The sequence below is a fragment of the Triturus cristatus genome, chromosome 12, assembly GCF_964204655.1.
Source record: "Triturus cristatus chromosome 12, aTriCri1.1, whole genome shotgun sequence".
NCBI classification, from domain to species: Eukaryota; Metazoa; Chordata; class Amphibia; order Caudata; family Salamandridae; genus Triturus; species Triturus cristatus.
The window spans coordinates 65,948,711-66,237,068 of record NC_140595.1 but is presented as its reverse complement, the minus strand read 5'-3'; the positions used below and the strand labels follow the sequence as shown (position 1 = coordinate 66,237,068).

At 46.4% G+C, this 288,358-nt stretch overlaps 1 protein-coding gene across 1 annotated transcript; it reads right to left on the bottom strand.

Moving 5' to 3' along the window:
• Positions 1–45,717: 45,717 nt before the first annotated feature.
• On the bottom strand, positions 45,718–286,823 carry MYO1F (myosin IF). The gene is made up of 28 exons (XM_085638355.1): positions 286,470–286,823; positions 189,921–190,058; positions 171,948–172,037; positions 169,922–170,016; positions 165,725–165,812; positions 154,397–154,486; positions 150,484–150,615; positions 148,976–149,110; positions 145,866–145,998; positions 141,509–141,705; positions 139,141–139,221; positions 136,638–136,724; positions 136,352–136,438; positions 134,978–135,145; positions 134,308–134,393; positions 133,080–133,161; positions 125,474–125,580; positions 124,270–124,368; positions 122,639–122,783; positions 110,443–110,557; positions 107,864–108,033; positions 101,311–101,456; positions 98,347–98,493; positions 97,407–97,555; positions 77,090–77,170; positions 73,730–73,925; positions 52,830–52,999; positions 45,718–46,548 (listed from the first exon to the last, which is right to left on the bottom strand). Exons 1-28 carry the CDS (start codon positions 286,470–286,472, stop codon positions 46,472–46,474), a joined length of 3,294 nt encoding a protein of 1,097 aa, XP_085494481.1. The 5' UTR covers positions 286,473–286,823; the 3' UTR covers positions 45,718–46,471.
• Between the last annotated feature and the right edge of the window lie 1,535 nt (positions 286,824–288,358).

The following is a 288,358-nucleotide window of genomic DNA, read 5'->3' as shown; positions in this document are numbered from 1 at the left end:
AGCGTGATTGATTGGCCTTTTGTAAGCCTCACAACTTCTCTTTGAACAGAGAGTGGTGGAATGGGTTTGACTCCCGCTTTGACTTTTTATGTTTCTCCTTCAACTTGGACCTCGAACTACTGGATGTCTTCAACTACGAAGAGGACCTGTTGTGAGAGCAGCTTAATTCCCTACACAACTTGAAGCCATCTCTCAGATAATAAATCACCTGACAGGATCTTTGAACGCCATGGCACCCAACCCCTGACAGTGGCACCTGCCAGAATTACGAATGGCAGTGTAGGACATCTTTAGGCAGTGATGGAGAACCCTGGATGGATGTTTTTGTCATTGTTGACAATGAACATTGGCAAAATGTCTGCAAGTTGGTGTTACCAGAGAAGCTCTTTTGATGAGATGCATTCCAGCTAGAGTGGAGCTCGGGAGTCCTGGTGTGAGAATTTCTGGATTCAGTCTTGCACCTGGGGAATATTCTAAACGGGAGGAATCTTTGGTTAGATAGTGTATCCACCAGAAAGAGCACTACTGAAGTCAGTATCTTGCTCTTTTTTCCAACCTATGTCCTAGTAGTTTAGGACCTTGTATCTAGGAGGACATCAAGGAAAATAAAAACTAGGTACTGATTAAGTTGTGGAGGGCAGGAGTGAACAGTAAAGTGCACTAAAAAGTTGTGGGTCTTCGGCATAGGAGTGATAAGAAAGATTAAAAGGGAGAATAATATCTGAGAAGGGATATATTGGTGGAAAAAGGAAGGGGGCAAAGAAAAGAGTTCTGGGGAAACCCATTGACAAGGAGAAAAGAAGTGTTAGCCCTGGAGATTGAGTTTGTATGATTAGAGAGATAAGAAGAAAACCATGAAGGAACAGTGCGGTAAAGACCAACAAACGAAAGAGTAGCGGTGAGGATTTTGTGTTCATCATATCAAAAGCATTAGGCAAAATAAAGAAGAAAATTCTACATTAAAGTGGGGCGCAATAAGCAGAATGGAGATGGCTTCATACTGCAGGTGGAGTAGTCGCAATAGAGTTGGCAGAACGCAAACCTGAGAAAGAAATTATCGTGCACAGTGTGTTACAGATCCTTGGAATGGGTAAGGGAGATGAGATGTAATTTCGAAGTCACAGGGAAATCAAGAGAATGCTTTTTAGTTATAGGCAGGGTAACAACTAGGTTAATGGGGTCAGGAAAGAAACCTGAGGAGAGGGAAATGAATAAGAATGGCAGAAAGGTGGGAAAGAAGGATGGGATAAATAGGGGGCATAAGAGATGAGGATGCAGGATTGAAGAATATTCTGTCTGGTAAGTATGTCTAATTAGAAAAAACAGAAAGAATTTGAAATGAGTGATAATGTAGAAACATGAGAGGGTTGCCAAGATTTACAGCAAAGTGGAGATCTCATCGAGCTAAAGTGTGAGCTGTAGGGTTTTTGAAGTAGCAAGTAGTTTATCTCTTGTGCTCCTCTGGTGACTGTGTGGTAGTTGTTCTGGTACGTGATCCGCTTTCAGGCTCTGTGATGCAAGACAATTAATAGCAATGTATTTTAGAATGTGCTCACTTCTTTAGCACTACACTGTGGGCATCAGCATAATCTTAAAAGTAAGTCCATTGTTACTTCATTTCATGGCCCAGAGTCTTTCTTGTTGATTAGCTTTCACTTAATCCTTTGTAGGACTAATTGCACTCTGGTGTTTATGCAAATGCATTGATTCTGATCTGGGCTTTAATTACAAGAAAGTTTTATTAAACACATGCTTGTTTCATTCACTTTAAAGTGATTATTATTATTTATTATTAAAAGCATTTATAAAGCGCTCCATCATCCCCTAAGGGATATTCCGGCGCTGAACCAGCAATACCAGACTCCATATATTACCCAACACTACAACGGAAATAACTAGGTCTTCAACCTCTTCCGAAAAGTGAGGAGATCTCCAGTTAGACGAATTTCCAGAGGCAGAGAACTCCAGTGGTGTGCTGCTAGATGACTAAAAGAGCGGCCACCCATTCTGGCATGCCTAATTCGTCTGCTACACACCAAGGTGCCGATCATGATCCGGTAAAAACCGGGTACGAACCGTCGGGCGGAGCATATTCTCCGTCCGACGCGTACCCGGTCGAAAAAATATACAAACATGGAATTACGATTCACACGGAAATACCATTTCCGTACGAATCGTACAAAAGCCCGACCGACGAAAACAAACATACAAATGTGATCCGGGAAAGCGTCGACGTGACGTCGGGACGCACGCAGCCTGCCATTCACGAACCAGGAATTACGATTCGCACAGACGTCATCCCGCACGGTGAATATTTTCCGGCAGCCAAAAACTGCCGGGAAATCAGGACGACGCGAACAAGGAGTACCTGCACGCGACGGACAGACATGGACCCGAACCTACGTGTCATCCCGGCCCTCATAGCAGTCGACCTCCTCTACAGGTTACGACGCAGACGCCGCAGAAGGTCAGAACAACAAAGAGAGGGGGGAAAGGGGTGGGGGCAGGACCAGGGGCAGGCCACAAAACCCCCACCAAAGTCACACAGCACACATGCCCTGGACATACCTGACCCCCAGGCCCTGGTCACTACGAGGGGGTGGGGGCGTGTCCAGCAAAGCCAGCGTCCGCCTCAACGGAAGTGCTTGACGACGCGAACCGGCAACACAACAATACAGGTACGACCCGTACCCACACCTTAAGAGCGTGGGTACGAGTCGTACCACGCCCACACCTACGTCATCCCAACAATGGCGGGACGGCTGTACCCACGTGGCAAAGGCCTGGGGATGGCCCGCACAAGCATCACATAGCGTGGGGACGGATATGTACGGACCGTACCCCCACCCCCGCATGCATGGAGCGTACCCCCCACCCCAAGAGTGTAAGTACGACCCGTACCCTCACCCGCGTACGTATGGAGCGTACCCCCCACCCCAACAGTGTAAGTACGACCCCTACCCTCACCCGCGTACGTATGGAGCGTACCCCCACCCCAACAGTGTAAGTACGACCCCTACCCTCACCCGCATACGTATTGAGCGTACCCCCAACCCCAACAGTGTAAGTATGACCCGTACCCTCACCCGCGTACGTATGGAGCGTACCCCCCCAACAGTGTAAGTACGACCCGTACCCTCACCCGTGTACGTATGGAGCGTACCCCCCACCCCAACAGTGTAAGTACGACCCCTACCCTCACCCGCGTACGTATGGAGCGTACCCCCCACCCCAACAGTGTAAGTACGACCCGTACCCTCACCCGCATACGTATGGAGCATACCCCCAACCCCAACAGTGTAAGTACGACCCGTACCCTCACCCGCGTACGTATGGAGCGTACCCCCAACCCCAACAGTGTAAGTACGACCCGTACCCTCACCCACGTACGTATGGAGCGTACCCCCCACCCCAACAGTGTAAGTACGACCCCTACCCTCACCCGCGTACGTATGGAGCGTACCCCCACCCCAACAGTGTAAGTACGACCCCTACCCTCACCCGCATACGTATTGAGCGTACCCCCAACCCCAACAGTGTAAGTACGACCCGTACCCTCACCCGTGTACGTATGGAGCGTACCCCCCACCCCACCAGTGTAAGTACGACCCCTACCCTCACCCGCGTACGTATGGAGCGTACCCCCCACCCCAACAGTGTAAGTACGACCCGTACCCTCACCCGCATACGTATGGAGCATACCCCCAACCCCAACAGTGTAAGTACGACCCGTACCCTCACCCGCGTACGTATGGAGCGTACCCCCCACCTCAACAGTGTAAGTATGACCCGTACCCTCACCCGCGTACGTATGGAGCGAACCCCCCACCCCAGCAGTGTAAGTACGACCCCTACCCTCACCCGCGTACGTATGGAGCGTACCCCCCACCCTAACAGTGTAAGTACGACCCCTACCCTCACCCGCGTACGTATGGAGCGTACCCCCCACCCCAACAGTGTAAGTACGACCCCTACCCTCACCCGCGTATGTATGGAGTGTACCCCCAACCCCAACAGTGTAAATAAGACCCCTACCCTCACCCGCGTACGTATGGAGCGTACCCCCACCCCAACAGTGTATGTACGACCCCTACCCTCACCCGCCTACGTATGGAGCGTACCCTCAACCCCAACAGTGTAAGTACGACCCCTACCCTCACCCGCGTACGTATGGAGCGTACCCCCCACCCCAACAGTGTAAGTACGACCCGTACCCTCACCCGCGTACGTATGGAGCGTGCCCCCAACCCCAACAGTGTAAGTACGACCCGTACCTTCACCCGCGTATGTATGGAGCGTACCCCCCACCCCAACAGTGTAAGTACGACCCCTACCCTCACCCGCGTACGTATGGAGCGTACCCCCACCCCAACAGTGTAAGTACGACCCGTACCCTCACCCGCGTACGTATGGAGCGTACCCCCAACCCCAACAGTGTAAGTACGACCCGTACCCTCACCCGCGTACGTATGGAGCGTACCCCCCACCCCAACAGTGTAAGTACGACCCGTACCCTCACTCGCGTATGTATGAAGCGTACCCCCACCCCAACCGTGTATGTACGGACCCTACCCCCACCTCGTATGCATAGAGCGAACCCACACCCGTGTATGTTCTAAGCGTACATATCCTGAAATAGGAGGGGTGTGTGCAGAGTCCTCCCAGCAGTGCCCAGTCACAAGAGTGGTGTGTGCAGAGTCCTCCCAGCAGTGCCCAGACGCAGGAGGGGTGTGTGCAGAGTCCTCCCAGCAGTGCCCAGTCACAATAGTGGTGTGTGCAGAGTCCTCCCAGCAGTGCCCAGAGACAGGAGGGGTGGGTGCAGTGTCCTCCCAGCAGTGCCCAGACACAGGAGGGGTGTGTGCAGAGTCCTCCCAGCAGTGCCCAGAGATAGGAGGGGTGGGTGCAGAGTCCTCCCAGCAGTGCCCAGACACAGGAGGGGTGGGTGCAGAGTCCTCCCAGCAGTGCCCAGACGCAGAAGGGGTGTGTGCAGAGTCCTCCCAGCAGTGCCCAGACACAGGAGGGGTGGGTGCAGAGTCCTCCCAGCAGTGCCCAGACACAGGAGGGGTGGGTGCAGAGTCCTCCCAGCAGTGCCCAGACACAGGAGGGGTGGGTGTAGAGTCCTCCCAGCAGTGCCCAGAGACAGGAGTGGTGTGTGCAGAGTCCTCCCAGCAGTGCCCAGAGACAGGAGGGGTGGGTGCAGAGTCCTCCCAGCAGTGCCCAGACACAGGGGGTGGGTGCCTATCACTCCCAGCAGTGCCCAGACACAGGAGGGGTGGGTGTAGAGTCCTCCCAGCAGTGCCCAGAGACAGGAGGGGTGGGTGCAGAGTCCTCCCAGCAGTGCCCAGACACAGGAGGGGTGGGTGTTGAGTCCTCCCAGCAGTGCCCAGAGACAGGAGGGGTGTGTGCAGAGTCCTCCCAGCAGTGCCCAGAGACAGGAGGGGTGGGTGCAGAGTCCTACCAGCAGTGCCCAGAGACAGGAGGGGTGGGTGCAGAGTCCTCCCAGCAGTGCCCAGACACAGGAGGGGTGGGTGTAGAGTCCTCCCAGCAGTGCCCAGAGACAGGAGGGGTGGGTGCAGAGTCCTCCCAGCAGTGCCCAGAGACAGGAGGGGTGGGTGCAGAGTCCTCCCAGCAGTGCCCAGAGACAGGAGGGGTGGGTGCAGAGTCCTCCCAGCAGTGCCCAGACACAGGAGGGGTGGGTGCCTATCACTCCCAGCAGTGCCCAGACACAGGAGGGGTGGGTGTAGAGTCCTCCCAGCAGTGCCCAGAGACAGGAGGGGTGGGTGGAGAGTCCTCCCAGCAGTGCCCAGACACAGGAGGGGTGGGTGTAGAGTCCTCCCAGCAGTGCCCAGAGACAGGAGGGGTGTGTGCAGAGTCCTCCCAGCAGTGCCCAGAGACAGGAGGGGTGGGTGCAGAGTCCTCCCAGCAGTGCCCAGACACAGGAGGGGTGGGTGCAGAGCCCTCCCAGCAGTGCCCAGACACAGGAGGGTGGGTGTAGAGTCCTCCCAGCAGTGTCAGTCAGTCAGTCAAAGATATGTTTATTTAGATCATAATCTTTAAACAATACAAAACAATAAATATACTTTAAAATTGGTTCACACCAACAATCTTATAAACAATATTATCAATTAAATATTCAGACCAAATTAGAATCAGATTAAACTCCTCTCGTCCTTAATGCATGTCATTTAATAGATGAAACTCACTTCTTTTTTGGTGGGTCTACTCCCTTCAATATTATAAAACCGGTTCTAGACAAGATATTAAAATATTTCGTTATAAAATTCTAAAAATTAGTTCTGATTTATTATAAAACTCTGAACTGCCTTTATGAACTTCCCCAAAGCGATTGCAATTTCTATGTTGGGCATTTCTGTGATAATATCGATCGCTTGTGCCCGGTTTCTTATGCCATATTTTACAAATATTGGGCGTAACCAAAGTTTGCGTTGCTCTAGGATTGTCAAACAGTCCAGCAGAATATGCACTGAGTCTGCTTTTGTTCCCAGGTTACATTTACAGCACCCTCTGGAATCGAGCATTTTATTTTTAATTCCTTTATTTATTAACCATGGATTAATCCCAGTGCGGAACCTTAAGATCTCCTGTCTATACCATGGGTTTGGTAAAATATCCAAATAGGGGAACCAATTTTCATTTGCCCAGGAGTTCATCATAAACTTTACTGATTTTTTCTTACTAAGGTATTCCATGTCTGCTCTTTTTGAGGCTTCTTGACCATTGTACTTTAACTCTTTTTTTGTACATTCTATCTTGAGTGACGCTCGACATAAGACCACTTTTATATTCTCAGCAGCCTGTACCACTTTCTTGCTACACCTTTTTGCCCAACTTAAATTACTTTGTTGTATCTCGTTACGACACCAATATGCAATTTTTTGTCCATTATCATTCTCCAGGCGTTTCCAAAATCTAATCGCGGCTACTTGTACTTGTAGTCCCCACGCCATTGTTCCTATTTCTAATCTTATTGCTTGGATCATTGCTGATGAGGGTAGTGATATAAGATTTTTCAGGCATTTTCCTTCCTCCAGGTCCCAGAGATCTTTACCGCTCAAATAAATGATTTCTGCTCCGTAGAGTACTTGTGATGGTATCATTGCATTGAAGGCCTTGAATAAAGGACAATGGGACATATCCCCATAGTCACGATTAAACATTTTTAGCCCGGCAATTGTTGTGAGTGCCTTCGCTTTTTGGGCTTCTAGGTGTGTGTGCCAGTTTAATGTTTTATCGAACCACACACCTAGGTAACGGTATTCATTTACAGATTCTAGTTTAAGATCACCTAAAAACCAATTAAACTTAATCGCTTTTTTCCCAAAACATAAAATTTTCGTCTTATCTAGGTTTACCGTTAAAAACTTCTTTTCACAATATTCCTTAAAAAATTTCAGCTTCCTTTGAAGACCTATTTCCGTCTGGTCTACTATTACCAGGTCATCCGCATATAATAGGCAAGGTACCTTATTGCCATTCATCCTGGGGCTTGCACTACCCTCCACTTCTAAGCCCTCAGGTAGGTCAGATAGAAATATGGAAAATAACTGGGGGGCGAGTACACAGCCCTGTCTTAGGCCATTTTCAATTGGTATTTTTGGTGTTAGTGACCCCTCCGTGTCCCTAATTACTTGGGCCCAGGTGCCTCTATGTAATTCTTTCAGTATGGTCAGCAGGTCTTTTGGGATATTTTTATTTATTAGTAGTTCCCAGAGACATTCCCGGTCCACTGAATCAAAGGCGGCGCGGAAGTCTACGAAGCAGCAACAGAGCTTTCCGTTCTGTTCCGTCGACTTCCTTGCCAATGCCCATAGGGAGAAACAATGGTCAATTGTAGAGTGACCTTCTCTGAACCCTCCCTGTTCCACGGGTATTATTGCACACTCATTGACCCAGGTATTTAGTCTATTTAAGACTAGTTTTGCAAATACCTTTTCTCCTATATCCAGGAGGTTTATCAGTCTATAATTTTGGGGTTCACCCATACTGCCTTTTTTATGAATAGGCCTTATTATTGCGCCCTTCCAGTTTGTTGGCATTTTGCCTTCTGATAATACTACTTGGAATAGCTGGGATAGGAACCTTGCCCACCATTTTATATTAGATTTTAATATTAACGCTGGGAGGTTATCCGGCCCTGCGGCCCGAGTTAAGTTCAGTTTTTTAATTGTAGCTTCTACTTGCTCTTCCGAAAAGTCTGCTTTAAAATCATCTGCGGGTTCGTGTCAACCTTGGGGCTCTATGTCCCCAATAGGCGTGCGTGGTCCATACAGCTCCCTTAGGTATTTATCCCAGGCTGCCTCACTTACGGCATACTTCATTTCCTCGACTTGGGGGGTAGATGCTAATTTTACCAATTTCCAAAATTGTTTCAAGTTTTTAGTCTCTATGGCCTCTAGTAGATCCCCCCAGCATTTCTCTTTATATGCCCTTTTTGCATCGTAGACCATCCTCTTAAATTCAAGTTTTAATTTAGTGAGGTAATTTTGCCTCTCTTGATTAAACTCTTTCCTTAGCCTTCTGGCTTCTGCCCTTATCTCTCTTTTTTTAATTTGACAGTCCATTGAGAACCATTTTACTCGACTTGCCCTATTAAAAGTGCCTTTCCTATTATTATTTTTTAATTTTACCCTAAGGCACTGGACTACTTGAGCTATCTTCTCCTCATACCATTCCAAGTTTACTCTCCCAGAATTTTCTAAATCAATCTTTAATTGGAAGGTCTTTAACTTTTCCTGGAACTCATCTGTTAGTCTTGTTGTTGCCCGTCTTGGGTATTCTACCTCTTGGGGGATCACTTTTTCTCTAGGTTCCATCCTTCCCCCTTGTAACATTAGTTGCAGCGCAATGTGGTCACTAACCTCATTTTGGTGTAGCTCAAATTCCTGCACAAGAGGCATGTTCCAGGCTAGTGTAAAAATATAGTCGATTGGGCAATTTTGTGCCCCTTTTTTAAAGGTCTTCTTTGCCGGGCTGTCTAATTTAAATCTGCCATTTAAGCAAAATAGGCCCTTTTCACCTAGGTAATTTACTAGATCTAGGTCCTGTTTTGAGGGGTCACATACTGGGAAGCTGGCAAACTTGATTCCATAGGCGTCCAATAATTCTGCATGCCAGCGATCTACCTTCATTGGATGTAACTTATGATTAAAATCCCCCGCAATTAGCAGAACATCGGAGGGATACCTTTCTAATAGGGAGTCTAAGTCCTCTTTAAAATTCTTCATCTCCGTTACATATTCTCCCGTATTATCCCACTGCATATAGACATTCATAACAATTATCCTTTCACATTTTTTTTCCAAGGTCAAAACATTTAATCTACAAACCAATAACCATTTACAATTTACTTTTAATATTTCTACATTACCTAAAATTTTTGTGGAGATTAACGTCATAATTCCCCCCGAGGGGCGGCCATATCTTTGCCTTTTGGCCAGGCGATTTATTTGGTGATAACCCTCAAAGCTAGGGGATTCGCCACATGCCCAAGTCTCTTGTAGGCAGGCAATTGCTACATTATTTACATACGACTTTATCTGTTCTTGTTTTAGCTCATTGCCTAACCCATTTATATTCCACGATAGGAGACTTAGGCATTGCGACAGCCCCACTTCCTATTCTATCTCACTCCCTCCCAGCAGTGCCCAGAGACAGGAGGGGTGTGTGCAGAGTCCTCCCAGCAGTGCCCAGACACAGGAGGGGTGGGTGCAGAGTCCTCCCAGCAGTGCCCAGACACCGGAGGGGTGGGTGCAGAGTCCTCCCAGCAGTGCCCAGACACAGGAGGGGTGGGTGTAGAGTCCTCCCAGCAGTGCCCAGAGACAGGAGGGGTGTGTGCAGAGTCCTCCCAGCAGTGCCCAGAGACAGGAGGGGTGGGTGCAGAGTCCTCCCAGCAGTGCCCAGACACAGGAGGGGTGGGTGCCTATCACTCCCAGCAGTGCCCAGACACAGGAGGGGTGGGTGCCTAACACTCACAGCAGTGCCCCTGCAAAGAAAAGGGTGGAGTACCCACAGATCCAACGCCCACAAATGTCAGTCAGGTGCACAAAGATACTGCAGTACATGTACCACATGTGTGCAAGGCTGGAAGTATACATATGCATGGCGCCTAAAAGAATACATGTACACATGAAGTCATGGCAACAGTCTACATACACAAGTACAGTGACCACCAAGGACGCCACGAATGATGCAGGTGGAGACATCGCTCAGCATGCATGGGCCAAGTCTAACGAGTCCGTCACACACCCAGCCAATGTAGACTCAGCACCACATATTGGAAATACCCTGCAGGGAAGAAGTCAGGTTACACAGAGGAAGGAACACACCTTGGGACGATGTCACCATGCAGTAACTGCTTACATGAACAAAGTTATGTAGCCAACAGCTTGTGATGGCACACAGATACCAGGATCCACCCTATGACCAGCACAAGACGACAATTCCCACACACCCAACACATAATCACCACCCAAAATAATGGGGCAGGTCGACCAACAGCAATACCAGACAGACAGTAGTGTACTAAGGAAAAATAAATTGCTTTAATCAGCATCCAAAAATATGTTTGTCCCTTGACAGTTCAAAAAGTACAATGCCCATAGGGCAATCCAAAGCTCCAATCCAGGTGGGGGACACAGTGGGACGCGTGTCCCCTAGCTTGCCTGCACAGTCAGACTCCTTCGTCTTCCAGAGCGGGGAGGGCATCATGTGGGGGGGAAGGACCAGGCACCGCTGGGACATGAGGGCGAAGGGTAGGCGTCGTGGGTGCAGGGATGGAGGACTCCACCACAGGGGGTGGGGCAGGGCCAAAGGCGGAGGCCAGGAGGGCACTGCACACCTTAGCAAGGTCCTCCAGAGACTCCCCTGCACCCGAAGGAACCACAGGCCCTAAGGAGGGGAGGGGGCGGAGGGATGGGTCGCAGCGCCACTGGGGGAGGGTGTGGACAGGGGGGGGACTGAACCACCCTGACCGGGGACTCCCTTGACCGCTTGCGGGGTGGTGTCACAGTGGGGCTCAGGGACAGAGCGGCCATGAAGGAGTCTTTGCCGGATATGTGGCCAGGAGAGCTGAGGGGAGGGGATTTGGAGGGAGTGGATTTGGTGGAATGCGGACTCCCACTCTGGCTGCGTGACTTTCGTTTGCCCCCCCGACCCAGTGGGTCTGCCTACTTCACCCTGTGTGTGCGTGCCAGGAGGTGTGCGTATGACCTTCCCTGCTGGTGTGGTGCCTGTGTCTGTTGTGGTGGGTGCATGCTGATGTCTGGGTGTACGTGGGACAGGCATGGGAGTGGGAAGTGTGGATGGGTCAGGGGTAGGGGGTTGGACGTAGCGCTGCAGGAGACCCACTGCTGCAGTCAGTGTCGAGTCAATGGACCTCAGCAAGTTGCGTTGGTCAGCCTGCAATGAAAAAATGCCCTCCAAGTATGCCTCCATGTTGTTCAGCACTTGGCTGTGGCCATGGAGGACATTAAGCATCGCAGCCTGCCCAACCTGCAACTGCCGCTGGATGTCCACAGACTCGGCATTGGCGGCAGCAGTGGAGACAGGGGCAGGGGGTGCGGTGCCTGGCAGGAAGGAGACATGTGGTGACCGGGCAAGCTGGGAAGGGACACGAGCAAGTGGGAGGCGGCTGATGGCAATGGAGGGGGCGGGGTGAGATGTTGTGCCGCTGTCGGCTGCTGGTGCAGCTCCGCCCACTCGGAGAGATCATCCTTGGACCCGTCAGCTTCATATTCTGTCGTGCCAGTGGACAGGTCCTCGGCCTCACTCTCCTCCGCCTCAGTTCCACTCAATGTGCCAGCCACGATGTCAACTCTGGCACTGGTGCTCGGTCCCTCCGCTCCGTCTGTGCTCATGTCTCCCTCCGTGTCCCCCGACGATGCTGTGGACAAGGTGAAGAGACAGTAATTAATCACACACCTGTATACATATGTCACATGAGTCCAATCTACATAGGTTACAGTGCATAGCCTGAAAAGAAAGATCAGTAACATCTACAAAACAAGGTACAGATGTAGGGCATGCAACACACAGTTGGTTGACCCACCATGCCACTGAAAATCCATGGAGAGCATGACACAATTGCAAATGACATGAAATGGAGTTTGACATAGGAGCCAGGCCCTGGGGACAATCCAGCACTGCATCTGCACCACACAGCGTTGCCGAAAATAGGGATGAGCAGGGACCATATCCATGAACTTGAGGCACATGCTGCATAGGTAATACTGAAAACATGCCCAACATGACTGGCTCACTGCACCTTGAGTGTATGTCCAGACAAACATCACACACTGGCCAGACCTAGCAAGGAGATTTCAGGTTTTGACATGTAGGCTTTGCCCGCACCAACCACCCCCTACATGAGACAATTTGTTGAGACACAGGAAGCACTTACATCTCTTAGTCTGGGTGAAATACACAGGGGCTGCATAAATGCAAGATTGGACGGCAAATACCCAAGGTGCGCCTGTCCAAGTAATCATGTACAAATGGTCATCATCAGATGATTGTAACAAGACACATAGGCACTGGCCACCATGAGTATGAACAAGGAAAATCAGGTCAGGCTGTACAGTGGACACTTGTACTACATTTTACGTCAATATACATGGTGCCAGGGGACAATGGCACAGAGCACAACCTATGCTGTGGACACTGAGAGTGTCCACGTTTTGTGATGACACACATGACACCTATGAAAATATGCCCCAGGGGACAGTAGTGGCCACACAACTCCATGGTCTTGAATGGGAATGACTGCAACACACGCCACCATCCCTGCACTATGCGTATCGCACACTCATGCACATCATGTCACAGGCCACAACATAGGACATGCGCGCTGTAAGGCATGACACTTGAGAGACTAACTCCCATGTCTGGACTCAGCATCAGTGCCAACTGACATGGAACCCACATGTACTGAACTGGACAGGGCACAGGCAAGGTCCCAAAACCTGTTACACACCACCCCCACACATGATGCTACAGGCATAGTTCACGTGGAGAAAGCGCCAGCCTACATTACCTTGTGAAGGAGTGACTACACACAGACCAGGGAACACATTGCAAGGAGGGGAAGGGAGGCAGGAGAGCACCGCTATACTGTGGGTAACTGGAGCTGCACAGCACCTTTAAACCCTGGCAGTGTATCCATGCAACTGTGCACTTACAAATGCTGGTGACACACAACAAACACACATGTACCTACCCCCTTCCTGCTGCTGCTTCTCCTGTAAGCGCCTGTCCAAGTCTGGAAATACCACCGCCAGCACACGCTTGTGGATGTGGGTCAGACGGCGGTGCCCGCGGTTCTTATGGGTCTCAGGTGAGTCCCCCAGCAGGACCCGTGCGATCCTCCGCGTCCAGCACCGGATATCCTGCCAGCGTTTCCTCACCTGGGACAGGCGCCGCTTGCGACCCTCCGTCTTCCTCACGGCACTGACGGCGGTCATCCATATCTGCTTCTTGGCAGAGGCGCCTACCTGTGAGGATGAGCAAGTGACACTACATCAATACACCAGGCACACGTCACAGAGAGACATATTAGAACAAATTTGCTGTTTACAACAAGGCATAGTCTGCATCCAACGCATTGCACCGTTGTCATAGGGACATGATCCTCTGGGGAAGGGCAAAAGCAGTACGTGCCATTGAAAGTACACAGGTGGAATGAGGGCAACGACACAATCAATGATCCAGGCTCACACTGTGCATCAGAAGGTACACCAGGATAATGTGCAGCACCTCTAAGCAGTCACATGCCACAGGCCACTGACGCTACCGCAGCAGAGTACACAGACACACACAGGCACAGGACATTCACCTGCCATTGCCAAATGCAGCGACAAACCTCACTCTGCACATGTGCCACTAGACGGGGGGGCTCACAGGTGTGGGGCTGGCTCTGCACGTCAGACACACAGCACTGCTCCCTGCTCACATCACATGGCCAGGGTATATCCATCCCTCATGCAGCCCGGGTGCCACACTCCACATATGCACCCACCCACATGACAGGGGACTTACACACACACCAATGTCCAGGGTACGAACACATCATATGGACACTCTCAGCACAGGTACACAGAACTAACACACATCTGTGGGTACAGTCACTTGTCACACTGAGCTGACCACATAATCAAATGAGGACTGTAGAGGCTACATTCCCAGGAGGAAAAGACAGGCAGAATGTGGCATGCACCATGCAGTGATTATCACAGTAAACACAATGCAAGTGAGGACGGCAGACATGCACCACAGCATGCACTGGCTGGGAGACATCAGGCATTCCCCCCCTGGGACCCCCCCTACAGTACATAGCATGTGTGTCACACCTGGACACAATGCCGGAACTCACAGTCACAAACAAGGGACACAGTCTGTGCTAGTAGACTCTGCACTCACCTGATACCCTGGTCGCCCATACAGCAGGGGGTACTGTGGGAGGATCACATCCAGCAAAGCCAGGTTCTCCTCCAGGGTGAAAGGCTGTGACCTCTCCACAGACCTTGACATGGTTCCAGGGAATCAGTAGCAGCAGCTGGGTCGTCGAATCCAAAGATGTGCAGGCAAGTGCTCCCTCATGGGACCTGGCTGCCTTATATCTGCCTTGCTGGCCTGTTTCATGCACAGGAGTACAGAGTGATTGGTCACTCACATTTGCATCCTATGTTTCCTCCAATCCCTTCAAACCTAGCACAGTCAGTGGGTTCTTATTGTGTTTTTTTCTTGAGCATGATGTCAACTCCAGAACCACATTGCAACAAAGTAGATTCATTCAAACTGACTACTGCTGTGCACCTGCTTAAAAAAATTCAAACTTTAAACTTGGTCTCCATGACAACCAGCATGCATGTAGGCCTTTCTACTCGTCCCTCATGTGTCCCCTAAGTAATTTGGAGTTTCACACACAGGTACGGTGCGTCCCGGGGCCCTAGGGCACCACAAATGCATAGCAACGGCCCGTACAGACGTGTGTACGGTCCGTATCACTATGGGTGTTCTCGCGTATGCGTACTCATAGTGGTACGGACCGTACACACGCCTGTACGCTCACTATCACTATGGGTGTTCTCGTGTATGCGTACTCATAGTGGTACGGACCGTACACACGCCTGTACGCTCACTATCACTATGGGTGTTCTCGCGTATGCGTACTCATAGTGGTACGGACCGTACACACGCCTGTACGCTCACTATCACTATGGGTGTTCTCGCGTATGCGTACTCATAGTGGTACGGACCGTACACACGCCTGTACGCTCACTATCACTATGGGTGTTCTCGCGTATGCGTACTCATAGTGGTACAGACCGTACACACGCCTGTACGCTCACTATCACTATGGGTGTTCTCGCGTATGCGTACTCATAGTGGTACGGTCCGTACACGCGTGCGTACGCTCACTTTCACTATGGGTGTTCTCGCGTATGCGTACTCATAGTGGTACGGACCGTACACGCGTGCCTACGCTCACTTTCACTATGGGTGTTCTCGCATATGCGTTCCCATAGTGATACGGACCGTACACGCGTGCGTACGCTCACTATCACTATGGGTACACATACGGCAGCACTCCCATAGTGATAGGGAACGTACACAGGCCCTCTGAGCGAAAGTACGGTGCCTTTCACACATCACAGTGGTGACAGGCAGCACACAGGAAGGAATAGGGCTGACATACTTGTCCATGGATGGACATCAAGGCATTGTCTGGGCAGTACTACATGTGTGGGGCACAGGTGTGAAAGGCTGTGATGTGGCACATTACTCCTGAGTCGAGAAGGCACCAGATGTATGATGAGATGTGTACAGATGTTATGTGTGATAGTGCAATGTGTGCCAGGCATGCCCTTCACTCCTTTGACATGTGTGCATGTCGTACTGCACACTTGGGATGAGCGTTACTGGCATGGCACAGTCAACAACACACGCAAGTGTCCCCTGATGCCCGCTACAGGGGTTACCACACCAGACATGTCACTACCCATGGTGCACGATGTGACTATGTCATGTATGTGTGGGGGGTTCCCATTAGCTTGATGTTGGAGCTCCCTCAAAAGCATCAGCTGTTGCAGCAACCAACATGTGTCTGTGTGTAGATGGACATGGCACACTGTTCCGCACACCAGGCCACATGTGGTATCGGATGTGAGGTGCGTATGTATGCATGGGACACGGAGTAGCATAACAAGGACATGTCTGCATCCTCTCTATGAATGTGTGGTGAGTCATTACATGTACACCTTCATGGCAAGGTGTGTGGGCTGTCCTAGTGTAATGTCATGTGACCTGTGGCTCTAGTGTTCCGCTACCAGTCTCTGCAATCGACATCCTACTTCTGCTGATGTGTTGATGTATGTCACTCCTGTGTTGCGTGTGGCTGTTCACTTACACTGGGACACAGCTATTCCCATGCCATGGCATGTGCAGGTTCACAATCTCCGTGTATAGCTGGGTCTTGGTAGGAGTGTCACCTGGCAGCCATACGTGTCCAGGGCATGTGGCACATACCTGATTCCGTATGTCGCATATGTGTATTGACAGATTAACATGTGCTCAGCACCAAAAAATTGTTGTTGTAGTGCACTCACTCTTCCTTGTCACTTCCAAATTACTGCAGAGCGCCGCCTCTTCCCCGAGCTATTCCGGACTTGGCTGACATGCGGGAGAATGACTGTATCCGGTGCTACCGCTTCCCCCAACCGTTGATTGTGGAGTTGACGGCGAGGCTGGCACCACACCTGCAACCGCTGCACAGGTATCCTACGGCACTGACACCCAAGCTGAAGGTAATGGCAGCCCTACATTTTCTTGCCACGGGTACCTTTCAAAATACCATAGCTCATGTTGGTGGCATGTCCCAGAGCATGTTCTGCCGTGTGCTGCATGATTTCTTAGAGGCCATGTTGCTTCACCTGGATGAGTTCATCCATTTCCCAACCCCTGAAATGTTGACTGGGGTCAAGCGTGGATTCTATGCCCTGGGAGGGATGCCCCATGTCATTGGGTCCATAGATGGGACACATGTGGCTTTGGTACCACCACAGGCACAGGAGGTAGCGTACAGGAATCACAAGCACTACCACTCCATCAATGCCCTTGTGGTGTGTCTGTCCAACATGGTGATTTCACATGTCTGTGCTCGTTTTCCAGGATCAGCACATGATGCCTATATCATGAGGCGTAGCAGGGTGCCTGAAATGATGACGCAGCTGCGCAACGAACGAGCATGTGTTGTTGGTGGGTACACTCTGTCTGTCCTGTATTTTGCGTAGACTTCCAGCACGACCGCTTCTCCTGTCCTACTTATGTCCATGTGCTTTCCATGTAGGGGACGCTGGCTATCCCAACATGCCATGGCTGATCACACCTCTCCGCAACCCCATCACGCCGGCCCAGCTCCGCTACAACACCGCCCATGGGCGGACAAGGCGAGTGATAGAGAGGACATTTGGCCTCCTGAAGAGCCGATTCAGATGCCTCCACAAGACCGGCGGCGCCCTCCCATATGCCCCGGCGAAGGTCTGCAAAATCTTCATGGTCTGCTGCATGCTGCACAACATGGCAGTTGAGAAAGCTGTGCCACTCGTCCTGGATCAAGATGATCAGGACCATCCACCCGTGGAGGACCAAGGTCTTGGCAATGGGGCTAGTGATGTGGAGGATGTGGTTCCGCAAGAGGACATCCGGACTCGGCTCATACGTGACTTCTTTGCTTAGTGGTGAGTACCAGTGTCTGTGTGTGCACGCATTGGTCCCCGTGTGGCATGTGTTGCGATCTGTGTGTCCATCTGCATGTATGGCACGTGAGTCAGAGGTGTGTGTGGATGTGTCACTGGAGTGATGGTGGCAGTGATGAGTGTATTTCCCCAGTCATAATTGTGACCTAGCATGTTGTCATCCTTACATGTGTCGAGTACATGCACATGCAAGTGGCTGTGCTTTTTGTGGCTGACTTCTTGTGTGTCTCTCATCCCCAGGTACTTGCGCATGCCGTCTGCTGGTTGCATTGTTGTGGCACTGCTATTCCTCATGGACACGTCATCGTGTGCTGACTCAGCGTTACACGCACGGACACGTTTGGAAGTCTCCTTAGGGTGAGGGATGCATCAGGGGTGTATTTGGTGTGGCAGTTGTTTACGATGTATGCACACTACCCCTGTCGATGTTTGGTTCCTCTGCAGACATGTCGCATCACCATGGGACACATGACATGCAGCTGTGTACACCTGAATAGATGGTCAGACTTGTTGACAGTCATCAGTGATGGGATTGTGGATTGTGATGATGGCATCAATGTGTGTTACACTGCCCTCGGACACATACGGTTTGCATTGGCTTGACATGGTGTGGGACTTCCACATCAGCGGATCAATGGTGTATGGCAGTCTCTCCGTGAGCAGCAGGGGGTGATTAGCTGTTAGCCGACACTTGTGTGCCAGTTCCATGGCTATCACGCATTTGTGCTGCAGAAGGGGGGTTCCAGTGTTGGACCCACATGTTACTCCACATGACCCGTTCATGTGTACTCCGAGTTGCCTCTGCAATCCCGAATACATGACTAATAAAGGTGTCCCTATGCCTCCAAGGTGCCTCTTCACAGTCAATGCTGGTGTGTTGCCACGGTGCATCCGGCATGTCTGGCATGGTTTTCCGTGATAGTGGCTATGTGTCTATGTGTAGAGTAGCAAGATGCAAGCTGTTTGTGTGGGATTAGACTGTGTATTGTGCATGATGTCCATGACTGTGTGGGTATTGTAACATGTGCCATCCCCATGCCACCAACGTTGGCCAGGCCACCATTCTCTGCATCCACCTGACTCAAGCTTGCAGGACATGGTTCTGCCACCTGTCCACACATACCTGGGTGCCCCACAGGACGCTCCACATGATCCCTGACCTCTGCGAATGGCTGTCGCTGTACTCAAAATGTCTGTCTGCACGGTTGTGCGGCCACCCCCTCAGCTGGTTGGGCCCATCACGGGTGTGTATGGTGCTCCATGTCTGTCTTGCCTAATACAATGTGACCCATGTGTGTCCTGTGCCAGACTTAGGCCCCAGGGTGTGGATGGTTGAAGTCAAATGAGAACTCAGGCATGGTTAGACTTTACAAGACACATGTAAGGCAATAATGCAAAATGTAGGCATCTTCTCTTTATAGTGTAACTTTTTATTTTGGTTGGGGTACGGGGGGGGTATGACATGAGGGGCTTTCCGGGTGTGTGGAATCCAAAGTTCACTAGGGGAGTTGGTGTCCTTGCCATTTGAAATCCTCAGAGTCCATGCCACAGTCTTTGTCAACATTGGTCAGACAGTGACCAGCAAGTCCATGTGGCAGAGAATGTCTTTTGCTGCTGTGCTGCTGTTGCTCCAGTGGGCCAGGTGCCAGGCCAGGTGTCCTGGGAGATGGTGCTGTTGAGCCGACCCTCACGGTCTTTTCTGTGGACGACCCGCCCTCCTGCGGGCACCCTCAGAAGCAGGCCATGACGATGTTTGGGATGCTCCGTCGGATGCCTCCTCCTCCTCCTCCTGATCCCTCCCTGTGGGTGGTGATGTTCTACGCCTGATGGCACAGGGAGGGTTGCCCATGTTGTCGGCTATCCGACGGAGTGTACTGTGAATTCCCGTGAACACCGTCACGAGCTCAGCCTGTCTGTCCTCCATCCGCCCTTGGTGTCGCAGTAGACAGGCATGTTGCTCCGCATGTTGCTGGGCCTGCCGGGTCTTGATCTCATCGAGGGTCCCCTTCATCTCGTTGAGGGTGGACACAACCTGGGCCATGCCCGTGGTGTCCTGCCGGTATGTGTCCAGGATGTTTCGGATATGGGAATATACCGGTTCCGCAGCCAACTGGTCAGGCTCGCGCCTCCGCCGTCCTCCACCCACCACCCCTGCCCACTTGCACCTGGCCTGCCCTTGTGGGCACATCGGGTCTCCGGGACCCCTGAGGGGTGGCATTGGCGTTGTCGCCTGCCTCCTCCTGGGTGCCCGGTACACCGTGTCCCTCCTGGCCAGCCTGGCTGCATTGTGGTGGTGGGGCAGGGATCCTGGGTGTCTCCTGGGATGTGGCAGGAGTGGGGGTGGTGGTTGGCCCAGTTGTACCTGACGCAGGTGCTGCAGGTCGTTGGCCACCAGAGCGGCCAGGTTGGTCGGGGTCGGGTTCGTCCACAGAGTGGGGAGAGTCGTCGCTGCCGGTGGCTCCGTCATCCCGCCGAGCCGGGTCCTGTGAGTCTTCCCCGGGGGTGTGATCCACGACGTTGACCTGTGTGTGAGAGAGACAATGTTAATTTTGTTCCATGCAACATCCATGTTTCATTGGTTTCTAAGTTGGCACATTTCCTCTGGGAATTTGGATATGTCTTGCATTCCACTCACAGTGCACTTGTGCATGGGTATGTCCCTTGGCCACAGCTTTTGCGACTTTACCTATGTGTGGCACAGTCTTACTTGCTGCGTCAATTGTGACTGCAGTCAGCAGTGGAGTGGGCAGGTGTGGCGAGCCATGCATTGGCGCCTTCCGTGTTGCACTGTACGTGGGCACATGGAGTCGTTCCACACACTTAGATAATGCAGGTAGCTGTCGTTGTGCTCGTGCACAGGTTGTGACATGGCCCTGTGTTTTGCCATGGAGAAGAGGGGGGGTTCTGGCACTGGCCACCCTTGTCTACTTGCACGCAGTCCACCTGCTGACGAGCAGACATTCCCACACCCCACAAGGCTGATTTGCTGTCCCTGTGTGTCCATTTCTCGCTTCCTCTCTGTACCCCTCTCCCTCCCTCTGTGTGTCAGCCTCCTCCCTCTGTCCGTCTCCCTGTGTCTCCCTCCCTCTCTGTCCCCCTCTCCCTCCCTCTGTGTGTCACCCTCTGTCACCTCAGCCCAGCTTCCTGGGCACACACTGTTAGCAGATCTTTGAATGGCCCTTGGATTGTTGATGTGAGTTTGTTTCTGATCTCCAGGCACCCATTGGGTGTAGTGTCTGTGTCTGCACTGCTGCTGTGGTGGTGTGTGCTGCCACTCTTTCACAGTGTTGGCTGTTCATTAGCTGCTGTCATGTGCAAGAACGTGCCGTCGCCCCCATGTGTTCATGCAAGGCGTCCGCCATTTGTCTTTCCTGTGTGGGGACACACTGTTTGTCTGGCTGTGACCTAGGCCATATGGGCAGGGGGCATTGTTGTCTGCTTCTGAGTTGCACTATGTGATTTTTGGGGCCCACACTCCCGCCATCCGGCTTACCGTGTCTTGTGTTGGTGTTTTCTGTGGCCTGTGACTTGGCATTGTCCAGCTGGGTGCATGGGGCATGGTGGCGCCAGTGGCATGTGCGTGTTCATGGAGTGTGGTTGAGTCATGCGATAGCTTGGGGTGGTTGCGTGCCTGTTTGTGAGTTTGGTTGTGGATGACGTTCCCCCCATGTGAGGTGAGTTGTTTGTGTACTCACCCGGGTCTCGGAGTCCTTCTAATCCGTCCACTGCCACCACCGGCAGTATGGCCATCACCCTCTCCTCCCAGGGATGGTATTCTACGCGTCTGCGGGGCGGCCCTCCTCCAGTGACGTTGGCCTGGTTGTGTTCGTCGGTCATTTTGGCTCGGACCCTCCTCCGCAGATCGTACCACCTGGCTTGGCATTCATGCCTGGTCCTTCTGGTGTCCGCAACAGCATTCACAGCATCGACGATCGTCTGCCACATGGCTGTTTTTTCTGAAATGCTGGTCTGTCTGACCAATGTTCCAAAGAGGTGTGGCTCGACTCTGAGGATTTCATTGACAAGGACCTCCAACTCTCGGCTAGTGAACTTAGGATTCTTGTTAGTGGGCATGGTGAGGGGTGTGGGTGTGGATGGTGGGGGGGTGTGTGGATGGTTGTGGGTGTGGTTGTGCAGGTGTGTGTGTGAATGTGATGAGGGGGTGTTTGTGAAGGTGGGTGTGTGAAGGTGTGCAAGTGTAAGGTGTAGTAAAGGTTCTAGTATGGTGCTGTAGGTTGTCTGTGGGGTCTGGCATCAGTGAGTCTGTTGCAAAGGCTCATGGTTTGTGTGTGTGGGCCCTTTTTATTGGTCCATTGGTGGGTGTGGCTGTGTTTGAAGTTTGGGTGGGTGTGTTATAAGGAGTGGTTGTGTTTTGGGCCTCTGTTTGGGATTTTGGCAGTTGCAGGTCAGTGAAAGTGTTGTTTTTGTGCTTGTTGGACATGTTTTGTGGCTTTGTGCCATTCGAATGGTGTATTCTTGTGATGTTTTGCTTTGTCCTGGTTGTGTACGTGCGTTTTTAGCGTGTGTACGGTGTGTACTTCGGGAATTTTGTTGTACAGTGCTGTCCTTGTGTCTGGCTTGGTACGACTCGTACATGCGCGATGTTGTGTGAAGGTGCTGGTGTTGGGGCCTGGGGTGCGCTCCGTACTTAGAATGTTGGGGTGGGGGTACGCTCCATGCATACGCGGGTGGGGGTACGCGTCGTACATACACGGTTGGGGTGGGGGTACGGGTCGTACATACACTGTTGGGGTGGAGTTACGCTCCATACGTACGCGGGTGAGGGTACGGTCCGTACATACATGGTTGGGGTGGGGGTACGCTCCATGCATACGTGGGTGAGGGTAGGGGTCGTACTTACACTGTTGGGGTGGGGGGTACGCTCCATACGTACGCGGGTGAGGGTACGGGTCGTACTTACACTGTTGGGGTGGGGGGTACGCTCCATACGTACGCGGGTGAGGGTAGGGGTCGTACTTACACTGTTGGGGTAGGGGGTACGCTCCATACGTATGCGGGTGAGGGTACGGGTCGTACTTACACTGTTGGGGTGGGGGGTACACTCCATACGTACGCGGGTGAGGGTACGGTCCGTACATACACGGTTGGGGTGGGGGTACGCTCCATGCATACGCGGGTGAGGGTACGGGTCGTACATACACTGTTGGGGTGGGGGGTACGCTCCATACGTACGCGGGTGAGGGTACGGTCCGTACATACACAGTTGGGGTGGGGGTACGCTCCATGCATACGCGGGTGAGGGTACGGGTCGTACATACACGGTTGGGGTGGGGGTACGCTCCATACGTACGCGGGTGAGGGTACGGGTCGTACATGCACGGTTGGGGTGGGGGTACGCTCCATACATTCACAGGTGGGGGTACGTCTCGTACATACACGGGTGTACATACACGGGTGGGGATTCGACTCGTACATAGGAGGGCTGGGGGGGTGTTGGGCGCGTATGCGGGCACATGTCTCCATGGTTGCTATGGGAGTTCGGTGCGGACGGTGTTTTTTCCATACGGTTGTAATATCGGACGCACAGGATGGATCGTGATTCCGTGGTCGGACTTCACTTTTCACATTTGTACGGTAAATCGTCCGGGGACGTGTCGGACACATTTTCCGACCCGAGGACGTGTGGGGAATAATTCCCAATGCGATTCGTATGGACTTTTTACCATGCGAATCGTGATTGGCAGTTTGTACGGCACTTGTACAATTCGTACGGTAAAAAGACCGGATACGAGTCGTACGGGGAATTTTTTTACCGGATCGTGATCGGCACCTAAAGGTTGATTCGTAAATTGAAGCACTTGTACTGGTTTTTCAAAAAACACTCGGTCACGCAGAATTGCTGGCCTAGTCTCATGAAGTGCCTTGTGTACATAATATAATAGCTTGAACTTGGCTTTCCTGTGCACCAGAAGCCAGACAAGCAAGTTAAGACAAGCTGAGGCCAAGCTATGTCTAGTGCTGTTACAAATCAGTCTGGCTGCCTCATTTTAAATGAGTTGAAGGCGATTAAACAAATATTCGGTTATTCCTAGATATAACACATTGCCATAGTCCAACCTGCTCATAATTAGTGCCTGGATAACATTCCTTTGCCAAACTACCGGGATCCATCGAAAAAGTTTCCTCACCATCCATAAGAGTCCAAAACATTTCCCACGCGCTGCATTCACCTGATTCTGCATAGAGAGAGAATCGCCTATCAAATCCCTAGATATTAGCTACACGTTTTGGCTTGGGAGCAGGGGATGGATCAAAGGCCACCACTCTTAATTCCACACTTTTGTCTGCATTGAGTTTCAGAAAGTGTGTTTGCATCCATCTGGCGACATTGGATAGGCAGTCTAACAAGCTCCCTCATGTCTCTATGGGTCTCTCATCTATGGAAATAATAAGCTGGGTGTCATCAGCATGTGAGAGGATGTCAAAGCACCAGGACTTAACAATGTCTAACAGAGAAGAGACATAAATGTGAAACAAGTGAGAGCTAAGAAACGATCCATGAGAGAGGTCGCTGTTGGAAAGGAGAGTACGTGGAATTGAAAGGGGTCATTTGTATGGAGTGGGATCTGTTGCTCAAAAAAGATCCAAACCGCTGCAAGGTAGCAGAATGCAGCCTGGCCTCCTGCAGCCTATGGTTTAATAGGGAATGCAACATCCTATCGAAAGCCGCGGACAGATCTTGTAAGATTAAGGCTACTGTCTTATCTTGATCTTCTTCTGATTACACCCTTAATCCATTGGTTTAATTGTAATATTTGCATTTCGTTCTCTAGATTGCTACTCAAGGAATCTGTTTCAGCCTCAAAATGAAGATTGAAATCTCCAATCAGCAAAAAATGTTCATACTCCATCAATTGAAACAGCAGTGCAGATAGCTGGGCTGCTAGCTGTGACTTATAGCCAGAGGGTCTATAAAGAATAGCTCCTCCCAGGATAATCGTAGAATTAAGGGAGAGCTGATACAACATTATCTCACAATCCCCCACTGTGGTCATGCTCACCTCCCTGCGCTCGTAAATAGCTCTAAAGTTGATTGCAACACCACCCCCGCATGTCTGCCATCGCAGTTGCTCATTAGTACCTTATACCCAACCGGCACCACCAATGCTAGCTCAGGCATAGAGTAGCTATTAAGCCATGTTTCTGTAATAAAAACCAGATCAGGTTTAGAGCCGTTAACAATATCCCAGATTTCCATACATTTCTGAGTAGTGATATGGCATTGACATAAATACAGCTGATTTGTGAGTCACAGGTAGCAGCCTCGGCCCCTGAAAGCCCATTCACTTATCTCGAGCATCTAAAATGCGATCTATCTGCCCCCTTCCTCCTATACATAGGGTTTTTTGGTACCATCTCTAGCTCCCTTTGGGGTGAACAGCCCCACTTACAACTCGCACAAGAATAAGGACTGACAGCCGCCCCATGTGCTCCTTAACTACAACCAGCCATGTTCACACCATTTAGGTCCATAGCAAGCAAAGTCTCATGTGAGAATCTAACCAGGGGTCTCTCACCTCTGATGAAACGAGCAGGGGTCCTGGCGTCTGCTGATGCTCAGGCGCGGACTGGTGCAGACCGGCTTGCCTTTGGCATGCCAGTGGCATGCCCCCTGCGCGGATGTGCAGCACTCGCTTTTAAATCCATATTATTGGTCTAACAACTAGACTGATAACAGTTCTCCCTTCCGCCCACTCCCAAAATGGTGAGTATCAAAAACCACTATAGCAGGTGCTAGCAGTAGAGCACAGTGGGCTAACGCACCACTGTTCCGCTGCCTCACGCTGCAGACACCTAAAAAACAGTAAGTCCACCTGATCCTCCCAGTGTCTGCAAAAAGTTTGTGTGCAGAACGTCGTGACATAATGAAACAACAGAAAGGTGCCGATCACGATCCGGTAAAAACCGGGTACGAACCGTCGGACGGAGCAAATTCTCCGTCCGACGCGTACCCGGTCGTCAAAATTTACAAACAAGGAATTACGATTCGCACGGAACACCATTTCCGTACGATTCGTAAAAAAGCCCGACCGAACAAAATAAACCTACCAATGCGATCCGGGAAAGGGCCGACCTGACGTCGGGACGCTCGCAGCCTGCCATTCACGAACCAGGAATCACGATTCGCACCGACGTCATCCCGCACGGTGAATATTTTCCGGCTGCCAAAAACTGCCGGGAAATCAGGACGACGCGAACAAGGACCACCAGTACGCGACGGACAGACAGGACTCCGCGATCAAGGAGGACCAGTACGCGACGGACACACAGGACGACGCAAACAAGGAGGACCCGTACGCGATGGACAGACATGGACCCGAACCTACGTGTCATCCCGGCCCTCATAGCAGTCCACCTCCTCTACAGGTTCCGACGCAGACGCCGCAGAAGGTCAGAACAACTAAGGGAGGGGGGAAAGTGCAGGGGGTGGGGGTGGCAGGACCAGGGCAGGCCACAAAACCCCCACCAAAGTCACACACCACACATGCCCAGGACATACCTGACACCCATGCCCTGGTCACTACGAGGGGGTGGGGGCGTGTCCAGCTAAGCCAGCGACCGCCACAACGGAAGTCCGTCACCACGCGAACCGGCAACACAACCAGACCGGTACGTCCCGTACCCACGCCTCAAGAGCGTGGGTACGAGATGTACCACGCCCACACCCGCGTCACCCCAACAATGGCGGGACGGATCGTACCCACGTGGCAAAGGCCTGGGTACGGCCCGCACAAGCATCACATAGCGTGGGGACGGAGATGTACGGACCCTATCCCCACCCCCCCTATGCATGGAACGTACACCCACCCCACCAGTGTAAGTACGACTCGTACCCTCACCCTCGTATGCATGGAGCGTACCCCCACCCCAACAGTGTAAGTACGACCCGTACCCTCACCCGCGTATGCATGGAGCGTACCCCCACCCCAACCGCGTATGTACGTACCGTACCCCCACCCCAACAGTGTAAGTACGACCCGTACCCTCACCCTCGTATGCATGGAGCGTACCCCCACCCCAACAGTGTAAGTACGACCCGTACCCTCACCCGCGTATGCATGGAGCGTACCCCCACCCCAACAGTGTAAGTACGACCCGTACCCTCACCCTCGTATGCATGGAGCGTACCCCCACCCCAACAGTGTAAGTACGACCCGTACCCTCACCCGCGTATGCATAGAGCGTACCCCCACCCCAACAGTGTAAGTACGACCCGTACCCTCACCCGCGTATGCATGGAGCGTACCCCCACCCCAACCGCGTATGTACGTACCGTACCCCCACCCCAACAGTGTAAGTACGACCCGTACCCTCACCCTCGTATGCATGGAGCGTACCCCCACCCCAACAGTGTAAGTACGACCCGTACCCTCACCCTCGTATGCATGGAGCGTACCCCCACCCCAACAGTGTAAGTACGACCCGTACCCTCACCCGCGTATGCATGGAGCGTACCCCCACCCCAACAGTGTAAGTACGACCCGTACCCTCACCCTCGTATGCATGGCGCGTACCCCCACCCCAACAGTGTAAGTACGACCCGTACCCTCACCCGCGTATGCATGGAGCGTACCCCCACCCCAACAGTGTAAGTACGACCCGTACCCTCACCCGCGTATGCATGGAGCGTACCCCCACCCCAACCGCGTATGTACGTACCGTAGCCCCACCCCAACAGTGTAAGTACGACCCATACCCTCACCCTCGTATGCATGGAGCGTACCCCCACCCCAACAGTGTAAGTACGACCCGTACCCTCACCCTCGTATGCATGGAGCGTACCCCCACCCCAACAGTGTAAGTACGACCCGTACCCTCACCCGCGTATGCATGGAGCGTGCCCCCACCACAACAGTGTAAGTACGACCCGTACCCTCACCCGCGTATGCATGGAGCGTACCCCCACCCCAACCGCGTATGTACGTACCGTACCCCCACCCCAACAGTGTAAGTACGACCCATACCCTCACCCTCGTATGCATGGAGCGTACCCCCACCCCAACAGTGTAAGTACGACCCGTACCCTCACCCTCGTATGCATGGAGCGTACCCCCACCCCAACAGTGTAAGTACGACCCGTACCCTCACCCGCGTATGCATGGAGCGTACCCCCACCCCCACCAGTGTAAGTACGACCCGTACCCTCACCCGCGTATGCATGGAGCGTACCCCCACCCCAACCGCGTATGTACGTACCGTACCCCCACCCCAACAGTGTAAGTACGACCCGTACCCTCACCCTCGTATGCATGGAGCGTACCCCCACCCCAACAGTGTAAGTACGACCCGTACCCTCACCCTCGTATGCATGGAGCGTACCCCCACCCCAACAGTGTAAGTACGACCCGTACCCTCACCCGCGTATGCATGGAGCGTACCCCCACCCCAACAGTGTAAGTACGACCCGTACCCTCACCCTCATATGCATGGAGCGTACCCCCACCCCAACAGTGTAAGTACGACCCGTACCCTCACCCGCGTATGCATGGAGCGTACCCCCACCCCAACAGTGTAAGTACGACCCGTACCCTCACCCTCGTATGCATGGAGCGTACCCCCACCCCAACAGTGTAAGTACGACCCGTACCCTCACCCGCGTATGCATGGAGCGTACCCCCACCCCAACAGTGTAAGTACGACCCGTACCCTCACCGGCGTATGCATGGAGCGTACCCCCACCCCAACAGTGTAAGTACGACCCGTACCCTCACCCTCATATGCATGGAGCGTACCCCCACCCCAACAGTGTAAGTACGACCCGTACCCTCACCCGCGTATGCATGGAGCGTACCCCCACCCCAACAGTGTAAGTACGACCCGTACCCTCACCCTCGTATGCATGGAGCGTACCCCCACCCCAACAGTGTAAGTACGACCCGTACCCTCACCCGCGTATGCATGGAGCGTACCCCCACCCCAACAGTGTAAGTACGACCCGTACCCTCACCCTCGTATGCATGGCGCGTACCCCCACCCCAACAGTGTAAGTACGACCCGTACCCTCACCCGCGTATGCATGGAGCGTACCCCCACCCCAACAGTGTAAGTACGACCCGTACCCTCACCCGCGTATGCATGGAGCGTACCCCCACCCCAACCGCGTATGTACGTACCGTACCCCCACCCCAACAGTGTAAGTACGACCCATACCCTCACCCTCGTATGCATGGAGCGTACCCCCACCCCAACAGTGTAAGTACGACCCGTACCCTCACCCTCGTATGCATGGAGCGTACCCCCACCCCAACAGTGTAAGTACGACCCGTACCCTCACCCGCGTATGCATGGAGCGTGCCCCCACCACAACAGTGTAAGTACGACCCGTACCCTCACCCGCGTATGCATGGAGCGTACCCCCACCCCAACCGCGTATGTACGTACCGTACCCCCACCCCAACAGTGTAAGTACGACCCGTACCCTCACCCTCGTATGCATGGAGCGTACCCCCACCCCAACAGTGTAAGTACGACCCGTACCCTCACCCTCGTATGCATGGAGCGTACCCCCACCCCAACAGTGTAAGTACGACCCGTACCCTCACCCGCGTATGCATGGAGCGTACCCCCACCCCAACAGTGTAAGTACGACCCGTACCCTCACCCGCGTATGCATGGAGCGTACCCCCACCCCAACCGCGTATGTACGTACCGTACCCCCACCCCAACAGTGTAAGTACGACCCGTACCCTCACCCTCGTATGCATGGAGCGTACCCCCACCCCAACAGTGTAAGTACGACCCGTACCCTCACCCTCGTATGCATGGAGCGTACCCCCACCCCAACAGTGTAAGTACGACCCGTACCCTCACCCGCGTATGCATGGAGCGTACCCCCACCCCAACAGTGTAAGTACGACCCGTACCCTCACCCTCATATGCATGGAGCGTACCCCCACCCCAACAGTGTAAGTACGACCCGTACCCTCACCCGCGTATGCATGGAGCGTACCCCCACCCCAACCGCGTATGTACGTACCGTACCCCCACCCCAACAGTGTAAGTACGACCCGTACCCTCACCTCGAATGCATGGAGCGTACCCCCACCGTGTATGTTCCAAGCGTACATATCCAGAAATAGGAGGTGTGTGTGCAGAGTCCTCCCAGCAGTGCCCTGAGACAGGAGGGGTGGGTGTGGAGTCCTCCCAGCAGTGCCCTGAGACAGGAGGGGTGGGTGTGGAGTCCTCCCAGCAGTGCCCTGAGACAGAAGGGGTGTGTGCCTATCACTCCCAGCAGTGCCCTGAGACAGGAGGTGTGTGTGCAGAGTCCTCCCAGCAGTGCCCAGACGCAGGAGGGGTGTGTGCAGAGTCCTCCCAGCAGTGCCCAGAGACAGGAGGGGTGGGCGCCTATCACTCCCAGCAGTGCCCAGAGACAGGAGGTGTGCAACACATGTGTGTGAGGCTGGAAGTACCCACATGCATACTGCCTACAAGGGAACATGTCCCCATGAACTCATGTCAACAGACTCCACACACAAGTACAGTGATCACCAAGGATGCCACGAATGTTGCAGGTGGAGACATGGCCCTGCATGCATGGCCAAAGTAGAAGGGCTCCGTCACACACACAGCTCACGTAGACACAGCTCTGCGCTAAACATTGGGAACACCCTGCAGGGAAGATATCAGGGTACACAGAGGAAGGAATACACCCTGGGACAATTGCACCATGCAGTAACTGCTTACATGAACAAAGAAAGTTAGCTAACACCTTGTGATGGCACACAGATCCCAGGGTCCCCCCAATGAGCAGCACACTACTACATATCCCACACACCCAACACATAAACACCACCCAAAACCATGTAGCAGCCCCACCAACACCAATACCAGCATAGCAGTAGTGTTATAATGAAAAGAAAATTAAGCTTTATTCAGCATGAGCACAATGTCCGTGGATCGCAGGCAGTTCAATATTCACAAAGCCCATAGGGCAGTCAATGAGTCTCAGCTGGATGGGGGACACAGTGGGATGCGTGTCCCCTACCTTGCCTGCACAGTTACATGCCATCGTCTTCCACAGGGGTGAGGGTATCATGGGGGGGGGGAAGCAACAGGCACCGCAGGGACATCAGGGCAAAGGGGAGGCGTTGTGGGTGCAGGGATGGAGGACTCCACCACAGGGGGTGGGGCAGGGCCAAAGGCGGAGGCCAGGATGGCACTACACACCTTTGCAAGGTCCTCCAGGGAGTCCCCTGCACCCGAAGGATCCACAGGCCCCAAGGAGGGGGGGGGGGGGTCAGAGGGATGGGTCGCAGCGCCACCGGGGGAGGGCGTAGACAGGGGGGGAGAATCAACCACCCTGACCGAGGACTTCCTTGACCGCTTGCGGGGTGGTGTCACTGTGGGGCTCAGGGACAGAGCGGCCATGAAGGAGTCCTTGGGGGAGATGTGGCCAGGAGAGCTGAGGGGAGGGGATTTGGAGGGAGTGGACTGGGTGGAATGCGGACTCCCACTATGGCTGCGTGTCACACGTTTGCCCCCCGACCCAGTGGGTGTGCCTACCTCACCCTGTGTGTGCGTGTCAGGAGGAGTGAGGTGGACCTTCCCTGCTGGTGTGGTGCCTGTGTCTGTTGATGTGGGTGCATGCCGACGTCTGGGTGTACGTGGGACAGGCATGGGAGTGGGAAGTGTGGATGGGGCAGGGGTAGGTGGGGGGAGGTCGCGCTGCAGGAGACCCACTGCTGCAGTCAGTGTGGAGTCTATGGACCTCAGCAAGTTGCGTTGGTCAGCCTGCGATGAATGAATGCCCTCCAAGTATGCCTCGATGTTGTTGAGGGTTTGCCCGTGGGCATGGAGGACATTAAGGATCGCAGCCTGACCAACCTGCAGTTGCCGCTGGATGTCCACAGACTCAGCATTGGCGGCAGCAGTGGAGACAGGGGCAGGGGGTGCGGTGCCTGGCATGAAGGAGACATGCGGTGACCGGGCACGCTGGGAAGGGACACGAGCAAGTGGGAGGCGGCTGATGGGAACTGAGGGGGCGGTGCGAGGTGTTGTTCCGCTGTCAGCTGCTGGTGCAGCCTCCGCCCACTCGGAGACATCCTCCTCGGACCTGTCAGCTTCGTATTCTGATGTGCCAGTCGACAGGTCCTCGGCCGCACTATCCTCCGCCTCTGTCCCACTCGATGTGCCAGCCCCGATGTCACGGCTGGCACTGGTGCTCGGTCCCTCCGCCTGGTCTGTGTCCATGTCTCCCTCTGTGTCCCCCGACGATGCTGTGGGCAAGGTGGAGAGACAGAAATTAATCAGACACCTGTACACATCTGTCACATGAGTCCAATCTACATAGGTAACATTGCATAGCCTGAAAAGGAAGATCCCTAACATCTACTAAACAAGGTACCGATGTAGGGCATGAAACACACAGTTGGTTGAGCCACCATGCCACTGAAATACCATGGAGAGCATGAGACAATAGCTAAAGACAGGAAACGGAGTCTGACATAGCACCCAGGCCCTGGGGACAATCCAGCACTGCATCTGCACCACACAGCGTTGGCGAAAATACCGATGACCAGGGACCATATCCATGAACTTGAGACACATGCTGCATAGGTAATGCTGAAAACATGCACAACATGACTCGGTCACTGCACCTTGCGTGTGTGTCCAGACAAACATCACACACTGCCCAGACCCAGCAAGTAGAAATCTGGATTTGACATATAGGCTTTGCCCGCCCCAACCACCCCCTACACGAGGCAAATAGTTGAGACACAGGTGGCACCAACATCTCATAGTCTGGGTGATAAACACAGGGGCAGGCAAAATGCAAGATTGGACGCCAAACAGCCAAGGTGCGCCTGTACAAATAATGAGGTACCAGTGCCCATCCTCAGATGAGTATAACAAGACACACAGGCACTAGCAACTGTGAGTATGAAGAAGGACATTCAGGTCAGGCTGCACAGTGGACACCTGTACAAAATAGCACGTCTATATACATGGTGCCAGGGGACAATGGCACAGAGCACAACCTACGCTGTAGACACTGAGAGTGTCCACGTTTATGATGACACATACAACACCGATGAAAAGGTGCCCCAGGGGACAGTAGTGGCCACGCAACTCCATGCTCCTGAATGGTAATGACTGCAACCCACGCCACCATCCCTGCACTATGCGTATCGCACACTCATGCACATCATGTCACAGGCCACTACATAGGACATGCGCGCTGTAAGGCATGACACATGAGAGACCAACTCCCATGTCTGGAGTCAGCATCAGTGCCAACTGACATGGAACCCACATGCAGTGAACTTGACAGGGCACAGCCAAGGTCCCAAAACCTGTTACACACCACCCCCACACATGATGCTACAGGCATAGTTCTCGTGGACAAAGCGCCAGCCTACATTACCTTGTGAAGGAGTGACTACACACAGACCAGGGAACACATTGCAAGGAGGGGAAGGGTGGCAGGGGCGCAGCGCTATACTGGGGCAAAATGGATCTGCACAGCACCTTTAAACCCTGGCAGTGAATTCATGCTACTGTGCCCTTACAAATGCCGGTGACACACAACACACACATGTACCTACCCCCTTCCGGCTGCTGCTTCGCCTGTAAGCGCCTATCCAAGTCTGGAAAGACCACCGGCAGCACACGCCTGTGGAGGTGGCTCAGACGGCGGCGGCCGCGGTTCTTGTGGCTCTCAGGTGAGTCCTCCAGCAGGACCCGTGCAATCCTCCGCGTCCAGCACCGGATATCCTGCCAGCGTTTCCTCACCTGGGACAGGCTCCGCCTCCGACCATCCACACCCCTCACGGCACTGACGGCGGTCAGCCAGATCTGCTCCTTGGCAGTAGCGCTACCTGTGAGGAAGAACAAGTGACACCACATCAATACACCAGCCACATGTCACAGAGAGACATTTGATAACAAATTAGCTGGTAACAACAAGGCATGTCATGCAGCCAACGCATTGCACCTTTGTCATAGGGACATGATCCTCTGGTGAGGGAAAAAGCAGTACGTGCCATAGTGGGTACACAGGTGGAATGATGGCAATGTCACAATCAATGATCAAGGCTCACACTGTGCATCACACCCACCCCTCCTGTCTCAGGGCACTGCTGGTAGTGATAGGCACACACCCCTCCTGTCTCAGGGCACTGCTGGGAGCACACTGTACCCACCCCTCCTGTCTCAGGGCACTGCTGGGAGCACTCTGTACCCACCCCTCCTGTCTCAGGGCACTGCTGTTAGTGATAGGCACACACCCCTCCTGTCTCAGGGCACTGCTGGGAGCACTCTGTACCCACCCCTCCTGTCTCAGGGCACTGCTGTTAGTGATAGGCACACACCCTTCCTGTATCAGGGCACTGCTGGGAGACATCAGGCATCCCCCCCCCCCCTGGGACCCCCCCAACAGTACATGGCATGTGTGTCACACCAGGACACAATGGCAGAAGTCACAGTCACAACATAGGGACAGTCTGTGCCAGTGGCCTATGCACTCACCTGATACCCTGGTCGCCCATACAGCATGGGGTACTGTGGGAGGATCACATCCAGCAATGCCATGTTCTCCTCCAGGGTGAATGGCTGTGACCTCTCCACAGCCCTTGACATGGTTCCAGGGAATCAGTAGCAGCAGCTGGGTCGACAAATTCAAAGATGTGCAGGCAAGTACTCCCTCATGGGACCTGGCTGCCTTATATGTGCCTTTCTGCCCTGTCTCATGCACAGGAGTACAGAGTGATTGGTCACTCACATTTGCATCCTATGTTTCCACCAATCCCTTCAAACCTAGCAGTCTGTGTGTACTCTATCGGTTTCATTCTCCTGCATGATGTCAGCTCCACAAACGAATTTTGAACTTGGTCTCCATGACAACCAGCATGCATGTAGGCCTTAATACTTGTCCCTCATGTGTCCCCTATGTAATTTTGAGCTCCACACACAGGTACGGTGCGTTCCGGGGCCCTAGGGCACCCCAAATGCATTGCAACGGCCCGTACACGCGTGACTACGTTCACTATCAGTATGGGTGGCCTCGCGTATGCGTACTCGTAGTGGTACGGGCCGTACACACGCCTGTACGCTCCCTATCACTACGAGTACGCATACGCGAGCCCACCCATACTGATAGGGAGCGTACACACGCCTGTACGCTCCCTATCAGTATGTGTGGCCTCGCGTATGCGTACTCGTAGTGGTACGGGCCGTACACACGCCTGTACGCTCCCTATCACTACGAGTACGCATACGCGAGGCCACCCATACTGATAGGGAGCGTACACACGCCTGTACGCTCCCTATCAGTATGTGAGGCCTCGCGTATGCGTACTCGTAGTGGTACGGGTCGTACACACGCCTGTACGCTCCCTATCACTACGAGTACGCATACGCGAGGCCACCCATACTGATAGGGAGCGTACACACGCCTGTACGCTCCCTATCAGTATGTGTGGCCTCGCGTATGCGTACTCGTAGTGGTACGGGCCGTACACACGCCTGTACGCTCCCTATCACTACGAGTACGCATACGCGAGGCCACCCATACTGATAGGGAGCGTACACACGCCTGTACGCTCCCTATCACTACGAGTACGCATACGCGAGCCCACCCATACTGATAGGGAGCGTACACACGCCTGTACGCTCCCTATCAGTATGGGTGGCCTCGCGTATGCGTACTCGTAGTGGTACGGGCTGTACACATGCCTGTACGCTCGCCATCACGATGGGTACACATACGGCAGCACTCCCATAGTGATATGGGAACCTACACAGGCCCTCTTTGCAGCAGTACAGCGGTATTCACACATCACAGTGGTGACAGGCGGCACACAGGTAGGGATAGGGTGGACATACTTGTCCATGGATGGACATACTTGTCCATTAATTGACATCGAGGCATCGTCTGTGCATCACTACATGTGTGGGGCACAGGTGTGAAAGGCCTGTGATGTGGAACATTACTCCTGAGTCGAGAAGGCACCAGATGTATGATGAGATGTGTACAGATGTACTGTGTGATGGTGCGATGTGTGCCAGGCATGCCCTTGACTCCTTTGACATGTGTGCATGTCGTACTGCGCACTTGGGGTGAGCGTCACTGGCATGGCACGGACACCAACACACGGAAGTGTCCCCTGATGCCCGGTACAGGGGTTATGACACCTGACTTGTCACTACCCACGGTGCACAATGTGACTATGTCATGTATGTGTGGGGGCTTCCCATCAGGTTGATGTTGGAGCACCCTCAAAAGCTGCAGCCGTTGCAGCAACCAACATGTGTCTGTGTGTAGATTGTCATTGCACACTGTTCCGCACACCATGCCACATGTGGTATCGGATGTGAGGTGCACATGTATGCATGGGACACGGAGTAGCATGACAAGGACATGTCAGCATCCTCACAAGGTATGTGTGGTGAGTCATGACATGTGCACCTTCATGGCAAGTTGTGTGGGCTGGCCTAGTGTAATGTCATGTGACCTGTGGCTCCAGTGTTCCGCTACCAATCTCTGCAATCGGCATCCTACTGCTGCTGATGTGTGGGCGTATGTCACTCCTGTGTTGCGTCTGGCTGTTCACTTGCACTGGGACACAGCTATTCCCATGGCGTGGCATGGGGAGGTTCTCAATCTCCGTGTGTAGCTGGGTCTTTGAAGGAGTGTCACCTTGCATCCATACGTGTCCTGGCCATGTAGCACATACCTGACTCCCTATGTAGCATGTGTGTATTGCCAGATTAACATGTGCTCAGTACACATGAGTTGTTGTCGTAGTGCACTCACTCTTCGTTGTCACTTCCAAATTACTGCAGAGCGCCGCCTCTTGCCCGAAGAATTCCAGACTTGGCTGCCATGCAGGAGAATGACAGCATCCGGCTCTACCGCTTCACCCAACCGTTGATTCTGGAGTTGACGGCGAGACTGGCACCACACCTGCAACCGCAGCACAGGTATCCCACGGCACTGACACCCCAGCTGAAGGTAATGGCTGCCCTACATTTTCTTGCCACGGGTACCTTTCAAAATACCATAGCTCATGTTGGTGGCATGTCCCAGAGCACGTTCAATGGTGTGCTGCATGATTTCTTAGAGGCCATGTTGATTCACCTGGATGACTTCATCAAGTTCCCAACCCCTGAACAGATGACTGAGGTCAAGCGTGGATTCTATGCCCTGGGAGGGATGCCCCATGTCATTGGGTCCATAGATGGGACACATGTAGCTTTGGTACCACCACACGCACGGGAGGTGGCGTACCGCAATCGGAAGCACTACCACTCCATCAATGCCCTTGTGGTGTCTCTGTCCAACATGGTGATTTCACATGTCTGTGCTCGTTTTCCAGGATCAGCACACGATGCCTACATCATGAGGCGTAGCGGGATGCCTGATATGATGATGCAGCTGCGCAACGAACGGGCATGTGTTGTTGGTGGGTACAGTCTGTCTGTCCTGTATTCAGTATAGCCTACCAGCACGACCGCTTCACCACTTCTAACGATGACCATGTGCTTTCCATGTAGGGGACGCTGGCTATCCCAACATGCCTTGGCTGCTCACACCTCTCCGCAACCCCATCACGCCGGCCCAGCTCCGCTACAACACCGCCCATGGCCGGACAAGGCGAGTGATAGAGAGGACGTTTGGCATGCTGAAGAGCCGATTCAGGTGCCTCCACAAGACCGGCGGCGCACTCCCATATGCCCCGGCGAAGGTCTGCAAGATCTTCATGGTCTGCTGCATGCTGCACAACATGGCAGTTGAAAGAGCAGTGCCACTCATCCTGAATCAACATGACGAGGACCATCCACCCGTGGAGGACGAAGGGCTTGGCAATGGGGCTAGTGATGTGGAGGATGTGGAGCCGCAAGAGGACATCCGGACTCGGCTCATACGCGACTTCTTTGCATAGTGGTGAGTACCAGTGTCTGAGTGTGCACGCATTGGTCCCCGTGTGGCATGCGTTGTGATGTGTGTCTCCACCTCCATGTATGGCACGTGAGTCAGAGGTGTGTGTGGGTGTGTCACTGGAGTGATGGTGCCAGTGATGGTTGTACTTCCTCAGTCATAATTGTGACCTAGCATGTTGTCATCCATACATGTGTCGAGTAAATGCACATGCAAGTGGCTGTGCTTTTTGTGGCTGACTTCTTGTGTGTCTCTCTTCCCCAGGTACCTGCGCATGCCGTCTGCTGGTTGCATTGTTGTGGCACTGCTATTCCTCATGGACATGACATCGTGGGCTGACTCAGCGTTACAGGCACGGACACGTTTGGAAGTCTCCATGGGGTAAGGGATGCATCTGGGGTGTATTGGGTGTGGCAGTTGTTCACGATGTGTGCACACTGCCCCTGTCGGTGTTTGGTTCCTCTGCAGCCATGTCGCATCCCCATGGGACACGACATGCAGCTGTGTACACCTGAATAGATGGTCTGCCTGGTTGACAGTCATCAGTGATGGGATAGGGGATTGTGATGATGGCATCAATGTGTGTGACACTGCCCTCGGACACATTCGGTTAGCATTGGCTTGACATGGTGTGGGACTTCGACATCCGCGGATCTATGGTGTATGGCAGGCTCTCCGTGTGCAGCTGTGGGTATTTAGCTGTTAGCCGACGCTTGTGTGCCAGTTCCATGGCGAACACGCATGTGTGCTGCTGAAGGGGGGTGCCAGTGTTGGACCCACATGTTACTCCACATGATGTGTTCATGTGTACTTCGAGTTGCCTCTGCAATCCCGAATACATGACTAATAAAGGTGTCCCTATGCCTCCAAGGTGCCTCTTCTCAGTCAATGCTGGTGTGTTGCCACGGTGCATCCTGCTTGTCTGGCATGGTATTCCCTGATTGTGGCTATGTGTCAATGTGTCGAGTGGCAAGATGCAAGCTGTGTGTGTGGGCTGAGACTGTGTATTGGGCATGATGTCCATGACTGTGTGGGTATTGTGACATGTGCCATCCCCATGCATCCAACGTTGGCCAGGCCCCCATTCTCTGCATCCACCGGACTCAAGCTTGCAGGACATGTTTCTGCCACCTGTCTACACATACCTGGGTGCCCCCCAGGACACTGGACTGGATCCCTGACCTCTGCGCATGACTGTTGCTGTACTCAATGTGTGTGTCAGCACGGTTGTTCGGTAACCCCCTCAGCTGGTTGGGCCCATCACGGGTGTGTATGGTGCTCCATGTCTGTCTTGCCTAATACACTGTGACCCATGTGTCCTGTGCCAGAGTCAGGCCCCAGGGTGTGGGTGGTTGAAGACAAAAGATGACTCAGGCATGTTTTGACTTTACAAGACACATGTTAGGTAATAATGCTACCAGCAGGCATCTACTCTTCATAGTGTGATTTATTATGGGGGGGGGGGGGACAACAAAGTGAGTGTCTTTCCGGGAATTTGGAATCCAAAGTTCAGTAGGGGAGTTGGTGTCCTTGCCATTGGATGTCCTCAGAGTCCATGCCACAGTCTTTGTCAACATTGGTCAGCCAGTGACCAGCAGGGCCATGTGGCAGAGAATGTCTCTTGATGCTGTGATGCTGTTGCTCCAGTGGGCCAGGTGCCAGGCCAGGTGTCCTGGGAGATGGTGATGTAGCGCCGACCCTCACGGTCCTTTCCGTGGACGACCCGGCCTCCTGCGGGGAACCTCAGCAGCAGGCCGTGACGACATCTGGGATGCTCCGTCGGATGTTTCCTCCTCCTCCTCCTCCTCCTCCTGATCCCTCCCTGTGGGTGGTGATGTTCTCCGCCTTCTGGCACAGGGAGGGTCGGCCATGTTGTCGGCCATCCGACGGAGTGTAACGTGAATCCCCTGGAATGCCGTCACTTGCTCAGCCTGTCTTTCCTCCATCCTCCGTTGGTGTACCAGTAGACAGGCATGTAGCTCCGCATGTTGCTGGGCCTGCTGGGTCTTTATCTCATCGAGGCTCCCCTTGATCTCATTGAGGGTGGACACAACCTGGGCCATGCCCGTGGTGTCCTGCCGGTATGAGTCCAGGATGTTACGGACATGGGAAAATACCGGATCCCCAGCCAACTGGTCAGGCTCGTGCCTCCGCCGTCCTCCACTCCCACCACCCCTGCCCACTTGCGCCTGGCCTGCCCTTGTGGGCACATCGGGTCTCCGGGACCCCTGAGGGGTGGCATTGGCGTTGTCGCCTGCCTCCTCCTGGGTGCCCGGGACACCGTGTCCCTCCTGGCCAGCCTGGCTGCATTGTGGTGTTGGGGCAGGGATCCTGGGTGTCTCCTGGGATGTGGCAGGAGTGGGGGTGGTGGTTGGCACAGTTGTACCTGACGCAGGTGCTGCAGGCGGTTGGACACCAGAGGGGCCAGGTCGGTCGGGGTCGTCCACAGAGTGGTGAGAGTGGTCGCTGCCGGTGGGATCGGGCTCCTGCAGATCCGGGTCCTGTGAGTGTTCCCCCCCAGTGTTGGGGTGTGCACCACGACGTTGACCTGTGTGTGAGAGAGACAATGTTAATTTTGGTCCATGCAACATCCATGTTTCATCATTTCCAAAGTTGGCACATTTCCTCTTGGAATTAGGATCTGTCTTGCATTCCACTCACAGTGCACTTGTGCATGGGTGTGTCCCTTGGGCACCACTTTGGCCCCTTTAACTATGTGTGGCACAGTCTTACTTGCTGCGTCAAGTGTGACTGCAGTCAGCAGTGGAGTGGGCAGGTGTTGCGAGCCATGCATTGGCGCCTTCCGTGTAGCACTGTACATGTGCACATGGAGTTGTTCCACACACTTATGTGATGCAGGTAGCTGTCATTGTGCTCGTGCACAGGTTGTGACATGGCCCTGTGTTTTGCCATGGAGAAGAGGGGGGGTTCTGGCACGGGCCACCCTTGGCTACATGCACGCAGTCTACCTGCTGACGAGCAGACATTCCCACACACCACATGGCTGATTTGCTCTCCCTGTGTCTCCCTCCCTCTCTGTCCCCCTCTCCCTCCCTCTCTGTCCCCCTCTCCCTCCCTCTCTGTCACCCTCTCCCTCCCTCTGTGTGTCAGCCTCCTCCCTCTGTCCGTCTCCCTGTGTCTCCCTCCCTCTCTGTCCCCCTCTCCCTCCCTCTCTGTCCCCCTCTCCCTCCCTCTCTGTCACCCTCTCCCTCCCTCTGTGTGTCAGCCTCCTCCCTCTGTCCGTCTCCCTGTGTCTCCCTCCCTCTCTGTCCCCCTCTCCCTCCCTCTCTGTCCCCCTCTCCCTCCCTCTCTGTCACCCTCTCCCTCCCTCTGTGTGTCAGCCTCCTCCCTCTGTCCGTCTCCCTGTGTCTCCCTCCCTCTCTGTCCCCCTCTCCCTCCCTCTCTGTCCCCCTCTTCCTCCCTCTCTGTCACCCTCTCCCTCCCTCTGTGTGTCAGCCTCCTCCCTCTGTCCGTCTCCCTGTGTCTCCCTCCCTCTCTGTCCCCCTCTCCCTCCCTGTCTGTCCCCCTCTCCCTCCCTCTCTGTCACCCTCTCCCTCCCTCTGTGTGTCAGCCTCCTCCCTCTGTCCGTCTCCCTGTGTCTCCCTCCCTCTCTGTCCCCCTCTCCCTCCCTCTCTGTCCCCCTCTCCCTCCCTCTCTGTCACCCTCTCCCTCCCTCTGTGTGTCAGCCTCCTCCCTCTGTCCGTCTCCCTGTGTCTCCCTCCCTCTCTGTCCCCCTCTCCCTCCCTCTCTGTCCCCCTCTCCCTCCCTCTCTGTCACCCTCTCCCTCCCTCTGTGTGTCAGCCTCCTCCCTCTGTCCGTCTCCCTGTGTCTCCCTCCCTCTCTGTCCCCCTCTCCCTCCCTCTCTGTCCCCCTCTCCCTCCCTCTCTGTCACCCTCTCCCTCCCTCTGTGTGTCAGCCTCCTCCCTCTGTCCGTCTCCCTGTGTCTCCCTCCCTCTCTGTCCCCCTCTCCCTCCCTCTCTGTCCCCCTCTCCCTCCCTCTCTGTCACCCTCTCCCTCCCTCTGTGTGTCAGCCTCCTCCCTCTGTCCGTCTCCCTGTGTCTCCCTCCCTCTCTGTCCCCCTCTCCCTCCCTCTCTGTCCCCCTCTCCCTCCCTCTCTGTCACCCTCTCCCTCCCTCTGTGTCCCCCTCTCCCTCCCTCCGTGTGTCAGCCTCCTCCCTCTGTCCGTCTCCCTCCCTCTCTGTCCCCCTCTCCCTCCCTCTGTGTGTCACCCTCTGTCACCTCAGCCCAGCTTCCTGGGCACACACTGTTAGCAGATCTTTGAGTGGCCCTTGGCTTGTTGATGTGAGTTTGTTTCTGATCTCCAGGCACCCATTGGGTGTGATGTGTGTCTGTGCGCTGCTGCTGTGGTGGTGTGTGCTGCCACTCTTTCACAATGTTGGCTGTTCATTAGCTGCTGTCATGTGCAAAACAGTGCCTTCACCCCCATGTGTTGATGCAAGGCGTCCGCCATTTGCTGGCAAGTCATTCCTGTGTTGGGACACACTGTTTGTCTGGCTGTGACCTAGGCCATATGGGCAGAGTGCATTGTTGTCTGCTTCGGAGTCGCACTATGTGATTTTTGGGGCCCAGCCTCCCGCCATCCGGGTTACCGTGTCATGTGTTGTTGTCTTCTGTGACTTGACATTGTCCAGCTGGGTGCATGGGGCATGGTGGCAGCAGTGGCATGTGCGTGCTCATGGAGTGTGGTTGAGTAATGCGATGGCTTGTGGTGGTTGCGTGCCTGTTGGTGATTTTGGTTGTGGATGCCGTTCCCCCCATGTGAGGTGCGTTGTTTGTGTACTCACCCGGGTCTCGGAGTCCTTCTAATCCTTCGACTGCCTCCACCGGCAGTATGGCCATCACCCTCTCCTCCCAGGGATGGTACTGTACGGGTCTGCGGGAGGGCCCTCCTCCGGTGGCGTTGGCCTGGTCGTGTTCCTCCTGCCTCTTGGCTCTGACCCTCCTCCGCAGATCGTACCACCTGTTCTGGCATTCCTGCCTGGTCCTTCTGGTGTCCGCAACAGCATTCACAGCATCGACGATGGTCTGCCACATGGCTGGTTTTGCTGCCAGGCTGGTGTTTCTGACCAATGTTCCAAAGATCTGTGGCTCGACTCTGCGGATTTGATCAACAAGGACCTCCAACTCTCGGTTACTGAACTTTGGATTCTTGGTAGTGGGCATGGTGAGGGGTGTGGGTGGGGATGGTGGGGGGGGTGTGTGGATGTTGGGGGGGGTGTGGATGGTTGTGTGTGTGTGTGTGTGTGTGAATGTGATGAGGGGGTGTTTGTGAGGGTGGTTGTGTGAAGGTGTGCAAGTGTAAGGTGTGGTGTAGCTTGTTGTATGGTTCTGTGGTGTCTGGCAGCAGTGAGTCTGTTGCAAAGGCTCATGGTTTGTATGTGTGGGCCCTTTTTATTGGTCCATGGGTGGGTGTGGCAGTGTTTGAATTTTGGGTGGGTGTGTTATAAGTAGTGGTGGTGTTTTGGCCCTCTGTTTGTCTTTGGCAGTTGCAGGTCAGTGAAGGTGTATTTGTAGTGTTTGTTGGCCATGTTTAGTGGCTTTGTGCCATTCGAATAGTGTCTTCTTGTGTTGTTTTGTTTTGTCCTGGTTGTGTACGTGCGTTTTGAGCGTGTGTACGGTCTGTAGATGGGCCATTTGGTTGTACGGTGCTGTCCTTGTGTGTGGGTTGGTACGACTCGTACATGCGGTTGTGATGTTGGGGCCTGGGGTGCGCTCCGTACTTAGGAGGTTGTGTTGGGGGTAGGACCGGAACGTACTGGGGTGTACATAGACGGTGGTACGACACGTACTGGGGTGGGGGTACGACTGGAACGTACTGGGGTGTACATAGACGGTGGTACGACACGTACTGGGGTGGGGGTACGACTGGAACGTACTGGGGTGTACATAGACGGTGGTACGACACGTACTGGGGTGGGGGTACGACTGGAACGTACTGGGTACACGGTGGTGCGACACGTACAGGGGTGGGGGTAGGACTCGAACGTACTGGGGTGTACATAGACGGTGGTACGACACGTACTGGGGTGGGGGTACGACTGGAACGTACTGGGGTGTAGGTACACGGGGGTATGACACGTACAGGGGTGGGGGTACGACTGGAACGTACTGGGGTGTACATAGACGGTGGTACGACACGTACTGGGGTGGGGGTACGACTGGAACGTACTGGGGTGTAGGTACACGGTGGTGCGACACGTACAGGGGTGGGGGTAGGACTCGAACGTACTGGGGTGTACATAGACGGTGGTACGACACGTACTGGGGTGGGGGTACGACTGGAACGTACTGGGGTGTAGGTACACGGGGGTATGACACGTACAGGGGTGGGGGTACGACTGGAACGTACTGGGGTGTACATAGACGGTGGTACGACACGTACTGGGGTGGGGGTAGGACTCGAACGTACTGGGGTGTAGGTACACGGTGGTGCGACACGTACAGGGGTGGGGGTAGGACTCGAACGTACTGGGGTGTACATAGACGGTGGTACGACACGTACTGGGGTGGGGGTACGACTGGAACGTACTGGGGTGTAGGTACACGGGGGTATGACACGTACAGGGGTGGGGGTACGACTGGAACGTACTGGGGTGTACATAGACGGTGGTACGACACGTACTGGGGTGGGGGTAGGACTCGAACGTACTGGGGTGTAGGTACACGGTGGTGCGACACGTACAGGGGTGGGGGTAGGACTCAAACGTACTGGGGTGTACATAGACGGTGGTACGACACGTACTGGGGTGGGGGTACGACTGGAACGTACTGGGGTGTAGGTACACGGGGGTATGACACGTACAGGGGTGGGGGTACGACTGGAACGTACTGGGGTGTACATAGACGGTGGTACGACACGTACTGGGGTGGGGGTACGACTGGAACGTACTGGGTACACGGTGGTTCGACACGTACAGGGGTGGGGGTAGGACTCGAACGTACTGGGGTGTACATAGACGGTGGTACGAAACGTACTGGGTTGGGGGTACGACTGGAACGTACTGGGGTGTAGGTACACGGGGGTATGACACGTACAGGGGTGGGGGTACGACTGGAACGTACTGGGGTGTACATAGACGGTGGTACGACACGTACTGGGGTGGGGGTACGACTGGAACGTACTGGGGTGTAGGTACACGGGGGTATGACATGTACAGGGGTGGGGGTACGACTGGAACGTACTGGGGTGTACATAGACGGTGGTACGACACGTACTGGGGTGGGGGTACGACTCGAACGTACTGGGGTGTACCTAGACGGGTGGGGGTATACATACACAGGGGGTACGTGTCGGACGTACGGGGGCTGGGGGGAGTGTTGGGCGCGTATGCGGGCACATGTCTCCATGGTTGCTATAGGAGTTCGGTGCGGACGGTGTTTTTTCCATACGGTTGTAAGCTCGGACGCACGGGATGGATCGTGATTCCTCGGTCGGACTTGGCTTTTCACGTTTGTAAGGTAAATCGTCCGAGGACGTGTCGGACACATTTTCCGACCCGAGGACGTGTGGGGAATGATTCCCAGTGCGGTTCGTATGGACTTTTTACCATGCGAATCGTGATTGCCAGTTCGTACGGCACTTGTACGATTCGTACGGTAAAAAGACCCGATACGAGTCGTACGGGGACATTTTTTACCGGATCGTAATTGGCACCAAAGTATTTTAAAAAATCCCCTAATAAAAAGTAATCAACTAAACATTGACAAAAATAGAATGCACAAGCAGTTCAACAATTATTTAGCAGCAATCTATAGAGCAGCATAGAATTAGTTCTACTAATTGAATTCTGATTCAAGTCATGACACGTTCGCATAATCACACCTTTTCATTTTGTGTTTTTCCTTTTTTCTTTTTTTTACCGATGCTGCACAGAATCGGAAACTAGCTTGACAAAGCCAATAGGTCAAAAAGTTTAGACTTGTTAGTTTTGCCGATGCCAATGCTTGATTTTTTTTCTATTGCATAGAACTGTTAATGATTAATACTATCAAACTACAGGGTGCTGTTCCAGCGTGCCTCAAACATGTGTTTAAAAATACTTAATTTTATTAATAAAAAAAAAATCAGCTGTTTAACATAGATGCTTGTGTTTCCTATATCTTGAGAATTGAGGACACAACCAACTACATATAATCGTGACTGAGTTCAATAGGTTTTTTCAAGGGTGAAAAATGATGCAATATTATTTTAGTAAGGCAACCCAAAAATGGCTCAGCCGGAGATGGCCACAACTGTAAGATCTCACCAACTTGGAGAGCTCGTTGTCATAACCCACCAAGACTGATACAGCACGTCATCCGCCTGAGGTAGTTAAATGAGAACCATGTGATTAATTGACATTAGCAGTTTGTAACAGATGGGAGCTGGGAGTTGTAGAAAAGTAAATAAGCACCTTTAAGAAAACTAACCATTAATTTAAATATTAAAAATCAACAAAATGTGTAGTTCTTGCAACAAACTAAACCACCTCTCAAAAGGTGTCCACTGTATAGCTCCCAGAGCCCCACAAAGTTGCACTGAAATGATTTTTCTCATCCTGGAGGCCTAGACACTAGTGACTTTCTCTCCCCCTGTTTCCCACTCGCAGGTCTCTCAAAATAAGTCTACGTTTGCTTGGATACATGCTGGTTCCCACACTTGTGAGTTGCATCTATGTGGTCAGGCTTGAGAAGATGGAGCTTGGAAGAGCAAATGCAGCCTTTATGCCGGAGATTGGTTGGAGAGGTTATTTAAAGCTGCATATGACTTCGGAGTCTGTGGCAGTTCTTCCCATGAAGTTTATATCTTCTGCACATAGTTTCCTGGGAAGAGACCCTCCTTTCCATGTAGCCGGCCTTTCCACCATCCTGAGGCATCTTAAAACAAAACACAGAAAAGAGTTCAAGCTAATATCAGTAAAAAGAAAATTCTGGCAAATACTTACAGATCATCAAAGCATTATGTTACTGTGTTAAAAGGTGATATTAATTATTTAAACAAATAGTGTAACAATCTTAAGAAATAAAAACTTGCATTGGCATCCTTTTACGACTGATTCAACTTGGAGTAAAAACAAAATAGTACAATCACACCAGTGGTGCTCTTGCTAAACAAATTTAGGGATGTATGACGTTACAACGCATGCTGTTACAACGCATGCTGTTACAACAAAAGTTTTACAACGCGAGTGCATTGACAACGCAGGACATTACAACGCAAGTCTTTACATCGACTTGCACTAGATGGCGTGCTAACATTAAAAAAGTGTAATTTACTATTCCAACTCCAGTCCACGTAACAGTAGGGAAGGTGTTGGGATAGTAAACTACACTATTTTTAATGTTAGCACGCCATCTAGTGCAAGTCGATGTGAAGATTTGCGTTGTAATGTCCTGCGTTGTCAATGCACACGCGTTGTAACAGTTTCGTTGTAATGGTAGTGCGTTGTAAAAGTTGCGTTGTAAAGGTTGTTCCCCCAAATTTAGTGCATGATCCATAGTTTCACCTGATGTGCGGTGGTATTCCACTACTGAATTCTTAGTAGAGCTTTTTTTATTATTTTCTTTTTTGAATGGGGATTCACCTCTGTGAGCATTTCTTTTTTTGATCAATCCTACACTTCACACCCCAATCTTGGTTATTGCCTGTTTTACAACATACTCTAAGTTCTCCCACTTCTTGTTTACTTTCATCCACAGTTGTTAAGTGGTGTGGTGTACTCCATATTGAACTTGTACAGTGACCTAAAATTACTGTTGGTAAAGGCACGCTTTGTAAAACTGTTGAGTAATAACATCTTGGTTGCGCTAGCTTGTGCATCCCTTCTGGGTCTATGGCAGTCTTGTCAGTATCCCTACCCTGATCATGCTCACACTTTTTATTTTGTCTCTGGCAGAAGTATAATGTTGGTAGTCCTGTTTCTTTTTTATAACATCTGGGGATATCCTCAACTTTTCCATCCCCGTGCTGATCCCGGTGTGTCGAAGGCAAGGTGTTGCAATAGCATCTGCCATCTTCTCCTGCACTTACTGTCTCTGCAGCTCCCAGGTGACAGCTCCTCCGCCTAGTCTACCCTGCTCTCCCCTGTTGGTACTTGTTTCCATGATGGAAGTACCAGCTTTGTGGCTCTGGCAGGGGATTAGCCTTAACAAAATTGCCATTAAACACAATTGCAATTGTGCACGTTTTTAAGGAAACAAATAGACCTTTCTCTAAAAATGTCTGTGCTAGTACAATCGGTCCTGATGTTCTAGTACTCCATAACCTGTAGGGTGGGGATGACATTTGAACACAATATCCGATTAGAAATATTGAGTTCCAAAAATATCAGAAAAAATTGTTAGACAAAAATATCATGATGCAGAAATATTATTTTCAAGAATATCTATTTTTCAGGTAAGTAATATTGTTTTCAATAATATAGTTGTAAACAAATATCGTTTTTGAATTAGCTTCATGTGTTTTAGGTCATAAAAATTATTGATTGTATAATTGTTAATAATATTTTGAACTATGGTTTGCAATTGTAAGTGAGTTATATGTTTTTTTATTTAATTGCTAATAGTAATTTATATTGTCTCAGAGGGTTGCTAGGGGTGTAGGGTGGGAAGTTAATTAATTAATAATTTATTATTTATTTAATTGATTAAGAAAGATGTAAATTGTGTAATAATTATAATTTTTAAGTTGTATATTAGGTGTGGGTTGCTGGGTTTGTTGGGGTATAGGGTGGTAAGTAAACTAATTAATAATTAACAATGTATTACTAATTATTTAATTTATTAATAAATGCATAAATTGTGCAATGATCATATATTTTTCAGTTATATATTAGGCGCAGGCTGTTAAGCTTGTAGGGGTATAGGGTGGGAAGTTAGTTAGGTAATAATAATGAATTACGTTTATTACTAATTATTTAACTGATTAATAAATATGTACATTGTGTAATAATTATATTTTTAAGTTACATATTACATGCGGGCTGTTGAGCTTGTAGGGATGTAGGGTGGGAAGTTATTTAAATATTAACGAATGAACAATTAACAATTTATTATTAATTAACAAATTGTTTATTAATTATGTCAATTGTGTAATAATTGTATTTTTAAAGTTATATATTAGGTGCGGGCTGATGGGTTTGTAGGTATATAGGGTGGGAAGTTAATTGTTAATTAATTATTAGATTATTAATTAATATTTAACTGATTATTAATTATGTTAATAGTGTTGCATTTATTTTAATTTCGTTATATTGTTAGTGTGGGCTGGTAGATTTGTCGGGCTATAGTGTGGTAAATTAATTAAGTGATAAATATATGACAATTTTTAAATTGATGACTAATTATTAATTAGTTTACTAATCATGTTAATAGTTTTTCATTTCTATATATTTATCTTTGTTTTTGGTTCATTAATAACGTTCATATTAAAAGCTGTATATTTGGTATGCATTAATAGGGTTATAGGCTAATGTTTATATATGAAAGTGAAGTACTTTCCCTACTGTTGCACAGACTGGAATGGGAATAGTAATTGTTACCTCTCCGAAGTCCAGCACTTTCTCTATTTTTGCACAGACTGGAGTCGGAATAGTCAATTTTACCCCTGCAGAGTCCAACACTTTCCCTACTGTTGCACAGACTGGAGTGGCAGTAGTACATTTTACCACTCTGGAGTCCAACACTTTCCCTACTGTTGCACAGACTGGAGTGGCAGTAGTACATTTTACCACTCTGGAGTCCAAACCTTTCCCTACTGTTGCACAGACTTGAGTGGGAATAGTAGATTTTACCCTTCTGGGGTCCATCGTTTTCCCTAATGTCGTAAAGACTGGATAGGGAATAGTAAATTTAACCCCTCTGAAATCCAACACTTTCCCTATAGTTGCACAGACTGGAGTGGGAATTGTAAATTTTACCCCTCCAGAGTACAACGCTTTCCCTACTGTTGCACAGACTGGAGTAGGAATAGTAAATTTCACCCCTCCGGAGTCCAACACTTTCCCTACTGTTGAAAAGACTGTAATGGGAATAGTAAATGTTACCCCGCCGGAGTCCAATACTTTTCCTACTGTTGCACAGACTGGAGTGGGAATAATAAATGTTGCGCCTCTAGAGTTCAATACTTTCCCTACAGTTGCACAGACTAGAGTGGAAATAGTAAATTGTACCCCTCCAGAGTCCAACACTTTCCCTACTGTTGAAAAGACTGTAATGGGAATAGTAAATGTTACCCCGCCGGAGTCCAATACTTTCCCTACTGTTGCACAGACTGGAGTGGGAATAATAAATGTTGCGCCTCTAGAGTCCAACGCTTTCCCTACTGTTGCACAGACTGGAGTAGGAATAGTAAATTTCACCCTTCCGGAGTCCAACACTTTCCCTACTGTTGCTCAGATTGGAATGCGAATAGTAAATGTAACCCTTCAGAAGTCCAATCCTTTCCCTACTGTTGCACAGACTGGAGTGGGAATAGTACATTTTACCCCTCTGGAGTCCAACTCTTTCCCTACTGTTGCAAAGACTAGAATGGGAATAATACATTTAACCCCTCTGAAGTCCAACACTTTCCCTACAGTTGCACAGACTAGACTTGGAATAGTAAATGTAACCCCTCTGAAGTCCAAACCTTTCTTTACTGCTGCGCAGCTAGAGAGGGAATAGTAAATTTAACCCCTCTGAAGTCCAACGCATTCCCTACTGTTGCTCACACTGGAGTGGGAATAGTAAATGTTACCTCTCCGGAGTACAACTCTTTCCCTACTGCTGCATTGGCTGGCTTGGGAACAGTATAATTATTATTCCCAGACTTTAATTTTTTTTAATATTGTTAAAATGTATGTAATATTATTTGTTTATTTGTTTAACTGTATATTATAAATATAAGTATATATATTTATATATATATGTGTATATTTTAAAATAATATTTTTAGTAATTTTATAAATATTTATTTAATTTGGTAATTTCTTTAATATTTTGCATTTGATTTGTTAATATTTGTATGTATTTTTATATTCTCATATATATATTTATGCTTTTTATAAATTCAAAAAACAAAAAATGTAATACAGTTATATTATACATATGTTTGTTTAAGCATACAAATATATATATTTGTGTTTATGTAAGTATATATTTATATATAGTATTAAGTGTTACTTAAATGTATTTAATTGACATTATATCATTGTTATATGTTAAAATATTTAAGATTTACTATTTTAAATTATTTATAAATATATATATATATATTTATATTAAAAAACAATATTTTTGCATGTTTTTTAAAAATATTTTGTTTTAATATTTTTGCATAGGTAAACAATATTTTTGTAATCAATATTTTTGACGCAATATTTCTGTATCACGATATTGTGGACACTGGGCACCTCGTGGTGTAGCTGAGTTATATTCCCCCACACTGTAGGGGTCTGAATGAGGCCCTAACTAAAGTGATGTTACCGCAGCTTTCAAAATGGGAAAATTAGATGAACATTGAGGCTCTGATCTCCAGTCAAATATTTTCGATCTGTTTAAGACACATAAGCATTTTTGTCGTAAACGAGGAGAGAGTTGGGAAACACTGGACAAAATTTAAGTGCTTTTGAAGAAGGAAGATGTGAATTGCACCGTCATTAAATGTGAAATGTAGCCCCCTTATTTAACTGTCTAAATGGATCTCCATCTGCGTTTATTCTTAAGTGTGCATCACCAGCCAATATGAAGGGGTGCCTAGGTCCGAAAAATAGCGGCGGGGCAATAGCTGATAAAATGCAAGTTTCACAAAGCGCTTGGATAGTGAGTTCTTCCTGCAATCTATTTAAGAAATTAATCCCCAAATAAATGATGAAATGACAAGCACAATTGCTTTACTGAAAGGAATGTGGAATCACATTATATTAGTAGTTGTTATTCGAGATCTTTTGATTTTACTAAAATGATATGCATAATATACCTTCTTAGGGAGGTTTTCAGCCATTCCTGGGTCTATTATTGTGTCTTTTGTATTTTGTCTTCCACTCTTGACAGTATATAACATGGAGCAATGGGTCAGCTCACTTCGGCCATTAGTTAACTTGACTGTGAGTAACAGCATTCCTCCCTTTTTACAAGAAGTGCATCCACACACTAAGGGGCCAATTATGATCTCGTTAGGAAAGGCTCCAAACGGGATTCGGATTAAGCAAATCTGATTCGGAGCCTATGTTTCCGAACGAATAGTCCACCTTTCCGGACGACAAAGTACAATGCGAGGAAGCCATCCAGACTGACCGAATCAGCTCAAGGGGACGGTTTCCGAATGAGGGAGTACGATGACCGGTTTGGACATGTGTACCGACTCGGTCTTGACGAGACAAAATGGCTGTGGAAATCGGACTTTGGGGGCCCGTAGCAGGCTCCCCTTCACCCGGGGCCCTCAGAATCAGTCGCATGGGGGGGTACCCATGGGTCCGCCCTTTCCATGCATGCACAGTGTGGGGAGCACCATGGGGTGCCCGCTACAGGGTGCACGCTTTTCCCCACCCACCCCTTTTTTCAATGGGAGCCTGTGTTCACGTTGGGAACACATGCTCCCATTGACTTCAATGGGAGTCCGACCGAACCGAGTCCGTAAACATACGGACACATCGTAGTCGGTCGGTGGGACTCCCGGAGTGCGATTTGTACAGAAAACTTTCTGGAACCGACTTGTCCGGAAGGCTTTCCTAACGAGATAGTAATCGGCCCCAAGGTAGTTCCTTTAAGTGCCAGGGTATATATGGCAGTGTGTGCTTTTTGATACCTGAAATATATTTGATTTCAGCCTTTTGTTTAAATTGACAGAGGTCCTGATCTCAGCCTTTTGTTTAGATTGACAGGGACCCAGCAGATTTCCCACCAATAAAGTTATGCAAAAACTATTATAAAACAAGCATGTTATCAACAATTAAGCATTGATAAGCCAAAAGGCTGGCTTCCAATGTCAGACCTATTTGCTGTGTCAAAGCTTGCATAGTATTGCTTGTATCACATTTATCTCACTTGCCTTTCCTAGCCCACAATTTCAACCACATTATAAGCAAGATAACATCATTTGCTTAGGCCAAAACAGAACACAACAAATAATCCTATCAAAAATAATCAAATACTTAGGTATCTGTGGGTAAATATTGTACCTTCAATTAAGATGTCAATAATGTCATTGACATTGAAGCTGAGTTCGTCCACATCTTGTCCAACGTACTGGTACAGGGCTTTACACTTTGGACCCGATGGCTTGGGTACTGGCTTGGGACGTCCTACAGGTGGTAGTGGACGCTGACTTAAGCTTATCTTCCTCTGCCTTCTGCAGAAATTAGAAAGGAGTCAACAATATATTTAAAACAACTCTGGAAATGGCAGGGGATTTGTGTTACAAATGAAATGCAAGACAGAACTACCGCTACAAAAGACTCTGTTGCATTTTTAAGAAAGCCTATGCGCACAGACATGTTTACTATGTGAAATGGTGAAAAGGGTGCAATATTCAGGAAAAACCTCCATTTTTGTTGCATCTGTACAAAAGCCTTTGTACAGAGATGTCTTTACTTTCTGAACAAAATATACTGTCAATAAAAATTAGATTATGACAGTAATGTACAGCTAATTAACCTGTGATTAACGAATAATACTGTGTCTTGATGACAGGTTAAGGCATCAAAACAACACTCAATTCCTAAACAAAATCACTATAATCAGCCATTAAAATATTGTGCCAGCAAATTAAATTCATTAAAAAAGATATACTGCCTCTCAGTTACTCTGTTACAGGCTACACCTCAAGCTACGTGCCATATCACATATGCAATCCAACCAAAGGACTACTTGAGCCTTACCTTTTAACCTAATGGGGAAACACGTGTCACAATGTAATCATTCACAAATTGTCATGGACTTGATAGATATCCCATCCAAGTAATGGATGTCACTTCTGCTGAAACCTCTCCAAGGTTCTGTACTGTTTATTTTTGGCCATGTTAGATTTAGGGAGCAATTTGAAAGTGTTTGGGTCTGCGTGCTGTGGCTGGTTTGACATGACATCTTGTACTGTTGTGGATCTAATGGCAACAGCAGTGTCTGCGGTGTAGGAAAGCAGGATCTTTCTGGCATGGTTACCCCCACATTTTGCCTGGTGTCAGTGTGTCTAACCTGTAGTACACTGGGATCCTGCTAACCAGGCAGTGGCAGCTGCCTCGGAATGGGGGTGATGGGTGGGGGGGGGAATGGATAAAAAAAATGAAATTATCTTTGCTGCCGCACACCCATGGGAGCACATGCAAACTGTGTCTGCAGGTCTGCCATGCAACCTGCATGAAATGGTACATGCACCTTTCACTCCAGATATACGGTTTACCTTATTTCCCAGTCACTGCACTTAAAACCTATAAGTCACCCCTAAGCTAGGCCCTTCAGCCCATGGGCAGGGTGCATGGTTTTAAGTGTGAGGATGTCCCTGCATGAACAGCGAGACAAAACAACAATATATCAACTGGTATCATTAAAGAGGACAGTTAGACATGTATGTACAACACATTACACGAAAAGAAGACAGGAGACTCTGAGTTGATTCTTGAAATGTGCACTTGGCATCATGTAATTAAGTTCACAATTAGGAAGGTACAGTTGTAACAGCACTGTAGGCAAAAGTTGCAGGAGTAACCAAAATTGGACTTGGTGCTAATTGTGTTCGTGACACATAAGGTGGCGACGCAAGTGACAATGTGCAGTCAGCAAAAACGGCACGAAGTGCAGGTGTGAACAAGTATGTACAGTGAAAATTGTGGTTCAAGACAGTAATTTACAAGGTTAAGATGAATAGAGACACCAATTTCAGTTGAACCACAGTAGGTAATGCGCCATCAGTTGCGCTTAGAAGTCGACGACGTTTCGATCCTATTACTCAGGACCGGGTTGCAAGTCTGGCGGTGCTGAAAGGGACACGGTCCCGTGTCTGCGAGTTAAGGAGTGAATACATCCGGAGATTTAAGGGGTGGTGGCAGACTCCAGCGGATATCGGAGGTCCTGTAAGCGTAACACGTATGGAGGACATGTATATGCGGGCGCCGTGTCAGGGGAAAAACATCAGCGACGTACAGGGAATTCAAGATTAAGAGTCCTCTGTGTACTACGTGTTGGGTACAGATGGGGGAGGTCTTAGATCGGCAGAATCAATCCTGCGGCGGGAGGAAAAAGCGCTGAAAGCAGCGTCTAAACGCCATGTTCGCACTACTCAGTATGAGCGTGGATCCCCCGATCCGGCTGCCTCTTTGGGAGGATCTTCTGTTGCAGCAGCAGGGGACGGTCCTCCACCCAAACCTGTCCAGTCTCCACCTCCCTGCGTGGAGATTGAGCGGCGACTGTTGATTCCATTTGACTTGCCTCCTGAAATCTGTGATATCATTCTGGCAGCCAGGCGTCCCTCCACTAAATCGGTATACGCCTGCAGGTGGAACAAATTTGTGGCATTAATGGCTACCTTTCTGCAATCTCGGCCTTCCTTAGGCTCCCTGATCAGCCCTCTCTTTTCAAGTCCCCTGTTGTAAATAGATTTCTCAAAGGCATTATTCACCTTTTCCCTCCTATTCCTTTTGGGATGCCGCAGTGGGACTTGAATCTGGTTCTTACCTATTTGATGTGCGCTCCCTTTGAGCCACTGCACAAATGTCCACTTCGTTTTTGACTTTGAAGACTGCTTTCCTGGTTGCCATCACCTCTGCTAGGCGCGTGAGGGAGCTCCAGGCTCTTTCCTGTAAACGTCCTTTTCTGTCTGTTCATCCAGACATGGTTGTGCTTCGCACTCGTCCTTCCTTCTTGCTAAAGGTTGTTACTGCCTTCCACATTGGGCAAACTATCACCTTGCCCACTTTCTTTCCGCACCCTTCCAGAGAGGAAGAGAGGCTCTCATTTTACCTGAATCGCACACAACAGTTCCGGGTGGGTGACCAGCTCTTTGTTGGCTACGTAGGTGCCAAGAAAGGCTGGGCTGTACACAAGAGGACTACCTGCCGCTGGGTTGTCTTGTGTATCAAAGCCCCCACTTATTGCCTGGGGTCAGTGTGTTTAGACTGTAGTACACTGGGATCCTGCTAACCAGGCAGTGGTGGCTGTCTCGGAATGGAGGTGGTGGGGTTGGGGGGTGATGGATAAAAAAAAAAAAACTTATCTTCTCTGCTGCACACCCATTGGAGCGCATGCAAACTGAGTCTGCAGGTCTGCCATTGCAACCTGCATGAAATGGTACATTCACCTTTCACTCTAGGTATACGGTTTACCTTATATCACTGTCACTGCACTTAGAACCATGCACCCTGCCCGTGGGCTGAAGGGCCTACCTTAGGGGTGACTTATAGGTTTTAAGTGTGAGGGTACCCCTGCATGAACAGAGGCACCCCTACAAACCCTGGACTCCGTTCTCTGGGCTTTGTAAGTGCGGGGAAGCCATTTTAAGGTATGTAGTGGACACGGGCAAACTCGAAATGTCCAACAATATAATGACCTCACCAAACCTGGTCATGTTTGGAATCAAACATGTTGGAATCATGCAAGTACACTGATTCCAATGTTAGTTGCATGATGCCATGTACTGAAGGGGGCTCCTCAGGGGACCTGTGTAGCCTTGCATGGTTCACATGCAAGCAAGTGCTGCCGCCGACCCCAGACACTGTTCTGCAGTCCTGCTGGTGAGCCTAACTCGGGCAGGGAAATACAGAAAAAAGGAATTCTTATAGAGGAGAGGTGTAGCTGCCTCTCCATTTGAATTAGGTGTCTCTGGGATAGAGTGGGGGTTCTTCTTTCCGAGCACCACCAGACTGCTTTGAAGGGCACATTTGGTGCCCTCCTTACATAAACAGGTTCACTCCAGTGCAGGAGCCCTTAGCTCCCGCTCTGGTGCGAACCCCCACAAAGGACAGGGGATTGACCACCCTCCTGACTATCACCTCCCCTGGGGAGATGCTCAGAGGTCTAACAGGTGGGCGCTAGATTCTGCCATATTGAAAGCGAGATAAGCAGAGGCCCCTGGAAGCATCTGGCTCGTCATTTCATCAGAATAGCGTCCCTTACCCGCCTGATAGGAGGGTCACCGCAGAATATGTCTAACCCCCTTCCTGGGTTACCTAAGGGCTTCCCTGAGGGTGGGACTCTAGATTCTTCTGGGCAAGGATTCTGCTGCAAGACTCTTCTACAGGATCCTCCACAAGACTCCTTCTTATGGACACTTGACTCTGATGTTGAGTTGGGCCGGACCCAAGACTAGACTGCTTCTGGTAGGAAGGCTCCTACTGCAACTTTGTCTCCGTGCTTTGCACCCATACTGCAACATCTGTGTCTGTGCATCCTTCAAAGTTACAAGGACTCTGTGTGCATCAAGGACAGCAAGAAGGAATATCCCTTGGAGTGAAGGAGTCACTCACCTGCAGCCACAGGCATCTTGACGATGACTACCGGCTTGTGGATCCTGCTGTCTCATGGACTCTTCAAGGCTCTACCACACAGGTGGTGGATTGGGACTCTCCCGAGGCCTGACCTGTCTTCTGTGCAATTTGGAAGAATGCAATCTCTTGTGGAACTGCTGGAACCAAACCCCTGTGCATCATGTCTGTTTACTGTTACCAATGCTTGTTGGTTCTTCAGTCCGGAAGTCTCCGAGTTCCAAGAAGCCTCACCCTCAAGCATCACTCTGTTGCAAAAGCTACGTCCTCACTGCATCTCCTGCGACATGGGACTCCATCTTTGTTGTGCTGCTGAGGCTTGTGACAAACTGTGCCTGCTGCCAGAGGGTCCCTTCCATCAATACCTGCTGGCTCTCCTGCTTGCTGAAGGCTGGCCCTAACTTACCTGTGGTGGGTGAGTTCCCTGGACCTTGCTGGTCCTCCTTTCTACAGCACTTCCTGCAATGCGTCTTCTGCATATGCCAAGGCTTGTTGGAGGTCCTGCAGGCCACTGACCCTCCTGCAATTCGTTGACCATTTTAGGATGCTCCTACATCCATGCTTGGTCTCCACAGCCACAACTCCCAAGACCTCCATCCTACCGTGAAGAACCCCCGAGAAGGGTGGACATTGTGCTCCTGCTCCTCCTGGACGACTCCGGGTGGTTTGTACTTTGTCTCCTCTCTCCTCAGGTGCTCCACATCCGGAATCCATATCTGGGTCCCACCAACCTGGTCCACGGGCCACAGTAGCAGCTGGACATTCGAAGATCCCCATTGACTTCAAGGGGCGGTTCCATGCTTCTCTGGGTATCCATGGGTGGCGGTGCTCTCCAACCTCCTTGGTTCCAAAAGGTTTCCACAAGGTCCTCTGGGAAGGGTTCTGAATCCTGAAAATCCTAACTGCGACTTCCCCATGTTATCCTATGGACACTGACCCGGGGTATCACCTCTGCACCCAGACGCCTAGGAACTCTTGTTAATTACCTTTGATGGTTCCTTGCTTCCCCTGGCCGACAGATCCTTGGGTGGTAGTCTTGGTTAGGTACACCTTTCGCATTCCACTTACTTAATATATGCCCCACACCCCCTTAGGGGCCCATGTGTTTTTATGTGTTTACTTACCTGTTTTACTGATGTTTTTATTGTGTATGCATGTCTCCGGGTAGGAGATGTACCAAAGTGGTTTGTGATTTATGTTGTAATAAATAGTACCTATTTTTCTAACACTATTGTGGTTCTTTTCTGTGTGACTCTCACTGACTGACTTGTGTGGTAAATGTACCCGCTTTACACCCTCCTGGATAAGCCTTCTCTCCATAGCTACCCCTTGAGAGCTTTGGTTATCAGGAACCCCTTACACTATCACTAAGGTTTGCCTGGACTCAGTGCAAGGTGTATCACCAGTAAGTGTACACCATATGCTGACCCAGCCTCCTACATGAGGTATGATTGAGAATAGGCCAGAGAAGTTTGTTTTCAAATTGCCTTTAAAACTAGGGTCAAAACTTCCCAGGTGGAGTCCTGCTACTTGAGTCTATGTTTACTTGAAAGGAAAATGGCTGGAATTCCTCTTTAAAATAGTTTCTGTTGTCTTTAGCCAATGGTTCATGAATAGAAACTTTAAAATACACCTAGGGATGATGTCAATAAAAGTGGAGTGACACACATTTCTGAAAGGAACTTTATGTATCATAATTGAACTTTAAGGATGATTTTGAAGAACAGCAATACATTAAGCTAACTTCTCATGAATGAGGTTCATATCCAGTGTTGTATGAGCACAGTAAGAAGCTACTTTTAATACACCTTAAACTGTAAAGTTTCTCCAGTATTGGATCTTTCATAGATTCACATGCTTTAATCATTCCCTGTCGTCAAAGTGGGAGTCCCATGGTACCATAGTAAAGCAGTATGTATCAGTATCATAGGCTAGAATGGCAATGAAAAGTCAGTTTAATAGTCAATCGTTGTCCTTTTTAAACAAGCATTTACAATGCAATGGTCTCGGCATTGGTAAAGTTTGAGCTATTGGCATTGCTCATGACATTATTTTTGTTTATGTTTTTGTTTTTAAAACGTTTAAAGAAACAACATTGTTATTTACAATGTCAATAGCTTAATCACTCTCAAATGCGAGACCTTTTGCATTTGCACCCACACACAGAGCCACTGAGTGCTAACCGGACAGAAGCAGTGAACGGGCAGGAGCAGTGAACGGGCAGGAGCGGTGACGGTGCAGGAGCGGTGCCGGTGCAGGAGAAGTGACGGGACAGGAGAAGTGACGGGACAGGAGAAGTGACGGGACAGGAGAAGTGACGGGACAGGAGAAGTGACGGGACAGGAAAAGTGACGGGACAGGAAAAGTGACGGGACAGGAGAAGTGACGGGACAGGAGAAGTGACAGGGCAGGAGAAGTGACAGGGCAGGAGAAGCGACAGGGCAGGAGAAGCGACGGGACAGGAGAGGAGACGAAGCAGGAGAGGTGACAAGGCAGGAGTGGTGACGGGGCAGGAGAACTGATGGGGCAGGAGCGGTGTTTAGGCATGAGCAGGAGAGGTGACCGGGCAGGAGCGGTAAACTTCCAACTCTGCTTTAAAATATTGAGCGAAGCGACTACACTAAAGAGGAAAGCTTGATTCGAACCATGCTGCCTCAACCAATGCTTGATAAACACGGAACCTCTCCTTGTACGTTACGGTCTTTTCCAGTTATTTTGTCCATATTCATTTGTTTTGTTTACATTACTCAAGAATATGCAGCACTGTTGCAATGCGCTGTTACTCTCTGACCGTATACTGTATCATTATTCCGCTCACATATATAAATACAAACTGTGATGATCAATGTAAAGGTAAATCGGGAGCACAACTGTCAATCTAAAATCGCAAATATTATTTCAGTCTCTGTAAAGCGCAGAAACAACACTAGGCATTATGTATGCACTAGATAAAAATTGAAGTAAATTTCACTAATAAAGATTGGAGTGCTTTAACTGGTGTCATAACGCCAATAATAGCAATTACGGAAGTGTCTCTCATACTGTACAATTAGACTGGGGCATCAGTATCCACAGGTACCTGTTCAGTGGATAAAGGAACTAGGCTGATTAAAAAAAATGGCCAGAAATATAGACAAAACTACGATTAGAAGCTGTAAAGAAACAATTTTTACCGAGTCTGATCATAGCAAGTGATGGAAGCAGCTGTAACACACGTAACTATGAAACTATTTTGGCCGGTGTGACAACCGCTCTTCGAGTTGGCTTGGTGTTTGTTACGCTCTGATAGGCGGCTTGGGGTGATTAGACGTTAGCGAAATACTTGAAAACGCACGATGGAAAAAAGAAGGTTAAAAAGTGCCAACTGTTGGCGAACAGGGAAATACTAAATGCGCAGAAAAGAAATAAAACACTCCAGCAGGACACTATAGTCCAATTAAAGACGCCAAAGAAACCCCTGTGTGTGAATAGATATCTTGTTTTTTAGACGTCACACACAGACTGATTGCCAGTGAGATGCCCGAGAGTTTCCCCGTGGCTGTGATTTAAAATTCCAGTGTAAAGAGACTCTGTTCTGAGAGAGAACTGAGCTCGAGTCAGCAGCTCCAGTTCACATAACTATGTGCTGCTGCAACACCACGACTACACGTGGGCGTCTTTGGTTATTAAAAGCACCACAGTTTGTAGGAGTTTAAAAAAATCACAAGACGTGTTTACAAAACAAACCACGCGGTGGTCTAAACATAAACAACACGGGCAGCTCTAGTGATACCTTCAGTGCGCCCGGGGAAGAGACAAGGAAATTGAGAGAAGCCTGTGCTGTGCATTCGGTATCCCATGAAAGGAGGGGATAAACAACTGCATTTGGTGCCAAACGCTACATGCACCACAACACCGAAACAAATGCTTCGCTGGCGCACTTCTGCCACTGTGTAGGATTCCTCGCCCCGGGAGCGCAGGGAGGCGGCTTCGCGAAGGGGTCCTCCCTCCCTCCCTCAGACTCGGCCCTCCCACTGACGTCTGTTTTGGAAGGGTGGCGATCGCCCGATTAGAAGAGGGCACGGTAGCCGTTAACAGGGAGAGCTGAGCCAGTTCCGACCCGGTATCCATATGGCTGCTGCTTGGCCTTAGAAGCCAAAGCACCAGCCGAGCCATCAAAAGTACTGGCATGCAAATCGCACAACAAAAGTACGTGAAAAATAAGGAAAAGACTAAAAGTCACACAAATGTATTGAACATTTAAAAGTTTCAATGTGTTGCTAGATTATATCACCGCACAGAGTGATAACCTCCCTGTCCTAACAACGATTCTATAAGTAAACCGTCATTCTCCACCTACATGTGGCCAATATTCTAGCATAGATCGAGCAACGTTAGAGGCTATTAAGTCATACCTACGAGTTATTTACATAACACACGCTGAACTGAATTACTTGAAGAATCTCCCACGTGCGACGAGCACAGAAAATGAGACGCAATGAAGTAAACTGATTTGACTAAACTCACACAATCTGGTCAACAAGGGAACATAGAATTTGAACCCAAGTAGCAGCTTCCACCCCCCCCTGCGCCAAGAGAGCGAAGGTAGAGGAGCAAGCAGCGACTGAGCTGTTAACACACACATGGAAAGCACTGTTGACTTACCTGGCGAGTGCCATGAACACCGCCGCCTTTCTCCGAGGCAAAGCAGAAATGCCTCGGAGAAAGGCAGCGGCGGTTTCGAATTCGGGGGCGTGTTTTTCTTTACCCTCCTCTTGCCATTGGCTGGAGGAGATAATTAGAAAAGTTGGAAAAAACACGCCCCCGAATCCGAAAAGGACGGGGCCTGTTCGGAGTGACGGACCTCTTCTCCAATGGCTGGCCAGCATTCAAGAGGCCAGCCAATGGAGAACAGGGGAGAAGAGGGGCGGGTTCAAGCCCCTCTTCTCCAAGTCATTATCTCTCGCAAGCGAGACTGAGCAAGCGCAGCCTTCGCTAGCCGAGACCTAAAAAGGACCAAACTTGAACTATTACCAGTCAGGTGACAGCACCCTCTAGAACACTCCCTACAGAGGTTGAGTCCCTCAGATGTTGTACCTCACGTTGTGTGATGGGAGTATCCTTGAGCTCTGCTCAGTGTTTTTTTTCTTAAGAATAGCAGATTTCTCTACAGCTTCTATGTCTGATATTTCTAAGAAAAGGCCTCTTCGGATCCTGCAAAACCTGTGGAAAGAATAGGCTACATGTGGACAATCCACATTAGGACTGTCTTTACTGCCTCTACCCTCAACATCAAGTAAAGTAGTGCAAAAGTTTTCCTCTTTACTGCCTCTACCCTCAACGTCAGGTAAAGAGTACAAAATGTTTCCTCGAAGGCCTTAAAGGACAGAGAGGGGAGGCTACTTCTGTGGCTACAGAAATCTAAAACTCAGAAATCCACCACTTCTGAGGAAGACAGTGATACATCTGTGAACCATCAAAAGGTGAAGTTCATGTGACCAAGGGACATCTGAGGAGGGCAGGAAGGCCTTAAAAACTCACCATATAGATCCTCTGAGAAAGAAGAAAACAAAATTCATCTCCACAGAGGAGGCCTCCTCACAGTCCAGTACTCCATCTATAAAAACAGGGGAAAGGGTGCATTCTTCATCCTCAGAACCGTCGACATCGAGGCGTAAAAATCCACTCCGAGCCCCGTCGACGACGACGCCAGAATCAATGACGGTCACCACCGTCATGTCCACAAGACCATCGTTGGTGAGGACAACGACAACAACAGCTGTTTATGCACCCATTTCGTCGACGAGAGTGCTGTCATCGAAGACACCATCGACGTCAGCTTTACTATCGAAGACACCGTAGACAAAGACACTGTCGACGGCGACACCGTCATCGATGAAGACGACGACGGCTGCGGCATCAGAATTCCTACAGTTGACCCCGAAATTTACCTTGACGACAGCATCATCAACAACATCGTCGATGGGACTGTCGACGAAGAAAATAACAAAGATCACCAAATCAGCTTGAAGACCTGAGTTGACATCTAGTAAGGTCTCACCTCTTCTACTAAGTCACCTCTTAGACACAGAGGAATCGGATGACAACCTTTTGGGGCAGATCACGGGCCATCAGAGCTCCAGGTCAAATACCAGGAGGACGATGAAGACGAAGAGGACGAACATTATTACCATCAATATTATGCCCCTCCAAAGAGGCATTATAAACATAATCACTACCATCCTCATCCGCAGCCCAGGTATGATGAAGTGCAGATGTCCATGTTTCTGGTTCACGATCTGCAGGCCATGAGGCAAGATTGCAGGAAGAGGTTGTCTGACCCTCCACAGGAGCAGCCAATAGTACCACCTCAACCTACCTCTCCAACTACGCCAAGGCACATTCCTCCACCTATAACGCCTAGGATGACACCTGCGTAAAATATAGCAGCGCCATCAAGAGAGGATCAAACATCTTCTGAGGATGAAAGGGAGGAAGGTGAGCTCTCTGAACCACAACCATCAAGGATTGAGTGGGACGACGACCTTGTCCCCACTTTGTCTCCTCCACTGTCACATCCTTCAGATTCTCCCCCGGAGGGCATTGGGGGTTTTCATAACCTAATGGATCAGGCTGCAACACGATTTCATCTCCCAACCTTTGTTAAACAGTCAGACTGTTTTCTCTGGGACTTCAAAGAAGAAGCAAGGAAGTCAATAAAGGCCATCCCCATCATTGACTATATCTGGGAGGGGGGAATTAAGATAATGAGAAACCTGGCTACAGTGGCCGCAGTACCACCCCACATGGACAAAAAGTGTAAAGCTACTGAGGACTCTGGCAGCAGGCGCAGGGAGTTGCAGGGAAGCCTCAGTAGCACACAGAAGATGGAGACCCACAGTATACAGGATGCAGGCAGGACGTCGTCTTTGGTGCTGTGTATTTCTGGAGGCTGGGGCTTCTTGGAGCTCAAAGATCTTTGGTGAGGAGAGTCAACAAGTCTTGGCAGCGACAACCAGATGTGGTCACAAGGGGACGGATCAAGTCGACTGGAGAGGGAGTGCAGTCTTCCAAGTTGCTGGGAAGACTGGTCAGGCCTCTGGAGAGCCAACAAATCACCACATGTGTTGCAGAGCTGGGAGGTGTCCATGGGACAGCAGGATCAGCAAACCAGTTGTCTACGTTGAGGTGCCTGCAAATGCAGGTTAGTGACTACTTCACCCCAAGGAAGATTACTTCTTGCTTGGATGCATTCAGAGTCCTTGCTGACTTGGAGGATGAACGGCCACGGAGTTGCCGAAATTTGGAGGAACACAGAGACGAAGTTGCAGCAGGAATCTTCCCACCAGAGCAGTTTTGTCTTTGGTCCTGGCTCGATCCAGCAGCAGAGTTCCAGTGTTCAACGGCAGAAGAGGCTTTATACAATCTTCCGAAAACAGGCAGTCGGTTCTTGAAGATGGAGTCTGGACTAATCTAAGGACCTACCCTCAGGGGATCCCTTAAGTAACCCTAAAAGGGGTAGGATGTCTTCTGCAGTCACCCACCTATCAGGGGAGGTCAGGGAAGCTAATCAGCTGGCACGGCCAGGCAATTGCTCCCAGGGACCAAAATTCAAGATGGCAGAATCAAGTGGCCACCTTGAGGAGCTCTGGGCACCTCCTTAGGGAGGAGCTGGACAGGGGGGTGGACACTACCCTGTCCTTTGTGTAGTTTCGCGCCAGAGCGGGAGCCAAGAGCTCCTGAACTGGGCCAAACTGGTTTATGTAAGGGGGGCACCAAATGTGCCCCTCAATGCAGCCTGGTGGTGCTCAGAAGTGCCCCCACCCTACCTAATTCTAAAGGAGAGGTGGTCACACCCCTTCTTTGCTGGAAAATCTTTGTTCAGAGTCCCTCTGCCAGAATTAGGCTCATCAGAAGGTGAGCAGAATAGTGACTGAAGCCGGCAGCAGCGTGGGCAGACCAGCAGACCCTGTAAGACTACACAGGTAGGTAGTGGGACGTCCTCTAAGGAGCCCCCCAGTACATGGTATCAGTCAAATAACACTGGAATCCATGTAGTTGCATGATTCCAACATGTTAGATACCAAACATGACCAGTTTCGGGGTATCCAATATGTAGCTGGAAAACTCGACTTGCCATTGTCCATTACATACCTTAAAATGGCTGGCCCGCACGTAAAGCCCAGAGAATAAAGTCTAGGGTTTGTAGGTGTACCTCTGCTCATGCAGGGGTACCCACATACTTAGAACCGTACACCCTGCCCTTGGACTGAAGGGCCTACCTTAGGGGTGGCTTATAGGTTTAAAGTGGAGTGACCAAGATAGAAGGGAAACCTTATATCTATGGTGAAAGGTGCATGTACCATTTCATGTCGACTGAGATAGCAGTTCCACAGACACAGTTTGCATGGACTCCCATGGGTGGCACAATACATGCTGCAGCCCATGAGAGACTCCTGGTGTACCAATGACCTGGGTACCTCAGTACCTTATACTAGGGATTTACAATGGTACCCCAGTATGCCAACTGTGGGGTGTACAAAGTACTTACCATCAAAGTTAGAGGAGTGAGCACTGCCACTGAAGTCCTGGGTACCAGGATCCCAGTCAACTACAGTCCAAACACACTGACACCAGGCAATTAGTTGGGCTATCTATGCCAGAAAGATCACACTTTCCTTTAATGTGAATCTATGAAAGATCCAATATGGGAGAAGAAAATAGGTTACATACCTGTAAATGCAGATCTCCAGTACTGGTATCTTTCCTAGATTCACATGAGACCCACCTTCCTCCTCCGAGAGGCTCCCCTTATAACTCAGGATTATTTATCCCCACTTGTGATTGAACATCTGAGGGACTCAGCCTCTCTTGGGAGTGTTTTAGAGGGTGTTTTAGCCTGATTAGTTATAGTACAAGTTTGGTCCTTTTTTTAAAGGAACATAGATAGACTATTAAATTTACATTTTGTTGCCGTTATAGCCTATAATACTGATACATACTGCTTTACTATGGTACCGTGGGCCTCCAACTTTGATGACAGAGAATGATTCAAGCATGTGAATACATGAAAGATACCAATACTGGAGAACTGTATTTACAGGTAAGTAACTTATTTTCTCTGGTAGTGGATTTCCATTGATAGTCATAAGCACTGAATAGTCACACCCAAGTGCAGGGACTCCGGAGCACTTTTTCACAATATATCTTCTTAAGTGTAAATGTTCGCCTTTCTTCAGGAAAGCCTGCAGAGTCACCTAAGAAAGAAAAGATTATCCAGCTTATAGGAATATGCTACAATGGCCCACACCTTCATCTTGTACTTAAAAAAGGGGCCAGGAGAAATGTATATGTGTATAATTGCATGATGTTTTTATATAACAGCATAGATCTCTTTCACAAACCTTTAAGAACCCAGCGACCACCAGTACCCCATCATGCTCAGCAGGTGGCAGTTGCTTCAGTTCTTTTTTCTGGCTCCTGCTCACAGCACCCTATAGGATTGAGCTCTGCCAATGTTGGCTTTTTTCCAAAATATTTTCAAATTAATCTTGTTGACAACTACTTCACTCAACGTTTTTGGTCTCTCCCTGTCTTTTTCTGTTTTTTCAGAAAATTGAGGTATTTTGACAGAAAAAAATGCATTCTCTGTTTGACAAATGCACAGCCTGTAGGAGACGAAAGGCTAAAACAGACCCTCATGAGGGTTGTATTATTTGCCTCCCAGAGATTCATGGTCCCAAGTCTTGTCACTAGTGCAGGCACTTTTCAAGAGACACCATGAAGGACAGGGAGAAAGTTTGCCTCCATGGCACCGAGGAGCAAAGGAGACAGCCAGCGCAGTCTGAAAGTAGGACCTCAGGGCGAGTAGAGGTTCAGTCGTCTACCAAGGCTTTGTCATCTGTCTCTTGAGGGCGTGTCAGGAAGAAGACTGCAGAAAAACGACATCGGTCCCTGTCGACGTCGAGAGGATTGAGGTCGAGGAGAGGCCCATACCGACATCGAGACGCCGTCGACGGACAAGCAGGTTGACATTGAGGCTTCTAGAAAGATTGACACCGAGAACTCTTCCAACCTCGTCAAGGCAACAGGAGGGAAGGAAAAAGAGGAGACTTATTTATTTATCTCCAGATTCGGAGTATACCAGAACATACTCCCCTTCCTCAAGGGTCGAACTGTGTTCTCCTCCACCAGCGCCATCTCCTCCTACCTCCTACACCTCTGCCACCACCTCCTCCAACACATCCAGTGCCTTCTACACCGGCACCAGTCACTTTCACTCCGAGGCCCAGATCTATGTCCAGATCACAACATCATTCAAGCTGTCACCGCCATAGCCCAAGGTGCTCATCTCCATCTTCCAGGCACTCCTGCCATTGCCACTATTCACAACGGTCTTTGTTTAGACATCATACCACAGATACATCGTCCACTTCTACTGGGCAATACTCTCCAATACTTTAAGACTCCCCACCTCAAGGATATCACCGGTGGATGATATCACCACATTCTAGGAGGTCTTGATGAGGGGAGCTGCAAAACTAATTTTTGCTGTATCGACTCCAACTCCTACAACATCAGTAGTTTTTGAGACACTTCAACACATGTCAGCATCAATAGCATTGCTACGACTAGTGCCAGGTCTCCTAGAACAACTATGGATCTTTTCCTAACTACAGCCTCAGTTAAACCAGCCCCATCGAGGCTTCAAAAGAAATATCAACCTCCAGAACAATACCCTGCTTTCCTCCGGACTGGCCCATATCCAGACTCAGTTATTGTGTTAGCCGCAAAAAAGTACTATGCCACAACTCCCAGTTCTACAGCACCTAAAGTTTTCAGCACTGCAGCAATCACTATTAAAGCGGCTAGTGCAACATCACTTCTCGGCAGGCATGACAGGGCATTATGGGAATGCATGCAGCAGCTCGCTGTACATCTCCCCACAGACAAAAGGGAAGACTTCATGCAAATCCTAAATGAAGGATTAATGGTTTCCAACCAAATCATTAGTGCTGTCTCAGACTCTTCCCTATTAGCGGCACATGAGTAGTACTGCCATGGCTTTGCCCTGAGAAGACATTCTTGGCTCCGCCTCACATCCCTCAAGCCAGAGTCGCAACAGAGGAAATTGAATCTCCGATTCTCCGGTACTACCCTCTTCGGAAGCCACACAGATGATGAGATGGCATGAATGAAAGCAGAAATAGAGACTGTGAAGGCAGTTGTCTTAGAAGGACCCAGAGAATGGAGGAAATCTTTCAGGTTGTACCAATGCCATTTCTATTCTCAGAGGGTTAAAAACCCCTCAGTGGTATCAGGGGCATCAACAACAGCACCAAAAACCTTATTAGCCATACCAACGAAAGCAGACAAGGGGAAGATCCACCCAGCAGCCTGCGCAAGGAAGCAAACAACCATCAGGATCAAAACACTGAATTACTACTTCCGCCTCTTCTGTTACCCACTCCGGTGGGGGATATCATTTCTCAGCAGAGTGGCAGAACATAACTCAAGATGGCTGGGTCTGAATATTGTGCAAAATGGATATTGTGTGACATTATCAGTCCTCCACTGTCCACACCTCCGACGCCATAGAAATTCCTATTCTCACTGCTATGATCGGAAGTCAACATCCTCTTAAAAAAGCAAGCGGTGGAACCTGTTCCTCACAAACAACGAGGGACAGGCATTTATTCCAGATACTTTCTGGTGAAGAAGAAAGACAATAACAAATTCAGACCCATACTCAACCTCAAAACAGCCAACTGGTGGATTTGGCAAGAAAAGTTCTGGATGCCGGCATTACATCAAATCTAACTCCAGTTACACCAGGGGAATTAGCTCTGTTCCATAGACCATCAAGAAGCATACTTTCATATTCCTCTCACCAGAAAGCATTGAACGTTCTTGAGGTTTGTAGTGGGGCAGGACCATTACCAGTACCAAGGACTTCCATTTGGCCTGCAGTCAGCACCCAGAGCATTCTCCAAGTGAATGGCAGTAGTTGCTGCCCATCTCAGGAAGCACAGAATTTTATTCAGTTGCTGCCCATCTCAGGAAGCACAGAATATTTGTCTACCCATACCTAGGCAATTGGCTAATCAAGGCGTTAACGTCTCAGGAAGTCCAGGTTCATTACAAATGGACTTGCAATCTCCTCCAAAGGTCAGGGCTTCATGTCAACCTCAGCAAGTCAACGCTTATCCCGGTCCAAACCTTACATTACCTGGGAGCCTCTATTGACACAATACAGGCAAGAATGTGTCCTTCAGAGGAGAGACGTTTATCGATCCATCAGAAGTCTCACTCTCTAATGAAAGCCTCACATTCAACGGTGAGAATTGTATCATTTCATCTTGGCTCAGTGCCCTCCTGCATCTTCCTCACACTGAATGCCAATCTCCACATGCAACCTCTCCAGGAATGTCTCAAGGACCAGTGGAACCAACTGATAGGCAGTTGGAAAGACAGGATAAACTATCCCTTCATGTGAAGCAGTCCCTGAAATAGTGGTGCTCCTTAGCCAACCTGCTTCGAGGTATGCCATTTCATCAGGAGGTTCCTCCTCAAACAATAGTGACGGATGCATCACTACTGAGATGGGGAGCCCACATGGGATCTCCTCCAAATTCAGGGGAAGTGGTCACAGAGAGAGATGGCATATCATATCAATCTCCTCGAACTACGTGCAGTCCATCTGGCAGTAAAGGGGTTTTGCCCATCATTCAGATCTCAGTCTCTGCTTGTTCAGACGGACAATACAACCACCATGTACTACCTCAACAAGCAGGGAGGAACGAGGTCCAGACCCTTGTCACACAAGGCCCAAGCAATCTGGAAACTACTCATAGCCAGGGACCTGATGATCACGGCAGCCCACCTTCCAGTTTTCCAGAATGCTGCGACTGACTCAGCAGATTTCTGCAAGAAAACCACAAGTGGGTTTTACACTACGACATTGTACAAAACATCTTTCCAACTGTGGGGTACTCCAGCCATCGACTTGTTCGCCACCGCAGAAAACAAAAAATGTCGAAGCTTCGCCTTAAGGTACTTCCAGCCAGGGACATTGGGGAATGCCCTATCGATCGACTGGTCTGGCAAATTTCTTTATGCCTTTCCGCCAATTCCCTTATCCCGTCAGTCCTCATCAAGCTGTCCTGCTGGAGAGCCCAGATGATCCTAATAGCTCCAGAGTGGCAACGTCAATGGTGGTTCATGGACCTTCTTCGCCGGTCAGAGGGTCTACAGCTCAAGCTGCCATGCAGATCATACCTGCTAACGAAGTTCAGGGGCCAGAAGGTCCACCCCAAATCTCTCCTCCTTGAATTTGGCTACATGGCTCCTGAGCTAGTGCAGTATGGATACTTGAATCTGCCACAAGACTGCATGGACATCCTCAAAGAGTCTAAACAGCCTTCCACATATGCCTTCAAATGGAAAAGATTTTGCATTTGGTGTTCCTCTAAGAACGCGGACCCTACAACTTAACAGGAAGATGTAATTCTTCCATATTTACTACATTTGTCAAAATCTGGTTTGAAATTCTCTTCTATAAAGGTTCACTTGGCAGCTCTTACTGCCTACAGAAAATGTCCTTCTCAACCCTCTTTTTTCAAAATGCCTGTAATCAAGGATTTTCTAGAAGGGTTGAAGAAGGTTTTTCCTCTCATTAGTCCTCCTTCACCTCCCGGGGAACTCAATATAGTCCTTTCATGGCTTATGCCGGACCCTTTCGAGCCCATTCGCAAGGCATTTCTACAATATCTGCCATGGAAAACCGCTTTCCTCGTGGCGATCACATCAGCTCGCAGGGTTAGCAAGATTCAAGCATTATGCTCTCATGAACCATAAACAGATTTTCACTCTAGCAAAGTGGTTATGGGAACTCACTTGAAGCTCCTCCCTAAGGTTATTACAGATTCCCATGTTAATCAGACAATATCATTACCAACATTCTTTCCGAATCCCTCTACTCTAGCTGAAAGATCTCTTCATTCTCTAGATGTGAGAAGAGTCTTGATAAGGCACATTGACATGCGCAGATTGAACAAATTGTTTATCAACTGATCTGGTCTGTGCTGGATTAGCCACTTAAACCCATTTCCCAATGGATAGTTTCCTATAGCTTATTGTGCTATCAAAATGCTAACAAGACACTATCAGCTAAACCAAAAGCACATTCCACTAGAGATAAAATGGCTAGTGCTGCTTTATTGAGGAATATCCCTATACCAGATATTTGCAAAGCAGCCACATGGAGATCGGTTCACACATTTACCAATTTTATAAAATTTACCATTACTGCCTGGACTTTGATGCTAGAGCAGACGCTCAAGTAGGATAGGTCTCCCTCAGAAATGGCTACCTTAGTTCACCCTCTGTCCTCTCCACCTCTCATAGTATGGATGGACTTGCTACTCTCTTCGGTGCTTATCGCTATCAGTGGAAATCCCCTATGAGAAAAGGAATAGTTTCTTACCTGTAAATCCAGTTCTCTTGTAGGGGAATTTCCATTATAGTCATAAGCAACCCACCCTCCTCCCTGGTAGAGTGGACAGAGGTAACAGTGGGACCTAAATATTATCATGCATTGCCTCAAAAAAAACGGAAGCATCTGCCACCTGCTGAGTATGATGAGATACTGGTGGTCCCTGGGTTCTTAAAGGCACGGCCTTTATTTGTAGCTCTTATAATGACAGCCTATGGGGCTACACAGTCCTGCTCTCCTTCAACTCTATATTCTATCTAAAAGAGGTTTGTGAAAGAGATGTATGCTGTTTTATAAAAACATCGTGAAATTATACACATATACATTTCTCCTGGCCCTTATTTTCAAGTGCTTGATTCGGATTTGGCCATTGTAGCATATTCCTGTAGGCTACATAATCGTTTTCTTTCTTAAGTGACTCTGCAGGCCTTCCTGAAGAAATACAAACATCCACACTTCATAAAATATATTCTGAAAAAGTGCTCCGGGGTTCCCTCATGTGGGCGGGACTCATAAGTGCTTATGGCTATAATGTAAATTCCCCTAAGAGAGAACTGGAGTTACAGGTAAGGAACTATTCCTTCTTATCTGTTTTGTATTAAATAACATATTCCCAGGCAAGAAGGGCACAAGGAAAGGTAGAGCGGTTCTGTCTGTAAAAATTTGCACTTATTGTAGCAGGACACATGAACACTTTAATTAGTGCTTTGATATGTTAGGATTTCAGATGACTGAGATACAAGTCCCATTGGGATTTACAAGGTGTGTGTTAAATTGGCGGACACAGTATGCTTCACGTTGGGACTAACACCTGATTAAAAGAGTCACAAATCTCCATTTGAAACTATTAGGGGAACTGAGAAATTAACATCAAATGGACCACAAATGACCAATTCCTCATGTAATTTCTAATTTCTCAAGAGAAAGCTCAGAGTTCCATCTGTAATCCTCTTTAACTCTGCCTCTAGGACTGGACAGTACTCTCCAAATATCAATAACTTGGTGAGAGGGGTGACTTGGAGTCAGATGGCACTGAGGATCTGGCTCAGAAGCCCTCAGTTTGGTAATGTTTGTCTTGTTTATACAAACTGATGTAAACAGACTAATTTCAGTTAGGCAATGAAACAGTGTTGAGAGAGTGTGTGCACTGCTGAAGTAGACAACACACATTGTGAAAAGGACCTGCTCAATTCTAGCAATGGGATTTTAACTCATTGTAACATCTGCTTTACACACAGGAGTGCACCTTCTGCACATTGAGCATTGAGGAAAGACTATTGGAATACAGTAGCTTGTGGAATTAGGTCTTGAAGAAATCATGTGCCTTTAGATGTACAAATTAATAATCATGCTGACAGTTAGTATTTGCACAGATAAAAAGAAAGTATAGCCCTAACAGAAGGTTGTATTCCACAAACCATACCAACAAGTAAATTTGATTGAGCAGCAATGTTGTTTCCTGAAGGAGATACCTTTAAGAAGGAATTTGCACTGTTTGTTTCCATGGACCAAGTGCAGATATCTAGCATAATATTATCTTGTGTGAATGTATATTTTTTAGCCCTAGTAACAATAAGCCTCGATGCATGGTGTTAGTGGTTTGTTTTGTACTGCAGAATATAAATATGTAGTTTTCCTGAAATACTTTTGTGGAATGGAAGGTTTACATATGTTAGGGCTACTTGCCAGATTACTCCTTGTCATCCAGGGAAGCAATCTTACGATCGTAGGCTATGCTTTTACAAACCATTTTAATTTGGTAATGTGGCGCCTTGGTTAAAATGATTCAGTGAGTGAAGACCACAATTTTTCTATATTTGGCACTTAAATGGAATTCTATGCGGTTTCTTGAGTGACATCTGATGATTCTAGCATGTACTAATGGCAATATCTGTATATTTATGCTTCTACACCCTACCCTGTACGTCGTGGAAGATCAATAAATATGCTAAGTACCTTCAAAAGCCAGAAGTACCTGGGAAATTGTCCCCCGTGATAGGTGTGTCTGTTAGAGGAAACTACAGATATGTTACCATACAGCACTTAGAGAAGCCCTGTGCTGCAGTATTAGGAAGCACATGTTCTTGCAGTCACACATAATGCCACTCATATTCAAAACCATGTTCATGCTTACCCAGCAACACCCTGGTCAGGGACATTGAGAAATTCCATGTTATTTTCAGATGGTGGCCGTGGCCTGCTTTTCCTTGCAGACCCTTGCCTTGGCAGAGCAATAGGCATACGGTTCGTCTTCTGGGCTGTAGAATATGTTGGCACTCGTTGTTTGTTGGTGTTACCGGGAATATGGGGAGTCCCATTTCTGTGAGCACCTACATGAGAATAAAGTAAAAATGTCTCCATTGTCAATGACAACAATGTTTTTCTATTCTCACTTGAGATGTTTACTTGAAAGATGAGGTGAGAGCAAGGTGTTTAAATAACTGATGCCAAAATGTATTCCCTTTATTCATACATGTCCTTCTGACAGCGGGGAAGATTCAAAGTAACAGATTCATCCACATTTCCATTTATTTCAACACAAACGTATGTCTCCACGCATGAATCTGTCAGAAATGTCAGGGACAAAAGTGCATACAGGGTCTACTGTCCCCAACTATGGCCAGTTGCCACTGGTGCCCTAGGGCTCATCCTACTATGGGTCTGCAAACTCGGCCAAGTACACCCCTTCCACAATTACCCCAGGGCAGCGAGGACGAGCAGTCAAGTTTCTCCGGGAGATGGTGTGGGGGACAATGGCTCAGAAATGATCAGTCAACCAATAGACACAATAACGTATTGTCCAGCCAAGTGTTTGTCTTTTAGTCAAAAGAAAGAGCTATAATCTCTCAACAAAATGAAATTCTACGGAGTGGAGTAGAAATTATAATTGCAAAATGGTAATCCTGGTTTTGATCTGTAAGGCATTGACCCTCCTCAAGTACTCTCTCCCTGCTCTAATGGCTACAGTCAGTTCCAGGCAAACTGTGGGCGAAAGCATTAATTAGTCTGGGGCACAGACTACTTAAAGTTTACACCACTGATTAGATGCACAACTCAGTTCAATGTCTTTATTCCTTGCATTCACTCGGGCAAAAGAAAAATGTAAATCCATATGGCAGATTCTTCTGCACTTTCTAATCTCTTATTCTGGTTGCACGCTAAGTCCCACTTTTATCTGGATGGTGTTGATGATAGAAGCCTTGTCTCCATCATTCCTCATTTAAGTGTGTGGGTCTCTACCCTTTACTCACATGAATGCAGGCAGTACACTTCCACTGCCTGGGAAAGGTGTCCTCACTCTCCATCTTGTGCCATTCTAAGCGAGGACTTCTGAAATGGATCGTTTTGGCTTCAGTACCCAGATTCGTACCACCCACAGACTTTTATACCATATATGTCTTGCACATTCTCTGCACATACACACACACAGACTCTCTCTCTCTCTCTCATCATGCATACTGGATGTCAGCACAAGGTTCTGGCCGTTCACATTACAGCAGAACTTTACACCAGAGGGGTAGAGACAGCACTCTCTCCGACACAGAGAAAAATGTCTGGTCACACTAAAGGTTCCCAAAACAAGGAACACTGCCACCAGCGCTGGGACAGTAATCCAAATGCCCAATATGAGTGCATGCTTGTTACACTCCTACAGGCCACAGAAATGATTCTGGACCGCATATTATCAAGGACGGCCAGACCACTGCACAAAACACAAGATTACTGTGACACCATTGGCAAACAAAATGTCCGGATGCCATTTTAACACACTGTGGGGCACTCACGGCAGGGATGCATGCCTGTTTACCATGCACACAATATTCCCAGCCGAATGGAAGATTTTCAGTTGGCATCTACTTCTACATCATGTTCTAAAAGTTTCCTTCAACCGCCTAACCCCCCTGTTTTATTTCGGTGTACCCCCATATTTTATGGTCAGATTTCAAGCTTGTTTATTTCCAAAGTCTTCCAGAAGCAGATTTGCTGTTTGACTATTAGAAATGTATTACTAAAAGGAAAACATGGCTCAATAAATGTTCCCCAATTCTGCTTATAGAGCCCTCTAGAGCAAGTGTTTATGACTATTTTTCCTGGGGACTTAGTAGGGAAACCCACATTAGAGTTCTCATAGGTCAATCTCCTACTACAGCAGATGCGGCCATAGCGGCAGCTCCTCTGCTAAGGCGGAGGATCGTCACCCCATGGCTCTGCCAACAGTTTAAAAATAAAAAATAAAATGATAATAACTAATGCTATTATCATTTTAGTTTTCCTACCTGCTTAGGTGTGGGCGGGGTGGGTGGGGCTGAGCTGGCCACTGCAGGGGCCAGGGGGAGGAGTGTTAAGCACACTCTAAAGTGTGAAGACGGTTTGGTCGGCCCTCTTGGGCTGGTCTAACAGTCCTGAACACTTTGCATGTTGCCCACCAGGCTGCATTACACAGCTTGGTGGGGAACATGCATAGCCTCTCTGTCCCCGACCAATCACAACGCTGCTGTAAGGCAGTATTGTGATTGGCCAGGGGATTCTGGTAGGCTGCGATGACAGAGGAAAGACGGCGGCCGGCGGCACCCAGGTAAGCCCTTTTATTTTATTTTTTATTCCCCCCTCAGCTCCCCCCACCTCACCTCCCCCCTTCAGTAGCAGCCTCTACTGTGTGGCCAGCAGACTTTAAAGGGGAACTGGGAACTCAGCAAATTTTTAACTGGTGAGCTGGCCAGTCAGCTCGCTGCAATCTCCTAGAGCAGTCTTAGTTGCTGAAAGTCCTCGCAGATGGGTACTCACCTTTAATACAGGTCTTCTAAACATGGACCTCACCATCACCATATTAATTAAAGCAGGACTTTGGGTTGGGAAGTATGATTTCTTTCCGTAACATCATGCAGTCTACAGTTGCTCTTAATAAGTATCGAAGGCTAAAACGTAGCTACTGCAACGACATCAAAACACTGAAGAAATGTTTTCAAAATGACTCCTGGTTGGTAAATGAATAAAACAAGTACAAATGCATTTTTTAGGGCAAAGCCAGAAGGAGATATTTCTTCCAAAGTTTACGATGGCCAGCAAAAGGTTATACTTGTGTTCTGAAAGACTATTATGGGTGGCCATGATACATATATGTCAGCTGATCTTTAATGCCAAGCACACTTGTTCAACAGATAACTAAATACAGTGAATAGGTAATGATCAAGGGGTGACTTTAATTTGGGGATATAGTTGTACCTAGAGAGCTTCGCAGATCATGACTGGGACCAGTAATTTTTAACAGTACTGATTTTTGTTTAGGAATGAATCAATTGTTTTGTTGTAATATGTTTGCAATTGTTTTTTTTTTAGCTAAACAAAGGGTGTGTTTTTTCGGAACTGGGTTACTGTGCCATTACTTGGCTGAAGAAATCTGGCAGGGAGACCATGGATTTGTTAATTCCCTTCCCTACATACCCGCCCACGAAGGATCTCTGAAGATAGAGATACCTGGTGCTATTTGCCTTACCTCCCGGAGGTGGGGGCGCGGATCTGGAAGGCGGCTCTCTTCGGACTCCTCTGCTCTGGGGAATTCCTTTTCTTGTAGGCTCTGTCAGATAAACATTGAACATGGTTCAGTGACGTCATCCAAATTTCAGCACCATCTGTGGCAAGTCAGCAGTCAGTTAAAAATGCTGCTTTTGGTCTTTCTTTTCTATATGCATAGGCGCTAAATTACTTTGAAATGTTTTTGTGTACATTGAAAAAACACACTGCACATTTTTCTAAAGAATTCTGTGAACAGATTGAAAGAGCGCTGAGTGTAACATTTTACAAAGTCCTGGAAAGAATCATTACAAGAGTCTGAATAGTTACAAAGCTTGATGTGAATCCACTATTTCTTCTTCAGAATCATAAACCCAGTATATATTGCATTTTGAGGCCAATAGCACATCTGAGCACGAGACAAAGGGCCTTATGTAGGTAAATTACATTTACCGATTCTTAAATACCGAATTTTACCGATTCGGTATTCATGAATCGGTAAATGTAATGTAGGTAAAAAAATACCGATTCGGTAAGTGTCGGTATTTTAGAATCGGTATTTACCGATTCGGTAATGGTAACCTGTATCTCATTGATTCCTATGGGCCAGGAGGCCCATAGGAATCAATGGGAAGCCAGTTACCATTACCGAATCGGTAAATACCAAATCGGTAATGGGGGGAGCTCAATCAAGGGTGGCAGGGTGTCACATTGACACCCTGTTGCACCCCTGATTCCTGCATGTGTGCACATGTGGCACACATACATGCCCTGAGGGCATGTGTGTCTGCCACATTGCACACATCTAAGGGCCAAATAATGCATTTACAGAGACATTCGTCATTTACCACCAACCTTCAGTTGGTGGTAAATAACGAATCCCCACACCCACCACACACTCCCCCTACATCTCATTTCTGTATTCGGTATTTACCGAATCGGTAAAATTACCGATTCGGTAATTTTACCGATTCGGTAAATTACCGAATACAGAAATGATCCCCCTACATCTCAAAAGCCTAAATACCGGTCGGTAACAGTATATTTACCGAAAATCGGCCGTTACCGACCGGTATTGGGCTACCTACATATGGCCCAAAGTTTACAAATAATGAGTAGGCAAAAATACCATAGAATTGCCTTTAAAAAAAATAACAAAAAAAGTATAACTTTATTTACCATTTAGCACAGCATAGCAATACAGGCGTAGAAGTTCACTGTCAATGACTTTACAATGGAGAGCAGTAATATGGAAGCATCAAACATCAAAACACATGATTGATATGGAGTATATCTGTTAGATGACATAGATCAGCTAGGCATAGAAAAATAAATAAACAGCAGACCTGAAGGCCCAACCTCCTACCCCGAAAACAATCAAGCGTCTCCCAGCAATAGGTATATAGGCCCACTCGTATCCAACCACCACAGACGAGACGACATAGTCAGTGAGTCACAAGTACTGTAGGATAATGCAGAGCAGAGGAAATAAAACCGTGAAGAGAAAAAAACTGGTCACTCCACCCCCGCAGGATCAATGCCCCGTTCTAGTTGTGAGACGATGGCTCGTCGAGCAGTTTCCATATAGGATCTGTATGGTCACCAGATGTCCTTGGGACTGGAAGAGCTAGGCAGAGTGTTTGAGTATAGTTCATTGTTGATGTTGCAATGAGCCAGACTGTTCAACCAGCCTTGCAGAGTGGGAGTTGACTTGCGGACCCAGAGAATAGCTATTTCTCTTTTGGGCAGTAGCAGACGGAGGGCTGCAAACCTCCAGACGCTCTTAGGGAACTTTACCACATACCCGAGCAGTGCCACTTCAGGTGTGGGGATGAGAGTCAGCGCGGTCATGTCGCCTAGTGTACAATGCACCCCCTCCCAGAATGACTGTAGTTTTCTGCAGGACCACGTGAGGTGTGCAAAATCGACGTAAGGGGCGTCGCACTTGCGTATTGTGTGGGGTCTGGACGGGTCCAGTCTATGGGCTTTGGCAGGGGTGATGTACATTATGCGTAAGAATTTAAAGTGTAATAGTTTATGCCTACTATTTAGTGATACTTCCTTCGTCACAGCATAGCATTTAGTCCACTGATCGTCTGTGATTGGGTGGCCTAAGTCTTCTTCCCAACGTTTGCAGATCTTGTCTTCATTGACAGGGATCATTCTGGCGCATGTCTTATACAGTTTAGATATAAGATGAACCCCACTCTCGTTTTCAATAACGAGCGAAAGTGGGGCGAACGAGTCAGGCTCAATGGGAAAAACCAGGCAACGTGGCTCGAAGAGCCGAACGAATCCAGCCTAGTACAAAGCTGTCTATAAATGTGGCGTCGTAGAAGCGGACATTCTCCGTCATGGAGAAGATGTGGCCATCAGGATATAAATTGCCCAGTTTAGAGATCTTGAACTTGGCCAAAGTGTGCTGCACCAGTTTTTCACCGGTGATTGGCATCCAGCGGGAATTGAGGATCGGTAGAGCAGAGGCATATAGTGTGGAGGCGCCGAGGATTAGTCGCAGCTTATCCAAGGCCCAGCTGGTAGTGGAAACAGTCTGGATATCATTAGGGTCTCTGGGTACGCCCTTGGGTAATACAGTGGAAAACCGCTCAGGGAGGACAAAATCTGCCTCAGGGCGGAGGAAGGGAATCCTAGCGTCAGGGTGGAACCATGCAAAGGCATAACAGCATTGGGCCACAAGATAATACAAGTGGAAATCTGGCACCCCAAACCCTTCCCTCTCATACGGTAGAGTGAGCACCTGCCAGTATACGCTGGCTTGTTTGCCCCCCCAAACCAATTTAATAAGGTGTGATCGTAACGTCAAGAAGAAACTGTTCGGGAGGGGTATGGGAATATTGTTAAAGAGATATAAAATGTGGGGAGAACCACCATCTTAATAACGGCCACTCTGCCGGCGATAGATAATGGCAACCGCAACCATCTTTCCACTTGAGCTTCGAGGGTGCTGATTGCCTGCCCATAGTTGAGGCGGAGAATCTGGGCGGCGTCAAGATGGATGTGTATGCACCATTCGTGGGGGAATTCACAGTCCCACTGAGTCGTACTGGAGGAGGTTTAGGGGAAAATAACCGACGTGCGCCAATTGATGCTCAGGCCTGAGTATTGACCCAAACCGTGCATCTCTCTGATGAGCGGTTCTAAGTTAACCTGGGGTTCTCTGACAAAGAGGATGGTGCCATCTGCGTAGAGTGAGACTAGTAGAGGGCTGGTGTTGAATTGTAGGCCTCTCTGCAGATGTCTTTCCTGGAAATGTCGAATTAAAGGGTCCATGGCTAGGATGAACAATAAGGGGGACAGAGGACAGCCCTGTCAGGTGCCGCGGGATAAAGAGAAGGGATGGGAGAGCGTGCCATTCAGGTGCAGTCTCGCCGTAGGCTGACAATATAGTAGTGCAGTGGTGAATATGAATCCCACAGGCATTCCCATACGGCGCATGACCTACACGAAGAAAGGCCACTCCAACGAATTGAAGGCCTTCTCAGTGTCCAATAATATTGCGGCGGCAGGGACTTCTGGATTAATCCTGTGGAGGACCGAACAGAGCGTCTGGAGATTCAATGAGTTCGATCGACGGGGAACGAAGCCGGATTGGGCCGGCGAGATAATTAATCCCATCAGCTGGGACAGACGATTGGTGATTATCTTAGCAAAAATTTTGTAATCCATATTTAGTAGGGACAAAGGTCTGTAAGACCCACATAACAACGGGTCTTTGCCCGTTTTGGGGAGAAGTATGACGACCGCTTCACGAAGAGTGGGGGGAAGTATGTGTTTCTCGAGGGCCTCTGCGTACACTTTGATTAGATGTGGCACCAGTAGTTCTTTGTAAGCCATATAAAACTCCCCCGTGAAGCCGTCCAGCCCAGGGACGGATGAACATCGGAGGGTGTCAATGGCTCCAAGGACATCTGCCTCAGAGATCGGCACCGCTAAGAAATCCTGCATATCTTCTTCCAAGTAGACCAGTGCAATCTCAGATAAGTAAGCTTCCTGAGCCGTGGGATCACGTCCCACTTTGGAGGTGTAAAGTGATGTGAAGTAATCAAGAAATATGTCGTGAATGTCCGAGGTGCCAGTGAGCACCTGGTCTGTTGAGGTACGCTGTTCGGTGACATAGGCCCTGCTGTATGGGGACGAAGCATCTGGGCCATCATTCGGCCTGGACGCTCTCCTTCGCAGTATCGCCGAGCAGTTTGATATTTGCCCAAATAAAGTATCTTGCGATCTACAGTGTCCCTATATTTGGTGAGGAGGGCCAATCGTTTCCCCGCCTTGTCCGGGTTAGGGGTGTTTGTATTTCGGTTGTCCATTTCTGTCAGGTTGCGTTCTAAGCGAGAGAGGGTGTTACGGAGATCCTTGAGCACTCCAGCATGCTTGACGATACAAACGCCTCTGATGTATGCCTTGAAACCTTCCCATAGAACCGTCCAGGTGTCGACCGAGCCCGTATTAAGAGAGAAGTAGTCTTCAATGGCCTTGCGTACTTCAGTATGGAAAAGGGCATCATTGAGGGTGCGACTGGGGAAGCGCCATAGCCGTTCATACCCTTCTGGACGGGGTACACTAAGGAGAGAGTTATCAGAGTAAGTTCTTGGGAGAGTCAGGAGGGAATGGACCTAGCTGGAGATGCCAGGGGAAACAAGCCAGTAATCGATTCTAGTCCAGGTGTTGTGTTGGCCAGCGTAGTGAGTATATTCGGTGTGAGATGGGTTGCACTTGCGCCAAATGTCTAATAGAGAGAATTGCTCGTAGAGATCAAGAAGGGTGCGGCGCGCACCTGGTTTAGTGCCGGAGGAGCCCGCAGTGCTATCTACTGCGGGATTAAGGAGCAGATTGAAGTCTCCCCCCCACTAATAATAGGATAGGGTCTATTTTAGAAAGCTGGGCTTGCAAAGTGTGAAAGAATTCTGGGGAGTCAGTGTTCGGGGCATACATACACACCAAAGCTGCACTGTGACCCATTAGTGACCCAGTGACAATGAGGTATCTACCCTCGTTGTCCGTTACAACTGAGCGGGGGCTGAAAGAAACCCTTTTGTGGATGAGAATCGCCGTGCCCCTAGCATAGTTGCTGAAGTTGGCAAAATACCTGTGCGCTCCCCAGCTTGCAGCGAAACGAGTAGAGTCGGATTAGGTCAATGCGTTTTCTGAAGAAAGGCAATGTCCATGCTGTTTCAAATAAGATAATGGATGACATGTCATCTCTTACGATTATCATTGAGACCCCTGACCTTCCAGGACATCAAGGACAGACCAGAAAAACCTTCAATTTTACCCAGCTGAGCCATCCGTTAGTTGTGGTATGGATGACAAGTACAAGCTCCAACAGTGAACTGCAAACCATGACAGTGTATCAAACGGAAAAGCACCATAAATGGCAGTGCAATAACAATTATCCCCCCCCCCACCCCCACCCACCCTTACTACAAAAAAAGCAAGGCAGACCCCTAACAAATAACAAATTGTGAGGTACCAATTGACTTTACAGTGGAATGAGAAAACCCTGAAACAGTACATCAGTGAATCCAGAAACAACCCCAGGGTGTACACCATGAGAGGTGGCAACGCCACGTCAAACAACCAGCTATTTGAAACAGTTCGGTTAGATGCATAACATTATCCCAGTTCAGGTCTGCTAGATGAGAGAAAGGGCAGCGCAGCAGCGTTAGCCATTTCCGGACCCAGAGAAGAGTTCCATGCTTGCGTCGGAGACGCTGTGTGGAGGAGAAGGTCTACCATCGGCCGCACCTATCTGAGTGTTAGTGTGTTTATATGCATGGCAGAATCCTTGTACCGCAGTGGGGTTATCAAAGATGCGAGGTCGGTGTTAGAAATGGGATTTCTGGCTGGCTAGGGCTTGCGCCAAAGCCAGACAGAAACGTCAGGGGACCCTCGGTCACCCTCTCACTCCTGCTCCACTGAGCCAGGCAGTGAGCCCCTACACCCTCCTCGCTATCCTGGGACCTAGCTGGGCTACACTGAGCCTCTTCCACCACGCTGGGCTGGAAGATACCTGACCCACTACTTTTGGAGTCACTCCCTAATGACTCTAGAGAACCTCTAGCCCTTTCCCAGCGCTCTGCTTCATCTCCAAGCTCAAATGGGGCAGACACCCCACACCCCAACAGGTGTTGGCGCAACCCCGGTGCACAACAATTGAGCAGGTGTTCTCTGAGAATCAGATCACACAGTTTATCATAATCAGATTCTGCGGGAACTCTTATCCAATCAAACAGTGCATCCTCACATTCATCCACAAACTCCTCCCAAGACTGGTGAGACAGTTTCCTACTGCCCCTGAACTTCAACCTTAACTCCTCCTCCTGGGGAACAGGTACCAGACTGGGGGGACTGGGATTGGGATTTCCTACACTGGAATCTACATCGCTACTACCACTGGACTCAACCCTCCCTGGGGAGTCCAGAAAACCACAACTGCGCTCAGGGGATAACCTACCCTCCAGAGCTAGTTTCTCTCTAGCAAAGGCCCTCTCAGCCTCCGCCATCTGTCCTTTGACCTCCAGCTGCGCCATCGCCTGGGCATGCTGCAACCTGAGCTTTTCTAACGTCAGCTGGTGCTCCCTTTCTTTCCTCCTATCTTCCCACTCCTCTGGGGACAGGGAAAGGGATGAGGCGCTGCCTCCTACTCTGGACCCAGCAAGGGACGCCCTACCTATGGGGTCTTCACTCTCTACTGGCGTCCAGGTATTGTCATCCTCTACCTCCTCTTCTGAATCTTCAGGGCTCCCCACAGACCCACCACCCTCCAGGTGTGAGGCCTGGGCCCTTTCCGTACTGCGCTCAAGATCCCTTTGCCTCTTAACCCACTGGATCATGTGGCCCCTAAGTTCACACATAGTGTCTGACTCTCTCACCCCTATGCCTCTCTCTCTACAGAACCTTTCCAACTCCTGCATACTGTAATAAATTAGATCACTGAGATCAAAAGCAGGCTCCATTCTGGCAGACGTTCTAGAGAAAAGATCACACAGGGAACCTAGGGGTCTGCGTTTCACACAGGAGCACACAATTCACAAAAAGATTCAGCAAGCTCTCTAACCCAGAGAACTCACACTCACTTGCCTAGTGCCACACACCATTCATCCACACACACAACCCTCCCCTCGGACTGGTAAGGCAGTTTCTACCACCCCTGATTCCTCAACCTGACCACCACGTGACACAGGTACCAACTCTGGGCGCAGGGCGGGGGACAAATGTACAGGACACTATTACGCTGCCACCACTGGATCCCACCCTCTGGTGAATCCAGAAACACAATGCACTAAGGGGGATGATCTACCCTCCCGAGCTAGGGACACCTAACTCACAGTGCACAAAAACACATTTCCACAGAAATGACAATTAAAAACAAACTTAGAACAATAATCCCTATACCATGTGATTTATCTAAATGCAGAGTTTTGTAGTGCGGCCAGTTGCCGCTGCGGTACAGCGCAAACGCAAGTCCAAATCCCACCGCTGATCACCAATGTTAGAAATGGGATTTCTGGCTGGCTAGGGCTTGCGCCAAAGCCAGACAGAAACCACCACTCTAGTCAGGGCAAGGAAGTTACACGCCAAAGATAACCCCTGCTCACCCCCTTGGTAGCTTGGCACGAGCAGACAGGCTTATCTCTGAGGCGATGTGTAAAGCGTTTGCGCGCGTACCCAGCAACAACACCCAAGGCCCACCACAAAGGAAACTCCACACAAGGTATTCTATAAAAATAGCCTTTGTATTATACACAACACATTAGATAAAAACACACACTCTACAATGTGCCAGCAGGCACGGGCAGAATTTACAAGGGATTATATGTACAGGGGACAGGGCCACATGGACCGCTGTCCGGAATTAGCACTCTTAGAACATAGCACTTGGAACATAGGAAATAAAATTACTGTTGCACAAAATTACACCTAGCACACAACCAGTCACTACTGGTATCAGGTAAGTACCACCTACGCAACCCTAACCACCTTAGGAAAATATTGCGCAGGGAATCAGGACCTCACTAGCACCACCTGTACTAGGGAGAAAACAACCACCTAAGTATCAATATACCTGTAGGGGTCTAAGCACATAAACACATGATGCATAACATTCAGAGGTGTAGGGAAGGAAAACACATGATGCCTAAAATACATTCAGCGGTGTAAGGACAAGGCACATGACGCATAAAAACACATTCAGAGGTGCAGGTAGGAACAACTGCGCAAAAACTCACATTAGCCACCACCTGTGGCAGTCCCTAGGCCAACTGGCCTCTCATGGGCTCCAGCGCCCGTTGTCCACAGAGTCAGGGCAAGATTGCGCAGGATGCACAGTCTAGAACGTAAAGCAACAGGGCACAACCTAAACGTTGCAGCTGCCCACTAAGTGCTGGGCAGCTGGGAAAAAGAACCTGGCACCGGCGTGCCTCTTGAGCCCTCTCTGGGCTCTGAACGATCAAGCAATGCCCCCGTTAGAGCCTCACAGGCTCAATAAACAAATGTGCCCCTCTGAATAACGTCGGAGCGGCCCACTGCCTTCCGGGGCCGCTCTGGTCATGGACGAAATGCCCCCGTAGGTTTAGAGCCTCCCTGGGCTCTTCTAACAACAAGGAGTGCCTCGTTGGAGCTTTGACGGGGCTCTGAAGAACGAGAATGTCCCCCGACGTTGGAGCCTCGGCGGGCTCGTGCACAAATGTGGGGGGTAACGTTGGAGCGGCCCGCTGCCTTCCGGGGCCGCTCTGCGCCTCAAAAGAACTGCCCCCGTATGCGGGGGAGCCTCGTGGGCTCCCAGGTAAAGAATGCTGCCCCTAACGTTGGAGTCTCGGCGGACTCTAATCCCAGCAATGCACCAATGCCCCCGTGGTTGGAGCGCACCCCCCCGTTCACCAGCCAGCTAGGAGCCCCCTCCACTCACCGGGACTGCTGCTCCGGTCTCGGCGGCGCGGCTCTTCCTTTCGCCCGGGCCCCCTCCTGGGACCCGGGACTTGGTGAGCGGAGTCTGCCGGGCTCACAGCTTCCGGATTCCCCTCCTCCTCTGGCCAGTGCAGGAGCGCGAGGTGGGCTCTCGTCGCTTCCTGCTTCAAAGTCCCGCCCACGTCCCAGTCAGCGTTGCCTGACTTCCTGGGCTGCGGCGGTGAGTTGCGATTGCGGTGACGCGGGGTGGGCACCCGCGAGGGGGGGTGAAATTCAATACAGCAAGGTCCCTGGCGGGGTGGGCACCCGCTAGGGATATTAATTTACCGATAAGCGGGGTAGGCTCCCGCAAGCACCACAATGCGGTATACGGCGGGGTGGGCACCCGCCGTAAGAATAAGCAAATAAGCGGGGTGGGCACCCGCAAGCAGTTACGGCAATGTCCCTGGCAGGGTGGGCACCTGCCAGGAGACTCTAGAATCGGCAGATACGGGGCAAACGCCGGGTGGGCACCGGCTTTTTAGAAATAAAAGCGCTCCTGAGCGCTAAAGGAAAAGGAAAGCGCTTCCAGGCGCTAGAGGTGAAAAATAAAGCGCTCCCAGCGCTTCAGGGCACACAATCAGCAAAAGTCCAGGCAAGTTCTCCCCTGCATGCAGCAGGGCAGGGGTGGGGGCAAGGCTGGACCCAGAGCCAGCTCACTGGGCCTCCAGGCAGGGAGGTAGTCCAGGTGGCGGTCCTCTGGTCCAGCAGCAGCAGCCCCCCTCAGGCAGGATCCTGGCAAAGAACCGTTTCTGTGGGGACACAGCCCCATTTTTATACAGACAAACCCTTTGTTCTGGGTTCAGGGTGAGGGGGAAAACCAGTCGCAGCTGGTTGGGGAGCACCCTTGATGTGCTCAGCCCCTCACTCTATTCATTGGCAGGGCTAGGGTCGTCAGTCGCACCGCAGGGGGCGGGGCCAGCATTGTGTGTGGAAAACCCTGTCCTATTCAGGACCCAGGTGTACTCCTCCCACCCATCTAGCTGCTGATCTCCCCATTCACCACTGGGTGACTCATCCTGACTCTGGGGAATCCCTAGCCCGTCACATGACATGACCAGCCAATCACGCGACAGACACACTGCACACAGAAGTGCCCACCTCTAGAAGTGGCACTTCCACACTAGGTACATGCACGCCGCACACATCATCGCGCAGCATTCACTCCCACGAGTCCGCACATACCAAACTCGGGCCTGCACACCCCACGCATCAGGAACTACGGGGGACACATACATTCCCCATGCATTCCTATGGGAGGGCAGGCCTATCTCACCACATGCACTCAGAGTGTGCACGCACTTTACCCTGGGACACAGGGAAAGTGCGCAGGAACCAAACAAATCACCACACCAAGTCATCAGTAAAAAGCAAAAAAAGTTCAGGGGTGAACCTGCCAGAAGGGCCAAGTCCAACAGTCGGCCATTAACATCAATTCTCAATCTGGCAGGGTATAACATGCCATATTTCAGCCCTAAGTTCCTGAGTGTGGCCTTGACCCCATTATATTTGCGGCGGGCCTCTTGCACCATGATGGTAAAGTTGGGGTAGAATGAAAGTTTGGAGCCCTGCCAAGTTGTGTCCCTGCGTTCTCTGGTGAGGCGCAGTGCAGTATCGCGGTCCCGGAAGTTCATAATGCGGGCGTTGATAGGTCTTGGAGGGCAGCCCAGGTTGGGCCGGGGCCCTAGGGTGCGGTGAGCGCGCTCGACTACGAAACCGGGTGTAAAGGATTCTTTCCCCAACAGGTCAGCCAGTAAAGTCTCCACAAAGAGGTCAAGGTGACCCGTGGCGGTGGTCTCTGGAACTCCCAGGATACGGACATTGTTGCGCCTACTGCGTGCTTCGAGGTCTTTGTTCTTTGTTCTTGATTGCCACTTCTTTGAGGATGCTCTCCACCCGCTCTAGCCTCTTAAGGGACTGCGGGGAACCATCGTCAATGTCTGAGATGCACGCCTCAGCCACATCTAGGCGCCTGTCGTGCACTTGGATCTTGGCCCCCAGGCTCTCAAGGCTCTTGTCAAGGGCGTCAAATCGCCCATCCAGTGCACTAAAGCCCTCTCTCATCTCCTGCAACAGGGAAGTGGATGAGGCCGAGGGGTCTTCAACACGATCCATAACTGGCCTGCCCTCCGCCATGCTGGCGCAGTGCTCTGGGATCTTGTCTGCGAGCCATTCAAGGCCTCGGGGAGAATGCAGGTGTAAAATGGGGAGCCAGGGCCCAGCGCGCCGTGGCCACACCCAGGCTGAAGTGGGGGTCAGCGGAGGGCGGAGGGGGGAGGGTGTCAAGAGGGACCCACGCCCGGAGCACTCACCGCAGTTGTGGAGGACCGCTTCCGCTATCTAGCAGTCCCGGGCTGCGGCATCTCGTTAGTCGGGCCGCGTAGGACGAGGCATGGTTCGAGGCCTGGTGACACTCCGCCCCTATTCCTCCAAACAGCAGTCTTTCATGAACGGGGGCTCCAAACTCCGGGAAAGTGGGACCATCGGGCTCTTCATATGTTCGGCTGTCCGTAGATGTCGAGCAGGAGGCGGTCACTGCAGCATTTTATGGGGATATCGCCCAGAGCTGGGGAAGTTCGAAGAAGCTTCAGTGCCGCGCGGCCATCTTGGTCGGCAGCATGCCCACGCCCCTAGAATTGCCTTTTTAGATTCTAACTCATTTTGCTGAATAGCACACTAAATGACCAAAAAGAAACATAAACATAATCACAGTGAGCCTGATTTAAAGTTTGGTGGACTGAGAAACATGACGGCATACCCTGTCCGTCCACCCTGTTCGGGTTTGGATGTACCCTTTCTCTGACAGTGGTTCCCACTCTGGCTTTAGCATTGGGAAACTTGCTCTTACTGCCATACGTAGAAGGGGCTGTCGAAATAAGGACATCAGCATGCCCAGCCTGTTTAGGGTGAATAATCTTATGTATTTCTGTACAGACAGAAAAAAGTAATGACCCCCACCACATCCTGGGAGAAAACTCCCCGGGTGCGGGGAAGGCATTCTATTTTTTGTTTTTCAGAAGCAAACTCTGCTTTTGGAGATTATGTCTAAAAACCAAAAGTTTGGTGAATGGGCTTCTAACAGCGAGCGTCCACCAAACTTGTAGTGTCCATGATAACAGTTCTTCTGAAGGCACAGAGGTAACTGCTGAGCCGGTGGTGCTCTCTAAAGTTGGCAGGTGGTAGTCTATTTTTTTGTGAATCATAAGGAGATTTTTGAGAGCACATGCAGGCCTCACTAGCATTTATTGGAGCTGTACGGTTCATGCCTTGGAGCATCCCTGTGATGCTTGTCATGTCCGCACCTTACCTCACCTTACACCAAAACATGCAGTAGGAGCATTTTTTTAATCTCCCTTTATCTGATAACATACTTCTCAGTTCCCTCTCAGAAAAAGCGAGAACCCAGCTAAAGCCATTATGGATGGCTTATACAGCCAGTGAGTTCAAGCACTCTATTGCCAAACAAAGACACAACCAGTCTACTAAGCATAGTGCACACAGTGTCACTGGGAGGGTTTTAATCAACTACCAGACAAAAGAGTTGATTCACAAATATATTGCAAACTGTTCGATTGTTGGTAAACCCCTTGGTTTCTGTGTCGGTGTTTGAATTTCCTGACTCCGAAGCGGTCCCTCGGAGTATTCCTGAAACACCGTCGTGACTTTCCATGTACTCCGGTGCAAAGGCACTTGAACACGTGTAATGTACCTAGTGTAAAATTACATATGTGAAAAGGTCTTTTCCTCTTTGAACTCTTGCTCCATTTTGAGGATGGTGATTTACAGTGATCCCAAGGCAAACCTACCTGCTCTGCCATTGGGAACGTTATTTCAGCGGAGCTGACTTAACTAGAAGTGGCGTAAGACAGGCCTTCCAATTAAGGGCAGCCAATTCAACATAATTTCTACTGATGGCCCTTTTTGACGGACTGAAATTGAAATTGAAATCAAGGCAGTCTACAATTGAAAATGTTTTAATTGTCTCACACAATTTAAGAAAACAGTCTTGAAAACAGGTCTTTCAAATTGGCCTCCAATTTACGGTCCCATATGGTTCAACCTCAAAAGCTATTATCAAGAATAAAGCCGGGGGGCGTGGCTAGCTGCCAGGCAAGATGGCCGCAGCCTGAAGGAGCTCCGAGGGTGAGGCCGACTCCCCTTTCATCCGTACACTAATCCGTGGCATAAACTGTGCCCAAGTACCAGAGGCTGCGAGCCTGAACGAAGCGACGCCGCCTGAGCCGACCTGGAGGTCTCTCCGTGATCCGGAACACGGTCAGTGCCGACCCGACATTTGCGACCTGGGCCGCCGGCTGAGACCGGGGCCTCGATTTGGCGGAGGGACCCGGGCGCGGTGCGGCAGGCTTAAAACCCGCCCGCGGGGGGCGCCGGAGGCCTGGCAACTCAGCGAGGTGGCCTGGCGGGCGCATGAGGCACGACTGATCCGACCACTGCACTGGCGCCGTGCACCTACGGCGGGACAGGCACGGCACTGAGGCGGGACATGCACAGCACTGAGGCGATACAATGGGGGACCGCCCCGCGACAGTGACACGGGTCCGACGGTGGACCCCTTGTAGGACTGCATCACAAGCTTCAGGAGGCGGCCCTGGCAGGGGGCTGGTGCCGACATACTCTGGGGAAGAACTACTTGCCCACATTGCCTCTGGATCATGGTAGACGGAGAGAGTGGGCGAGACACAATCCGTGGCATCGCCAGCTGAGGATGTCCTTCGCCCCCCTGCGCCGGCACCCATAGGTATGCCACGTGAACCGCGCTGCATGACCAGAGGGGTTGAGTGGAAACGAACAGCAGCGAGCGGGAGTTTGAGGCCCCAGATGACCTGAAGGTGTGCCTGCAGACGTAGTTCTGGCAAGGGAGGGGTGCTACCTGTCCAGGACTGCGACGTCGCTGCACTTTGAACTGCGTGGCGAGCGAGGGTGTCTATCCAGAGCTCCCCGATCCCCCAACCGACCAGTAAGGCGCAGAGGAAACGCGGAACTACATCCACCTGCCCAGAAATGAGTGGGAAAGGGAATCGTACGCACCAGCAGGGTAAACTGGATAAGTACGCGTACAGTAAAGACTCTTCCACAATGCCGGAGCGAAATAGGCGAGCAGAAAAGGTCGTGGAGGAGGCCGAGGCACCTAAAGTGACGCTGGAGGACATTATGGCAGCTCTTACTAAAGTGCAAACCACAGTGGGGTCTATTTCTACGGATGTGTCCCTCCTCAGAGCGGATTTCCAGAAAATGGCGACCAGGGTCACAGAAGTGGAGCAAGCGACAACCACCCTGACGAAAGACACTTAATTCCTGCTCCAAAAAGTGTCACACCTAGAGGCAGGGAACAAGCGCATGGCGACGAAGCTGGACGATCAGGAGGGGCGCTCCCGGCGCAATAACGTGCGAATTACAGGAATTCCCGAAAGTGAACGGCCTTCTTCTCGGTAGAGCGCGCTCACAGGGTGCCTGGAGGTAGTCCTAAAGCTGGGGCGCCCCCCCCGGCCGGTCCTGGCTCGTATATTTAATTTCCGCGACAGGGATGCCATTCTCCAAACGGCCCGGGTGGCGCCGCCTCTGCGTATACAGAACTCGGCGGTGTCCTTCTTCTAGGACTTTACGGCAGTGGTGTCAGCGCGGCCGAGGAGCTTCTTGGAGATCAAGAAAAAACTGAGAGCCCGGGAACTACCCTACTCCATGCTTTTTCCGGCGCGACTGCGAGTGGTAGCGGATGGGAAGACGTGGTTCTTCGAGACGCCGGAGGAAGCTCACGACTGGCTCGAGGGATGACAGCAGGTGGGAAGCTCTGGACGCTCAGACAGGCGGAGGCGACGCACGGGGGGACGGAGGACCTCGTCGATCATGGTCAAGGAGAGGAGGAAGCGGACCGGTTGCAGGGTGAAGCAGGATAATACGACGATATGTGCCTCTTTTGAACTATAGATGTGCAGGGGACTTGGAGGCCTACCGGGACAGGCGGTGCCTACTCAGTTATGCTCTAACATATAGACAGTTGGACTTTGGGACAGGGGATGTACTTGGTCTTCCTCGGACCTCCCGCTCCTTTACACGCAAGTAATGTTCTGGGGTTTGGGTTATGAGCACTCTGCTGAGTTGGGGTGGCGGGCAGTTCGGAGTCTGTATGGCAGTTAGGCAGGGAGGGGGTTGGGGGGTATGGAGTTGTTTCAGGGTTTTTTTCAAAAGTTCACGTTAATGATGAAAGTGGTATCTCAACAAGCAGTACAAGCACCAAGTATAGCACGCAAGATCTGCACCGATACATCCACAATGCCAGTTCTCCACTACCCCAGCCATTGTAATGGCTGATATAGCACAAGGGCTGTCCGGTAAGAACCCTCTAACTCCAACACAGCCTCTCTCCCTGCTCACGTGGAACGTGCGCGGTTTGGGAGACAAAATTAAAAGGGGTCTGGTCCTGCTGGGTCTCAAGAGGTGCTCCCCAGGGTGGTCTTGTTGCAAGAGACCCACCTTACCGGCACTACTAGTAAAGCAATGGATAGGTGGGGATACAAGATGGTAGCACACTCTGAATTTTCCTCCGGGTCCCGAGGGGTGGGCATAATGGTGAAAAAACAGTCCCCATTAATCATACACAAAGTTAAAACTGATGGATCCGGGAGATTTGCAGCGATCATCACCCAATGGGAAGGGCGACCCCTAAATATAGTTTCGGTTTACATTCCCCCCGCATTACATGCCACGGCGCTCCCGGCGCTTAGCGGATTCCTGCTTGATCTGCCGGAGGGGGAGCTCGTACTGGGCGGAGACTTTAACGCGGTTATAGACGACCTTATTGATCGATACCCGGCACGGGTGGGTGGCACAGGGACATCCCGCCTCGGGAGCTTTCTCGAAGCACTCGGGCTAACAGATATATGGAGGCTACATCATCCAACACCGCATCAGTACACATACCACTCTGGGGTGCATAATAGTTTAACAAGGATAGATTACTTTCTGGATTCTGCTGGCAGTCTCAAGTATATAGATAGCGTGGAAATCAGGCCCAGGGGCATATCTGATCATTCCCCGATACTCCTACAATACACGCACTACCACCTAACACGACGCCGTATTTATCCAAAACACCCAGGCTATCTTCAGGTCCCCGCAATCCATAAAACAATCGTGAAGGCGACGAGCCTCTACTTTCAGGAAAATGCCTCCTCTGTTGACTCCCCAACTACCCTCTGGGAGGCATATCAAAAGTCCTGAGAGGGCAGGCTATAGCTTCCATTGCGGAGCACAAGCGCGAAAAGCACCTCGAACTGCAGTCGTTGGAAATTGAGTTACACACGGCAGAGACACAACAGGCCCAAGACCCAACTCCTGAGGCTTCTCGCAGCTTGCGAGCGGTGCAGGCAAGGTATAAGGAGCACCTCGCGGAGCGTACCAGACAGCAGTTGGAAGCCACAAGGCACAACATTTATGATGTCGGGGATAAAACTGGGAAGCTGTTGGCATGGCTAGATAGAAGGGAAAGAGGCACTAGGTGGATGGCGCAGATTAGCTCTGATGGAGGGCAGGTAACAACTGATCCGCGCGAAATAGTGCAAATCCTCGCAAGACACTTTCAAGCGGTCTACTCCTCCGCCTCCTCCATGACAGTGGAGGAGGCGCTGACATATGTGAAAGATCTAGATATGCCCAGACTTGCCCCTGAAGCAATGACGGCCCTGGAAGCTGATCTCACGGTGGAAGAAATACAGGCGGCAGTGGGAGCGCTGCAGTCGGGTAAAGCGTCAGGTCCAAATGGCATACCGGTCGAACTCTATAAGAGGGCGGTAGGGACACTTGCCCCTCACTTGCTCAACATGTTTTCAGACAGTCTGCAGAGGGGCGAACTCCCACCTGATCAACGCACAGCCACCATAGTGGTGATACCGAAGCCGGGCAAGCCAGCAGATAAATGTACTTCCTATCGCCCCATATCGTTACTCAATGCGGAGGAAAAGATCCTCGCAAAACTGCTGGCGGCTAGGCTAACGCCGCACCTGTTGGAAATCGTACACACAGATCAGTCTGGTTTATGCCCGGCAGAAGCACGTCCCACAACCTGAGGTGGTTACACAGCGCGCTGGCTCGGGCGGATCGCTTGGGGGAACCAGCGGTGCTTCTATCACTGGATGCACAAATGGCGTTCGACATGGTCGAATGGCCCTTTCTATTTGCAGTGCTACTACACCTGGGCTTTGGGCCAAAATTCTGCGCCTGGATCTGGCTTCTCTATACCAAAGCAATGGCTCATGGTACTGCCAATGGGCATATGTCCGAAGATTTCCCCTTGACGCGTGGCACACGTCAGGGTTGTCCCCTATCGCCGCTGTTATTTGCCCTGGTGCTGGAGCCCCTGGCGGCGTGGATACGCTGGGAACCCATGATACGGGGACTTAGATGGTCGGACGACTGGGAAGACCGAGTTTCCTTATATGCAGATGATGTATTGCTGTACCTGAACTCCCCGCGGCGCTCCATACTGACGCTGCTCAACATCTGTGAGGTCTTTGGCAGAGCGTCAGGGTACACGATAAACTGGTCCAAATCTGTTGTGTATGTGTTGCACGGCCCTCCACCGCAACTACCGGCTGACTGCCCGCTCAGGATGGCAGAGGGGTCATTTAAATATTTGGGTATATACATTACTGTGGTTCAGGCGGACTTCTTCCAAAGAAATCTTCGGCCCCCATTGGATCGTCTCAAAGGAGATGTGCGTCATTGGGGAGTGCTACCGCTGACCCTGTTGGGGAAAGCGGCGCTCTTTAAGATGATGGCCCTGCCCCGATTTGTCTACGTGCTGGAAAACACGCCGTACCAAATACCGCCCGCGTACTTTCGCACAATTGCGGCGCAGGTGACTGTGGAGTAACGGGCCGGTGCGTATTGCGCAGTCCATACTGACCCGCGGCTGGTACGACGGAGGGATAGCGCTCCCCAATATCCAGCTTTATTACTGGGTGGCACAGCTGAAGGTAGTCAACCAATGGCTCCATGTCTCACAGTCCGACCCAGCATTTAAGGCAGACAGAGACTTACTGGGCACGAGGGGCACAATATCGCCCTTGTACGACGGAAGGCTAGCCCCAGAGCTAATTGGCCCTCTGAGACAGACCGTGGCCATATGGCATGCGGCCCAGGCTAGACTGGGATGGAGAGGAGTTTTGACCCAGCTCACGCCTCTATGGGATACGAAGCGGTTTGGGAGGCTCAGGAACAGCAAGGGCTTCGATAATTGGAACAACATCGAAATTTCCACGGTGGGCGACATGTGGCATGGGGGTGCAGTAATTCCATTTGCACGCCTGCAACAACAATACGAACTGGCACCCTTGGAATGGTTCCGATATACGCAAATTAAACACGCCTTACTATCAAAACTGTACAAAAGGGGGTGGTGATGGACGGAGCATCAGAACCAATCAAATACTCACACCCAGTCAACAGATCTGGGTTTGATCCATCACCGTTCTTTAGCCCACTCTGCCACCCCAGTTCAGACATGGCCATATGCAAATCAGTCTGACCCTGTGCCTCATGGGAACAGTCCAGCCCGAACTGCCAAGCCATGCCTTCCCTGGACCGGAAACAAGCTTCCTAGGACCGGTTTCTGGCATTTCAGCCGTCTTCAGCCAGGCTTGCTTGAATCCAGTGGCAAAGTGAGCAAGGGACTCACGTCTGAGCATACCCTGCCAACTTATGGCGAACAAAGGGGTACAAAAGGGGGTGGTGATGGACGGAGCATCAGAACCAATCAAATACTCACACCCAGTCAACAGATCTGGGTTTGATCCATCACCGTTCTTTAGCCCACTCTGCCACCCCAGTTCAGACATGGCCATATGCAAATCAGTCTGACCCTGTGCCTCATGGGAACAGTCCAGCCCGAACTGCCAAGCCATGCCTTCCCTGGATCAAACCCAGATCTGTTGACTGGGTGTGAGTGTTTGATTGGTTCTGATGCTCCGTCCATCACCACCCCCTTTTGTACCGCTTTGTTCGCTATAAGTTGGCAGGGTATGCTCAGACGTGAGTCCCTTGCTCACTTTGCCACTGGATTCAAGCAAGTCTGGCTGAAGACGGCTGAAATGCCAGAAACCGGTCCTAGGAAGCTTGTTTCCGGTCCAGGGAAGGCATGGCTTGGCAGTTCGGGCTGGACTGTTCCCATGAGGCACAGGGTCAGACTGATTTGCATATGGCCATGTCTGAACTGGGGTGGCAGAGTGGGCTAAAGAACGGTGATGGATCAAACCCAGATCTGTTGACTGGGTGTGAGTGTTTGATTGGTTCTGATGCTCCGTCCATCACCACCCCCTTTTGTACCGCTTTACTATCAAAACTAGCGCCCGGCACTGAGGTTCCAGAGGCATCGCCAATGGAGGACAGGTTGCTGACAGATTATTTGCCAAAAAAGGCCACATCACTCACGTATCGTAAACTAGTAAACAACCTGCCGGACCCAATGGGACCCCTGCGAGAGAAATGGTCCAGCGATGTAGGAGAGTTTGATGACCCGGAATGGCGGGAGGCACTAGCATAGCCGCGAGAGGCGGGTATACCCTCGAGGCTTAGGTTGGTACAGCTCCGGAATCTGCACCACTCATACTACACCAGGCATACTCTACACAGAATAGGTACAGCACCGCACCCATTCTGTTTACGTGGTTGCGTGGAGGAGGGTACCTTTTTTCACACCATATGGGAGTGCCCCATAATCCAAGAATACTGGAGGCGGGTGATGCGGACGCTGTCCCAGTCGGGGGGGGAGTGTCACTGGTGCCGGAACCCAGGCGCTGCCTGTTAAATGTGTGGGAACCTAATAACCTTAACCGCCAGGCTCAGAGCTGGGCTACGTTGGGGATTGTGATAGCTAAACGGAACAGAGCCCAAAAATGGAGGAAGGGAGAAGCGCCATCGCTGTCCACATGGGGAAGGGACATGGATGTGGCCATGCTAGCTGAAAGATCAGTGTTCATCAGGCGGGGATGCCCCCGTAAATGGGATAAAGTGTGGGGGGCATGAAACAAATTTAGAGGAGACATATGCGACCCACCACCAATGCAGGAAGATGAAACCTCTGACACAGACTGATGAGAGGGATTTTGAGGCGGACGTGTGGGGCGTGGAGTTCAGAAGTGTAAAACTGTGCAGAAGTGCTTTTGGAGGGTTGGATGTAGGGTCACGTTATATACTGCTATATGATGTGGGACAATTGTGTACTCGAATAATAATACAATGTACTGTTCAACGGAAAATAATAAAATTCTTTAAAAAAACAAATTAAAAAAAATAAAGCCAAGTTAGCCACTTACTTGAGGTTTTTGGCAGCCCATCTCCGATGCTGACAATGAGGCTTTTGCTGCTTGCTTTGACTGTGGCCACATCTCCCTGACCTCTCATAAAGTTGATGCTTCGTGTGCCTCCTCCGCCCCATCCTTCCTTCTTCACCTTAAACTGAAGTCTAAGAGCAAAATGCAGCCATTAGGGGATAGGGAAGACTGACTATCGCAAGCTAAAATGTGCCAGAGTGATCTACAAATGAGAGACCTAAACACACTGTGACCTGACACTGTTCATTCATGTTTTGAGCCCAGAGTAATTACTAGAGCTTCAGATTCATTCAAGAAATGCTGTTGATCCCTTTTTGCTGCCATCGCATTTCAGCCATACATTCAAACATTTATAGGAACAATTCACTGCTACCGAAGTATATAGATTTTGCACATAATTACTAACATAACCCACCCAACCTTAATACCTTGTTGGTCACTGCCACGCGTCCAACAGGCTGTGCCGATGCATTCATAAACTGACCTGCATTCCCTCTGCTCTCCCTTGTTTCCGTTCAACAACACAAGAATGCATATAAAAGGAACTGAACATAGATAATTTAGGATCAATTTGATTGAGACTAGCAGTCTGGACTTTTATCTTCCATGTCTTGGCCATTCCAAAATTGAATGAATGTAGAAAAATGTATGTGACACAGTTATCCCTTGAAGCAAATATCTAAAACTAATTAGCACATACTTAACGAATGAGCGCTCACCCATCCAAGTCATCAACAGAGCACCTCAGCACTTACACAGAGAATATTAGATCAATACGTCAGATAGCATTTGAGTGCAGCTTAATTAAGAAGTGTGCAAACATAACCCTTAATGGTACTTTAAGGATGCTAATCCTGCATCCTTTTAAGGAGTAGATTAGGATGCACCAGTTATTGCCTAAGGTCAATTTGTGTGCTCTTACGTGTCGGCAAAGTTGAGCTGTAATTTGCTCTTGCAGATCTCCTCGTAGCGTTTGCAAAGAAGACTAACCAGCTCCGTTTTGAATATGGATTCCAGCAAGCTGTCAGACTCCGCCTCATGCAGAATGATGAAGTCGTCCTGCCTTGTGCTAAAAGTGAACCATAGAGAAGGGATATCATTGTGGTGTCTTATCTTTCACATGCAAGAAATTGTTACAGGTGGATAGGATTATTTTCAACCACCAAATATCCCTTACTGGGTATTTCTGCTTTAATAGTTATGCAATATTGAGACTCCTTTCAGAGCTCAGAATAAAAATTTGAAAATCTCATTTGGCACCTGGAAATTTTTCACTGCCCATATTTTAACCTCTTGCATTGGAGGATGCCAGTTTTAAATAAAGGGACAAAGTTTCTGGACGTCCCATTACTGTGGGGCAACAGCAGGTCAAGCATCTTCTCCCTGATAAGTAACAATATTTTGGGAAAACAAAGAGTCCTTTGACAAAGCAGCATTATTTTATTGTGCCAAGCGCAGCCTTTCTAGAAAATCTGCAAGGAGTGTTTAAGGTATGTTCACTAGGGCTAGATCCATGTTAGATGAGATATTTGAAATGTCTACAGGCTATGTGAATGATCTTCACTAGCATTCATTGTATGTAAATTTATCTCATGGCACATTCTAAAAATCTATCATTGTCTCATAGCTTGTGCAGCTACGTTAGAACCCCCTGAAATATATCCATAGCAGTTAAAAGGACATCAAACCTAGACAAAGATATGTTTGCTCGTTCTAGTGGCCAACTTGTTTTCATCATAAACCGAACATAGGAGTCCATAAGTCAGCCGTAGAGCATCAGATCCGCACATAGCACCCAAGTAGTAAATACAAGTCTCTGCTTCCAGACGGTTACATATGCAATCCAACCAGATTTCTGAATTCTTAGTGTTTCATAAAAAGTGCCAAGAACACTCATGGAATTCTCTAAAGATACATTTCCAAGAGTACTCCCATGTGCCAACTCTACTCATACAGACTTTCCTTGGTGAAGCTCTGGAAATTCTGAAGGTATATATGATGTGCAAATGTGCATTAGCACATTCAACCTTTTCTTACTCATAGAGAATGTTTTACCTTGTAGAGACACTCACTTCACTATACGCCTACAGTACTTGTCCTTCTACTTTCCCATGCATGAACAAGATTTTGCGTGTTTTCTGTGAGAAACTACCAGTAAGAAGTAATTAAAAACATACAAACCTACGACCTTGCCAATTCGGCAGTTAGGGCCTGGTTTAGATCTCAGCGGATGGGTTACTCCATCACAACGGTGATGGATATCCTGTCCACCGAAATATAAATCCAATAGGATACAATGGGATTTATATTTCAGCAGAAGGGATATCTATCCCCGTTGTGAAGGAGTAATAGTCTGCCGAGATCTAAATGAGGCCCTTAGCTATTCTAGCAGAATTGTCCCATTCATAATTTCATGATATGCTCTTTACAGTTTCAGTGAATAAGGATGTGAATTTATTTTGGCAAAGTGCTGTTATTGTGCATCTACGTTAAATGTAGCAGGGCAAAAACATTTGTACATCAGTCTCAAATAGACAATCATTTACACATTTCCTTAGTACCTCCACGTATCACATTAATAAACACAATGCTTCTTTATCAGGACATTCATTTTTTCATTGTCTTTGTAAACTAATAACGGGATTTTTGTTAAATGCTGCTAACAATTTTCTACGCAACTTTCTTCATCTAACAAATATTTTCTTCTGCAAAACTGTAAAATCCATTTAGGCAGTCTTCTCGGTGGAGGCTTCATTACTCTAGTAAATAATTAAAAAAGTTTCAAGGCGAACTTTGTTAGTTCATAAGGGATGGATCCATATCATACGACGAAAATGAAACCCTTGAATATGTAATTGTGTCCTTGACTATGTAAATGTATTTGTTTTGTTGGGGGTTACTCACAAAAAAACGGTGGCACGTAAATAATACATTATAGTTCTACCATGTATATTGGCCATCCGTTAAAATCTGACCCTGCACAAAACCATTTTGTAATGGGTTCGCAATAATGAGTTGCATCTTTTGGGTACACTCCCTGCAGATTTCGCCTGGTGAATTTCGTCAAATCAAACATGTAGAAATTTACCAGGGGAACGGTCCATGATATATTCCATTACATTCTTTATTTGGTTAAGATATTGATCACATTTTTCAGTTTCAGTATATACCCAGCCGACCCTGCCATGAAAAGCACACTTGGAAGGTGTTTCCCACGTGAGCACTCAGAAACTGCTGTATTCACATATATCCTTGAATGCTGTCTTACTTTAATGCTATCATTAAAGGATTCTGTGTATGTATCCCTTGAGCAGACTCTGAATGTTATTCTATCATAATGTCATGGGAACCATAAAATGGGCTTTCTAGGCTGCGGAAGTGAACTACTTCCAGAAGGAGTGCTATAGGCTGTAAATTATGGATTTGAGAAGTTGCAAAAGTTCTTTATAAACCATTATGACATTTTTCTTTTCTCAAAGCTTGGCAAGCTACGTAAATCTCATGAACTCTGTTAAGTTTTAAAATAAAGTAATGGGAAATAAAATCCTGCAAAAAGCAGGCTTTGGGTGAAATTTGCCCAAGCAAGCCACTTGTGGGAGATTAATCCTCTCTATAAATGTCTTTTTTGAGAAATTTCTTCCACAAAGTTGAAGGAATTTTCAACCGTGGATGACGTTTTGCAAAATAGGCAAACTTCCCAAAGTGTGGAGTCTTTTAAAAATGCAATATTCTTCGAGCTACATTTAAAAAGTTGCATATTTTAACTTTATGATTTTTGCCCTTTCTTTATGGGACAGACTGCTCTGATAGCAAGCAGTGCCCAAAAACGAGTTTTTGATGTATAATATACATTGCCTTAAGCAGGACTTGAAGACCTGATGCTCACCTTAAAGACACACTCCTGATGGCTTGGATGTCCACCTTCTTCTTCAGGACTTCCTTTATCAGACCCTTCTCCGGTCCCTTCTTCACCTTTTCTCGGCCAATCATGTAGATGTACTTCGGGGTCAGTATGAAGTCCCGCTTAATAGACTGGAAAATGTAGGGAGATTTGGGAGTGAACACAATTAACACTATGTTTAATACAAACCTAAGGAACAAAATGGATGTGTATTTGGAGATTTGAGAAGTTTTTTGTAACCTAAAGCAAAGTAATTTGCAACCTACTTGTTCCGACATCCATCTACCTCTTAAACACTCTAAAATCTATGTGGTCTTGCAATATTGAATGTTTATAACAGCATCTATTTTTTCTATACCCTCTATAACGCTAACTTCTCCGTCAGTTTTGGATGCTTATTAATTCATCAAATATTAAGGCTGCCTTGGATTTCATTCATTCTCTTCAAGTGTGTTGGTCCTTTTCCGAAAATGAATTTTACTTGCTACAGATCCGGAACTAACAGAGTGCCATATGGAAAATACAAAGAGATAGACCCTGATTAGAAGTTGTGTTTAAAAATGACCAATGTGTATAGTCTATGTAACCATACATCCACACAGGTGTAGGTACAGAATATCGAGTAGACATAGTTCAGATACCTTAATATCATAATCTTAGCCAAATAGTGATAGGTAAGTATGTATATATCTATGTGTGTGTGTGTGTGTGTGTGTGTGTGTGTGTGTGCGTGTGTGTGTATATATATATATATATATAGTGGCAGTCGAAACGCGTAACTTGTATTAAATCTCAGGCTTTGATAAACCATCTCCTGAGTGTGCGCCTACGTTGTGGACTTGAAAATCAAAACAAAAAATTATAAATATATATATATTCACTGAAAAAACCATAGGTTTCACACATGTTATAGTTAGCTGTACATTTCACTCGTAAAAAACCAATGAAATTCCCGCGTTATAGTTAATGCAGGCAACTATAACTCACGCGACCGCAATCTTCTGCTGATGCTAATACTGTATTTCGACACTTATTTGCCCATGTCTTTTTCCATTAAATTTTAGCTATACATATATTACAAATATTTTTTTTTCATAAAGACACATATGTCATCAGCAGAAGATTGCGGTCGCGTGAGTTATAGTTGCCTGCACTAACTATAACGCGGGAATTTCATTGGTTTTTTACGAGTGAAATGTACAGCTAACTATAACATGTGTGAAACCTATGGTTTTTTCAGTGAATTTGCAAGGTTTTTTTAATGCTAATTCCTAACTATAACGTGTGTGAAACCTATGGTTTTTTCAGTGAATTTGTACGGTTTTTTAAATGCTAAGTTACTTTACGCCATTCGTGGCGTGCACGCCCAGTTAACGCAGTTCATTCCGTGCGCGCACGGTGCGCTTTGCGCACCGTGCGCGCACTTTACGCAGTTAGTGCTGTGCACGCACGGTGGTCATGCGGTGCGCTGCGCGCACCGCGTGCCCACGTTAAGCGGGATGGGCCATGTGCGCACGATGCGCTTCGCGCACCGTGCGCACATGGGGGACATATTATGCGCATCTTTGTGAAATGTATTCTTTGTTAAATTCATATATTTGATATGCCATGCATAAATGGTGCCCTTCAGGCACCATTTGCACACGGGGTGGGGAGAATGTGGATAATTTTTTTTTTTATAAATTTTTACCGTACGCGTACGGTAAGCGTAATCGGCAATTTTCCGAAAAAAAAAAATTTTTTTTTTTGGGCTTGGGGGTGGTTTGGGGACCCCTGTATCAATGCTGGGTGGTTAGGATCTCATGAAACTGCCTCTTTACACATTTTTGGGGTTCGTTTTTGCTGCCCAACTCAGGGAGCGAGAGAGAAAATGGCGGCCGCCGCTTCCTGGTTTCGACCGATTCGAATGTTTACTAAGAGCTAAGAGCCAATCAAAATCGCGCTCGCGCACGCCACCATACGCGTACGGTAAGCGCACCGTAAGCGCACCGTAAGCTGGCTCAGATATATATATTGATTTAAAGGCTATTTTCTCAGAATCTACTGAACAGATTTACACCAAACCTACAAAAGGCACTTCCTTGACCTGAGGACTACCTCTCTGCCAAATTTCAAGTAATTCTGTTCAGCCGTTCGGGCTGTAGCTGTGTCTAAAGGTCCTATGGAAAAATGCATGGGAAAAACGCGTTTTGGGACCCCCCTTTTATCTCAGCCCCCGCTTCACGAATCCCCCCGAGACTTTCAGGGTAGGAGCGTAGCGTAGCGCCCCACCTATTTTGAAAAATTCGCAAGGATTCGTCGACCGGCGCCAAAGTTATTCAAAATAGAATGTTGCGGATTTCCTATGGAAACGTGGTCCTAACTATAACTACCTACTGGCGACCGCCAGTAGGTAATATATAGATATACATTTATATATATATATATATATATATATATATTGCAAACAAACTCCTGACGTGAAGAGCGCCGCAGCCTCTCGGGTTGGGGCCCAACAAGGTTCGTCAGACACCTTAAATATTCCACCAAGAAACACGTACTATTTAGTAACGTGATGCAGGCCACACCGTCAGTGTTTCGAAAAGTCCTTTATTTTCAGGCAAACAGAGGGCATAACGCGTTTCAACTCATGCGAGTCTTTGTCAAATGCTCATAAACGTTGGATAAGTTCATTGGTTCTTTAAATATTCAAAAGTCATAGACAATGAGAACGGACTAATGGCACACATAGAATTTAAAGCAGCAGTGAGTTGCATTTATCGAATATTAATGTATTAACTGGGCCATGATGGAAACTATTCTTTGCTTATAAGTTCATTTTGTGTAAATATAGTATTGTAAATTCACCATCATTTCATGCCTCAAATTTCATAATTTTGCAGTTACCTCGACCACAATTACCACAATGCCTCATTCCTGCTAATTGTACATCTTAAAAACGTTCTCAATTCAATTAAGCTTGTTTTCACTTCATGCTTCGTAATTGCATCACGTATTCACGGAATAGTTCCAAATCCAAATGTCAGCAGAACCGCTCCAACTCAGTTCTTAATAAAATCATACTCGCCTTGAAAACAATATTCCTGGAAGCACTGCGTGCAAATGAATTTCCCAATACCGGCTATTCCGTGAATACGTGATGCAATTACGAAGCATGAAGTGAAAACAAGCTTAATTGAATTGAGAACGTTTTTAAGATGTACAATTAGCAGGAATGAGGCATTGTGGTAATTGTGGTCGAGGTAACTGCAAAATTATGAAATTTGAGGCATGAAATGATGGTGAATTTACAATACTATATTTACACAAAATGAACTTATAAGCAAAGAATAGTTTCCATCATGGCCCAGTTAATACATTAATATTCGATAAATGCAACTCACTGCTGCTTTAAATTCTATGTGTGCCATTAGTCCGTTCTCATTGTCTATGACTTTTGAATATTTAAAGAACCAATGAACTTATCCAACGTTTATGAGCATTTGACAAAGACTCGCATGAGTTGAAACGCGTTATGCCCTCTGTTTGTCTGAAAATAAAGGACTTTTCGAAACACTGACGGTGTGGCCTGCATCACGTTACTAAATAGTACGTGTTTCTTGGTGGAATATATATATATATATATATATATATATATATATTAAAAAAAATATATATATATATATATACATACACTTCACAAATGCGGTCTGCAGTGCAGGAAACTCAAGTTGCTGGGGCTCGCTGTTAAAAGGTCCGACCTCCTTCCAAATATTATAATATAAATGTGAGTGGCACTCAAGAGATTCTAGTTTTCATATTTATTCAGCATAACAAATAGGTAACAAAACACCAGCCTACAAATTTCGGCCACTCGGTCTTGTTCTTATATAATCTTCAAGGTATGTAGATGTTGGACTAAGAATAGTAAATCTATGCTTACCTATATGCACTCACGTCCTTGATTTGTTCTTGATGTTTTGGCTATAATATTAATGTATCTCAATACTATCTATTCGATATCCCGGACTACAACCATCCATCCAACAAGCCACCTTTTCTACAATCAGAGAGAAATCTAAGAGAAATTTAAAGTGATCAGTCTTGACAATCATTCTGTAAGAGGCTCGTTAGAGCTTATCTACACTATAAACTAAAAGCATTGACCCATTTAAGTCAGTATATCCTCACTAAAGCAAGCAGAAAATATTTTTAAGAAGTTAAAGTTCTGAGCAGACTATTAAAAGCAATAGTAAATAACGTATCACCTTCCGTTTGTCTCTCCCAAGTGAAAGTTGCCCAGCGTTAGTGGGAGTTTAAGTTTTTTTTTTATAAACACAATTCTTTTCTTTTCTAGTGGGGAATAATTAGATTTCCAGAAAACCAAACTTTTAATGAAGACAACTTTGTTCCCACTTTGGAAAAGTGATTTAACAGAGCTGGCATTTTTCCCTCAATTTCCCCTCTCTTGCTTTAGTAAGTGTCCCAGCTCAAGTTATATCTTTAGCAAGACAGAATCTTCTACCCCTGAGCATCAGTGAGGACATTACCATTGCCCTCCCTTCAAGCTCTCAGCTAGCTCTATTTCCAATTGCTGACCTACCTCCTTAAAGGCACCAATCATCACTCACCGAGCTGTCCATGGCACTGGGCCTATGTCCTACAGCAGAAACTTTGCACCTCCCACTCAAGAAGGACTCTCACATCTAGATCGACTCACACCTAATTCATTCACAGGTTCTGTAAGTTCTGCTCAGGGAAGACATCCTTTGCACTACGCACTACCACCGATGGAACTTCCTGCTTGAATAAGCAACCTGCACAACCACTCGTACTTCTGGAAAGCAGTGAAGACCACTCTGTTCCCAAGCACTTGACCCTTCCAGCTACCAAGACCACTTTTCAACAATGTCCTTGAAGCTTTTGCTCCGTGCTTCAGGGACATTATGGCTTTCCCCCTACCTGAAACAGCCATGGGTATCTACATGTATAAGTGATTATAATTACATTTTTAGTGTTTGTATATTTCACTTTTTAAAATAGGGGTTGAAGCTCATCTCTTTGTCCCGTGCTCTATTTGTAAGGTTGATCAGTGTCAATAAGGCCCTCATTATGTGTGTACTGGATATATTCAGCCGATATTTCCCCACCCAAAGAATTATAGTTTCCCGGGTTGATAGACAAACGGCTAACAGAATTGCTTGGCTGAGAAAAAATGTGAGCTATGTAAATGGCATCACAGAGGACTTTCAGTTGATGGAAACTTTCACTCAAAAAAAGGAAAACTGCCAAACCTGCCTTCTTGTCACATCTCCACTTGCGGCCATAGAATGGAAGACACAGAATTTTGAGAGCTTCAGACAATGTTCTTAACACTCTGGTTTTGGAAGTAGAGCGATGTTAACGTTTTAGAACAGATGGAGAGCTTTTAACGGTGCTACCATATTGAATTGTATATTAAACTCTATATAAAGCACAGGTCTATAATCCATTGAATATTTCTTTCTGCCTTTCAGCTGTGTTCCCATCCTCTCTGTATCCTTTGTTTTCCCAGCACATAAGTATAGGCACAAATCAATTGTGTTTAGAAGAATTACTGTAAATCCTCACATCATACACAACAGCGTCAGTCTTTTCCTGAAACTGTTCATCGCTACAATGAGAATGCTAAGCAAAGTACTGTCTGTAGTGTAAGCCAGGCACACATGGCAGGGAATCTGTGTCTCGATGGACGAATATATACATCACACATAGTAGCCACAAATTGTGCACCAAATTTCTGCAACCAGTCTGTAATTTTTCAATGCAGTGTACTAACAAGTCACATTGTAAATTCTCTAGCGGCAGGGAGGCGAAGAACGATATACTGTTAAAATATTAATTAGGTAAGTTGCTATTTGCAACCCAGTTTGGCAACAGTACAAATACAGGGATAGTGGCCTTCCAGAAGCAGCAGACCACCATCACTGGATTTGCATTCCCAAATAGGAATCCATTTTTTAAAGCAGCTCATGTGCCTTAAAATTGGCATTGCTTTAACAAAAAATGTTTTCCTGAACACTACGGTCCCAGGGGCCGCTGACTGCTCCCCCAGAGCCCACCAAGCATATTTTCCAACAGATAAGCTGTCCATTAGGGATTGCTTTTTTAAAAATAATGAGTTACCACCTTCTTTGAGGTGTTGGTAATCTTGCAATGATTTGAGATTATCTAATAAAGCATTGATACATGTCAATGCAAATTGCAACTAGGAGGGAACACCCCTTTCACCCCCTTTCCTAATTATTATTTCAATGGAGTTGGTAAACCCCTCTTGAAATTCGACAAAGGGTTTCTGAATTGCAAGAGGGGTTTAGTACATTGGGAAATGTGATAGGGTTGCTACTGCAAAATCATTTTATACATCTTCAGCCATATGCTGTGAAATCCCAGATTACAGATAAGTATTTGATAATGCTGACTCGCATAGCTTCGAAGTAAAAGAAGGTTTATATATTCTCCAAAATATTGATGTAGTTTGGCAGTTCCTTCAGATATCTTCATAGGTCACCTCCTGTACCTTAAACCGCCGGTCAAACTTGTTGATGGAGTCGGCAAAGTCTATCCGTTCCCTCTTTGTCATGAACTGCCGCAGCTCGGGACGGTCCTCCATGCCGAGGTAGTCACCTACAAAGTTTCTATTGATGCTGTTCCTTCGTCGCTCCTTGAAGTTATAGAGGAAGTTGGAAGCTGAGTGCAAAAGAAAATAAATTACCCACCTATGTGTGTCCTGCCTCTATTGGTTGTGGTGGACACCCCTCCCGCCACCCAGTCCCACACCCAATTGTTTTGAAGGTATTTTATCATTCACTGCTGTTTTCTGACTGATACTTGCCAGAGGTGGGTGCAAGACTTTTCAGGTGAATGTAGATCATGAGTGTCCAATATAGGTCCAAAATGACCATTTCCTATCCAGATTTCCAACATAATCACTAACTTTGTAAAGAATGTCGACTAAGATTCATTATATGTAAATTTATTTTCTGTGGGTGTTCTTAACATCTGGCATGGTTATGGCCATTTTTAGCCCTATATTAAACAGCATTAATGTAGGACTGAAACCTTTTTTCCATATCTTTTCTGTGAATCTAGGTTAAAAGTTCAAAATCTGTAGGTTTTAGTTTAAAATGCATTTAGTTTGATGACTTTGGTAGCAAACGTTTAGATCAGAAATGTTAACTATCTAGGTATTTTGCATTTAGTTCAAAAACATGACATCAGCGCCGACTGCCTAATTACGATGCGACCGCCCATGGTGCGGTTGCATACTCACATTTTCCTATGGGAGCTTGTGCAACGGCCATAAATCGGCCGTAGCACAAGCTCTCATAGGTAAATGGGATGTTGTGTTCATCCCTGCACCACGTAGCAGGCACCTCAGGGTGCTTGCCACACTGTGCAGGGATCAACACCCTTGGCCCCCAACCGGAAGCCGCAAGGAGAAGGGGGCCCTGCTAGGGGCCCCCAAGCTTGCTTTCCGACGGGCTTTCCGTGTCGGAAAGCCCGGCATGGAAAGCCTGTTGGAAACCGAGCATCGTAATCCCAACGGTGGAAATGCCATCCATTGGCAGTACGGGACGGTCTCCGACTGGCCGACGGACTCCTTGAGCCCGTTGGAATCCAGCCCGAACGACCGGCTGGTTTCAATTCGGACCACCTACATTGTTATCAGGCGGTCGGAATTGAAACCGAAGATCTCGGTCAGAAAGCCTCCGACCTCAGGTCGGAGGCTTTCTGACTCAGCTCGTAATAATCCCCTAAGTTTGAAAAAGTTGTTTAATATTGTGGTTTTTTTACTTGACCAGGGTAAAACTTGGCCTTGCCATTATCTCAGCTGGAAATCTACTATTCTTAGTCCATCGTTTACCAGTTTGGGCAGTAGAGCTAACTTTTGCTAATGCTAAGTTCTGGTAATTGCCTGCTAAAAACCTTTTTTTAGACTAAGATATTATGAGCAGCCCGTAAAAATACCCATTATTTCCTCTTTTCGATTGCTGAACTGATTTGTTCCTTATCCTTTCACTTAATACTGCGTTACTCAAATGAAAGAGCCAGTGCTTATTTTGTAAAATAATAAGTGCCAGGGCCCTGACCAGGAGGTCACTGCAGCTTGCGCCACCCATTGCCCCTGACATCGCTGCCAATGACGATACCAAAACAACTACTAACCATCTCTCTCGCCTGCAAGGGTGACAGTTCAGATTATTCCAGGTCCACAAAGCTGAAGGAAGGGCTGGGGAGGCAGGTATTATTTTATTCTTAATGCATTTACTATTCATAAACAACTATTGTTCTGCTCATCTCTAAATTAGATAAGCAGCACCACCATGTGGCAGAAAGTCAGAAGTGCAGTGTTAACAATTTGGTGCCAGTGCCTAGCACCGCAAACCAATTAAGTGCGGGTGCCGCGCACCGGAAACCACCTGCTCAAATTAAGCACTGGAAACAGCCCTAGAACAGATATTGCTTCAGCAGAGTGGAACTCATAATTCAACAAACTGGTAAATGTTCTGCTTCAAGATAGTTGCCAATATAGAGCTAGGAGCACTTTTCCTACACAGTGTTACATGATGCCTAATTAGCACATACAACAACCTGAGTTGTTTACTCCCAAAAATATAAGGGCCTATTCACAAAAACATTCATGAGTAAGGAAGTAGTGCAAAAGGAGTACTCCTTTGCGTTCTTTTACATGCCTTTGTGAATCGTATAGAAACATCCAACTCTATCAGTAAAAGTGCAAAGAGGGCTCAGGTGTTTCTATTTGTGCAAATTAAATGCAAATATGTCCTGAATAGTGTCATTTTATTTCAATTTTATCTGTTTTGGAGCCAATTAAGAAATGCATGAAACAGTACATTAAAGAATGCCACAGGAGCTCTACTTTACCTACTCCAAAATGCCTCTGTTGATAGGCCCCAGGATGTTTTAATATTTCTCATGTGAAATGTACACTTTTTATCGACTCTACAGGGATGAACAGCAAGCGCGCTCCTGAGGGAATGTGAATCTGTGACTTGGAGGTTCCACCCAGATATAGGTATTCACTTTCTTTGTTAATCCCACTTTCTATGGCACATGTTTTTGCCCTTTGCTTACCTTCTTCTCTCATCTGCTCATATTTCCTCCTGGCGATGTGTTTCCTCCACGCTTTTTGGATAGTTCTGGCAAAAGCGTCAAACTTTCTTTCTCTGACCTCTTCCAGCAAAAATAGCTGATCACAGATAAAGAAAAGAAGAAGAGAACTTATGGGTTGAGCGACTGTTAGTGTCATAATAAGAACAACCAATGTTAGATAAATCATATGAAGAGCATCAGGTTCAACCTTCTCTGATATCATAATGAGAGGGTGGATCAAAGTGTAAGCAGAGTGATACAACTAAGACATGAGGGAAGTCTACAGCTTTACCATCTTGCTTACACTTTGTTCCACCCTAAGCAGTGAGACCTCAACAAAGAACAAATCTTCCGCATTTGATTAGATCCTTCCTAGATTAGTGGATATGACAAGAATGAGTGAGTGAGCCTAATAACTGGATGGCGAGGTGCTATACAGGAATCTTTATCAAAACACCCATTTTCATGGTCTTCTAGGGCAACGGTTCTTACCATTTTGACCTCTACAGGCAGCAACTGCAACACTAGTGGAAGCCATGATCCTACGCCCAAACAATCTGTATGATTTGTTTCTCAAAACAATACACAAAATATATGAAGACGTATACAACAAACAAACAAATTATGATTTTATTTTTAATTCACAAAAAATGCAAAAATCTAAATCCTAATGGGACAGTTGAGGTTTTTCAGTATTTATTTACATATAAAATGTAAAAGTTTTATTTTTAAAAGATGATGCGAAATGCTAGTCTCTACCATATCAATTTCCCTGTTTTGCTCATAGTGCATGCTCTCTTTTTGATGGTACATACTACTGCTTCAGTTGAGGCATTGAATCATCCATATTCTATTCTCCCATGAATAAAGATAAGGATACCAACTAAATATGTATCTACCAATTTCAAATTTCTTCACATTTACAGTATTTTAACATTTTCAGTTTTCAAATTGCTTTTTTATGTATATGTACTTAGTAGTCTGCTAATATTATTTAATTTTATAGAGTCATAGACCCCCTGACTCTTCAACCCGCTGGGGGTCTGCAGACCACAGGTTAAGAACCACTATTAAAGGGGTCTAAACAGAGCTCTATGTCCAAGTTGTCTTGTCTGATGAAGTAATTGTAAGTTCAGATACACTTCCTCAATGGCTCACAATTTCCATCCCTCTTTGCCAAGTATGAATCAATCTCATTCTTCCTTCTGTTAGACCAACACTGAAATATCCTTTCCCAACCCCAGGGTTCCCTTCATTGGTACCCCTGCAAGACCCTTACAAGACTGTGCCCTCTCACTTCAGAAGACTCTTCTGCATTCTCTGCTACTTCCTGGGCCACTAGTTTACTTCGATACAGAGACCCCAGAACCCTAAAATCTTGACAGCGTCCTGTAAAATCAAGAGAGGTAAAACCACAAGGTGTGGTAAAATTGGTAGAAATTTCCAGGCTGGCAGCGTGCCCAACAAGAGGAATAATTAACGGAGTGGAAATTCATATGATAAAACCAATTACTCTGGTTATTCCACATTCCACTGGGTCCCAACTGTAACTAGGATGTAATTTGATACCACAAAATGACTGATTCCCCTATTATCCCATGGTATCAGTTATTCCGCTGCGGGTATGACACACAAGTTATAATGATGCCTGTTGTCTTTAGTACATGTTCACCTATAAAACCCCTATGAAAAAAGATATCTTTACTAGTGTGAGGGCGGTTTGTGGATTTGTAGATTTTCCGCCAAAAATTAACCGATATTCAAGGACGTTCCTCAAATTATGATTTACAACCAAGATTGTATAAAGATGGATCTTGAAGCCTTAATGAAAGTCAATAGACTAATTTATCGCAATAAGAAGGTTAAGATGACACAGAATGTTCCCTGTTGGATGTAAAGGAATGATTCAACGAGCAACTTTTTACTATCTGTTAAGTCTATAACTCATACAAAGTTAATAACACCTCTGGAAATTTCTTAGAGATGTACTCTTTCAGTTACATAATATTCTTAATGGAATATTTCCTGTCTTTCTTCATACCGCTTTTATTTCTTCATATAGTATAGGGATCGATATAATACTATTCCTATATATTAGATTAGTGCATGGTCTGTAATATAGATTGATGTTTCGCAAAAATTATAATTGGGTCTTGATTCCGAATTTGTTTGAATGAAGGTGCTATTTATCCCACCGGTGAGCGGCAGACCAATGTCAACAAATTCACAAAAATCTATTTAGCAACAAAATAGGCCCTAACCTTAAAAGCAGTGAGAAACAATGGCCCAGAGCATTTCAGATCATATGACTCTCTAGCCTCTGTATTAATTAAAATACAGCTAAGGAAATTGTAGTTTCTCAGCAAAATATACTTAGGTCATGCAAATCTAAATCAAAAAGAAAACATTTACAGAATAAAGTAAAATGAATGGATGTGCGTGAAGGACTATGGTCATAAGGACAAAAATCCAAGGATTCCAGACATTCAAACCTTTAAAAAACAACAGCATATAGTGGACAATACCCATCCTATGCCTACTAAGTAAACAATGCCAATAGCTGATCGAGACCAATCATAAATACACAAATAAATAAATAAATGCAACTCAGAAAATACCTGAATATGGTGAACTGGATGTATGATGGAACAATGTATGCCTTTACCACTCATGCCTTCACCACAAATCATTTACCACACAATGCGTTTACAGCACAATGCCTTTATCACACATGCCTTTACCACACATAAACCTTTACCACGCATGCCCTTACAATGCAAGGTAAGCATATGGTAAGGTAAGTGTAGATATAAATGTATATAGTTAGTAGTTCTAACCCACCATTTTAAAATTATTTGATATTTTCATGTTTTCTTTATTTAGCAACCCTAAACCCTAAAATTCCCTTACCAGCCTATATTCACTCCTAAACCCTAACAAATACCATTACCACCCTTTACCTCTACCCACCCCTAAACTCTAAAAAAAATACCCTTAAGACCCTATACCCCAATACACCTCTAAACCCTAAAAATGCCCTTACCACTCTATACTCTTGCCCACCCTAATCCCTAAAAACACCCTTACCACCCAATTCCCCCAGCCACTCCTAAAACCTTACTACCCAATATCTCTACCCACCCAATAACCCTAATAAATACCCTTACAACTCTATACCTCTACCCACCCCATATCTCTAAAATTCCCTAACCACCCTTACCTCTATCCACCACTAAAGCCTAAAAATAACCTTACCACCCCATACCTCTACCCACCCCTAAAACCGTAAAAACACCTTTACCACCCTAAACTCCTGCCCACACGCTAAACAATATATTAAACTCTCTTTATGTATATATATATATATGTATATATAGATATATATATACATAAAATGTCTCTTTACCGTTCTTTTCCTCGAACAAAAACACAGCGAACCCAAGTATGGTGCAGTTTAATTTATTTCAAACCCGTGCACCCAGCCATAACGCGTTTCAGCCCTCGTGGGGCCTTGATCACATGACACGTTAAGGAGGCAGGCATAACCCTTTTAAAGTGACAACACAGCAATTGGTGATGAAAGAATAATAGACATAGTGAAAATACTCGTATAGTTTAACCTGCTAATTAGAAATGGTAAACAATTCCTACACAAGAATAAATATGTGCAACTTGAGCAATGTGCAATCCAATAAATACATATAAATAAATAAATAAATAAATATTAAATATATAAATATAAAAGATACAACTGCTCAGTATTAAATTCCAATGTTTCAACCCGTATGATAAATACTTGCTTTAAGAAAAAAGTAAAACCAATGTAAACTTATTTTTGTCACAATAAAAGCATGTTATTCATCTTGATGTGCAAATATCTTATTGCACAGATCAAATGTTGAAACATCATTTCTAATATTGCCCCAGTGGGCTGTAGTAATAATCACTATATGTCTACAATAAAGTGCCAGTGCATTCAACATATCACCTAGTGAACCCAAGGATTCACATGTGCAAAATTGTGCTAAATCATAAACCCACAGATAGTTAAAAATTCATAATGAGGCAGCGACGAATCATAAGACAGTTTGAACAGACTGATAGCATCATAGATATGTAAAAAAATCCTCACTAGAATTTAAACCATTGGGGGTCTTAGAGTCTAACTCCAAAATGTATTTTGTTTCTAATTTGCGAAGCATTGCTTCGCGATTACCCCCTCTTCTCAATGGAAGGACCGAATCTAAGACAAAATATTTGAGATCAATGGAGTTTTTGGAGTGTTTCTCCCCAAAATGTCTGGCAACTGGGTAGGTGGTATCCCCATTGTTGATTGCCCTTATGTGCTGGAGTATCCGCTTGTGGACCTGTAGCTTAGTGCTACCTACATATCGCAGGCCACAGGGACACTCCAGCACATAAACAGCAAAATCTGTTTTGTATGTAAATTTTTTGGTGATTGAAACTGGTTTGCTGCTGAAAGCAGTTAGGTACTCTGTTTAGGTGAGCAGGATGGTGGCTAGTTGCATGTAGTAAGGTATTACCTGCAGTGGATTTTCGAAATAGTCTAGTACAGAGCTGATCATTGTGAACATAAATCTCGACATCAAGAAAACAAACTGATGTTGTGCTAATCTGGCCAGAGAATGTAAGATTTAGGTTGTTATCGTTGATCTGCTCAATAAAATGAAGGGCTGTCTCCTCTGTGCCTCTCCATATTATTAGCAGATCATCTATATACCTGAACCACCTTATGATGTTGTGGGACACAGCATCCTTAAAGGTAATCATGAGGACCTGTTCTTCCCACAGCCCCATGTGCAAACAGGCGTAGCTGGGGGAAAAACAGGCCCCCATAGCCACGCCCCGAATCTGTTGGAATACTTGGTTCTGAAATAAAAAAAAAGGTTATTCTCCAAGCACATAGCAATCATAGTTAATATCATTTTGTTTTGTTTGTAAAAACAAATTGATCTGGTGTTTAAAAAATGTTCAACAGCTTTTAGGCCATCCCGGTGATGAATGCTGGTATACAATGACGTGACATCCAAGGAGATAAGTAAGTCGTTAGGATTCCAATCTATGCTGTCCAGTTTTCTCAATAAGTCACCTGTGTCCAAGATAAAAGAAGGTAAACTCCTCACAAAATCCTGCAAATAAAAGTCTACATATTTGCTCATGTTTTCCATGATACTGTTGCGTGCTGATATGATCGGTCTGCCCGGTGGTTTACTTTTGTCTTTGTGAATCTTTGGAATAAAGTAAACCACCGGCATCACTGGATGATCATTCTTTAAATATCTAAATTCATCAGACGATAACAGACCCGCACTTTTCCGGGCCAACAAACTTGAGTATGCATTGCTCCATGCTGTTTTTACTTCTAACATTGTGCCGCGTCTATAACAGTCTCTATCATTGAGTTGGCTCAGGGCTTCCTCCATGTAGAGCTCTCTTGACCAAAGCACAATATTTCCACCTTTGTCTGATTGCCTGATGATTATGTTGTTGTTGTTTTGTAATTTGATCATCAACTTGTAATACAGATTGTCTTGGCTTGTATAGCGTTTTTTTGCCCCTCGTAATTTGTAATATAGAGTTTTCAAATCAGAAGTTATTTTGTCATGAAAAACATCTATGTTATCCCTCAGCATAACTGGGCAAAAGGTAGATTTAGGTTTGAAGCCTGAAGTTGCGATGGCTGTTCTTGGTATCATTTGACTAGATGAAATTGCAACATCCTCATTATTATCATGTAATTGATGGAGATTGTGAAGGAGTTCCATATCACCAGCTGTAAGGATGGAAGGGCTGGTGCACTCATTAGAAATATTTGTCTTATTCTTGTGTTGACTTTGAAGCTGGTGGAATTTATTCAATTTTAATTTGCGCTATTTAAAAACATCAACACGTGTTTGCGCGTAATTGAAATCATTCTTAGGGCTAAATGACAGACCCAACAAGAGTATTTCCATCTCTTTTTTCAAAAGAGTGTTGTCGGTAAGATTGATGATGGTTTGTGATTCACACTCTAAATCATCGTGCATTATTTGCGCCTCCATTGTTTCCTTACTCTCTTGGTCTGCTTCGTATCCCACTGAGCAGAGGCAGAGAGGATTCCTATCCTCAATCAGAGATGGAAAGTGTGACTGAGCCTCTAGACATGGATGACTCCCATGCGGATGACTCCCACGGTGATTTGGATGTGGACCCCAGCCTATCTCGACCATGGCGTCCTAACTCCGTCTCAGAGTCCCCTAGTCTGCCAAGCTGGATCCAGATGACCTGGTAAACCCCCATTCTGTGGAATAGTCTCCCATAGAGAAGGTAGCAACTTACGTTGTGGGCATGACGAGGAAACCCCTTGAAAAAGAACCCTGAATTTGCCAAATGGCAGAGTGCCCTCACCCCTCCCTTGAAGGGAAAGTCACTATTGCCGCAGAGTTAGACCCCCGAATGCCACTTTTCTAGGTAAATTTGCAAGGAATCCCAGGAAAGGCAATGAACACTGCTTGCGGTCATGCCAGGATCAATTATTGGATATCACGGGACCACTTACAAAAATATTAGACATGGCTGAGGAGGCCAAGCAGTTGGGTTCCTTAATCTCCCCAGAAATCTTGTCAGGTTGGGCACAGTATGCTTGTATTTTGCTGGGAAACGCGAATTGCTTGTTGTCTACAGAACATAGGCGATCACTCCTCATCACGGTGGACTCAAAACTTGGAGACCTGGCTCCTTCTGAAGCAGGGCCAATAACCCAAGGGGGTCTGTTAGGGTACTTTTTTGCCCCTAAGGTTTTCACTGGAGCTGATCGTGGTTGATGGTGCACTACTGGCCGCGTAGTGGCAAATGCCCCCCTCTGGGGCCAAGGATCTCAACTCTCCCAATGGCAAGAACAGTCAATATTTGGGAACTTCTACGCTTCCAGAGGACAACACCACTGACGTGGAAGGGGAGGAGCCAAAGGGAACTTCCACAACATGGGTTCTGGTAAGTGTTCTCTCTTCTTCCCAACTAAAAGGAGGGCACCTGGCCCTCTTCATACACAATTGGGAATGTATTATGTCAGAAGCATGGGTTCTTTAGACAGTCTGGCAATTCCACATAGAATTTGTCTGTCCCTCAGATAGAGCAGGACCCCTCATTTCCTGTCCGTCTCGTTACAGGACTCCCTCCTAATATCTCAGGAGGTTCAAGACCTTATAGACAAAGGGGCTATATTCCCTTCTTCTGTTCACCCAAGAGGTTTCGTTAGCAATCTTTCCTTGGTGGAAAAGCAGGATGGCGGCCTACGAATAGCTTGTGTACCGCCATTTCATGATGGGAGGTATCCATCTGCTGAGAAACATCATCAGATCACGGGATTGGATGGTACGCCTGGATCTGAAGGAAGCCTGTCTTAGATTCCCCTATTCTCTCAACACTGATGATTTCTTCAATTTGTATGGGCAGGGCAGCCGTCCAGATTCACGTGCCTGCCTTTTGGACTGTCGTCCGTGCCACAGTCCTTCACCAGGGTTCTGCGTCCAGTCATAGGAATTCTCAGGGCACAAGGGATCTGCTTAACTGACTACTTAGATGACATCCTACTTCGGGATCAATGCCAGAGGAAACTCCAGGACCATCATCAGTTGGTGGTGCACCTTTTGGAAGGTTTAGGATTCATCATCAATGCAAAGAAATCCTTCCTGCTCCCAGTGCAGAGAACGATGTTCCTGGGGTTTTTCATCGATTCCTGTCACACCACGCTCAGCCTCCTGGCAAAGAAAGTCACAAAGATCAGACAGGAATTACGCAATACACAGTCAAAAGAACAGACCTCTTTCCTCAGTCCCTCTCCATTATGGGGTCCTCGAGTGACTCAAAGTACACCACTTGCGCAAAGGAATACCGTACTCAGAAAAGGTTCCTTTTACGAAGGACACGAGGGAAGAATTGACATGGTAGTTCATGCACATGGAAGCATGGAATGAGAGAGCAATCTTCGGGTCCAACCCAGAAATAGTTATAGAGTCGGTCAGCAGAAGCGGCTGAGGTGCCCTTTGCGCAGAACTTTCCACCGGCATGAAATGGTCTCCCCAAGAACAAAAATTACATATTAACTGCTTAGAACTCCTGGCGGGTCCGTTCGCAGTATGTCCCTGGACCAAAGACAAAGCTCAATCCTGTGTGCTATTGAAGATGGACAACATCTCCGTGGTGCGGTATATCAATCACCTCAGCGGGACACAATCAAAGACCTTATCAAACCTGGCTAAGAATTTCTGGCACTTCTGCCTGGACAACAGCATCTCAGTTATCGCAGAACAACTTCTATGGAAAGCCAATGTGGTAGCGGACTGGAATTCCAGGCACCTCCAAGACATGAGCTTGTGGAAATTGAATCTGTGGATTATCAAACGCATAGAGGGCAGATGGGCAAAATATAAACAATGGTTCCATAGGGAAACAATTACTTTCAATCATAATAAATCAAGAATCACAGCATATATAAATCAATCGAATAATCAATATCAAACAAAATGATACAATTTTAGATATAGCAATTTATTCTTTATATTTTGAATTGGGGTAAGCAAAATCCGAAAATTGAAAAAGATAAAGCTAAGGCTGTATATACAATATTTTTAGAAAATGACGCAGTGAACAAGTGAATAAAGTGACTTGGTGCAATAAGTGACAGTGCAGATAATTACAGTATATGTACGTATTTACACAATGTAACAAAAATATGTACAAAGTTCCTTATTTTGAAAAAGTCCTTAGTTTCCTCATGGGTATGCGATAAACCTTGTAAGGCACATGTCCTATCTTTTTATTGTCAACAAGGAAATCAGATTAATAAGGGACTGGAGAACCGTCAACGTTTCGACCCTACATCAACCGCTAGTTGTAAGTAGTGATATCGGGTCTTCTTCAGGACACAGGAATTGTATACCAGCCTAGGATATAGGTGATTGAACAGATGTAACCAATAGTGTTGCAGTTGCCACCTCTTGTAGTCTATCAAAGGGGAACGGGCTTGTAACGAGTTTAATCTGCACAAGGGGCCTCTTATTCTGCCGGGTTGGCTTCTTCTGATTCCCTCTCTCCTTATTCTTGCTGCTTTCGTTAACAAAACTTGAGTATTTCAACTGACTTCAGAGTTGAAAATTAGCGTATACCACTTCGAAAATGAATGCTGCCGTCAGGACACAAGTTCCACTGACGGTGCTTGATTGCTTCTATCTCTCACGTAACGCTCAAATCATGTGAATCAGCAAGGGCAGATGGGGCCCTCTTTCAGTGGATCTGTTTGCATCGAGGGTGGATCATCGACTGGAGAGGTTTTTCAGTTCGAGACCGGACCCACAAGCGGCAGTGACGGATGCTTTTCTTCAAGATTTGAGCCTAGAGAAGGGCTATGTATTTCCGCTATTTCCAATGATTACTCAACTCTCAGCCTAAATACGACAACAGGTGGTGGACCTGATGGTCGAGACTCCGACGTGGAGATCTGAAGTCTGGTTTCCAGTTCTAATGGAACTTTATTGGGATTCTCTAATCGTTCTTCCTCTAGTTCCAGATCTCCTCCTGGATCCCCAAGACACTCAACATCATTTAGTTTTGAAGGACTACAGGGAACAGTGGAAAGTCCCAGGACTTTGGCAAGAGGCTCAATGCTTCCTATTAAAGGCATGGGCCTCAGGAACCATGAAGAGGTATAGTCCTGCCTGGTCAAGATGGCTACACTGGTGTATCTAGAGGGACATGGATTCTGTGGGGACCAATGTTGTGCCCATATTGAACTTTTTGTCCTCCCTGGCATCAGAAGGATTGGCATATAGATCCGTAAATACGGTCCGGTTCGCCATTTCGGCTGGTCACATGTCGATACAAGGGTCTCCGATAGGGGAAAATTCCTTGGTAAGGAAACTAATGAGGAGTATCAGATTATCCCTTCCTCCCGAACCTAGGTATTCATCCCTTTGGGACGTGAACGTGGTCCTTAACGGTTTTCTGTCCTGAAAAAGTGATAAGTACCTTTCTTGAGAAAACATTGCTGGTAAGTTGGCCATGTTACTTTTCCTCATCTGCAGAAGAGTTTTGGATGTTCGAATTCTGAATATTACAGGTAGGGTTTTTACCCCGGAAGGGGTTACTTCTCATGTATCTAGGTGTACGAAATGTAACTCTAGATTGATTTCATATCCAGAGTTTGATGATCATCCTATGTATGGTGAGATGCATTAAGGCCTATGAGGTTATAACTTCAACCCCCGGGGAAACAACAGCTCCTTATCGCCCATAAAAAAGACTAGGAAAACCAAGGCTTGGAAAGCCTTTGCCCTCGGGCCCGTCTGGTGAACATTCTGAATGCAGCAGATTTGTCCTCAGACTCCACCTTCAAACAATTGTATTTCAAGCCAGTGCTGGATATGGCTTTCATTGTAATCAATAAGGTTTGCACAAGCATAATCGTTGCCCCCGGTCCTGACATAGAATGCAATTTTTTTAGCTTTCGTGTCGGAAAATTTCAATTCCATTAAGGTCTCGGAGGCAAGGATTATCCCAACTAAGGATTTGTAGATCGTGATCCCCACCCAATTCCGGATGGGCTGATAAGAAATATGGACATAACTGTATTAAACATAGGTAAACTTTTTGTAATGGTATTTCAGTTACACACTTGTATATACTTGCATGTTTATGGGGATTATGATAACAACTTGGTATTGTGACAGCATAAATAAAATGTATACAATATACTTTGGATAGATAGCATTTCACCCGGTATGTTGGTTTCTTAAAGGAAACAAAGCGTCCAAGCAGGAATGACAGGCTAGAGAATATGGACTTTTCCGTGCAAAGAAAGAGGGGGCATGGCTATTGAGAAAGGACTAAAAAGGGATACTCTTTGTCCTGATTGGTTACTGTTTTCTCCTTCCCTCATGGTTGATGGCAAAGGTAGTGTGTTCATGTTAAATGGTAATAAAACCAACATGGCTTCTGAAAAAATAAAGTGAAGAAAGAAAGCATAATCCTTGCCTCAGAGTCCTGAATTTTGCATTAATCACCTGATTTATTTTACTGTTGGTGCGCCTAGAAATCTGAATTGGTATTTTATATTTCCCATGGCTGCCTCAACTCTACCTCTGATAGTAAACCTCATACATTTTCCCTCTTTTTTGAAATAAACATTTTAATTGGCATTTTACAACACAACAATTCACTGAGCTTAGTCCAGACCACGTGGTTGGTGAATATACATTCAAAAAGGGGTATTGAATTATCATGTGCTCTTAGTAAGCTGTACAGGCTCTACATAACTTGTACCTCAAATCAAAGAGAGGGAAGAATGGTAATTTCCCGATAGCTCAGTAAAGCAGCCCCAGACTCCACACCCACATCAAGTAATAAATCCTATATATTGTTTTCAACCTTCCTGAATTTTGTGGTGGCTCTGTGGCCAACCACTGGCTTTATCGATTGGGATTTCAATCAGCCACTCCTCTCTCCAGGTCACCAGGTCTGGCAGTGCAGCATCTTCCATTTCCTATTGATGTCTCTCTTAGCCACAATGAGGCCTAAACATAGAAGAGCCTTTGCATATCTATTGAACTCCAAACCAGAGAGGACAATACATAATACCAACTGTGCAGGGAGATCAATCAGCCATCCCATTTTATTTGTATGGTTCAAATAACCTTCTGCCAGAAGGACTGAAATCCATGACTGTTTTAGTCTTATGCTTTTCCCAGTATTCCTAGTTATGTTTGTTTCCCCTTAGATCATCAGAGACACCAAAGATGGGCTCTGCATCTGATTATTTGAAAGATCCATTCCAATTTATCAAACTGGTGTCCAAATACTCTGAACATTTTTTAACTTCTCAAACGCTTGGACTTTTGACACTTCCTCCCAAACAAGAGGTTATGTTATGTTACGTATATTTGTAAACTGCTCTATCGCCTGCAAGGGTTTGATGGCGCTGCTTCTTGTTCTCATGGATGGAACTTGATGAAGGTGCTTTAAAAAATTCCATTATTTCAGACAAACTACTTCTCACCTCTGCACCGTGCCATGAGAGTATTACAAACCCACCATGACCACAGCAATAGGAGCAACAACCACGACCTGTTCATACATGAATAAGAAGTATTTTGCTCCTTTCTGAATAGTCCAGAAAACATACCGATTCAGGGTTTTTCACAAACACCTTGCTTCTTCCCATCTGGAACTGGTCTGTATCCATGTTTACAGACCTCATCAAGTGCTGCACACCCTGACGTTCATCACCGCGCCATTTGGGCCAGGTTTCTGGGGTCATGATTGCGTACCTGGGTGAGAAAGGGTGAATTAGGATGAATCTGTGGTCAAGCAATAGTCCCATAAAATATTCCACTAAATTACGACTCCGCCTCTGTGAGAACGAGCAATATCTGTTTGTTCCAGGTTACCTGCTGACATTTATGTGGTTTGGGGGTGTCATAAATACAAATCAGGGCATTTGCCCTAATTTCCAAGAAAATCGTAATGCAGGGCATGGTCTGACAATCAATGTCTGCACAGCACTGGTGCGTATTTAGTCATGAGCTGACAGGGAGTGATTGAGACCTCACCGTACATCACTTGGTGATTCACTCCCTGCCCGCCTTGCTTGTTTGCCATGCACCCACAGCTGTGTGCCTGCATGTTTGATGCTTTGCGACAGCACAGTCTGAAGTTATTTGCTGCTTACCACCCAGAACCTAAACACTTAAATTGTTTATGCTGAAGACGGAACCTTTGAAAATGTGGGCAGAGGGCTCACTTGCACTTACCTCAAGCTGCTTCAGGGCAATGTGATAAGTCTCTGTTGCCACCCCACCTCCATCTATCTTTCCCAGCCAGGCCACATTAAACTGAGTAATAGGTACCACCCGAATCTAAAATAGCCGGAGGTTTCCTAGATGACATGCCCCAACCATTTGATTGGCAGTATCTTCACCTCTGGGTCCCATCTTTTATGGGATGATGAGGAATTATGATGCACAGCTTTGAAAGGAAGGAAGCTACCATCCCAATGGTTCATTTAAAGGCCTCCAGTCTATAATTTCTTTGAGGGTATGTCTCAAATTTAGAAAGGTTCTTTGAAGTAAATCTTGGAGCTTAGGTACAAGCTTATTTGTCTTCGAGAGTAAAGGCCTTACTAGATCACAGAACAAAAATGCTTTTGCCTATGCAGAAATGTGGAAATGTGTCTATTTATACCAGTGTTCATGGACAAGTAAATGAAGTCGTACTGGTGTAGGAATATATCAGTGCTGGCAAATGATTTTTCAGACATTCCTGCAAGCAAAAGATCCCAATATTTGTGGTTCACATAGATATCTATCCTTCTAAAAGATTTTGCTACTCATTCTGTAAAAGATGCTAAAGATTGTTCAAAGGCCACTCTTGTTACTTGCAGTCATGTAGATTCTGATTTCCACAGAACTGTTTTGGTCATGCTGACAGTGCCCTATAGGTTGGCTTTCTTACAACATCTAATGGTTCAGTCATTGGCCTAATTGCAAGAATACATTCTCTGGTCTCTTCTTGTTCTCTGATTTGTTTATCCTGAGAATGAGACCAAAGAGGCAGAATCTTGGTCCTCTTCTTGACCTCAATCAGTCTCCACTGGAACTTTGGAATATGATGTCAGTGTCAGCTTGCTCCCTATCCAACAGACTGAGTAATTTGAGCTTGAATCCAATACATGGCATCACCATCTAATGCTTAGTATTGTGTCTAGGAGTAAACACTTGACCATTCTCTTTTTAAAAGCTTTACCCACCCACTTACCTTTGTAAAAACTTGTTAAAGACCCTCCTGTAGGCAAAGCCGGCTCTGCGGACACGGATGTTCTCCTTCAGGCCTAAGTACTCTACTTGATGTTTGACTCTGTAGAACAGAAACAATTAACATTATCCTCACATGCTATAGAAAGCGTCATTGCATACATAAATGTGTTCTCTGTAAGATGCTTCACTCTACAAGTTATTTTATTCATCAAGCCTTACTCACCATGGAGGAATGGCACTCATTTCAACTCCTGGCGTATATGTGTACTTCACTGACTGAGACACATTTCACTGTTGTGAGACCACCTAGTCCAAAGTATTAGGATCTTGTCTAGCTCACAGACTTCCTATCACCTGAGTCAGAATTCCTAAGCATTTGCAAATCATGCTGTACACATGTGGACTTTTAAGGCACAGTTTGCAAGGTCATGGTTGTAGCATTATCACAAGGTAGATTGTTTCAGAGGTAAGAACTTACGTCCGAATGGCATCTACCATGTCTGCTCACATTCCTAGAGTTTGATGCGGTGGGTTGCAGCCCACCTGGGCAGTGGCTTCGTGGCCTGTCTGCAATATTTAGACAAAGCCACCAACATGGCTTTTCAAAAACAGACCTCCACAGCAAGAAAACTTTCTTTGGGATATAAAAAAACTCAGTGTAGCTGACATGCTTCAAGGGTTCTCCCAGTGCACGGTGGACATTTAAGCATTTATTCCTATTCAGGTAGGCACAACGAGAAACACCAACACAGAAATAGCAGGCTCAATTGAGGGCCCTAGACCAAACTAAAAAGCCAAGAATCCATTTTTTGGGGGGTGACACCCTCCAAACACCCCTCCCCCAGAAGCTACGACCCTGGATGCCCATTAACGCTCACCTCTATTCGAGTCCCTAAAGTGGACAGCAGTTATCAGATCTAGGTGCCACTCTGCTATAGCTCTACTTCTGTCTCTTTTGAAGCAGGGTTCCTCTGAGCACCACTAGCCCAGACACCTCTGTGCCCTGAACTGTCTCCTAAGTGTACTGCACAGGAGCACCAGTACACATAGCAGGAACACTTAGAGTCATGATAAAAACATAGGAGTGTTTTTTTTTACAGAGAGGACACTTTGATTTTGGCACATTTGTATTACAAAGACAGTGGTCTTTCTAGTTTCTTTTCCTCCTGTTGGAGGGTTAGAATAAAGATCATCTCCTTGCTTACCTGCTCTCCTCCCAGTCTTTGGGTCGTTTTGTTTCATTGGGCTTGATGCAGCGGATGTAGTGTGGCGTGCACTTCATGAGTGTGTTCACCAAGTCGTTGGCCTGTTTCTGTGACAAAAGACAAACATAGAAGCAATGATAAAGAAGCATCGGTGTCATTGGCTAGTCTATCCAGGTTTACATGCCCGATCTGGACTAGTGTGTACTCTTGTATCCTAATGAGAGTCAGTGCTTCTGGAGAGACCTGGATGTACACCGTAAGTAAAAAGTGGGCAGATCAGTTCTAGGTTTTCAGTGTGACCACTAACTAGGTAACTGAGTGCTCTTTTATATCTATAGGTTATCAGAGTATCTTTTGTGAACATCCTTGAAATCTGCCAAACATTTCCTGGACTGATGCTACAGAACAAACACAAAGACACACACACACAAACATCACCCCCCCCAACCGCTCCCCAGATTGCCATTTATGGCCAGACATTTAGCATCCAAAACAGGCTACTTTTTTCATCCTTTACTCCTGACTTACTGCAAAGCTTACCTCTGCTTTGTTGCCAGCAAACACAAGTAATGACCAAAGTATCCTGAGTTGAAACTTATTCTACTTACTTCTAGTGCAAACATTGTATGTGATTTGGACACTACCAACATCTCTCTGCTCCATAACCTACCACACAAATCACACCAGTGTAACCAATGGACCTGACATGTGTTTGCAGTAGTGAATAGTTGTGTGCTGTGGCTTTAGCAGCATTATTGTGCACATAGGTAAAATAGCATCAGTGGTCTGTCTCTCTTACATTAAGTACTACAAATAAGGCAAGAGCATGGTAAACAACAGAGAAAAACAGCGCAGTAGAGGGGAATGCACAGGGCCGGAGTGCCAGAGACAGAAGTAGAGTAGAACAAGTACAGCCTAACTAATGGGGTGTAACTATCACACTCTGCTGGACAGTTTCACTCGTTGTCTGTGAGTCTCACTTTTTGGAGCACATTCTCACTCTGTTAGATTCCATTCTTGGAGGCCAGCCTTATCCCTGAGGTGAAGGTCACACACATTACACCACAGTCTCGCCTGTTAGGTGTGTGTGACGGACCGTCCCCAGACGGACCGCAGGAAGATCCATTTCCCGCTTACCTCTCTCCTTGTCTCCTTTTACAGCCGGGAACGGACTCGTCAGATCTCTTCCCCTTTAACCCAAGGGTACGACGTCAGGAGGAAGCACACCAGCTGACCCGATCACATGACACAGAGGCGGATCCTCAAAACCCGGAAGAGGAAGAAGAAAGACAGACAACGCGGGGAGCGACGGGGAGAAGAGCCGCGAACGAAGCCATCCAGACCTGGTGGATACCGCCGCGCGCCTGGGACGAGGAAACTGACCCAGAGGTTCAGCGGGACCGCGACGACGACCGGACGATTTCGCTGGGGACCGAGGAACCAGCCGAAAGAAGGGAGCCGGACCTCATCCGGTACCGCCAGCACGCGAGCCATGTCCCTGGAGGGGCATGGCTTGACAAGGTACGGGGGACCCTAGGGGCTCTCTGGAACACACCAGTACGGGGCGGGAGCCAAGGGGTGAGGCGGGGAGCCAAAAGGGAGAGCCCTAGTACCCCGTAATCTAGGATCCCCGAGCACGTCACGACCCCTACCCCAACCCTTCCACACACACTCGGTGCAGGGCAAGGAAATTGGTGCTCCCTCACTCCCCCTTCCTAAGGAACAATGCGCCGCTTAACGACGGCCTTTATATAGTTCTCTTGTTCTCTTTTCTTTTGGGAAATCACCGGCGGACCGCCAAGACTCCAAGACGCCTCTTTCCCTTTTGGTATGACAAGACTGAAGACGGAAGCCTGACCTAGATCCCTCCTGGGAAGGAACCCGGAGAGAGACTCGCCCGAGACTTTGTGTTTAAAGCTTAAAATTTAAAGAAGAGATTTGTTCCGCTGGCCCGTTTATGAGTCTTTAATAAACGAAGTATCCAAGAACATAGTGCTCTCCTACTCCTTGCTTCTCCACCTCGTCACACGTGGTGTCAGAAGTGGGATCGCATAACGCCCCATCATGGAGAACTTAATCCAACAATTGATCCGTGGCCAGGAGAAGCTGGAGTGGGCTGTTGAAAAACAGATGACGTCCGCCCAAGCTGATAGGGCCATGTTCAAGGACAGTATGGCAGGACAAGTGGAGCGGCTTCAGAAGGTGGCTGACGACCGTCAAGAGTTGGTCGTGCAATTGCAAAACAAGGCAGGCACTGGGCCACACGTGTCCTTCCAGAAGTATCAGCCTGGGGAGGATCCTGATTCCTTCTTGTTGAATTTCGAGAGGGCCGCACGCGCATCAGGGTGGCCCGAAGTCAAGTGGCCCTTCTTTTTGGCCCCGTTACTTACGGGAGAGGCCCAAGCCGCCTACCAAGTGGCCAACCCCCATGGTAACGCACCGTATCTTGAGATAAAACGGGTCGTGTTGGACCACTTGGGCTTAGACCCTGAGGCGTATCGGGTCCGCTTTAGGAAGGAGCGTTGGTCCGGAGCCGATAATCCCAAGACTCTCTACTTCAAACTAAAGTCAGCTGCGGACAAATGGCTTAGACCGGACCTACACAGTAAAGAGGAGATCATGGAGCAGATCTATTTAGAACAGTTCTTTGAGGCCCTTCCTTATCCCATACAAAGGTGGCTAAAACAACATTCAGGATTGTCCCCAGAAGAAGCAGTTAATATGGCCACGTCCTATTACCGGGCGCAGCCCCGCTCCTACCCCTGGGAAGTCGAGAAATCCTCCCGTGCCCCTACTCCTCACCCGAAACCCGAGAAAAAAACACCTCGTCTCGGACCCGAACCCCCACTCAGATCTCGACAGTACCGTCCCGAACCTGTCTCATCAAAGGGTCCACAGTGTTTCGATTGTGGGGAGTGGGGCCACATCGCCCGGCTTTGCCCACGGAGGAAGGTAACAGATGAGCCAATGGATGTGAGCTATCTTCCCCGTCCCATCCTGTACACAGATGAACTGGGTCCAGCCTTTTATGTAAGTGTGACTGTGAACAAAATCCCTATAAAAGCGCTGTTAGACTCTGGCTGCCGCCAGTCTGTCATTCGTACCTCCATCTTGCCTCCGTTAGATCACTCTCATATGGAAACTGTCCCCATCAGGTGTGTACACGGAGATGTCAAGGTCTATCCCCTCTCTACAGTTCCCGTCAGACTACCCAGCGGGAGGGTGTTGAACGCTAAAATGGGTATAGTCCCTTCCCTCCCTGAGGAGATGATAGTAGGCCAAGACAACCCAGACTTTCTTTCTCTCTTAAGGTGCCATGTACAAGACCCTAGCCTTCAGAGTCCAGTTCCCTCATCATTGCTAACCCAGAGGCCGTGGCTTCAGGATGGTAGTTTTCGGTTCTGTCAGCTGAATGATCCCACCCTCCAGAATGCTTGGACTCAGGCCAAAGAAATAAAAACCAACCCCCCTGTCGTGTACCCCAGGTTCATCATAGAAAAGGACCTCTTGTACAGGCAGGGAGAAAAGGGGGGGATGCTTCAGCTGCTAGTTCCCCAAAGCTTCCGAGAGCAAGTACTGTTTTACGCTCACACTCACTTACTAGCCGGACATAGGGGAGCATAGAAAACCACGCAGATGGTCTTGCAACATTTTTATTGGCCAGGCATGTTTTCTCAGGTTACAAAATTTTGTCGCGAGTGCGAGGTATGTCAAAGGAAAAACCCTTACCGGCCCCCGGGTGTCCCCTTACAACCACTACCAATCATAGGCCGACCCTTTGAGAGGGTAGCGATGGATCTCATAGGACCCCTGCCACGCACCAAGAACGGTTGTTTGTACGCCTTAGTAGTGGTCGACTACGCAACTAGGTACCCCGAGGCTTTTCCCCTACGGACCCCTACTACCCAGAATATCAGCACGAAGCTGATAGAGTTATTTTCTCGGGTAGGGATCCCCAGGGAAATATTAACGGACCAAGGAACGCCTTTTGTGTCTCGACTAATGAAACAAATCTGCAAGACCTTAGACATCGCCCACTTAAAGACGTCAGTCTATCATCCCCAAACAGACGGGTTGTGCGAGCGCTACAATGCCACGTTAAAATTGACCTTAAAAAAACTCTTGACAGTAGAGGGCAGAGAATGGGACCTCCTTCTTCCCCTGGCCCTGTATGCCATCCGGAGCCAACCCCAAGACAGCCTAGGGTGTTCCCCATTCCAACTCTTATATGGGAGAGAACTTCGCAGTCTCTTGGAGATAACCAAGGAAAGCTGGGAGCACGAAACGGAAGAGGAGACCCGGACCTTTCTTGACTATACCCGGAGGCTGCGCTCTAAGCTAGGAAAACTCAGGGAATTTGCTGACTCCAACCTTGAAAAGGCTCAGCGAAAACAACAAACCGTCTATGATAAAGGAAAAAAATGGAGGGTCCTTGAGAAAGGGGACTGGGTCCTGGTCCTGTTGCCTTCTTCACTATCTAAGGTACGGTCCGAATGGCAAGGCCCTTTTAAAATTCTGGAGAAGGTTGGGCTTCCCACCTACCGAATACAAATCACGCCCCGTCGTACCCAATTGTACCACATTAATCTCCTGAAGAAGTGGCTGGGACCTCTCCCCAAGGAGATCCATTCTATCGAACCCCTTACGGGCGATGCCTCCACCCTATGTCACCTAGTGGTGAACCCTGACCTCTTGACAGAACAGAAGTCCTCCCTACACAGGGTCCTATACAAATATTCACACCTCTTTTCTGATCGTCCTGGGAAAACTAGTCTGGCAGAGCACCGTATAGACACTGTCCCCGGGAAACGGGTACGACTCAAACCATATCGCATACCTGCAGCCAGACGGGAAGCCATACGGAAGGAGGTAGAGAACATGCTAGAGTTGAAGGTCATCCAACCCTCACAAAGCGACTGGTCCTCCCCGATTGTGTTGGTCCCTAAACCAGACGGCTCGGTCAGGTTTTGCATGGACTTCCGGGTGGTCAATGCGATCTCAAAGTGCGACGCCTACCCCCTTCCACGCATAGACGAACTGATAGAGAGGCTTGGAACCGCACAGTACATCACCACCATCGACCTAACCAAAGGATATTGGCAGGTCCCCCTCAGGCCTGAGGATCGGGAGAAAACGGCCTTTTCTACACCCATGGGCCTCTACGAGTTCACCGTCTTACCCTTCGGTCTGCATGGGGCACCTGCCACCTTCCAGCGGCTTATGAATAGGGTCCTAGCAGGTCATCAACACTACTGCTCAGCATACCTAGACGACATTGTCGTTTTCAGTCCCTCCTGGGAGGAACATCTCCTACACCTAGAAAGCGTCCTACAGGCCCTAGACCACGCAGGGTTGCATGTCAACGCAAAAAAATCGACTGTAGGGTTCCAGAAGGTCAGGTATTTGGGATATCTGTTGGGAGAAGGCCTTATAGAACCACAGGAGGAAAAGGTCAGGGCCATCACTGAGACACCCTTTCCCCAGACACGGAAAGAAGTGAGGGCGTTTTTAGGTCTCCTTGGTTATTACAGGAGGTTTATACCCCAGTATTCGGAGATTGCATCCCCCCTCACAAACCTCCTCCAGAAAGGGACACCACCCTCCGCACTCAACCACCCCTCCCCAGCTGTCCTGAACGCCTTTCACCTCCTGAAACAAGCCATAACCTCCAGCCCGGTGCTCCACTCACCAGACTTCACCAAACCGTTCATCCTACACACTGATGCTTCAGAGCATGGGTTGGGGGCTGTCTTGTCCCAACTGTCCGCCAACAACGTGGAGCATCCTGTCATATTTCTCAGTCGCAAGTTATTCCCGAGGGAACAGCGATACCCTGTCATCGAGAAAGAATGCCTGGCTCTGAAATGGGCTATTGATAAACTGCGCTACTACTTGGAAGGCTTCCACTTCATACTTTATACGGACCATGCCCCCTTACTGTGGATGAGCCGCAACAAGGGGCAGAATCCTCGCATCCTGCGCTGGTTCCTTTCCCTGCAACCGTTCTCCTTCGAGGTCAGGCATCGGAAGGGGGTGGACAACGGGAACGCAGACTTTCTTTCCCGCGTCCCTCTGTTCCCCGATCGGGAACATGCTGGGGAAGGGATGTGTGACGGACCGTCCCCAGACGGACCGCAGGAAGATCCATTTCCCGCTTACCTCTCTCCTTGTCTCCTTTTACAGCCGGGAACGGACTCGTCAGATCTCTTCCCCTTTAACCCAAGGGTACGACGTCAGGAGGAAGCACACCAGCTGACCCGATCACATGACACAGAGGCGGATCCTCAAAACCCGGAAGAGGAAGAAGAAAGACAGACAACGCGGGGAGCGACGGGGAGAAGAGCCGCGAACGAAGCCATCCAGACCTGGTGGATACCGCCGCGCGCCTGGGACGAGGAAACTGACCCAGAGGTTCAGCGGGACCGCGACGACGACCGGACGATTTCGCTGGGGACCGAGGGACCAGCCGAAAGAAGGGAGCCGGACCTCATCCGGTACCGCCAGCACGCGAGCCATGTCCCTGGAGGGGCATGGCTTGACAAGGTACGGGGGACCCTAGGGGCTCTCTGGAACACACCAGTACGGGGCGGGAGCCAAGGGGTGAGGCGGGGAGCCAAAAGGGAGAGCCCTAGTACCCCGTAATCTAGGATCCCCGAGCACGTCACGACCCCTACCCCAACCCTTCCACACACACTCGGTGCAGGGCAAGGAAATTGGTGCTCCCTCACTCCCCCTTCCTAAGGAACAATGCGCCACTTAACGACGGCCTTTATATAGTTCTCTTGTTCTCTTTTCTTTTGGGAAATCACCGGCGGACCGCCAAGACTCCAAGACGCCTCTTTCCCTTTTGGTGTGACAAGACTGAAGACGGAAGCCTGACCTAGATCCCTCCTGGGAAGGAACCCGGAGAGAGACTCGCCCGAGACTTTGTGTTTAAAGCTTAAAATTTAAAGAAGAGATTTGTTCCGCTGGCCCGTTTATGAGTCTTTAATAAACGAAGTATCCAAGAACATAGTGCTCTCCTACTCCTTGCTTCTCCACCTCGTCACAGTGTGACTCAAGTTTTGGTGTTTTGGTGACTCTCATTCATTTATGTGTGGCTTAAACACCAGGAGAATAGCCGGTGAGCGTAAGCCACAGCTCTTGGCGCACAGTCTAACTAATAAGTCTCAACTTTTGGAGGGACAGTCCCTCTCACAGTTCTAAAGGCTCTCTTCATCGGGCACTTTCTTTGTCGTTTTTATGTAAACTGTAGCATAGCTTCACAACTTCACGCAGCATCTTAATTATAACACTATTTCACTCACAAGATGTATGTAAGCGGTTTTTGTATGCATCTGGTATTTCAATAGCACAAGCCTAGCCGAAAGTCGGCAGAGCGCTATACACGTTCAAATGCAAGCATAAAGTCAACCAGTAACCGGAGAGCCGCTAAGTGTTGTGGACTAATAATGCATTGTGATGTGGCGTTAGCGGGGTGAGGTTGCACTGATGCTTCTCCACATGTATTTGTTCTGTGTGTGGGGGAAGCTTGTATTCACCTGCAATTTTTTGTTGGGCTACAAACTCCCGGCAAGTGACACAAAGCAGCAGGAAAGAACAGTACCTTGATCTTGGAACTGGCAGTCGTTGGCCTCCCTTTCTTGTCGGCATCCAGCTTCTCGGGGAAAAGGGTTCTAATGAAATAACTAATGGTAAGCAGGTTGAGAAAAAAAGAAAAAAAAGAAGAAACACATTATGATTCTAATTTAACAGAAGCAGGCAAAACGGCAGTCGTTGGCCTCCCTTTCTTGTCGGCATCCAGCTTCTCGGGGAAAAGGGTTCTAATGAAATAACTAATGGTAAGCAGGTTGAGAAAAAAAGAAAAAAAAGAAGAAACACATCATGATTCTAATTTAACAGAAGCAGGCAAAACGGCTGACCAAGGTCAAGCACATCTAATTCTAAAGTGAGATAAGTAAATTGTTGGTGCAAAACACTTCCTACATCCGCCGTCCAAGGATGTAAAGGAAAACTCCAAAGGTTTTACAAAGAAGAAGAAGGGAAGGTGCACTTGAAAAGAAGTCAATCAGTCCAATCCAATATAATCCAAAAGGTTCCTTCATTTATTGGGCTCAGTTGAAAAACCTGCGAACAGCCAACGCATTTCGTCACATATGTGACTTCATCAGGGCATAATAACATCCAATCAATAAGTTGAAATGTATAAATGGATCTAGAGGGTTTGTATAAACGCTCTACAGTCTGGCAAAGTAAGCCATGAATTGGTCAAATAAGAAAGAATTTTAAAATCACCATATCAAAGTATTATACGTATTCAGGGAAAAAATTACCTTGTATTCGCTTTCCAAGTATGGGATGTATAGTTCCATAAATTCAAAAACTACAATCTGAACTATAGAATATGACGAATGAAGGCATGATAACCTATGTAATATTAATGAGCCTCGCAATTTGCGACCCCATTGGGAATCACAAAACCGTGTAATAACACTGTTGTACACTTCATTTAGTGCCTCATAATTGCACAGCCCTAAATGAAAGAGTCGTACATCTGGCCCACTGTGCCTTAAAATGCCAATTTGTATTTACTCTGTGTAGAATACATTTAATTTGATAAAAGTGTACTAAACAGATTGTAATGCTGTTTGACTGATTTGGCGAAAAATGCAACGTGGCTCATATGGCTTACGGGTGAGTAAAGCTGGCCTCATACCATATAATCTCAGTTTGTGGGTATGAGTGAAAAATCACTTCCAGACACATAGCACTGTTTTGTGATATACTTTACAGCACGGTATCCTCTTTCGCACTTTCGCATTGCGGGTACTCACTGTTCACTGCTCTGCATGAGTTCGATCAGATCATTGAAGAGGACGTCCCGATTGCGTTCGCAAAACCCATTGATGTCATAAGATACCTGAAAGAATAGAGACATCAGCCTCAGAAGGAGTATATAGTGTAAGGACAGAACTTACCTTATGCAGGAACTTACTGGTGGTGGACCATGGCATTCATTTATGGGGAGTATGACTTATTATTTTATTATCAAACTTTTGACTGAGAACAAAAGTAAGAAAAATTAGATACGGAGGTAAACGGAAAATGCAAGGATGAGAAAGAAGAGTAAGACAAAGAGATAAGAAGTGTAGGGTGGTGGAAATAAGAGTCATGAGGTAGAGTCAAGAGTAGGCTTAGCAAACCCGGTGTTATACAGCACAGGGGCTGCACATCTTAGAAACATTCTGAGCCTTGCATGTATGTGTTTATGAATTAATAATTGCATAACAATAGTTCCATTGCCTAAGTTAATCATTGGTTGCCTCTTGAGTACAGTGCCATTCTTAATGACAAGAAAGGTACAGAATGCAATAAATATGTTAGACTCAGAGTGGACAAAGTCTCATAAAGACTAGTTTATTTTGTGCCCAGATCTCTGCTTTAGCATTGAAACAAGCCTTCTAGCACAAGCTTTCTCAGAACAACAGCTATGTCTAGGTGTACCTTGCCTGCATAGTGGTGGAGAACAAATCCCGAACTCCAGCTGTTGAAGTGCTCATGGGTCCCTACCGCCGCCTGGAGCTTCTGCAGCAGCGTCTGGTCGGCCCCTTCCCCTGTTGCATGCATTGTGGCACAAACATCGTCAAGAACGCTCATGATTCCAGGAGGGTTCTGGTTGTGGAGAGGACAAGAAACAGAAACTTAAATGAGGTGCCATTGAATGGCTTATGCCTTTCAATTAGAATCAATCAGTGGTGTATACATTGCGACCAAATAAAGCTTTTGGTCTTGAATTGTTTGACATCTTAAAAAGTAGTGGTGTGGAAAGTAACAATCTAGTTGGAAGTTAGACAGTAAAGTGTACAAGCCACGTCCCATTCTGACGCAGATCATCTAAATCATAGAGTTTTGTGAAAAGGGAACGTATTACAAAAAGTAACATGGAGCCAATTGGGAGATGCCTGGAGTATAGCAAATATACTCCAGCAGTCACCATATTTACTTATGGACTCTTTTAGAGGATGCACCATCTGCCAAAAATCCTGTCCATTCCCAGTCTCATTTAGAGTGTGAGTAATACAGGGACAGAGGCAACTCTGGTGAAAATGATGTGGGAGAGACTGCCAATTTAGGATGACCATCTGACACCATTCCTGACTTTATTGATTCTGCCTGGGTCTACCATATAAACAGGGCCGGACTGGCTACCGGGCATTCTGGCATGCTGCCGAGCTGGGGGCTGATTTCGTTGATGGGGACCTGCGTGTGCTGAACAAAATTCGTTTTACTTTGTTGATTTCGAAGCACACGCAGGTCTCCATCAACGAAATTAGCCCCCACCGCAGTGACATCAGCCCCCAGCTCGGCAGCATGCCAAAACGCCCGGTAGCCAGTCCGGCCCTGCATATAAACCATAGTGGTACTGAACAAAAAACTCCTCAGTTGTCCCCCAGCACGTGGGGGCCTTAGGTTATGGTATTTTTGAAGAAAGACTACAACTTTGGTGGTCTTTCTTCAGAAATCATGTAAATGAGAGCAGGTCCACCATCTTGGCATGACCTGGCAGCCCTCCACAACATTTGTATCCCTTGTAGTATGTTTACCATATCAGCTGACAAGGGGACCAAGTCTAAATTAGGTGAGGTGGTCACGGCTGTAGCGGTGGAGTTCTGCCTCTTTCACATCTACCATCGGGTGACCGGCCTGCCTAACTTGTAATGAGGACCGAAGTGCACTTTATAACCCAAGCATTTGGGCAAGTGGCAAGTGAACTAACTGTACATTATAACACCAGAAAAGTCTGGAACCTCCACAGGTTGGATTATACTATTTAGATCTAAACCATTATGTATAAAAGAGAATTTGTCCTCGCCTTACCAGCTTGTTCTCGATTAGATCACAGACCACTTTGTTGTTGAAGTATTGAATGGGTGTCCATTTGATTCCTTCTTGGACATACTCCTCCTGGAAGCAACCAAGAGAGGTGACATGTATCATGAGAAAGTCCAAGACACTTTCACTCTGTATCATTAGAAGCTCTTGGCATAAGACATCTCAGTACCCATATTTTTTTACAAAAATATTTGCCACAGTCTCTATAATTTGGTTGATACTAAAGATGCTTCAACCGACAGACTGTTTGCATGAGGCGTCATTTTCATACTTGCTCTGCTTTCAGGGTCAGTTCTATGAAAATCTGCTGCAGCTTCTCATTCACAAAGTTGATGCAGAATTGCTCAAATCCATTTCTCTAGAAAGGCAACCAAAGAAAAAAAAGATTTGTAAGACTTTATATCATGCACCTGTGACAAATGCGATAACTCTTCCAGGCCTATGTTTTTAATTAGCTGCTTTTTAGGTCTCGGCTACCGACAGATGCAGCTGTCTATTGGAGACCTGTGTTTTCCAGTATTTTACACAGACTTAGAGTGGCCCTTGGCCTCATGAACGGATGGTTTTATTGCCTGTCTCACTTCACTGCTCCTGATGTGATTTCTTTTTTTCTTCTGATTCTTGTGTTTATCTCGTTCTCGAGCATTTGGGTCACACTCTAGTTGGATTTCCTTCCACTGCAACTGCTTACCTCGAACCTTGCTTTCTAGTGCAGGTGAGGGACTATTTTCTCTCTCTCACTCTCCCCAGTGCTTAATTTGAACCGGTGGTTTCTGGTGGTGCATAGCACCAGCACTCAATTGGTTTCTGGTGCTTGGCACTGGTACTTAATTGTCAACACTTCACTTGGGACAGTCTGCCACATGGTGGTGCTGCTCCTCTAATTTAAAGATGAGCAGAACAACGGTTGTTTATGAATACAATATGCATTACAAATGAGTAATACCTGCCTCCCCAGCCATTCCTTTAGCTTTGGGGACTTGGAAGCATCTGAACCGGTGCACTTGCAGGCGAGAGAGATGGTTAGACGTTGTTTTGGCAGTGATGAGTGATGAAAAGATATAAATGTTATAGATTTCTTAATGTTGGTCATTATTAATGACGTTGTATTGTAGGAAGTGAACTGAATTTGGTTTTTATTGGATGGACTCTATACCCAGGGCCACTGGAATTATGCAGCAATGGAAGGCCAAATTATGCAACAGGGTTGACTAAATTATGTGGCAAGAAAAGGCAAATTATGTAGCTTAATGCAGCGCATTTTGTGATAGTATTACTTTATTATTTTCCACTTGTAAGCAGTGTATGGGCATATGCTGCACCTCATTAGTTCCTGTTTAACACCAAAATATAGAAATAAGCAAGAGAAAAGTGACCAGTCAACCTTTGCAAAGGCTTTCCACTGCACAGCAACACGTCTCTTTGTTTTTATTAATTTTTGAGCTGTTTGAGCTAGAAACAATTGTGTTTTGTTAAGATCTGCAGTTTATGCCACATATGATGGATTATGGGGCAAATGCGACAGATCCATAATTCCTGTGGCCCTATCTATCCCTGACCTTTTCCCTTTGACAGTGTGCACAGTGCCCAAAGGGCGATGCTGCTATGTTTTGAGGGTGAGTCCATTGACTCTTTAAAAAAGATATATATCAGTGGCCTATACTACCCAAGATATCCAACTGGAAGATATCTTTTATAGCACAACTGTCCAACATAGGCTGGGGAGAACCTTATTCATGCCACATTGCAAGGAAAATAATATGTAATGAGTTCCATTTAAATTAAGTGTATGTATAAATATACTGAAAAATCAGGCATGTCACTAGCACTGTCGACCCTTTGATGGATTCTCCTGATTTATAACAAGCAACTTTGGGTGAACTGGAAGTAGGACATTGAAGCAAATTAGTTATATTATTCATTTTCATCCAGTCCTTTGATATCTGGTTGCACAAGAAATAGTACCTATAGTTTCAATGTAGAGATTCTCAGGTAATGCCCTTACGTAGACTGATATATTGTTATTCCTCCTTTAGTCATCCTCTTTCATTCCTCCTTTTAATTTTTTCTGATCCCTTGTCTGTATAAAATATGCTTAGCTAAGCTTCACATTGCCTTGAAATAACCTGTCCCCTTTGTACTACATTGCAAGTGGATTTAAAAAATCTCACCGCTTAAAGTTTGGTCAGGACATCAAAACCTCGAGAATACAAGAAGAAAATGTTGCTAACCCTTCTGCAGGAGCTGAACTGTACCATGTGTTCAAAATATTTTCCTTAAAATTAAGCCATCCCATTCTCCTCATCTGTTTGATCGAGTTCTCTTATTGTACTTTTTTTTAGATATTAAGCAAAGAGTAGTGTGTAGTGGGAAACCATATCCATCAATGAAACCGATATTAAAAGAAATTCCTTTAGAAAAATAGCCTCCAAGAGGGGCACCTTCAATACAATGACTCGGTATGGCTAACCTATATGTTGTGCACAAGAGATACTTACCCAACAGTAATAGAGAGAAAAAGCAAAACTCAAATAAGTCTCTGGCAAAAAAGCACACTGAAATCACTAATGCAGTACTAACACCACACTCAACCTCAAAGACCAAGGCACATACAAGGAATATTCTAATCACTGATATGTGATTAATATTTTCAATTTTAGATCAATAATGAATAGTTTTGATGTTACTGTTTCCAATGGCTGAGAAGTATTCTGTGTGGAACAGTCACTTCATATGCACCTATATTCACACCTTCAATCCAAGAGTAAAAATACCTGGAAAATTTCAAATCCGTATATGTCCAGCACACCGATGCTGTACTCTTCATTTGGCTTCTGTATGGCCCTGTTTATGGACTGAAGTAGAAGACACGTTCAGAATCTGAAGACCTAACTACATGACAAACCATTACATTGGGTAGTGCCCAGAACAACGCGATTTCATGGCATGTGTATCTGATATAGGTTAGAAGAAAACCCATTAGCAGGCGTGGTCTAGTCCAGAAAATCCTTGTAATAATTATAGCTTTGATACTTGGCCCAAATAAAAATCATGATCTTGGACAAATTACTTAAATTCAATATATCTGACATTGCAAATATGTTTAGTGTCCTATATAATTAAGTGCGTGTGTAGTGTGAGAATTATACAAATATATATGAATAAAAAATGGTGTGCTGTCTCAATTCTATGCTTCCGCACCCTCCTCATCACATCCTGTTTTGTTTTTAATCTGGTATCAACTTTCTGTAACATGGCTTCAGCTGGTAATAACACACACACACACATTTCAACCAGAGAAATACACTCTGGTTTGAATGGGGGATAGCCACACACAGTGTTTGTAGTTTAGCTCCTCATGTATTGTATTGTAGTGTATATTTGTATAACACTTACTACCCTTGACCAGGCATTGAAACGCTGTGTGGATGGGTATCACGATACTCCGTGAAGCCCAGATTGAATGTGTGGTGTTAGTTGTAAGTGTTGTAGTTAATCATATATTATGGAACATTATTAGAGCTGGTATGCTGATTAGAGGAAGATATTTCTTTATTGTCATTGATGCAGGTGCTTTAGATATGTTTGGGTTTGCTTTCCTAATTGTGTCTCTGTAATTAAAGCAGAATGGGGGCTTGTGTAATATTCTATTGTGTGGATGCCCTAGTTTATTGTGTTATTGGATATAAGTAGTGTTGTTAGAGAATAGTTATACATATTTATATGAGATTCCTCCGCTACAATAAACTTGTTTAATGCAATAGCACTCAGGAGTCCCTTGCTGCTCAGCCGGCACTATAACGAATGGATACAGAAAAAGAATAAATAAATAAAAAATAATGATAATAGTAAATTGTTACTGTGCTGAAAATCAATAATGTATCAGAAGACTAGAAGCAGGGTAAGGAAGTTGTAAATATCAACCAGAATAAATACTATTCAGCTCCAAAGTTGTTTTTGGGCCACGGATCCAGTTAAAATGATTTTAAAAATGACTGCCTTTTCTGAATACGATGTGTTTTAATGTCTTGGGGAGTAGAAGATAGTTCAACCAATGAGAGATGTCCTTATTGAGTCGGTAGTGTTTTTCTATAAATGCCATTACTAATTTCAAAAGCTAAGCCGTGGTGTGATTAGTCTCAGCTAGATGAGAAGCCTAGTTGAATCCTGGATGAAGAAATATCTCACTACGAAATGTATTTGCCCACCAAGGGACAAGGCCGGGTATAATATACATCTTGAAGTAATTCCAAGAGCAGTCTATGTTTTCCATTAAAAATGTGCTAGGTTTTGTTGCCACGTCATTTTTCATCTCTACATTGCATTTGTTGAATTAAAACAGATAAAGAAAGCTGAAAGTTCAATTATATGTGAGTCGGAAAGGAAGACTATGTAATGTTTACAACTAAACACAAGTGTGGGCTAATTCACTAACTATATTCATGCTGGATGTTGCATTGTCAAGGTTTGCTAAGCTCAGTTTACATTTATTTTTGTGTTTCAAGCATTAACCCCCATCTGGTGGAATGAATAATGTGAGACTTTTACATGACTTAATATACTTAATGTGAACATATGGTCAGGCTCAAGCTCGCTATAAATTGGCTTCTATGACAATGCAATGTCATGAACTTACAATATTCAATGCACAATTTCATAGAAATTTGCATTTATATCTGATGACCGATCAGTATAACTCTTGTAAGTTTGCAAAGAGTTATGTTATGTGAAGTGGCCCATCAGGTGAGGTGTCTTCAAAGCCTCTGAATGATTGAGTCAATATGCTTATAACACGCACACTAGCAGCCACAGGTCTTTTGGCACCAACCAGCCTTTCTGGTTTGCAGGGTGGTGGACCTCAGGACAGGAGTTGCTATGTACAATGTAATCTGTGCTTTTGTGTACCATGATTACTATGTTTGTGTAACTTGATTCTGATTAAAAACGTAACAGTATCATGCCCAACTAAATCAACACAAAACAATGCACTTTAATGAGGATGTTGTAAAACGTCAAAGGATTGATCAAGAAACAATCCCTGATACGAAAATCAATAACATGTTCACAACACAAGCTGAATTCAATGTTATTGCTCCTGCGTGGCTAGGTGTTTCCTACCCCAGGCTACAGACTCTTACGTACCTCTACTAAGAAGTCAAAGACGCGCGAATACAGTCCTTTAGTCAGGGCATCTCGGGTATAGGTCGCCTGCTCCACATTGAGGGTGACGTTGATGGACTCCGACCGTCCTCCCCATTTGCTGTCCATCTTTCGGCTTGTCAGCTTGTCATTCAGCCGGTCCTTGTCGATCCCCAGCAGGTAGGCAGGGAAGGCTAGAACTGTGCAAAGAATGATCAAATAACAAGTTGTTAAGTGTACTGTGACTAACAGTTTGGGTGGCAAATGGATTACTGATCATTATTCAAGGAGCGGTAAAACAAGTATACCAACCACGAAAAGGTGAATTTTATAACCCCAAATTAAATTATAAGCTTATCCCTAGGACTTAGTTGTTTGGTTTTCGGTGTTTTAAGTTTGTTTGCCACACGTTTTAATAGATACAGTGGGTCCACATCCTCTTGTTTGCACAAATCGGGGAATGTGAGTGTCTCGAATTTGAAGAACTATGCAGAATTCACCAGAGGAAGCCCTTTAGACAGCTTCCAAATATGAAATTCAGCGTGCCATTGACTGCCAGATTGTTGATGGGCTTTAAAGGGGGGAGTGGTCTTTATTACTATGAGTGGAGCTGCTCTTTAACAGCACCATTGCACCAGCAGAGTCAGCTACTTTACTCAGTAATAACAGAAGCCAAAATACAGTGAGCAACTCTGAGGGGAACTCTTGATGCAGGTTTTCTGATTTTGGGATAGGCCCTCCATCTACAGTGTGTGATAATGCTCAGACATTCTACCATGATATAGGTTATCAATGGAGTTACAAAGAAGGTCATCATCCTGAAATGCCTAGTTAATTCTGAGGTCAACCATTTTTTTTAACACAAACTTTATTAAGCTTTTCGGATTTATCATGCACATTTTACATTTCGAAATACTTTTTTAGCATTTTTTATATCTCAGTGTACATATCGTCACATATTAATTTACATCCACAAACCATTTGTATTTCAATAATCGATAGCCGTGTGTTTAACTTGAATTTTGTAACCTCCCACAACACCCCTTCCACTATATAAGCCACCCCACAAACAGTCCCCCCCAAAAAACCTTTTGCAGCTGTGGTTCAATCACCCCTCTGCAGGTGTATAGTACTACGGGGTAATCAGGTCCGATATCGGAGGGAAGGGTAAGGGGAGGGAAAGGCCGAGGAGGGGGGGAGGAGAGGTGGGGTAGATGGAGACAACTATATGAGTCAGTATTACTGCAATATCGGGGATCAGGCATTATCTATATGATCATTCAGTGTATCCTGGGGGATCCTCCAACACCTCCTCTGTTTCCGCTTTGAAGTGCTCCACCAGTTGTGCCAAAATTCTGAGGTCAACCATCATCTGGTTCAAGACCTCCCTCTTGATTTATATTCTCTTGTACTTGACTAACTTTTCATCCTCCACGTCCACTTCCTGATCTTCTAGGAGTTAGTTTCAGGAAGTGGGCGCCTAGGGTGTGAATTTAGAGGACAACATGCATAAAGAACTCTCTGGAGATGTATCTTCAACCATTATCTTGAGTTCTTCAGCTGCAAGAGGTGCAGGAGCTGCCCAGTCTGCAGGAACTAGTGGAGGATGGACAGGTACCAAATCAGCAGGCAGAGAAAAGCAGGCCCAGAGCCACAGGAACACCAACCACTGTGGATGAAGGACCTAGGCAGAAGTTGAGGCAGCATTCTTGCTCAAGTATGACTAGCCTTGGCAGCACCAATGTGAGTGCCGCTGGGAGATGTAGATCGCCTGTGCTGTTTTGTTCACAGTGGCTCGCACCTCTGTGCAGCTTTGAAGCAGATGAGAAGTAGCTACCATTAACAGCGAAGGTATGGTGTTCATTCAAGGGCTTCTCAGAAAGGCTTGAATCCTCTCACATCCTTAGATTGACATGCTGGTGGATTTGACATAACACCACTGTGACTACAGTTCTTGTGGGATTAGCTAAAAGAAAGTGATCATTTACCTTCAGGGCTGACTGGCATTGCACAGAAAATGGATGTAGAAATATGGAGAAGGGGATATGCACAGAATCGTACCCTTAGACCACCAGATTTACACAGGGATGCACAGCTCCTAGACATTAAACTAAATAAATGCATAGCAATTACCAGTGGATATGGAAGACTGGTATGCTGATCTTGGAAAAGATGTTCACATCCATCCTTCAGGATTTGGTGCATCTACCCCATGGTAACAGTGTCATAAATGTCTTCATCTTTAGAAATGGGAAATTCTTTATGAGTGCTATAAACGCCTTAACCTCTGTGACAAAGATGAGGATCTGAAACCTCAACGATTGCATGTTGTAGTGGTCGAAACACCAATTAAGAGTTGCCACAGTTTCAGTTGCTACACACCTACTTGCCGTTTGCTAGCCCTATAAACGTCCATTTCTATCCATGGCTGCAGATGTCCTAAAGGAAGTGGAAGAAACAGAAAGTATATAGGGCTCTGAGAGCTGCGTCCTCTATTGTTTCCATGCCTTACTTTTCTCTTAGGGCCTGATTTTAGAGTATAGCGCACAGATTTTACTCCATCAGGGCAATGGAGTAAAGTGATACGTCACCCTGAGGGAATATCTGTCCGCCGAATTGAGAGATGTCCGCTGCATCTCATGCATTGGCAGAAATCGGCATCAAGGCGATTCCTGTCAATCCACTGAAACGTTGACAGACTACTACATCAACAGGATGGAGCTGTACTGAAAACATTAATTAAAAAAAAAAAATGGATAAACAAAATCCCAAAACAGGATTATCTTTTTAAAAATAAAAAAAACAATGACCTTCTCTCCATGGAGGTTTTCTCCAATGGCGTGGGGGGTCATTTTGGAGTTTTGACAGCCCCTTACCACCAGGTTTTATCTGACGGTGAAGGACCATGAAAACTTGACATTTGTTTGTCCACTCTAAATAGGGAGGGTGGACAAATGGCAAAAGCCCCTATGCCTCTTTCTCTGTTTGAGGTGTATATCAACGGCGGAGACAGAGCAGTCTCCACCGTCAGCATACTGAAGGTCCACGCAACTCTAAATGAAGCTGGTGGACCGGAAGTTTGGTATAAACGATAATGTGTCACCTTAGTGACAGAGTACCCTTTCTGCCAAACTGTAAATTGGGCTCTTAGTCCCTTAACAGCATCGAGGAGGCTGCAGGTTATTTCCACACATAAAAAGGGGTCAAATCTGTGATGTTGTAGGATGTTAACGAGTCAATAAATCAATCAATCGGGGTTTGTATAGCGCAGCTAATCACCCGCGAGAGTATCCAGGTTCTAGGTAACAGGACTCAGTCGAAAAAGCCAGGTCTTGAGTCTTCCTGAATTCATCCAGTGAGTGTGATGTCCAGAGATGGAGGGGAAGGCCATTCCAGGACTTGGCAGCAAGGTAGGAGAAGAAACGGCCTCCGCTGTGGCTCCGGCGAACGTGTGAGGTCTGTGCGCGGGCGAGGGTGGCGGAGCAAAGGTCTCCGGGTGGTCGGTGGAAGTTCACGCGGTGGGTGATGTATGCTGGTATTAGGTCCTGGAGGGCTTTGTAGGCATGTGACAATATCTTGAATTGCCATCTTTCCTGGACAGGGAGCCAGTGGAGGTTCCTAAGGTGTGGGGTGATGTGGGTCCATTTGGGCAGGTTGAAGATGGGTCTGGCTGCTGAGTTCTGTATCGTCTGTAGTCTCTTCATGATTTTGGTGGTGGTTTCTCAGTACAGTGCATTGCCATAGTCCACCCTGCTGATGACTAGGGCTTGAGTGACATTTTTTCTCGGGCTGATCGGGAGCATTTGAAGATTCTTCGGAGCATGCGGTGGGTGTGGAAGCATGTGGAGGAGACAGGATTGATCTGTCACTTCATGGTGATCTTGCTGTCCAGGATGATGTAGATGTTGCAGCCATTATCTGTCGGTGTGGAAGTAGGTCCGAGTAAATTACGTTGCTTTTGCTACACCAAGCAGACTCAACGTTCTTGTGTTGGAATAGGGGTTTTTAAGAGGCTGATAAAAATCCCATCTCTCTGGATGTAATGAAAGCACTTACATTGAGATAACTAAAGAATGTTATATGTGAAATGAGAATATGATCTATATTCAATATATGGTCAATGGCTAAACTGATAGGGATGGCTCATCCTCAAAGGTAGTTTTAAAACTGTCAAAACATGATTTAAAATGTTTGAGTGAAACTAGTAGTAGTCCTAAATTTCTGTATTAGACAGAGGACTTATGTTTTTAGTGTTGCACGGTTAGCATTTTGTTCAATAAATACATTCACAACATATAAGAGACACATATTGGCAAGCGTTTAGAGGATCCTTTTTAGGAGTGGTTTGAAGCTCACTCACGATCCAAGTTTTCAACTCTGGCATAGTTGTCCTTCTCAAGGAAGCTGATGTTGCCAATGTGAAGGATTCCGGCTGTGATTTGCAATACCAGCTGCTGGTCCTCACCGGCAATCCCAATGACTTGCATGGCGTCCTATGAGAGAGAAGAACCATTACATTTGAAATGAGGAGGCAGGGGGACACTGTGCCTTTTTCTAAAAATGCTCTGTTCTCCTTCAATAGTTTCTAAAAGTTGCTTTTCATTTAGATATTATAGAATGTCAGCTTCTATAATTAAAAAGTTATGGGCCGCATTACAATTGGGAGGACTAGGGTGGGGTTGTTAACCACACCCACTATATAGCATTCCTTTACAGTGAGGTATTTGCGAGATGAGTTAAATACCTCCTATTCTGAATTCTCAACATGAAAAAGAGGCATAACATGCAGATTTGGTTTTTGCCGCAATTAATTCCTCAAGTTTTCCTGCTTTTGTTCTGGGTATTTCCCCTGATACATTTCGTCAGATGTGACTTACCTGAATCTTTCGGGGCAAGCTGTGCAGATGTTATCATTTTCAGACAGGTATAAACTCCAATCCCTGTGGAAACTCCTGTTAGCAGAGGGATCAGAATTTTGCCCCGAAGGTCTAATGAGGGTCTTTAGAATTTAAAAATACTCTTGGGCCTGAGTGCTAGAGTTCCGAATTCTGCACTCAAGGACGGAGAGACATGATCATGAATGCATGAATCTTTAATAAGATATAAACACACCAATTCTCTACTCTCCAAGGTTCCACTAAGGATCATGCCACTGTTTTAGCATTCAGGGTAAACTGTAATTTCAACCCTGCAAGTTACGCTCCACAAGAACCACTGAGTCTTTATACTTCTCTTTATGTGCCTTAATTTCATGGCCTTTCTAAAACACAGAGCAGAATTTGTACGTCCATGCGTCTGAAAGGCGCGTGACATGGGTGTGTAACATGTGCACACTGGAATGATGAGGTAGAAGAAATCATTTTCTAATCAAACTGAGATGAATCAATACACTTAAAAATGATATATCATTTTATTCAGTTGGCGTGTTATTCATTTGATATCATTATAGTTATACAAACTGAAGTCTGAACACTGCTGTATGATTTAATGTCATCACCCAGATGCAACCCCATCCTTTGAGTTACAGATGTCAAATGTAGGGCCAAAGCGCTTTATCCAAGGCACTACTACAGTATTTCAAAATTAGATACATTTGTGTTCGAGTAATCTAGGTGGGATTTATTGAATTGACATAGTTAGTGGTAATCCTAAACATGGGGCATGCATTTGGCTAGCCGCCACAAATGTTGGACACACCTGTGCTCTAAGGAGGGGTGTGCATTAGGCAGAAGACCCCAGCTGTTACACTTTGAGTCCAGGTTCCTCTGACTTCCCCTAGAACCATCTGACCCGTATGTGCAAGTTCTGTTTTGGTACAAGAAGAAAAGCCCTTATGTGTATGCATCACGGGTAACAGGCGTGCTATATCAGATGATGGTGATTTACAAGTAATGGCTTGCCGTCTAACAAATTCTCTCTATATGTTTGCCATTTGGATGAGGTCTAGTACATCACCTGATCTCAATTACTCACACTTTACCTAGAGGGTTTGCCAATGTTTAGATAAGGAATTTTGTCTTGATGTCTTTATCTGACCACCGAGAAAGGCATTTACAGTGATTTTGTCAACTACTTCCCTCTTAAGTGCAAAACATAATTTAAAAAAGATTGATTTTGAGCGATTTCAGGGACAGCGCACATAAATATACTGTTGTATTTTGATAAAACATCTTGATTGTATCCATTCCAGGATTTCTTCCATTGCCTGTAACTCCCCACAACAACCCCCCAACTGCAGTACAATCCTTGCCCCTTCCACTCCCCCAGTCTGCTTTCTACTTACACCATACCACCTATGAGTCCCACCTCTGCCTATCACAGTAAACTTCTTTCCTCCGTCATGCATCAAATTCCTTCCAGTTGCAGCTCATTGCTTCTCTGCTTTGGTGTCCCAAATATGGGTTATAGTCAGTTTTTAGTGACCTAAGACTAGGTTATATACAATTTTAGTGCTCTAAGACTGGGCCATATTCAATTTTTAATGCTCCAATCATGGATTATTTTCTTGCTAGGAGTGTGTAAAATGCGGTGTTATGGCAATTATGTTCTTAGACTTGAGTGAGAACACTATTAGACAGAGGCTTCTGAGAATAGTAGTGATATCTGATATCTACTCAGCCAGTGGTCAGACATTATCACTGGAGTTGCAACACAAATTCACCCAGAGCGATATTACTGCACTAATAGTAGGACTATCCAGAATTGTCAATATATACTTTGCAGAAATATTACCCTATTTTGGAGAAAATCACAGAATTTCAGCCATTAGGGTAGATTTTCCACCAACCTATCGGGCATTTTACTAACAATTTCACATTTTCACGATTCGGGCATGAAATTTCTGGCTGAGTTGTGATTTATTTAAAGAAAAGGTGAGGAAAAAGCTCATTTTAGTTCAGCTGGTATACTCCAGCACTGCAAAGTGTCCCATAAAATAGAGCATCAGTGGCCCAAGCCTCGGTCAGATCAGCAAAGTGGAAACAAGTGATGAATCTGGATGAGAAATACACTGATTGGAATCTGAATCTTGATGATTAGTCTGGTCTCTTTATTCCTTGGGCAATGTATCCTAATTGTTGTTCCAGACAACTTTACCTAGTTTCGCTACGTTTATGCTAATGTTTTGTGTGACATCCTGTATTTTGACATCACACTAAGGAAGAGAAAGAAGTTTGTATGAAACATAGTAATCCTGGTTGATTATGATGTTAAAACATACCACAAAATGAGGAAAGGATATCTCAGGAGAGATGAAGTGAGTCAACCACATAGTCCCCATGTCTGTTTCTAGAGATACTAATATAACCAATGGCCAACATTTCATCTGTGCAGTAGGCTGAAAATTCCTGTCTTTCTGTGTAGAATGTAGATCATCCCTCTTTGTTCACAGCTCTTGTCCCAATGTGACTGTGTTGAGTGTTTGGTAGAGCCAGTAGAATACCGTTATTATGCTTGTTTGCTGATCATTACCATTGTTTCCTGGAAGTCTCGTTGGTCGTCGGTGCCATCCACCTTGTATGTTTCTGATTGGTTCAGGTAATAGTAGTAGTCGGCAGGCATGAGACCAAGGTTCGAACGTTGTTCTTGACTAGCACCATCTAATAGCTGAGGGAAGGAGATGAGCAACAGAGATGTAGTTAGAGGGTAACGAGTAGAGAGAAAAAGAGAATGGGTTGAAAGGGAAATGATAAATCAGAAGCAAGGATTGACAAGTCAAACGGCGATACAGATGAAGAAAAAGATAAGATATGAAGTGATAAAAGAAGAGAACATAGCCCGGAAGAACATAGCAATGAAGAGATATTTACAAACTAGTAATTGTACTTTTTTTTTAATTTGTTTATTACAACTGATAAAAGAGTATGGTTTTGAAATTCATAATGGCATGAACATTATATGTGACTGGGGTTCTTAAATCTCATCTTCTCCTCTAAATGATGTAAGGCCTGGGTCAAGGGCATGGATGTCCAACGTAGGAACAAGAAAGTCAGATCAAAGCCAAGTTTTCCAGATAATCACTGACTCTATAAATGAATTCAATTTAGATTCACTTTATATAAACATATCTTAAGTGGATATCTTAAAAATATGACATGGGCCAACAATGGACGACCCTGGACAGTGATATAGGAACACATCACACCTGACCTGAAACATCTCAGATGGCTCCCGTTTGAAGCTCATATTCAGTTTAAGATAGTCTGCATGACCCATAAGTCTCTTCATCACAACACTGCCGTCTATCTGGCTAAAAAACTTGAAATATCAGCTGGGAGTCACTCCCTACGAAGCTCTTACTCTCTTTTGTTGAAGTCACAGAAGTTCAACAAAAAGAAAACCTATAATCGCTCCTTTTCTGGTCTTGTCCCCAGGATATGGAACACAATTCCTCCTGAAACTAGGTCTAATACTTCGACTACGTCCTTCAAAAAAAAATGTAAAAAGCTGTTGCTGAATAGATATATTCAGCATTAGTTACTGACTAGTTCCATGAGTACTGAGTTCACTAAGTTGGACTATCCTTCCTATATTCATTTCAGTATCCGGTGTATTCTAAGCCGTTTGTTCCTTGGTATATATGTTGTTTCTTGCCTGTTTCATTTTTGCTTTTGCCACTACTATTTATCTGCTATTTGTACAACATATTGCTAACTGTATTCTTATTTGTATACTGCCTGTTTTGTTCTGTGTTTTAACTTGTTTTGCTATTTGTACAGCGCTCTGATACCCAGACAGGTCATGTTCACGCTGTATAAAATGCTTTAAAGAAAAAAAAAAAAAAGGCAGTTACCTATGATATCCCCAGCACTTGAGCACCACATTGCTCTACAAATAGTACATGTGATCTATATTCGGTGAAAACCTGAGAGGTTAAATGATCCTGCTTTACGCCGCAACAATACAACAATACAATACCTTTAAAAGAGTCTTGCCAAGTTGTATATGCTTTCTCTAAAGTGTGTTAATTTTTTGCTCACCTGATAGTATATGTGGAAGTTCCTTTCGCTCTCATTTTGGTTCACCACCCTAGATTTCTCCAGTAGGAAATTGGAGATTTTTCCCCCGTCTGGCTCTCCACCGCGGCTGAATTGTATTTCGAAGTATTTTCCCTATGGAGAGAAACAACATGCATTATAATAGCGCAGCTAATTTATTCGCATTAAAGCCAGCCTATAATGTACATATCAAAGAGATATTCAGATTACTTTCTTCTATTCCAGTAGTGGCTGCCACCGAAAAATACGGATGGGGCGGGGGCGGGTTGAAAATAAATAAAATTACTTACCTGGCTGCCGGCCGCAGCCTCCGTCGTGCTCCGTCATCTTCAGTTCCAGTCAGAAACAGGAAGCACACACAGGCTCCCCTAAGCCAATCATGACGCTGCTGTCACCATGACGTGTTTTTAAGGAACAAGGGTACCCCAATATGTGAACCTGGGGTGATACAATGTAGGAGAGTACAATGGTTCTTAATGGCCTATAAAGGTCCAGTTTAGCGACAAGCCCTAGAGAGGGCAGGTGGTTTTATATAGGTACAAAAGACTCACGGGGAGAGAGATAATTAATATAGAGAAATTAATTAATATAGAGAAGGGACAAGAAAGTCAAGTTGTGACACTTATTTATTATACATAGGATGAATTCAAGTGCTCACATATTCAGTGACAACAAGCGTGACGTGAGGGTGAGGGTGAACTTTAAAAGAGAACATCGCATTGGCAACAATTGTGAACCATTTTTTTGTTAAATTAGTATAAAGGGTTCAAGTTGCGTAAGGTCGACGACGTTTCGAACTCAATTATTCGAGTTCATCTTCAGGACAAATGTGAGCATATGAACTTTAGCATATGTGATGGATGATCACTTGCGGTGCAATTGTTTAGTAAACGAGTCACCAGAGTGGCCAATACTTCAGTGAGGGCCTCGAGGGTGTTTAGGGCTTGAAAAACGCTGTGTCCAGATTCAAGAATATGATTTGGAGCGGGGATCTTCTGGTGCCGAGAAATGAATTCGTTGCGGCGGCACAAGGTCCAGTAAATGGGAATCTCAAGGGGGGTCTGTTCGCCTGCTGGTCGAGCAGGCGAACAGACCCCCCTTGAGATTCCCATTTACTGGACCTTGTGCCGCCGCAACGAATTCATTTCTCGGCACCAGAAGATCCCCGCTCCAAATCATATTCTTGAATCTGGACACAGCGTTTTTCAAGCCCTAAACACCCTCGAGGCCCTCACTGAAGTATTGGCCACTCCGGTGACTCGTTTACTAAACAATTGCACCGCAAGTGATCATCCATCACATATGCTAAAGTTCATATGCTCACATTTGTCCTGAAGATGAACTCGAATAATTGAGTTCGAAACGTCGTCGACCTTACGCAACTTGAACCCTTTATACTAATTTAACAAAAAAATGGTTCACAATTGTTGCCAATGCGATGTTCTCTTTTAAAGTTCACCCTCACCCTCACGTCACGCTTGTTGTCACTGAATATGTGAGCACTTGAATTCATCCTATGTATAATAAATAAGTGTCACAACTTGACTTTCTTGTCCCTTCTCTATATTAATTAATTTCTCTATATTAATTATCTCTCTCCCCGTGAGTCTTTTGTACCTATATAAAACCACCTGCCCTCTCTAGGGCTTGTCGCTAAACTGGACCTTTATAGGCCATTAAGAACCATTGTACTCTCCTACACATACTACGCTGTCACCATGACAGCAGCGTTGTGATTGGTCTGAGCGCCGTGGTTCGGCGTTCAGATGGGGACTATGAACCTGTGCATGTTCTCCACAAATGGCTGTACAATATAGCCAGTGGAGAACATGCAAAGTGTGCATGACTATTTGGCCGGACCAAGACTGACGGCCAAACCGTCATGCGCACTTAAGTGCCCCAACCACTCCTCCCCTGCGGGCTGTGACTCCAGCCCAGTCCTGTCCTGCAAAACTCCCTCAGTGAGGAAAAATAAAATGATGATAATGTTGTGTTAGTATCATCTTATTTTTCCTTTTTTCAGTGCTCAAAGAGCAGTGGGGCGGCGCTCCTCCACCTTAGCCGTTGTTTAAATCTATTAATATTTTGATTTGAATAGACAAAGTTATCACTCAGAGAAAATGGAAAACAACCATTGGCATAAATGTAACAATTGTTTGGACATATAACAAAAACCCATGCAAGAACTGCTGAAAAGCACATCATGCAAGCTGTAGATTTTTCTGAGCTTCGTGCACAGAAATGGTGGGCGAATTTATGAATGTAAAAATTGTAGGTATTCATAATGGGAAGTTCTGTAAAAACAATGAGGGTGTAGGTAGATTAGTTATAATATAGCCAAGGATAAAGACTATTACGAGCAAGCAGAGCTAGGACTTTTGTTTTTTATAGCAATGCAAGTTTACAATATGGGCACAAACAGAAGTGTGCTTATGCAAAGTGAACATTCTTATTTGAAATTTAAAACATAGCAGTTTTGTACAGCTAATGCTGCTGAGGGGCGCAATTAGCGAGGGGTACTTTGTGCAAGCAGGAACTGCCTGTTTAAAAAAGAACCAACATTGAAGGAAGAATCAAGGACCGGAGGCAAATTTAATATTTAAGGGCTCAATTCATAAACCGAATTTTTAGGGAGTATCCTATCTTAGGGGGTCATTAGGATGGCGGAAGGCCCGCCACCGCCAGCCGTGCGGTGCCGGGCCTTCCGCCATCCGATTGCCAATTTCCCCCCACCACATTACAATGGCGGGGGAATCGTTCCAAAAGCGTGGCGGGCGCAAAGACCGCCTGCCGTGCTTCCACCACAGGCAAATGTTAGGATTACCTGGCGGAGCGGACATGGCCGGGGAAATAGTGGCGGTGCCTAGCAGGCACCGCCCGCCAGATTACAATGCTGGCATCAGCCAGCCGTTCCACCGCCATGGAAAGGCTGACAGGGATTGGGTTTGGGGGCCCGTTACGGGCCTCCCTTGTCTTGGTGGGAGGTGTTGCTGCACTGGGGGGGTACCCATGGTACCCCCCTGCATTTCCCTGCACTACCGGGCAGGCACTGTGTGGTGCCTGCCACGTAGTTCAGGGAAATGCACAGCATTGCTATTTAACATTGCGTACGGTGCTGCAGCCACCAGCACCGTCCGCAATGTTAAATAGCCAGGATGCATCGTAATTGCAGTGGTGAGACCGCCGCACGACTGGCGGGTGGTCCCAAACACCGCAACGATGGCGGGCAGACTCATGTCCGCCCGCCATCATAATGAGCCCCTTAGACTTGTAAATTGAGTAAACTAATACCTATACTAGTGTTAAGATAAAACTCACACCTATGCTAGTGTTAAGACAAACTCACAAATATAGATTGACATAAAAAATGTTTAGTGCATCGGTTCTAAGCCTTCTTTAGAGAGACACGTCAGAGGAATTTTTATGAAAAGTTCTTATCTTCCTGTTTGAGATGTGGACATTAGAGTAATTTGCTTTCGCGTAATTACATGAAATCTTGGGAAAATTACGAGCAATTAAGTGTAATTATGCAAAATGCTAATCCATATTTTAGTGTTATATTTTAGTGTTATATTTTAGTGTGAAATGTGTCAATGCATTTGTCATTAGGATACATGCTGTGCGAAAAACACAAATGACGCAAGCAGCAGCAACTCGTATTGAGGCCATTCATGTTATTCCTGCTACCATGTGTAAAATTTCAGTGCAAACAGCAAAATGGTGTACTTTCAGGAATTTCGTATAACAACACCAAAGTCCAGAAAATCTGTGAAATACGGTGGCGTAATTTGAATTTCGCCTGGGTCTACTTTGTACCACCTACATGTTTATCTAAGTTTTTGTTAATATTTTTAAATGCCATTGTGCTTAATATGCAGTTTAAAAGTTCACTTACAAAGCGACTGGAGTTATTATTCCTCACGGTCTTTGCATTCCCAAAGGCTTCCAGAAGAGGATTAGACTGCAGGATAATGTCTTTCACGTGCTGCAATCAAATCAAATGTTAAATCAGAGATTGACTACTGAGATGCTTTCTATTAAATGAACCGTAGACTCATTTCATACTTTTGATGTGGAGTTCTAGACTGTTCACACACCTTTTCAAGCTCATCGAAAGACCCACCTCACCACCATGCCAGCTTCGATGTCCAAGGCGTTTCTCACACTCAACACAACCAATACAGAGTTAATTCTCATATCCAATGCCAGCAGGTAAGTTCAGGTACAGCAATGAATATTTAGGAATAGAATAAACTGGTCAACTTTGCATCACAGCTTGGTGATAGGGCAATTCATTGGACTACATCAACACCAACTTCATCTTCAAGACACACATCACCCACAAAGCCAAGACCTTCTTTCACTAACAGACCTATCTTTGTAAATTAAAGCAATTCCTTTCAAGACAAAAATTCAGACAGGCCATTCAAACAGACAAAATGTGCCATGGCTGGGAATGCTGTGGCACACCTGACCCCACTTAGGAGTGTTCTCCACGTGGTTGTGTGTTGCATCAAGGACCTCAGAAAGTGAGACCGGATCACTCCAGTACTAAAGATCCCCAATAGCTTCCTCAGTGGGCCACATTATCAGCAAACCTTCTTGGAGTATCATAAAGCAGTCCGCAATAACACTCCCAGTGCTTGCCATTAAAGATCCAGACCTTTGGGTGCCTATACAAGAGCTGCAGCAGTCTGCATTACCAGATGAGGCAATGAACTGTAGATAGGAGAAAAGTAAATGCCAGGTTGGCTATGCGGAACACAATGCCACACAAATTCCGCCAAATGAATTCCGCCAAGCACCCTCTCTTCTCTACTTCAGAAAATGCCTCAAAACAATTCTCTTCAAGTAGCAGCTCCCTGTGATGTTGCTCGTCTGCAGCAATCTCTTGAATAATCCTTTCCACCCGCCGCCCAATCTGGATAGATGGTGATGTGGTGATTTTGCACTACTAGATCATGCACCCCTTCGAACCCCTCCCCACAACCAGTTTTGCTGCTCTAGTGTGATATGATATTGGTGTTTGGACAAAATATTGATTTTAAAATAATGGGATACAGAAATATTGAAAATTAAATGTTGTGACACACAAACAACATAATGAAGAAATATTACTGAGAAGGATATCTTTTTTTTAGGTAATATTGTATTAAATAATATTGATGGCTTTAAAATCGTTTTCAGTATTATAATGGTAAAAACAATCGTTTTTTAAATTCTTTAAATGTGTTTTATTGTTTATATAAATGTTATTATTGGTTTTAAAATACAGCTTGTAATTTAAAGTGATTCAGATTTTTTTAAATAAATGTCTAATAGTAATTTCTAGTGTTGAAGCGGGTTGTTGGGTTTGTAGAGGGACAGGGTGGGAAGTTAATTTGGTAATAATTAAGAATTATTTAATACATTTTACATTATACATTATATGATTGATATTTATTATGTAAATCTTGTAATACTGATTAATTAATTAAGCCATAATTAATCAACAAATAATAGATACTTAATTATTTAATTGAGTTTTAATTATGTAATTTAAGGAATACTTATTTATTTTACTAATAATTTAGTTGCGAGGTGCTAGGTTTGTAGGGCTGTAGGATGGGAAGTTAATTCAGTAATAATTAACAATGTATTATTAATTATTATAGAGTTATTTAGCTGCTTCTTTATTGTGCAAACTATTGACTACTGATTTATTTTACTTATATTTTAGTTGCGGGATGCTAGGTTTGTAGGGAGTATAGAGTAGAAAGTTATATTTAATTATTATTTGAAAGTAATTATTTGAATTTTAAATATGTAAATTGTGAACTACTTATTCATTTTAGTTTAGTTGTGGGATGCTAGTGATGTAGGGGTCTAGGGTGAGAAAATATTTAAGTAAAAATAAATTAACAATTATTAATTATATTAGTTCTTTTTTAGTTATATTTTAGGTGCGGGCTATTTTTTTTTATTGAATAGTAAATATGTAAATTGATTAATTGTTTTTAGTTTTTTTATTGCATATATATAATGTTAATGTTGTTTTTATTGAGTTAATATTTGTTCTACATTCATGGAGATACTCATGTATGTAATGTGTTTGAAGTGAAGTACTTTCCCTACTTTTGCGTAGATTGCAGTAGGAATAGTAAAATTAACCGCTTCGCAGTTCAACACTTTCCCTACTGTTGCACAGAGTGGAGTGGGAATAGTAAATTCTACCCTTCCGGAGTCCATCTCTTTCCTTACTGTTGCACTGTTTGGAGTGGAAATAGTAAATGTTACCTCTCTGAAATCCTGCGTTTTCTCTACTGTTACGTTGTTTGGAGTGGTAATAGTACATTTAACCCCTACAAAGTCCAACACTTTTCCTACTGTAATTTCACACTTCCGAAGTCCTATGATTTCCCAACTGTTACACTGACTGGAGTAGGAATAGTAAATCAAACCCCTCTGATGTCCAACACTTTCCCTACTATTGCGGTGATTGGAGTATGAATAGTAAATCTAACCTCTACAAAGCCCAACGCTTTCCCTAATGTTGCATAAACAAGAATGTGAATAGTGTATTTAAAATTCTTAGACACCGTTAATTTTCATATTATTGCTTAAACAGATTTTATAGCATTAATTGTTTTTTAGAATATTTTATACTATTTATTTTTGTTTTTAAATTCTTGTAATGTTTATAGAATGTTTTGTAAATGTGTTTTTTTTTTTACATTTTTAATATTTTATTTAATTACTAAATTAATTAATATATATTTTTTTTATTGAATTGTTAATACTTTCTATGGTTTTATTACATATATGTATATATATATTTATAGATATATATATATATATATAAATACATATATGTGCGTGTGTGTTTTCATAATAATACATTTAAAATACTTTTTAAAGAAATATAATGTAAAATAAATATATATTTTTTTTTGAAAACATTTTATTAAACAAAAAACAAAGATGCACCTTTGAACATTACAGCATACTTCAGGGCAGTACTTCTGGTAGCATAGTAGCCTGTCCTAACATATTAGCAAAAAACACCCCTATAGTCATCACCTCCCCCTCCCACCATAGCCACCCCCCGCCTCCTCCCGCCCTCACCTCCATCTCCCATCACCTCCCTCCCCAGGCCGCAAGACTGGCGAAGCTGCGGTTTCAGTCACTGAGCTCGGACTCTGAGTCCGCCACCGGGGGTTCACAGATATTGCCTCTAAACGTGTTCCATTTTCCCCAAATTCGTTGCCAGCGCCTGGGGCAGCCTCTGTTCTTACACACCACCCTCTCCGCTGTCATGGCACTGTCCATATCGCGGGCCCATCTCCCGTGCGAGGGGGTTGCCTGCGCTCCCCAGTATTGCGCAATGGACCTCTTCGCCAGTGTTAGCCCAATAGTCACCCAGGTTTGATCATCCTGGTTAAGGTCAGTAGCATCCCACACATTCAAAAAACACATCCGGGGTTCCAGTGGGACCTCGCGCCCGGAGAGCTGTGATAGCGTCCCCACTACCTCCCCCCAATATGCAGCTATGTTCGGGCAATCCCATAGAGTGTGATAGAAGGCGCCCTGCAGTCCACACCCCCGTAGGCACAACGGGCTCTGTGCCCTCCCCATTTTGTGAAGTGTAGTTCTGGTGTAGTATATCTGGTGTAGTATTTTTAGCTGCACCAGCTTCAGTGTGGACGAGATGGCCACCTCCCGGGGAGATGCTAGCGCTTCAAACCATTCTAGTTCGTCCATGGGACCCACTGCCGCCTCCCAGTTTCGTTTGAGGAGCTCCGTGGGGTCTTTTTGATGATTCACCAGCTTACGGTAGGTCAGTGAGATAGCTTTCTTGGTGAGGTGGTCCTTGAGGAGCCGGTCCTCTAGCGGGGAGGACTCCGGCGGCGTGGTCCCACAGGGTATAGCTTTCTGCAGTGCATGCCTGATTTGTAAGTATTTAAATTGCTCGGTCTGCCTCATCTGATAGTCTGTTTGTAAAGGCTCAAACGGTATCACCCCGCCCCTCCTCCAGAGATCCCCGACCCTGGAGATGCCTATGCGATCCCACCCCTCAAATTCCTTACGCAGATGACCTACACCTATCTTTGGGGAGATCCATAGAGGTGTGTGTCTCGTAAGCACCCCCTCCCATCCCAGCTGTCGCTGTGCCGTGTGCCAGATCTGTACTGTGTGTGCCGTGGGGCCCTGCAGCCTGTTCAACCCTGACTTAACATAGAGGGCCTGGAGGACGCCGTGGAGGCCCAGCTGCGCCCTGTCCATTCTCAAAGCGGGTTCATCTTGCGCAGCGTGCATCCAGTGATTAACTATGATAAGTTGGGACGCCCAATAATATAGACAGATGTTGGGCAGCGCGATCCCCCCGTCGTACCAGCTCCGCATGAGCTTGCAGAGCGCTATTCTATGAGGTTTACCCTCCCAGAGCAAATAACCTACCTCTGCGTTAATAGATTGAAAGTAGGAGTCTGGTACTAGAGCGGGCGCATTCTGTAGCACGTAGAGGAAGCGAGGGAGAGCCATCATTTTGAATAAAGCCGCTCTCCCCAGCAACGTCAGCGGCAGGGAGTGCCAATACTTGACATCCCTTTTCAATCTTTTGAGGGGTGGCAATAAGTTGCGTTCCAGGTAAAGCGCTGGGTCCGACACAATGTGGATACCAAGATATTTGAAACCATTCTCCGCCCTTGGTATTAATACTCCACCCGGGAGTTGCGGCGGGGGCCCCTGTAGAACGTAGAGCACAGACTTCGCCCAATTGATCAAATAGCCCGAGAAGCGACGATAAGAATCACAAATGTCGAGCAATGCAGCTATAGACTGCTTTGGCCGCGTCAGATAGACCAAGATATCATCCGCATAGAGGGAGATTCGATCATCCCAGCTCTCCGTCCAGCGAAGCCCGGATACGACCGGGTCTTGCCGGATCCAGGCTGCCAAGGGCTCCAGAACCAGGGCGAAGAGCAGGGGGGACAGAGGACACCCCTGCCTAGTGCCGCGCCCCAACGCGAAGTCTATCGACAGTCGGCCATTCACCGTTACCTGTGCCAGAGGGTCCGTATAAAGTAGCCGCACCCAGGCGCAGAACTTGGGCCCAAAACCAAAGTGCACTAGTACCGCAAACAGGAAGGGCCACTCCACTCGGTCGAAAGCCATAACCGCGTCCAGCGAGAGTATAACCGCATCCTCCTGGATGTGCGGCCCACTGGCCAGTATGCCGTGCAACCTTCTGATGTTCATTGCAGTGTTGCGCGCCGGCATAAAACCGGACTGATCGGGATGAATGAGTGCGTGCAGATGCGCCTGAAGACGGGTCGCTAACAGCTTTGCCAATATCTTGGCTTCCACATTCAGGAGTGAGATAGGCCTATAGGAGGTACACTCGGTGGGGGGTTTACCAGGTTTCAGTATTGCGACCAGCGTCGCCACCCTAACATCCTGTGGAAGCACCCCCTCCGCCAGACTGGCCTCGTACATCTGTAGTAAGTGCGGCACTATCGTGTTTGCCTCACGTTTGAACAGCTCCACTGGAAGCCCATTCGGTCCCAGTGCCTTTCCCGACTGAAGGTCGCGAATAGCGAGGGCAATCTCCTCTGCCGAGAGACTCCCTTCCAGTTTAAGCACGTCATCAGGGGCCAGTTTCGGAAGTCGGATGTCTGCGAGGAAGTTTAGATTATCTTCTACAGTGGTTGTCACTGCGGAGGTATAGACCTGCTCATAGTGGGCCGCGAAGGCTGACACTATGTCGTCCGGGCTTGTCACCTCCTCCCTCGATGGTAAACGCAGCCTCGCCACCCAGCGGTCGGCCCTTTCTTTTTTATCAAGCCACGCGAGCAGGCGACCCGCCTTGTCCCCTAGCTCATATATTGTGTGCTGTGTTTTCAGCAGACGCAACCGGGCCGCCTCCCACTGATGATCTCTATAAGCTTGTTTCGCTAGATTAAGTGTATGCGCGTTTGCCTCAGTGGGGTCCTGGGCGTGTGCCTCCTCCGCCACCTCCACTGCCACCTCCAAGGTAGCCACTTGCCGTGACGCTTCCCGCTTATGGGCTGTGATTACTGCAATGGCCTGCCCACGTAGCACTGTTTTGTAGGCCTCCCAGAGGACAATCGGCGAGGCGACCAAGTGCAAGTTCTCCGGAAAGTACTGTTTTGTAGTTTTATGCAGCGTTTTTCTCACAGTAGGGACCTTAAGGTAGCCAGGATGGAGCGGGAAGGTGCGCCTCCTGCCCGAGAGACCCGAGGAATAAGTTAGCAGCATCGGGGAATGGTCGGAGATGCCCCTGGGGAGGTGCTTAACCTCCCGTACGCGGGTGATACACGTAGGAGAGGTGAGGAGGTAGTCAATACGCGAAAGACTGTTGTGCGTGCTAGCATGATGTGTGAATTGACGGGTAGTAGGATGTCGCATGCGCCAACAATCAATCAGCCCCATAGCGTCCAGGAAGCCTCGCATGGGTGTAGAGGTCGCGCCAGGCCGCGGGGGGTGTTGATCCCAGTCTGAATCCATTATGGCGTTAAAGTCGCCCCCCACTATCAGTTCTCCCTGGGGTAGGCCCAGTATGAACTTTCCAAAGGCCGGAAAGGCTAGGGAGTGAAGCGCAGGGGGGAGGTAAACTGTGACGAAGTTAAAAGGACAGCCCTCCCACTGGCCCGACAGCGCTGCAAAGCGCCCCTGGTCATCAGCCCAGGTCCCAGTCACTACCAAGGGACAGCTTTTGCGGAGGAGGATCCCCACCCCTCTGGAACCGGAGGTGAATTCGGAGTGCGCTGCCATTTTGAATCCCCATCTATCCAGCGCCTTCACGGCGGTGCCAGCCAAATGGGTCTCCTGTAGGAGAGCCACCGATGGTGCGTGTCTCTTAATATGTTGCAGGACCAGACCCCACTTAATCTTATTGTCCAAACCATTCACATTCCAGGACATCACTGACAGCGCGCCCGGGCCCCGCTGATCAGTCACCGATACATTCGCCATCAGTGTGTTGCGGTGCGCGCCGCGGGTGCATGCAAATATGTGTCAGGAGCAAACCCTGTGGTGGACTCTGGACCATCAAACCATGGGTGAAACGCAATCGTGCTGCCAATAGGTGTACCCTTCCTCCAAATCTCAGGTGCATACTAAGAAACAACAAAGCAGGGAACAATACTACAGCCCCGCAAACCAATAAAACGAAACCCCCCCCCAGTCGCCGACCCCCTCCCTGCCTCCCTGCTAGACGGATCCCCAACTACCCGCCTCCCCAACCGAGCAGAGTGCTTTGATCCCATAAACTGTACTTGCGTGCTGGGGGATAAGAGTCCGAGAGTCCAAACTGTAGTCCCCAAGCCTCCAAGACAGCCGTCCATCCGGCCGTCGCCAGCACGAGGTCTCCCGGATCTCTCCGGGCAGGCCCTGCGTCCGCAGCACAGGCCAGAGCGGGCGAGGGTTAGTAGTTTATCGTCCCGTATTCTCAGCCCATCGAACGTGTGTGTCCCCCCGCAGCACCACTCCGCAGTTCATTCACTACTCAGAGCCGTGCAGGTCCCCAGTGTCTTCATTTATGGAGGGCGGGCCCTGGCGCTCCGGCGCGGTGCTTGTGCTGTCCCCCTGTGCTGTAGTCGTTTGTCGGCGATGTCGTCGCGAGGTCTCATCACCCCCTGCCCGCCGCCATCCCTCAAGCCAATCGTGGGCCTCCTCCGGAGTTTCGAAGAAGCGTGTCTTACCGTCCGCCACCACCTGGAGTTTTGCGGGGAAGAGCATTGCGTACGGCAGTTCCCGTTTACGAAGTTCTTTCTTGACTTCCAGAAAGCTTCTGCGGCGCTGAGCTACCGCCGCCGTGTAATCCGGAAAGAAAGAGACCTGAGAATTATGGACTCGCACCGGCGGTGTCACTCTTGCCGCCTGGAGGATAGCATCCCGGTCCCGAAAGTTAAAGATGCAGGCCAGGATGGGTCGTGGCGGCGCCCCGGGTTTGGGCTTACCTCCCGGCACACGGTGCGCCCTCTCCACTGCAAAGAGGGCGGATAGTCCCCGCGATTGTAGCTCAGACTGAATGAGGTTCTCGACGTACAGGTCCATGGCATGGGTCCCCTCACCTTCCGGGACCCCAGTAATACGAATATTGTTCCTCCGAGAACGGCCCTCCTGATCATCAAGCTTTGCCGCCATGAGTTTGTTGTCAGTCTCCAGCTGCCCAACTCGTTGAAGCAGGGAAGCGGTGTCTTTCGTGAGGGATTTCGCCACCTGCTCCACCTCGGTCACTCTTGTTTTCATTTTTTGAAAATCCGCTCGAAGGAAGGACACATCAGCAGAGATTGAACCCACCGTGGATTGTACACTAGCCAGAGCCGCCATAATATCTTCCAATGTCACCTTGGCCGCTCCCCCGGAGTCCGGGGCCCCCGCCGAGAGTTCTTTGCGCCCAGGTGGGCTCTTTGAGTCTTTGGCAAAGGCATATTTGTTGAGTTTGGCCTGTGCGGACCCGCGTGGGCCCTTTCCCCCCATCGCCTCCTAGTTCGGCTTGCAGTGCCAGGTAATCCCCGCCGCCTGCCGCCAGTCGCGTACACCAGCGCGGCCTGTCGGCTTTCCCCGGTCCAGGAGCAGTGAGGGAGAGCGAGGCGTCCGGTTCCGCGGCTATACCCCACTGAGAGCTGCGAGCAGGTGGGGAAATCAGAGGCGCCCCGAGTAGCCCACCGCAGCCAGCGGCGCCGTCGGGCCCACACTTTGGGAGTGGCCTGGGACTCTCCGGGTCCGAGGGGGCACCTGGCACCCCCGCCTCAACCACAGTCAATCCAGCCCCGAACCACCTGCGGAAGCGCCCAAAATAAATATTTTTAATAATTGTTTCACTATATCTATATTTATATAAACACACACACATGTATATATATGTGTGTGTGTGTTTATGTGTTTATATAAGTATACAGTTATATATAGTATTAAATATTAGTCGAATGTATTTATTTTACATTATATTAAATTTATATATTAAAATATTCAACATTTACTACTTTAAACTCTATAATGAAAAATAACAACACTTTTGTATAGTTTTGGGCGATATTAATGTCAATGATTTCTTTCAATATCTATGTACTTACCATTATAAGTGTAGGATCACAATCATGTACTAAACAATATTTTTTACACTATTTTTGCCAACCATGGGGCACATGCATCAACAATGCCATTTGCGATTCCTTATTAGCGAAAAATAAGGAATCGCTAATAAGGAATAGCAAAAGGCTATGCATGTAGGAATCGCTATTCAAATAGCGATTCCTTAACTTTCCTTAATTGCTACTAGCAAATTGCGAGTAGCAATTAAGGAATGCCATCCCAATCATTCCTATGGGCCTCCAGGCCCATAGGAATGAATTGGAGATTGCATGAGCAAATAGCGAGTACCAGTAGGTTCTCGCAAATTGCTCATGCAATTTCAAGGGTGCAAGGGTGTCAAAATGACACTCTATTGCACCCCTGAAATTGATATGTGCACATATGTTGCACACACACATGCTCTAAGGGCATGTGTGTGCGCAACATGAAACTTTGAAAAATGCACAAAAGTGCATTTTTCAGACTTTTCGCAAATTACCATGCAGTTCATCTTCATGGTAATTTGCTCCCCCTATTAGCGAATTCGCTAATTTTTTAACTTTCATGCATTGCATTTAAGGAATCCCAAATTGAGATTCCTTAAATTAAGGAATCTCAATTTGGGATTCCTTAAATGCTATCGCTATTTAAGGAATCGCTATTTAAGGATTCCTTAAATAGCGATTTCTGCTTATGGGTTGATGCATTGGGATTGGGTATTTTTAACTCAATACCGGGAGCTATTAGCGAATCGGTATTTTACCGACTGGATTTTGGCTTGATGCATGAGGCTGCATATTGCTTACCACAATACTGTGTCACTGATGCGTTATATTTCCTGTCACACAGAACATTGACTATTTTATGATTCATTTCTCTACCTGTTATTATGCATTATGCATTTGTATGGGTACCTCAATAGCAATGTTTTTCCATAGTTTCAGAGTGACAGCAGCTGAAGCCATTTTGTGAATTTTTTATGTATTTTATATTTTGTAGTTTTTATTGGTGTTGTGCAGCTGTGCACCAGATTTTCAAATATCAACCAATTCCTTACACAATTATCAAGTGCTTGTTGATATATGGAAAGATCAATGGTTTTGTTGGTAATAAGTGTGTCCTACTCCATTCTATGGTTGGGCAGTTAAAATTCATTGTACATGCCCCATTTTCCCTTTTCATCTGTACCGCATATTACAATTCTTTTTTTAAAAAATTTTGTTAACACAGACTGTGATATTATCCCTTCCATTGTCGTTGGCAATGTCTTTTAACCATAGCTGCTCCATATGTCATTTGGCTTCTGCTCTTTGTAAGTCCAAGGGGCAAAGCCGGAGGGCTTCTGGTCAGGTGAGAAGTTTAGGAGTAACTGTTAGTAGCTGAGAGGAAAAGCATATTAGTTGAGTTGATGGGTTGGAGGAAAAGCAGAAAAGTTGATTGAATTGGTAGGTGGCTGAAAAAATGTTAGTAAGAATGTGAGAACACTAAATTTTTATGACAGAACATCACAGGAACCCTGAATCTCAATCCATGTGCATCTCAGTGTTGTTTCAGCATATCTGTTGGGTACAGCAAGGCTTAATTGTCCAGCCCTTACGGGAAATAGTTTCACTGCTATGTATTGGTTATTCCATTCTTCCCAATCGCAATTAATGGGGGCAAAGTGTAAGAGGGTTGAGATAAAAAGTTATCATGGATAAAAATTTGAAGACCGCGGCATAATATTAAGATCTAGAAGGAATCTCAATCTTAAAGGGGCCATCCAGTGTAGAGTAAAAACATGGTTCTCTTCACCCATTTCTACATCGCTAACAGTCAGCGACAAAGGACATTCCAAAATATTATTTTGTTTAAAGATGTTTACTTGGGGGTTTGAGACTATTGTGACATCATTCACTGGATGGCCCCTTTAAAACGGGACTGTAGTCTTTCACTATAAAGTTGGTTCACGTGAGAGGGATGTTGGAGTAGAGCTATACCAAAATAGTACTGCAGAGATTGAGATCATTTTGCCAAATATTTTTAATTGTATAACAATAAGAAATTGTTATAAATCGTCCGAGAATGGAGAATATCTTGAGGCAGAGATGGGAAGGAGCATGAGATTGTTGATGGATTTATCAGAATTAAAACATAAATGACTTACCTGTACTTTTTCACCACCTCCTGAGACTTTGGAAATATAGCCCATGATATATTTTGCTGCCACTGTTTTTCCAGCTCCACTTTCTCCACTAGGGGCACACAAGATTACAGAGAAATCACATGTGATTAAGGCTGATTAAATAAGTTGGCTTTATCACAATCCTGGCTTCCTTCCGCTGCTCTATTAACAAGAGTGACACCAGGTAGCAACTCACGAAAAGATCCACTTCTTCTTTTGTGCACTTAAAGTTTTTAAGGTGTGCAAAAGCTCAGCTGCTTTGGCAAAGGGCAGATCCAAACTCACAGTGATATTCTAAGAGACTATCAATATTCGAATTCTGACCTGCCAAAATATTTACTATCACAACATCACAAAGTTATGTTTATATAGCTAAGTATAGATTTACAATTGTTAACTCCACATATGTGTACCATCGCCATGTACATGTCTTCACAGTGTGTAGATGGGCAGTTAAGAATCGTAAATCTATACTGACCTGTATGTACTTACCCCTACGATAAAGTGGTATTCAATATTTTGGCAAGACGATATTTTTATTCTTGATATTGTGACAAACAGCCCTCACAGGCTCGCCACCTGCAGGTGTTTATTCCCACAAATGGAACATGGTCCTACAGAAATTCAGTTTGTAATTGGTATGCAGTACTAAATTTAGGGGGCTGTGTTGGAACGTGGATATTTCCAGGGAAGAGACATTCACATACCTTACCAATGGTTTTCACTCTACATGTATAGATGGACATATAATCCAAAAAGTGTGAAGGAAATTCTTAAATTGGCTGGAAAAGTTCCTTTAGTCAGCCTCATATTTCATGAGGTGCATGGATATCTCCAACTGGAAACATTGGGGATATCTCCAACTGGAAACATTTCCCTGGGCAAGAAAAAACTTAATTGTGTGGTTGCAGAGTTATGCCACAACAATTTAGTTTACATTTGTTTACGTAATTCACATATTACTTTTATTTGTTAGTTTCTGTTCTAATTATCAGGTAGGTTTGAAGTACTACTATGGATTATAGCGAAAATCACATTTGACAATAGTTCATAATAAAAGTTGGGTCACTGGAGTATTGACAAGGCCTTGACATACTTTCACCAGTGTAATAGATGAAGCTGGGTTGATATCACAAACTCATTCACAACCGATGACACAGGTGGTGATGTTTCAGTTAGCCCTGAGTGATGGCTCAGTGGATTTAAGCATCTTCAGTGTTTGAAACCACGATCCCATGATCGAATCTCAACAGGTTCACATAGCTTTCATCCACCCTTTGGCAGTAAAGCCAATCCTATTGAGTTGTGTAACGAAAAACATGTTGTAAATAGTACAGAAGGTCCTTTGGTGTGAATGTGCATTTTACAAATGCATGTCTGTATTACGTTATAAAGCACAGCCATTCACCCCGATGAGGAACAGTTGAATAGTTTATGTCATACAAACTTTGTCATAAATTTGAACCTCACATCTGTTTATGTGACAGTGTTTACTGGGAGGTGGAAGTAGCTAACTACTTAAATTTGGAATAGCCAAAAGTATTCATATTTTGAAAAGATCTTTAGAAAGCTGGATGCATATGGTGTTGCCATTCCAGCTGTCTTAACATTATGACATTTTTGTAACATTTGGACAATCCATTAACCAGAGGAGTAACGGATAAAGAGGGTCTCTCTATTTTCCTCTCTGTCTCCATCTGAAACATCAGTTCTTTGGAATGTACTCTTTAAAAAAAGCCATATATTTAACCACTATTGGCCTGAAAACGAGTCTAGCGATCCGAGGACCGCCATACTCACCAGGACATGGCGGTGGCAGTCCAGCCACTGCCACACTGGCGGTCTGACCACCTTATTAGGACTTTGGCTGTCGAACCACTATTGCACCACTGCAACTGCCAGGGAACCGCATTCTCTGAAGGTCCCGCGGCGGTCTGAGGGCTGTAATATCTTTGGTGGTGCCCTGAGGCACCACCAAGCATATTACGACTTTTCTCCCCGCCAGTAATGTCATGGAGGTTCTTTCTCCATGTTACTGCTGGCGGAGAGAGAAAAAAAGGGAACTTACAGGGCCCCCTCTTGCCCCTGTGCATGGGGTGCCTGCAGGGGGGCACATGCTGTTCCCCCTGTAGTTTTGCACCCCCAGTTCCTGCATGGGAAGGAATGCACGACAAGGTACATTCCTCCCCGTGCAGAAACGTGCACTGGTGGTCCAGCAGTGGTGCTGTTGAAGGCTCACAATGAGCTTTTAAACAGTACTGCCACGGGACCGCCACGCCGCTCGCCTACCAGACCCAAACATTTCTTGTAATCTGGCAGGTGGGATGCAGAGACTCTTGGCGGTGTGGGGGAGCAGCAGTGGAGTGCCACCCACTCCCCCATTGCCCACTCCTGTACCGCCAAAAGTCGTAATCGGGCCCCATGTCCTTCCCCTTTTCACTAAAGGAATTTAGGGTTACATTGAGGGCATACAGATTCTATGCCTGACTGCAAGATGAAGTTTATAGTTCTGTGCTTTAGTATACAATTTTTCCCTTTTGCCCACAATTATTGATTTTTGATCTTTGCTTATTGCTGTACATTGCTGATTGAAGAATATTGTTCCTAGCAACTGGCCAAATAATTTAAAGTATCACACTTTTTTCTCTCCTGGAAACAGATTTACTCGTTTATGGATTTAGTCCTTTGGGAGGTCTTCTCCTTTACACAAACTCACAAGTATTTGGGTATTCAGAAATCTTTTGTATAGAGTAAATGAACATGAGAACAGTTACAGACTCACTCCTGTCACTAGCAGGAGTAAATCCCTTTCAAGGAGTGAAACAGGAGGACACCACCCAACTTGACTGGCCCCTTCCACTTTGTGGGAAATCAATCATCTTTGGTGTCAAGCCTTCCTGTGCAGTAGTCCATTCAGAGTGAATACACCCTTCCCTCGGTTGCAACTTATTGTCTTGCAATGTAAATCCTGTTTTATGACAGTTATTTGCTGAACAATGTATGTGTTGTGCTTCCTGGCTCTTGTCATGACCTTTGCTACCAGCAATTTCCATGGGAAACGCCCGCTCATGTAAACTAATGTAGAACAGGTACATACATGTTGCGCTCTTTTGCTTGCCCGTGCTTTAGTTGACCTTTTGTGTAATAGTGACTTTCTGTTACGGAATCATGGTACAGTTCATGTGTGCCACTGTCCTGTGTGTTTTGTGTTGTGCATGAGCTCTGACCAGCGCCCTTATTCCATTTTTTCTGTACCTTTGTTCCTATGTTTGCTACTCTAGAGTCAGGGGACCGGCAAAGAGAGGAAACTTCAGATAGTGAGCAGGGTATCAGAGCTCTGCTTACTCCCTGTTCCTGCCACAGCATCATGACCTCGAAGACCAGGAGCAGCAAGAGGCAGCCATGCCTAGCAGCTACTTCATTGCCTATCCATAACTCATGTTCAGGAATTCATTCATTGGTTTTCTCCAGAGCTTGGGACTCTTGTGTCTAATATAAAATGAAGTTCGACAACAAACACAATACACCCCAACATACTCAATAAAAACTAATATTTTGCAGTCTCCTATGAGCCGAAAGAGCGTAGGGCATGGTCAGTGACTTGACTGTTAGGAGGTGGCAGATAGACCTTCTGAGTTATTAGTCAAATTGTACTTTCCCTTTAAGAGGTATTCTGAGAGGTATTCTTGCTGATATTCATATTAGTATTATACTCATGAAGCTTTCTCTGTCAAGAAATAATATCGAACATTATATTTTGAGTAGGCCTTTTAACTATATCACTAGACTTCACAACACTCAGTGGTGTAGAGTTTTTTTTTGGGGGGGGGAGGGGTGGCGTCCTCCACCCCTCCCCCCCCTGATCTGGCACGTGGCCAGCAGGCGGCATAAGCAGCGACCGCCACGGGCGGCATAAGGGCTAGTTATGCCACTGACAACACTGAATCTTGTATGCATTCCCACCACCCAACTCAGTGGTGAAAGTTTTAAAGACCTTAGAGATTTGAATCTCTAAGTAGACCCTCGAGTATTTACATTTATGACCTGTTTGGTGCACAGTTCTTTGCAGAAGTTGCACAAACCCATTGGTGTAGGACATTAACTGCCTGCATGGACAATACACATAGGTTTGCAGCACCGGTTGATATGAATGTTTAATAATACAAGATCTGGCCTTACCTGATGATGACACATTGGTTTTCCCCGTCAATCAACATATTGCGGTACATGTTATCTGTCAGCGCATAAATATGAGGAGGATTTTCATACTGGGCCTTGAAGAGTGATAGCAGAAAATAGTTTTAAAAAAGTTACCAAATGGTCCACCTCATTCATAGATCATTCATAGTCCATCTTTATTTTTACATATGCACTGCCTGTACTTTTCAAAGTTAGACTCATGGACGAATCAGTGTGTGTGTTAATTTGTTAAAAAAGGGATCTAAGGGGTGTATCTCACCAGCCGAACCAATTTGTAATACTTTTTGCAAGGTAATACAAAATATTCAGGGTTTTTTTAAAGCACGCAGACAGTTTTGTTTCAAAACATATCTATGGATAACTGATTTTGCTCTTGTGTAAATTCCTTATCTCTACTGGAGAAAATTGAATGAGAAAGCTGGGAAAAGTTGAGTGAGCAAGGCACCTACCAACAGATTTAACACTACATTTATTAATTCTGTCCAAAAATGTACGTTATCTGGAACCAAAACAATAATGAAGCAGTCCAGTTTCTTTCTATGTCTTAATTTAATTCCTTAGGCTTGACCGCTGGGTGCGTTTTGCATTTTTAATGAAGTTAAAACATTGTATAGCTCATGTAATTTTAATATGGATATAGCGATTTTAACATACATTTATGGCGAATCTATGTCTAACTGCTGTTTTTAATTTTAGTATTTGATGATCATATCTTTCTGTAAAATAACAATGTATTTTATGTAATTTGTATAATTAGTTTAACAAATCACGCAATGAGACAATTGAATAGAAGTTAAATTCCCTCCTGTCCACCAAGCTCACCTCTCAAATTGCTGTTGCAGCACGTTATTCATAGCTGAGGAAGATCTAATATTATATACTTTTCTGTGGCTTAATGTGGAATTTGGACGAAATTACCTTACTAGTATAAAAAAACACCTGAAATACTGCAGTGCGATGTTTTTGCCGGCAACTTATTATTTCTGCACAAAAGTTGTGTTATGTTGGGAGAAATACTACTGTAACAATTGTGAAAATGCGTTGCAGGATCTGAAGGGGAGAGCATTACAGAGAAGGCTCAGATCGGAAGTAAAAAACACCAACATGGTGAATGGTAGGGCAGAATATAGCAAAGGTTCTTCCTCCATGTTACTGCTGCCAGTGAGGAAAAACAGGGCCCCCTCTTGCTTCTGTGCATGGGGGTGCATGCAGGAGGGCACATGTTGTGCCCCCTGTAGTTTTGCACCCCCAGTTCCTGCACGGGAAGAAAAGCAGGAAGGCGGAGGCAGATCTGAGTTAGTGCTGGTCACTTCTAAAACCAAAGACGGGACATACAGTACAACAAAAATGTAATTTAGAACTATATTAACATGTAGATCTATCCTTGCTGTGAGAGACACCAGTGGTTTGTGGAGTGATCTGTAATGGAAGGTGGGAATACTTGAGTTCGGGCCACCCACACTGTATCGACATCCCAAATATCATAAGGAGGCTCCAGGTTTTAAAACCCGTATAATACAGTTTGTGTTTAACTCTTAATCTGGTTAACTCTTAATCTCACCCTAGCTTCTATCAACTAATTCTACACACCACTGATAATGTAGCATTTTATCCTACATCTAGTAGGATCAAGACTGGTTGTCATCTCATGTGGATTTTATGTTTTGTCCAATTGGTATAAATTAGTTATGGCGCTCAACAAACAAGTCAGATGTTTATGTTTTTAAAAATAACTTAATCAAGATCTGCACCTCTTCCTATTCCATTTGGTTACGTTTACCATTGAAACAGGGTCCTTTGAACAAACCTGATATGATAAAAGAAGTCACTTCTTTGTTTCGGTGAAGCAAAGATGAGTTTGCATGATGTTAAATGCATTTTCAGCCCATCTGTAAATATTTTACTGTGGTATTCTCCAATAAAATAGTATTAATGATCTCGTCACTTAATCTTCATCAACACTACTCAGGTCTGCTTTCTGTGAAATTTCAAAACAGGTACTCACGGCTCCTTGGTAGAGTTCAATCTCCCGGTCGGTGAAATAAGGCATCTGTTTGAAAGGGTTCACTGAGATGAGCACAGAGCCAATGTACGTCTGAGCTGGTGGTTAAGGGAAGGTTAACATAAGAATGTATACATTTGGCAGATAAATACATCACACATTCCATGTACCCTCAAAGGGGAAACACCCATTACAACGACGGTCTTTTCACGCGCTGCCATCGCAAGGAGGCTTTACATCGCATGCTTTTAGAACGCATGCTACAACTGCGCAATGACTTTTACATCGCTAGTAATGACAACGCGTGTGCAAGATGATGGATTATGACAGATGCAAGATGACGCATCGAGGATTTTAATGCGTGGCTGGCACTATAGTGGATGGATGGATGGATGGATGGAGGATGGATGTATGGATGGAAGGATGAAAAGATGGATGAAGGGTGGATGGATGAAGGATGGATGTATGGATGGAAGGATGAAAGAGTGGATGGATGGATGTATGGATGGAAGGATGAAAGGGTGGATGGTTGAAGGATGGATGTATGGATGAAAGGGTGGATGGATGAAGGATGGATGGAGGATGGATGTATGGATGGAAGGATGAAAGGGTGGATGGAGGAAGGATGGATGAATGGATGTGTGAAAGGGTGGGTGGATGAATGATGGATGGATGAAAGGGTGGATGGATGTATGGATGGAAAGATGAAAGGATGGATGGATGAAGGATGGATGGATGGATGGATATAAGGTTGCATGTATGAATGATGGATGTATGGATGTGTGAAAAGGTGGGTGGATGAATGATGGGTGGATGGATGGATGAAAGGATGGATGGATGAAGGATGGATGTATGGATGGAAGGATGAAAGGGTGGATGGATGAAGGATGGATGTATGGATGGATGGATAGAAGGTTGCATGTATGCATGATGGATGTATGGATGTGTGAAAAGGTGGGTGGATGAATGATGGGTGGATGGATGGATGGACGGATGAAAGGGTGGATGGATGTATGAATGGAAGGATGAAAGGGTGGATGGATGTAGGGTGGATGTATGGATGGATAAAAGGTTGCATGGATGAATGATGGATGGATGTGTGAAAATGTGGGTGAATGAATGATGGATGTATGGATGAAAGGGTGGATGAGTGGCTTGACTGTAGGTTTGCCAGTACGATATGTCACACATTCTGTGCTCTTCCTCAGTCTTCAGGGTAGATGGAACGCAAGCTGCTCTTCGGCAAGCAACCTCTGGAACAAGCACCTGGAAGGAACCCTCTATGCTGGGCAGCAGGCTCCCTCTTCTCTTTGTGGGCCCAGGAAGTATGTAGTTCTCAGAGAGTGGGTGAAGGGTGGCAGATGTCAGCAGTCACAGTCCTTGCTCCCGGGGGGTGGCACTAGGTATAAAGTTATGTGCAACTCAAGCAGCCCGGTCGAATGCAGCCAGGGCAATAGATTTATACTTTCACAGAGGTGGATACGTTGCAGCAACAGAATCACTAAGGCTCACAGACACAAAATCAAAACAATGTGGACAGCGCTATCATTGTCTCCAGACAACAATATGTTTGGCCAAACACTCCTAGGGAATGAAAGATGAAATAAAGCATGTGAAATGTAAGCAGAAACAACATGGTGAACTTAACGCTTTTACTGTCATGCAGAATTCAACGAGTATTTCAGGCTGAAACCTACAGGGCCCAGAAAGAACCCATTTCAATGTCCACTGCTTATATGCTTACAAAACGTAAGCAGTGTGGTTTAAAAAGACCACATTCGTGAACACAAAGCCGCCGTATACATATTGTTTTCCAATCCACCTATCAACCAGGTATTGCAGTACCTCCAGGTTTGGCGCACTTCCCCACCAGTGGAAAACAGCGCTTCACTGGCAAACTCGGTAAAGTGACACTAATGTTTTTGGGGTTTGAATAAAAACAATCTGGCCACTTTAAGAACACTCCGTCTTGTTTTTTTGATTGATTTTTCATATTATGAACCTTTTATTTCCGAGGCTGCATTTTGGAATAGAAAAATGTAAAAATGGCATTTCCAGCAAAAGTTTTCTTTTTTGCATCCATTTCATAGGCGAACAAATGAACGATAGGAAGAAAGAGAGGGTGAGAACCATTTCTGGAGTCATGGTTTTCGGTAAGTGAGGAGGAGTTAGACAGACAGAGAGGGAATAGGAGTAAGAAAGAGGGTAGGAAGAAAGAGAGGGTGAGAACCATTTCTTGAGTCATGGTTTTCGGTAAGTGAGGAGGAGTTAGACAGACTGAGAGGGAATAGGAGTAAGAAAGAGGGTGGGTGACTGGACAGCTGCCAGCGGCTGAGCAGAAGCAGACACCTTCCTTGTCTCGTCTGGGCAGGAAGCAAGAGAAGGAGACCTTTTCCTGCCCTGCTCCCTGCCCGTCCCCGAACAGTCACCAACGCCGAGCCTTCTCTAAGGCCGTGGATATTTCTTACGTCCCGGGACGCATGATCAAAATAAAAAAGTTGGGGAACGGAAGTTATAGAATTAAAGAAGTAGGGGCACGCCGTGCCCTGCCGATCCAGCCCACTTCGACCACTGCATATGCGCGGCGGAAACAAAATCTCGGGGTGTGGGAGGGACAGGGGGGGGGGACGGCTGCCCACACAAAAACCCCTGGTTTCCCTGCAGCCTCGTATAGAGGCAAAAGAGAGAAAAATACGCGTTGTAATGGTAACGCGATGTCTTTGGATACGTAGTAATGCTTTGTTCCATAGGGGGAAACACATTGGAGTTGAAACGGCATGCGGTGAAAAAACACGCGATGTAATAGTAATTGTGATGTAGAAATAACGAGGTAAAAACACGCGTTGTAACCGTTTGCGATGTCGGATCATACATCCCCTCAAAGACATAACCAGAAGTAATGTGCACCGATTCTTTGTAACCTTCTTGGCTCACAGTTGCACCAGGGATTTACCTTTCCACATAGTACTCACACTGTGACATGAGGGAAGGCAATTATTGTAGTAGTGCAGATCTCTTTCGTGAGAAAACAACATTTACAGATTTGAGCTGCATAATCTGAGGTGTTCATGAGCTACCTTTCTTGTCCAGTTGTACGCCACAAGAAAATTGGATTTGTTGTATCTGAGCTTAATTAAACCTGATACATTGTTCTTGTCAAAGGGGTCTGCGTAGTACTGTCTGCCTTTTGTCCATCACTAACAGGGTCAACAGAATAAAAGACTGTGGTGTCTTATTAAACACATCCCTTTTACTAGACAAATTCACCCCACATCCCACCCCTTATCAAGAATAGGTCATCAATTAACCCAAACTATAAAATTCAAGGTTATGAGAGTTCTTCATTTTGGGTTACCATGCCACAGTGCACTCCTTCCCACCCAACTGTTACATACAGTGGGGCAAATGGAGTACTCATGGCCATACACTGATCTTGTAGGTACAATCCCACCAATCATGAGGTTGTTTTGTGTTTGGGTAAACTTTGCCAATTTGTAGATCATCTCCACATGCCTCATATGGTTAGAAGAATACATATCAAAACGTCCCTTACTGTTTCTGGACCTTGATTTTTAAAACAAGAATGTCATAAGACTACATCCAATCAATTGTATTTTCTTTGAACTTCAGATTACTTTCTGTAATTTTTCAGAAATTAAGACAAACTTGGTATATATATTCATAGTTAACCTATTGACTTTGATGGGAAGGGTCTCAATAGGGCCTCCTGAACCCAATGAAATTGGTTTACTAGGTGTGTTGCTCAGAGACCTATGTTATATAAACAACAGATATGGAAGTCACTGCTTGAACATAATGAGATACAGTCGGGAACTGACACACAGACAGAAGAGACAGGCACGATGTTACAGTATGAGGTCAAGGGAAGAAGATGCTACAGGGACATTGAGAAGTTCAGACATAGCGTGGGCTCACAATTGAGTGTACTGAGAGTGTTTATCATTATGGTCCCCCAATTGTGTAGGCAGCTGAATGATAAAAGTGCTTGGCAACAGTATTTCAGTGTGGCATGCTCATTAATGACAGTTATTATGCATCATAGTGGCTTAATGGCATGCCAATTTAAATGGACCCAAATGTGAAATAAAGGAGTCCACTCAGCAGCCCCTCAAGCTCTGGAGCACTTACAAGGTGCTTTGGATCATTTACATATACATATAGAAACAGGGCAAGGATATCCGCCCTTCTTGGCTAATGCTGGTGATGTATAAATACTTGGCCTTCTATTCTTTTATAACTGGTGTTACTCAACACTGAAATGTGCAGCATTCATCGGCAAATGCCGAGGATGCTTTAACGTTGAGTGGTGGCTCGACCCCATCTTTGACCGTGTTTTCAGTGGCCTACCTGCCGACAGCAAGCACACTTGCAGTTGTTCTGTCCTTGATGTCATACTTCTCAATGTCGACCGGGAACGTTTCCTCTTGAGATGATGATGTCTATCTCTCTCGCTCTCTCTTTCTGGATCGTCCTCTGCGAGAGTCCTTAGAGTGAGAGAAGGGCTCTTTGGAAGAAGACTGAGCTTCCCCAAGGCCTCACGATGAACCAGTTGTAATGACATGCCTTCTTCCGTGGAGACCATGTAGTGTGATCTTTTCTCTGTCCTTTAAAGTACGATTGAAGTAATTCTGACAGGGACCACAAGTCTCCGGGTGTTGAGACTCCGGAAGGCAAACAACACAGACAGATCGAGGGTCTGTCTGAGCCTTTTTCTTCTTACAGGAAGGACACTTCACAAAAAGTGAAGGCATTCTTGACAGGAAAACAAGCCATTTTCTGTCAGAATTTTTTTTTTATCTGCACTTTAGGCGCTGAAAAATGTCAAATGACTTTTTAAAAAAAGGGTTTGGAAAGATGTTCCAGTGTTTTTTTGGCCAAAAGGTCAGATCTCAGTGCTCTAGGATCCTGTCTCCAGGAGCTGGAAAAATGAACTGGCCTAACTGTCACCTGTGATGCATGATGGTACGGCGAGGCTCTTAAAGGCACAGGGCCAGTTTTCTCTACTTTTCTTTGAATTACAGCCTATTGGCAAACAATGTCTCATATTCCCTTTTCTTTTGAAAAAAGGTTTCTGAAAGATTTTCTATAGTCAGTTTTTAATAATGACATATTTCTATGTAATTGGATTCTCTTAAAATGAAAACTCAATCTAATCTGGCCAATTTTTAGCCTTTCTTTAGGATGTACTACGTCCAAAGTTAATGTTACATATATCAAATTTTTTAAAAGTGCTACGCGATCCCCGCAAGTTGGCGGAACTTTTCAGTGCTATTGACTTTGATGAGGATTCCCCTGGAAGAGAACTAGGATTACAGGTAAGCAACTTTTCCTTATCAAACACAGTAGAAATACCAAGAACATGAATGTTAGAGATTATCTAGGGAAAACCACAATATGGCATTTATCACTTGCTTCCATTTTGACTGTGAAATAGTTAAGAGGTTGTTAAATCATTTGTTTTCAGAGCTATCCTGATCGAATGATAATCGGTTTCCACTCTGAAATCCAGAAATTGTAGCAAAGGCCATATCGTAGTCTTGTAAAATGGTGTTTCTGCCTTGGTTTGCAAATGAGGAGCATGTGTTTTGACTGGAGAACAGTGACATGACAGATTTACAGGGCAGCCAGGGACTTTGCCACATATGCTTTGTGAATAATGCCATGAGTTCTTAACTTGAATGTGAACTTAACAGTGGGCCAATAGATGACTTTCAGGTATAGCATGATGTAGTCCAATTTTTTTAAGATTCTGGCACATTTTATCTGCCAAATTTATACTCTTTGCGGTCTCAAAAGATGTCCAAGAGGACAGCATAGATAGTTTGTCACAGTAGTCTATACAGATTATGACTACAGCATGGTAAGTTTTGAGAAAGGGGGAGAGAGAATTGGAATATAGGTCAATTGATCACTTTGTTAACTTTTGGCATGACATCTAGATCAGACTCGAAAATATAATTGTGGCTTGTTGGAATGAAGTGGGATGGGTGCCGGGGTTAAGAGTCTAATTAAAGAAATGCTAAAATATAAGACTTTAAAATAATATTCCATTGAGATGAACCACAGAGGGAAGGGTTTTCCTAAGTGAGCAGTTAATTTTGAAAGAATGTAATTAATTGTCTGTCAGAGGCAGATGTGCATCAGTCTTGTGGCTCAGAAACTAACAACTTGCTGCAGGGAAGAATCTAATCATGTCATGTTTGTGTACAAGATAATGGTTTTGGTGAACAGGGGAAGTTGAATATGCTTCCTGATTAACTGAAAAAGCTATTTTGGTTCAACTGTATTGTTATTATTTCATCTTGCCAACAGGGGGCTGTTGAATATTTTAAGAGAAACATAACTTTGAACATGTCCCCCTCACCTTTAAACTGCTTCACCCCTCACCCTGCAAAGCTTGCATGTTTCTCTCATCCCAAGTGGTGCAAGTCTCTTGCATTCCATTGCCCCTTCTCTCTGTTTGCTACCCCTCCGTTAGTTGGACCGATGGCAGACCAATATATGAGTCATATCCTCTTGTATAAGTCTCAGTCCTTTGAGGTATTTTGGGCATGCCAATTCTTTAAAATTGTTTGCCAAAAGTTGTACGAAGGGATGCCAGATAGGCCATAGGCCTTAACTTTGTTTTCAACTGAAAGCATTATTTTCACCATGGTGATGATGTCCAAGATCCGTAGCAGCCAGGCTGAATGTGTACCGGGCATATCTTTGACCCAAAGCAGCAAGACCATTTGTATTATATTGTTGCTACCCGTGCCACTTTCAGCTGTTTGCCTCTAATGGATTTCAGTGACCTGCATGACAGAAACTGTTTACCTATGAAGAACACCCCAGGGTCCACTGGTATTTGTGTTTCGAAGCCCTATTTAAATCCTTAATCGCCTCATCCCAGAGCCTCCCAAGTTTGGGCCACATCCACAGTAGGGAGACAAGTGTCTCTGCTGCTTCCCATTCACTCCAGCAGAGCATGCTCTTTGCAGTGTTCCACCTACCTACATGCTCAGGAGTTCTATACCAGTATGTCAGTACCTTGCATTAGGTTTCTCGCGGTGGACATTGATAGCGAATGTATGTGCTTTCTCATAAAGCTCGCCCCAGTCTTTGAATGAAAAGTAGTCTGCCAGTTCTTTCTCCCACCTTAGTTGTTCTAGTGTCTTCATTTGTAGTGAGGTGTCAGTAAGTAAACATGTACGTTTTGGAAATTAGAGCTTTGTTATGGGGGAAAAAATAAGTTTTACATATTCTGTAAAGAAGACACAGTTCATCAAGCTCAGGAAGCTTGTACTCACAAGGAAAAAGAGGATGAGGTAATCTGTAAATCTTTCTGAGGCTCTACAACTCACTCACTATACCTCTAGTCACATCTCCTTAGCTGATCTTGGCAGAAGGATTCCTTGGGGTTATGACTGATTAATAATAGTCCCTAGTTTTGATACATACGTATGAAACTATTTAGACAAGGTCAAGTGACCATGTTGTGAAAGCATTTGCCTCATAGTTGACCTCTCACAGGGCGTGCATGATTGGAAAGAAAAACACCTGATGTATGTATGTTTGCATATGGTATTTCCATAGTGAACGCCTAACCAAAAGGCAGCGGAGCACTGTATATGGTCAAAGACAAGCTTAAAGTCAATGAGTGATATGAAAGGAAGCTCAGCTGTTAATGAGTTATGCATTCTGATGAACTGTTGTATAAAGGAGGCGAGTCTTCAACTCTTTCCTAAATTGTAGCATCATAGGGGCGATTCTGATGGCACGGTGATGTTGATCTAGATCCTGGGTGCATAGAGGGAAAAGGCAGGTTGTTTTCTGTTTACTTTTGGTTGCTTATTGGTCTGCTGCCTGATTGCGTTTTGGGTGTGTAGGTGCTGAGAACCAGCAGAGATGATTTGCTTATCTGTAAGATAAGTGGGGTGCTGGTCATTATAGCTTTGTAAATGATGCAGCTGATTTGAAGTTAGAGCAGCCCGTCAAGTGAAGGCAATGGAGTTCCATCAAGATGGGGGTAATGTGATGATATTTCCTCAGCTCCTGGATTAGATATCCTGCGGCATGTAGAATGCCCCTAAGGGCTGCCAGTGTCGACACTGGCAGGCCATGGAGTAGGGCAGTACCAGCAGCCAGAGTACAGCAGATCTGAAATCACTTTCTGAAGAAACAGTTTGACTTCTTTAAACGAAAAAGGTGATACAAGTCCCTCTTTGTTATTTTTTGACAATATGGTCTTTGAGGATGAGGTAGGTGTCCAGGGTGAATCCAACAGACTTGGAATTTAATGAGAATTAGAGTTTGTAGCCTTCAAGGTTCAAGTCATTGAGCCCGGTTTGTACTGTATTTTGTTGGTCTTGCCAAATAGCAGGAATTATGGCTTGGATGGGCTGAGCTTAGGTAGGTGCTGGACACCCCGGTGTGGTTGATGTGGGAGCAACGTTTGAGGAGTTAGATGTCTGAAGCAGAGAAGACTTTCAAGTATATTTGTGTATAATTGGCATACTGGTAAATAATTATGTTGTTATCTGTGAGTAGCACACCAAGTGGCTCCATGTAAAGGTTGAAGCTGACAGAAGTCAGTATGGAACACTACGGGACTCCATACATGCATACGTGATAGAGATCTTTTATGACTTAGAGCTGCCCATGTAAACAGACTAGTGTTGGCCCGGAAAGGTAGGAGGAGAACCAGTGAAGGACATTGCTGGTGAATTCCATTTAGGACTCGAGGGTGTGTATGAGGGTAGGATGGCCCTATAAGTGATCCCAGCAGGAATAAAATTTCAACTGACGTCCGAAAGGAAGCAACAAAAAAAACATAAAGAAGAGGGTACTCTCTTTTTAGTTATGTTCTCAAATTGTAAACTAAGTGTTCCCTTTTTTAAGATCCACTGTTTTCTTAAATGCTGATGGTGTCACGGTTGGTGGGGAATGGCAACTATCTGCATATAGGATCAAAGGCAGATACATTAGGTCCACCTTGAATTCACTTGACTTGACACTAATACATCCACTTTCTGACTGTAATGTTGTTGCTGTTTTGTCTCTGACTGGTGATTCTATATTCAGGTTCCTGTTTCCAACTGCATCATCTTCCCTTTAGTTTTGCTTTGAGCCTGAATTCCTGTTTTTGGTAGTTTATCTTCATCTCTAACTGTCCAGTACAAAGTGTAATTGGTTGATGCTCACAAGCGAACCTGAAAGAGCATGTTTGTATAGTTTGAGGAACCTGTATCTATAAGTATGCATCCATCTACATACGCAAAAAAAACAAATGTACGTTCCTCAAGAGATCGAACTTTGTTCTCAAGCACTATAGGGCACTTGTAGCTAAGATGTGTATATTAACAAGCTGAAAAAAGCACTGTAGCTGATTGTAATATTATGCAACTCTCAAACTCCAAGTTTCATATTGTCATACCCACAGTCTTTCGAATCGTTTACCATAAAAAATCACTGTCTTTTCTACATTCTTTGCATTCGTCATTGAGCATTTTAATTCGTCCTTCCCAAGTTACATTCAAATAATGTTTACCTGGTGCCTCTTTCCACAGCACCTGCATTCAGCATCATCACATTTTCTACACTTTTCTTACATCAAAAAAGGAAAAAGGTGGTCGCTCATTGAGCTAACTAATTGCTAAAGCCTGGAAACAGTCACCGCTCAGCCTATCCTCCAGCATGCCTTTAATAACTTTAAGAAATTACTTAAACCCTATATAACAGAAAGTATACTTTCTGTCAATTGAGTAATCGGATGCTGATGAACTGTCTAATTGAACATTGCTTCTCGTTTGACTCCCAATGTCTCATTTGACCTAAAACCTTTTCTTCTTTATTATCTCCTTTCTCAAACAGAGTAGCACATCCACCCTTGGCTATAAAATTCTGATACCATCAGCATTCCTTGCATCACATTTGTTATTGTTATGTGGAGTTGCATGGCTCATCCAACAGCAATACCCAGTATGGTGATTAAAGTCTTAGATGAATCTCTAAGTCCTAAAGGAAAGGTGTAGCAATTAACATTTTACAGACCTCCACAACCAAGTTTTGATTAGTCAGCTAGTTCATACCCCCGCTCCAGCCATCACATTCCCCTCGTTTATCATTGTCATTGACATGAACTTCAGTGCTGCACTACCTCTTCGAAACATGCAGAACACGTTGTGATTGACAAAACCTAATAACCTTGCTTCTCTCGTAGGGGATTTCAGTGTATAGTCATAAGTACTTGAATAGTCCTGCCCACACGCGAGGACCCCGGAGCACTTCTTTTAGATATATCTTATTAAGTGGATATTGTTCCCCTTTCTTCAGGAAGGCCTGTAAAGACACTTAAGAGATAGAGAGACAATAATGCAGCCTAAATACGTAGGCTACACTGTCCTCATCTTCTTCTTGAATTGAAAAAAGTGTGCCAGTACACTATATTTTGTTTAACATAGCTAGAGCTCATCTAACTAAAAACACCTTGGCACCTTTCCATTTGAGAATCGTAGCCCACACCAGGCACCATTTGTCGCAGGTGTGAGGAGGGAACCCAGGGATGAAGCATGTCACCTTTGGGTGATTGAGGGTTCTTGTCCTAAAGAAAGCATTCTCCACTGGACAACTGCAACTTTCCCCCTTCCCATGTGTGTACCAGACGTACTTTGTGTGCTTCAAACAGAAAGTTTGACTTCCTTTAGGAAAAAGTTGAAGGCTCTCTTGCTTTATTAGTCTTTGTTACTCTATACAGTCTTTTGGTCAGTTCCACTATTGATATCTACAATAACGCCATGGAGCCTTCGGGAGAATGTCTGCGCTCTTTAAGTAAGTGTTTCATTCAATTCATTCATTTGGCTTTGATACTGTGGTTGAAGGGTTTTGTACTTGAAGGCTTTTCTTATTGTTCTTACTACTTTGTATGCTTTCTTCTGCTTTTCTCGGTGGCCTGAGTGCTTGAAATAAACCAAATTAGCTTCCTGTGAGGGAACAATATGTTGGACTAAGGGTTCCGTAAAATCACGGTGTTTGCGCTGTTACCTCAGCCATGTGTCGAAGTGCTTTCCAGCAACAGCACAACTGCGATTGGAGTTGCTTTGTATCTTTTCAAGGTTACTTGTACTTTTGGGTTGATAGTTGTCAGCATTTTTATAACTTGAAGATAACCAGACAGATTATGGGCTAAAGACATGCATTTAGACCAGCTGTGCTCATCCAGTCTGCCATTTCCGCCTACTCCCATGTCCTCCTTATAAGGCTGAACAAGCAAGGATGTAGCAAAATAGAGGAGTGGAGTTTGTGGGCGTTGGCATTTCATTCTAACATCATCTTTTCTGACTCATGTATTAACAAACCAGGCTTCCTCCAAGCAACAAAAAACAGGAAGTTAGAAAAGACACTAGACCACAAACATTTTGACTTGTGGAATTGGTTCAGCATTGCTGGGGCATCCGTCCCCCCCACGGTCTGCAAATACTCAGAGGCAATAGAGCGGAGGTCGTGTGGGCAGTGTGATCCAATGGAATGTGTGACGGACTCTTCCTAACCACGTCTTGCATACATCATTGTACCATCAATGGCGTCTCTCCCTAGCTGCGATTAATCGGATGGTAGTATTAGAACTTGATTTTTTGTTTGTACTTCTACAAGCCCGATAAAGGGGAGTGTTTTAATCTTTATCCATTAGCGGAAGCAAATTCTGAGTCTGATTGACTTGGATTGAAAACCACCTTCTACCTCTCAACTTAAGTTTAAAAAGGCAGTAAGAAGCGGTAGCTCTCTGCTTCTTAGTCAAATCACAAGGCATGGGGAAGTGACTTTTGACTCTTCTGTACCATTGCAAGGCAACATCACGTAGCCTTCGACCCAGGGGCGGCTCCTCCATTATGGCGGAGGAGCTTCACCCCACTGCTGGAACCAGCAGATCAAAACATGTTAAATAGAATGATAACAAAGCCATAAATAAATCTGCTTTATCATCATGTTATCTTACTAGTAGGAGCCAAAGCCGCAGTTGAGTCTTGAGGTAGGGGCCATCAGCAGCAGGAGGAGTGGTGGGCACAGGGCACCAAGTGCGCATATAGGTTTGACTGGCCGTCTTAGGATGGCCAAACTGACATACGCACTTGGATATTTCCAGGCACTTGTTTGGAGATATCAGCAGGGCTCAAGAGAAAAGGCTCCCAGTCCCTGTTGGAACTTGAAACTAGTCCGCTCTGCCCAATTCCGGCACTGCTGTCATGCTGGTTCCATCATGAGAGCAGCTACTGTATTGGCACTGGGGACTCTGGGGGCCTCTGTGAATCAGGATGCGGGAGCTGAAGAGTGTGACGAGGCAGCAGGTAAGTTGTATTTTTATTTTTTTACCCCCGCGCTGCCCCACCACTTTTCGCAGCTAGCGGCCGCACCTGCTACAACCTATGAATAATAAAGGAAGTGATCTGCCAGACACATGCTTCAAGGTATACTTCTGGGAATATCAAGTGACTATTGCAAAGGAATCAAGTTCCATAGCTCTCCGTAGTGAGGTCACAGAGCTCCTTATGCACATGCACATTTTTCTTTCCATGTGGAATCTTTTTTTACGTTTGGTAATTGTCCATCCCGTCCATCACATTAAATGTGGGGTGATCCATTCTCCTTCTCACCCTGTAAGTGAGGTTACTCCAACCCCTTGCTGGAGTAAATCTCTGATTATTTACAGATTCAAAAAGGCAGGAAATGGAATTGTTCACAAACATACTTGTTTGTGGATGTTCCCAATCTTCCATGGCAAACCATGCCTTGGAGCGTCCCCTTCCCAACCCTTAATTGGTATTTACAAGTGTGGATTTTACCTCACTCGTGGCAGAGAAATCCCAACTTGTATGCCTACTGGGAATCTTTTTGTGGATTCCTGCCAGTAGGAAAAAAGTAAATTCATTTGTAATACAGGGAGATGTGCTCCTTCAAACTTCTAGTGTGAGCGAGTCTTGCACGGCAGAAGAGGTTAGTCGGGTGCACAGAGTGTGGGAGCCGCTTCGTCTGTGGTTTCGTATCTATCATGCTAGCACTACAGGAAGCAGAAGTAAAGTCAACAGTGACCACATGTCCAAAAATGCCACAGGACTCTCACACGAGATTCATGAAGTATAAGTTCCCCGCGTTTCAGAACGATCTTTGCTAAGCAATTGCGATAACTAGTTGTTGAGTTACACCCTTGTTATCAAGCGACTAGAACTCAAAGAATCATCACCTGGAGGTAGTGAAGATTTTCTGGATCCAGAGAAGTATTCTAGGATGATTCTTGAACTCAGGGATTTAGACTTTGATATTTTGCTTGATATTTCTAGAGTCATCCTTCCAAGGAATATGAATCCTAAAGTAGCGCTTGTTATTCCACAAGCAGAAAGAGAAAGGATCATAATTGTGTGCAGACTTTGTTTCCCTTTTTTAAGAGTCACATTTGATATTAAGATATTGCTGTAGGTGGGGAGTGATTGCTTATTGTTCGATGAAAAGGTATATGCCAATGTGCCTTTATCATGTTGCAGCTTGCAGACATTTTACATTGAGTATTTTTCATATCGTAGATTGTATTCACAAAACACTGATAGTAGTTATATATAGCTCTTGTTCTTGTGCTTATTACTTAGGTTTTATTTGTGTCGCACTTCTAGGAAGTCAGCGTTTCATCTAAATATAGAGAGACAGAGATTCCGATATTGTCACTTGCCTTATTAGGAATGGTGAGTTGGAATCAGAATTATTACATTCTTAATAACTTTTTATCGTCAATGATTCTGCAGTGCAAACTGAGGGAGCAGCAAGAACAGGTAGAGTGAAGTAACTCAGTGTCTCTGTCTCTCTTCCTCTCTCTCCTGTCCCATTTTCTAGGTCTACCGCTAAACAACATACACCCTTATATGGTTGTAAGTGTGTACCAGGAAGTGCGGATATTTACATCGCTCCTGAATGGCCTGAATTACCAGGTTGGTGTAAATTGACAGTTTGCCTAGTCCGTGTTATAATTCCAAACTGACCTACGGATTTGAAAGTCACCATGTCGCAAACCATAGACATAATAGCTAAATTAGGACAGTGGATTAGCCTAATGGGATCAGAAAACAGAATCTTACTATCTGAATTGTATTCAAGTCAAAAAAGAATTTGGTTTTCTATTGAAATCTGACAGCAAAGATACGTCAGATTTCATTACCTCTCTAAACCAAATTCAAAAATCCTTGTGCCTTAACATCCCAGTCGTAGACTCCAAGTGCCCGATTTCGATCTCGTAAGGAAAGCATCCTGACCGATTCAGATCTGGAATGCTTTCCGTATGATTCAGAGCGCTGGAGTGCGACCGAGTGAGTACGATGCATCCGCATGCGTACAGACTCGGTTTGCTCGGACTCCCATTGAACTCTATGGGAGCCTGTATACTGGACGCGTACATAGGCTCCCATAGCAAAAAGGGGTGGTTGGGGAAAAGCGTACACCCAGTGGCGGGCACCCCATGGTGCCCACCTCACTGTGCATGCTTGAATCGGGGGACCCACAGTCACCCTCATGGGTCCGCATCGGAGGGCTCCAGGTAAAGGGGGCCTGCTACGGGCCCCCAAAGAAGGATTCCGGCAGCCTTTTCGATCCAGACATACCGTATCGTGAAGGCTGTCAGAATAGTTCATCGTACTTGCTCGCTCGTAGACAGAGTCCATAGAGCTGTACGAATCATCTCCGTACGAGTCGTAGGGACTTGATCAGGTTCGTAAATGATTCAGTCGTTGGGGATGCGATATTCGCATGGTACTCGGTCGTTCAGAAGGGGGGACGATTCGGCCGGGAACAAGGGCTCCGTAACGGTTTAGGCAATTCCATACAGGATTCGGACTCCTTCCTTACGCGATCGGAATCGACCCCTCAGTGTAGTGTACATTCAAAATTCCACAATTATTAATTGAATCATTGTCACTTGAATGTACTAAGTAAAATTGAAAGTATTTCAGGGTGATTAAACCAAAATAGCCTTTGTTTTATTTTACTTAAGTGGGAATGCTGCCAATTAGAATGCACAATTAGCACAATTAAATGATCAATTGCTGTATAAATATAAAGTTGTGTTGTAGGAAATCACGTATGTTTTCTCTACATAGTGAATTGTTGAACTTCAAACATGGTCATCAAGATCTAATCAGTTACATTGCCATCTTTAATCATTTGATAGTGAAGACGAGTTGACCTGAAAATGTAAAAGTCCACCCTCTTGTATCAAGGGTTATGAAGCGAATTAAAGAATGTACTGGCATAAGGTGTTAAACCTTGTACAAAGTGTGAGAAGCTTATAGGTTTACTAGTACAGTTAGATCATTGTTTATCAGAATTTTGACAAAGGTGTTTGTACTCAGACCACCCACAGTGGAAAATAACGGTTTGGAAAGACCTGGCCTATGGCATACCTTTGGATAGATCGTTTCGCCACCGTCAAGAATGTGCCGCGCAGTGTCACCAATTTTGCACTGTGAATTTCCTCCAAGGTGCTTATTAGGAGTCTCGTCCCAGCTGCAATGGAAGAACAGACTCCATTTTGTGCCTTGTGTACTGAGAAATATTAATAAAGCTAGGCCCCAAGTCATTCTTATCACCTCAGACTGGACCAGGGGGCTGTGGTACCCAGTGGTCATGAGCCTGAGTCTTTGACCTGTGATCAGGCTTGCACTTAGGGTGGACCTACTGTCTCAGAAGCAAGAAAGGGTCCTTCATCCAAGTCTCCACAAACTACTTCTCCATGTGTGGAAATTGAGCAGTAGGAAGTGGATTCTGTTGGTTTGCCAGCGAAGGTGGTCGATGTCACCTTTGCCACCACACGCCCTTTGATGCTGGGCCCTGTGAAAATTCGTCGCTTGGTGTGGTGAATGAAACACGACCCCTTGCAGTACAGATATTCTGATATTCTTTTGTTTTTTCTTTTGTTAGCCCAGCAAGGCCTTGCTGTGGCCAAAGTGAAAGGTTAATTATCAATTCTTATGACCTTTCCATGTTTGTCTGACTAACTGTCTTTAAGTTAATGATCTTGATGCATTTGGTTTCACACACGTTTCCCCCCATTACCACTATTTGTTATTCCTCAATTGGACAGGAACTTGGTTCTAATATTTCTAATGTGCATGCCTTTTGAGCTCATATTGCACAGTAATTCTTTACAAATCTTGATGCTTAAAACCATTTTACTTAGTGCGATTAAGCTAGCATGTTGCTTGAGTAAGCTGCCTGCGCTCTTCCTACAACCTCCAACAGCTCCTGTGTTTTTAGACAAACTGACACTGACAATCAGGGCAGCCTTCTAGCCGCAGCTCATGACTTCCTTCCATGTTGGTTAACCCCTTCGCTGCTGCGGACATTCCGCTGCAGCACTGGGGGGGGCAGGGGGGCAGTGCGGCGGGCCTGTGCTCATGACGGAGCCGCTCCGTCATGAGCCACGGTTGATCTGTGCTCATGACGGAACGGTTCCGTCATGACTCCGCCCATTTGCGTTGTCCCCCCGCACAGGCGGGGAAACAGCGCCGCGTAGGTGGAGCGGCCGCCAACGGTCGTGTCATGACGGAACCGTTCCGTCATGAGCACACGGCAACCGTGGCTCATGACGGAACGGTTCCGTCATGAGCGGGGAAGGGGTTAATCAGTTAATCTGCTGGCATTTTTTTGTCCCACCTCACCCTTTGAAGGAGGAGGAGAGGCTCCATCTACTTATCCCTAAAAGGTCTATGTTTTTTTACATTGACCACACAAAAGACTATTAAGTTAATGAATCGGCATGTGATTTTCACCGAAATAAAGAAAGGAAAGGGTGTGCAAAAGAGGACCCTTGCAAAGTGGCTAGTCATGTGTATGGAACTCTGTTACACATTGGCCATAGAGTATTCACCAGAAAGCCCATTACCAAAGGTAAGTAAATTGTTTGTTTTTCTGAAAAAAAATTTAAATGCTCACTGAGCTTGGGGACCATTTAACATTTTCCCTGACCGGGTCTGCCACACCTCACATGACAGACTTATGGGGAGAAAATAAGTAACAGTAGTCCGCCCTCAGTATGATAGAATGACAGTCACTGTGACCATTGGTCCTGTAGTGAACGGACTACTGCATGAAGGGTTGTCAATGGTTAAAGCATGTTATGTTATGTCATGTTACAAGACACTTATGGCTCCTTCACCCGTAGTGCAGGTGCTTTGCTGCATATTAGATTATCCTGATGACTGCTCGGTCTGTAATGATTTAAATGGGTGAGAAGCTTTTAAAACACATAATAGGTGACGCTGACAATAGTAAGATGTGATATTCACACTATGGTGCCTCTAATAAAAATACTGCATATGGTTGTAGAGATCTTAAAACTACATTCTGGGATCATTTAGCAATTTCAAAATGGGATTGGGTAAAAGTGTGTTTCATTGATTGATGTTCTTTAGACTGTTGACTATTTGTAAAGTTTCTTGGTAATTACACAGGTAAATGAAAAAATAATGATTGTTGGTGCTATTATACAGCTGTTAATTTCCTAAAATGAACCCTATTAAGAAATTTACGTAGCAGACTGTCACCAGCACCCCATTTTACAATAATGATCATCATTGTTACATTTAGAGCAGCTTTTTCAAGAGAAAACCCCATTCGGAGTGTGTAACTGTCTAAAGCACAGGAAGATGAAGTCATCTTAGAAGATCACACGTTGCATAAAACCGGAATTAATGTGTTCTAAAACTAGCACAAGTAGGTCAACCATGAAGCTCCGCCCCCTTCCACAGACAACCAGATGACTATGACTAATGTGCAGAGGCATCGCCTCTTGTGCAGTCAGTTGTCTGATAAAAACATAATGTCTGAGCTGAATTAACAATTGTCACCATGAATGTAACAGAATGGCAACAAAGCCATGTTCATGTTCCTTGTCTCTGTCCTAACACTCCTTGAGTCTGCGTCTGTCTCTACAAAGGATACGAAGATGTAGTCGTCCATGAAACGCTTCTTCAGATTTTCCACAATGGCGTCCTCTGTTATCTTGGACAGAAGGACCATGTCATCCACTCCGCTCTGCTTGATATTGTGGCTCTGCCAGTGGTGCCGCTCCTTGCTGCCCTGTAGGGAGAAGAATTCAGTGCTTAGCGTGACGGGACAGCGTAGACGTAGCACTTTGCACCAGAAGACGTTACTACAGATGGCCCATCAAATGTATCATTTCCTCCTGTAGCTTGGGCAAGGCTGCAGCACCACAGCAGATCTCCATTTTGGTTTGTTGATGGTGGAAGGTCTATAACATAGGTGATCGATGTAGGCAGGCTCCCTGCATGACAGAGTTTTAGGACAGCCACATAAGATAAATTTACACACAATGGATCTTATTTTAACTTATTTACAGAGTCAGTGGTCACCCAGAAAATCTGGCATTGATAGGGCCATCTTGGATAAGACCATAGCATGCTTTTTTGCAAATTCATCTAGTTCACACATAGGGGACAATTTACAAATGGAGTTTGGTGTACGTAATGTAATGCCACTGTAGTACTGGTTTATGTACTCATACTTGTGTATGTGAATTTGTCCCAATACATCTAAAAATGGGAATGTGACAGGCATAGCCACTGATGTAGCGCTTAAAAGTTTGAAAATTGTAGGGGTGCATTATACTCACTGTTAGTCGGCACCCGCATATAATCAAATGTGTATCCAGGTATCTTGTGTGCAGTGTATTACGAATTGTATAACCTATATCGATTTTAATAGAAGTGCTAGCTATGTACAAGCCCATTGTAAACGTATTGGAGAAATGTATAGAGTTTAGTTTATGTGAAATGTAATGTGGTGTTAGAAATGTGCACCCTAGACTTCGTGTCTGTAGTTTGTTTAGCTTGACCACACATGAAAGAAAGACGTAAATGTCAATACTGTGATTGAAACCTGCTTGTGTAACCGAAGTAGTGGCCAGAATTCGCATATATCGTTGAGGCGAAAGGCCTGGTATTTTCTTATGTTAGCCAAGGGCAATAGGCCAAAAAGGATTTATTCCAGTAGAGGTTTTAGGCTGTAGTAAATTGCAACTTAAAAGATGTGAAGAATGTCTGCTTTGCATGATCTCACCCCAGGTGCAAGGACAGTTGCTCGTTAGTAGAGAAGCTCTTTGTTCACAAATTGACTTATGTAGTAAAAGCCAGACATGGGAGTGTATTGGAATGTGCCAATCGTAACTCCTAGTGCGGATGGCGTCTGGGACTCAAGGCCAAGCGATGGACGATGGAACTGGACAGCGCTCTGTGGAAATTTACTGAAAGACGACCCCGGAGAAGAGGAGGCGCAAAGGGCGTGTTCTGGGATTTGGGGTTCTGTATTAGGGACAGCGCCCCGAGGGTGGAGGCAGATCAGAGCAGCCCTGAGCAGAGGAAGGCTAGGCGAAGAGATAGAGGGGGCAACTTAGACCAGCTCTCTAAGTGAAGTCTTCTTATGAAGTTTCACTCTGACACCTTTTATTCGATGAGGGTCTCAAGGGATTTCTAAGTAGGGATGTCATCTAGTGCAGAGTAGGGACAGAGATGGTATGGTTCAGTGTCCCTAGTATCGACATTTGCTTGGTGGTGTTCTACCTCATGCTTTTAGAGATTGTACTTTTAGTTATTTTTAGCCGTATGCGGATTCTCCGTAGAGTAGCTTTTGTGTTAGTGCCTATGTACTTGTTGTGCCTCGTATTGAGGACTTTGTATCTGCAAATCTTCATGCTGATAATAAAAACCAGAGAGCCAAGAGATTAAGTCTCGAGTCCTTGATTATGGCAAATTGCGGACAGTAATTGATAATTGTGTGTTTTTCCCTCCACGCTATTGGGCAAGTAAAAAGGTCCATCTGACCAGAGTGGGTTCCAGTAGATAATTGCGAGATACTCAAATGGGCCGGAGCAGTTGGTAGCAAACGAGGATGGTTTCTTACTGATAGCGAGGGAAGATTAGATAAGGATAAGTGACCCTTGAGGCCCAAGAGACGATAAGTGATGCTGAATCATCAGATGGCGAGCGGCAGACGGCAGCAGATGAGCATCGACGGCGAGTAGCAGCACGGCGGAAAGCAGCAGTTCCAGGAGTGAGTATGAAAATGAGATGTTGTAGATTGCGGTGTTGATTTGTTGTGTGATGTCTTGCGGAGTTGTTGTGTATGTCGTGTGATTGTGAGAACAGGCTGTGAGCGCGCGCAGCCCGGGAATTGTGGTGTAGAAGACACCTGAGATAGATTTTGTTGACCACCCAAAGGAGATCGTGAGGTACCATCGATCACCTGGACCGAGATAGGGGGAACGAATGCGTGTGTGTATGGCAACTTAACGCTGGTCGTGGGTTGTGGTGTGCAGATTGGAGTGTTAGTAACCTATCAGAGGCGATCTGTCTGGCCGGACGGGGGCAGACGGGCGCCAATTGAGGTCAACAAGGTCGAGAGACTGTGGACGAACAGTCAGAGGCTGTGGACGGACAGCCAGAGAAGTAACTTAATTAGTTATTTCAGTGTGTGAATGGGACGTGAGTAAGCGTGAAACGAGTTTTGGAGAAGGGAACTGCTGCGAGCGAAGGAAGGTGACGTCAGAGAGTGTCGCGCTGTGATAGGCCGGTTGGTGTGAGTCGCGCTGTTATTGGAGGATTCGAGAACAAGAAGTAAATAGAGCGCGAGATCGAATTCGCTCATTATGAAGTGCCTTAGGGCTTTGCGAGAGTTGTGTAGAGGCGATAAGCATGTGGTGGTTCGTGGGGGAGAAGAAGCCCCTCCCGAGGATACCCCGGCACATTACATGGCACAGAATGTGGGGTTACATACTATAGTTTGGATTGAGAATTGGCACAAGGTGACACAAGGTGAAGGGGAATTAGCTTTCCCGAGGTACGGCTCATTTAGACTAGCAGTGCTGTACCAACTGAAGACGGTGATGGGGTCCTTAAAACCCTTGCCAAGAACAGCACAGTTTGAAGCATTACATGCGTGGATTAGAGCAGCGCATGATAAGGAAAAGGGAAGAAGTCAGGAGAGAATGAGGAAGTCGATTAGGGCATTTCAGGATGCCAAGTGGGACGCAGCGGAGAAAAGATGGAGAGTGCAGACAATTGAGGAAGCGAAACTGTATCCCGCGCTAATGGAGGAGACTGGGATAAGGCATGGGAAAGCACAGAAAGAGGAAGATAGTGATTCTGATGATGGGGTATTGCAAAGATTGCTAGACGAGAGACCACCCCCTTATAATCCAGATGAAGAGGATGATAGGTGGGGTGAGAGGGGAGACTCTAGGAGGGTAACAATCCAGCCTGAGTCCCGAGTGGAAGGGTTGGTTTCGTTCGAAACAGCGAGTTCACAGGGTCAGTCTGAGGCTAGTGGGAGGATTGAAAGAGAGATGAGGTTACCGGATGCCTTGAGGGTACCGGTCACCATTGGACCGATTGTGTCGATATACAGTCCGGAATCAGAGGAAAGAGAGAGGTCAGAACGAGTGGCAGAAAGAACGAGGAGAGAAAGCGGGGAAAGTGAGTTGGAAGGGGCAACGGCCCGACCTCCAAGCCCTGTACAATGGAGTACACCATTAGCAGCGGTGTCAGACACATCTAGGGGCGAGGAAGACCAGAGATCGGAGAGGCCGAGGACTCTGATGGAGTCGAGATCAGATTTGAGGTCATGGGTACCGCCAAAGAAGCAAATGACCTGGAACATGGGCAAGGCGGGGACAACTCCAGTTGCCTTTCAGAGCCCTTCTGCTCCCGTAGAACCACCAGAAGAGAGGAGGGAGAAGGAGCCAGAATGTGAATATGATGAGGGACGTGGAGCAAGTTGTCAGGTGTTGAAAGGAGCCTTGAAGGCAGGGATGATAGACGTAGTGAGGCTTAAGGCAGAGGCAGATGAAATTATATATGGAAGTTTACCTCTTGAGAGGATAGTATCCTACAGTCCCGATGACCTGTTTTTCGTGGCGAAAGATGTGACGCGGAAAGCACGAATGGCACACGAGAAATTGAGGGGATTGGCGAAGGAATATGGTGTGGATCTGTCCAAGACTAGAGCGTTGCAAGGAAGCCATAGGATGCATTATACAGAGCGGGAGCTAGAGGAGAAGAGGGTTGTTGGACTGAGGTCACATACTAGAGAACTGGTCCTAGCCATGCGGCCATGGTTGACGCTTGATAAATGGGAAGAGAAATGGTCAAAGAAAAAGACCTCGAGAGGAGCGGAAGGAGGAACTCCGGCAGAGGGGTTGCTATTAGCTAAGACCTTTCCCCTTAGGGAAGTGGCGAATGGAGGATATGTGCATGTACCATGGAGCAGGGGGGATTTGGCATCATTTACAAATGATTTTCCCAGGCTCAGAGAGAAGCCTGCAGAGTGGTACAAGCAAGTTGAGCGTTTTGTTAAGATTTCGAAGGTGTTGTGGATAGACCTGAACACCTTATTCGATATTGTGGTTCCAGGGGACTTGTGGAACGCATGTAAAATTGCTGTTGATTGGCCGGACTATGAGCCTGATAGGAACATGATTACAAATGGTCCGTCGCCCGTAGTGATGAGGCTGTACGATAAAGTAATTACTTGGTTGAAATCGAAGGTTTCACCCCAAGACATCGATTGGGTGAAGATAGACAGGACGGTGCAGGAGCCAAAGGAGACAGTACATGAATTCTACGAGAGACTTTTGAAGGCTTTTAAGCAGTACAGTGGTTTAGATGAGCTGGAAACGAAGGACATGGGACAGTTTGTGTCTAAGTTCGTGCTGGGTTTGAAGCCCGAGGTCAGTCTTATGATACAGCAGCATTTGATCTGTTGGCAGAATAAGCCTGTAGACGAGATCTTGCGGTATGCTAGGTACTGCACGGATGAGATTGAGTCCAAGCACAAGAAGATGAAGGATAACTTATTGCTCATTCAGATGCAAGCTGCTCAGGGACCGCTGAATGGGGGTCCGGTGGGGCGGAGACAGGGAAACTATCAGACAGGGAATCAGAACGCGCAGGGTCAGGGAAGGCCGAGGCCCGTTGACCCTAGGACAGGCATAGATGTAGCAATCTTGAAGAAGACGACAGCTTGTCACCAGTGTCACCAGGTGGGACATTGGAGGCGCGAGTGTCCCTTGAACCCCTATAATCAGCCGCAGATGGAGGGAGGAATGGGTCAGGTCCCTGGGGCGGAACAGGTACAGACGGTGACTGTACCGAGAATGATGCAAGGGGGGACCGGCGTCTCGCAGGTGCAGGTTCCCCAGCCACCCCGGATGCAGAACATACAGCAGGGAGCTCGGACTTATTTGCAGATGCCCATGTTCGAAGTAGGAGAGGAGAGGGATGCAGACTTGCTGGCGCAGCTAAGTTTAGGTCAGGATGATGATTGCATACTTAGGGCTATTCTAGAGGTAGATCAGAGAGGACCCTTTGTGGAAGCAGAACTCGATGGACACCCTACTACCTTTTTGGTAGATACGGGGGCTACCAGGTCAACTATAAGATCAGCAGTAGTTCCGGGGGTAGCCCTTTCGGGGGAATGCATACAAGTGGTTGGAGTGGCGAACAAGAGGCTAGTGAGCCCCTTAACGGAACCGATTCCAGTCAGGATAGGAAACTTTAGGGATCGACATCAGTTCGTGGTGTGCGATTCTAGTCCTGTTTGTCTGTTGGGAAGAGATTTATTGTGTAAGCTCAATTGCACAATCTACTGTACCCCGAAAGGAGTAGAGGTACAGACGAGGGATGATGATGCGACCTTTAAGGTTGCAAATCAGCGGGTGTGCGTGGAAATGTACCCGGCTTTGACAGTGGAGGAGCTTCCACCGGATTTGAGGGAGTCTGTATCGACCGATGTGTGGGATCTAAGCGGAGAGGAGATCGGCTTAGTCAGGGGAGTGGAACCAGTGAGAATACAGGTTAAGCCGAACGCGGAATTCCCGAGAACACCCCAGTATAAACTGTCGCCTGAAACAGTTGCAGGGATCAAACCTGTGATCGAGTCTATGATTAGGCAGGGAATACTGGTGGAGATCATGGGTAGTCCATGTAACTCACCCATTATGGGACTGCAGAAACCAAGCGGGAAGTTTAGGATAGTGCAAGACCTGCGGAAAATAAACGATATAGTTGTTCCATGTTGTCCAGTGGTACCGAATCCATCTGTGATACTGTTCCAGATCCCATGCGAAGCTGGATGGTTCACAGTGATTGACTTGTGTCAGGCATTCGTTTCGATTCCCCTACATGAAGAGAGTAGATTTCTTTTTGCATTTAGGCTAGAGAATCGTATATTAACGTGGTGTCGTATCCCACAGGGGTATACGGAGAGCCCGTCAATTTTTAATCAGCTCTTAAAGAAGAATCTTGAAGGTCTTGTGTTGCCGAAAAACTCTGTTTTGGTGCAATACATTGACGACCTGCTTGTTGCGTCAGAGACAGAAGACGCTTGCAGGGTCGATACCATTGCGTTGTTGAATTTCCTGGGAGAGAACGGTCACAAGGTGTCTCCAAACAAGCTGCAATACTGTTTACCTGAGGTACAGTATTTGGGGCACAGAATTGAGAAGGGTAAAAGGAAGGTGTCTCCAGATCGCATTGATGCGATTCTGAGAATGCCAGTTCCCTCGACGCAGAGGGAAGTTAGAATGTTTTTGGGAATGGTGGGTTATTGCCGCCAGTGGATCCCAAACTTTTCCTTTGAAGCGAAGCCTTTACAGCGGCTGACGCGAAAGGATGTAAGTGATCCGGTACCATGGGACGACGACTGTTTGAAATCATTTCTGAGGCTGAGAGAAGCCTTATGTAGCGCTCCTGCGTTGGGAATGCCGGATTACAACAAGGCATTTGCATTGTTCTGCTGCGAAAGAGGAGGTTGCGCATTAGCAGTGTTAACCCAGAATCATGGAGGTGTCCGTAGACCAGTTGCTTATTTCTCAGCTACTTTAGATCCAGTAGCTTCTGCGTTGCCCGGATGTCTCAGATCCGTTGCGGCAACAGGTGTCAGCATCGAGAGATGTGAGAGCATTGTGATGGGTCATCCTCTTACTGTACATGTGCCACACTCTGTTGAATTGTTGATGACTAGGACTAAAACACAGCACCTCACGAATAATAGGCTGACTCGTTATGAGCAAGTTATCCTTGCAGCCGATAATGTGACATTGAAGAGGTGTGCTGTTTTAAATCCTGCTACATTGTTACCTATTCCAATTATAGATGATAATGAAGATTGTGAGGACCATGATTGTCTCGATGTGACTGAACTATGCACCAAACCGAGACCCGACATTGTCGATGAACCGCTCCCAGTGTCAGATGAGATTTTCTTTGTAGATGGTTCATGTTTAAGAGACAGTGTCGGTCGACTGAGAGCAGCGTTTGCTGTATGCACCATCACGGGTGTGGTTGAAGCCGCTTGTTTAGAAGGAGTACACTCCGCACAGGTGGCTGAGCTTATTGCTTTGACTCGTGCCTGTTTGGCAGCCGACAAGATCCGTGTAACTATTTACACGGACAGCCAGTATGGGTTTGGTGTGGTTCATGACTTCGGACAGCTATGGTCCCAGAGAGGGTTTATGACGTCTTCAGGTTCTCCTATAAGAAATGGTGATCATGTGCGGAAATTGTTAAAAGCATTGCAAGGTCCTGATGAAATTGCTGTTGTTAAATGTGCTGCACACACAAAGGGGAACGATTTTGTTTCGTTGGGAAATAACTATGCTGATGAAGTAGCCCGATTTTGTGCAGAACAGGGATGCAACTTCACTGAGACCCACGTTGAGGAAACTGGGGAGGAGGTGGTGTACGGTCAGATGTTAGCAATGGCCGACTCATGGGAGGAACTGAAACAGCTTCAGGAAGGGGTCTCGGATCAGGAACGTGACAGTTGGATACGAGCTGGATGTGAGAAGGGAGATGTGGATATATGGGTTTCGAATGATGGACGAGCAGTGTTGCCGGAAAGTTTGTTGAATCCCATGGCGAGGTTGATACATGGTGCTGTACATCTGGGTAGGGATGCCATGATGAGAGTGTTTCGTCAGACTTGGTACAACCCGAAGTTTCGTGCAGTGGCTGAAACTGTGTGCCAGAGGTGTATCACTTGTCAACAGATGAATGTAGGGAAAAGAACTGCTGTGACGTTGAGCCACATAGGGAGGTCAGGGGGACCTTTCAATAGGATGCAGTTGGATTTTGTCGAAATGCCGAAGTGTAATGGGTTGAGGTACATATTAGTGATAGTATGTGTCTTTTCCAGGTGGGTGGAGGCGTACCCTACACGCAGATGTGACACACTCACAGTAGCGAAACTATTATTGAGAGAACTCATTCCAAGGTACGGGTTCCCGACGTCCTTTGAATCGGACAGAGGAACTCATTTCCACAGCGAAGTTATGAAGTTGCTTTGTGCTGCTTTGAATATAGACCAGAAGTTACACTGTAGCTATAGACCAGAAGCTTCAGGGATAGTGGAGCAGGTGAATGGGACTCTGAAGGCTCGGATGGCGAAAGTGTGTTCGTCTACGTCTCTGAAATGGCCTGATGCATTACCTTTGGTCCTTATGAGCCTCCGAAGTGTGCCTGATAGAAGGACTGGGTTGTCACCCCATGAAATCCTCATGGGAAGAGCGATGCGTTTGCCTACAATACCTGCTACTGCCCTGATAAATATCACTGATGATATGATCCTGGACTATTGTAAAGGCCTTGCTGACGTGGTCCGTTCTGTGTCTCAGCAGGTGCAGACAGCAACGGTTCCAGCTGCGAGTGACCGGTGCCACGACTTGGACCCAGGCGATTGGGTCCTAGTCCGAAAGCACGTGAGGAAGAGTTGTTTGGATGCTAGGTGGCGCGGCCCTTTCCAAGTGATCCTTGTCACGAACACCGCTGTCAAGTGTGGAGGTTTACCGAACTGGGTGCATGCTTCTCATACCCGTAGAGTTCCAGCACCCTTGGAAGATACAGCCCCTCTCGAGAACAAGGATCCCAGTGAGCCGACAGAGCCTCCTGAGAGGGCCAGTCAAGCTGTAAGGGTTGCTGAAGCGGCTGATGGTGCACTGAATCGAGTTGAGGAAGAACGTGAAAGAAGTACTGACCCAGAAACCGGCGAAATAGCAAGAGGTGCAGTGGGTAGTACAGAATCGAGTTCGGGCGAAGAAGAGGAAGTCAGTGCACAGGGTATCGGGGAGAAGACCGGAGGTGCCACCGAAGCAGAAAGGGTTTGGCCCGCAAGACAGAACCGGGTAAACCTGAGGTTGGCTCCGGACACAGACCTTGCACCAGTTTCGGAAGAACCAGAAGAAGAATCAGGGGATGAGGAGAATCCTCAAGGTGTGAGAAGATCAAAGAGAACAAGAGTGCCAAGTCGGAAGTACGCTTCACCCGAGTGGGCATATCAAGTGACTGATGCCAGGGTTACCGAGCACGGGAAGGTTGAGGTCGATGACATTGGTCAACAGTGTCCCGCTCCAGAGGGTGGAAGTGTTGCTGAAGGTTCCGGGATTGGAGATCGAAGGAATTTTGACGATTCATATTCCGAGTCCGCCATTCCTAAGTGTCATTCGAGGTATGATCTTGGACAATTTGGAGTTCCCGACGTTCACGACTGTGCCAGATCCACAAGAACTGATCATTCTTAAGCTCGAAATATTGCAGGGAGTCTTGGAGCTGTTGGGACCAGCGCTTATGTTAGATTGATTTGAGAAGGTTGCAAGCAGAGAAGAAGATAACCTAGATCCGAGCGGAAGAAGAACAAATTTAGGGATTTTTCCGTTATAGAACGAAGAAAAGTTAGGGAGGTTTGCCTAAAGTTCACGAAAGAGACACTGATGAGAAAGAGACATACCCTTTCAGAGACTGTATTGGACGCTGAGTACATTCCGAAGATGGCAGATCCTGCAAACCCACATCGTAGGGCTAAATTGATAGTAGGCACGTTGGTAGGAGTTGTGATAGTCACCATATTTGCGGTAGTGATAAGTTCATACATGGTGGCTCACAGGCAAGAGGGGAAGGTTCAGGGAGCACCCACACCTATTACCCCAGGGCAGAGTGGTGTCAGCATTAGAGAACAGGAAATATCGAAGATGAGGGATGATCGCAGACTCCACATGGATTTGTCCAAGGGTGATTTCAAGCTTAATGCGTATGCAAGGTTGCTGTATGAGTATGTTGATGCGATGGATGTGAAGGATTGCTATGTGTGTATGCAGTTGCCTGCTTCAGTGGATGAGGGTATCAAGTATCATCATCTCCCATTGACTTATGGGATTTCTTGTAGTTTATTACTCAGTTTATTTTATGACAGGAGACAGTTCGAGTATTTCTTTTCAAATTTTGATACGGTACTTCCTGAAGTTCCAGCAATCAAGCATTTGAACAAATATGATTCTAATAAGAAAGAGGACAGACTCCTGAAGTATTTTAGACCGACTATGAAGTTGGATACGGCGCATGCTCACAGGAATAACCTGACATGTGCGTTATCTGAGATAGAGAAGAAATTCATAGATCAGGTAGAGGACCGATACAGAAAGTTGACCCAGACACGACACACCGGAGATAGTCCAGTAGATTGGACAGACGAGGAGAGGGCTCACAGATCCAAGGGAAGTTATGGACCAATAGCGTTAGATGAGGTACAGAGAGGGAATTTGTGTATTGGACGGCCTCAATCCGATACGGATAAGGTCGCAGTAGGACATAGCACTTGTTCTCAGACCTTCACAGTGGAAGCTTCTGCTAAGAATTTTATGGTAGGTCCAGTAGAGGTAATTCCGACAGTATATTATGTATGTGGGAAGAATGCTTATGTCAGGCTACCTGCGAATTGGTATGGCATATGCTATTTGGCCATTATATTCCCGAAGATCTATCACACCGAGGACTTGGAGTTGTTAGAGACGAAGCGACAGTCCAGGAAACGTAGGGCTACGAACGCTGGTGCAGTGATTGGGGACATATACGGAGCAATGATACCTAGTATGGGTGTGGTGTTGAATGATGTGAAGATCAGGAGGTTGGCGACTGTGGTTGATGAGTTGTCTATGAACACGGCGAGATCTTTGTTGTTTGTGGCTGTAGAGATGTTGTCGATACGGAATATGGTTATGCAGAATCGCCTTGCTTTAGATGTGTTATTAGCCAAAGAGGGCGGAGTCTGCAAATTATTGAAGGTTCAGGAATGCTGCACATATATTCCAGACAACACGAAGGAGATAGGGAAGTACATAGATAACATCACGACTATTCACAAGGAGATTATGGATTTGACGGAGGAGAATGTGTGGGAGAAGATTGGATTAGGCTTTGGAAGAGTGGGAACCTGGTTTGCGAATTTGGGAAGAGGATTTCTGGGATCAGTGTTGAAGCCAATTATCATTGCTGTGGTTTGCGTGATTTGTTTGTGGGGATGCGTGAAGGCATGGAAGTGGTATCAAGGAGGCAAGGTTGAGAGGGCTCTTAAGGCAAACGAGAAAAGGATGGCGAAGCTCCAGGAGCAGCAATATGAGAGTCTTAAGAAACTAGAGGGAGTTCGACATGGCAAGGTTATGACTAGCGCGGTTTAAATCAGTTCTAAAGAAGAGAAATGTAATGGTGTGATGACGGATGTCATCAAAGGGGGGAACTGATGTAGCGCTTAAAAGTTTGAAAATTGTAGGGGTGCATTATACTCACTGTTAGTCGGCACCCGCATATAATCAAATGTGTATCCAGGTATCTTGTGTGCAGTGTATTACGAATTGTATAACCTATATCGATTTTAATAGAAGTGCTAGCTATGTACAAGCCCATTGTAAACGTATTGGAGAAATGTATAGAGTTTAGTTTATGTGAAATGTAATGTGGTGTTAGAAATGTGCACCCTAGACTTCGTGTCTGTAGTTTGTTTAGCTTGACCACACATGAAAGAAAGACGTAAATGTCAATACTGTGATTGAAACCTGCTTGTGTAACCGAAGTAGTGGCCAGAATTCGCATATATCGTTGAGGCGAAAGGCCTGGTATTTTCTTATGTTAGCCAAGGGCAATAGGCCAAAAAGGATTTATTCCAGTAGAGGTTTTAGGCTGTAGTAAATTGCAACTTAAAAGATGTGAAGAATGTCTGCTTTGCATGATCTCACCCCAGGTGCAAGGACAGTTGCTCGTTAGTAGAGAAGCTCTTTGTTCACAAATTGACTTATGTAGTAAAAGCCAGACATGGGAGTGTATTGGAATGTGCCAATCGTAACTCCTAGTGCGGATGGCGTCTGGGACTCAAGGCCAAGCGATGGACGATGGAACTGGACAGCGCTCTGTGGAAATTTACTGAAAGACGACCCCGGAGAAGAGGAGGCGCAAAGGGCGTGTTCTGGGATTTGGGGTTCTGTATTAGGGACAGCGCCCCGAGGGTGGAGGCAGATCAGAGCAGCCCTGAGCAGAGGAAGGCTAGGCGAAGAGATAGAGGGGGCAACTTAGACCAGCTCTCTAAGTGAAGTCTTCTTATGAAGTTTCACTCTGACACCTTTTATTCGATGAGGGTCTCAAGGGATTGCTAAGTAGGGATGTCATCTAGTGCAGAGTAGGGACAGAGATGGTATGGTTCAGTGTCCCTAGTATCGACATTTGCTTGGTGGTGTTCTACCTCATGCTTTTAGAGATTGTACTTTTAGTTATTTTTAGCCGTATGCGGATTCTCCGTAGAGTAGCTTTTGTGTTAGTGCCTATGTACTTGTTGTGCCTCGTATTGAGGACTTTGTATCTGCAAATCTTCATGCTGATAATAAAAACCAGAGAGCCAAGAGATTAAGTCTCGAGTCCTTGATTATGGCAAATTGCGGACAGTAATTGATAATTGTGTGTTTTTCCCTCCACGCTATTGGGCAAGTAAAAAGGTCCATCTGACCAGAGTGGGTTCCAGTAGATAATTGCGAGATACTCAAATGGGCCGGAGCACCACATACAATTAGTATAAATAGAAATTAGTGTACCCGTTTATGCACTTTTATTTAACTATGTCATGTTTCAATTTATATAGAACATAAAGAGGTACAAGTCACCTCTTTGCACGTTTACTGAAATGAAGTTGGACATTTCAGGGCCAATTCATGAAGGCATGTAGGAGCATGTCAAAGAGTATTCCTCTCGTGATACTTCCTGGACTCATACATGCTTTTGTAAATTGGCCACTTCATATTCAGAGACGAGGTATAGTTCTGCCTGTTCTTTAAAAGTTATAAAGTTGGGCGTAAAAAATAGAAAGACTTTGTTGTGTGTAAGTGTGCTCTTCTCCTGGCTTACTACTGAATTCCAGGAGTAAGCCATGAGTACTACAAGAGTAAGTCACAGCAAAATCTTTGTGAATACGGTCCTAAGCATTAAAAAAAATTACAAACAGAAGCTAATACTAAAATATGAACACAGATAAACTGAGGGGAAAAGGTTATGTTGAAAAAGAAGGGGAGAGAAAAAAAAGAAAGCTCTGAAAGCAGAAGAACATTTAAGTGGGTTAGGGGAGGAAAGCAGCAGAGAAATAGACGTCCAGCACGACTGAGTGATTTTGAGGTCCGCCACAGAGAGATGGTGGGAAAGAGGAACATAACATAGGCTGCAGAAGGAGGAAAGGTTCTTGTATCATGACAGAAAAAGGAGAACAGAATTTAGAAAAGAGTGGTTGTGGATTATAACTTTAAAATATTTGACATTAGTTCAGGTACCAATTCTACAGATGTCCCAACCTGCTACAGGCATGATTTCATGAAAGAGGGATCTAGTTCTTAGCCGTCACTTTCACTTAAATTTAGCCAAAAAAAAAGTTGTTTTTGTCTTCCTCTGTGGCATTTCCCAGTTGGCTACAAGCCAGGGGTGTGCTTTCAGATCTGGATGGTCTGCCATGAACTGACCATGCTGACCCCCATGGGTCTGGAGACACCAGACTCCTGCAGTGTAGGAATGGGTTGAACCTTGTAGCAAGGGCTGATTTTGGTTTCCATTCCGAATCTGTATCTCGCGCATATTAACTATAAGGAATGAGTTAATGAGTGAATAAGGGAAATTACTCTAGTGAGATGTCAGCTGGATTGATCCTATGTTTAGATTATACATATATAATCATAAATGGCCTCAAAAATTACTTTGTTGCACGGGGATATTAGAATTAAATATCAAAATATAATTTAGCTTGGTTCTCTGAAAGTTCTTGAACTATGAAGGGGTCCATGAGACCGTCCACAAAGCAATGGTGATATTGCACTGTCCAGTTGGGTGTGTTTCCTATCTTTCAAACAGCGAATTCCACTTGCCCACCTATCTCCCAGTAACAGATGTACTATCCTTCACACAATGAAGCACTGCATGAGAAATGCAGGCTCCCCGTCACTCGAAGGTCAAAGAATGTAGCATCACCAGCTTTAGCAAGACCCGCCGACTGATGACACCATCGGTTGTGCTTGTGCTAAAAATTGCTGCTCTGCGTCATGCTCAGCCTTGCACTATAAAGCAAAGGCAAGCCAGCAGTGTCTAGCTTAGTATTTGTACTTAATGGACGACCTCCAGCACAAATTTCCTGTCTCTAAGCAGCCGCACATATGTTGTTTAGTTTAAAGCTCACTCCCTACATGCACTTATGCACTGTGCGCAATGAAAACAGCGGTAGCGAGGCAGATGCACAGCCGTGAAACGAGACATTAAGTGGCTAGCAGTGGAAATGACATTAAAGCGAAGTTGCTACAAACCTAATATTTCATCAATTGATGGTGCATTGTGGGACATTGAGGCTCCTTTTCTTTCCGATGATACATGCCGATGCACAAAGAATGGTGTTGTTTCCTGATTGGTGGTAGCCCATCCAATGGGGTGGATATTTGTTTGAAAGATCGTAAGCTGTGCAGAAAATTCGTAATGATTGGGGGCACTGAGGAAGGTACAATACCGAAACGCGTCTGCCCAATAAATCTTATTGAAAGACCCCGAGAGTGCTCCGTATTCTTTTCGGTGTTGTTGTGGAACAAACGACCTCACCCGTGGCACGGAGGCACCCGCTGAGAGTTCGGCCGCCTGGTGGAACGTAGGTGGGTTATATCAGATGATATATCGGATATCAGTTGACCACTTTGTTGCACCCGATTTCACTTGGTGTTAGGCTTTGTGCAAAACTGGATCACGTTACTTTAGTAGATCAGGCTTTGTGACAAAACCTGTGTTTTTTTGTCCTCTTCCCCTGCAGATCTGTTCCCTTTGTATAACTTAGCAGGGGCTGGTGGAAAGCATTTTCATATGCCAATGTTGGTCGTTGCTGCTGTTTGGACAACTGTGCATCACTCGGTACCACACAAATGAAATCTTTAGCAACTCTGGGCCTCCGCACTGATTTCTGTGTCTTGATTTCTCTTTTTTAGTAATCTCCCCTTTACTTTTTTATGTTTCTGCTTCTATCTTCCTTCTATGCTCCCATATCTTCTACCCTAGCTCTATCTTCTCCTACCTCTTCTCATTTTATCTCCTGATTCCTTGTCTTGCTCTTTGGCTTCCTCTTTCTGCTGTTTTCCCTTTCCAACAACACAGATCACAGTTTCTCTCTCTCTCTCCGTCTCATTTCCAAATATTATAGTTTTGGGACTACATGAGGTTAGATTCTTTCCTGGAAGGCTATTAGCAAAGGTTACCTGTCAACTATTCATGCCCTAATTTGCATTTTCTTTTTACATTTGTTTGTTGTTTAATCTATCAATTCCCGATTGACATTAGTGCCTAATTTAAAAAAATGGTTCTGCAGTTGCAATCTTATTCTTGGTGCGTTAAAAAACATTACTCGAGGCACTTGATGTTTGAAGGAAAATGTATGCATGCATTGTTTTAGGTGTAGCTTATTCCCACTCGTGCACTCATGCCACAGCTTTTGAAGATATAGTTAGAATTCTTGGTTGTTTTGTTTGGGTTAAGTTAAATTGTAGTATTTCTGATTGTTTTAGAAAGAAATGAGTTAGGGCCTGATTACAAGTATTGCGGTCCCTAGACCGCTCAACTCGAGGTGACAGTCCGACCGCCGCTACCTCGGCGGTCCGACTGCCCGATTACGAGTTTGGCGGTCCGACTGCCACCAGCCCGACACAAGACTGCGCCCACCGCCAGGATCCTGGATCTCTATGGGGCAGTGCTGGGGAAAGTGGTGGTCCGCGGCAGCGGTGCCAATGCCGGCACCACTGTGCAGATGATGGCCCACCTTTTCAACAAGCTTTTCATTGCCATGAACATGTCGGTGGAGGGGCATGGAAAGGGGCCCCAAACAGTGCCCAATGAAGTTTTAACCCATGGGCAGTGGCAGCCGTTCCATTAGGGCGTTGGAGCACCGCCCACTGCTTTCTCGCAGTGTGAGAAGCAGAAAATAAAATTGTATTTTAAATACCATTTTATTTTCTGCTTCTCGCGCTGCGAGACAGCAGTCGGCAGGGGTATGCCTGGTTGGGGACGGGCGGGTGGGCGGGTCGGGGAGGAGTGGCTTGCACCACTCTGAGCGCCCTGACTGCTCGGTCTGCCCTGGGGCTGACCAAAGCTGTCATGCGCACTCTACATTTTCTCTACGTAGGCTGCATGCAGCCTACATAGAGAAAATGGCCTCCCTACTGGTGCCCGGCTGGGCACCGTTCGGGACTCCGCACCAATCACAACGCTGCTATTGCAGCGTTGTGATTGGCTTACAGGAGGGGAGGGAGCTGCAGCATGCCTGTTCCTGTTCAGAAGAATGCGGGACCCCGGCCCAGGAGCCAAGGTGTTGTGGACCCGGTCAGGTAAGTTTTCTTTATATTTTAAAACCCTCCCCTCCACCCCCGAGCGACTGCCCTGCGAGTATTGCACATTCCGTGACATCGCAGCCTTGCATAATGAATTTGCACTCTTCATTCAGCCTGTGACGTATTTCAAATGTACAATAAGTTCTGCTGCTTACAGCTGTGACGCAAGAAATCTGGCTTCGCACTACGGCGACGTCATGCAGCTAAATGAAGATTTAAGCTGTTCACTGCCCGGTCAAGCCAGTGGACGTGCGCTGTTGACTTAGCTCCAGTGACAAACAGATGTATTATATTGTGTCCTTAGAGTGGTTCAGTTCGACTCTTTTTCCTTTCCTGAAATGCCAAAAGGCTTTAAATAATACACCTGAAATGGGGACCCTCCCCTGCTGACAGACTCTGTGTATTGACGAAATCTCTCTTCTCAAAATTTCATTAACTTTGCTGTTGATCGGTACATGTTTTTCCGTGAGATGGGTTTCTAAGTTGCTTATTACAGCACCATCAGTTAATTGGTTAGGCCGCGCTTTTCAGTGGCTTTACACCTCGTTCCAAGAGGGTCACTTATCCCGAATCTGGGGGCAGCAGAAGCTTGCGCCCAAATCAGTGTAACAAGTTGTGCGCAAATGTCACCCTTTTTTCATGCACATGTTTTTACAGGTAGCCCCTGGCAGAATTTGAGCAGGAAAAAATTTCAGTTTCCTGAGTGCTACCACTTGGAACGAGATAACACGTGCAATATTACTGGCTTGTCCTACATTCTGAGGTGCAGAACCAGGCATGGAAGGAAATGGCCTCACTAAGTTAATACTGTCCCCAGCTGGGTCGTTATTTAACGAGAGTGGTATTTACCTCTTCATATAAGAGGCCAGTGATAGTGATGCACGGTGCTAAAATAATTAAATATGAATTATGTCTTTCTAAGAAGTGAATTTGAAGCACGTGATTAAGTAGTTGAAGCCTTGGTTGATGGAGGAATGCTGTGTCCGAAGTTTGTGTTCGCACTGGGGTGGGGGCCAAGGGGATGGCGGGGGGACAGGCCCCCCTTGGGGGTGGGGGGCTATGAGAACATACACAGCCCCACTGTATCGGAGACAAGGGCCATGTTCCTGGACCCCACGAAGCCAACCCTGCACCTGCCGTAGCCAGGAATAGTGCAGCATCACGGCATTGAACAGGGTCAGTCTGGTGTTTTGAATTTGTGATACCCCCTACCCCCCTGTCATAGACCAAATGTTGTCTGCTGGAGTAATAATAATATTAAAATGGACCTGTCTGTATTTTTTAATATTGACTGTGATGGGTTTACAATACTGGTCATGGATAGGGTTTTCAGGAGTAAGTCTGCTGGTATAGCTCATGTATGTCTTGCACTACTGGCAGCTGTAAGTGGTCTCTCGGTAGTGGGTACCATGGGCTGGCCTTGTAGTATTAATTACCTGAGGCTGTTGACTAGAGTGCTATGTATCTGAAACCTTCCAGGTAACCAGTGGGAAGGGTGAAAATGTGACTTTCTTCAGGCCATTTAGTAAAAGCGTGGGCACTCTGCTGGTAAAATACACAAAGATTGTCCTCTATGACTCATAAAAATTGGCAATTTCTTAAATGATAAATATTGCATGCTTATTGCTTTATTAACCTTCCTGCTTCCTCACGTTTCCTTGAAAATGCACCATTTGTCCACTCTTTAGTTCAAACTTTTCTCGGGGAGAAAACCCACCAAACCCCCTTAAGTTGTTCGGGCTCGTTTGCTAGGCTCGCTCCCCATAGTGCAGTATGGCGATAATTTTATGCTCATCACTATCAAATGTCACCAGCCGCCACTGCCCATGTGATGTGTGCATGGAGCACATGTTGTGTCCCCCTCTGCTTGCATTGTTGTGCGTGCACTGTGTGCCATGCATGACATGGTGCATGGCACACAGTGCACCAATGTTCAAGCAGCTCTGCCATGACAACAGCGTATGCTTTAGGCTCTCTATGAGCCGAAGCATGCCACCGCCATTGCACCGCCGACACAACACCGCCAGCCCGGCGGTGTTGTCGTAATACGGCAGTCTGGATGCCGTCGGCTTGTCTGGTTGCAACCCCGGCTGCTGCAATGACGGTCCGGCGGTTCGACCACCAAATTCGTAATCAGGGCTTTAGTGTGTTGAGGAGTGGATTCAACCACTACACCACATTAATTGGGTAACTGCGAGACTGAGAAAGAGAAGTAAAAGAGAGATAGAGGAGAGTGAAAAAGAGAGAGACAAGGGAGTGGTTCTGGTTCCAACATTTTTACCAGGGCTGCTTTTGGTTCAGGAAGAGAAGCCTGCTTCTGAGCAAGAATGGGATGTGGGAAGTAGAAGCAGGCCGTATCTTATAGATCAGGTCTCAACAGTAGCTGAGGGACCACAACCAATAACAGCATCCAATTTCATTGACAGTTGCGTGCCCAGCCATCGACAATTGTGCGGCCAGTTGGGTAGAGCCAGTCCAGCAAAAAAGCAACATACACACGTCCTGGAGGAAGAGTATGAGTCCTTTTATTTATTTCCATTGTAATTTAGGAAAATCGAAGAGTGGTGTCCAATACACTGAATGGCATGGAAAGAACTGACTCTGCTGTCTCCCAGTGCTTGGCAAAGAGATGCAGCTGTAGAGTGATCCCAGGGAGCAAAGAGTCCTTGTCTACAGAAATAAGTGCTGGTGGTGCCCACTGGCAACTTCCAGCACAAATTAGGCACCGATCATCCCCTGATCGCTGTGTAGAAGAGGGCTTTCTCCATGGCAAAAAATGTTTTCCCTGCTGAGAAAAAAGTGCTTCTGCACATTAGACTTCCCTTTCAACTTTGCGGAATTGTATATTATGTACAATTCAGTACAGGGAAAATATGCAGCTCTAAAACAGTTATAGTGCTCCTGGAAACCTCCTACTGACGTGGTTTTTACCAGGTGTACTATTACACCCTGCTTTGTGAATAGCAAAAAGTTTAAAACTTCCTTCCTGTGGAGTTGTAGGACACTGCTGTGTTATGTTAATAATATTGTGGGCTAAATATTATCTGACAAAAATATGATGTCCTAAATAGTCTTTACAAAAACATTGCCTTATTGGAGTCAATAATAGTACAAAAATATTGTCTCATTTGGTGTAGAAAATCACAAACTGCATGCAGTATAAGAAGATGCCGTATTAGACATAAGTCGATGTGGTTTGTGACCACACACTTGAGTAGATTTCAGTTTTTGTTTTCTTCCCATATTTTTTAATATCTGGAGTTGTGTGTCTAAGTGGGTTGTTTTACCCTCTTCAAAATAATATCTTCAGCTATGTGCACCATTTTACACTGTTGGAACGTGCTTATTGATGTTGAAACAAAAAAATTGCCTTTTCTGTATTTTGATTTGTGAATGGAGTGAGTTCACAATAAATGCCAGTGAAATATGATTAGTGTCATCTTAAGGATTTTTGGGGCCCCGGGTAAGACATATATTGGAGGCCCCTCTTCGGAATACCTTTTAAGTTTATTACCCATTATATATTAATTCAACTATGCAAGATGCCAAACAATATTGAATTATAGGTTATCTTTAAATGATTTCAAGCAAGAACAGGTAAAATATGTCTTGGCTGTGGCCCTAAATTGCTTTAGATTACACTGGGTAGAGAAAAACAGATTCTGAGGAAGAGTTAGTCAGTTGGAGGGAAGAGGTTGATATATAGAAATAGAGAAGAAAGAAAGCAAAATCACTGTCCCAAGGGCCCCTTGGAAGATGGGGCCTTGGGCATCTGTCCTCTTTGCTAATGCCTTAAAACGTCAATGAATATGATTGCTCTTTAAAGCTTCTTTTGCATTTCATATTTTTGTAGGTGCTCTTGATTTTTGATGGATTCATACATAAGTTCTACATGCTCAGTGGTCCTTTGTTTTTTGCTTATAAAAAAAAAAAACACATACCTTCCAAATTTTGTGGACTTTCGTTCTGCCATTTAATTTCTCAGGGCTCAAATTGTCAATGGTGATATCCAAGGTAAACCAAACAAATCCCTTGCTTGGGGATACCTCTTATAACTTTATTCTTGTAGATTAAACTGCACAATGATTGATTGTTAGAATGAATGCCAGAATATTACCCCTCTGATTTTCTAATGTTTGGTGTAAATTGGTGAATTGGGTTAAAGGTATTAAGGATGCAAAAATGGGGTTTCCTATGGAGTGATAGTCAACTTTGATTACATCGACACAAATACTGACTCTCTAATATATTATGACATTTAAAAAAACATACTTAATATACTCATGACCCATTCACTGATCAGCATATTTATCAAACCAGTTTAATTCAATATGGAAATGGGTCTAACCTTCTGCAAATAGTTACTTCTGGAAAACCTGAGCATTGGGCATATACACTGAAAATACTCCAGGGCTTTTAATTAATTGTTTGCATAATCTCTAGCTAAACTTATGTGTTGCATTGTCCAAATTATAGCCAGAGTATGTATTTGGATTAACCAAAATCTCAAAAGACACCCACACTGCTCACCGAATTCACCATGGTCACCATAGAATTACTGCATTCAGCCAAATTAAGAATATTGACATATCCGGTTGTGACCCCCCCCCCCCCTTTCAAATGCAGGAGGTTCTCTTCGGTAGCCTCCTCCTATGCTTTTTTACAGTCCCCTAAACCTCAGTTGAGAAGCTATTTCTTCCACATGAAATACACTCCTTGCAGTCTTTACCCATGATCACCCCTGGCCTGCCATGCCAAGGCCCCTGGCCTTGCTTGGCAATGCACTTTGTTTCCATTTTGATTCTGGGAGGCTCTGTATCCTAATGGATGAAAAATATACTCTTAGGCAACACTAAACATTCCAGAGGATCATTTCTAGGTGTAGTGTGGTGGGATCCATGCAGGGCCCAAAGTGTAAGGAGAAGCACTGACTTAGCAAAGTTCGCCCTGTCAAGAGGAACTGAAGTAGAACTACCGTAGTTATGATTACGTGTATTCAGGTTCCTCATTATAGCTGGCTTCTAAAATAGAAACAAGGCGGAGTAATAGATGTTATTATAAAATTCCACCCCTATAGACACATGGGAACAGAGAACCCACACCTTTGATTTCCCCCCCCCCAGAAAAATCCCCATCAAGATTTTACTGAAAATGTCCATGGCATTTGATTACTACACCAACTTCCCAGTGTACTGCAAACACTGTAAAGTCATAACAATATGGAGATCTGATCCAACACCTTTTACACAGCAGTTATCTCTTAAAAAGATTGGCATGGAAAAGTTGGTGGTCTTTTATTACATAGGAAATTGATACTTAGGTGCACAAATACCATTATTTAGGGCTTCAAGTTCATGTGTAGGATTTTTATAATGGTCCATTTATACTCCCGATAATGTTATGTTATGTAGATTTGTATAGCGCAGCTTATCACCTTGCAGGGTCTCTAGGCAATGTAATAATAAAATTATATATAAAATAATATTATAATATTTCGTTTTTATACACAGTGTTTCATACGGTGTAAGTTACATGTCTGTTAATATTACTCGATTTAATTTCTGAGTTTTATTGAAGGATGAAAGGCTGAAATGAACCAGGATTCATTTGTGAAGAATTTTTTGGGTGTGAGGAAGGTGATTAACTAATTTCCCCCCTCTTTCCTATACTCCTCTTTTGATACCTCTTTCATTTTTACCTACATAGCGAGTCTCACTTTTTAGGTCTGGCTTGACTGTGCAGTTGTATGTTGACTTGATGTTACCAACTCTTTGAAATATACGTGTAGTGACCTGGGGGCCGGGCACTAGCACCCTGCAAGACACTAGATGGACACTGAGGGAACCGGACACCACATCTGGTCAGGGGTGTGGGAAGGGGATTGCAGAGTGAGGAAACGACGTGAGCAGACGTGCGTGGGCACTGGGAGAACATCCTGTAACAGAATAAAGTATTGACGATCCTTACCTGTCTCCTGTGAGTCTATGCTGGAGGGACACGACATCTGGCGAACGAAGGCGGGATCCGAAGGGCAGAAGTGGATCAGACCGTTTGTTTTCTGAGAAGAAGCGCGACGGAACCAGGAGCCCACTCTGGTCCGCTGGCCAACTCAAGAAACACCAGTGTGGAGTGGCGTGACTGTGAGAGAAAAGCGGAGCCAGGAGCCCACCGTGGTCCGAGCAGTGCAGCCACAGAAGCAACGCGGGAGCCCACCCCGACCGCCGACACATCGGTAAGTGCGCGGTTAAGGCTGTGCACAGTGAGGAAATAAAAGAAATAAGGAGGGCAGCCGCTGGCGAGCAGAAAAGCAGATAAGCGCCAGCACCCAAGAGCTCTCGTAGGCATCTAACGCTGAAAGAAGGAAGGCGCGCGTTAGTTTGAACAAACTATCGCAAGACTACGGCGGCCATTTTAGAGTCAGGCATACCGGGCCAATCAAAAGCCAGAAACGAGCGGCGGCCATTTTAAGAGGTCAGGCGAAGCGAGAGAGACAAAAGAAACCTCGCGAGACCACGGCGGCCATTTTGGAGTCAGGCAACTGAGCCAATCAGAGGCGGCCATTTTGAAGTCAGGCGGCCATTGAAATACGTTGAAAAACAGGAAAAAGTGCAAAAAAGACGCAAATAGTAGACAAAAAGAGGAAAATAAAGCACAATAAAGGGAAAACAAAAGGAACAAATGAAGGAATGAAGAAAAAAAGAAGAGCTGAAGAGGGCCAAGGAGGAAAATGAGCGGCAACGAGGAGAAGCAGAGCACACAAGCCATCTTCCGCAGGCCGCTACCGTTATGTTATGTTATGTTATGTTATGTTAAAATTATTTCTAAAGCGCACGTACACCCAGAGGTTTCATGGCGCTATGGCGAAGGTGTACTAGGTCAGGAGGTTACTGGTAAGCTTGGACAAAAAGAAAGGTCTTGAGGAGAGATCTGAAATGCGGCAGGGAGGTTTCAAGTCTGAGGTCCGAGGGAAGGGAGTTCCACATCTGCGGTGCCAGAAAAGAAAAAGAAAGTCCGCCGTGTTTTTTCCTCTTGAAACGAGAGGGGGTGAGAAAGTTGGAGTGTAACGAACGGAGTGCACGGGTGGGAGAGTAGCGAGAAATTAGAGAAGAAATGAAAGCAGGCGCCTTGCAGGTAAGGGTTTTGAAGATGGTGCAACCCAGTTTAAACAGACAACGTTTGTCAACCGGGAGCCAATGAAGACGTTTCAGCAGAGGACGGACGTGTTGGGTACGTGGTTGGTGAGTGATGAGGCGGGCAGCCTGATTCTGGACCAACTGGAGTCGGTGAAGTTGATAGAGGGGGATGCCAACATAAAGGGAGTTGGCATAGTCTATCCGTGAGATGACCAGGGCCAAGAGAACTACAGTAAGGGCCTCAGAGGTAAGAAATCTGGCAATCTTACGGATTCTGCGTAAGTGAAAGAAGCATGAAGATGTAACTGCTCCAATCTGGGGCTTCATGGACAGATCGCAGCTGATGATCACTCCAAGGCTTTTGACCGATTTAGAAGGTAAAGGGGGATTTCCTAGCGTGGGGTGCCAGAAATTGTTGTTCCAGGGATTTGAAGGGCCGGTCAAAACAAGCTCGGTCTTATCAGGGTTGAGCTTGAGTTGGCTGATATTCATCCAATCCCTGATAAAGCATAGAGTAGCTTGAAAGCTGGAAATGGAGGCAGTAGAGGAGTTAATATTGAAGACCAGTTGAAGGTCGTCTGCATAGTTGAAGCAAACCACTTCAAAATTGCGGAGCGAGTGGATAAGAGGGACCATGTATAGGTTAAAAAGTAGGGGTGAGAGAGACGAACCCTGTGGGACACCACAGGTTAAAGGGGTCTTCATGGCAGAAAAGGTGGCCAAACGAACAGCCTGCGAACGGTCTCCTAAAAAGGAAGAAATCCATTTTAGGGCCGTGCCCTGAATGCCAGCATCACGGACACGGTCGATCAGAAGGTTATGATCGACCGTGTCAAAGGCGGCCGATAGATCTAAAAGAACAAGGGCTTGGGAGAGATTGTGGTCCGCACCCCTACGGAGCTCGTTCATCACGGCAAGTATGACCTGCTCGGTGGAATGTGCAGGCCTGAATCCGGCCTGATGGGGATCAAGAAAGAATGACCGTTCGATGAAGGAACTGAGGCATTGTGTGACATGAGCCTCCAAAATCTTACTCAGGTAGGGGAGGAGAGAGATGGGGCGATAATTACTTAGGTTGGTAGGATCTGCCTGAGGCTTCTTCAGAATGGGTAAGACCTCTGCGACTTTAAAAGAGGCAGGGACAACCCCTGTTTCTAAAGAGTTATTGAGAAATGCAAGCGGAAGGTCAGGGCAAGAGAGAAACGCTTCTCGAAGAAAAGAAGGGGGACAGGGGTCCAGAGGGGAACCCGAGCTGACCTTCTTTAACAATGAGAAGAAATTTTCCTTGGAGATCGGAGGGATTAGATTGAGAGACTGAGTGTTTTTGGGTGAGATCCCCAAAGCCGAACGAACGGGGGTCAGAGGAATGCTTTGCTTAATAGTGATGATTTTCTGGGTAAAGAAATTATTAAGGGCATCGCAAAGGGCCTGGGTAGGTGCTGGTTTAAGGGTCACCCTGTCAGGTAAGGATAGTTCGTTGACAATGGAGAAAATGTCTTTGGTTTTTGTTGATGAGTTAGTGATTTTATTTGAGAAGTAGTCAGATTTAGCTGCGAAGATGGCTTTTTTATAGTCAGCTAGCAGCTTAGTGAAAGTATCTTTGGTGGTAGAAGAATAGGTACGTCTCCACCTGCGTTCTGCCTGTCTGAGAGAGAGTTTCTTAGATTTAAGATCTTCTGTGAACCACCGCTGAGCGTCATGAGGACGCTTAGCTATGGAGAACTTGCAGGGGGCGACGATATTGCTGGCAGCACAAAGCCAGTTATGAATAGCAGTTTCTTGGTCCTTGAGACAGTCCGTCACCTTAGGCAGGGAGGTAGAAAGTAAGGAACAGAACTTCTCTTTGTTAACGCGACTCCAGTTCCTGGTTAAAATTTTATCCGGGGTGGAGGATTTGGCTAAACAAGGCAAATCTAAGGAGAATTGAATGGAATAATGGTCCGACCAGGGACAGGGGGAGATAGCTAGGGAGAAAATGGGTATATTGACTGTCCATAACTGGTCGAGGAGGTGTCCTTTGATATGAGTAGCAGTGTGGATGTGCTGGGTACAGTTGAGGCCCCCGAGGAGGTCAGTGAATTCTCGGGAGAAAGAAGTCTCATTAGGGTCAGAGGGCCAAAAGTTAAAGTCGCCTATTATCAGAAGATTGGGATTATTTATTATGAGGTGAGAAATGAGATCTCCAGCTAACTGAGGAAAAGAGGGCATAGGAAGGGGGGGCCGATAGAATAAGGCACAAGTCAAAGAAGCTGAGGAGGAATCAAGTTTAATAATGAGTGCCTCGACGGAAGGAATAGCAGTGATATTTAAGGTGGTAAACTGTAGCTGATGGTGGATGATTGCAGCCACACCACCGCCGTGGCGCCCGGCAGGTCTGTTGGTCTGCAATATGTAGTAACCTGTGGGGATGGCTGCCAAGATATCTGGGAGAGAATCATCCGTAAGCCATGTTTCGGAAAGAAGGAGTACGTCAGGTTTTAGGGTGTCAAGCAAGTAGAAGATTTCTGATTGGTGTTTAGGGAGGGATCGCGTGTTTAGATAATAAAAATTCAACAGCTGTTTGTTAGGGTGGGGGGGGTTAGGAGTGGTAGGGAGGGGAACAGAAGGGTCTGTGCTAGGCAATGGAAGAGGTAAGAGAGAACCGGAGGACAGGATTCCACAAGAAAGAAGCTCTTGCTTTAGTCGTGGCTTAATGGGCCAAGGATAGCGGAGAGTGCATAATTCGCTTGAGGAGTATTTAAAATGCTGAACAGCGGGTCCTGGCCCCTGCCCCGGTCGGTCGCGGACGGGCGCAGACGGGCTTGCCTTAAGCGCGCCTTCGGCGCGCTGCCGGCGCGCCCGCTGCGCGCGTCCGCTGCGCGCTTGCGCTGACATCGGAGTTTTATGCTCAGCAGGCTCAAAGGACTAGAGCGCGAGTTAGCCCCCTCACACAAGATGGCGGCCCCGCTGGTCGGTGCAAGCCCAGCCGCCGGCGAAAGCGCGACGGGAATGGGGAAGCAACGAGCGATGGAGGCGGGGCGGGCACAAGATGCAGGTAGGGCAGTAGCTGAAGCAACACAAATGTAATTTTAAAACAAAATACAATGCACAGAATGCATGCAATGAGGATGGAGTATCACGCAATACAGTTCAAAAGTATTAAAAAAGACGCTTCCCGGCTTCCGCCTCAGGAAGTACAACCTATGCTGCGCGCTTGCGCTGACATCGGAGTTTTATGCTCAGCAGGCTCAAAGGACTAGAGCGCGAGTTAGCCCCCTCACACAAGATGGCGGCCCCGCTGGTCGGTGCAAGCCCAGCCGCCGGCGAAAGCGCGACGGGAATGGGGAAGCAACGAGCGATGGAGGCGGGGCGGGCACAAGATGCAGGTAGGGCAGTAGCTGAAGCAACACAAATGTAATTTTAAAACAAAATACAATGCACAGAATGCATGCAATGAGGATGGAGTATCACGCAATACAGTTCAAAAGTATTAAAAAAGACGCTTCCCGGCTTCCGCCTCAGGAAGTACAACCTATGCTGCGCGCTTGCGCTGACATCGGAGTTTTATGCTCAGCAGGCTCAAAGGACTAGAGCGCGAGTTAGCCCCCTCACACAAGATGGCGGCCCCGCTGGTCGGTGCAAGCCCAGCCGCCGGCGAAAGCGCGACGGGAATGGGGAAGCAACGAGCGATGGAGGCGGGGCGGGCACAAGATGCAGGTAGGGCAGTAGCTGAAGCAACACAAATGTAATTTTAAAACAAAATACAATGCACAGAATGCATGCAATGAGGATGGAGTATCACGCAATACAGTTCAAAAGTATTAAAAAAGACGCTTCCCGGCTTCCGCCTCAGGAAGTACAACCGTTCAGCCTATCGGAGCCGCAAGCAGGCATCAGGTGGGAAAGATGGGTCAGGAAATTTGAGAGCTACATGAGCGCCACGGACGTCCCGGATAGCAAGCAACTGCACCTACTACTGAATCTCGCAAGGGATGAAATGGAAGATCTCTTATTAACATTCCCTGCTGACCAGACCGCGGATTACAAGGGAGTGATGCAGTGTCTCACACAAAAGTTCGACCCCCAACGCAATGTCGATTTTGAAAGATATACATTCAACACGGCATGCCAGCACGGAGAAGAGAGCCTGGACGACTTTGCAACGAGACTAAGGAAGCTGGTCGCATATTGCGAGTTTGTCAAGTTCTACAATGAGCAAGCAATACGGCTGCGCATCATCGAACGGTGTCAATCAGTGGAGTTCCGAGCACGCCTTCTGAAGGAACCAACGACGTTGGAGAAGATATTGACGATGGCTCGCACGGAAGCACGGGCCACGGAGCAAGTGAAGCAGATGGAGATGGGAAAAGGGAAGAGAGTGGCGCTAGCACATCGCGTCACTGGGAACTTCAAGAAGAAAGAATTCCAGGCGCCGGTCCCACCAAAGAAAGGTGAACAAACGTGCTATCAATGTGGCCACGAATTCCCGCACGTCGGTGCCTGCCCAGCAATGGGTCAGAAGTGCAGGAAGTGCAACAGGGACAATCACTTCTCAAGCATGTGCATGACCAGACAATTCAGAAGTGAAAGAGGCAGAACAATGAGACCACGGATGACCAGTAACAGATACGCAAGACACATGGAAACGGCAAATCGCAGCTCCTCCGATGAGTCAGAAGAGGCGGCAGCACCTGTGAGGGAGGCGAGGCTATATCTAATGTCAGACGCACCAAGAGAGGACAAAGAGACAGAGCACGTGCATCTCGTGGAAAAACAACAAATAAAGAAAGCGACCACTGTGGACATCGGCGTAGGAAACCACCAAGCAAAGTTTGTGCTTGACAGTGGAGCAACCTGCAACATCATGTGCATGTCAGAATACCAAAAAATTATAGTGAAACCACAGCTATCACCGTCGACCATGGATATGTTCACGTGGGGTTCCAAACAGCCGGTAGAAAACATGGGAAAATTCACAGAGACTCTGACGTACAAAGGCAAACCATACCAAGAAGAAATACATGTGCTTAAGGGTGACATCCCAGCACCATGCCTGCTCAGCAACGTGACGGCCCAGGTAATGGGGCTACTGGCAATGACATACTACGTGTCGGAAACGGAAAACATCCTTCAAGAATACCCAGCCATATTGAAGGGTCTTGGCAAGCTAAAAGGAAAACAGATAACATTACATATCAATGAAGCAATCAAGCCGGTGGCCCAGCATCATAGACGAGTACCAATTCACCTCCAATCACAAGTTGAAGAGGAGATAACAAACTTACTGGCACAGGATATAATTGAACATGCTGAAGGACCAACACCTTGGGTGTCCCCGATTGTGGCAGTCCCTAAAAAGAACACCTCAAAGATCCGCATCTGTGTGGACATGAGGATCCCAAATACCGCAATCGCAAGAGAACGTCACCCGGGGCCACACCTGGAACCCCGGCTCCAACAGGCAGAAGGAGCAGCGCACCGAGCAGAGCTGCTGATATAAACGCACGCATTGCAGTTAGGTGATTCTTAAACAGCCATTGAATCCCTTACGTCTTGGAGACAGGAGACAGGAGACAGGAGAGAAAATAATTAATGGTTCTGAAATGACCACTGAGTGACCACTGCGCCTTCCGGCCTGGTCACCCCCACGCTCCTGTGCCTGTGCCTTCTCCCGCAGCCCCAGCCTCCCGAGGGCCGCCGAGCCCACACCAGCCTCCCGCAGCCCCAGCCACCCGAGGGCCGCCAAGCCCGCTCCAGCTTTCCTGCCACCCCAGCCCGTGGCCCCGCCCCCGCCAGCCGATTGGCTCGCGCTCCCGCCTCCCCGCAGACCCTCCCGACCGGCTCCCTTCTTAAGGGGAGCCTGACCAGAACCAGGGAGTGACCACTGCGCCTTCCGGCCTGGTCACCCCCACGCTCCTGTGCCTGTGCCTGCTCCCGCAGCCCCAGCCTCCCGAGGGCCGCCGAGCCCACACCAGCCTCCCGCAGCCCCAGCCACCCGAGGGCCGCCAAGCCCGCTCCAGCTTTCCCGCCGCCCCCCCGCCAGCCGATTGGCTCGCGCTCCCGCCTCCCCGCAGACCCTCCCGACCGGCTCCCTTCTTATGACGTCCCCAGAGCGACCGCGCAGCGGACGCGCGCAGCGGGAGCACCGATTGAGCGCCGAAGGTGCGCCAAAGGTAAGCCCGTCTACGCCCGTCCGCGCCTGGACCGCGCCCAGCGCCAGGACCCCTGGCCCCCGCAGACCCCAGCCCACCCGCCGGACGTACGATGCCGCCACCCTCAACGCACTCAACGCCGGCCGAAGCCCAGGATGCTACCGAGCCACCCCGAGATGCACCCACGGACCCTTCTGCTGCAACTCCTGCAAGTTCACCTGCATCCGGACCTGCACTACTCCAGCACCAACCAAGACCAAGACGAGCAACAGCAGCAGCCACCTGAAATGCATCCTGCTCAACATCCACTCCGTCCACAGACACGCCGTCGAGCTCTGGAACCTGCTCGACACCACAGCCCCAGACGTCGCCTTCCTCACGGAAACCTGGATGAACGCCTCCTCAACGCCCGACATTGCCATCGCCATCCCAGACGGCTACAAGATCATCCGAAGGGACCGCATCAACCACACCGGAGGAGGCCTCGCCATCATCCACAGGAACACCATCCGCATCACGACCAACACCGACGACACCCTCGCACCCGCCGAGCACCTGCACTTCCAGGTCCACATCAACCCCAAGACCACCCTCAGAGGCACCCTCATCTACAGACCCCCGGGACCACGCACACAATTCAGCGAAGACATCGCCGACTTCATCAGCCCGCACGCCCTCCCCTCCGCTGACTACATCCTCCTCGGGGACCTCAACTCTTCCACCTGGAGAACAACAACGACCGCAACACCACCACCCTGCTGGACAACCTCGCCAACCTCGGACTCAAGCAGCTGGTCACCACCCCCACCCACTACGCCGGACACACACTCGACCCCGTCTTCTCATCCAGCAAGGACATCGCCTTCAGCCACGCCACCGGACTCCACTGGACGGACCACAGCTGCGTCCACTTCAGCTTCAGAAGGACCACGATCCACCACCACCAGCAACAGGTTGCACGCAGAAGCTGGAACAAGATCACAGCCGACCAGCTCGCGACGCCCTGAGCAAGAACCCACCCACCAGCGCAACGAACCCCAGCCAAGCGGCCACCAACCTCACGAAGTGGATCAGCGACTGCGCAGATGACCTCGCCCCTCTGAAGACCCCGACTAGCAGACCCGGTAGCAAGAAAGCCCCATGGTTCACCGACGAACTCAAGAGCTCCAAGAAGAACTGCCGAGCCCTCGAGAGAACCTGGCGCAGAGACCCAACACCGGACAACATGACTGCCCTCAAGCTCGCCACCCGAAAACACCACCAACTCATCCATGCCACCAAGAAAACCGCATTCAAGGAACGACTGGACAACAACGCACACAACAGCAAGGAACTCTTCAACATCGTCAAAGAGCTCTCCAACCCCAACGCCGGTAACAACGACATCACCCCTTCACAAGACCTCTGCAACTCCCTCGCCTCCTACTTCCACAACAAGATCGCGGACATACACAACAGCTTCAGCACTCCACCGACGCACGCCACGACCGAACCACCGCCCCCCACCACCACCCTCCGCGCCTGGACCCCGATCAGCACCGAAGACACCGTCCGCACGATGAACTCCATCCACTCCGGATCTCCTACCGACCCCTGCCCTCACCACGTCTTCAACAAGGCCGACGCTGTCATCGCACCCCACCTGCAGGACATCATCAACACCTTCTTCGACACCGCTACCTTCCCGGAGAGCTGGAAGCACGCCGAACTCAGCGCTCTACTAAAGAAGCCATCAGCCGACCCCACCGACCTCAAGAACTACCGCCCCATCTCGCTGCTCCCGTTTCCTGCAAAAGTCATCGAGAAGACCGTCAACAAGCAGCTGGCCGCCTTCCTCGAGACGAACGGATCCCTCGACCTCTCGCAGTCTGGCTTCCGGGCCAACCACAGCACCGAGACCGCCCTGATCGCAGCCACCGATGACATCCGAGCTCTGCTTGACAACGGAGAAACAGCGGCCCTCATCTTCCTAGACCTCTCCGCGGCCTTCGACACTGTCTGCCACCGTACACTAGTGCAGCGACTCAGCAACGTCGGAATCCAGGAGAAGGCACTGGAGTGGATCATCTCCTTCCTCGCCGGAAGGACACAGAGGGTCCGCCTCCCCCCGTTCAGATCTGAAGTCACCGAAGTCATCTGCGGCGTTCCTCAAGGCTCCTCGCTCAGTCCAACCCTCTTCAACATGTACATGAGCCCCCTCGCAGACATCGCACGCCAGCACAACCTCAACATCATCTCCTACGCCGACGACACCCAGCTGATTCTCTCCCTCACCAACGACCCCGCCACCGCCAGAGCCAACCTCCACGAAGGGATGAAAGAGGTAGCCGAATGGATGAAGAACAGCCGCCTGAAACTGAACTCGGACAAGACGGAAGTCCTCATCCTGGGATCCTCACCCTCCGCCTGGGACGACTCCTGGTGGCCCCCCGCCCTAGGCAGCGCACCCAAACCAACAGACCACGCACGCAACCTGGGCTTCATCCTGGACTCCACCCTCTCCATGACCAGACAAGTCAACGCAGTCTCCTCGTCGTGCTTCAACATCCTGCGCATGCTACGAAAGATCTTCCGGTGGATCCCCACCGAGACCAGGAAGACGGTCACCCAGGCCCTCGTCACCAGCAGTCTGGACTACGGCAATTCCCTCTACGCCGGAACCACCGCCAAACTCCAGAAAAGACTTCAGCGGGTCCAGAACGCCTCAGCACGACTCATCCTGGACATCCCCCGTCGCAGCCACATCTCCGGACACCTGAGAGACCTGCACTGGCTCCCGGTCACCAAGAGAATCACCTTCCGTCTCCTCACCCACGCACACAAAGCCCTACACAACCAAGGCCCAGGATACCTCAACAGCCGCCTCAACTTCTACGCTCCCAAACGCCAGCTTCGATCGACCGGCCACGCCCTCGCCACCGTCCCCCGCATCCGAAGAGCCACCACAGGGGGACGGTCCTTCTCCTTCCTCGCCGCCAGGACGTGGAACTCCCTCCCGACCCACCTCCGCCTGACCCAGGACCACCTCGCCTTCAGGAAGCAACTCAAGACCTGGCTGTTCGAGCAGTAGCGGACCCCCCTCCCCTAGCGCCTTGAGACCCTCTGGGTGAGTAGTGCGCTATATAAATGCTTTGATTGATTGATTGATTGACCTGAATGACATGATCAGCTGCCTCACTGGGGCCTGCCGGTTCTCAAAGCTGGACCTGTGCAAAGGGCACCATCAATTAGAACTGGACCACCAGTCCAGGTACATCACAACATTTTCCACGCACCTGTGTCTGTTCAGATACAAGCGACTGAGTATTGGAATCTCGTTAGCAGCGGAGATATTCCAGGAGACAATAAGACCAGTGATAAGACCGGTACAGAACAGCCTGAACTACAGCGATGGCATTTTGGTATTTGGAAAAACAGACAACGAACATGATGCAGCTTTGCGTCAAGTGTGCACACAACTGGAGTGAGCGGGCCTAACGTTAAATGGAGAGAAATGCGAGCTGGGAAGAGTTGAACTAGTGTTCTTCGGGCACATCTTCTCCAAACGAGGGATGAGGCCAGACCCAAGCAAAGTTGAAACACTGAAAAATGCAAATCACCCGACGGACGTTGCAGAAGTACGGTCATTTCTAGGTCTCGCCAGCTATTGTGCGCGGTACATACAGGACTTCGCCACACTGAGCACACCACTAAGAGAACTGACCAAACAAGGACAGAAGTTCATCTGGTCTCATGAATGCGACAGGGCATTCGAAGAAATAAGAAAAGCGGTGGTGACTGTGGAACATCTGGCCTACTTTGACCCCTACTGTGCACTGAACTGCCTGTTGATGCCAGCCCAGTAGGACAAGGAGCAATACTAGTGCAGTATCTGCCAGGGAGAGATTCACAAAGGAAAATTGTTGCGTATGCGAGTAAGAGTTTAACAGACATTGAAAGAGCATATTCGCAACCAGAAAAAGAGTGCCTAGCAGTGGTTTGGGCGTGTGAACACTACCACATGTTTATCTACGGGAAGTCATTCACCATCATAACTGACCACCAGGTGCTAGTGACGATCTATGACAGGCCTTGAGCCAAAATACCACCCAGGATTGAACGCTGGGGCATAAGGTTGATGGATTATGACTTCACGATTGTGCACAAGCCAGGGAAAGAACACAACCCGGCAGATTACATGTCGAGACACCCACTACCGCAAGCCCACAAGACGACATCGATGGCAGAGGAGTACCTCAATTTCGTACTCAAACAAAACACCCCGGCACCAATAACACTAACAGAACTAGCATTTGAGACGAAGAAAGACGCCACGATGCAAACAGCCTTGGAGATAACGAGAAGGCAGAGATGGAGGTATGTCAACAATAATTGCACCTGGGGAACAGGAGTATGCAAGGAAGAAGTGCTAGCTCTCAAGAAGATTAATGAGGAACTGTCAGAGACAGATACCGGGATAATGATGAGAGGGACAAGAATAGTGATACCAAGCTCACTCAGGAGGCAACTGGTAAACCTGGCTCATGAGTCACACCGAGGCATAGTAGCAACGAAGAAGCTGATAAGAGAGAAAGTATGGTTCCCTGGCCTAGATCGCATGGTAGAAGACACCATAACGACCTGCCACCTCTGTCAAGTAACGGGATCACCGCTAGAAATGAACCACTACAAATGTCAGAACTTCCAAGAGCGGTGTGGACAACACTAGCGGCTGATTTCTTTGGGCCCCTAGACACAGGCAACTATCTGCTTGTGGTCATCGACGAATACTCACGGTTTCCAATAGTACGACACGTCCCGTCGACATCAGCAACACTACCGATACTGCATGACATCTTTGCAGCATGGGGTTCACCGGAAACACTAAAATCAGACAATGGTCCTCCATTCTCAGGGGAAGACTTCCGCAGATTCATAACCTACCTAGGGATAAATCACAGGAAGATAACTCCTCTGTGGCCTCAAGTGAATGGCATGATGGAGAGGTTCATGGGAAACATCCAAAAGGCAGTTCAAAGGGCAAAACTGGCGCAAATATCACTTGGCCAAGCTCTGTGCCAGGTTCTGCGTGATTACAGAAACACACCCCATAACTCCACAGGAAGATGCCCAGCAGAGCTAGTACTGGGACGAACAAGGCTACCGCAAATAGAGGCAACCATGGCACCGGATCACAGCAGCATTGCAGAAAGAGACAAAGAGGAGAAGAAAAAAATGAAAAGATATGCAGACGCCAAGCGACACACCAGCGTGGCAGACCTAAAGGAAGGAGACACGGTGGTAGTGCGTCAGCGGCAACAAAGAAAATCCGACAGCACGTTCTCCAAAGACCCGCTAACAGTAACAAAAGTAGAGGGACCAATGATCACGGCAGAGTCAGTACATCAGCGGATAACACAAAACAGTTCACATTTCAAAGAACTAAAAGAGGAAAAAAGGGAAGACCAGGATAAGGAAACAGCAGAACAAGAAGAGCAGGAGCATAACAGCGGTGAGGGGCCAGCAGAAGAGAAACAGACGGAAGCCAGCCAGAGAAGAGCATGCAAACGTCCAAAAAGACTAATAGAAGAAATGTGATGATGGGAGGCACGCCGACCTGTGCCCGGGCAGACTTTGCATCTATCTCTATCTACACATCTCTGTGTTTCACTTTTCTTGTAACTTCTTTGTGACAAAAGGGGGAGATGTAGTGACCTGGGGGCAGGGCACTAGGACCCTGCAAGACACTAGATGGACACTGAGGGAACCGGACACCACATCCGGTCAGGGGTGTGGGAAGGGAATTGCAGAGTGAGGGGACGACGTGGGCAGACGTGCGTGGGCACTGGGAGAACATCCTGTAACAGAATAAAGTATTGACGATCCTTACCTGTCTCCTGTGAGTCTATGCTGGAGGGACACGACAAAACGGAGGGTGGTCTTGGCCCCACCTAGATGCGAGTTTTCCTCACCTCATGCGGTTCAATACATCATTCTGCGTCCTATGATTGCTTGCATTGCACTGCCTAAGGGACTATTTTACATCTCAAACGTTCACTGAATCATGACATATTCATTTCTTTCTCTCATAGGTGCATTGTATACTGAGCGCAACGTGTTTTGTTTTGTTTATCATTTTGGTTTCACCGGTGCAAGACTTTTTAAATATTTTGGACAGGACTCAGACTACTTACCTTGGCAGGACCATATCTCCAGCTCCCACACGTCTCTCTTCTCCTTCATGCACCACCCGCTGAAGTTGGCTACTTTTTACTTTGATTAATTTAGTACTGCTTTGAAGATTTATTCTTTTATAAATGCCTACTTTTTTCATTGCTGTACTGACAGTTTTGGGCAAATGTTCTATGTTCCCCATTGCCAGAGGTTCAGTCAAGTGTTTCTAAGTTCCACTGATATTAGACCCTATGTGTTTCTGAATTGCTATCCTCTTCACAGCCCATACTGCTTGTTCTTTGATGGGTTTCTGACTTCCTGTGCCTGAGTTTCATTGTCTGTCTATTATCTCTTGCCCACAGTGTTAGGCTCCATTCATTCGTAGTAACTAAACTGTCAGTTTTTTCTTTGTTTTTCTCGAATGCTGTAGTACTATCTTCTTCTGGCCTCTCGGCAGCCTTTGTGTGTCTTTCAGTGGTATATGGCAGAGCCTTCAGTCTCAGAGATGGAGAAAGGGTGACTGAGAGACTGACTTAGAGAACACGTGTGTTACGCAGAGTGGCAGAGTGATTGGCTGGAAGGCATAGACATAGAGTGACAAGGAGTGACGGGAAGAGAGAGATAGAGTGACAGACAGTGAGCGAGGTTATGACATGCAAGTGTCGAGGCTGGTCCGGAGAGGGCCAAGCGATGCAGCTGGGACACCGGGAGTCTGTCTCCTAGTCAATGGACACTGTGCCTAACATCCTCATGTGGTGAATGGCGGAGGAAATTGGGGACTCGAAGGTGTACTAGGAGCTGGAAGAAGTTGACTGCACCAAAGAAACTCAAGGACTCAGGGGGTTGGAGAGTAGAAGGTGTTAGGATGCTGATGAACTTGGTGAAGGAATGGAGGTCATTCTAATGCTAGGAGAGCACGTGGTAATCCAGAAATATAAAAGATGTACGGTCATGAGGAGACCACGAAGTAAGAGGCTGTAGAGGACCGGCTAAGAGGGATTGGTACGGACAAGAGAATTGTGAGGCTCAAGAACATTCATCTGGGGCACTCAACTTAATAAATAGAACAAGAGTGGGTGGGGAGGGGTACGGAGGAGGTTTAGCCAACGTGAAAGACTCAAATGAGCCTGAGGATGCTGAAGAGTATGGGGAAAAGGGTTCAGCAACACGGGACTGTGGCGGAAAGAGCATTAGGGGCACAACAACCACAGTTGTCTGTGCTTTTTACTAAATTTATGTGAAAAACGTGCTGTAAGCTGTACTATTTGATCCCATTTTTTTCCCTCAAATTTATCTCAAAGATGTGTGGGGGGGTGCCCTCCGTAATGCTCAGCTGGTTCGGCTGCTTCGCGTACACAATCACTGAAATCCACAGAAACGTGCTGCGCTCCATCACATTAAAGATCACCAGCCAATACTGTTTGCTTCTTCTGCTAGCTTAAAATGGCGTCCATGGACCTGAGCAACCGACTGCCAGCTGACCGTTTTCACTGTAACATTTTCTGCATGCGTTGTGACTGCGTCAGGCATGTATTTTTTATTTCTGACCAAAGTTCCTTGCAAAAAGGTGAGTTTCAATTGCTTGGAGGCAAGGCTAACAATGCATTGGTCAGCTTTAAATAATGGACAACACTCTGATGATTGTTGAGAAGAACTGACCAAATGTGTTCCTGGTCAGTCTACCCAACACTTTAGGCCCTGATGAATGCATTACTTAATGGCAAATCAACACAAAATGATGTTTGCTGTTTAGAAAAGTTTGACATACCTCATGATAACACACAGCACATACTGTACAGAAAGTGGACTTGAGTCAGCCCTAATCAGCCATTGGCTTGTTTGTGTGAGCCATTCTCAGGCATTGGCTGCATGTACTGCTGCTCATGTTATAGATCCATGTACAGCATTTCACAGAAATTTACATTAACATATGCGTTGGTGACAAATTAAAAGTAACTACGTAAAAGTATTTTTACGTAGTACAATAAGTAACATTTAAAAAACAATTGGAGCATTTCCAGTCATGTGCCCCACATTTTCCCATGTTTCTGGGGAATCCCCTGCCTGTATATCATGGGGCTTATTTACAAGCCCCTTGCGCTGCCGGTACGTCACTTTATTGCATATTAAAAGTGTTGCACCGGCGATGCAAGGGACCTGTAAATAAGCCACCCTCTTCTTTGCTCTGATCCACTCATACCTTCATCATGCTCAGATAGTGCAACTTATATCAAAAAACCAATTGCACAGTGCAGCCTACAAGCCATGTTTGCATGCACCATCTTATTTTGTCATATCAAAGAAAAAAAAAAGATTTCACTAAGAACTGTCAACAGCTATGACGTGCAGCACCAACGTGAGCACCTGCTTCATTACCACAGTATTGATGGCCATTCCAATCTGGCCACCAGACATGCCCTCTTTGTGAATTCACCTGGAGCTCCCATAGGCCTTTTGATTCTGGGCAATATACATGTCTAACAACCATGTTGATAGGCTTATGATTGCTCCTGCATCTTTGGGGAGCATACCGCTCAACCACTCCCGCAGCGGCATTCGGAGACTGACTAGTTCGCCGTAGCCAGTCCCGTGCTCAGACACCAGAAATGTTCTTGCTCCAATTAGAGCACCCATCCCTTTAGCAGAACCTCAGCCAAGTGAGGGAGCAGCGGAGGCCTCCTCAGCAGAGACTACATGCCCAGTGGAAACCGAGAAATCAGGAGAGGTGCACCACGGCCATCGCAAGCTGAACCCAAGGAGGGTGAAAGAATGGCAACATGAGGCTCCGGCAACAATATCCTTGCATGGGAAGAGGGTACAGGAAAATCCAGCCTCGAAGAACACAGTGGAAGTAACAGTCAACTCCTGATGCTTGGGTTTCAGCTGCTGCTCATGAACACTCCTGCTCTGAGGGGCTGGTGCTCCACCTGCCTTCGCTGCTGCCAGGTGAGTGCTTCTGATCTGAGTTTGGCGGGAAGCGGCTATTTGCATGTCTCCCTCTACCCTTTGTCATCTCCTTCACACATTTATCCCCATCCTTTGCCCTTTTTGTTCCCTCTCTTCTCTGCCTGCTTCATTTTAGAGGACCCTCTACCCATTCTCCCGCTGCTCTTCTTGATTCCTTAAAACGTCCTATTTCTCACTCGCACTCTGACTACTTCCTGTCAGGGCTCTTGTTACCCTCTATCTGCATCTATCTGGTTCCTTCAACTTCCCCCTCTCATTTTGCATGATTTCTCATTGAGGGTCATCTAAACCTTCCACCTCTGTCCCTCTTTTAGTCACTGATTCATTTCGAAGAACCCTCTACCTCTGTTGTTTGTTGTTCTTCTGCACTATGCATTTATTTACAGGCGCGTCTCTTCATGTGTCCTCTCCCTCCTTACTTAATGATCATCCTCTGTACCACTGTTCTGTCTACTTCTGTGCTGTTGTGGTGCTGGGGTTTGGGCGACAATCATGGTCCCCATGTACGCCTTGCCCTCGCTGTACTTCGTCTAGGTCCATGCTCTCTCTGCTGTATTATAGCTCAGGGCTCTCCAAAGTCGATCCTGGAGGGCCAGATCTATGTTAGATTGTTAGTATATCCACATTTGGATAAATGTAGCTATCTTATAAATCTGGCATGGATCCGGCCCTCCAGGACCGACTTTGGAGAACCCTGTTATAGCTAATTATGTATATATATTTAATTGTGCTTATATATGCCCTAGTAGACTGTGCATTTTAGCATTTTAGCATTCTATTTTTTGTAAGGCCTGCAAGTTCACTGTAATTGCAAGACCCACATTTTAGAGAAAATTTAAATTGTATTCCCTTCTGATTTGTTACCACCATCACAGTGCTCAATCTTGTAAATGCAAATTGCATAAAAAAAGAAATTGAGACGTGAGACCAAAACCTTTGTAAATGCTGTGCTAACCCAAGTCATCAACACACAGATGAGGCTATGGAAAGGAAGCAAACAGTGTCTTTGTAAACTCAGTTAATACCCATCTCTGAATTTAGCTCATTGTGGTGGTTATGTTTTCAAAGCAAACATATACATGTTGTTCTAGAGGGGCTAAAGATGGTCTTGTGTATTCCAATTGTACATTAGTGGAGGTCGGTGAGTGCTTGTAACTGGAGGTAACATTAAATCCATCATATCGAAATTATTTCACCGGTTTTTTTGCAAATTAAAAATGTCAATCTTACTTGAAAATTAATTCTGTTTTATTTTTTCCACTGAGCTAAGGAGGAGCCAATTAAAATCCTCCCAACACTCTAGTGACGGCACACTGGTGACTGAGTGACCCTCTTTCTTTTTGAGGCTCGGCCTCTTCTTCTAAACCTAGTCCAAAATTTTTTGCGCCTTCTCTTTTTTCTGCCTCTGAATGGGACAGATTGTTCTCACCTACCCCTTTGTTTTTGGTTTTTCCTTCGGGATCAGGGAGCACATTTCTCGCAAATTCGCCCAGGACAAGAGAATGTTACACCTTACGCAGGGAGTATAAATGAACACTGCAAACCTTGTCTTTCAACATTATTGAGAAACCAAGACAACATTATTATTTTTTTTAAACCTATTTTACAATGCTTGCTTTGCTTTCAAAGCTAGTATTTGGTAATGGAACTTGTAATGCCATAAAAAGATTTAAATAAATGAATGTTCATATTTTCCAGAAGTCTCATATTTATTGTATTTTATTGTAATTACATTTATATAGTGTTAAAATAGTTTCGAACTGATTTAACGCCTTGAATAATTCCAAACAATTGTATTGACTTTAAGGTAATCTGCCACTCAAATAGTAAGACGCATTAAAATGGAGTACCATTTCCACATAGGTCATTTATTATAGTTAGTTGAATGACTGTTAAACAACTACCTAATGGGAGCCACTCAAATGATCCGTCCATGGACATAGGAAATTGGTGGCTTTTACAAGGTTAATTTGGAAGAAAATGGTACAGGATGGATTTAAGAACTGCATACCAAGATTTAAGATACTTGATTTTATGAATTTTCTTTTTGGCTGATCTATATATTGGACGTTATATTTTTTTATTTTTAACATGTTCTTATTCCTATTATTGCTATAAAATTTTTGTGATAATTTTACATAATTGTAAACAATAAATTAACTCATTCATTCATAGTGCATACTATCCCAGATGAGCAGTTGCAGCACTTTAGGGGGAGTAGTACGCTACTCCGGGATACGACGTTAGTGGTTAAATCCACTAGATACTGGTTGTTGTTGGTTAATGGAATGAGTCTTGTGATCTCAAGAAACCATTCTATCCATTTACTCCAGTTTCCTTGTGGTTGGTTACATCAATATGAGTTAGTTGTGATCATTGGTTGGTGGTATGAGTAGATAAGGATGCAATGATATGGTGTCAAAGAAGGAGAGGTTGCAATCAAGGAGATGGGGTGTGGGCTATTTACTGACATCAATAAAAGGATTAAGATTAAGGCAGACAGGTGTTTGATCTAGTGCAGACTATACCCAGAGAGATGGTATGAGGAATGGAAGGTAGGGGGAGAGTTATTCGAAAGAAAGGAGAGAAACCATCAACAGTTTGAAGCCAAGGGCCATTTTCATACTGGCTTTTAGGGGTGTATTGGGAGGTGGCTTTGCAATAGCATTATTTCTAGGGATGTAAAACTGTAGAAAAAAGAAAATGTATTTATATGTGAGAAAGTGCTACATTAAGTATGTACTTTTGATTAGCACAGGAATCAGAAATATGTTATACTGTTTGCTAATAAGACAGTAATAAAAAAACTAAGCAGCGTGGTCAATGCACGTAAGAAGTCTAGGTCAGTTTCTGTGAAAAGGGCTTTTTCAAATTCTGGGTTCAGCAACCAAAGCCATCAATGGTTGCAGATAAAAAGCTTCTTTCTTTACATGTTCTTAGTCAATTTGTCTATGCAAACTTAACGAGCAAGTTGGTGGACAAATAAGGGAACAGTTTGCAGATTTGAAGGCTCTCCTTCAAGCATAGATAAGATGTATATTAACTTTACTTTGGAATCAATGCTTTGGATGTAACTGATAGAAGACCTTAGTTTTTTGCAACTTCAACATTGATTCCTGATGGGGAAAATGACTCTTGACATTGAAAACCACTTTCGGCATATGCTGCTGAATTACCATTGGTTATAAAACCAAGGCAGGTGGGATATGCATTACTAGCTGCTTTCGTATTACCGGAAATCCAACAGTCCAAAAATAGTAGCATTTACAAAGTGACCATATATAACACCACCAGCATTGAGCTGATCTTACATAATTTCAAAAGTAGAATCACCTGAAGTGTATTCTTGGTTAAGGCACTTCACATTCAAGAAATCATGTAGTAATATATTTTGGCTCAATACTTGTGACACCGCCCCTTTGACTAACACTTCTATTTCAGATCAGTGGCATTTTTTGCCCTCTGAGAAGCTATTTACCAGTGGCAGGAATAAATACTGTTGCCTTAGCGGAAAAATAAGGAGCTTCGCAAGTGATATTTTTATCTACAGCTACAGTAGATACACATAATGTAACTGTTTTTGAACTAATGAAGTTGTTTTTGCACAAATTAATTGTGATGGAAATCAAGCAAGTTGAATTTGATGGAACATTACTAAGTGGTGTGCTCCATGACACATCAATACTTCAGAATCCATACTGTACAATATTGATTAAAATTGGCTGTGGGCAATTTTAGTCTTTTCAGTACTGTAAATCCATATAAAAGTTGAAGATGGATACTAGGCACTTCCGATCAATCCTGGCATCCCTTCTCTGAATCAGAGTAATTTCTTTGGTGCATGTAATAAGGAGAAAGAGAAGCAACCATAAAAAAACGGAATACGATTCTTTCATTTTCACAACCCGCTGCACAGTTCCTTTTCCAGGACTTCCGGTTGTGGGTTTTGTAGAACATCAACGTCTTCATTGCACAATGCTGCCATTTACAATCTACAGCTCAATTTCTTGAAAGTGTATCTATTTTTGTTTGCTCACAAGTGGAGAATGGAATACGTATCAAAGTACTCTGCACCCTAGCTGATGCCAGTTCTACTTTAATGTACTGGGGTGAACTGGCGTCCATGGAGATTGTAAGAATGGTCAATGCCATGAAAGGCAATCAGGCAAGAAGCAGTAGGTCAGTCTACACCAAGCTGTAGGTTAGTCTGTTTCCACAATAGAGTTTTCTGAGGTGTGCTGAATGTTCTGTTGCTGAAAATGTTCCATGGCCAAAACTTTCTTTACGTTTGTCAGACTGGTCAATTCTCTTGAGAAGATTTAAGAGATTGAATGTGTTCCCAGATTCAGACCCTTGGAGGTCAAATAACCTCATATTTAAATATTGTATTTTTATTTTCATATTTGTGGAGTTTTATATCGTGTTGATAAACATCTTGCGGCCTCTATAGACTACTCGGTAGTGATGAAAACAATTTTGTTAATATCAGTACGAGATCCAGGTAGAATAATGGATCTGGATGACGCAGTTCAAGTGTTAGCTCAAGGTGGACACCACAGTGTGAGAGATGGGTCTATTTGTAAGGTATATGGTGATTATGGAAAACCTTATGGAGTTTATGGCCACTCCTTGCGATAGATGGATATTGTTGTGAAAGAAGTAGTGTGTCTTTACAGTGACTCTGAAAAGGTACATTTTGAGGTTTTTCTTAAATTGCTGATAGCTCAATTTGCTTCCTGGTCAGATCCAGTTAATTCTAGAGTGCTGAAAATTGGGTTGCTGTTTGGGGGGGTGAAACCTTAGTCCAGCAGCAACCCCAATCTCTGTCAAGATGAAACACAAGCAAACACCAAATTAACCTGTGCTTAACCCTCTGGTAGCTTGGCACAAAAGCAGTCCGGCTTATTTATTTATTTATTTAGAGGTTTTATATAGCGCTGGCTGGACCCAGAAGTATCAGAGCACTTTACATGCGTAAGAAGGTTAACAGCATGTAAAACCAATAAGTCAACAAATTAGAAACCGCTTGAGTTTACATAAATCAAATACACAGGTAGGAAGAGCGGGTGCTCTATACATAAGTAAAACAAGGAAGTGGGAGATCAAATTTCGTATGGTGGCATGGGAAGGGGATTGGCATGAAGGGCAGCAAGGGAGGAGGGAAGCAAAAGGGGGAAATTTGTCAGGAGGGGGGTAGTGGGAGGGGGAGAGGATGAGAGAAGTGGGTAAGGGGGAAACGGTATGAAGGACGGGGGAGCCATAGAAGTGGAAGGGGAAAGGGCGAGTTCAGGGCGCTGGTTAGGATCCCCAATATTTATTGAGGAGGGATGCATTTTGAGGTCTTTTTTGAAGCTAGAGTAGGAAGGGTTACATCGTAGGTCTTTTGGGAGGGCATTCCAGGTGTTTGGGGCATTGCTGGAAAAGGAGCGGGACTGAGTGGATTTCTTTTTTTGCAGGGGTGGGACTAGAAGGAGAGCCTTGGTGCTTCTCAAGGGTCATGTGCTACCTGCTTTGCAGATTTTGTTTGCCAGGTATGGTGGTGTATTTTGATGGAGGACTTTGTGTGTAATGCAAGCAGTTTTGTAGGCGGACCTGCCTTCAATGGGGAGCCATTTAAGGGTTTTGAGGGCAGGGGAGATGTGGTCAAAGCGCTTGCAGTTGGTGATGAGCCTTGCTGCAAGGTTGAGAACAGATTTGAAGGGAGCAAGGTCGACCTTGGGGATTCTGGTGAGAATGGCATTGCCGTAGTCAATACACGAAAGGACAAGAGATTGGACAACTAATTTAAAGTTATCAGTAGGGATAAAGGGATTCATTTTCTTTAGATGATGGAGAGTGAAGAGGGCTTCTTTGGCCGAGTTTTTGATGTGCACATCGAGATTTAGGCTATTATCGATGGAGATACCCAGGGATTTTACAGAGTTGGACAAGGATAGGGAGCAGTTGAGGGCATTGAGGTCAGAGATCCAGGTTTGAATGGGGAGATGGTTGTTTTTAGGGGAGAAGAGAATGATTTCAGTTTTTTTAGGGTTAAGTTTGAGATGATTTAATTGGAACCAGGATTGAATCTTGGTGAGGGTGTTGTTAAGGTGTAGGATGTCCGCGTGTTTTTTGATCTTACAGTAGAGTTGGGTATCATCAGCATAGAGGTGGTAGTTGATACCAGCTTGTTTAAGAATGAGGGTGAGGGGTTCCACGAAGAGGTTAAAGAGAGAGGGAGAGAGAATAGATCCTTGGGGGACTCCTAGGGAGACCAGAGTGGGGTTTGATAAGCAGTTGTGCATTTTGATTTGCTGTGATCGGTGTTGGAGGTAGGAGACGAACCATTTCTGTGTTGTACCATTGAGGCTAAATTGATCTCTGAGAACATTAAGTAGGGCAGAGTGGTTGACAGTATCGAACGCAGCGGAGAGATCAAGGAGGATCAGTAGGCAGGTCTCGCCATTGTCGAGGGAGTGGTGGATGTCATCGACAATGTTAAGCATGGCAGTTTCGGTGCTGCAACCTTTCCTGAAACCTGATTGTAGGGTGTCTAGTAAGTTGAAATGTTTGATGTGTTTATCTAATTGGAGCAGGACACATTTTTTGAGGGCTTTGGAAAGAAGGGGGAGGTTAGAGATGGAGCGGAGATTGTTACGGTCATTGGGGTCGGCCATAGGGTTTTTAAGAATCGGAGAAATTTGTCCAAGTTGAAGGGAGGTAGGGACACAGCCCATGGCAAGGGATGTGTTGATGATAGAGGTCCAGGAAGGGGGTAATGATGTGTTTTAGGTCTTGAACAAGGTTGGAAGGGAGGGGGTCTTTGGTGTGGGAGGATGGTTATAGTTTGGCAATGATGTTAAAAACTTCATGCTCAGTTACAGGGTGGAAATTGTGACATTGTTTTTTAGTGGAGGGTTAGGTAGATTGGTTTTAGGAGGTGTGGTTATGGGTAAGTATGGGGAGTGATTTAGGGGAGGTATTGTATTGAGTGCGTGTGCGAAGAGGTAAGGGTGAGGAAAAGTGGTGTGTAGATTCGAAGTGGGATCAGGGGGTGTGGTGATTGCGGAGTGAGTTTTTGAGGAGATGTCAAGGGTGAGTTGGGGGGTGGTTGGGATCAGAGTTGAAAGGAAGGATTGATCTATCTTCGTAATATTTTCCGAGAAGAAGTGGGCAATTTCTTCACATCTAGTCGTCGAAGCCAGCGGAATTGGAGATGCGGAAAAAGTTTGGTTACGAACAATGTTGAATAGTTCTCTGGGTCTGTTTTTGGCCCGATCGAGTTGAGTTCGGGAAAAGGATGCCTTTTCGTTAAAAATGTGTTTCTTGTATGTGGATCAGGCTAATCTGAGGAGAGCCAGATGTGAGGGAGATGGATGCTGTCTCCATGTTCTTTCCGTCAGTCTGAGTGTACGTCTTTCTTTGTTGAGCTCTGAGTTAAACCATGATTTGGAAGGGATATTTCTTTGGTTTTTTAGTTTCAGCGGGGCCAACTGGTCTAAGGTATAGGTCACTGCTTTATTAAAGTGTTCAGTAAGCTCATTTGCGTTTTGAGAGGGAGGGATGTGGATAAGTTGAGCATGCAGTTTGGACTCAAGTACATCAGGGGGGATAAGATTTAGATTTCTGGTCCATTTCTTAGGTTTAATGATTTTAGTGGGGGGGGTGTCGTTGTAGCTATGGTGAACAGTATGAGGTGGTAGTTAGACCATTCAATGGGGACGATATTGGACAAGAATGCCAGATCTTTATTGGTAATGATAGTGGCAATGTGTAAAGTATTTATGCAGCACTTCAAACAGTAAAAAAGTGAAAAAAACAACAAAAGAAAAATCCTACAACAATTTAGAAAATAGAGTAAAATTGAATACATTATTTGTGATCAAAACCACAAAAATCCAATCGGTAGAACCGGAGCTCTGCAATTTCAAAGATTTTACTGATAACAGCACTTACAAGCACAAAGCACCAACCGTGGCTATTTGGTCGTGCTGGACCGGGACAAAGTCACAAGTTCAGGCCGACCACGATGGAGCACAGGTTGGTTACAGGGACCAAGTTAGGTCTGTTGAACAAAGTACCTTAAATCCTGGCTTGCAGAGTGTTGCAAAATATGGCGTCAAGGATGTGTCGTGTAGCAGTGGTTCAGAGGAAGCTGCGGTGCTGTGATACATCGTCTAGGATGCAGTCGACATGGGGCTTGTGACGTGAAGTCCTGTATTGAAGAAGTGTTGTGCATCGGCAGTCCTGAAGAAGGTGTGGGGCTGCAATCTGGAGTCCTGCATCGTTGTTGAGGATCCTGTCTATGAGGGGTTGGCGATGCGAAGTCCTTCGACCAAGAAGCTTCTACAAAAGTCCTTCTGAAGAAGCTGGGGGGCTGTGATGCGGAGTTCTGCAACCTTATCGAGGCTGCCTTCGACTAGGTGTTTGTGATGCAAAGGCCTGCATTGAGGAGTTGCAGTTCCAAGGGGACTTTGATGCAAAGTGCGGCATCGGGGATGTGTCGGTTCCAAAGCAGATGCAAAGAGACGCGACCCGCTGCGTTGGATCTGCTCACAAGACCAAAGCTTGGCTGGCAGAGCACCTTCAGGCCCACCTCCAAAGGTCCAGGACTGGGGTGGTACCACTTGGGGGGTGGGGCTCACAGCAGACAGAGTCCATGTGCTAGGTTCAAGGTGATTGGAGCCTTTTCCGTTTTCGAGGCTCTGATCAGGAGGTCAGCCAACTAGCCCTTGGAGTCCCTCTGGTGATCCTGAGTTCAGATGCAGGTACAGTCCTTTTCACTCAGGCAGCAGGGCAGCAGAGTAGAGGTCCCTCTTGCAGAGCAGTACAGCAGTCCTTCTGTGTCTTCCAGAGGCCCAGAGTAGTCATAGTACAGAATTGGCTTTGCTGGTTTTGGCAGATTCCACTTGTTGCCAGGTGGATCAAGGTGGTTCTGTCATTTTGGTTATGCTGGATCTGTCAGCTACATTTGATACGGTGTCTCCTTCCCACCTGGTGCTTAGACTGTGCCAGGCGGGGTTGTGAGGCACCGCTCTGGCTCTTTAGAGTCCTTTCTGATGCATAGAACCCATACCGTCAGCAGTGCAAATTTTAGGGCAGAATCATTCCAGCTAACCTGTGGGGTTCCACAAGGATCCTCCCTTAGCCCGCACATCCTGTTTAATCTATATGTCACCACCTTGGCCAGGCTGGTGGAGTCATTCAGGTTCCATGTGTTGTCCTATGCGGATGACACCCAAATCATCGTTTCTATCTCAGATGACATACAGGCGGTGGCAGAGAAGTTCAAATGTTGCATGACTGAAATCAACATCTGGATGAAGGGGAATTGGTTGGAACTTAACGCAGAATAAACAGAGATTTTGATCTTTGGAGAACAGATGGTCTGAACCTTGGTGGCCTGAAACATGCGGCCCCTTACTTCTTCCTGTTGCCTCGGTAAGAAACCTAGGGGTGATATTTGACAATACACTCACTTTCAACATTCAGGTTAAGAGGACTGTGAGTTCTTGTGTCATCATAATTAAGATGATGAAAAAAGTATTTCCCTTCATACCAGTGCAACTCAGAGTGGCAGTTGTTATTGCCCATATTACATCACGGCTTGACTACTGTAATGCCCTGTACTTAAACATTAACAAATCCACACTGAAGAAACTTCAGGTTATCCAGAATGTGGCTGCTCGTCTGGTTGTGGATGTACCTAAACGTATGTTTGTCATGGTGGGTATCCATTCCCTGCACTGGCTGCCAGTAAGAAACCAAGTGATCTTAAAGGCCCTGTGTCTGGTTCCTTTGGCTTTCCTTCTACAGGGGCCGATGCCTCTGAGAACTGCTTTCCATTGCGCATCCCTAAGAGACAGCTGAGCTCATCTTCCCTTAGAAAGATGAGAATACCCAGATTTCGGAGGAGTATGGGATGGTCGCTCTCTTTCAGTTGCAGCTGCCAAACTGTGGAATACCCTGCCCACCCACATTGTGAGTTTGACCGCTCGTGCAGCCTTTTGTAAGTATCTTAAAATCTGGCTTTTCTCTATCCCGTGAGGTCAGTGTTTTAATCTTTTTTCCTCATTGTATTTGTCTCTCACCAGTGCTTGGACACCTTTAGGTATAATACGCTGTATAAATACCAAAAATACAAATACAACACTGAGGAATTGAGTCGCATGGTCCAATGTCTCTACCTTATGCCCCCTTTGAAATAGGGGAAGGTTCTGGAGGTTTCCACCCCATAGTTGCTTGGAATTTGCTGCCTTCCTGCCTAGGTTGCATGTACCACGTGCATTACACATAACACACATGCACAGGTGAAGGCTTTGCAAGGAAGACTGTATTCTGCTTACAGATAGGCATATTGGTATTCCACACACAGTGTAAATTTAAAGTGGGCTGATACTTTGTGAAGCTGAGGCTTTATAATTCATTTGGAATCTAAAAACATTGTTAACTCATTTTAGTAAAGTGTATGAACTGTCGTATTGTGCACTTAAGGTCTAAAATATCTTAAAAGTGTAACCTGTGATTGATACACTGTACAGGTATCCGAAACAAAGAATCTAGATGGAAGGTCACTTTCTTACTGCATTTGTGAGGACTAGTGAATTAGAAAAATAAAATCTCAAAAACATCCAACAATCTGTCTCAGAGCCCTCCACCCCCAAGAACAAGAAAAGCTCATGAGGAAAGCAAAGATTGGTACTCTAGTTGTGAAAAAAGAAGAACCCCAAACACTCCACTCCAACACCTCAGCCAAAGTTCTGCTGAGAACAAAACTGAAGAACGTAACAGAAATCAAATCCATGCACGCCATCTACAATGCTAACTTTGAATATTTAAATTAAAGCTAGTAGCTAAGATAGATCTTGCCAGAGGCTGGTGGAACTGTAGAAGAAAGGGTAACCAGACTAGAAAAATATAGCTAGGGTCTCAGTGTCACAACACAAGGTCCCAAAACGTGCTATAGAAAAGAAATGTGAGGCTCTGGAAAACAGATTCTGATGCACAAACCTTTAGATATTAGAGATTCCAGAAGGGTTTGGGGGGATTTTATGCTGGATTTATAACAGAACACTTTGTGTGCAACACCATGTTGCCATACTTCCGATGGAATGTCCATCATCTTATTATTGCTCAAACGCACAGGGCATCTCTAAACATATCAAGCACCCACTGCACGTCAAGGACAACGATTGTTTATTTCCAGGACTTCATGATTAAAGAAAAAGTTTTGGCCAGAGAAATGGAAAAAAAGTATACTCACAGCAAGCACCTGGTTACACTTTCTCAGTGTTCCTCCAAAAGGCTGAAAGAATGTCACTACAGATTTAAAACTTTGGTGTACATATTTGATTTCCATTAGAATTGGGTTTTTTTTCAAATATTATCTGAGCTGAAAAAAGCTTTGCTGAAAAAGATATGGAATACGAGTCCTTAAAAAAGATTGTATGAACTGGATAAGGACTTTTAGTTGATAAGCGTAGTGTTGGCTCTGGGCCTAACACAGGCCCCCGCGGTGCGGGGGGCCCGAGCTGCAGGGGGCCTCCTCAGCACATCACTCAGGCCTGAGAGCTCCGTATTCTATCCGGAGCGGGCCCCTTTGTGCACCTTGCAGGGGGGGGGCTCAACTTTCGTTACACCACTGGTGTTGGCAGAGGGAATGCAGTGGTACTGAGGTGAACAAACTAATAGGATGGAAAATAGTAAGGATCAACATGGTTTCCACCATACATTCCTTAGGAATGCCCAGTAATACATTGCACAAAGAAATTATTTCTGGAATGGAGGGTGTAGTCAGGAATACCGATTTTATCACTTACCACAGACTGCTGAATGGGGGAACAGGGAAGGGATAGAATACAAAAGTGGTATCCAGGGGCCTATGCTTGAATGAAAAAAGAGGAAAATAAAAAGGTGTTACTGAGAAAATAATATCTGCCAGTGTTAATAGTTTAAAAACGACTTAAAAAATTGAATGTGTTTAAAGGATTCATTGAATAGACAGGGCAATATTAATGTGCTAAAAAATTTGCCCGCCATAACAGTAATTGATGAAATACTCTTGGGTCTCTGACAGTCAAATGCCCTGGCTGAAATAAGGTGAATGCCAATTATAACACGAAAAAATACAGGTTGGATCATTGAATATAGGAAATGCAATCTAAACTAGAGGTGGTTATTATTAACCTATAGAGAGGGAAATGTTTAAAATCACTGTTGGAACCTTTTGCGTGCTAGTAACAGACTATCAAAAACGCATTAGGTTAGATGGCACTAAAACTAGTAGCTTTTCCTATCCCTTTAATTGCTTGGGGTCATTTCAATACCTTGTGTAAAAAAATAGAACATCACCAGGAAATACAATGGGGTAATTGGCCTTAACACCTGCATGAGAGAAGACCTCTGTGCATTATAACATTGGTAAAGGTTAAGGGATTGCTGCTGGGAATTACATCCTGATCAACCAGGCTTTGCTTAATTTTTATTTTTATTTACTTTTTAGTTTCGCCACTTCTGGAGTGTATCCAGAAAGAAATAGTTTTCCTGGTACTGCTTTATTACTCAATAATAGCTTTTTTTTTTTCTGGAAGGAGACCTCAAACCCCACCACTTTAATCATGGTGAGCTGATATGTCTCTTGTTGCCAGCTTAAAGAAAGATACAAGGAAATAAAATATTTTTTGTCTTAAATATAAATAACACTAGCATAATAATAGTGTGTTAGTTTCTTTAAGGCACATATTAGGCTTAATTTTTATAGCAGTTAACATCAGTAATAAAATTAAAACAGGAATTAAACTGCAGCAAAAGTAAACCTACATAACATAAGTAAACTAATAGGTGGCCAGAGGCCCCACCATTAGGCATCATATTAAATTAACACAAACAAGAGACAAGTCCATACAATTCCTATTAAGATAAAAGTTTAAGAAACAAACACTATTTTTAGTAAATCATTTACAGAGGATAACAAGAAAGGATGGTTTCTACTCTGGAAAACGAAGACGTCAGATTACCCACAATATCTACAGACTTAAAAAAATTGAGACTGGTAGCTTATAGACAGATGAATGATAATGGGTAGGACCGCTCACTTCTATCTTTGTGTAAACCAATGTTAACCTGTGTATTCAGTGTAACTAGTTTAAGCATGCCGGGTGGGAAAGAGGTAGCCCACCCCTGTTTGTCAACTATGGACAGAGCCAGAAATAAAATCCAAAATATTCAAAAAATGTTAACAAGAATTATGTAAGCAGAGGCTAACCCCCTCGGCCATAAAAATAAAGAATTTTCTTAATCATGCATGATGGATCATTCCTAATTGGTACATTTAACTTGCCTGTATGTCCCTAGTATATGGTGTAGAAAGTGCAGCCATGGCCAGGAAGTTGAATGACCGGGCATTTATAAAGTGCTCTGTTTCTCCACGGAGTGTCCTGGCGCTCTGCACACATAGAAGGCCTAATCAGTTTAGACTTGTTTAAACAACCATGTCTTCAATCTTTTCCTGAAATGAAACTCAAATCTCAGATGGGAAGTTTGTTCCAAGCTGACGCACCTAAGAATGAGAAGGATCTGCCGCCAGTCTTAGTGCGCTTAATCGTAGGAGTATAGGCTAAGAAGGCGTTGGCTGAACGAAGGCATCTGGAAGGAGCATTAAAATGAATGTGTGCCCTAAGATATTCAGAACCCTTCTGATTCAGGGCTTTATGGTCCAGAACAAGAGTCTTAAATAAGATTCTCTTTTTTATAGGGAGCCAATGCATTGCCTTTAGATGTGGAGACGTGTCCTCTCAAAGACAAACACAGAAGATTACGTGCTGCCTTATTTTGGATCACCTGTACTTTGTTAATAAGGTAGTCAGGCAGGCCCAGATACAAGGCGTCTAGACTGGACATAGTCCAGCCTAGATGACACCATTGCCTGTATCACCTGTTTCCTGGCGCAGAAGGAAAAACAGTGAGGAAACTTTCTTAAGATACAGAGTAATGTGTGACAGGATCCTACTACTATGTTCACCTGCAGTAAGAACTAAAGGCCATCATCGATTTTAATAACTACATTTTTTACCGAGTATGCTTGGCGCACTGGAAAGGGGGTTTCAAACGGCCAAAACGATTGCCATGATTCATGGGCCTTAGTTCCCAAAAATACTAGCTCTGTTTTTTCTGCATTACATTTGAGCTGATGAGAAGTTAGCCACTGGAAGACAGCTGCCAAGCAGGAACTTATATTTTCACCAGGGAATCCTGTCTCACAGTTCCATGAAAACAGTTGCTAGGTGTCATCAGCATATGAAATAATTTGAAAGATATGACAATATCAGCAATGCCTTCCCCCAGAGTCTAAAATACTCCTCATGTAATCCACCACCTCCACTAGCGCCATCTCAGTACTGAAACATGAACGAAAGCCTGACTGACTAAGACTGACTAAGATGTAATAAATTGTTGATTTCCAGGTATTTGGAGAGCTGAGAGTTGACATTTTTCTCCAAAATGTTTGACAGAGCTAGGAGCAAGGATAGGGATCTGTAATTAGATAATTTGGCTGGGTCTGCTTGAGATTTTTTCATCAGAGGTAGGATTTTAGCCTGCTTCCAGGCCTGGGGTACCAATGCTGATGACAGCGCTTCGTTCAAGAGTATATTGGCTAAAGGGTTAATCCCAGTGCAAGTACATTAGGGGGGCAAGGGTCTGCCGAAGAGCCCGCCTTAAGGCTTTGAATAGTTATCAGAGAATCTTCCAGAGACATAGGATCAAATTTGGAGAGAGACCCTATGGAATTCAGGGGATAACTTACATAGATACTGTCTAAGCAGGCACCCTCTGGCAAACTGCTAGAAAGGAGGCTGTCCTGGATGTTCTTAATCTTACCATGGAAGAATTGTGCCAGCTGCTCACACCATTCATCTGCTGGTTCTTAACATCTGGAACTTGTTTCCAGGGACATAAAGCTTTGCACAATTTAAAAAATCTCTCATGATTTGTTCCCGGCTACTTCAATTCTGTCACCCAGATCGGCTTTCTTTGCTAAACGGACCCCCTATAGTATTTTACTTTTTGAAACAGCCTTATACTGCGCTTTAGGGAAAATAAATGCCACTTGTGGACTGCAGCATCTATTGTACCATCTACTTCAGTAGCAGTGCAAACATGGCTACGGGACTGCCCTGTGTAGCCTAACTGCTGCAGTGTAAAACCTGCAATGTGACACACCTGACTGCTGCAGAGCAAAACCTGCAATGTGACTGGTTAAAAACCTCCCTTTTAAACATTAGTGAACCACCCCTATGTAAGCCTTGTAGCAGACAAGGTTAAGTGCATGGTATTTAAAAGTGGAACATGTAGAAAATATTGGTACCATATCGCTACAGTGACAAGGCCCTAAAAGCTATATTCAATGTGGCGGGCCTGGCTGTCCTAAGGAGTACAGATGAAATAATTTACATTTTACACTAAGTTTGGCCTGTCTGCTCTGCTCCATAACTATCAAGGCAGTTAAGGTCAGATTACTTGAGTGGTTTGGAGCATTCACCATAACGAGGGTTGTGAGTATTCCCTGAAGTGTGCAGTCACAACCCCATATAATAATCCAATTTCTTACACTAGCTATTGGAAATTTATCCAATCCAATCCAAAGAAAGCTTTATTCGACAATTGTCATAAAAGCGATACAAAACAAGTACAAAATCTATAGCAGCAATACAACATATATACAATTCATAATTGCATAAAGGATCTTAAAAAATTAGTTACTTAAAAATAAAATTAAAAACCAGACTTTAAAATTTGTGGAGGAATTAAAAAAAAGAAACATATTTCAAACATACTCGAGGTTAAATACAGATACGCATCCAGGAACAGCTAGGACATCACTCTCGAATGCTGCGATTTCTTATAATCCACACCCATCCTAGAAATTTTGCCACAGCCACAACAATAACCGGTGCTGTACTAGTACATAGGATCCTTCTTGCCTCACCACTTTGCCTAGTGCCCAATAGTTTACAAATTGGTCTCAACCACACCCGCCTTGGAGATAAATAGGCAGGACATACAAAAAGCATGTGAGTTATTGTTTCTTCGTGAGACTTACAGAATGGGCATATGTTATTAACATTACTAGACCACCGGGCAGTGAATGAGTTCAGGGGCAATGATCCCACCCGTAACTGAAAGTACAACTTCCTATCTAATACTTTAGTAACGAGGTCCCAAAAGGACTCCAACCTTGGGACAGATTTTATATTCAAAAAACCATCAGTTGAAGAAGGGGTGTTACAATCAGTCATTATCTTTGTATTAATCAACTCCCAGTATTTTTCTTTCAACAGGTTTTTTGATGGAAAAGAAACACCCAAGGGCTTCACCCCTAGATCACTCATACCCAAAGCCTCAAAACAATTTCGGAGATCCTTGAACCACCCAATTTAATGGGATCCAGCCATGGACAAAACATCCAGGAAACCCGCTGCATACTGAGCTAATGCCGGGGTTGACCACAGTCTACGCCAATATAAAATTGGACGCAGTCTAGCTACATCTGCAATAGAACTCTTCCCCAAATCATACCTAAGGGGAACTAGGGGCGTGCTCTGAGGGAGTGATGTGATGCCTCGAAAGAACTTGTGCTCTGAGATGGTTAAAGAGGACAAGTTCTCGAAGCCCCACAATTCAGCTCCATACAGTGCTGCACTAACAGCTTTAGCACTATAGACCTGGAGCACAGGTTTGATTGGTTTCGTTAAAGATTTCTTAAATTCACCACTTATTACTCCAGTGAGCTGTCTATGTTTTAAAGCTGCCAATTCTTTCTGATGCGTCCACTTAAGATTATTTTTGATATTAAACCCTAAATAAGTAAAAGCCTGTGCTTGTTCTAAGGATTGGTTAAACAATAAAAACTTATTTTTAAAATGTCTATGGGGGTTAAAAGCCATGAACTTGGTTTTCTTTACATTTACTTCAAGTCCACGTTCCACACAAAAGTTCTCAAAAATACCTAATGCCCCCTGTAGACCGCTAGGAGTTTTAGCGATTAAAAGCGTGTCATCCGCGAACATCAGGATCGGGATTTTCACACCTGCAAGGGAAGGGGCATCAGTGCTTGCTTCTAGAAGACGATCAGCTATACCATTAATGTAAAGGGAAAATAAAGTAGGGGCCATTACACAACCTTGACGAACCCCCCCGTTCAACCGGGAAGGCCTCTGTTGTCTCGCCCTGCCCTCCCCACCTAATTCTGGTGGTATTATCGTCATTAAGGACAACAGCCCTGGATGAAGTCCCAGATCTTTCAACACCTTCCATAATTTAAGACGAGGGACTAGATCGAAGGCTGCCCTTAGGTCCACAAAGACTGCATAAAGGCTCCCCTTACCCAGTGTCACGAATTTCCAGTATAGGAGGACAAAACGGAATACCTGGTCAACCGTACTAATATGCTGACGAAAGCCCGCCTGAAATGGAGACAAAATACTATTTGAGGCTGCCCACAGGTGAACACTATTTAAAATCAACCTATAATTTTTTGGGTAGCATCAATCAGACTAATGGGCCTATAATTTCCGGGAGCGACCGGTCCCCCTTTTTGAAGACCGGAATTATCTCCGCCAATTTCCACGCGCTAGGAATAGGTGCACCACGCGCCAGGGCATTAGCAACCAGTTGAATGTACCTCCCCCATTTGACCTTATCATTCAAAAGGAGGTCCGCTGGGACCCCAACAGGGCCAGGAGCCTTCCCAGGAGCTACACCGGTAAGGGCCAGCGTCACTTCCGCACTATTAAAATCAGGTTCCAAGATAATCACAGCAGCAGTATCTACACTCCAGGTGAGAAGCATACTGGGGTTTAAAATACTCCACCCACCTCTCCGGGGGAACATTGTTTTGCGGCCGCTCTGACTGGCCACCATAGCCCCACTCACGATGCCCCAGAACAATTTACTGTTGTTCTTGGTACTCGCTTCTAAAAGATCCAGCCACTTGAGTTCATCCCAATGACGTTTTGCCCTAGCAATGCTACTTTTGTAGTTATTTCTGGAAGCACGCACAGCACCTACATCACCTTCCTTTAAAGCTTTCCCCAGCAATAGCCTTGACTGTCTACAATCCTCATTGAACCAACTGACTCGGCTCGAGACCAATTTTGGACCAGATCTCCTTTTCTTTAAAAAAAGAGATCTCAAGAAAGCAAAGAGACTAGTATGAATTGATGTTATATCCCCTATATCGCCATTGGAAGAAAAGATCTGTTCCATTTCTTGGATAGAACAATTAACCTCACTTGTAATACTCTGTAAAGTAAAGGGATTCTCTTGAATACAAGACCACCTCAGACGACGCATATCGTTAGATAACACGACATTCGAGGTGGGCAATTCTCCAGCCGCCAGAAGAGCGCAATCCCTTTTCCACCAGTTATGAGATAGACAAAGGGGATTATGGTCACTTTCAGGTAGGTCAAAAACCTTCATATCAACAAGAGAGTGCCATAAACTCACGGCCGCAAGGATATAATCGATACGGCTCCTACTTTGTCCATTCTTAAAAGTATAGGCACCATTACGGTCACTAGGCATTCTACCATTCAGAGCCCTTAGACTCTTCTCCATACAGAGGGAGTTAATCTGGATTATTATTTCCGTCCACCTATTTATAGGAGGCAATTCTAGTGGGGGGATACCCCAAAGTGCCTCTTCATTCTCATATTCATCCCCCTCAAGAAGTACCAGGGGATCGAAGGTAGCATTGAAATCGCCTACTACTACCACAAGGGTACCAGTTGAGTGGAGATCAAGCAGCCTCATTAACTCATCAAAAACTGGTGATCTTACCCCACCCGAACCCCTAGCATAAACATTATAAATATCGATTGTGCCCACAGAACCTTATTCTAACCTAAGCAATTGTATATCTCTACTCCCAGTAGGAATGGGTTTACTATTTAAATTCAAATCTTGCCGAAGCCATATCGTTAAACCCCCAGATGGTCGGCCATGCGCCCCTTTTATTGCCGGAATGTGGTAGTTTAAATAACCTACACAAAATCTTGGTTCCAGCAACCAAGTCTCCTAGAATAAGCATATATCCATATTATTAATAAATGCAACCCATTCAACAATGGACAATTTAGCATTTAATTCAGCTATGTTCCAAGAAAGTAATGAGCCACCCCCCAAAGATAAAAACTTGTTAATAAGGGTAGTGGCTTGGGGGGCAAGGCTAACAATATTCTTCAGAAGAATAGGGTCCAGACTCTGCTCTGGAACAACGAAGTAAGAACAGTTATTAGAACCTGGACCCATAAGCGGGATAGAGGTAATACAAAAACCAGTACGGCAGCTATTAGCACTATGCGGTAAGATTCTTTCGTCTATTTCCCTTAGAGAAGGACAACAAAAACCTGTGTACCCCAGGACATCTTGTCAATCAACACTATCCAGTGCAGACCCATCCTCTCTGTTGGTACTCTGTTGGTCACACTTACCCACCCAGAACCATGCAAAATAGATTTTCTCAGCTGGATGGGAGATCCATTAGGGGGACATGTCCTAAACTCCAGGGTAAAAAGATTCTCCACAAGTTCGCTAGTGCATAGACTTAGTTCAATACAATCGGTTGGGGACAGTGGAGAAATCAATCTAGTAGCTCTAATAATGTCATCTCTAATAACAGAGCGACAACCTCTGACATATCTCAACCAGTGGATCGCCTTATTTTTCAGAGAATCAGCATTCTCATAGCCCTGACTATTACACAATTTTGGGACATTAGTCATGAAAAAATTTTGTTAGTGCAACTGTTATCTATATTTGTATATTGCTCCGCACGTAGCCCCCTTCCTGCTAGGAGTCTCTGAGTGTTAGTGGTAGGAATCCCTCTCTCACCTTCATTCCTCTTACAATTCAAATTAGACTGTGAAGCAGCAACGGGAGTACCCCCAGAGCGACGTGAGGAGCAAAAATTCCCCGCCCTTACTACATCACTATATGTTACCTCCTTGTTGGCTTGGGCACCTGATTTTAACAGCCCCGAAGTGTTAACCTGGGAGTGTAACCTAGCATCCACAGGTAACGTGGATGCTTTCTTGGGAATACAAGAGAGCGGTTGTTGATCTAATGTGCAGTTACCAACAGCAACAGTCAAGGTGTTAATCACAACTTTCAGGGCACTAACTTCCTCCTGTAATGAACGGATTAACTTAACGAGAGCTTGAAGGGGATCTTCCTGGGTCCTGACAATACTACATAGGGGAGTTATTGGTAAAGATGGTAAGGGGTCAATAATTTCTACACTATTCTCTCTCGACTCATTCATCAATGGGGCAAATCTATTAGAACATAGAACAGCAGGCACAGCATCCACAGAGTGGGTAGAGACGGCAGAAAACAAATCAACCCCTCCCCCCGGGACAACTCCCACCTCAACACTCCCCTGACCCCTAGATGTTTTTTTAGCTTTAGTACGAAACATAGCCGGGATATTAGGGGATGAACTGGGAATAGTATACACCAGGGCATCAACAGGCACCCCAGAGGAAGCACCAGCTACTCCCTCATCAGACTCCACAATAGCTTCACACTCCCCAACCAGCAGATTAATACGGTCCAATGTCCCCACTGGGTCGGGCACTTTAGCAGTCCTCCGAACTCTCTTTTTCCTACGCTGTTTTAATGCAGTGCTACCTTCACCACCGACTCCTTGACTATCTATTAACTTTAGTTTAACCATGGTAAAAGGAAAAGCACTCGGTGGGAGGCACAAGGGGAAATGTAAACAACAACCCGTACAACCGGAAATGATGGCACCAATAGAACTCACAGTTAGGCCAACAGGTCAGGCAAGGGGCGTAGCCCAGCCCAGCCTCCTACGGCCCCCGACGGCCACAGACGGCCTGCCCTTTGTCCGGGCTTCGTCCGGCGCGCCCGCTCGTGTCCCGCGTAGCGGAGCACGATACGTAATAAATAGTGTTATGGGCGGAGTTCAGGTGAGGCAGCCCCTCGGTCCTCTGGGATATTGAGTCCAGCACTGTCCAGCACCTTCTCTGCGACGCGTTTCCCGCGAAGCGAGAAGCACTAGGTTTCTTTAAAGGCACTATGGGCGGAGTTCTACACTGGAACCAGGTGAGGCAGCCCCTCGGTCCTCTGGGATATTGAGTCCAGCACTGTCCAGCACCTTCTCTGCGACGGGTTTCCCGTGAAGCGGGAAGCGCTAGGTTTCTTTAAAGGCACTATGGGCAGAGTTCTACACTGGAACCAGGTGAGGCAGCCCCTCGGTCCTCTGGGATATTAAGTCCAGCACTGTCCAGCACCTTCTCTGCGACGCGTTTCCCGCGAAGCGGGAAGCACTAGGTTTCTTTAAAGGCACTATGGGCGGAGTTCTACACTGGAACCAGGTGAGGCAGCCCCTCGGTCCTCTGGGATATTGAGTCCAGCACTGTCCAGCACCTTCTCTGCGACGGGTTTCCCGTGAAGCGGGAAGCGCTAGGTTTCTTTAAAGGCACTATGGGCAGAGTTCTACACTGGAACCAGGTGAGGCAGCCCCTCGGTCCTCTGGGATATTAAGTCCAGCACTGTCCAGCACCTTCTCTGCGACGCGTTTCCCGCGAAGCGGGAAGCGCTAGGTTTCTTTAAAGGCACTATGGGCGGAGTTCTACACTGGAACCAGGTGAGGCAGCCCCTCGGTCCTCTGGGATATTGAGTCCAGCACTGTCCAGCACCTTCTCTGCGACGCGTTTCCCGTGAAGCGGGAAGCGCTAGGTTTCTTTAAAGGCACTATGGGCAGAGTTCTACACTGGAACCAGGTGAGGCAGCCCCTCGGTCCTCTGGGATATTAAGTCCAGCACTGTCCAGCACCTTCTCTGCGACGCGTTTCCCGCGAAGCGGGAAGCACTAGGTTTCTTTAAAGGCGCTATGGGCGGAGTTCTACACTGGAACCAGGTGAGGCAGCCCCTCGGTCCTCTGGGATATTGAGTCCAGCACTGTCCAGCACCTTCTCTGCGACGCGTTTCCCGCGAAGCGGGAAGCGCTAGGTTTCTTTAAAGGCGCTATGGGCGGAGTTCTACACTGGAACCAGGTGAGGCAGCCCCTCGGACCTCTGGGATATTGAGTCCAGCACTGTCCAGCACCTTCTCTGCGACGCGTTGGAAATTTATATTTGCATAGCTATAACATGTCTCCCTCGTAAAAGAGGATAGGCTACCACACAAGTTTTACAAAATCTCTTTGGTGGTATTTCTCCCTCATCTAAAAAGAGTTTATGGGGTAATTAGGCAACATCGTGAGATTTTTATACATTTGAAAAAGGAAAATTAATAATCTTTGTCAAGCCTTTTAAGATTCTAGAGAAATGTGGATAATATCCCCCCAATTACTTTATTGAAAATTTACTTTATTAAACACGGATTCTAAAATACTAATGAAAGACTATAGAGACAGACTGGCGGGAATGAATACTCATCATATTGCTTCAAATCAAAACAGATTTTATAATTGCCAATATCCACTATTTATGGTAAGTGGTAGACTGTGCAGAGGGAGGTAGAGCTACAGTCCCTTGCAAAGTGCTTTCTGGAAGCTGAAAAGCTGTTTGACATGGTAAACTTGCAATACCTATTACAAGTGACACATGGCTTTTTTTAGTTCATTACTCTGATGTGATTCCTATGGTAAATTTCGACTAATATGGCATGTTACCTAGGTATTTCCACAGAGCCTACACCGTATGGAGCGGTGTAGACTTCAAGTCACTTCCATCAGTCCCCAGTAGTCTGGCTGAAACTACTTGCCTCCCACCTGAATGGGGATGGTGGACCCTCCTAGATGTTCTTTTACCACCATTACCTATCTTGTGCAAAATTATAATCCTGAGTTTGTAAGATCCATTTCTTCCTAGCATAGCAGTCCAAATTCCAAGCGTACAGGGTATCCAAGGTGAGGCATCAACATTTGACTTCCCAAAACTAAAAAATCTTTTTAAGTCACTGAAGGCATTACGTTAGTGCTATCCACAATGTGTTAAAAGGAAAGAGGCGTTGTCCCTCTATCATATAACCCAAACCACAGGAAGAATTAACTTGCGAATGGTGCAGGAAAGGATTCTGGGCACTAGATCGAAAGTTCAACACTTAAGAAATATCCCATTTACGGAAATTGAACCAAAATAGAGTGTTGAAAGCGAAGGTGGAATTTTCTTTTAATACATACAGATTTAGAGTTACTTTGCCATCAAGTATAAATAAGGAACAAGACATTTTGATGCCCTGATTAACTGGCCTTCTGGGAAGGGGTCAATTGGTCAAACCTACCGACTCCTGTTGGAAACAACAAAACAGGACTATTCAAAATCCCCAACATTTTGGGGAGAAGAACCAGCCCCTCAGGTAACGATTGAAGTCTGTAAGGAGATGAACCAGGAAATGCTCCTCTGGCTAAGCTCAAATCTACGCATGATACCATTTTTTTATATCATAGGCTATATCATACCCAAAAAGGCTACTTAAAATGAGTTAATAGTGCTTTAATCTCTGTACAAGGTTCTTAAATATTGTGGGAACTTGAAAACATTTAGAATTGGAGTGCCCTTGCTTGCAATCTTATTGGAGTTTTATATTATAAAGAACTAGAAAACTTGCTAAGCTAAGATTTGAAACGTGACCCGGGTGTGACCCTTATCGGGACCTTTATGGGGAGACACCAAAATCTCTGCCACAATATTGTGCTGAAAATCTAATGCTTTTTGCCTCCATATTAGCAAGATGAATTATAGTTTATACATGGACAGACTTGAATTATTCTACCACCAGGGAATAGATCATGAAAATGAAGACAATTTTAAATCTAGAGGAAATATATTTTCTCTTATTTGGGCAAATGTCGAAATAACATCTGATCTGGGTAAGCTTTAAAGACTGGAAGGAACTTAAACTAATAAGGACATCCCCTTTTTAATATTAATTTCAACCATGTGCTCGTTCAATCAGAAAGATGAGACCTTTAAACTAAAAAATGAACTTGGATCGGGTAACTCAACCCATCTTATCTATTGTACCAGTTATTATAAAGCATACAGTTTTGTTTTAACTAATTATGTTTCTTTTTTTTATGATTGCATTGTAATGATGTTCGGCACTTGCCCAATTAAAAAAAATAATTAAAAAAATACGTTTTGAGTCTCGCTAACTTATATCTTGTCTCTTTTGTGAGAGTCTTCATGATATTAAGTTAGGTCTAGCCGGCAAATGGTTGGTCTAATGAGGAAGCAAACATGGGTTGTATAAATGTAGTAGGCCCTTTTGTGTAGGATAAAAAGTTATTGTCAAAAACAATAAGCCTGACTTCCTTATGCTGAAAAGTTATTGACAAATGCTGTAGTCTGATTAATATTGTGAAAAGCTCAAAACAAAGATAATAGCCTTCGTTATTTGATTGTTATATGCCGTGTTAAAAGCTCTGGCCAAATATATTGTTTCCTGAAATATGACTTGGTAAGATAGTGGTACAAAAGGGGGTGGTGATGGACGGAGCATCAGAACCAATCAAACACTCACACCCAGTCAACAGATCCGGGTTTGATCCATCACCGTTCTTTAGCCCACTCTGCCACCCCAGTTCAGACATGGCCATATGCAAATCAGTCTGACCCTGTGCCTCATGGGAACAGTCCAGCCCGAACTGCCAAACCATGCCTTTCCTGGACCGGAAACAAGCTTCTCAGACCGGTTTCTGGCATTTCAGCCATCTTCAGCCAGGCTTGCTTGAATCCAGTGGCAAAGTGAGCAAGGGACTCACGTCTGAGCATACCCTGCCAACTTATGGCGAACAAAGCGGTACAAAAGGGGGTGGTGATGGACGGAGCATCAGAACCAATCAAACACTCACACCCAGTCAACAGATCCGGGTTTGATCCATCACCGTTCTTTAGCCCACTCTGCCACCCCAGTTCAGACATGGCCATATGCAAATCAGTCTGACCCTGTGCCTCATGGGAACAGTCCAGCCCGAACTGCCAAACCATGCCTTTCCTGGACCGGAAACAAGCTTCTCAGACCGGTTTCTGGCATTTCAGCCATCTTCAGCCAGGCTTGCTTGAATCCAGTGGCAAAGTGAGCAAGGGACTCACGTCTGAGCATACCCTGCCAACTTATGGCGAACAAAGCGGTACAAAAGGGGGTGGTGATGGACGGAGCATCAGAACCAATCAAACACTCACACCCAGTCAACAGATCCGGGTTTGATCCATCACCGTTCTTTAGCCCACTCTGCCACCCCAGTTCAGACATGGCCATATGCAAATCAGTCTGACCCTGTGCCTCATGGGAACAGTCCAGCCCGAACTGCCAAACCATGCCTTTCCTGGACCGGAAACAAGCTTCTCAGACCGGTTTCTGGCATTTAAGCCATCTTCAGCCAGGCTTGCTTGAATCCAGTGGCAAAGTGAGCAAGGGACTCACGTCTGAGCATACCCTGCCAACTTATGGCGAACAAAGCGGTACAAAAGGGGGTGGTGATGGACGGAGCATCAGAACCAATCAAACACTCACACCCAGTCAACAGATCCGGGTTTGATCCATCACCGTTCTTTAGCCCACTCTGCCACCCCAGTTCAGACATGGCCATATGCAAATCAGTCTGACCCTGTGCCTCATGGGAACAGTCCAGCCCGAACTGCCAAACCATGCCTTTCCTGGACCGGAAACAAGCTAATCAGACCGGTTTCTGGCATTTCAGCCATCTTCAGCCAGGCTTGCTTGAATCCAGTGGCAAAGTGAGCAAGGGACTCACGTCTGAGCATACCCTGCCAACTTATGGCGAACAAAGCGGTACAAAAGGGGGTGGTGATGGACGGAGCATCAGAACCAATCAAACACTCACACCCAGTCAACAGATCCGGGTTTGATCCATCACCGTTCTTTAGCCCACTCTGCCACCCCAGTTCAGACATGGCCATATGCAAATCAGTCTGACCCTGTGCCTCATGGGAACAGTCCAGCCCGAACTGCCAAACCATGCCTTTCCTGGACCGGAAACAAGCTTCTCAGACCGGTTTCTGGCATTTCAGCCATCTTCAGCCAGGCTTGCTTGAATCCAGTGGCAAAGTGAGCAAGGGACTCACGTCTGAGCATACCCTGCCAACTTATGGCGAACAAAGCGGTACAAAAGGGGGTGGTGATGGACGGAGCATCAGAACCAATCAAACACTCACACCCAGTCAACAGATCCGGGTTTGATCCATCACCGTTCTTTAGCCCACTCTGCCACCCCAGTTCAGACATGGCCATATGCAAATCAGTCTGACCCTGTGCCTCATGGGAACAGTCCAGCCCGAACTGCCAAACCATGCCTTTCCTGGACCGGAAACAAGCTTCTCAGACCGGTTTCTGGCATTTCAGCCATCTTCAGCCAGGCTTGCTTGAATCCAGTGGCAAAGTGACCAAGGGACTCACGTCTGAGCATACCCTGCCAACTTATGGCGAACAAAGCGGTACAAAAGGGGGTGGTGATGGACGGAGCATCAGAACCAATCAAACACTCACACCCAGTCAACAGATCCGGGTTTGATCCATCACCGTTCTTTAGCCCACTCTGCCACCCCAGTTCAGACATGGCCATATGCAAATCAGTCTGACCCTGTGCCTCATGGGAACAGTCCAGCCCGAACTGCCAAACCATGCCTTTCCTGGACCGGAAACAAGCTTCTCAGACCGGTTTCTGGCATTTCAGCCATCTTCAGCCAGGCTTGCTTGAATCCAGTGGCAAAGTGAGCAAGGGACTCACGTCTGAGCATACCCTGCCAACTTATGGCGAACAAAGCGGTACAAAAGGGGGTGGTGATGGACGGAGCATCAGAACCAATCAAACACTCACACCCAGTCAACAGATCCGGGTTTGATCCATCACCGTTCTTTAGCCCACTCTGCCACCCCAGTTCAGACATGGCCATATGCAAATCAGTCTGACCCTGTGCCTCATGGGAACAGTCCAGCCCGAACTGCCAAACCATGCCTTTCCTGGACCGGAAACAAGCTTCTCAGACCGGTTTCTGGCATTTCAGCCATCTTCAGCCAGGCTTGCTTGAATCCAGTGGCAAAGTGAGCAAGGGACTCACGTCTGAGCATACCCTGCCAACTTATGGCGAACAAAGCGGTACAAAAGGGGGTGGTGATGGACGGAGCATCAGAACCAATCAAACACTCACACCCAGTCAACAGATCCGGGTTTGATCCATCACCGTTCTTTAGCCCACTCTGCCACCCCAGTTCAGACATGGCCATATGCAAATCAGTCTGACCCTGTGCCTCATGGGAACAGTCCAGCCCGAACTGCCAAACCATGCCTTTCCTGGACCGGAAACAAGCTTCTCAGACCGGTTTCTGGCATTTCAGCCATCTTCAGCCAGGCTTGCTTGAATCCAGTGGCAAAGTGAGCAAGGGACTCACGTCTGAGCATACCCTGCCAACTTATGGCGAAGAAAGCGGTACAAAAGGGGGTGGTGATGGACGGAGCATCAGAACCAATCAAACACTCACACCCAGTCAACAGATCCGGGTTTGATCCATCACCGTTCTTTAGCCCACTCTGCCACCCCAGTTCAGACATGGCCATATGCAAATCAGTCTGACCCTGTGCCTCATGGGAACAGTCCAGCCCGAACTGCCAAACCATGCCTTTCCTGGACCGGAAACAAGCTTCTCAGACCGGTTTCTGGCATTTCAGCCATCTTCAGCCAGGCTTGCTTGAATCCAGTGGCAAAGTGAGCAAGGGACTCACGTCTGAGCATACCCTGCCAACTTATGGCGAACAAAGCGGTACAAAAGGGGGTGGTGATGGACGGAGCATCAGAACCAATCAAACACTCACACCCAGTCAACAGATCCGGGTTTGATCCATCACCGTTCTTTAGCCCACTCTGCCACCCCAGTTCAGACATGGCCATATGCAAATCAGTCTGACCCTGTGCCTCATGGGAACAGTCCAGCCCGAACTGCCAAACCATGCCTTTCCTGGACCGGAAACAAGCTTCTCAGACCGGTTTCTGGCATTTCAGCCATCTTCAGCCAGGCTTGCTTGAATCCAGTGGCAAAGTGAGCAAGGGACTCACGTCTGAGCATACCCTGCCAACTTATGGCGAACAAAGCGGTACAAAAGGGGGTGGTGATGGACGGAGCATCAGAACCAATCAAACACTCACACCCAGTCAACAGATCCGGGTTTGATCCATCACCGTTCTTTAGCCCACTCTGCCACCCCAGTTCAGACATGGCCATATGCAAATCAGTCTGACCCTGTGCCTCATGGGAACAGTCCAGCCCGAACTGCCAAACCATGCCTTTCCTGGACCGGAAACAAGCTTCTCAGACCGGTTTCTGGCATTTCAGCCATCTTCAGCCAGGCTTGCTTGAATCCAGTGGCAAAGTGAGCAAGGGACTCACGTCTGAGCATACCCTGCCAACTTATGGCGAACAAAGCGGTACAAAAGGGGGTGGTGATGGACGGAGCATCAGAACCAATCAAACACTCACACCCAGTCAACAGATCCGGGTTTGATCCATCACCGTTCTTTAGCCCACTCTGCCACCCCAGTTCAGACATGGCCATATGCAAATCAGTCTGACCCTGTGCCTCATGGGAACAGTCCAGCCCGAACTGCCAAACCATGCCTTTCCTGGACCGGAAACAAGCTTCTCAGACCGGTTTCTGGCATTTCAGCCATCTTCAGCCAGGCTTGCTTGAATCCAGTGGCAAAGTGAGCAAGGGACTCACGTCTGAGCATACCCTGCTAACTTATGGCGAACAAAGCGGTACAAAAGGGGGTGGTGATGGACGGAGCATCAGAACCAATCAAACACTCACACCCAGTCAACAGATCCGGGTTTGATCCATCACCGTTCTTTAGCCCACTCTGTCACCCCAGTTCAGACATGGCCATATGCAAATCAGTCTGACCCTGTGCCTCAAGGGAACAGTCCAGCCCGAACTGCCAAACCATGCCTTTCCTGGACCGGAAACAAGCTTCTCAGACCGGTTTCTGGCATTTCAGCCATCTTCAGCCAGGCTTGCTTGAATCCAGTGGCAAAGTGAGCAAGGGACTCACGTCTGAGCATACCCTGCCAACTTATGGCGAACAAAGCGGTACAAAAGGGGGTGGTGATGGACGGAGCATCAGAACCAATCAAACACTCACACCCAGTCAACAGATCCGGGTTTTTTTTTCCATCACCGTTCTTTAGCCCACTCTGCCACCCCAGTTCAGACATGGCCATATGCAAATCAGTCTGACCCTGTGCCTCATGGGAACAGTCCAGCCCGAACTGCCAAACCATGCCTTTCCTGGACCGGAAACAAGCTTCTCAGACCGGTTTCTGGCATTTCAGCCATCTTCAGCCAGGCTTGCTTGAATCCAGTGGCAAAGTGAGCAAGGGACTCACGTCTGAGCATACCCTGCCAACTTATGGCGAACAAAGCGGTACAAAAGGGGGTGGTGATGGACGGAGCATCAGAACCAATCAAACACTCACACCCAGTCAACAGATCCGGGTTTGATCCATCACCGTTCTTTAGCCCACTCTGCCACCCCAGTTCAGACATGGCCATATGCAAATCAGTCTGACCCTGTGCCTCATGGGAACAGTCCAGCCCGAACTGCCAAACCATGCCTTTCCTGGACCGGAAACAAGCTTCTCAGACCGGTTTCTGGCATTTCAGCCATCTTCAGCCAGGCTTGCTTGAATCCAGTGGCAAAGTGAGCAAGGGACTCACGTCTGAGCATACCCTGCCAACTTATGGCGAACAAAGCGGTACAAAAGGGGGTGGTGATGGACGGAGCATCAGAACCAATCAAACACTCACACCCAGTCAACAGATCCGGGTTTGCTCCATCACCGTTCTTTAGCCCACTCTGCCACCCCAGTTCAGACATGGCCATATGCAAATCAGTCTGACCCTGTGCCTCATGGGAACAGTCCAGCCCGAACTGCCAAACCATGCCTTTCCTGGACCGGAAACAAGCTTCTCAGACCGGTTTCTGGCATTTCAGCCATCTTCAGCCAGGCTTGCTTGAATCCAGTGGCAAAGTGAGCAAGGGACTCACGTCTGAGCATACCCTGCCAACTTATGGCGAACAAAGCGGTACAAAAGGGGGTGGTGATGGACGGAGCATCAGAACCAATCAAACACTCACACCCAGTCAACAGATCCGGGTTTGATCCATCACCGTTCTTTAGCCCACTCTGCCACCCCAGTTCAGACATGGCCATATGCAAATCAGTCTGACCCTGTGCCTCATGGGAACAGTCCAGCCCGAACTGCCAAACCATGCCTTTCCTGGACCGGAAACAAGCTTCTCAGACCGGTTTCTGGCATTTCAGCCATCTTCAGCCAGGCTTGCTTGAATCCAGTGGCAAAGTGAGCAAGGGACTCACGTCTGAGCATACCCTGCCAACTTATGGCGAACAAAGCGGTACAAAAGGGGGTGGTGATGGACGGAGCATCAGAACCAATCAAACACTCACACCCAGTCAACAGATCCGGGTTTGATCCATCACCGTTCTTTAGCCCACTCTGCCACCCCAGTTCAGACATGGCCATATGCAAATCAGTCTGACCCTGTGCCTCATGGGAACAGTCCAGCCCGAACTGCCAAACCATGCCTTTCCTGGACCGGAAACAAGCTTCTCAGACCGGTTTCTGGCATTTCAGCCATCTTCAGCCAGGCTTGCTTGAATCCAGTGGCAAAGTGAGCAAGGGACTCACGTCTGAGCATACCCTGCCAACTTATGGCGAACAAAGCGGTACAAAAGGGGGTGGTGATGGACGGAGCATCAGAACCAATCAAACACTCACACCCAGTCAACAGATCCGGGTTTGATCCATCACCGTTCTTTAGCCCACTCTGCCACCCCAGTTCAGACATGGCCATATGCAAATCAGTCTGACCCTGTGCCTCATGGGAACAGTCCAGCCCGAACTACCAAACCATGCCTTTCCTGGACCGGAAACAAGCTTCTCAGACCGGTTTCTGGCATTTCAGCCATCTTCAGCCAGGCTTGCTTGAATCCAGTGGCAAAGTGAGCAAGGGACTCACGTCTGAGCATACCCTGCCAACTTTGTTCGCCATAAGTTGGCAGGGTATGCTCAGACGTGAGTCCCTTGCTCACTTTGCCACTGGATTCAAGCAAGCCTGGCTGAAGATGGCTGAAATGCCAGAAACCGGTCCTAGGAAGCTTGTTTCCGGTCCAGGGAAGGCATGGCTTGGCAGTTCAGGCTGGACTGTTCCCATGAGGCACAGGGTCAGACTGATTTGCATATGGCCATGTCTGAACTGGGGTGGCAGAGTGGGCTAAAGAACGGTGATGGATTAAACCCAGATCTGTTGACTGGGTGTGAGTGTTTGATTGGTTCTGATGCTCCGTCCATCACCACCCCCTTTTGTACCGCTTTGTTCGCCATAAGTTGGCAGGGTATGCTCAGACGTGAGTCCCTTGCTCACTTTGCCACTGGATTCAAGCAAGCCTGGCTGAAGACGGCTGAAATGCCAGAAACCGGTCCTAGGAAGCTTGTTTCCGGTCCAGGGAAGGCATGGCTTGGCAGTTCAGGCTGGACTGTTCCCATGAGGCACAGGGTCAGACTGATTTGCATATGGCCATGTCTGAACTGGGGTGGCAGAGTGGGCTAAAGAACGGTGATGGATTAAACCCAGATCTGTTGACTGGGTGTGAGTGTTTGATTGGTTCTGATGCTCCGTCCATCACCACCCCCTTTTGTACCGCTTTGTTCGCCATAAGTTGGCAGGGTATGCTCAGACGTGAGTCCCTTGCTCACTTTGCCACTGGATTCAAGCAAGCCTGGCTGAAGACGGCTGAAATGCCAGAAACCGGTCCTAGGAAGCTTCTTTCCGGTCCAGGGAAGGCATGGCTTGGCAGTTCAGGCTGGACTGTTCCCATGAGGCACAGGGTCAGACTGATTTGCATATGGCCATGTCTGAACTGGGGTGGCAGAGTGGGCTAAAGAACGGTGATGGATTAAACCCAGATCTGTTGACTGGGTGTGAGTGTTTGATTGGTTCTGATGCTCCGTCCATCACCACCCCCTTTTGTACCGCTTTGTTCGCCATAAGTTGGCAGGGTATGCTCAGATGTGAGTCCCTTGCTCACTTTGCCACTGGATTCAAGCAAGCCTGGCTGAAGACGGCTGAAATGCCAGAAACCGGTCCTAGGAAGCTTGTTTCCGGTCCAGGGAAGGCATGGCTTGGCAGTTCAGGCTGGACTGTTCCCATGAGGCACAGGGTCAGACTGATTTGCATATGGCCATGTCTGAACTGGGGTGGCAGAGTGGGCTAAAGAACGGTGATGGATTAAACCCAGATCTGTTGACTGGGTGTGAGTGTTTGATTGGTTCTGATGCTCCGTCCATCACCACCCCCTTTTGTACCGCTTTGTTCGCCATAAGTTGGCAGGGTATGCTCAGACGTGAGTCCCTTGCTCACTTTGCCACTGGATTCAAGCAAGCCTGGCTGAAGACGGCTGAAATGCCAGAAACCGGTCCTAGGAAGCTTGTTTCCGGTCCAGGGAAGGCATGGCTTGGCAGTTCAGGCTGGACTGTTCCCATGAGGCACAGGGTCAGACTGATTTGCATATGGCCATGTCTGAACTTGGGTGGCAGAGTGGGCTAAAGAACGGTGATGGATTAAACCCAGATCTGTTGACTGGGTGTGAGTGTTTGATTGGTTCTGATGCTCCGTCCATCACCACCCCCTTTTGTACCGCTTTGTTCGCCATAAGTTGGCAGGGTATGCTCAGACGTGAGTCCCTTGCTCACTTTGCCACTGGATTCAAGCAAGCCTGGCTGAAGACGGCTGAAATGCCAGAAACCGGTCCTAGGAAGCTTGTTTCCGGTCCAGGGAAGGCATGGCTTGGCAGTTCAGGCTGGACTGTTCCCATGAGGCACAGGGTCAGACTGATTTGCATATGGCCATGTCTGAACTGGGGTGGCAGAGTGGGCTAAAGAACGGTGATGGATTAAACCCAGATCTGTTGACTGGGTGTGAGTGTTTGATTGGTTCTGATGCTCCGTCCATCACCACCCCCTTTTGTACCGCTTTGTTCGCCATAAGTTGGCAGGGTATGCTCAGACGTGAGTCCCTTGCTCACTTTGCCACTGGATTCAAGCAAGCCTGGCTGAAGACGGCTGAAATGCCAGAAACCGGTCCTAGGAAGCTTGTTTCCGGTCCAGGGAAGGCATGGCTTGGCAGTTCAGGCTGGACTGTTCCCATGAGGCACAGGGTCAGACTGATTTGCATATGGCCATGTCTGAACTGGGGTGGCAGAGTGGGCTAAAGAACGGTGATGGATTAAACCCAGATCTGTTGACTGGGTGTGAGTGTTTGATTGGTTCTGATGCTCCGTCCATCACCACCCCCTTTTGTACCGCTTGGTAAGATAGTGGGCAAGAGTTTTGGTGGTGTGTAATCCCTTTGTCAAATCCAAGGAGTAATAGAGCTTCCACTGTTGTAATCCCCTTAGTAGTGGTAACATATTACATGGCAACCTGTAAAATTGGAGATATTTGTAATTTCTGCATATTGTTTATCAATCTGTGCACAAAAGTATTTTTTCTTTTTAAAGTATAAGCACGATTTAGAGCTCGATTTAATGAGTGTTATTGGTCTGCCCTCCTTAGCCCTGAGTTTCTAGCGACAGCACCTCTCCGAGTCAGATTTGGGCTGCTCTGCTGCTCTGACCACCTCAGATTTAAGCGCTAAACGGGGTACTTGGTTTCCAGTTTGAGGGCCTGCAGTATGAAGGCGCTGTGACAACAGGGAAAATGCGGCTCCATTGATACACTTGAGGCCCAGTAATCCTGATTGCCCTGGAACCCCACAAAGTGGCTTTCGTACATTGGGGGCAGCAGTGTGATTAAACCCACTTCTCAAAAAAGCTTGTATTGCTGCAGAAACCATTCATCAGAGATCATTACCTTTCTGTACCTTAATCCATCTGCTTCTCCTCATCTGTCCTCTACCAGGACACCCGCTTCGCCCCAGACATTACCTTCCCATTCCTGATACTGAAGCTAGCATGTTGCATCTGTGGGCTGGTCTTATCTGTGTTCCTGCCCACCCACCGGTTCTCCACATCTGTCCCCTTCCAAATTGCACCCCCTGCCGATGCTGCCCTTTCACCTTCTTGCACCTTCTCTGTTCTCATGAGTTCTTAACTGTGAAGCAGAGAAAAAGTGAGGATACCTGTGTAGTCTCAGCAGAAGCCCCACCATCTTTGCTTTGGTCCCGCCCTCTCATTGTCCTTCTGCTGCCTGCTCTCCTCCCACTTAACAGTTAAACTCATGGGCACAGGGCGAGGCCTCAGAAGCGATCTCAAGGCCAAGAGTCCACAAAGGGCGCGTTCAGGAGCCAAGATGTGATAGAAGATTGTGAAATACAAAGGGATCATTGAGACTGAGCAGTGAGATTTTTTCAGGACATGAGACTCATCCCCAGAGAGTGGGACTATTTTCAAGGTGTGGGATTCGCGCCAAAGGAGGGAGGCTGTGCACCAAGAAGTGAAAGTCAGACTCAACTACTGAGGAAGTGTTGTAGCACTTGCAGGCAGTGACTGAGATTGTGCTCCAAGACGTTAGACTCTTAATTATTGTCACAAACCGTGTTGAAAGTCACTCAGCTGATGAGAGTGACTGCTGGGTAAGACGTGTGTCTTCCAGCAGTCAGGTGAGTTTGTACTCCAAAAAGTAAACCTGCAAGCAACGAGCCAGGCAGTGCTTCAGGATGTTTCCACCTCATGCTCATGGCTGTTTGGTGTATCATTCTGCCTCCTATGAAGTGCTTCCACTGCTAAGATTGAGGAGCTATTTACATCTCAGAATTACAGTGAATCATCACACAGGAAATTATTTGTCTCATACATGCATTCTGTGGAAAGCAACCCTTTTTGTTTTGTTTTTACTCAGCAGCAGCCTTTTTCACATGTTTTAGTCAGAACTCTTGTCCATCTTCCCCATTGTTCTGTCCCATCTTTCGATTTCCAATTGACTTTACATTTATGGTCACTTCCTGTTATTGTTTGCCTTTATGTATTTTCCCATTATTTTTATCCCTCGGTTTCTCATTGATTGTGGTTTCTTCTCTGGTTTCACCAGAAAAGCTTTGCCAAAGCCAAAAGATCTGACTTGTATGCGATAACACATGTAAATATATGCTTGAACAAATAACGTTTGTAAGAGTTAGTACATTAAAGCCAGGCCTATTGGCTATACCAATGCTTATTTTCTCTGTGCTTGATAAACGTTTAACTTCGTTCCATGACCTCCATATTACAGCTGAAAGCAGACTGCTGCCTTTAGCAGGCTTCTCCTTTTTCAGGTAAACTAAGGGAAGTCACACAGGAACTCTAATATAACAAACTCTTGCACTGTTTTATTCCTTTCCCTGGAGCTATATCACTGTCTTTACTAACTTTATAAATATTGTACTGGGTTTAAATAAATACCCCTTGGGAGTTCCTCACTTTGCATTTCACGCCTCTAAAAATGACTAACTTGGTAGCTTTTTCATCACTGGTTCAGGCAAGTGAACTTAGGGACTGAAAGGCTTTTTCGGTGACAGTAAACTGCAGTTTTGTTAGGCCAAAAAAATCCTGGTATTGACATTGTTATTCCCTCTTACATCTGAGTCGCCCATTTTACCAAGCTCTATGCTGACCCTTTCCTAGGGAACCCAGATATCCCTGAACATATCCCTTTGTTTCTCTCCAGCTGCCAACCGGCATTCCAACTGTACCCCAGCGTCCCGCTAAGTCTTCTGTGGCCGGTTATTGAATTGGACGAGGTTATGCGGGCTGTGGCTAGTTGTCCGGTTGGGTGTGCACCTGGTCTAGACGGGCTTCCCCCTTAAATGGTTAAAATTAACATTCCACTGTGGGCCCCTTTACTGCCAAATGTCCTCAATGCCGCCTTAGTTGCTGCCCCCTCCCCCCCAAGAACTGGTCCCATGTGACTATTGTTCCTATTTTCAAAAAGGGTTAAAACAATGACCTCCACTTTTATCACCCCATCTCACTGATTAATTCCACTGTAAAGATTATGGGATGGATTCTGTTGGACCGTTTGCAGCTATGGGCCGAAGAGAGCAAAATACTCTCGGACTTCCAACTGGGTTTCTGCTCTCGCCTACGCACAGTCGAGCAGTCCTTCAATCTATATTTGTTAATTGCCAAATACACTGTGGTCAAGAGTGGCAAGCTGTATTTGGTTGTTATGGATTTTAGCTCTGCCTTCGACTCTGTCAATAGGTTTACATTGTGGGGTATCATGACTGATATGGGGGTTGATCTTTATATTGTTAATTTCCTTAGAGATCTGCACAAGGATGTGACTGCCAGTGTGAGGTATGGCTCAGGGGAGGGACCTACACCAGCTTTCAGCCTGGCAATGGGGCATTCGCTAGGGCTGAGTCTTGGCTCCTTTTCTCTTTTCCATTAATATAAACAGCTGGAGGATAAACTGGTAAACCTCTGGGCAGATTGTCCTTGTGTAGGTGCCCCTGGTATACCCACATGCATTTATGCAGACAACACCGTCCTAATTGTCAGGACTGCAAATGTCTCACAACGACTGCTGGACTGTTTCTGTGAGTTTATGGCCAGTCTAGATCTTATGGTAGCCCAAAACAAGACTCACATTAGGGTTTTTGGGGGAATGAAGAAGGATAATGTTTCTTTTGTAGTGACCAGCAAGAAAAGTTGGCTCTGTTCCTACTACTTCTATCATGGCATTCCATGTAATACACGACTCTCATGGGGACCCTTGAAGACCAGTAGAGCTGTTGCCTTCTCCAAATCAGTGGAGGCCGTTCTCAATTTTGCCAGCAAACTTGGTCGGAAACCCATAAAGGAACTCTTGTTGGTCTACAAAAGACAAATGCTGTGCTATTGCCTCGTATGGGGCAGGGGTGTGTGGCATTGATGATCAGGGGGGCCTTGAAAAAATTAAGAATGGCTTGATTAAAAGATTGTTAGCTGTCCCCCAAAGCACTAGCTCATTCATCTGCCACACTGAGGCAGGGATTGGCTACATAAGCGATCTCATAAGAATTCAACCCCTCCTTTTGTGGTTCAGAATCTTGACCAAAAGCCAGACTTCTTTAATAGGGCTGTGCTTGTGGACTGCTTAAAACTCGACTACTGTTTGAGTACTCCCTGGCTGAAGTATATTCAGAATACTTGTAGTATGGGATGGGAGGACTTGTTTACCTCTCCTAGCAATGCACTAGCCAGCTCTATTAGGATTCTGAAGAATGCGTTCTTAGAGGAATGCTTGGAGCGGAATGCTGTAGATAAACCAATGGTCCAGACCTATATGGGGATTTGTCCGATTGTTAGTCCTGTAAAATACTTAGTATGGGTGGGAAATATGCATCATAAATTCTGATTGTCTAGACTCGGGTTATGCACGGTGCACTTTCTCGCTGCTTTTCCATCACAAGGCCCGTATTTTTTTTCAACTTCCATTGTGTCCTTGTGACGACCAATCAACCCAAACTGCCCTACATTTTATGTTATTCTGTAAATTGTATTCGTTGCTGAGGAAACAATACTTGCTGCCCATCCTCAGGGCAGCCAATATTCGTTATTGCAGAGCTGCTTTCATCTACCTGCTAACCTTGCCCACAATCAAGATCTGCTTTTCTGCTGCTATATATATTGAACTCGCCATTAAGCAGATGGATACTGTTTTTATATGATGTTTTATACATTTTAGGTGGATATTTAATGGATTTTTGTATATTGATGATTGTGCTTTTTATCTTTGTATTGATTGTTTTCTATACATTTGATATGTAACTCAGATAGCCCGGGTGACATAGCGGACCCCTAACAAGCCAACTCCTAAGGACTTTTTTTGAGGTTTTTGTTCCTCTGGCTCTTGTCTGAGCATTGTGGTAGCTTTTCTGACAACTGATGTTGTATGGCTGTTTTACTTATTGTCATGAGCTGAGATTTGTATTTATAATGTTTTGAAGTATCTATTTTGTTTTGCACAGTGCACTTTTATGGATCACTGAGCTGAAATAAAGTTGATTGAATTGAATTGACGAACTATATATGAAAGAGGGCCGATCTTCAGAACTTTGCCTAGGTCTTGAGGAGTTGTAGTTTGCTAATTTACTTGGACTCGGCAATGGCAGAGTTCAGTGGACATGAGGTCCTGGTCTATCCTGAGTGTAGCCAGTGTGTCTCGCACAGACTGGGACAGTGCTCCAGATTATCAAAACAGTGCACTATCCTGCATGTAACCCAGCAAAGAGAGCATTCCCTCATCTGCATGGTACCACACCCTCCAAAACGAGGAGTGTCCCTCTCCTTTTTTTAAATTTGCAGTTTGATATAGTGCGAACTTGGACCAAGGAAGTCAACCGTTTTACATGAGAACATGATTACATCACACATTTGTCTTCAGGCACAGGGAGACTAAGTGAGAATGCCAGAATGACAGGATGTTGAGCTGAGACCGGGGCTCGAAACCAGGTCCTCTAGTTCCAAAGTTGGCAGCTCTGTCTGCTAGGTAACATATCCTTCCTAATCTTATATCAGGTGGGGGCAAAATAAATTGATACTTGTATAGCGCACTACTCACCCGCAAGGGTCTCAAGGCGCTTGTACGAATACCGCTGGAAACCCATCCTGGCTTTCCCTGTGAGGCGTCCACTCCTGGGCACCCCCAAGGTGGAGGCCAGGCATCCTTAGCGTTGTGGGGGCTGTTCTGGAGATTAAGCAAGCTATTGCCCAGAGTTGCAGAGTGGGACTCCATGATTGGAATAGGCACCGAGGCGAAAATTATCATGTCTGTGGAATTTTTTGAGCCCAAGACCCGCCGAGGCAGGGAATTGAACCCTGGTCCAAGGCTAAACCTCTGCATCAGGGTCTGCCGCTCTAATCATTGAGCCACACTTCTCCACAATACCCTTGTAATCAGTATTGGAGAATAGACAATGCAAGCGTCCGGCCACTTGCGCAAAAATGTCTTGGGGTGTAAGCAGCAGATGCAAATACCCATTGCGACCCCTTGACATTACTCATGGTTCAGCCCTAGCACTTGTCGAATGTGAGTCCTGGAAAGGTATGGTTTTTGGGATCAAAGTTCTCTGTTGCGTATCTGCAATGATCTCCACCTGCACTTTAACATCTTCGGTGGTCACCTTGTGTGTGACCAGCTAGAGAACAACGTATACTGCTAGTATTCATAGTCCAGGATGGAATCAATAGCTTGATGCCTTGAAGGCCAGTGCTCATGGGTCTGGAGCCTGAATGAAGCCCCACCCTTCCACGTGTCTTGCTTATGAGCTACCTGACGGCCAACAAAGGTGCATATAAATGGGAACATGCTAGACTGGTCCTTACCAGTGACATAGCTAGGCACGAGTTTTGGGGGCGGCTGCCTCCCCCCGCTCTTACCTACCGTCTCAGGGTGGCAATAGCAAACCTCTCACTCCTTAATGCGTTTGCCATGGGGCAGCAAACACAGGGACCACCACAGGCGGCCAGGGGCTAGTTACGCCACTGGTCCTTACTCAAGAGTTGCCGAACAGTGCAATACGTGCATTCTGCAGCCTGCTTCTATCCCCCCTCAGCCCCCTGCCCAAGGTCACATGCTCCTTTTCAGACTTTAGTTTTTCACTTTTTGTGCACACTTGGCTCTCAAACCAAATAAGCAATTCACTATCATTGGCATGCCACTGAAAAATAAAGCAGAAGGATGAATGGATGGTTGTCGCCAGAGTTTTTGCCTCTAATGGGCTGTGGGGTACATCCCGCTGCAGTTGTTTAGGCTGCGATCTGTATGGACCAGTAGAGATTACATTTGTTCACCTAAGGAGCAGATTCCGTAGGTTGACTGGCACAAGGAGAAGCGAATGCTGCCTAGGACCCTGACAGTGCAATCAGCACATTGGAAGACAAGACCACTGTGACTGAGAGATAAAAAAGAACCTCACATAGAGAACACAGACACTGGGGGCCATACAGATGAAGAAAATCTGAAGGTTACTACTGCAGGTTTGCTCCTATGATTGGATTAGATTTCCGTCTTTCTGCACCCACAAACAAGGCAAAGACATTTCAACATACATTTTCACATGGGAAAATACTTTGCTTGAGTAAAATTTGACTTAGAAACATATTTTCCTCCTTTGGGAAAAAACCCTCTCTCTGCGCCCCTGCCAGTTTTGGGAGTATCCCCGCCCCTGATTTCATTGTCCCTGGTAAGAGCACACCTCTGAACATTTCCAGGGTGGGCGCATCTGCAGGTGTTCCAAACCTTTGCAGGGCATTGGCGCCCTGCAACGCCCTCGCTTTCCGATCCCGGAAGAAGATTTATTCATTTTAAAAAATGTGTAAGTGAATCATTTTACTAGTGCAGAACGACATTTTGGGGACCATAAACTTGGCTTTACATTTATAACAAAGGCCATGCGCGCATGTAAGTTGAACTCGCACATGGCTTCGTGAAGTGGATCCCAAGATGGGGAGCAACTGGGACATAGACAATGGAACAGAGAGAAACAGACACATGGAGAGAGTGGAAAAACTCGGGGCCTGGAGATGTATTCAATGAGACAAAGAGGTACTAAAATGTGGAGGTATAGTCACTTGGAGAGTAAGGTTTGAAGACCAGGTGACAAACACATTCTACCTTGGGGACACTGGTTCCATGAGACAAGGATCGTAGGACTGGCCAACAAAAAGATAGGATTGGAGACAAATCAACAAAGAGACTGAAAGACATGGACTCTGGGACTTGGAGCACAGATACTGCGGAACAAACTCTAAGAATCGCGTCACAAAGCTCAATCGTATTCAACTTGGAGCGACTACAAATATACCCAGTGACCAGGCTTATATACAAATATTGTGGAAAATTGTTAGATCCTAATCCCTTACTTTAGCGTCTTGTTATATATATAATATATATGATATATATATCTATATATATATTATATAATGTGTATGTCTATATATGTATATATGTATGTATATATATATTCACTTAAAAAACCATAGGTTTCACACATGTTATAGTTAGGTGGACATTTCACTCGTAAAAAACCAATGAAATTCCCCCGTTATAGTTAGTTGAGATAACTATAACTCGCGCGACCGCATTCCTCTGCTCATGACGTCACATATTACATTACTCATGACATGGTCAGTGGCATCACTCATGACATCACTGATGACATCATCCTTGTGATAGAGTGGCGGTCGCGCGAGTTATAGTTATCTCAACTAACTATAACGGGGGAATTTCATTGGTTTTTTACGAGTGAAATGTCCAACCCTAACTATAACATGTGTGAAACCTATGGTTTTTTAAGTGAATTTGCAAGGTTTTTTAAATGCTAATTCCTAACTATAACGTGTGTGAAACCTATGGTTTTTTAAGTGAATTTGTACGGTTTTTTAAATGCTAAGTTATGTATGTATTATTATATGTATTTTTTTAAGGTGCGCGCGCGGTGCGTGCACCCCGCAATTTAAAAAAAAAGGGGGTCAGGAACTCTCTACCCTGCCCCCTTTTCACGTTCGCCACCTCTTTTTTTCACTGTCGCACCCAAAACAAACAAAATGGCGGACGACACTTCCTGATTTCGACCGATTCGAACGTTGACTGACATGTAACCACCAATCAGAATTACGCTTGCGCACGTTAGGGTGCGCGCACCGTGCGCGCACGGTGCGCGGCTATAGATATTTATGTACTTTTAACTGCAATTTTCTCAGGAAATACTGAACAGATTGACTCCATATATGCAAAAGGCACATGCCTGACCTGAGGACTACCTCTTTGCCAAATTTCAAGTAATTCTGTTCAGCCGTTCGGGCTGTACCTTCGACTAAAGGTCCTATGGGAAAATGCATGGGGAAAACGCGTTTTGGGACCCCCCTTTTTTCTCAGCCCCTGCTTGACGAATCACCCCCGAGACTTTCAGGGTAGGAGCTGAGCGGAGCGCCCCATTAGTTTTGAAAATTTCGCAAGGATTCGTAAACCGGCGCAAAAGTTATTCAAAATAGAATTTTCAGATTTCCTATGGAAACACGGTCCTAACTATAACTATCTACTGGCGACCGCCAGTAGATAATATATGTGTACATATATATATATATATATATATATAGGTAAGTGTAGATTTACTCTTCTTAACACCACATCTACGTACCACATGAATATATGTTTTTCACCACTTGCACTTTTTGGAAATTATTAAACAAACACTATGATTGTTGGAAAACTGCACCTGGTCACGCTGCCCCCCTTTCTTCATGGAGTCGCATGCGGCATGGAGTTATTTGAGAGCACGGCTATGGAAGATATATATATATATATATATATATATATATATATATATATTACCTACTGGCGGTCGCCAGTAGGTAGTTATAGTTAGGACCACGTTTCCATAGGAAATCCGCAACATTCTATTTTGAATAACTTTGGCGCCGGTCGACGAATCCTCGCAAATTTTTCAAAATAGGTGGGGCGCTCCGCTCCTACCCTGAAAGTCTCGGGGGGATTCGTCAAGCGGGGGCTGAGATAAAAGGGGGGTCCCAAAACGCGTTTTTCCCATGCATTTTTCCATAGGACCTTTAGACAGGGCTACAGCCCGAACAGCAGAACAGAATTACTAGAAATTTGGCAGAGAGGTAGTCCTCATGTCAAGGAAGTGCCTTTTGTAGGTTTGGTGTAAATCTGTTCAGTAGATTCTGAGAAAATAGCCTTTAAATCAATATATATATCTGAGCCAGCTTACGGTGCGCTTACGGTACGCTTACCGTACGCGTACGGTGGCGTGCGCGAGCGCGATTCTGATTGGCTCTTAGATCTTAGTAAACATTCGAATCGGCCGAAACCAGGAAGCGGCGGCCGCCATTTTCTCTCTCGCACTGAGAGTGATTTCTAAAATATAAAGCCCAAAAACATGTAAAGGGGCTGTTTAGACAGCTCCCACACACATAGCCATGTTGAGGGAGTCCCCAAAGATCCCCCAAGGCCAAAAACGGAATTTTTATTTTTTCGGTAATTTCGCCGATTACGCTTACCGTACGCGTACGGTAAAAAATTAAAAAAAAAAAAAAATTATCCACACTCTCTCCACCCCGTGTGCAATTGGTGCCCGAAGGGCACCAATTGTGCCTTGCTTATTAGAGCTAAGATAAACTAAAATATTTTTAAAAAAAATAATAAAAAAAAAAATTATCCACACTCTCTCCACCCCGTGTGCAAATGGTGCCCGAAGGGCACCATTTGTGCATGGCTTATGAAATATACGAAAAATTAAAATATTACCTTTCAAAACGAAGTGCATCATACGTCCTCCATGTGCGCACGGTGCGCGAAGCGCATCGTGTGTACATGGCCCATCTAGCGTAACGTGGGCACCGTGCGTGCACGGCACTAACTGCGTAAAGTGGGCGTGCGGTGCGCGAAGCGCACCGCGTGCTCACTGTGCGCGCACGGTGCGCGAAGCGCACCGTCCGCGCACGGAACGAACTGCGTTAAGTGGGCGCGAACGCCACGAATGGCGTAAAGTAACTTAGCATTTAAAAAAACGTACAAATTCACTGAAAAAACCATAGGTTTCACACACGTTATAGTTAGGAATTAGCATTTAAAAAACCTTGCAAATTCACTGAAAAAACCATAGGTTTCACACATGTTATAGTTAGCGGAAATTTTACTGATAAAAAACCAATGAAATTCCCCCGTTATAGTTAGTGCAGGCAACTATAACTCACGCGACCGCAATCTTCTGCTGATGACATGTGTGTCTTTATGAAAAAAAAATATTTGTAATATATGTATAGCTAAAAATGTATGGAAGAAGACATGGGCAAATAAGTGTCTAAATACAGTATTAGCATCAGCAGAGGATTGCGGTCGCGTGAGTTATAGTTGCCTGCACTAACTATAACGGGGGAATTTCATTGGTTTTTTATCAGTAAAATTTCCGCTAACTATAACATGTGTGAAACCTATGGTTTTTTCAGTGAATATATATATATATACACACATACACACACATCTTCCCCCATACACCCCCAGGAATACCGGCACCCTGGCGGGCGAATGCAGCACTCCTGGGTGTGATATCCTGTGTATCTAAATCAGCTCTCAGACACCACCATGCTGGAAGCACCCACTCTGGTGCTTTTTAGGTCTCGCCTATGCAGTGCGCATACGCTGCATAGGAAAAAGACCTTTAGTTATCGGCACAGCTTTGCGGGCAAAAAACTTGCACACATTGCATTGCTTTGAATGGCAACGTGTGCACGTTTGGCGATTCCCTTGAAGGAGCGAGCTTTCAAACCATATGTTTGTAATTAACTCGCTCGCTCCGGCAAGGGAAACGGCCCCAGGCTCCCTCCTCTATCCCCTCCCCCTGCTGCTTTTTACTTTCAGCACGAGGCGCGCGCTGATGTTTTGTTACTGCCGAGGCTTACAGTCGTCCATTACTTGTTTTAATGGGCTTTCGCTCTCACTGAAAGGGGCATCGAAATACTATACAAATATTTATGAATCCAGAAGAGAAATCAAACAAGAACATAAGATAGCTATTAATCCTGGTCACAGAGTTCAGTCAGGTACTAATGGCTGCAGAGTCATCCAGAGCTGCATGAAGTCTTTTTTTTGTAAAACGCAATTTGAGCTCATTGTATGAATAGCACGCCCTCTGTTCAATTTCAAGCCTGCAATCTTCTATGACATCCATTTTGTCTTTTTTCATTTTATCAGCTACTGATTATTTTAAGCTTCAGTTGAGTCTAAACCATGAGAACTGGGTGCATCTTCTTAAAATACACTTGGAAAGGCTTGCAAATGAGTGGAACATAGCCTGTACGTCTAATTTCAGTGTTAAATTGTATTATTCACAAGTGGATTTGGGCCTTGCAGACACAACTAGAAGTCCATGCAGCGTCTAAACAAGTGCTCAGATTTGCCCCCAAGTGAACCCGTGTGTTAAGTGGCAATATTATTAGGACTAGAACTGTGTTCTCCCAAACGTCAAAGCAATCCTTTAAGTGCCAGCAACCTCACGCACCAAGGAAACCACCAGGACAACTGTAGCCATATATAGTGCGAAATAACTTGAATTATCACAGGCCTCGACCAGTCAAACACACAATACAGCGAAATACTAAAGTAGGACTTTCTGTATCCATACAGCACAGTGATTTAGAAGTATAAAATACATCACTGCAAAAGCTGTGTGGTCACAATTAGGATGCTGGGCTTGGCACCATTCGAAGGAAGAAGTTCTGATTAGGGAGGGTGAAAAATGCCTGAATCTGCCTTCAACAGGTAAATGTTAAAAAAGTGGCTTCGCAAAAATACCTTACAGCGGGTTGATTAGTGGGCAACCGGACAAGCAGGGCTGCCCCTATCAGCACCAATATATTTGAACTCCTAGTACAATCGTTCAGTAAATGCCTTCTGTTTAAAAACACCCTTGGTGGTACTGTACACGCGTTTCCATCAGTCTCAATTCAGCCTGTGGCTACACGAGGCCACGGTGCAAGAAAATGTCCCACTGCTGTGATATTTTAGTTGAATACATACATTTAAAACCCTAGAGAACCTTGAACAGTACCACTGGGCTCTGACGCGGAACTTTGGAACCTGTCCACGCCACTCTGTAAAGAGTCTTTGGAGCTCAGGAAGTGCCCTGGAGAGGTCGGAACGCTTCCTGTCACTGTGCACTGACTCTGGTGCTAAAGAAGCAACGGGAATCTTACCTGCAGGAAGAGGTCTGGCCCAGCAGATTGGGCCCAGTAGTACTATGGGCACAAAAAGGTTTTCAAGCCTGGTTGCTCCTACTTCTACAGACCGCGTATCCACAGATGGACGCCGCGGTGAAGGCGCGCAGCCTGTCAGTCATGGTTACCCTCAGGTATGGCTCGTCACGGAGTAAAAGCATGTGTGGTCCAGTGATGTCTGCTGGCTCAAAGTGCTGCCCAGGGCAGGCTTGGCAGTAAGTAGTGCTGACTTCAGGCTCTGAGCTCGTTACACAATGTTAACATTACGCTGCAGCTCGCAGGCCTTTCACACATGTGTGTCAGTTTACAGATATTACTCTTGACAGCGCTGTCTTCCACGTCTGCGCACAGCCATCATGCTTCAACCTTTTGTATATCTCTCCACAGACCTCCCGACTCCCATCAGTTGAGCAGCCTATCCTGCCAGCACGGGTCAAGCCTGTATATAGTGCATGTCAAATTAATTTCTTTTTCTTTATGCATTATACTGCGTGCACCACAGGGAACCTCTGGTAGACCCCAGTTGCCATTCACTCTTTCTCCATGGGTCGCGGCTCATTTTCTTCGTGAAACGTCTTGGGAAAGCACGATTTATACATAAAGCATCGGAACTAAATAAGCAAAGTCTGTTATAATGATAAGTACGATTGTACCGCAGAAAAGAAAGAGTTCCCTATTGCCATCTAGACACATCGCGTAAGTCAAAGTCAAGGAAAGTGCGAAGTCGTGCAGATAATCCTGGATATCCCTAATCGACTGAAATTGGATCAATTCAGCTAAGGCTATCTTCTTAGTGCTTATACATAATGAAAGGTCGGGTAAATACAAACAAGCATTTGCAATGCAACAGATCTCGCATTTACGTGAGTTTGAGCTATAGGCATTGTAAAAGAAAATGCCTTTTATTTAGGTTTTGGTTTTTGAAACATAATAAAAAGTATTGTCATTTACAATGCAATAGATAAAACTTGCGTAAATGCGAGACCTATTGCATTGCAAATGCTTGTTGAATGTGTCTTCACAAAAAGAGATGCCTTGAAGCTCTATGCGAACCTTGCTCACGCTGTCTATATCATAGACACAGAATAGAATAGCCCATAAAGTAGGAATAAGGGAGTAGAAAGGAGAAGGTTTTACCTGCACCCGCATCTTAAACAGAAGTAGAAATCCAATTGCATAAAATTGCACTTGATGTGACTCCTGTGTGGAAGAAGCAGGAGAAACAAAAGAAGGACTACCGGTGCTTGCTAATTTTTCTCTGGAAACCATCAATATTATTTATTTTACAATACTATTCGGCATCTTATAGAGACAACGCCGTGCGTTCTGGGATACCAATCGGCCCCACGAGACCTGGTAAATGGCAGTTTCTTCACTTTTTTAAAAGTGTCACTTAACATGACATCAATTCCTCCATCCAACCGCCACTCGAAAAGGAACATTAAATACTCCCAAATCCAAGTAATGGAGGGATCACTGTTCCTCTCAAGGCTTTCTCTATTACTGCTCAAGCTATTAAACTTGTATTACGGAACAATTTTCCTAGTACAGGTATGTTATCTAACCTTTGCCCTATTTTAACTATCTGACGATCACTGGTTAGCCATCAAGTCAATGTCTCCGTATCATGTATTTTTTATTATTGACACTTGTACAACCTTTTCAACATCTGTTCTTGCATCACAACACTTTCTTCACCCGGTGGCTCTTTCATCGTGTGCTCGTCTGAAAGGCCTAGACCTCTGTGCGACTGCTTCCACGATACGTTTTATTAACATATTGATTATGAGGACTCTGAGAGCTGAAAATGTCTTTCTAATATGCTAAAAAGTCATTTGTGGTCGAGAGCATCCTTTCTACCCAGGACTTCCTGTGTGACGTCAACACTTGTTGCCCACTCTCTTAGTCACATTTCTCGCGAGTGTGTGGTTTTAATGCTTCCACTCTGTACTTTTCAAGAAGGGTGGAGGTGCTCGGTTTCCGATTATTTTAAAAAGCAATATACCTCTCTAAAAGCCACCCCCTTAGGTACCCACTGTATAAATTACGTTTAATGTTTTTTTGCAATCCTTACGTGAAAGTTAATTGACTCGGAATCCTCACAGCAAATGTAATACGGAGTGTAATAAAGTGCAGTAAAACTGGCACAAATGTGACAGTAGGAAAATGACATGTGGGCGAGCCATTGATAGCTCCCGCCAGGTTCTTGATGGAAGCCTGGCTTTGGCTCAACTCGAGGTCTTCTTGGAACTGCAACCCAAAAACGAGCCGAGCTTTCAAGGGAGGTGATGTGGACCAGTTGCTCCATCTTCCATCCTGGCAAACATGCATGTGCGGTGAATAAAAATCTATGTCTGCCCGTCTGTAGTCTAGCATTCTCATATCCCTGGACAAGGTTCGCTCTGTGTAAAACTGCCAAAAATAAAATGTGGGTTCTCCCAGACACCCATAGTCTAATCCCACAGTCAAAAAGTGAGGAAAAAAGCATTAACCCTTAATGTAAGAAAGAGATTCCCATCTAGTCCCCGAATTGCAGTGTGAACCAGTAAATGTGGGATCAATCCTGGCTTCCCCCGTTTGATCAAATTATGTGATTCTAGGCAAATACTTTATTTCACTAAACCTTATTTTCTGGGCTGATGGCTGAGTGGACTAATGCATCCACTGCGGGGGCCTGTGTTTAACCTCAAGGTCACAGGTCCAAATCCCGGCGGGTCCACTCAGCCTTTCATCCATCTGAGGTCGATAAAATGAGTAACATTGAGTTGGGTAACAATAAACATCTGTTTTTCAGCGCCAAGATACCTATGGGTGAACGTGCACTTTACAAATACACGTTATGATATTTTTATTCATTATAACATATGGCAGCACCTTCAAATACATGAGTACTGGATGTGCTCTGTACAAAAACCTCTCATGTGTTTGATTTAATAACCTATAATATTCCAGTGAGTATAGTAAGAATATAGGACATATATAGGGTACAAGTGACAAATAATTTGGTTCTTGGTTCACTAATCACATTGTCATCAGGGTGGATGGGGAGCAGTAATGTTTATCAGTGCATGCTTTGATTTTTTTTTTAATAAATCCTCAGAATACAGAGATATGATCTCATTTTCTAGGGTGGCACGCTTCTACGTTTAAAGAAATGCACTTTTTAGGTCGTAGCCTATGTCTGGTATGCGAAAGACATCTTGGGGACTTTCAGAAAGTTGACCTGGGAATGCGTTCCGCCCGTGGCTTGCTATTGGCTTTGTGGTTTGTAACTTACGCTTTCTAGCATTCGATTTGCTTGCTTTATTTGCTTTAGGATGTGCAGCTTGAATTTGTATCTCCCCAGGCGAAAGTAGTGTTTACAGTATTCTTCCACGAACTTGTTTTCTGTATTAAACAGCCTTTTAATCTTGTTCTTATCTTGTCACATTTGCTTGGCATTCAAAGACTGAGGTCTGGGTATTTTGCTTTCAAATTACTTCAAAGTAAGAGCATTTATATAAAAGAGCAATGCAGCGTACTTTTTCCAGCCTACTCGAGCCATATTATTAAATTTTATTTTAGACATCTCGATCTTCACCTGCTCAAAACATTTGCACGTTTTTTGCAAAATTCCTCCTCTTTGGTGAGTCCATTTAATTTGTAAAACTGCCATTTAAGCAACTAAGTACAAAACCGCATTTCAGTCTCATCCTCAACCTAACATATGGTGATCTTGGGCAATTTACACTGTTTATGGCCCATTCACTGTCCAGCACAGGATAAGAATTTTTCACAGGAAAGAGACAACCACATTGTAACACAATTTAACAATGCTTGGTTTTCACTTTGATGTGTAAAGCATATGCTTTATTTATGACATATGTGGCAACTCATTTTGGAGAGTTGGATAAGTTTAAAGGCACTTTTTATGAAAGCTTTTGTGTTTATGTTTACAGACCAATAATTATGTATTCCATCTGCAACTGTGCCTTTTTCAGTACACATACATTACTGGATATGAACGATTTCCTCATTTGTCCTTGCAGGCACTAGGGTCATGATTTCAATGGTGCAGCAGGTGCATTTGCCAAACGGTTTAGGAAACTCACGGAACACTGATTATTGTGACATTTTACTACTAAACAAGCACACCGATTATTTCTATATTTTACTACAAAACAAGCAGTCATGAGTGCAGTTACCTTGCAGGCGCTGGGGCCATGATTTGAATGGTGCAGCAGGTGCAGTGGCAGAGGGCCAAAAGCTCTAGGAATCCCACTGAACACTGATTTTTGCTATATTTTACTACTAAGCAAGCAGTCACCAGTGCAGTTACCTTGCAGGCACTAAGGTTAGTATTTGAATGGTGCCCCATGTGCAGTGGCACAGGGGCCTAAAGGTCTAGGAAACCCACTGAACACCAATTATTGCAATATTTTACTACTAAACAAGCAGTCAGAAGTGCTTTTGTAACCTTAACTCCCAAAGTAGCATATAGCCTAAAGCCTCACTGTAATAAAAGCTGCAAACTATTGGATTTTTCTATCTACCTACAACCTATGTTACATTCAGCGCATTTATATGGCACATTTCCCAGTTTTTGTACGGTCCTCAAATGCTTCTGAATCTGGACGCCCTAGCACCTTGGCAAGGGCATTCTCCATTCTATAACATTAGCACTTCAGCCAGTCTAAACACTATATAAATACTTATAGCGTACCATACGTACGTACCATATGTACACACTGGGCAGTTCACTCCTGAGGCGGAAGCCGAGAGTGTTATCTGCTTCGCGCTGCACGAAAATCGATCGCTTTTAACTGTGTGTATTTTAAAGTAAAACTTGATATGGACGCTTTTTAAATTCTTACCTTTGCCTGTAAACTTTGATTGTGGCACATAGGTGCGGGGTAGGGCAGGGCACGCACTCATTTGTTTCCCGGGAGCGGGCGGACATCTTGGGGGGAATCGGTGGTTGCGCACTAGTGTTTGGTTCCTCGCTCTATTTCTAGAGGATGCAGACGCGAACGCGCAGTGGACGCGAGCAGCAGGCGCGCCGAAGACGTGTCGAAGGCACGCCAAAGGCAAGCCCGTCTGCGCCCGTCCGCGCCCAAACGAGACCAGAGGCCAGAAACGCTGCCATTCCCAGGGCGTATGTCCCCCTGGTTAGATACTCTGCAGATGCCTTTCGTCAAGTAAATAAACAGGCCCAAGTGAATAAATGTCCATTTACCAATTGCACGCAGACGTGTTCCTCTATGTTAGAAGGCCCGGTCACCTGCAACAACTGTAAATTTCAAATGACAGTATCTGGTGAAGCATCCACTCCTCGGGGAGATACAGTAAAGCCAGGAGCTATGTCCCACAAAAACATTCTATGCAACGTTAGATCTCTAGCGAAACATCCTTTTGAAATATGGGCCATGATGACCTTATATGACCCCACCTTGTGGTTCTTCACAGAAACATGGCTTGCCCCTACTAACCACGCTATGATTACTCTGGCGATTCCAGAGAATTATAAATTTATTCATCTGGACCGGGATGATGAAGGAGGAATTGCCATTGCTTTTAAAAAAGACCTAGAGGTGACATGGGTTTTCTCGGTTAGCAATGACTGTTTAGAACTAGGGATTTTCAAAGTCTCTGTTTCCCCTTCCGATACCTGGTATGAAGCCTTAGTATATCGGCCCCCAGGTCCAAAAATGAAATTTGCAGATATCTTAGTGGAATACCTTGCACTTCATGTATTAGCAGCAAATACTTTTCTCCTGTTGGGAGACACTAATTTCCATGGGGAAAAAGTGGATGACCCGGAGGTAAATAAACTATTTTCCTCCCTCAAACTTATGGGCCTTACCCAAAGAATTATAGGTCCTACCCATAATGCGGGGCATTTATTGGACCTTGTATTTTCTAACTCTGACCGGATTCAATGTGATCTCCCAGTCCCTCTTTTTTGGACAGACCATTATATGATCATGATCCATATACCGCTGCTAGTCCAAAATTGTGTAAAGCGGCCCCTCAAACAACCTCATGACCAACGGAGGATGTGGTGCAATCTCACTCCTGTGGCATTTAATGAGGTTTTTTCCCTTGATCAATCAGTCTATACTATGGATGTGACCAAACACTTGGAGACTTTTAATACCGCGTTGGAAGTAGCCTTCGATGCAGTGATACCTAAAAAACGAGTGAATTCTGCCTCCCGAAGAGTTTCAACCCCCTGGTATTCAGGGGAATTGAAGCTAGAAAGGGCCAGCTGTCGGCGACTGGAAAGGAGATGGTGTACCACCAAGACCGAGGAAAATAGGGGTCTGTACAGGAAGGCATTGTTTAATTACCATCTGAACTTAAAAGCCGCTAGACGTCAATTTATCATCAGCCATATCGACAATGCAAGTAATTCTCAGAAAACATTGTTTAGTATTGTTTGGGACTTTGTCTCCCCTAAAGCCTGCAGACAGACGCCCCAGGAATCTCAGGAGCTATGTGACTCCCTGGCCATTTACTTTCGCGAAAAGATACTAAATATCTATGCTAATTTTCCTCCCTCTACTAATCCTGTTGTGGCTCTTCCAGAAATACCCGAGGAACAAAATAAGATGGAAGCGTGTTCCTTAAATTGCTTTGAATTAGTTACAGTAGAGGAGGTCATCAAAGACCTCACGGGGGCCAAATCAGGATCGCCGCTGGATATCTGTCCACCGAAAATCATGGCTTCTCTGGCACCGATCTGTGCCTCGGCAATCCGTGACATATTCAATCATTCCATCCTCTCGGGTACCATTCCGGCCGCCTGGAAAGAGGCGATTGTTCGCCCCATATTAAAAAAATCATCTGCAGACCGTTCGGTCCTGGGTAACTACCGCCCCATCTCCCTGTTACCTCTGCTAGGAAAAATCCTGGAAAGCTCCATCAATCGACAGCTAAGCTTGTATCTGGAGGACAATCACATTCTGGATCCCTCACAGTCTGGTTTTCGACCAGGCTTTAGTACAGAAACCGCAGTCTTGGCGGTAACGGACGCACTTAGACTAACTGTCGACAGGGGAGGTTCAGCCATTCTGATCCTCTTTGATCTCTCCGCAGCTTTTGATACTATTTCACACTCGAAGCTGTTGGAGAGACTCCGGGATTGTGGCATAAAAGGGACAGCCCTGAAATGGCTAGAACATTATCTGTCTGGAAGAACTCAAACTGTTATGTTGGGACCGTATGCCTCAGTCAAAATGCTGCTGGATAGGGGAGTTCCGCAAGGCTCGTGCTTGAGCCCCACCCTTTTCAATCTATATATGGCTCCGTTGGCACTATTAGTCGAGCATCTGGGTTTTGAAATTATCTCATATGCTGATGATACTCAGCTTATGTATACCATCGGACCAAACCCAGCACTCGACAAACTTCGTTTTGCCTCCGGAATGCTTACCATCTTTGACTGGATGACAAGTAATTGCCTCCAGCTCAATCCAGGAAAAACAGAGGTTATGCTGATCGGCAAAGCCATAAATAGCTGGTCGGACGACTGGTGGCCTATTCAATTGGGTCACCCCCCCCACCCCTAAACAGTCCGTAAAAAATCTCGGCCTAAAACTGGATCAGGACCTGACCATGAAAGATCATGTAGCGGCGACAACTAGCTCATGTTATTATGGTTTAAGGCTGCTTAGGAAAATCTTTCCCTATCTGCCTTCCTCTCAGCGCAGAACCCTAGTCCAGGCGATGGTTATTAGCCATCTGGACTGTGGGAATGCTTTGCTGGCTGAAGTGGGGCAAATTCAGCTGGCGAAACTACAAGTGATTCAGAACACGGCAGCACGTCTGATTTTGAATCGCCCGGCAGGCTCAGCTTCAACCCCCCTTCTGAGAGAGCTGCACTGGCTAAATATAAAGAACAGATCCTTTTTCAAGATCTCTTGCCTTACTTACAACGCACTGAGGGAAAGTGGTCCTCTCTACCTTCGGAAAAAACTAGTTAAATATTGCCCAGGTAGGAAACTTAGATCCAGCTCTTTAGACCTTCTTCAAGTCCCCAGAATTCGTCTTACGCGCACGGGAGGAAGAGCTTTTTCATATTTAGCTCCGAGCTACTGGAATAAGCTTCCTATAGCTGTCCGGAAAATCCCTTTATTAACCACCTTTAGGAAACATCTAAAAGCCTTCCTGTTTCAAATTTAACTCCTCTCGGAGCTAGCTTCTTCCCACCCCTCAGTTTAGTTCTCCCAGTCAGCGCCTAGATGCCCCAGGGTGAGTTGTGCGCTTCATAAGAAACCTTTAACATAACATATGGCATTCCATACCAAGCGTTGGCAAAGATAATAGATCTCACCTTTGTGAGATCTATTGGCTTTGTCAATGTTTTTTAGTTATACAGCAGCACTACCTTCAGTGCAGCATAGTTGAAATTTTTTTACAAACACTATAACACAGACAACGCTGGCTGTGTCATACATCTTTTTTACATTACTTTCAGCCATTGCAACATAGCTAAAAAATCATTAGCCAAGCCAAAAAATCTCACATGGGCAAGACCTATTGGCTTTGTCAATGCTTGTTTTAATTTTGAAGACATCTTATCATATTCTAACATGGTGTGTGTTGCATGGTTCACATCAGATGCGTTTTATGGTAAGGGCAAAGTGGACCCTGCCCCTGGACTCCAGCCTTTCAGGGGGCCCCCTGATAGAGCCATTTTTGTTCTGCAGAGCCCGGTTGACCTTGAATAATTCATAAAAAGATTGTTTTAAATTCCGTTTTCCTTTAGTTTATCTTTAATGTGGGTGATATATGGGAGTCTATAAGAGACATTTTGCAGAGAAATTTTTTTTTCAACACTATGCAGCATCCACAAACAAAGTTTCTTTCAGATCAAAAGGCATAACAAAAATGGGCGGGGCCACAAAGATTATTTGCAATAATATTAGCGAGCTGCTGGTGAAGAATAATATTGAAAGCACATGTCTCTATCCTTATATATTCGATGCAAACATATTTAGAATTTGTACCAGTGTCCTGTGCACTTTCAGTGACCTGACCAAAAAGGGTCTGAAAGGCCAGATATTGGATCATAAGTTCAAAGCTATTCCGAATAGGGGCCCCAAAGTACTTTTGACCCAGAGCCCCCGAAATCCTTAAAATGTCCCTGGTTTACTGGCCAAATATTTACAAGGCTCGGCACGTGCAAGGGCTCTTAGAGAGCCAGAGTCGACCATTGGCTTGGCTCTGGCTTGAATCTCCCTGTTAATTTGTTGGCTCGCCCACTTCTAATGAAAACCCTGAACATGCATGTAAGGCAAATTTTAATTGTCAGCATTTTGCAAAAAGCACAGTAAAGTGAGAAACACCAGGGTGTAAAAAGGCATAAAGTACAGAAGACATCAGGGTGTCCAAAGAACTACACTTGCAAGACTGGATCCATTTATATTTTTTTTTAAATGCATTTCAGGTAAAAGAAGGTGAATTGCAAAGCCTTCAAAATCGCACCTGCACTATTCTCCTCAAACAACAATTAATGGAAAACATCACATTTACTGGTGACTTACAAAAAGCCAGATATTTAGAAGTTTACAAACCGTCCAGGCATAAAATCAATTTGATGTGATGGCACAAACAAATTTACCATTGTATCCAAATTATCATAAATGTTGTGTTCCCTCACCCCAAGAATTCTGCGCCTGAGACCGCGGGAAAGCATCTGGAAAGCGTGTGGGAAAAGTCTCAGGAATTCTGGGTGCCTACTTGTAATTCCCCATACTTGGCCCAAAACCTGTAAATACCTGGTAATGATTTGGTAAAACTGCCCTTTTTTGGCAGTGTCGCCACTTTTTAGAAGGCACTATATAAAGAGACCCTTATGTACGTATTGAGAATTATACAGTGGAAACCTAGCCACGAAGAACCCTCTCTGGGGAAGTGAGGGGTGGTTCAAAGGAGGGAGATGAGAGATGGGGCGTTCATAAGGAGGGTTACACCTGGATGTGGAGTTCATTTAAGAAAAGGGCCTTCTTTCCAGGAAGAGCTCACATTACCATGCGCATCACATCCTCCCAGGTATGAAAGAAATCGATAGAGGCCTCTTAACAACAAAGGGAGGGCGGGGCTTTATTTAAACACAAGCTCATTCAGGAAGAGAGAAAAAACACCAGTGACAAAGCACATCAGAAAGGCATGACTGGAGTGTGCTTTACGATGGAAATCCATTCTGCACTAGCAGGCTTTCTGGGGAGACTTGCTCATTTACCATCACTGGAGTACTTGTTATGCTATGCTACACTTTGAATTATTTCTTATTTTATGCCATCGTGCTATAGCCTATGGTTCTTTATGGTGTTGTTTGCTATGATACCATGTGGTGCTAGAAATATTACACGGATACATTGACACTGATGGGATGGTCAATGGTAATCCTGCCATTTAACCCTCGGAATCAACGGAGCGGTTCCGCTAGTAATCTATTAGAGCTGGACTGTGGTATCATCTTTCAGGATTAGTGTCTTGAAACATTTCAGGAGGTTCAATTTAGATTTTCAAAGCTTGCCAATGTCTATTAAACTCTTGTGGGGTTACAAGAACATCCAGGAATGGGTTTACAAAGTGTTCCTCATTGTATAGACGGCCCTGGAGGAGTGTCACCAGTCTGAAAACTGAAGTTCAAAACTTTGTTGACAGAAGCATAAGACAGTTATCATAAAGAGCTCTTTAGAGCAGTAAAATATAGCTTTGGGCAGGCGCACTTGCTTTCAACGCAAAAGAGAAGCTTTTGTAGGTTTACTCAGTCAGTAAGCGCGGGCACAAAATGACAGTGACATGATAGTGACATGTTTGTGGTCGTCACGTATGATGACAAAATGCTTCCACATTGACCGCACCCTTCCCATCCATACTCTACAATGGTGTGTGTAAGTGTAAGGGATTCTCTCTCCCACTCCTCGTTGCTCCAACCCACACTCACAGGCGGCTTTGTACACTAGGGTAAGGGCCCCCCTTTGCTCATCAAGCATGACACCAAAACTGGCCCTCCCTGGCCACACTCTTCAACATACACAACAATACTTTGTATAAGGGTAAGGGACTCTGACTTCTGCTGCTCTTTGTCCCAATCCACACTAGAATAGGAAGAAGACACCAAAACACTTTATACAGAGGTCACACTATAATCCCAAGAAGCACAACCGCAGGGGGGTCATCTCCTCCACAACGCTCTTCGAGGTCTCCTCATTGGTGTGAAGAGCAATGCGGACAAAGCTGAAGCACAGTACGTCAGAGACGAGCAAGCAAGTTCTGCAGCTCTATAGCCATGAATGGATAGATCTCAATCCATTCTGGCCCAAGAAGCAGCAAGGTGCTGGAACAAACTACCCGAATATCTGAGACTTGCACCTGAGGAACTCAAATTCAAGAAGGAGCTGAAAACATTTTTATTTAGACTTTAGTGCTGAACAGGAGCGGGTGAACCTCTGTCTAATCCTCCTTGGCAGGCCTAAAAGGGCGGGGACACTTTTACGAGTAGCTGTGTGCTGTAGAAAATACCCTAATTCATCCATTCATTCATTCAAGTGCGAGGTGAAGCTACAAAGGACAGAAAGCTGGAGCAGCCTTACCATGGTCCCCGAGTGGATCCTGTTTGGTTGGCTGGAGTGGTCTTCAGATCAGGTTTTGATTCCCCGAGTCGTGGAGGCCCTACGCCCCCCTCGTGAGCAGCCTTAAAAGGAGATCATCTCAGATCCTAGCTCCTCTTGAGTGACTTCAAGGCACCCGGTCTCAGGCATTACCGCCTCGCTTGGTGTCTGGCAACTGCCACTGCAAACATCATCTGCAAGTTCCTCTTGCAAAAGCCAGTAATACATCTGACTTCCTCATTGTGGACAAGAGGCTCGGTGAGTGGCGAGGCTCGCCTCTAGCTTCCCTCCCCCCTCTGGCATGGATGCTAGAGCGAGAGCTCAGCTGAAAAGACTGCACTTCACGAGAAGAGGAAGTCCTGAAGAAGCAGCACACCTTTCCGTTCTGGTTACAGCAGAAGATGCTGACAGGATAGCCAGAGCCGTCCACACCCGGAGAGGCTGTCGCAAAGACAGCCAGTGCCTGGTACTAGGAGCAACAGCCTACTAGTCCTTCTTTTCTTTCTTTCCTTCTTCTCTTTCTTTATGTGTATAGTTTCATCGTGTACCACCGCCCCCAAAGGGCAGAGGGGCGCTGTAGAGGAACAGACAGGCCGAAACCTGTTAATAATGAAGGAAAAATAAACACAGCAGGTAAGGTCTCTAGAACAACATTATAGGAGTGGTAAGATATACTGTCAGCTGTACTTGAATTATCTCACCAGTAGTAAATGGTGCCTGTTAAAAAATGGGGACATACCACCACACCAGCAAAAACTGCTAAACCAGTCGAAAAATGTGTACTGATATGGACTGCAAGGGGGCACCATCCCAGCAAAAAAACACGTTTATGTTTTTTGGGAGGATGGTATTTTACTCCTTCATGTTAACGTGTTACCCCTTGCCCCACACACCGTAACCCTCCCACAGAATTTGTTTACCTGCTAAATGCTTGGAAATATGTGATTTGCTGAATGTATTATCTTGAGGCGGATATTGGCGAGATTCTCATAGCACCGGCGGAAAAGGATAGATTACCATATAGTGGTAATCTCTGCAGAAAAGTAATCTCGGTGCAGCAGTAAAGTAATGATAACAGTAATTTTTATGTTATGAAGACAGTTTTATTAAACCCAGACACAAAAAAACACAAATTGTGGACTTTCAGTCAGTACAGAATTACCAGAGAAGTAACGTTTATTTTTTAAAAGCTGCACCCGTTCCTAAAAGGAACTTGGGTTGCCTTATAAAAGAAATGCTTCCCGTTTGGGAATGGAAACACAGGAATGGTGGTCTGCCGTCCTTTACAGACCATGCTGTGTTTGCAGCCAATCACAAGGGGTTGCAAACTGCGACCTACCAAATGAATCTTAATTACGCAAGTAATTCAATGAATGCTGATTATTGGCAACTAACCTAATGGTATATAAGCTTGTCTCAAAATCAAATTGCATTCGCTAAAAGTCGGTGCGCAATTTGCGATCACTTTTTGCTAATGAAATGTTAGCACCTCAGGCCACTGGTTTACTTTTGTGTTAATGTGTGTTAAAAATATTAAAAATGCCAGCTAATAAGGCCACAGTATATGCAGTATAGTTTGCATGCCATGAAAATTGCCTCTCCGTTGCCACATAATTTAGTCATACGAGCCACACAATTCTGTTCTTCACTGCAGCATAATTCAAGTGGCCCTGACTATGCGCTGGTGTCTTGTATAGATAGCACTGTATTTCACTAGACTAGCAAAACTGACCTTAATAGCTCGTTTGTGATGAAACATATTTCCTGCACACAGTGCCTCTCCATTTGCAGATAACATCAAGCTCTTATAAATTACGAGCAAGTATTTGCACACTTCCCACCACACCCTCTCCCAGCAGGCACAAACCGTA

What these genes read in the sequence shown, in the direction of transcription:
- MYO1F (XM_085638355.1), bottom strand. An exon ending in TCATGGACGACTACATCTTC is followed by an intron (nt 172,038 to 189,920) that starts GTATCCTTTGTA and finishes CCACCAGCTCAG; the next exon opens with ACGTACATTGGCTCTGTGCT. An exon ending in TGAGCAGATGAGAGAAGAAG is followed by an intron (nt 108,034 to 110,442) that starts GTAAGCAAAGGG and finishes TTTTGCACTCAG; the next exon opens with CTTCCAACTTCCTCTATAAC.